This window comes from Schistocerca nitens, chromosome 10, assembly GCF_023898315.1.
Source record: "Schistocerca nitens isolate TAMUIC-IGC-003100 chromosome 10, iqSchNite1.1, whole genome shotgun sequence".
Taxonomy (NCBI): Eukaryota; Metazoa; Arthropoda; class Insecta; order Orthoptera; family Acrididae; genus Schistocerca; species Schistocerca nitens.
Window position 1 is genome coordinate 33572277 of NC_064623.1, and position 288358 is coordinate 33860634.

The window sequence follows — 288358 nt, forward strand, 5'->3', positions numbered from 1 at the left end:
AATGGGAGGCTTCAACTCTCTATTTGGGACAGAAAAAACCTGTAGAAAAATCATTGGTACAAATTCAACACACCGAAACGCTTAGACCAACAGCACGCGTCTGACTGACATTTGCCAACAATTCAACCACAAAAGAATGTCTTCCCACTTAGGAAGTAGCCTGTTCCCAAGAAACATGTTTGGCTACCAGGTGCAAGCTGCTTTCGTTCGCCTTTCGCGACTCGCTGAAAGCCAGATTTTTAATTATTTTGTAGCAGAGCTACAAGCAGGCAGATACAAACGCAATAAGGGAATCGTAAGACAACGCGCCTTGCTACTTTCAGTAACCCTTAGTGTCAGAGCGAAAACCTTACGGTACTGCCAAATTCATAATGACGACATATTTTTTGTTGTTGTGAATACATAATTATATCTATGAAATGCCACTTTTCATAATAATAGCGGATGATACAGGAAATGAAGTAAATACGGATCTTTTCGAAGTCAAAAGTCGGTAATGTCCTACTAATTCGTGTTAAAATACGCTCAATCGTCTCACAGATACTTAATGCTTTATTAAGATAGTCTGCCGTCGTGATGTTTCTGTAGTAAGCTGAATTTTTTTTGTATTAGTACAGTGAATATTTTAATTGGATTTTCCGATAGTTTACTAAACGCAACAGTAATCATCAATGAGAAATTAATCAGCAAAAGAATTTTCTTTCACGATATCTAAAACGATCTGACAATGCTAAAGTTGTTTACAAATTCTACACCAGTAGAACCCTACTGGTTTCAACGATATAATTATACCAGAGTAGTTTTAAGAGTATTTTCGTCTAGAAATGAATTGCGTCGACGGTTGATCGATCAAGAGCGGGAAAGGTAAAACTTAACGAATATATGACGAGAGGGACAAGTGCTTGAGAGAGGACTTCTCTATCAATACAAGTGCCTGAGAGACGACTTTAATTTCAATCTCCTGGATAGTTTTGTTTCTCAAATCAAGAAGTGCGTTATCATGCAGTAGAACATGTGATGTAGTTGTGTTGCTCGATTTTCTTACGCTGAGACCGAAAAGTGTCTCAGTTGTTGGCAACAAATTCCAGCTGTGTTTTGGTAGAATTCGTAGCCCAAAACTCACTTTTGGAGCTATCAGATGTAAAATATTATGTTCACACTACTCTTTGCTCGAGTTTATGTCTTTTGGAGGGGCTCAGCCTTTCATTTCTTCTTAGGAAGTTAATGATAAAGGCATCATCACACGTCACCACTTACAGTACTGCATACGAATGCTCAATGAGCGACCTGATGACGTTCAATAATAGTCACTCCGTTGATTTTTGTTGTTTCGAGTAGTACTCGTACACCAGACTTCTGAACTTTGCCTGTTGAATGCAAATGTCGCATGATGGTAAAATGGTAATCTATCACATATATCAGTAGTCGAGACTTGCTTAATGTGGAAAATCATTGATGCCAGAACGATCTTTGTTGAAACAAGAATATCTTTTTCTGGCGTATATTTCCCAAAAGCACTCGCTCCACACACAATTCAAATCTTTCTAGCTGCCTCCTCTGCATTCACCCCTCTGTTATACCAAAAGTAAACGTTGTGTTGCAGATGTTACACATATTTCCACTTGCGACTCAATTTTACAATGCTTAACTGTAGTTCATGATTCTCAAGTATGCAAAATCCAATGCGTAACTGCAAGATGATAACTAGAGCTTCAAATTCGAAAATGACTTGATACATACACTGACAGCGTCGCGCCGCGTTCACCTGAGCGGTGCCGGATTTCAGGCGGCGGGTGGCGCCTGGCCGGTGGCCGGTAGCCGCTGCAGCGCGACAAAACGCTCGAGCGTAAGCTGTTATAATCGCGACGCAGCCACGAGCTGTCCTGCGGAATTGTTTCTGGAATACTTGTTATTGCTGGTGGGTAGAATGTTAAGCGAATTATCTTTGATGTTCAGTCAGACTCATAACTTTAGACCGACTGTGGGGAAAAAAAAAAAGAAAACTGTTGGACGCGAACAGGCGACTATAAGCTTAGAACGCACGACGCTTGCCACTAGACCACGGGCTCACATAGTCCGACAACGTCTCGGAAGTAGACAATACTTCCTCCTAACACTTCCGCATCTTACAGTGTTGCCAGATTGTGCATATGGCCGGACTTAGAGTTGTCAGGGGCGGTCAGTTTTATTGGCCACCTTAAGTGAATGACTCGGACTTAGTCTCTGTGGCGGCCGGCCGGCGGTCAGTTTTATTGTCTAAGACTTTACGTAGGTCATACATTGTGTCATAAAAGAAACAAGAGATCAGAGGATACTCCAAGAGCATCGGAATTTCATGAACCATACTAAAATGTGCACATTTAAAGTTCATACTTAAAGTGCACATTCGTATGTACAGATTCCCAATGAAGTAGGCCTCGACCTGATATTAAGCTTTTCAGTGTGGTTTTCCGAATGTAAATTTTCTTGGAGCACCAGTATTGCATTATATCATGTTTGGTTCTTTATCATGGCAAAATACCGATGTGCTAGAAGATGAAAACGTGCACTTGAAATGCAGCGAACAGTTGAAACTAGCCAGTACTGTGGAATTAAACATTTCGTTTCAAATACATTGACTGCCTCTGCGGAAAAAGTTTATAAAAGTCAAATTTCTTTAGCAAACAGACAATAATAACTTCATTGTTATGCAAGGCGATTAATGCTTGACTGTCAGAAAAGTGGAAATAAAATAAAATCTGAAACTAATGACATGTTTTAGCCTTCCGTAATTATGTGAATGCATTTTAATTCACTTGATAGCTCCCGGCCACAGATACCCGTCTTGTTTTCATTTGACGTGAGAGTAAACGAGGGGGAAACAGCAAAATCACTAAATGTAGGTACAGATCACGTGGAGACTACCCACTGTAACTCAGACTGCTCTGCGCATCAGCCCCGTAGCTACGGTATTTGTGAACCAGGTTAATAAAAAAAAATAAATAAAAAATTGAATTTTCAAAAATATGTTCATGTTGTGGCGCATATCTTTCCGACTAGTCTGAAACATAAAACATATGTGTTCGAGGAAATGTTAAGACATATTATTTGGTCTTAAGTGTGCCAAAGTGTAGTGCCACACCTCTTCATAAAGCATTCTTCTACTTCACATCACTGTATTTCGCTCTGTGGAATTGAAACATGTATATTTTGTAATGGAGGCCATCAAACTATATTCAGGACAGTAGAAATATTGAAATATCCTGTGGTGCCTCTCCTGCTCCCAGTCGGCCCGTTTGACAGCCTGCCCCTCTTTAAAAAAATCTCGCAATTAATAGTGGATGGGATTATTTGTAATCGGGAGAACAAGAACTCTTCAGAAAATTTGCACTCTTTACTGTATATTAGCTAATAACTTGCTGTTTTGTGTGATATAAAATTAAATATAGGATACATAAAACCAATAAAGACAAGAGATAAGCATGAAATTAGACACTTCTTCAATCCTTAGCTCCTAGCATTTTTCTCTCTCTAATCTTGCTACAGCTTTACATGGCGTGCTTTCCTTTCTGCGAAAGAATCTATTACCTCATCAAAGTTCGTCAAATGTTTTGCTGCATGAAAAATCAAAATGTCATTATCTAATACTGAAAAAGCTGGTAACACAAATAATACCCAAGACTGGTGTGGTTTCTCGATCTGATTATGGCTATTTTGTCACTGTCTGCTAGATAAACAAAATAGGTCTTTCTAGTATTGCAGCAGTTTTGTAACACACACCAAATAAACGAGACTGTTTTGGCACAAATGGCAATTTTTGTAATAAGACAGAATATAATTCACGAAGTACCAATATCAAATGCCTGTTAGGTCTACTACAATCAAAAAGCTTTATGTTAAGAAATAATTTCACATTTCATTCATATGCACCAGTTTCTCAAGCATGAGATCGAAAAGTAGTATTACGAAAATTTTATATACATTTGGAATCGTCTTATTCTTCCATAATTTGTGTGATGTCCCCGTTTCTTCTCCTTCCTCGTTCCAACAAACAATCTTCTCATCACCAATTCTGTAGCTATTCCTGCCATTGTCAAAATTGGTTCGCCGATTAACTTCACTAACCCTGCCAGAATCACAGGTTTAGGTATTCCGCGATTATTTTCCGGTTAGGCGCTATTTCGTGTTCGTACAACACGTTTTCCATGTTACTTCCAAAACAGAACTTAAGCGGCTGCTAGCCGGGGACTGTACAACTGGTCCTTACTAGTATAGCGATCTGGCCAAAAATTTTGTCAAAATTTCATTTTCTTGGATACACTGAGAAGATAATACGTAATCTTTCTCACCTGTTATTTCTGTCAGTCATTTATTTCCATTCTGGTAGTCTGAATCTATAGATTTCGCTAGTAATTATAGCAACGCTGATCATTCGCAAACCCAGTCAACCACATAATCAGACAGCGATTGGCATTCATCCGTTCAGCTTTACTCTGTTCAGCTCGTATAGCCCCGTCCCCTTTTTTCTGCAAATGCGACGAGGCTTCTCCTGACAGACATCACGTACTCAAAAATCAACTTACATTTCATTCAGAAATCAACTTAAAATGTGTTCAAAAATGTTCAAAAGCCAACAGGGAAGCATCTGGCTGCTTGCTGCAACTGCTTGCACAGCCAACAGCCACATTCCTGCAGCCAGAAGCGGGAGAATCTACAACTCAATCGACTCAACTGCGCATGCGCACGAGCCCGCTCATAACTCTAAAACGAATCTAATATAAACAGTTGTGACTTCACACTCATCGAAGGCAACTTGTTGTTACGAAGCATTGCACAGTCTATCTAAAGCCTTTGACACATTTTGCTGTTGGCAGACGTTTGCATGAGCACTGTGTGTCGTTGTTGTATATGGCACATTTCCTTTGCAACTTTTCGTTTTTTTCTCTCGTTTTTGTTTTATTGTTTAAGTATTATTCTGCAGTAGCGGGATACAGTAATATCCTTTGTTAGAATATCGGTTCTTACCAGTCAAAATTACAAAAAAATTTAACTGAAAACTAAAACAATGAAAAATTCCTGGAATTCTATAAAATTCCGGAGTTTTTCCCAGTTTTCTCCAGGATGAAAAAATTCCCGGGTTTTTCTCGGATCTCCTGGTTGTCCCGGGTCGTATACACCCTGAAATACTTTCTACAGGGCGTATATGCGGGACAAGACAAAAAAGTTCCGGATTTTTCTCGGATTTCGCAGTTAAAAATACACTTTTTGCTGGGTGAAAATACACTTCTTCTGTGTAAAGTGACAGTATGCTAACCCGCTGAACTGTAAAACTTATCAATCCTTTGAATGGTTAATGTTTTATACACCAGCGTAGAGCTTCATGGCACTTTAGGAAACAAAACCCAACATAAAAATAAATAAAAAGTTTTGGAAAGACCTTGATGTGCAGCAACATGTATGCTGCATATTTCAGTGTTATGAAAGTATAAATTCGAATTCCATCAAACACAGCAAGTTAGTTTTCGAAGCATTGAAATCAAGATTGCAATGCCCTCTTGCAAGCCAGTCATAGAACATGTCACATTATCTCGCCAGCAGACGACAACACATATTCAGAACATAGTAGCCAGCCAATAGTAACATCACTGATAACTAGCGCGAACACAAAAATAGGAAAAGTTAATGCTTAAAATTAAGATACATAGTGTAGTTACAAGAAAAGCGGCTTGAAATTATTCTAAGAGGCTGGTCCTCAAAGTGTTCAGTTTCAAAAAGAGTGTCAAACGCTCTGTGATTTAATAAGAAATTTATCGTGCATTCTTACACGTAACATAATTCATTTTGTGCAAATGGAAATTTACTTTGAAAATAACACTTTTCAAACCATCATTTGCAATATTTTCTCGAGACCTGTTAGAGATAGGTTCGTTTCAGCAGTTGCCAGAGAGCAGCAGAATACAGGCAATAATGCACATGCAGAACTACGGTGACATAGCAAGCCTCTATGTTCATACACATAAAGCATTAAGAGCTCTTACATTAAGTAATAAAAAATAGTACATCAGAGCATACTCCAAGAGCATCAGAATTTCGTAAACCATACTGAAATGCATAATTCGGCTTTAACTGCATATTCATAAGTCCAGATTCACAATGAAGTAGGTCCCAACCAGATATTAAGCTTTTTTCAGTGTTGTTTTCAGGATGTCAACTTTCTTTGTTTGGTTCTTTATTACGGCATAATAACATACATGCCAGAAGATGGCTCTACAGTGTATACACATGAGCCCGCAGGCAACTGCACAAACAAACCCAATGTAAGTGGGAGGGAGGGAGTGGGAGAGAGGGAGTGGGAGGGAGGGAGAGGTCCAATGAAGAGCAGCACATTTAGTCGCAAGATCATATAGAAGAATGAGGTAAGGAAGATGAGTGTTTTAACATCCCATCAACAATGAGGTCATTAGAGACAGAGCACAAGCTGAGATTAAGAAAGGATGGGGAAGGATATCAGCTGTGCCCTTTCAAAGGAACCATCCTGGCATTTGCTCAATGTTATTTAAAGAAATCACGGAAAATGTGAATGTGGGTGGCCCTAGTATGTGGATTTGAATCGACATCACCCTGAATGAAAGTAAAATGTGTTAACCATTGCGCTACTTCACTTGATACATTATTTAGAGAGCATTAGCAAAATGCTCAACCAACTCCAGTGTCAAACACAACAACAAAGGTGTAGTACATCACAGACAGGCTTTCTGCAGACAATCTGAGAGCACACATTTCCCGTAGGACAATATATTACTTCCTCCCATGTACGTCCTGTGAAATGAGAAATTAAAGCTCATAAAGAGGCTTGCCGACAATCATTCTTCCCGCATAGTATCTGCAAATGGTACAAGGAAGAGAGCAAATGTAGGGCTACCAGAAGTATCCTCTAATACACTGGCATTCACACTCCTACCACTAATTAAATCACAAGTAAATTCAAAATTATATTATACAGTTCAGTGCATCAGTTAATATATTTTGTATTTTAGTATTCTACAAATTTAAAATCTTTAACAAGTATCATCATAATAAATGATTTTGCTATTTTGTCTTTCATTTTCAAGCGGAACAAGCTAGTGCCAAGGCGAAATGAAATTTGTACATTACAAGTAATGAACAGGTCACTATTACGCCAACCATACCAGCTTAAGTTCCTAAAAAGATGAATATCAAGACATTGTATAGTCTCTGTTGTTTGAGTTTTAACAATAACTTGCTACTTCTTTTGTTCAGTTGTTATTTAAATAACATTTACATTAAAAAAAGGCATACTTCAGAACAGGAGCTGGCTGAAACCTGGGTAGAAATCTCAGATATATAGCGAGTCATGGAACACGCATCGGACAGACAAACTAGACACCAAATACTGGGGAATGCTCACTGCAGTTGACTAATATATTGCCTCTATTGAGGTCTTAATTGAGTGCGACACTGAAGTTACGTGGTTAAATATAAGAGGCCGAGATGAAATTGTAGATGTTTTTACCAGCCACACAATTTTGCTGTGACAGCTCTAGAGTCATTAAAATAAAGCTACAGACAGTAGCGTGTAAATACCCAGATGATGCAATATTAGTTGGTGACAACTTTAATCTAGCGAGTACAGACTACGACATCTACGGATTCATTGCAGGAGCACAAACAGACAATCTTGCAGAGTATTTTTTGAGTACGTTTTTCGAAAACTGTCTTGAGATCTAGTTTGATAGCCCATACACAATGGAAATATTTTACACCTGGTAACTACAAACAGGCCTGATCTTAATGATGGTGTCAGTATAAAGAGAGGGATTAGTGATCTTGATATCCTAATGACTGTGGGTACTAAAGACAATAAATCAATCAAGGAGGCTAGGAGTGTGTTTCTGCTATAAAGAGCAGATAAGCAGCTGTTAGTATCTCACTCAGACAATAAACTGACATTTAATTCCAGTATGATGGACAAAGAGTAATTATGGGCAAAGTTTAAACAGATTGTAAGTCATGGTCTGGAGAAGTATGTGCCTAGTAAGTGGATTAAGGACAGAAGAGATCCATCATGGCTTATCAACAAAATTTAGATAATGCTGAGAAAGCAAAGTCTGTTGCACTCTCAGTTCAAAAGAGAAAGTGCAAATGACAACAGACAAAGGTTAGCAGAAATTCATGTCTCAAAACAGTCTATGAGCGAAGCATAGAACAACCACCACTGTCATACTTTAGCAAAAGATCTGGCTGAGAATCTGAGAAAATTCTGGTCCCGTGTAAAAACTAAGCGGGTCTACGGCTTCTATCCAGTCACTCGTTCACCAGTATGGTGTGGCAGTAGAAGATAGCGAAAGGAAAGCCGTAATTTGATTTTACAAAGAGTACTCTGTGCATTGGCCTCTTACTTAGCTCACATTTAGTGTGATCTCCCACCCAACATGAAGTCCCAAGCAAATGGAAAAAACTGCAGATGACTCCCGTGTGTAGGAGGGGTAAAAGGACAGACCCCACAACATTACAGACCTTAACATTGCTTTGCTGCAGAATTCTTGAGAATATTCTCAGTTCAGATACAATAAATTTTCTTGAGATTGAAAGCTTCTATCCACAAATAAGCATTTAGAAACCATCAGCCACGCAAAACTCAGCTTGTTCTTTTCTCTCAATATACTGTGAATTGCAGCTGAATGGCAACAGGCACATTCCTTATTTCCACATTTACAAAAAGGATTTGATATGGTGCCCCACTACAGACTGTTAATGATGGTACGGGCATAGGGAATAGGTTCCCAGATATGTGAGTGGCTCTAAGACTTCTTAAGCAATAGAACCCAGTACGTTGTCCTCGACAACAAGTGTTCGCCAGTGATAAGAATGTCATCAGGAGTGCCCCAGGCAAGTGTGATAGGACTGCTATTATTTTCTATAGAGATAGAACATATGGTAGACAGCGTGGGCAACAACCTGCAGCTGTTTGGTGCTGATTCTGTGATATACAGGAAAGTGTTGTCATTGAGTGGCTGTAGGAGGATACAAGAAGAATTTCTTGTTGGAGTAATGAATGGCAGCTAGCTTTAAATGTAGAAACACGTAAGTTAACGCAGATGAGAAGGCCGAGCAAACATGTAATTTTCGAATACAGCATTAGTACTGTGCTGCTTCACACAGTCACATCTTATAAATATCTGGTCTTAATGTCGCTAAATGATATGAAATGGAACAAGTGTGTGAGGACTGTGGTAGAAAAGGCAAATGGTCAATTTCAGTTCATTGGGAGTGTTTTGGGAAGGTGCAGTCGATCTGTAAAGGAGACCGCATATAGGACACTAGTGTGACCTACTCACGAATACTGTTCCGAGTGTTCGGAATCCACACCACATCGGATTAAAAGAAGAGAAAGAGGCAGGCTGCTGGTCTCGTTACCTGCAGGTTTGAATTATATCCAAGTATTACGGAAATGCTTCGGGAACTCAAATGGGAATCCCTGGACATAAGAAATGTTCTTTTTGAGGAATACTACGCAGAAAATTTAGAGAACCAGAATTTGAATCTGACTGCAGAATATTTCGACTCCCATCAACATACATTTCATGTAACGACCGTGAAGACAAGATACGAGAAATTAGGCCTCGTACGGAGGCAGAGAGGCAGATGTTTTTCTCTCACTGTATTTGGGAGAGGAACAGGAAATGAAACTGCTAGTAGATGTACAGAGTGCCCCCCGCCACGCATCGTACAGTGGCTTGCAGAGTATATACGTAGATGTTGATTATTAGAGGACACCATTGCCTTGCTTAAAAGATGATGATGATACGAAGAAGAAGAGGAAGAAGAAGAAGACTGGGGGAAATTGCAAAACCGTAATCATTAGAACAGCAAAAGACCTGATCCCTTTTCACAAGAAACCAAACACCCTCAGTGGAAGCAAGAGGATGCACTAGAAGACAGAATAAAGGCATTTCAAAGTTACAATTGGAACAAATCAAATCAGAAGAAGCACAGAAGCAATTCCTCAATGTTCGCAAACAAATTTCCGAGCTCTGAGATAAAATAAATAAAAATATGTCGATGACCGACTGGAGTCAATTGAAGACAACTTCAAAAATTACAACACGCACCTTTGTGAACCAATTCAAAGGGTACTCACTACAAAACTTCTGCTTTCGAAAACAAGATGGTAAACCAGCCTTGAAAAAATAAAGAAAATGGCCAAGAACTAGCAACATAAGAAATAGTTTATTCACATATCAAGACACTTAAAAACAACAAAGCATCATGGGAGGACAGAATTGTAGCTGAACTCTTGAGAATTTTAAGCCCAAACTCACTCAAAGATATTACACGAGTGATCCAAAACATTTGGCAAGCTGAAAAAATCTTTGATGACTGGAAGATTGCTCTAATCCGTTCATTACATAAGAAACGCAATAAATAATATGTAAACAACTACAGAGGTATCTCCCTTCTACCTACAAAATCCAATCAGCTTGTCTCTCGAATAGAGCACATAAGCAATTAGACTGGTGACATCGTAAGACACCACTCGTGCGCTGGCCGTCAAAAGCCCGCCAGCGCAAATGTTAGTATCTGTGGACCCCGAGGTATAGTGCCAGCAGGGCAGTTTACCCAAATAAAGCACCACACCTCTCCCTCTGGGAAGATTACACGACAACAGCGCCCTCTCCAGTGCTGGTATAAAGGACACAGACTACAGCACTCTGGGGCCAGTTTGTCATTGCAGATCATCTCCTCAGTTCAACAGCTCAGGTGCATGGGACAGTGGCTGCCAACATTGTCATAGTTAGGTCTGCAAGAACGAGCACAGCTACAATGGCAGTTTGTTGTTGAGTTGGCAGAAGACTTTACTCAGAGATTGGAAAGGCTTGTAATGTTCCACATGGCTGCTTTCCAAAAGAAAAGTAAATGCATGTGATTATCCAATCATAACCCTGTCTACTGATATTCTGTACTGTCCCAAGCTACCCTGGTCTGTCTCCTGTTTATTTGTCTATGAGTTACTGTTCTGAGCACCCAAGATACTTGAGCTTCACTCCAAGTTTAGACGCAGCCAAAACCTCTCAGACAAACAGAAGCTAAACGATGTCAAAGTTAGCATAAGGAGGGCTATGCGTGAAGCGTTCAGTGAATTCGAAAGTAAAATTCTATGTACCGACTTGACAGAAAATCCTAGGAAGATCTGGTCTTACGTTAAATCAGTAAGTGGCTCGAAACAGCATATCCAGACACTCCGGGATGATGATGGCATTGAAACAGAGGATGACACGCATAAAGCTGAAATACTAAACACCTTTTTCCAAAGCTGTTTCACAGAGGAAGACCGCACTGCATTTCCTTCTTTAAATCCTCGCACAAACGAAAAAATGGCTGAAATCGAAATAAGTGTCCGAGGAATAGAAAAGCAACTGGAATCACTCAACAGAGGAAAGTCCACTGGACCTGACGGGATACCAATTCGATTCTACACAGAGTACGCGAAAGAACTTGCCCCCCTTTTAACAGCCGTGTACCCCAAGTCTCTAGAGGAACGGAAGGTTCCAAATGATTGGAAAAGAGCACAGGTAGTCCCAGTCTTCAGTCATCAAGTGAATTAATACACATTCTCATAACCATGAAAGACCAAAATATGTTAGTAGTTTCAATTTTCTGATTTTATATTATTTCCACGTTATTAGCAATCAACCATTACTGTCTTAATAAAGCTATTTCTGTCTGTTTTATAGAGAAATTTGCTTCAGTTAATTCTTTTTTTCCGCTGAGGCAGTTAGTTTATTTGAAACGAAGTGTTTCATTCCACGCTATTTGCTACTTTCAACCTCGTTCAATTTAAAGTGCAAATTTTCATTTTCTGGGACGAATGACGTTATACCATAATAAAGAACCAAACATGAGTATACAGTACTGGATGTCCAAGAAAATTGGTATCATGAGAACCACATGAAAAGCTGAATATCAGGTACTTCAGAGTCCATCTGGACATAGAAATGTGCAATTAGAGCGGAATGAAGCATTTTAGTATGGTTTATGAAATTCCGATGCTGCTCGAGTAGTCTCTGATTTCGTTCCTTTTATGACACTGAAAGATCTCTTAATGCTATATATGTACGAACATACGTAAACATTGACTTGAAGCTCGTAGCAAATTTGGCAGTAGTCTTGAACTAAATATTTTGTTACAAATATAATGACAGCTGTAGCAGAATTTTATAGATCCGCCTTCTGTGAAAGTGTTTTTCGATCACAAGGCACTTGTCTAGTACTTCCTCTGCGCCTGAAGTTATTTGTTAATTTGTGTTTACATCTTAAATTTATAGACTGCCATTCTATGCTAAATTTCAGACTGGCTGCATACCATGTTTTATCGTTTTAACTCCCCACAAGGCTTCATATTTATTCCTAGAGTAGAATATAAACTGTCAGTTGTACAGTTTCTTTGCCTCAGAGACAACCATGTTAATTTTTTCACACTTTGAAATAGTCATGAAATTTATTGTCCTTTATTCCGGTGTAAGCTACACAAGAAACTGTCTTTTTTTGCTGCAAGTAATTTGCATTCCATCCTAGTAGCTTTTTGCAGTGCCGTGTAGATGTAAACCTGTTGGAAATGCTACATAGCAATATTGCAGAGTGTGAATTAAAAAAAAAAAAAAAAAATCTTGTCAATTTTATGGTACTTCGAGCTGTGGAGTCTAATTTTGAAATGATATTTTGCCAAGAACTGCTTCCTTATTTGCATCCTTTATCTGTGTGGGATATGATAAAACAATTGCTCTAAGTACAACTCAGTATGTCCTCTCAACAACATGCCGCACGGGCGGCACGGCTACACATGGTCACGTGAAATACGACGAAAAGCGTATGAGCAGAGCAAGCACCAAGCACGGGCTGCCTACGTCATCATAGCTGCGCATGCGCACTACAGCCTGTTGTCTGGCGCTTTCTGGTAACTGCTCAAATGAACCTAGTGTTGCCAGACTGCCACTTTTTCCTTTTTCTGCCAGATTTACTCGCCAGTCGAAATTTTGTGACCTTTTTTTTTATCGCTGGCATGTGAGGAGTCGCACTGTGAAGCCCGAGTGCACAAATTTCGCTTCACCCTGCCATTAATAGAAGATTTTGATTGATGTGCTCCAAATGTACAACAATTATCTGCTTATACTACAGGAAGCAGTAAACGCTTCTGTTCTCGATTTTTATTTGTCCAGTGAAGAACACTTAAGCCACATACTAGAAATAATGTAATAGCAAGCAGACCTCTCATTTGTTTATGAAATGCTCAGATGTGACAGATTGGAGACTCACAAACCCATTCACTGTCTGTGATGTACTCCTGAAGAATAATAAGAAGAAGAAGCATTTATCAGAAGGTTAATGTTTTGCTAAAAAAAACAGCAGTAGTTTTAATGAAGTACATTTATATTCACATTAAATAAGATTAAACCACATCTTTCAAATAAGCAATAAGCTAAATTGAATGCAAGTGTACTTGTGAGAGTTATGCCTGAGAATTATGGAATCTCCTCATCTTTCGTCTTTGACGTCTGCTGCAGAATATGCAAAATATAATTACATTTACAACTTTTATGTATCTTAAACGTGAAGGGGAAAAGCTAGAAAAAGGTTTTTTAGTAGCATATTTTATAGAACCTTCTCTTACTGATGTTCAGCTATTGCAAGCATATTATAAATATTAAATTAATCACTTCCAATAATAAATGAAACACATTTATTCAAACGGATGAATAGTTAGCTATGTAACGAACAACATCTTTGATAGACCAGCTGGTAGATGTCAGTGTCTTAAAAACAAAATACTGAATTTAGTTTGATACTGGAATAAACAAAATTATAAACACTGAGTCTTCCCACAGAGTCCTCATCCCAAAGATGCAATAATAAGACTAATTGGGAAAGATTGTGTGTGTGAGTTGTTAAGCATGACTTGTCCGAAAGGTTTGCAGTGTCCAATTTGTTTGTGAGCTTGTCCAACAGTTCAGTGCCTCAACTTCACTCACCTAAGTGCTTATCTTGACTATTTCCATTATTTTCCATTGGCTCTAGTGATAAATAGGAGTATTCAAGTAAGTGTGGTTACAGAACACATTGTTGTGGCAATTCCACCTTTTATAAACTGTCATATAAATCTAGTGAAATGGTGTAATTCCTTTGCAGCCTATGACATACTGCTACAATTAAAATGAAATGTGTTGCCAACAGCAGCATTCATACAGACATTATGTCCCTTCTTTTTCCTTCTTTATTGAAAGCCAAGAAACATTAGCACACATTATGATAATGGACTGGTATCACAAACCAAATGACCATCACTGTAATGTGACTTAACAAAGGTTTGATTCTCACTCCCAGACCACATACAGAAACAAGATATATATATATATTTAAAAAAAAATACAAAGACACCAAAAATTGTATACACTGATGTCACAGCCAATACAGCTGTGCATTCAACAAATTTATTACAATATAAAAATAAAAACTTATCACACTATGCTGGAACTTTTTCTCTGAATGGGCAGCCTCCAGTAAATGTTACATTTGAACGTCCATGATCACTTAAATGTACAACTATCAACACATACAAATTTACTAAAAACGAACAGTGTAGGTTTGTCTGATGCTAAAATCTACATTTAAAAGCTTCAAATGACAGCATCAATCTCAGTAAAAATATGTGCCACTATGATTTGGTAAAGACAGCACAATGCAGTCAAGTATTTACACAGAATTCTTACACACTAACTTGGCATATAACAAAACCAGTTGTTACACTGGAATGTAAGGTAAATGACACAGTAAATTTATGGAAGCAAGTTGTCAGTCTTTTTTCCTTTGAAAACACACACACACACACACACACACACACACACACACACACACACACACACACACACACAGATAATTCTAATATTAAAATTACACCACACTTTAAATATTTTGCAATTGCTGAATTATGGTAGTTACTCCATTTTTTAATTTTTTTATTGAGTATTTGTTTCTTCAAAGCAAATTATTCTATTGCTAAGCCAGGACACCTCATTTCTTTTGAAAATTGAGTCATACATTTTTGGAAACTAGAGATGTTACAAGAACTGTCACCTGAAAAGTACAAAGACAGTTAATTGCTGAATGAAATCGTTAACGTCTGCCTTCTTTTACAAGAACAAAATCATCCATTAAATTAAATGAAATTTTTAGCACTAAGCCACCACAATTCAACCTCAGCAACTGAATAAAAATTAAAATAAATAACATTTGCGAGCAAAAAAGTTTACACATCAAGTGCATTATACAAAATTGATAAGCTCATATTACTTTCAGGCATTATTTCCTCTGTCAACGAATGCTTTCGGTGTAGACATTGCAACAGGTAACATGTCTGATGGACTATTTTCTAGACTACATACAAAGTTAGTATGAATGGGGCTGTTCTCTTTTCCCACTGGTACATGCCGTGCACCACCATCTTTTCCCTTTGGAGGTTTCTTCCCGGGACTGTTATCCCTATTCTTAAGAATTTGCCTGGCTGCAGTAGTAGTACCCACTTCTTTACGGGCTGAGGCTGTCAATTCAGACTTCAATTTGTCCACTGTAGCCTTCTGAGCACGAGCCTGTGATCTCAGTTTTTCCACTTCCTGTAATTAAAATGATTTGCATATGATACAGTACACAAAAGGAAATGATCTGCTTATGACACTGTTGTATACCTTGAGACAATAAAATATAGCTTAAGCAGCAAGTGAACTTATCTATCTGCACGCAACTTCACATTTTCATCGACCTAAATTTGTCGACACCATTCACTGGAATTTATCACACACTGTGAGCCTGATATTCAGAGCTTCCTTATTCTTTAATTCCCCCATTGTTGGAACTTGCATTCCTCTCTCAACTCCATCTCACATGCATCCTCTCATCAGTCCTATTACACACTACGTATCACTTATTCCCTTTATCTTTAAGTGTTTCAAATTACAGACTAAAAGTTCATAATACAGAGGTTTCACTTTCTGACAGTGTCTGATTTCTAATTTTATCTGGTGATGCTGTAGATTGCTGATGATATCCTTCAATGTTTCTACGTGTGCATCTCTACTTAATATAGCTTTGGGATACAACTTCATCTACTAAATTACAGAGAAGTCCTCACAAGAACAGCCACAACTTGCAAAGACATATCAAGTGGCATGCGTTTGCTGTAGACAGAGTCCAGAATCTATGTTCAAACACTGCCCAACACATTCATAATCAGTGTGATTCTTAAAAGAGCTCAACAGCAATGAAGGGTAGGGGTCTGCATTGCTGGGAACCTAGTTTCCTGAAGGATCATACAAAAAGTGTGGGAAACACTTAAAGAGATATCATAGCCCAACCAGGTGGAAAAAACTGCTACATTTCCACTGGAGGATCACGCTATCAGTATACAGTGAGGGCATGGAGGGACCAAGAAGGCAGGTCGTGCCTCAGGGCCACCTGCTGCCACCACCTACAAGGATACAGTGTCAATGCACATTGGTTCTAAACCGAGGCTGTGTGCGTGTGGGAAGGAGGGGGAGTGGGCACCAGTGATGCCATGTCTGGGATGGCGGCAGAACAGGTGGCATAGATGCCACCGGGACCACCTCTTTCTTTGAGGACTACTACTTGTCCTTCTCATTAGATGATTTCACTGTTTGCGAGAGCTTGTCTGCCACAGAGGAGGAACATGAAGTTCTATGACCTCCAAACTGTGGCTCCTCTTGCCACTGGCTGGCATGCTGTTGCAGATCAGTAGATTACTGGGAAGGGGGCATCCTGAGGGACCCCTTCCTCATAAGAGATGTTGCAGGAGCCTGTTGTTTCTCTGGCTGGGGTTGGGAATGACATTCCCAGCAGGTGGGGAGTCAACATCCCCTCATTCTTTTCAGGAAACAAGTCACCTTCAAAGGCGAAGAAAGCTCCAGTATGAACTATTGTCCATTGGCCCCCACTGCACACAATGGACAAAATCCATGCATTACCACTTCAAACTGCCAAGTAACTCATCATTGGTCTGTAAAAGGAGATCATGGTTGAAGGTGATAACCTGTATCATACTGGGAATCTTATGGGGAGTTATAGTTACAGGAATGGCATCCAGCTTGTCACAGGCAAGCAGCGCCATTGACTCAGCACTCAGCAAGGGAGACTGTTTTAATCAGAATGGAGCCACTTCTCATTTTTGAAATTGCTGTTATGTCCCCAAACCTGTCCTCGCGGCGTTTCTTGAAGAAAAGTGGCTCTGTAGACAAAAAGGAATCCCCGTTGGTCCTAGAACAACCTAAATATTGGGGAGAGATTGTCTCACCTTGTTTCTCAGCCATACGTTCCTTCCGTGGCGTAGTCAGAGAAGGAAACATTTTGGGGTCATATACTCCGTGCTACAGTAAGTCTCACCTTCAGAAGAGACTGCTGGTGCCGCGTGGCCACCAAAAAGGAAAGAAGGTTTTATTTGCTTCGTGTACGAGTCTTCCTCTATGGCGACACCCATTCCAAATGAGGGCTCTCCCCACAGGCGCCACCCAGCTACAGCAACAATTACATTGCCCGGGTTCCCCGCACCCCACACACAATGGGCACGTACTCCTTGGCATGTGTGGAAAGTTTCCACCTCCGACACCAACAGTGCAATGCCTGTATGGTCAGGGGGCTACCACCATGCAGATACTTGATCACAGCCCCAAACCCCCTTCCCACAATGGAATGGCTACCATGCTGGACACAGTATCTTAACAAGAAAGAAAGGGTGCAAAGAGAGAACAGAACTGAAGGTGAATGAGCCCCTCTGTTAAATATATCTAGTTAAGATCCCTCAAACGAAAAAAATTGTGCCTAGTAGTTAGAAGAAAGCACACATCATAACATCTACAAAAAGGGTAGAAGAAGTGATCCACAAAATTACAATCCAGTATCACTGGCATCCATGTGCTGTAGAGCCTAAGAATATATTATGAGCTCAAACACAGTGAGGTCTCTCTAATATAATGACCTCCCCCATGCCAACCAGGATGGATTCAAACAACATTTATCATGTGAAACCCAACTTTGCACTTTTCTTGCCTTGCATACTGAAAGCCATGGATCAAGGCAGTCAAGTAGATGCAGTATTTCTCTGTTTCTGGAAAGCACTCGACTCAGTACCATACATTCACTTATTATCTAAAGTATGATCGTACGGCATATCAAGGGAAGTTTGGCTGTATTTATGTTTTTCGCTAGGGAGGAGGCAGCAAGTAATCCTGGGAGGGTCGTCAACATACGTAGAAGCAACTTCAGTTGTGCACCAGAAACGTGTGTTGGGACACTGGTTATTAATGTTTTATATTAATGACCTTGAGGCCAATGTTAATAGTAACCTCAGTCTTTTCTCAAGCAAGTACAGTCTGAGAGAAGGAGCACAAATTTTCTGTTGGATCTTGATAAAATTTCAGAGTGGTCCAAAGACTGGCAACTTGTTCTGAATGTTTAGGAATGTAAATATGCACTTTACGAACTGGAAAAAGTAGTGTCCCAAGACCACAATCTCAAGCAGTCACTACTGGAATTTGTCAACTCGTACAAATACCTGAGTGTAACACTAGATAGGAACATCAAATTGAACAATCACATAGGCTCAGTCATCGGTAAGGTAGGTGACAGACTTTGGTTTATTGATAGAATATCATGGAAATTCAATCAATCTATAAAGGAGACTGCTTACAAGTCACTCATGTGACCCATTCCACAATATTGCTTAAGTGTGTGGGTCCCATACCAAAAGTACCAACAGGGGATATTGAACAGGTACAGAGAAAGGCAACACAAGTGGCCACAGGTTTTGTATGACCCACAGGAGTGTCACAGAGATGATTAAAGAATTGAACTGGTGGACTCTGAGATAAATGTAAACTATCCTGAGAAAGCCATCTTACAAAATTTCAAGAACCAGCTTTAAATGACAACTAGGAATATACTGCAACCCCCTTACATATCGTTTGCAAAGGGATCATGAAGAGAGACAAAGTGATGGTGTTTCACTACTATTGTTCAACAAATTATTTAACAAAGTTGTCAGGAAACGAGAAAAAGAATTTAGTACAAGGACTTTATAAACCAATCAGGCTAGGAAGAAATAGCAAAGGACTAGATATTGACTGAATGGCATTCAATTAACACCTCGCCGAACAGATAACACAAAACCTGAAGTAAAGTAAATGCAGATACTGAAAGAGAAGGCTGAAAAGGTGAGACTACAAGCAAATAGAATATCTGTCAAGACCAAAAAGATTCATGAAAAAAGATTATGACAAAATATAGCAAGATCAAAAAAAGTTCACAAATTCAGGCACCTTGGGGAGATGATACAGGCAAATGGGACAGAGAAAGCAGCTCATGAACAAAGACATAAAGTGATGACTAAAGCATTCTGAAAGAGCAAAAGCATCTGCAACAAATCATACCAACCATGTAAAATAAAAGTGAGATTTTACAACACTCATAAAACCAGAAAACTTATGTTAATCAGAAACATCAGTCATGGATTGGAAATGTGCACTACAAAATATCAGAAAATTAATGGGAAGAATCATCAGAAAAATCCCAGGGCTACTGAGACAGGAGGAGAGACTGAACAGATACCTAACATAGTATATAATTTGAAGAAATGTCAGCTGAAATTTTATGGGCATGTCATGAGGCTGTCCGACACGCAAGACACTAACCAGATATTTGGCTACACAGAAAGCATTAAGAATGTGAGGTAGATCAACAAAGCCAGAAAATACTTTAAGGATGCTGGCGTGACAGATTCATATACATAAGATGCATATGTATATAAGTGGAAGGTGAGAGAAGAGGTTTAGAAATTCATGACAGGAATAACATGTGCCACTATTATTATTATTGTTATTATTATTATTATTATTATTATTATTATTATTATTATTATTATTATTATTTCTTTTCTTTCTCAGACGTTATGTCTGGTTAAAAATGGAAAGTGATGTGGATCTTTATCAAGCGTTACTTCCTTTTAACTCTACGGTATATGTTACATTGCATTTAGGAACTTTCGGGTAATTGAACAAGTATCCATAATTACAGATTTCTGTAGTTGTATATACACTCCTGGAAATGGAAAAAAGAACACATTGACACCGGTGTGTCAGACCCACCATACTTGCTCCGGACACTGCGAGAGGGCTGTACAAGCAATGATCACACGCACGGCACAGCGGACACACCAGGAACCGCGGTGTTGGCCGTCGAATGGCGCTAGCTGCGCAGCATTTGTGCACCGCCGCCGTCAGTGTCAGCCAGTTTGCCGTGGCATACGGAGCTCCATCGCAGTCTTTAACACTGGTAGCATGCCGCGACAGCGTGGACGTGAACCGTATGTGCAGTTGACGGACTTTAAGCGAGGGCGTATAGTGGGCATGCGGGAGGCCGGGTGGACGTACCGCCGAATTGCTCAACACGTGGGGCGTGAGGTCTCCACAGTACATCGATGTTGTCGCCAGTGGTCGGCGGAAGGTGCACGTGCCCAACGACCTGGGACCGGACCGCAGCGACGCACGGATGCACGCCAAGACCGTAGGATCCTACGCAGTGCCGTAGGGGACCGCACCGCCACTTCCCAGCAAATTAGGGACACTGTTGCTCCTGGGGTATCGGCGAGGACCATTCGCAACCGTCTCCATGAAGCTGGGCTACGGTCCCGCACACCGTTAGGCCGTCTTCCGCTCACGCCCCAACATCGTGCAGCCCGCCTCCAGTGGTGTCGCGACAGGCGTGAATGGAGGGACGAATGGAGACGTGTCGTCTTCAGCGATGAGAGTCGCTTCTGCCTTGGTGCCAATGATGGTCGTATGCGTGTTTGGTGCCGTGCAGGTGAGCGCCACAATCAGGACTGCATACGACCGAGGCACACAGGGCCAACACCCGGCATCATGGTGTGGGGAGCGATCTCCTACACTGGTCGTACACCACTGGTGACCGTCGAGGGGACACTGAATAGTGCACGGTACATCCAAACCGTCATCGAACCCATCGTTCTACCATTCCTAGACCGGCAAGGGAACTTGCTGTTCCAACAGGACAATGCACGTCCGCATGTATCCTGTGGCACCCAACGTGCTCTAGAAGGTGTAAGTCAACTACCCTGGCCAGCAAGATCTCCGGATCTGTCCCCCATTGAGCATGTTTGGGACTGGATGAAGCGTCGTCTCACGCGGTCTGCACGTCCAGCACGAACACTGGTCCAACCGAGGCGCCAGGTGGAAATGGCATGGCAAGCCGTTCCACAGGACTACATCCAGCATCTCTACGATCGTCTCCATGGGAGAACAGCAGCCTGCATTGCTGCGAAAGGTGGATATACACTGTACTAGTGCCGACATTGTGCATGCTCTGTTGCCTGTGTCTATGTGCCTGTGGTTCCATCAGTGTGATCATGTGATGTATCTGACCCCAGGAATGTGTCAATAAAGTTTCCCCTTCCTGGGACAATGAATTCACGGTGTTCTTATTTCAATTTCCAGGAGTGTATAAGTTTGGACGTAGCTGTATTGCGTTGTTGTACTGGTGGATATTGTGTGGTATGACTCCTGTAGTTGATAGTATAATTGGTATAATGTCAACTTTATCCTGATGCCAAATGTCCTTGACTTCCTCAGCCAGTTGGATGTATTTTTCAATTTTTTCTCCTGTTTTCTTTTGTGTATTTGTTGTATTGGGTATGGATATTTCGATTAGTTGTTTTAATTTCTTCTTTTTATTGGTGAGTATGATGTCAGGTTTGTTATGTGGTGGTGTTTTATCTGTATAATGGTTCTGTTACAGTATAATTTGTATTCATCATTCTCCAGTACATTTTGTGGTGCATACTTGTATGTGGGAAGGGGTTGTTTTATTAGTTTATGTTGTATGGCAAGTTGTTGATGTACTATTTTTGCTACATTGTCATGTCTTCTGGTGTATTCTGTATTTGCTAGTATTGTACATCCGCTTGTGATGTGGTCTACTGTTTCTATTTGTTGTTTGCAAAGTCTGCATTTATCTGTTGTGGTATTGGGATCTTTAATAATATGCTTGCTGTAATATCTGGTGTTTTTTTTGTTTATCCTGTATTGCAATCATGAATCCTTCCGTCTCACTGTATATATTACCTTTTCTTAGCCATGTGTTGGATGCGTCTTGATCGATGTGTGGCTGTGTTAGATGCTTGCCATGTAGTGTTTTCTTTTTCCAATTTAATTTCTTCGTATCTGTTGATGTTATGTGGTCTAAAGGGTTGTAGAGATGGTTATGAAATTGTAGTCGTATAGCCGATGTATTTATATGCGTGATTGCTTTGTGTATTTTGCTAGTTTCTGCTCATTCTATAAAGAATTTTCTTAAATTGTCTACCTGTCTATAATGTAGGTTTTTTTATGTCAATAAATCCCCTTCCTCCTTCCTTTCTGCTTAATGTGAATCTTTCAGTTGCTGAATGTATGTGATGTATTCTATATTTGTGGCATTGTGATCGTGCAAGCGTATTGAGTGCTTCTAGGTCTGTGTTACTCCATTTCACTACTCCAAATGAGTAGGTCAATATTGGTATAGCATAAGTATTTATAGCTTCTGGCTTGTTTCTTGCTATCAATTCTGTTTTCAGTATTTTTGTTAGTCTTTGTCTATATTTTTCTTTTAGCTCTTCTTTAATATTTGTATTATCTATTCCGATTTTTTGTTTGTATCCTAGATATTTATAGGCATCCGTTTTTTCCATAGCTTCTATGCAGTCGCTGTGGTTATCCAATATGTAATCTTCTTGTTTAGTGTGTTTTCCCTTGACTATGCTATTTTTCTTACATTTGTCTGTTCCAAAAGCCATATTTATATCATTGCTGAATACTTCTGTTATCTTTAGTAGTTGGTTGAGTTGTTGATTTGTTGCTGCCAGTAGTTTTAGATCATCCATGTATAGCAAATGTGTGATTTTGTGTTGGTATGTTCCAGTAATATTGTATCCATAATTTGTATTATTTAGCATGTTGGATAGTGGGTTCAGAGCAAGGCAGAACCAGAAAGGACTTAGTGAGTCTCCTTGGTATATTCCACGCTTAATCTGTATTGGCTGTTACGTGATATTATTTGAATTTGTTTGGATATTAAGTGTGGTTTTCCAATTTTTCATTATTATGTTTAGGAACTTTATCAATTTCGGATCTACTTTGTATATTTCCAATATTTGTAGTAACCATGAGTGGGGTACACTATCAAAAGCTTTTTGGTAATCAATGTATGCATAGTGTAGCGACCTTTGTTTAGTTTTAGCTTGATATGTCACCTCTGTATCTATTATCAGTTGCTTTTTACATCCTCGTGCTCCTTTGCAGCAGCCTTTTTGTTCTTCATTTATAATTTTGTTCTGTGTTGTATGTGTCATTAATTTCTGTGTAATGACTGAAGTTAATATTTTGTATATTGTTGGTAGGCATGTTATGGGACGATATTTTGCTGGGTTTTCTGTGTCTGCTTGATCTTTAGGTTTCAGATACGTTATTCCATGTGTAAGTGTATCAGGGAATGTGTATGGGTCTGCAATGTAACTTAAGTAATTTAGTTAGATGTGAATGTGTTGAGGTGAACTTATTATTATTATTATTATTATTATTAACTATGAGAATTTCTTTTAAGCTGCTGCGGGCACTCTGCAATACATTCTTTTATACAGTCATTTGGACATAATCTACCGATTATTCTTTCCTTTAAATCTTTCAGTGTAATAGACAGTAACTGATGTTGTCTACCTATTTGTATCTTTCAGTGTAATAGACAGTAACTGATGTTGTCTACCTATTTGTATCTTAATGTTCCATATAATCCAGAATTGAAAGCAAAAAGAAATATTTTGCTAGCTACCCATTTGCTTAAATGTATCTGCATACACTAGTATGGAGCTTTTATGGATGGTCATTCATTTGTTAAAATAATGGTATTTGAGATTACTATGAATCTTACTTCCTTTTTATTATGGGCACCAGATAACCGTGCTCACAGCTCTTGAACGAGTGCTCACAGCTCTTAACATATGCATTGCAGAGCCCATGTTTACTTCACTTTTTTGCTTTGAATGACACTTCATGACACAGCCCTGAAAGCCTATCATTCTTGTTGGGACACTTTGTATATTAAGAAGTTGTATATTCATGGATATTTAATATTGAACATTAAAATATTCATGAACATAATGTAGCAACTTTATTAACTTAAGATTAATGATCATCTTACCTCACGAAGTTCCATATTCTTCTCTTGTAACTGAACAAGATAGTTTACTTTCTGATCGTGATTCTGTTTGCGATTCTGAAGATCAAGTAGATGAGCGTATTTCAGAGTTAGATATCGCAGCTCGTCCTCTGTTTCGGCCTTTCCTCTTAGAATTTCTCCTCGTTCTGTCAGAAAGCTCTCCAACTGCTTTCTGAATGGTCCCACTAGAGCTTCTAGCTGACAACACTTTCTCTCTGCACATAGAGCTCTTTCTTCATATTCTGGCAACTGCCTGAAAAGTTAACACTTATTTTTGAAAGGGAATGAAAACATACAACCAAGAATTTACAATTCTCTGTTGGGAAGTGCATTATTTACAAATATTCTCATTATTCACGGTGACAATATGATACTGGAAAGTCTTTAATAGAATACAAATAATGCAATGAGTAAAGCTATCCACTCTCGAAAACTTTGAGGAACTAAGCAAATAGCCACGGATATATACAAAATGGAAAACATTGCAGATCCTCAAGACAAAGTGACCCTTCACAATTAACTGATACAACAAAGGCATGCAAACGTACACACGCTCACGGTATGTTTTCCTGCTGACCTGTTTTCTCAACAGTTAGCTCAGGAGGAAGATATTATCAAATCTCAGCAACAATTTTCAGCCTTGCTTGTGCACCGTCAACTGCTCAAAGACTCAATAGTATGGTGACTGGGTATTGTCTAATACTTGCATTATCTATGAATAACACATGTAGGTATCATAAAAAAATCATACAAACATCAAGTCTTTAATTGTAAGTGTCCAAAGCAAACAAAAAAGCATAAAAGTGTCAAAACAAACTTGTTCATCTGACATTTCAAAATTCTAATTAATTTATAATTACACAGAATAAAGTTCAGATACAGGTATGTTGAGTAACACTGACACATTATTGTGCAGTTCTTTATTTATATCCTCACTGACTCCCTTTCAGGTTTCTTCAGGGAGCAATTGCATCACCAACATTACAAGAAAATGTCAAATATTTCACCACAAAAAGAGCATGAGAAACCTTTGAAGACAACATAAAGAAAGGTAACCTATTGGAGACATTGAAAAAGAGAACAAGCATCAGTGGAGTAACCACATATGTTTACAATTGCTTCAAGTGCTTATTGCAACAAGGAAACCAACAGGTGAAAACTGTGAAAACAACGGATTATGTTTCTGGAATTCCATATGGCAATAATGTGTAAGGGCAGTTATTTGCAAGCTCCCTGGATTGTAATTGTGACCTCTCATTAAGATGCCTAAGAAGTCAGATCTACAGTTAGTACTATCAGAAGACACTTTCTAGCCGAGAAAAATATGGCAACATGCTGACTATTTACATGACTGCCTTCAGCTACTCTTTTCTTTTTCAGAGGGGGAAAAATAGGAAAGAAGTCATACAGTGAATAAACATGATAAAATCGACACCTTTCACTTGGATGGTATTCATTAATTTCTGTACTTTAAATACAAGGCAGAATGAAAATGCCAACCTACTAATTGCAAACTGCAACACTGAACTTGGGTAGACCCATAAAGAGACAGAAAAGGCAGAAGTTTAATTATTGTGTAAATTAAAGGAGGAAGGGGAAGAGAGGAATGGAAGGGGAAGGAAAGGAAGGGGAAGGAAAGGAAAGGAACTATTGATGTCAACCGGATTGGGACGTCATCCAGAATCAGCGACAACAAGTGAAAATGTGTGGTGGACCAGGATTTGAACCAGCAATCTCCTGCCTAATAGGCCATTGCATTAACCACTGCACCATCCGTACAAAATGTTTATCGCAATTGCGTAGACTAGCTCAGCACACCTCTCGGCTGACCCACATTCCCACCTAGCACCACCACCAATCTGTAGTCCCCATCCACGACCTCCATACTCGCTACTTTGAGTTTCCCGCAGAAGGTCGAATGAAATTGTGCATCTGCACTGAAGGTGGTGGATTCATTGCCCATTGAAGTAAATCAATTTTACGAATGCGTGTGGCGTCTGTTCTTTTGGACTGCAGATAGGTGGCGCTAGGTGGGAATGTGGGTCGACCAAGAGGTGTGCCGAGAGTCCACACAATTGCAATGAACACTGTCTCCAGATGGCGCAGTGATTAATACAACTGGACAGTAAGCAGGAGATCCTGGGTTTGAATCCCAGTCCAGCACACACTTTCACTTGTCATCACCGACTCCACATAAAGTCCTGATGCAGCTGACATCAATAGTTCCCTCCCTTCCTGCCACTCCTCCTATGTACATAATATGTATAACAGCTCCAGATTCCTTATGGTTTCCATTCTTTCAGACATGTCCAAAAGAACAAACACCACACATACATATAAGAAGTTTGAATTCCTGGTCTTAGAACCAGCACTTCTTTTTGAGAGTTGAAAAAGAAGACATGAGATGTAGAGCATATCTATGTTGTAAAAGTGCAGCTGAAAGCAACAAATCATGAGAAATCTTTGATCGAGAGACAAGGTACACTTGCGATACAGAAGTGACAGTTGGATTTAATGGGGCGGCAGGGGGGGGGAGATTTTTAGAATGAGCTCCAGGCAATCTACAGGGCAGCATATAGCTAACTCATAATTTAAAGAAGAGAAAAGGAGTATCTAGAAAAAGGTAACAATTAGGAGGCAATAGGCAGGGAATCAAGTATCAAACGCATGGAAAAGCTGAAACATGAACATTTAATTTCAAGAAGTTGGCTAAAGTGACATTAATTGCTGTGTGTCCATAAGAAAAGTGTATTTCATTTTATCTTTCTCGCTGTTTTAACACAATGACCACCTTCTTGATGTGCCACATATATTACAGAGGGCAACATGACCTAACAATCTTGCCCACCCTCATGTGTAAATCCTGATAGGGAAGCTGCAAAAAGCATATATAACTGACAAGTTACTCTGGCACTAAAATAGGTATTATACCCACTTTTATATTTATCACAGGTGTTTTCGGATTAGTTACGTAAAATTTTACTAAGCATGTCATTTGTTTTGACAGAGAGGAAGGCATTTGAAATTTGAATGAAACCACGATGAAGTTTCCTCAGGTTATCAGCAGAGTAAAGGCATCCTGCAGCAATGTTTCGACAAGTTTCCTACTCGTCACCTTCAGGCCTGAAGCTGACAAGTAGCAAACTTGTCGAAATGTTTCATCAGAATGATGCCTTGACTTGGCTGATAACCCAAAAAAATCTCGGATTCGTTGAGAAAGCCTGCATTCTCATTTAATGAAACCAGTAACCACTACACAGACAAATACAACAATAGACCACAATAAAAAATATTAAAACAAAGGTTTACTGGAAAATTGTAGTAGGGGTACCTGGAAGAATGACTCTGTACAGGAAAAAATTAAGTTACTGTTATGCACCAAGAATCTGTAACTGATATTCCTGTTTACAACAGGTTTCATGTTTTTATGCTACTGCCTGTGATTTGCACTGACACTCACCATCTTTCTTTACGAGCACCAGATTTCCAGTTTAGTTTCTGTTTTTCTTGTTTGCTATTGATGATGCATCTGACTGGTTGCCTACAATCACTTACTTCTGCTGACACTAAGCATTCCATGTATTTTAATCATTGAAAATTAAATGGTTTCTTAAAATGAGTTTTTTTTCATTTTTATAATCAGAATGGATCTCCTTTTACCAAAACATGTGCAACAAAGAAATACAACGAACAATCCAACTTGGTCAAACCCCAATGTTTAAACTCACTAAGATCTGGGAGAACCAGGTAATATCCAAACCAATGAAGCTGCACCTGCTGGAATCGGTGTTTCCTGTGTGCTTGTATAGTTGCAGGACCTGGATCGTGAAAGCTAGAGACAAGCCAAAATGACCATTAGCAAAGAAGAACAACAGGAGTAAAATTGGAAATGTGGCGCTCATAAAGAAAGGTGGGGAGTGCCTGTGAGAGTAATAGGCAGTACCATAAAAACATGAAAGGTATTGTTAATATTAATATAGGTTTGTGTTGGCAGAAAATTTTACATGTATCACGGACAGAAAGAACCAATGCTTCCATTACAGCAGAACTTAGCATCACAAGAAGTTTATATTTCTGTATCACACTGCCAGTTCCTGTGGCACATTTTGAGAAGAGATGGGAATAATTCAGAAGAAACTACCTTGCAACACAAACTCAAAGGCAGAAGACCACAGTGAAGAATGGTATGTAGATGATTGGATAAAGTGAAGATTGCCAGGCTATTACTTCACATCATATTAAAGAGCTGGAGATCACTGGATGGAGGTGTCTAGTTGAAGATTCACTTAAGAAATGATTAAGAAATGAGATCATGACACTCAGAGACGAGTTAATCTACAAATGACGACGACGACTAAAACAATCGACACAAGTAGGTTAGTTTTAGCATTAAAAATACTTCGTAAAAAAAGCACACTCACTAAAGAAACAGATCACAAATCCTGGAAGGGAATACACACATCTGATATCCCAAATAAATACACTGATTATGATGACAGAAAAACTAAGACAAAAACAAGGATCCACCACAAGGGAATTATCCAAACGGGATGGAATTCAATAGATGTGATGTAGACGTGCAGGCAAACAAATGATTATAATTTCAGAAAAAATGGATGATTATTCAGGAGAAAGAACTTCACAAATTGAGTAAGTCAATAAAGCACTGGTCCCCCTCTGGCCCTTATCCAAGCAATTACCCGACTTGGCGTTGATTGATAAGAGTTGTCGGATGCCCTACCAAGGGATACTGTACCAAATTATGTCCACCTGGCATGTTAGATCATCAAATTCCTGAGTTGGTTGCAGGGCTCTGCCCATAATACTCCAAATGTTCATAATTGGGGAGAGGACTGGCATACTTGATGGCCAAGATACCGTTTGGCAAGCACGAAAAACAAGCAGTAGAAACTCTTGCCCTGTGTGAGAGCATTACCTTCCTGAAACGTAATCCCAGGATGGCTTGCCACGAATGGCCACAAAATGAGGCATACAATATTGTCAACATACCACTGTGCTGTAAGGGTGCTACATACGACAATCAAAGGGTTCTGCTATAAAAAGAAATGGCATCCCAGACCGTCACTTCTGATTTTCGGGCCATAGGGCAGACGAAAGTCAGATTGGCATCCCACCACAATGCAGAGCGTCTCCAGAAACGTCTTTGACCTGGAATCTCTGACTGGAGTAGAACTGTCTTTAGTGATGAGTCCCACTTCGAACTGAGCCACAGTGACCACCAAAGACCTGTGTGGAGAAGTCTCAGACAGTGGTTGGATACCAATATGACTGTTGCTAGCCATACAGCCCAACAATCTGGGGTGATGGCCTGGGATGCCACTTCTTTTAACAGCAGGACCCTTTGGTAGTCATCCGCAGCACGTCAACAATATTCTACACCCCGTTTTGTTGCCCTCCCTGGCAGTCCAAGCACGGCTGACATTTCAGCATGATAAAGCCCAAAAAGAAACGCACACACACACACACACGCACACAGTGAGAGTTTCTGCTGCTTGTATTCATGACTTCATAATTTACAAACCTTACCTTGGCCAGAAAGGTTGCTGGATATCCCCACCTCCAAATGAGAGCATTTGGTGCATTATGGGAAGGGCCCTCCAACCATCTCGTGATTCTGATGCTCTAATGTGTCAAATTGGACAGAATTTTGCACAGTAGCCCTTGGGAGGACATCCAACAACTCTGTCAGTCAATGGCCTGGCCAGTAAGTGTTTGGATAAGGGCCAGAGGTGGACCAGTGCATTATTGACTTGATCAATCTGTAAAGTTCTTTCTCTTGAATAATCATCCAATTTTTCTAAAATTGAAATCATTCATTTTTTTGCACATGCACATCACATTCACTGATTTCCAAGGCATTTGGATAACTCTTTCTCGGTCAGTCTTTTCTTCACTTTTTTCTTTTTCTTCTCTTTAACAGTGTACTCTAACATTAAATATCAGACTATGCAGTAAACTTCAGTTTCATTGCAGAAATAAGTTCAAAACAAAAATACTTGTGCAGGTCACAACTGAGGTTAACCAGTACAATTTTATTTTGATAAAATGTTTAAAATACTGTTCCTGCACCAAGTCCAATTCAACAACTTATAAATAAAACTTTGTCAAATCAGTTCTCTCTTATTTTTATGGTGGTTGGCATTCTCATTTTGTTACCCATTTTTTTCCTGGGAAATCACTTCCGTTTCAGTTGTTTCTGAATGCAGGAGAGAATATCATTGTCCTACGAAGTTCTATCTGAACCTCACAGAGAGACTTCTTCACCTTCAGCTCACCACTTGCCACATAATCAGTGCAAACAATGAAACAAACTCTAACACAAGAAAGTGCCTATTGTTGCATAAGAATGAATGTTCGTAAGGACAAACTCCAACTAGAACTCTGTTTACGTGCCATTAAATTCCTGCTCAAAGAGATTACACAGGGACGTAAAATTGATTGTAAGATACAACACACAACTGGTAGGACCTGCAAGTGACAATTTGTGTGTGTGTGGCTTCATAGTTCGTGTGTGACGTCTGTGCTCAATTTGGCCAGAGTCCCCCTGGCCTGCTAGTAGACAGCAGTTATGTGCGCAGTTTGTCAGCTGCGCAACTTTTGTGTTGTCTGTTGTATATACTTTGCCTCTCACGTGTTTTATGATTTTTCGTGTAATAAAGTTAGTGTTTTTGGGTTAGGACACTTTGGCGATGAGGACAGGATTCAATTCTTCACGTTCCACTTCCACCATTGGTCCTTTGAGTTTAATTTGGAGGCAGTGCTTAAATCTCTTCTTGAGCAACAGCAAGCACTGACAGTTGCTATTTCCAATTTAACGTAGTGCCGCCAACAACATAGCTGTCACCATTCCCTGCATATGACTACCATAATAAAACTGACGATGAGCTAAATGTACTTACCGATCTTGGATCATATGCAGTGACAGATACCATATTGAAGACAGAAAAACCAAAAATCCACTACTATATAGCTATGCGAAGATGTTGAAATGTCAACTTTTATATACATTTAATGTAATTACAATGATGATTATGGACTTTTAAAAAAAGATAAACAATTTTTCCGTATTTTGTGTATGAAACTTATGTTCGAAAGATAATTTTGCAAAAATAGATCAATATATGATGATCATTTCTTTGCTACTTCTTGTTAGAGGTAAATCTTTGTTTTTTAATTCAGTTGGTTATATAAGTTTGAAGTGCAAGGATGGAGTGCAGGTTGTGTGTGTTTTGCTGATTCGTATTGTGAAGTGAAATGCCTGAAAATACGTGTAATCCTCCATAAAGTCCACCAGTGTACACACAACTTTCATAGAAGCAACTCAATCATTTTTTTTTTTTAAATAAAACTAAACCAAAGAAAGGAAATAGATATCGAGCCATCACTCCACGACAAAGAAGAGCAACAAAGAAGAGCAACAAAAAAGATGAGTATTATTAATAAAACTTGTTATTTAAATTCGACCGTCACTATCTCTCGATGTAGTGTCTCACTGTGGCATGTGCTATGAAAATGAGACCAGCTGCCCAAATTACTAACTTAATTCAAAAATTAATAAATCCATTTTGGGTAACAAGAGGGTGGTGATGATCAGACCGTGCAGCAGAAGACTGGGATGCTTACGAAAAGTGCACGTGACAATGTTTCCAGGCATTTAAGGTAACAAATGTAAACTTGTGCAAGGCTGTTTTTTGTCATGCATCTCACCTCGTGTGTATCAATTGTGTCAGCTCACCCCCTTATAAGAACCTTCAAGTCTCTCTTGATCAGATGTGCAAGTTACCTTTTATCTATCACAAAGTACTCATGTTACTGATTGTCATGTGGGGTTTTACCATTGCCAAAACAGTCATGCAGGGCACAGACAGTAGGACTACATGGACTTAGTCATCAACAACGTAATCGTAATTTTGTGACAAATGTTCATAAGGAATCCTACAGAGATCAAATGATTCGAGATGCAATCGTACATCTTTCTCTTGACAGGGAGGTTCTAGAACAAACTCTCGTGTGAAAATCCTATGCTCACGGAGTAGTAAATACCCCTCAGTCATGTGAAGTTTCACGGGCTGCAGGTAGTCAGACAGGAGCCTGGTCCACAGTTTCAGAAAACAGTTCATCTCTCCCCTTCCAGCAATGAGTGTTCACAAAGGAACAGAGACACCATTGCAGTGTCCCTGAGACATCTCGGCATCGTACAGGTAATCGTTGTCCGCAACAACAACAGTCCACATCATAACAGCCACAGCCTCATGCTCCGCTGCCTTCATACCCATACAACACGAATGGACCACATGAACCAAGCACCAGGAAACTTATAATAGGTGCCATAAAAAAGGGACACATTGCTTCCGTGTGTAACTCTTCCGAACCTGAGTGAGGATGAAACGAACATGGGTGTGAACTGCATTTCAGCAGTGATTGTGTCTTCAAGCAAATGCAAACTGAAGGGTTTGTGTTTAACAAACCACTAAGAATGCAGGCGGACATTGGTGCGGTAGCAATTTTCATGAATTCTCACACTTATTTGGTTTCTCCCCCTCTGGCTCCAGTGTCACACGGCTGGTGAGTTATAACAAACAACAGATTCCCATTCTTGGACAGTTTTCTGCACCTGTGACTCACAAGACTGCAGTTCATTTATTAACATTCCTAGTTGTGGACTATGCTTACACTGAATATCTATTTGGTTTGGACACATTTAAACTTTTTGGGTTCTCCATCAATGACGAAGTGCATCTGGTTTCTGATCAAGTTTTATACTGACTTTTAGATGCTCTCTGTGCACAATCTCCCTCCCTATTTTCTCCAGCACTGGGTTGTGCAACAGAATTTCAGGCTCGTATTACAATTAAATAGTTTGTCCGTTTTTCAGGCATGCCCAACACTAGTAGCTTTATAGGATCAAGTAAAAGCAGAAGTAGAAGTAGATCATCAATCCCTTGATGATGATGTCCCATACTCCGAGGAGCATAGGGGACGATGCGGTAGACCTGCACCGCTGTACTAGGCAAGGTACTAGTGGAGGTGGTTTGCCATTGCCTTCCTCCGACCGTAATGGGGATGAATGATGATGATGAAGATGACACAACAACACCCAGTCATAACGAGGCAGGAAAAATCGCTGACCACACCGGGAATCGAACCCGGGACCTCGTGCACGGGAAGCGAGAACGCTACCGTAAGACTACATCTCTCAAATACCCTTGATGTTATTAGACCTATTTCTTCCAGTGGATGGTACAAAAACCTACGGGTAAATTACACCTCTGTGGAGATTTTTAAAAATCAATTAATGCACAGTCACTCATTGATACCTATCCTTTACAGCGCCCTGACGAGCTGCTAGCAATATTATCGGGGTCATTATTTTTCAAAGATTGACTTGGCAGTTGTATATTTACAGTTGCTTCCAGATGAATAATCTAAATGCCTTCTACTTATCAATACATCATCTGGGCTTTATCAATACTAGTGTTTACCTTTTGGCGTGGCAAGCACACCAGCTTATTGCTTCGATTCCTGGGTGCATCAACTATTTAGATAACATTGTAGTGTCTGGTGCCCCTACAGCAGAACATTTGCAGCATCTTGTGTTAGCCAGACATATCTCAGTTCAGCCTTGGCGCCATCCTTGCTAATAAGTATGTGGAACGATCAGAACGCCCTATTGTATACACCTCCAAACCTTAAATTCAATGCAACAAGGTAGATAAAGAAGCTTTATCAATCTAAAGGAATTTCATGTTTGCTATTCAGTTTGAACTTTCACCTGATCCCAAACCACTGGTGTCTTTTTAACCCTTCTATATCCTTGCCAGACAAATCTGCACATAACCTACAGTGATGGTCTCTTAATGTCAGGATACAATATGATGTACATTTTCAACCTATTGTGCAACATGCAAATGATGATGCTTTGTCACATTTTCCAATTGGTCAGGATCGAGAATTTGATAAAGAGGAACTGGGAAGCTCAAAAATGATGGTGATGATTTTCCTTTTACTTGCACTAGAATTGTAGCTGTGGATCCAGTTTTAAACGAACTTGTTTCCTTTGTGCAACATGACTGGCTGGTCAAACCTCCAGCCATTGCTTTTGATCTTTTATGAAATGATTTTGTATTACAATATCGTTTTTCTGTTTGGGACGTAGTTCTGCTGCCACCTACAGTGGACACCACTCTCTGGGTTGTATTCCTGTCCGTCCTTTGGCATGAGGTTCTGTGTTTATTACTTTTGTACCTCTGGGGTCACACAGGCATGTTTTTTGGCAAGGAATTAATGATGAAATAGCATGGGAAATTACAGCCTGCCCACAGTGTACCACACGTCAGGTGGCCCCCATGCATCTTTGTCACCATGACCAGCTCCACAGCAGCCTTGGATGCAAATTTATGCAGATTTTACGGGATCTTTTTGGAATTTTTGCTAGCTTGTTATAACTGAAGCATATTCTAAATTTATGTATGTGGTGCATTGTCTGTCTATTTCTGCGGCGACAACAATTTCAGCTATGTTGAAAAATTTTTTACAATGGAATGTCTTCTGTATACATACGTTACAGACAACGGCCCCCATTTTGTATCTCAGGAATTTCAAAATTTATGCGAAGAGAGAGAGAGAGAGAGAGAGAGAGAGAGAGAGAGAGAGAGAGAGTTCATCTTGTCATGGCTCTTGCATTCCATCATGAATCAAAGAGAGAAGCACAACAACTAGTACACACATTTAAGACTCAGATGAAGAAATACATTTTGAATGTGTCACCAGAAGTGGCTCTTTACCACTTCCTCAGTTCTTATAGGTTTACTGCTGCTTGAAATAAAGAGTCCAGCAGAGTTTTGCACAGCTGTCAGCATCTAACTCTGCTACATCTGCTTAACAGGACACAGGGACATCTACCAACATCAGAGCCACAATGCTTCTGGCCTGGCATAACCATTTGGTTCACAGTTTTGGCCACCAACCGGACCGGGTACTGGCGATGATCAAGAGTCACTGTAGCCTAGAGCCCTGGGTCATCCACACTGCTGAGGAAAGGGCGTTGCGAAACTTCAACCAGCTATGACCTGGGCAGCTGCATGCCAGGAGCACCCTGCCACCCTCACATCCTCCATCTGCCTGGCCATCTCCTACATCGTGATTTGGTGCCTTTGCCTTCTCTGCTGCAGGTGCCTTTGCAACTCTCTCCTCTGCCGTGGGTGCTCCCTTCAGCTGTTAGGGGCCAAGGCAGGATCCAGCTCCTGTTCCATCGCAGTGGACGCCTCTTTCACTGCCACCTCCATTGCAGCCTTCTTTGACAGAGTTGGACTAGGACTTGGAAATGGAAGCTGCAACATTATTACCTGTCCTCCCATACGGTCTCTCACAGTGGGGCATGTGCCGCACCTGTCCACGCTTATGTCATTTCCAGTCCCACGTATCGATGGCAGCGCGTTAGAGGACTCGACAACCAACTTCGACAACAGAAGAATGGCCGTGAGCACAGTGCTCATTTCTTCACAAAAGAAGAGGACTGCTGTAACTACTAAATTTGGGAGTGTGACACTTCACTTCATAGTTTGTGCATGAAGGTTGTGCTCAATGCAGCCACTAGACACCCCCAGCATGCTAGTAGCACAGCAGCCGTCTGCACAGCCTGCCAGCTGCACTCCTCGTTAGAGCTGATGACCACATTTGCTGCAGCAAATCAAGTCTCTGCTGGACACTTGTGTGTTGCTGTCATATGTACTTTGTTCCTCATGTGTTTTCTGCCGTTTCATGTTATAAAGTTAGTGTTCCTGGGTTGGAACAACAATGTCATGTAACTTTCAGAATCTCACTTACAAAGTGTTTCTTCTGACACAGATTCATAGCAACCTATTCTTCCCATTATAGATTTGTGTCATATTTTTCCATCAAGTAGCAAAGGATACAGTAATCATTAACAACAGATTGCTGTACCCTTTACTACTTGAAATAAATACATTCCGTGGGCACAACTGTTTCATTATGGAATCAAACCTAATGTTTTTCTATTTCTCCCAAGTTTCCAGCTTCAGAAAAGAGGGTTTAAAAAAAGGGGGGGGGGGGGTGGTCTGGAAGTTCTGGATTAACATGAGGTTGCTGCCAGCCTCGTATTAAATATCTTTTATAAACCCATGTTTTGTGGCCCCTGTTTTGCATTTTGGTAATTTGTATGTGTTAATCTACCAACTTACACGAACATAGTATCTGACATTACTGTTTCAAACTGCAAAGTTGCTTCCCACAAGCTATGCTCTTACTGACCGAGCTGTCTAGAGCTGACTTATTTGCCTCTAACTCGCATAAAATCTCTCTCCTACATTACAAATTTTACTGATTTCTCCTGCAGGTCTTTAAGCCCAGGCTGTGTCTCCTCAAACAAGATTTTGTATTCACTCACAATGTTGATTTCACTAACACTGATTTATATAGATTTTTGTATTTTGTGAGTTGTGTGTTGCTAACATCTGAATAGACTGTTCCCACATAAATGCTATCACATTCACAAACAACAAAAATTAAAAAAAAAAAAAAAAAAAAAAAAAAAAAAAAAAAAAAAAAAAAAACAGTCAGCAGCTGTTACTGTCCTCATACACAACTATCTCATCTGCTTAGGAAGCAAAGATGTATAAATGTATAACAGACAATGTAGCAGCTGCATGGGACTTCTTACTTTAACTGCTTCATTGTTCTGCTAGTGGATCATCAAATACAGAAATCTAAATAATGCAGCAGTGGTCAAACATAGCATCGTAAGTAAGTACAAGATCTCATTTGGAGAGACATGTTACATCCAACACTTCAAATTACAGGTACAAGGTGTCACCAAAAGAGGCCACGAAAATTAGATCGAGCTACTGCAACTAACAGATGTGGGGCTACAGACACAGCAGCACATGGAGGCAGGTGCTCGATACTGGGAGGTTCAAATGGCTCTGAGCACTACGGGACTTAGCTGCGCGGGATTAGCCGAGCGGTCTAAGGCGCTGCAGTCACGGACTGTGCGGCTGGTCCCGGCGGAGGTTCGAGTCCTCCCTCGGGTACGGGTGTGTGTGTGCGCGCTTGTCCTTAGGATAATTTAGGTTAAGCAGTGTGTAAGCTTAGGGGCTGATGACTTGGCAGTTAAGTCCCATAAGATTTCACACACAGTTGAGCAAACAATACTATGGGACTTAACATCTGAGGTCATCAGTCGACTAGAACTTAGAATTACTTAAACCTAACTGACCTAAGGACATCACACACACCGTGCCCGAGGCAGGATTCGAATCTGCGACCACAGCAGTCGCGCAGTTCCAGACTGAAGTGCCTAGAACCGCTCGGTCACTCTGGCCAGTGATACTGAGAGGCTACACAGGAGTATATACTTTATTTTATACTTTGATGAGAGCAATGACACTGTTGACAACATATCATGGTTGGTTTGACATCATGAGCAGGTCAGTCTGGGGCCGTATTCAGCTGTCTGATCATATGCACTACCCTCTTGGAAATATTATGGAGAAACAGACCAATACTTCCACATTTCCTTTTCAGGTTCCTCACAACAGCACAATCTTATGCAAACAACATCAAACACTTCTTACAGCTGCAGCTACTGATTCACCGCGCACAAATCATGCGTGTTCCAACTAAGACAGTACTTCCAATTGGTCTGAATGACTTGGCAGGAGTCACACATTTACAGTACAAAGCTGAAATGGTGAAATTCAGTAGCTTTCATCTGTGCGAGCTGCTTGCTATGTGCAACTGAAACATCACTGATTCTTCGCTGCTAAAAAAGCAATCCTTATAAACAAACAATGGAAAATACAGGAAGGAATGTAACAATATTATGAAAAGTATAGTTGCTACTCACCATATAGTGTAGATGCTGGGTTGCAGATAGGCACAACAAAGAGACTGTCACAACATAAGCTCTCAGTCAACAAGGCCTTTGTCAAAACAAGACAAATGTGCACACAAGAGGGGGGGGGGCTTCACACACACAAGGGGGGGGGGGGCACATTGGCACAGAGTACTGTCCACAAAAATTTAAGTCTCACAAGTGATGTGCCCACTGTGCTAAATTCACTGACAGAGTAGCAGATGATCAAGTGATTGGACAAGTGGTAAAGACAGCTTGAAAAATTCAGTAAAGTGCACAAAGAGTCTGCACAACAGTTTTTGGCAATGAGGCACTATGAACCTAAAACAACATAAGAATATGTTGTCACAGTTTCCTAAGAAAGGCCTGCCCACCAATATTAAACATAATTGCAGCTGCGGGTTCAAAATGGTAAACACCTACTTCCAGAAAACTAGCGACATCTGACCATCATTCCTGAATGAAATTCTGCAAGAAGCTTGGACTGACTGGTTCCAAGAGCGATTCCAAAGAATGGAAAAGAGCCTCAGTGTTCCTGGGAGTCCTTTTCTCAAGACAGTGTCCAATTTATTTTAACTGGTTCACAAAACAAGCTCCTGTCATGGCCTTCATATCACAGCACATACTGCAAGAAAACATGGAACAAATGAAATGAAACTTAAGAAAACATGAATAAACCACCTCGAAACACAGACTAGCAACTGTACTCGTGCGATAAGCTCCCGTTGAAAGCCTAATACCCTCATGGTGAATCACATCCAACATTTTGAGGTAGGAAGGTCTTGCAGAGCCATAAGCTTGACATACGTATTCCAGTCGAGGTCGCACAGAGGCCTTATAAAGTTGGAGCAGACGTGCCCTGTCAGCGCCCCAGGATCTATGACTGACGCATTTAAGGACGTTTAAAGCCTTTAAACAGCGGACTTTTAGGTCCTTTAAATGTGGCAACCATGTGAGCTTCTGATCAAAAATAAGCCCGAGATATTTTACTTTTTCCATAAAGGGGAGAACAGTGTCTCCTAGTTTTAAAACAGGGAGATTAAAAAGAGAACGGGAACGGTTAAAATCTACACAAACAGTCTTCTCCAAAGAGAATTTAAAGCCCATGGTCTTAGACCATTCCTCCAATCGCACAAGTGTCAGCTGTAATTGGCGTGTAGCAGCTGTGAGGGAGGAAGACGCACAGAAAATGGAGAAATCGTCCACAAACAAGGAGCACTGCCCGGGCCGTCGTACTGCGGACGCAATACTATTGATGGCAATCGCGAAAGCTGTCACACTGAGGACACTTCCTTGAGGGACACCGTTCTCCTGCTTAAAACGGTCAGACAGGACATTCCCAACCTTGTACTTAAAATACCTGTCCGACAAAGGATCTGATGAGTGTGGGTAAACACCCACGGAAACCCCACTCATAAAGCTGCCGCAAAATGGTATGCCTCCAGGTAGTATCGTACGCCTTCTCCAGGTCGAAGAAAACCCCGATAAGGTGTTGCTTACGTAGGAAAGCATCTTGTATCGCTGTTTCGAGTAGGATCAGGTTATCTAGGGTGGAATGATACCTCCTGAACTCACACTGGCAGCGGGTAAGTAAGGATCTGGATTCGAGAACCCACACAAGGCGCCTATTGACCATACGCTCAAATGTCTTTCCGACGCAGCTCGTGAGACTAATGCTACGGTAGCTACTGGGTTCGGTCCGATCCTTCCCTGGTTTTAAAAGGGGAATTAAAATCTATTCTTTCCACGAACTAGGAAAGTCACCTGTCTTCCAAATTTCATTAAAAAGTTGAAGGAGGACTTTCTTTGACCGCAGATCCAACTGCTGCAGCATACTATACGATATCAGGTCTGGACCAGGTACGGACAGTGCAAAGTCCAACTCCCACAAAGAGAAAGGCTGGTTGTATTCCTCAGCGTTCTTTGAACGGAAATCAAAACCAGCCCTCTCCTGTGTACCCCGATAGCGCAGAAATTCTGGGTCCTGGCTAGAATCGGCTGTAATAGTTTGAAAAGATTCTGCCAACGCCCGGGCGATGTCTCTTGGAGATGTTAGGAGACACCCCCGCTCACGTATAGCTGCTAGTGGCGGTCGAGAGTATCACCTTGAGATCCTCCTAATGGCTTCCCATACTCTGCTTGAAGATGTGGACCTATTGATGGAGTTCAGGAACTCACGCCAAGACCTCCGTTTACTCTCGCTAACGATTTTTCTCGCCCGCGCCCGTGCTATTCGGAAAGTTGTCAGATGCGCAGCAGTGGGGCACCGACGGAATCTTCTCAAAGCCGCCCGCCTGTCTCTGATGGCGGTACGACAGTCGTCATTCCACCAAGGGACAGGCTGCCTCACAGGTGTTCCCTTTGACTTTGGTATGGATACATCAGCGGCATGGTGCATCACCGCCGTAATGTGATCCACCCAATCCTGGACGCCTTCACACCGTTCAAAAACAGCCAACTGCCGGTAGAGCGTCCAGTTTCCCTTCCGGAACAACCATTTCGGCGGCTGTGCGACACGACCCATTTCAACTGGCAGATGGATCCAGATGGGATAATGGTCGCTGCCATGAAGGTCGTCGTCTACGACCCACTGAGCAATGTCCGCAAGCACAGGCAAACAAATAGAGAGGTCTATGGCAGAAGACGAACCTGAAGCGGTGCTAAAATGCGTGGCCTGACCTGTGTTCAGCAGTATGATGTCGGAAGTCCGGATCAACTGCTCAATCATCTGGCCTCTGGGGCAGGTTTTGTTGGAACCCCATAATGCATTATGAGCATTAAAGTCTCCTAAAATGAGAAAGGGTTGGGGGAGCTGATCAATGAGCCGTGCGAGGGCTTCACTGTCAATGTGCTCAGCGGGTGGTAGATACAGGGAGCACACTGTGACATCAACCTGGGCCAGGATCCGAGCTGCAACCACTTGTAGCGTTGTGGTTAAGGTCACAGGTGAGGAGTGGAACGTGTCCTTAATGAACACGGCCACCCCACCCTGAGCCCTAGTACCAGTCAGGTCGTCTTTCCTGTACACGCGATATCCTGGAAGTACAGGCGTATCAGTCTCCTTAAAATGTGTCTCTTGCAAAGAGATGCAAAAGGGGTTTGCCTGTACTAACAGCCGCAATTCTGCAAAGCGAGGTCTGACTCCATTCAGATTCCACTGAAGTATGGGAGCCATTTCAGCGTTTCGGTTCAGATTTGCCCCTGTCCTTGCGCCGCGCTGGTGAGGCACTTGTAGAGCGAGTGGCAGCAGAGGGGCTGCCAGGTTCTGGGGAAGAGGTATCAAAATCCATGACAATTTCCTCCTCATCAGTCAGGGATGCCATGACGACATCCGATGGCGCCTTCGGCAGGTTTGACGTCAAACGCCGTGCCCCTTTCCCTGGTCCCGTTTTCTTTGTGGAAGTCGGGGATGGGGGAAGTGGAGAGGCACTCTGTTTCTGGAGGGCCTTCGAAGGCTTCACTGGAGCTTTCTCAGCAATAGCGGTTGGTGCAGGTGGAGCAGCCTGAGTAGCTATATCGTTAGTGGGAGTGCTCTGGCAGGTACAAACGCAGGTACAGGTATTGGTGGAAGAGACTGCGACGCTGGACATTGTCTGCGTAGAAGCGTCGACTTGCGACGCACGGTTGTGCACCAAGGAGGCATAGGATGTGGCAAAGACAGGGGATTTTGTAGCCCTATACTCTTTTTTTGGCTTCCACACAAGGTAGCCTCTGTCACCTTGATCTCCTGAATTTGTCGTTCTTCCGCAAAGACGGGGCAGTCTCTGCTCCAGACGGGATGGCTCCCAGAGCAGTTGATACACAGCGCTGGAGATGTGCAGTTGGTCCCAGCTTCATGAGCTGCCTTGCCACATATACCGCAGGTTGGTTCACCCCCACAACTCATTGTTGTATGGCCAAATCGCTGACATTTGAAACAGCGCATAGGGTTAGGTATATAAGGCCGAACCCTAAGTCGGAGGAAACCAGCCAGAACGTATTCAGGTAAGACAGGCGAATTTAAAGTCACAATGAAGGTGGCAGATTTCTCAAGAACTCCATTATTCCTACGTGTCCTTTGTTCCACGTCGACAATCCCCTGTGTGGCCCATTCTTGCTTCAGCTCGTCGACATCGATATCCATTAAATCACGGCAGGTGACAACGCCTTTACTGGAGTTGAGGGAATTGTGCAACTTGACAGTAATATCTTACTCGCCTAACTTAGTTGACTTTCGAAGCAGCTCCACTTGCTTTGCCCTAGTAGTCTCAATTAACAGGGTACCATTCCTCAGGCGTTTGATAGATTTCAGTGTACCTGCGAGTCCTTCTAAACCTTTATGTATGTAGAAAGGAGACACTTTTTCAAATGAGCCCTCCTTCCTCTTAATCACGATGAAAACATTCTCATTGATGACTCCATGAGCCCTGTTACTCTTTTCTATCTGCATATCTGGAGGACTAGCCTCCCTCATGCGCTTGACTGATTGCGAAGTTCGTGAAGGGAAATACGTGGTTGCCATGTGCGTCCCACGAGCAGCTAGGGAACTAAAGGTCCGCTCAGACAGAGCCCCGCGTGCCTGAGTAAGCCTTATACAACTGGGGTGTGGCAGGTGCCCCAGAGGTTGCCCGCTTGCGACTGTTCCACCCCAACAGCCATGCATCTCATAGGCGCGGAGCACACCGGAAGATTGAGGAGTTTTTATAGAGGTTGTCCTTTCTCGCAATCCAGGCGGTCAAGCCAAGATTACCACTCCCCGCAGCACACAACATTCCACCGCCGCGCCATGCGGTGGTCGCTGAAGCATGTCCGGGATTTACGGTGACAGGAGACTGGCGGCGCTGACCAGTCCCCAGCTCAGGACCCCGGGGTCGCCAAGCCCGTACTCAGCAAATGAATGCTGAGCCCCTGGGGGGATGTGACCTGAGGAGTACTAGTGATTGCACTGTGTCACGAGAATTGTCCATCCCATGGTCAATAGTACAGGCAGGTTTATGATCTATCTTACACTGGTACCTGTACAAGATCCAGACAGTGCAGAAACTGAAATCCCATGAGCTGCAGCACATTCTGAACTTCCTGTTTGCTTTCTGGTACAGGCTGACGTTAATTACATGCGGCCAAGCAACATTTTATGGACTGACGAAGCACATTTTACACAACAGGCTGCAATAAGTACACAGAAGTGCCAAATTTGTGGTACTGTTAAACTGCTTGTTGCGCACAAAGAGCCACTACACTTGCAGTATGTGACTGTAGTGTGGATTCATAAGCACCTTTATTCTTGGTCCATTCTTCCTTGAGATAATACACCCATAGCGCCTATCAGGTGTACCGTGACATCTGCACATTATCAAGACCTCACTGTACAGCATATGATTACTGCTTTGGAACAGTGCAACTGTGTGGAAACCACCAGTTTCATGAAAGATAGGGCAACACCTCATGTCACCTGAACAGTGAAAGATCTGCTTAATATAACCTTCCACAAATGTGAGGTTATCCGGTTGCATGGTTGCAAGGTAACCTGATCTGCATTTTCGTGACCTTTCACTCCAGGTAAGTAACAAAGAATGCATTTACCAGGGAACATTCAATCTCTACCTGATCTGAAGGAAAGTATACAGGAACACATTGCTCAGATTCTACCAGAACTGTTGCGAGCAACTGTTTATTACAAACAATGGAAACTCCATGTAGAAATATTAACAATGCAGAAAATGACAGATTGCTACTTACTGCAAAGAAGGCATGTTAAGTTGCAGACAGACATAATTAAAAGTAACTTATACAAAACTTCCAGCCACAGCCTTCATCAGCAAAAGAGAAACACACACCATGCATTCTGGCCCGACATGCTGGAGTTGTCAGTTGTGGCATGAGACGTGCTTGCTTATATGTATGAATGGTGTGTGTTTCTCTTTTGCTGATGAAGGCTGTGGCCAAAATTTTTATGTAATTGTCTTAATTGTGACTGTCTACAACTTAACAAGTCTTCTGTACAGTAAGTAGCGATCTGCCTTTTGCTACATTGTTGGACCATTGATTATGTTGTTTTAAGAATAGAGCATCTCATTGACCCTTCTGGTGCTCATACTGAACAAACTGGGTAAGTGGCAGTTAATAATAAAAAACACTGTCAGTGATGGCAACCAAATATGAAGAAACCACAAAGTGTTGCTGGCTTTTTTAAAAACATAACAGCAAACCTAAGATGTAAAAATTTAGACTGTCTAACATAGCAACAGTAACTGCCAACCTAGATCCTGTCAGCAACCTTATTTGGCAAGAGTATCAAATTTTGCTTACATACTCCCCTTTCTTTCCTCTGCAATTCAGTAGTCCAGGTATGAGGACCAAGAATTTTTTTGCACAGAGAACAACTACTTTAATGTCTGCAGTGAAGGAAAAACAAGAAAAAGTCTCAAAAATACCTGTTAAATTGGTCCTCTGCAGTCGTCAACTTCAATCTCAATTCCACCACAGTGTTTTCAAGCTCAGCAAGTTTACATTTATCAATCTTATTTTTTGTTTCTGCTTCAAGTTTCTTTTTCAGTGCATCCTCTAGCTCGGATATGCGTTCTTTGTAGGACTTTGCCTGCTGCTCCAAAGAACTTTGGGTTTGTAAGAGTTCTTTTTCACTTGCCTGCAATCGCATCTGGAGTTCTTGAATGTTTGCATCTTGCTCTTGTGATGCAGTTTCTAATCGCTCTAATAAGATCTTAAAATCTTTATCATGTTTCAGTTTCATGTCAGCATACTCTGCTTTCTGGATTTCACACTCTGCAATCAACTCTGCGACTTCCATTTCCTTGGCACTCAGCACAGCTTCAAAACTAGTTTTTGCCATCTTATATTCTGTGCAATCTGTCTCCAAGTTTCTAAGCTGTTCCTCAAGAGCAAGCTTTTCTACAGAATGCCTGCTTTCTATCTGTTCTAACTGTTTTTCAAGCTTTTCAATATTTTTGCTATATTCACACAGCAATGCAGCCTTTTCTATGTTATGCTCACTGACCATTTTATCACGTTCTGCTTTGCAGTCCTCAAACTCAACTTCCAATGATGAAAGTTCACCCTGTAACATAAGTATCATCTGCTGTTTTTGTGCAACCTTTGATGATAAGTCAGAATTTATAGCTTGCTCTTCCAACAATTGAGATTCCCAGTCACATTGCAATTTTTTTGAACGCTGTTTAAGATAATTGAATGTTTCATTAAGTCTCCTGTGGGATTCTTCCAGCATCCTGTACTCTTCATCATGTGAATTCTTGAGTTCCTGATATTTTATCTTTTTGGGTTGCAATGTTTCTTTCATCAGTTCAAGCTCATTATTCAAAACACGTTTATCTTGACTTATCTGTAGGGAACATTTATTTTTGGATAACTCTTCAGTCATTTCATTTTGAATACTGCTTAAATTCTTTTTGTTAATTTCCAATTGAGAACTTGCAACCTCTAATGACAGACTATATTCTTTCAATTCTCTTGACAATTCCTCAATTTTTTCACTGGTAAAGCATCTGTCCATGCTATCAAATCGCAATCTCCTTTTGGCATCACAGTTGAAGCAGCCATCATCTGACTGTGTGTCAATGTATTCTGTATCTGTCGCACTGTCCTTTTTACCAGCATGCTGCAAACCAGTGCTTTGGGACCTGGATCTCTGGGAATTCTCTCTTAGTTTCCTTGGCGGTTGTGGCTGAAAATAAAGAATTCAGTTTAGAATAAATACCTGCACTAAAATACCAGCTGTGATTTATTTCATGTCCAAACACAAATCATTCTGAATAATACGAATAAAATATAGTAACAGTGAAAGCTTGAAGCAGAAATAATATTGTGTGATATGTACATAGATGATCAGCTGAGTCTGTCTATAGAGTCTTAATGTATTAGTATTGCACGGTGTCATCCAAGTGAGTCAGATGATTTCCATCATATTTCTCACTATAATATTTCTGACATTGTCTTGTTGATAAATTACAAACAATATTCCCACAAGATGTTAATAAACTGTACCATCAGTAATTCTACTCACAGACCATTGCTTTAAACTAACTGCACTGCAAAGGTTGGGTGTTGAAATATGTGACACTTCTTGCATCATGGAAGACTTCAAATTTGGAAGATTAGGCAAGGATTCTGTGAACAGACATATTTCTTAATATTTAGTGAAGCGAACCCTCATCAAGGCATTACGATACTGTGAGTGCCCCGTTGCTTCTTGGGGAAGAGAGAAGACAGACAGTAGCTCAAACTTATAGCAGGGAACACTCTATTGTTTGTTCTGACGTGCAATCCAAAATCTGCTCAATGAATAAAATCCATTCTTATAAAGTATATTTCACAACACAGAGTATGAAGATATTGGCAAGAAATGAAGAAAGAAAAAGCATCCAACCCAGACATTGGCAAAAAATGAAGAAGAAAAAGCATCCAATCACAGTATTGATGCAGACCAGAGGAACACATATTACTCTGGAGCATGAATCTCCAGCACTAAAAAGTTTAAGGGTTTACTGACCTAACCAAACATAAATGATAAATTTATTAAAACTCTCAATTTAATACTCTTGTTTCATGTACAAATGTAAGGCTCCATGAAATCCTATAATGCTCAAATCATCCACAAATTAAGTAGCAAGCACAAAGACTGCAATATTCAACAGAAACTACATAGTTTAACAGAAGGGGTAGTTCCATGAACACAAGGGTAAAAAAAAATATTAATTTGCAATTAATAATTATGTTATAAATTGTATTTGAACACCACATACATTGTTTGTTTTGTATGGGACAACAAACCAAAGTCTGTACAAAAATTAGAGTTCACCGAGACAAGCTGTTGAGAAAATATCTAACTGAGACAAGTGTTCATTTTGATTAATAAGGTAGGTGTAATTTCGAAATCTTTAAAATTTCCCGATTGGTTGTGGGATTAGCTGATTTATTTATAAAGAAACTAGTCTCTAGAATCACCACAAGACCAGCACAGCCAAGATGTTTTAAAATGTCGTTGAGATTATCTAAATAACACTTCCATTATATAAAGGAAATAAAATTCAAATGGTGAAAGCATTATCATTTAGATTCCATTTTACTGTGACTCCATATAACATGAAAATCCTCTTCATGGATTTGCCACTGGATCACACTGTGCAAATACCACAATATTTCTTTGGAGCAACTGTCGAACATCTTCAGGTGGTTCAAGCTTGCCGGTGGCTAGGTACGACGACTGACGGTATTTGCACGTCGATGCCTCATTTCTAGAACATGCGCACGAAGAATTCACAGGTGCAGAAATCGTGCATGTGCAACAATGATTTGCAAATAGATGGTGCCATACTTAAATGCCCTCCACCGAAAATCGCAAAGCGGCTCTCCTATGCGTGCACTGTACGCTGGGTTTACTAACAGTGTGGCCAGACGTTACTAGTCTCGATTTAATAGCAGCCAATGGAGGGTTCCAGGCTGTAGTCAGTTGAGATCCTGCATCCCTGTTGACGAGATTACCGGCTGTATGCATATGTATTGCTTCCTTAATAACGCAATCCCAGAAAGATGATGCCGGGGATAAAACTTCTGCTTTTTCAGAAATCATGTGATGTCCTGTACTCAGACGGTGTTCTCAAATTGTTGACGCTGATGTCATTGCTGTGTTCTTGTACCGTGTGACACATCTGGCCTATATATGTTGCTCCACACTGACAAGGAATCTTGTACACACCTCATTTCCTCAGGCCAAGATCATCCTTGACCAAACCCAACAGGTTTCTCAGTTTTGCAGACGGTCGAAAAATCCACTTAATGCCATATCTTTCGAGGACTCTTCCGGTTCTTGACATGGCACCGAAATATGGCAAAAAGACCAGCGTGGTGGGTACAAGATTCCTTGTCAATGTGGGGAAGCATATACAGGCCAGACATTCTGCACAGTACAAGAACACTACAATGACATCAGCCCGGAACCCTGCATTGGCTGCTATTAAATCACGACGTGAAAAATCAAGATTTTTCAATGACAGACCCGTTATTGGTCTAGTACGATTTCTTACTGAGAAACGTCTAGCTGCACTGTGAATATACACAGTGTCAAGTGCACGCACAGGAGAGACGAGAGACGCTCTGCGATTTTCGGCAGAGGGCATTTGAGTACGGCACCATCTATCTGCAAATCATTGCACGTGCGTGATTTTTGCACCTGTGCATTCTTCACACACGTGTTCTAGGAACGGGGCATCAACGTGCAGATACTGTCATTCATACCTAGCCACCAGCAAGGTTGAACCACCTGAAGATGTCTGACAGTTTCAGGAAATATTTGCACAAAGTGATCCGGCAGCAAACCCGAGAAGATTATTTACAACGTATCCACCGGGAAAGCTAGAAAAGCCACAATATGAAAATTGTTGAGATTAGTTTTCAATTCGATTTAAACCAGATTGTGAAACATTTTGTCAATGATTTTGGGTGGTTTGACACCTCCAGGAAAGGGCTAAAATATAAGAAACACTTGTTTCAGATTGCTTCTCACTAACAACTGAAGCTCAACTGCAATTTCTGACCTAATTGTTACCAATATGTTAGTGCTAGTAGTGCACTGGTGTTTTGATCCTAGCCAATGTTTTAATAACCAACTGTTTGCTTTGAATTTCCTTTCATCAGAGCAAGTAACATAAAAGTGTGAAACTAGAGATTCAGCTGTTTCTATATTTGTAAACTTGCTCACCCTGCTACAATGGTTCTTGTGTCCATCTTATTTACCTTTGCTTAATGTGGTAAAAGATAGCTAACAGGATGAAAGATTAGGGTTTACCATCCCATCGACAATTTCATCATTAGGGATGTAGCAAAACCACATACTGGAAAATGACGTGAGAAGAAAATTGGTTGTGTCCTTTTCAAAGTAACCATTTAAAGAGTCTGAAGTAATTTCAGGAAACCATATAAATAAGTTGCTGAAATTTCGTGATATTATTTCATTTATAGTGACTTAAACATTATGTGATGAAAGTTTTGCAAAAGTAATATGTCACAAAAATGCAGTGTGTAGTTACAGAAAGAAATAAACTTTTTATATTTCAATACAATTTAACAACACAGTATAAGAAATTTATTAACAAATGATTCAGAGTCAATAACCAATGCAAGATTGTTCAATATTTTAAGTCTTGATGACAAATACCTTTCAACAAACAGTTACACACAGTTGTAAGTTTTAGTAAAAGAGAATATAACAACATTTGTTTTCTAAGCATTATACATTGTAGCATGTTCTACTACTCTCAGAAAACACTGAAAATCTGCAGATTCATAATGAGTATAAGTAGAGCACAACTATTTAGAAAATTATTACTCCATCTTTCTCAACATTAAAAACCTGTATCTAAACAATAAATAATCCAAATAAAAACAAAAATTTGTTTCAGAATTGTTATAAAATTCAAATTGTCTCTGGTTCCTGCTGTATTTTATTAACATTATATGTCACATAACAGCCTCCGTTTTCCTTGAGTATCATTATTTGACGAAGTAGTAAAAAGTGAAATATTCCACTTTGTAACTGTCTTTAAGTTTCATTTGATCACCAGTGAAGCAGATTACACCAATTACATCATACAGTTCACAGGCGCCAAATCTTCACCATGTCAATTTTTATGACAGTTTACTGCTGTTGTTCTGCAATATAAAACCTCTGCAATAACTATTACCAGCACTCTAGAAGGGCACCAAATTTCTTATCCTAACAGGGCATACTAACCTCTACAATTTCCCAGACTTCCATATACTACTACAATACAATACGGTCACATATATTGTCCCTGCCCTCACAACTGGCGCAATATTTACTGAACATCTAAAATATGTTCAATCTCAGGTCGTAACACTGTGTGTACGCAACCATTCGCAAAAGAAAACCAAGACAAAAAAATCTTGACTTTTCATATCTGTGTACAAGAAATCCATGCAAGACAAAATTCTATTCCGCAAGCAATGGTGAAACAAAAATTCAAAAAAATGGTTCAAATGGCTCTGAGCACTATGGGACTTAACTTCTCAGGTCATCAGTCCCCTAGAAGTTAGAACTACTCAAACCTAACTAACCTAAGGACATCACACACATACATGCCCGAGGCAGGATTCGAACCTGCGACCGCAGCAGTCACACGGGTCCAGACTGTAGCGCCTAGAACTGTTCAGCCACTCCGGCCAGCAAGCAAAATTCCTTTGGGCTTTTGGGTGCCAGGCCAACTCAACATTTGTAAGTTTTCACATCAATTGCATCCATAGGGTGCGGCCTCATGCCATTACTATCTATTTATCTATCACAGATACACTGATGAGCCAAAACATTATGATTACTGCCCACAATGAGACTGAATGCTGCCTGATGACACTGCAGGTACATGGCATGGTAAGGAAAGCATGTAAGAGGAGAACATACGGAGAATCATGTTAGTAATGACATGGTCTGCAAAGAGGGAAATCCACTGGCATAAGCAATTCACATATGGCAAAATCAAAAAACAAAGTCTGGGATGGAATGACAACAATATTGCGAAAAGATCATAAATAAGAATTTTTGCAGCCAAAATTGCATGTTGAAATATTTTTATTTCCTCAATGACCACTTCTGACAGAGCTTAGCCGATATCTTCATATCACCTGGAAATAATATTACTGTTGTTTCCAGAAGATCTGAAGACGACAGACTGTCAAAAACAGCCACTGAGGAAGCAAAGATGTTTCAACATGCAATCCTGGCTTCAAAAATGATATGACTTATTTCCAGAAGACCCAAAGATGACAGCTAGACTGTCAAAACCAGTCATTGAGGAAACAAAAATATTTTAACATGTCATCCTTACTGCAAAAATTCTTATTTATCATCAAATATCACATTGCACCCAACAACAAAAGCAACTTATTACAAAAAGGATATATTGCTAAAACAGGCACAATAGAAAGACTGCTATACATTTAAATTTAAACTTTTGGCCAAAAGAATTTGTTCCAAAGTAGAAATACACACACACACAACCACAACCAAAAAACACACACACACACACACACACACACACACACACACACACACACACACACAACCACTGTTCAAAGTGGCTGGACTACCAGCCCACACGCACACGCGCACAAAAGCACTGTCTCTGGCTGGACTGGAAGTCTGGCCACTTATGTGAATGTGTGTGTTTTCCACTTTGAAATAAGGCCTTTTGGTTGAGAGCTTAAATGTTTACCAATCTTTCCATTGTGCCTGTCTGCGACCCAACATCTCTTCTGTAAGGTGAGTAGCAATCTGTCCTTTCCATAATATTGTTATTTCAGAGGCCAGACTGTTATGGCCTGACTGCTGGGAACAAGCTTCTCTGAAAATGCAAAGATCATCAGCTGTTCATATCCTACTGTCTTGAGCATCTGTGGAAGGTGGTTTAAGAACAGTGAATTCGTGGTAGATGACAAGGTGTTGGATTACCGCATTTCATCACACAATATGTGCAGTTGGAGGCTTGTCAGCTCTGTAAAGCAAGCCAAGCAGCAAACTGTGGTAGATCTGGTGACAGAACTTGTGCAGACACACACATTTGGAGCTCACATTGATCAGAACACATTGTTGAACATGAGGCTCCACAGCCTCTACTTGTTCCCTTGTCAATTCAACAACATCTTCAATTATGACTGCAGTGCACTTGGGATCATCAAGGTTGGATGTTAGATCAATGGCAGCATGTCCCCTAGTCAGATAAATCCCATTTCTTATTACATTAGATCAATGGTAGTGTCCAGATATTCAGTCATCCAACACAACGGCTGCTCAAAACATGCACTGTACTATGGCTGCAGGCCAGTGGAGGAAGTATTACAGTGTGATCAGCATGATATGAAGGACATTTGTCTGAGTGTCGATGGGAGCTGTAGCAGAAATCTAAGGCAACCCAACGGCGGTTTACTATGTGAACATTACTATAGACCATCTGCATCCCTTCATGCTTTATGTCTTCCTCAGTGGTGATGGCACCTTCCAGCAGTAGAACTGTCCAGAAATTCTTGTGTACCTGATAGCTGTTTAGCTTTCCTTACAGCTGATGAGCCATGTGACAAAACATCTATTAATCTCCACAGAATCTGAAAATAACAAACAAACATTGTGACTTTCAACCAAGTACCCCATCTAGTGATGGTGGGGTAGGTGGGGAAAAAAATTCTGAAATCTGAATGTATTTTTGTATACTGACAATTTTCATAATTTTCTAAATGGAAGATACAAATTTCTTCACATAGGAATATTTCTCTTTTAATGTTTCAAAATTATGAGTAGGGTGCAAATTTCACGTCATGAAATTTCAGTTACAGAACATGCACTTTAAACTGGAAAAAAAAAACAAGAAACATGCAAGAAGCTGGATCTATATGCTCTGGCTGAACCGATCATATTTTGCTCCATCAGGTCACATAGCAAAACATGCACAACCTAAACATGGGCCCATTGCATGTTTTCAGAAGAAAGCAAGTTATCAAGTCCATAAACATTAGTTTTTCTCCATTCAGAGGTCTCACTAAAATATTCAGTAGATACCTGTTCTACCTGTCAGTGCTTTCGTCCAGAGGAAAATACTCTAGGTCATCAGCCACTATTCATCTGATGCAGCACGTTTTCTTTCCACAGTGGCTGAAGTTAGTAAGTTTCTCCAAGTATCCTCACTGCGAGCATACTTCTGAGTATATTTCTCAAGATACTATTTCCCAATGGGATTGCTGCATTTGGAAACAGGAATACCAACTGTTTGAAATGCCATCACAGTGTCAAAAATTTCATTTCCCCTTTTTAACAAAAACTCCAGAGCTGCACCAATAAACTGCTGTCTCACAATTGCAAGATGTCTGTGAGATGGACATGTTCTACATCTACATCTTGCAAACCACTGAGAAGTGCCTGTCAGAGTGTACATCACATCGTACTGGTTATTAGGATTTCATTCACAGATGTAACACAGGAAGAACTATTGATTGAATGCCTGTGTGTGTGTGTGTGTGTGTGTGTGTGTGTGTGTGTGTGTGTGTGTGTGTGTACAGTACTTATTCTAATCTTATCCTCACACTCATTATATGAGCGATACACAGGAGATTATGTATATTCATAGAGCCATAATTTAATGTCGGTTCTTGAAACTTTGTTAAGAGACTTCCCCAGGATAATTTATGTCTATCTGCAAGAATCTGCCAGTTCAGTTCCTTCAGTATCTCAGAGACTTTTCCCACCAATCAAACAAACCAGTGAAAATTCATGCTGCTCTTCTCTGTATACATTCAATATTCCCTGTTAGTCCTATCTCATATGGCCCCCAGACACTTGAGCAATATTCTAGAACTGGTCGCATGAGTGGTTTGTAAGCAATCTCCTTTGAAGACTATCACCTGCTTTACCCATTACTGAGCCTATTTGATCATTCCATTTCATATCCATACAAAGTGTTAACCCAGATATTTGCATGAGCTGGTCGATTTCTACAGTGACTCATTGATATTATAGGAGACTATGCATTTTTTCCTTTTGTGAAGTGCTCAATTTTACATTTCTGAACTTTTAAAGTAAGTTGGCAATCTTTGCACCACTTTGAAATCTTATCAAGATCGTACTAAACATTTATGCAGCTTCTTTCAGACAGCATTTCATTATAGATAACTGCATCACCTGTAAAACCCTGAAGTGGCTATTATTATTGGCTGCAAGGTCATTAATAAAAATTTACTGGCAGATTAAAATTGTGTTCTGGACCGAGACTCTAAGTCTGGAACTTTGCCTTTCGTGGGCAAGAGCTCTACCATATAAACAAGGTCTGCAGAAGAACTTCAGTGAAGTTTGGAATGTAGGGGATGAGGTACTGGCAGAAGTAAAGCTGTGAGGACGGGTCGTGAGTCATGCTTGTGTAGCTCAGGTGGTAGAGCACTTGCCTGCAAGAGCCACAGGTCCTGAGTTCAAGTCTCGGTCCGGTACACAGTTTTAATCTTCCAGGAAGTTTCATATCAGCGCACACTCTGTTGTACAGTGAAAGTTTCATTTGGGCCATTAATATACAGCATGAACAGCAAGTGTCCCAACACATTTCCCTGGGACACAACTGAAGTTACTTCTACATCTGACGATGACTCTGCATGCAAGATAATATGCTGTGTCCTTCTTACCAAAACGTTCTCAGTCCAGTCACAAATTACACTTGATACTTCATCTGATTGTACTTTTGACAATAAGCATAGGTGTGGTACTGAGTCAAATGCTTTTCAGAAACCAAGAAGTGCTACATCTACCCGACTGCCTTGATCCAATCAAAACTTTCAGGATGTCACAAGAGAAAAATGCAAGCTGGGTTTCACATGATCAATATTTTCTGAATCAATGCTGGTTGGTATGGAAGAAGTCGTTCTGTTTAAGATACCTCATTATGTTTGAACAGACAGTATGTTCTAAGTTCTACAACAAATTAATGTCAAAGATACTGGAATCCTAGTTCTGAGGAGCACTTCTACCACCCATCTTGTAGATGGGTGTTACCAAGCTTCTTTCCAATTACTGGGCATGGTTTTTTGTTCAAGAGACCTGCGATGGAATATAGTTACAAGAGGAGCTAACTCAGCCACAAATTCAATACAGAATCAGAGGAATTTCATCGGGTCCTGGAGCTTTATTCAGTTTTAATGATCCAGCTGTTTCTCAACACTACTGGCACTAATATATATTTCATTCACCTTTTCAGTGGCACAAGGACTAAATTGGGGCAATTCTCCTCTGTCGTCCTTTTTATAAGAACATTTGAATGGAGTTAAGCATTTCAGATTTAGCTTTTCTACTCCCAATTTCAGTTCCCATTTCATTAGCTAGGGACTGGACAATAACTTTAGTGCCACTAACAACCTTTATGTACAACCACAATTACTTTGGGTTTTGCGAAAGATCATATGACAACATTCTGCAACAGTAGTTATTGAAGGCATCAGGCATTACTATCTTGATAGCCAAACAAGTTTCATCCAGTATCCCTATCTATAGCACTACACTTTGTTTTATGGCTGTTATTTGGTAGTTTCTGCTTCTTTAGTATTTTTTTATAGTGTGAAAAAAAAACTAAGGTTATATGAGCCCATGTCAGAACTGTAAAACACGAAAACGAAAAAGGAGTTACAGCAACTACACAAGAAGCCCAATTGACAGAAGGAAAGACAGCTAAAACCAGGGGCTTTCTCTTGGGAAAACGTCCATAAAATAAGCTGCAGAAAAACTAAAGTCTGAACTAAAGATTAAATGTCCTTCGCCATATTGCTATCATGGATAAAAAGTAAAATGTGGTCGACAGCCCATGTGTTGTTCGCTAAAATGGCTCATAACTCAGACAGCAAACATAAATTAGAACATAAGTGGTTAGAAAAATTGCATTCTGTTACAAAATGGTGAACCATCAATGGTTGATGACAATGATCACAAGCAGTGGGGGATCAGCACTTAACAAATTGTGATGGCTACGAAGACAGCACCCAATATGCAATCTAGCTAAAATGACCTCGTGGTGAATGGCCCAAGATGAAGTCAGAGAAGATGCTGAGAGAGGTTTAATTCCTTGGAGCTGGTTCCCATGAAGGGAAGACCACTGGTGATGCCACGGTGACATCTGCTGACAGACAGCAACATAGAGAATATCGGAGGGAATGGAAGAAGTAGCAGGCCGAGGTACTAGGACAGCAGCAGCATCAGCAGCCTCGTTTCCAGTCAGATCACTGTGACCAGGGACCCACACTAACATCACAGTCGCTCCATCAAGAGTGAGCAAGTGAAAGCTTTCCTGGACCCATTGCACTAAGGGATGGCTGGTATACAGCTCACAGAGGCTACAAAGGGCAGTGAGAGAGACAGATGACAATGACACAATTGAAAAGCCTGACATCAGTGTACACAAAGGTACTATCGCGAAGTTCTGAGAAAGTTATGGCGATACAGTGAGTCTGGAGTAGTGTCCTTAGAAAGCAAATGAAGTCCAAGGTGAACAAGGGCCGCCGCACAAAGAGAATGTTGTCAAGGGTTCACGCCCATTGGGAAAGTGGCACATAGTGTACAGTTCTGCTGCCAAAATCAATAGCCAAAAGCAAATTCCAGGAGGTAACAGAGAAGAGGGGCACGCCCCCTCCTGGGAGTTAAAGGACTCATAGGATGGGTGGCCTCCCCATGAACCATGGACCTTGCCGTTGGTGGGGAGGCTTGCGTGCCTCAGTGATACAGATGGCCGTACCGTAGGTGCAACCACAACGGAGGGGTATCTGTTGAGAGGCCAGACAAACATGTGGTTCCTGAAGAGGGGCAGCAGGCTTTTCAGTAGTTGCAGGGGCAACAGTCTGGACGATTGACTGATCTGGCCTTGTAACATTAACCAAAACGGCCTTGCTGTGCTGGTACTGCGAACGGCTGAAAGCAAGGGGAAACTACAGCCGTAAATTTTCCCGAGGACATGCAGCTTTACTGTATGATTAAATGATGATGGCGTCCTCTTGGGTAAAACATTCCGGAGGTATAATAGTCCCTCATTCGGATCTCCGGGCGGGGACTACTCAAGAGGACGTTGTTATCAGGAGAAAGAAAACTGGCGTTCTACGGATCGGAGCATGGAATGTCAGATCCCTTAATCGGGCAGGTAGGTTAGAAAATTTAAAAAGGGAAATGGATAGGTTAAAGTTAGATATAGTGGGAATTAGTGAAGTTCGGTGGCAGGAGGAACAAGACTTTTGGTCAGGTAATTACAGGGTTATAAATACAAAATCAAATAGGGGTAATGCAGGAGTAGGTTTAATAATGAATAAAAAAATAGGAGTGCGGGTTAGCTACTACAAACAGCATAGTGAACGCATTATTGTGGCCAAGATAGACACAAAGCCCATGCCTACTACAGTAGTACAAGTTTATATGCCAACTAGCTCTGCGGATGATGAAGAAATTGATGAAATGTATGACGAGATAAAAGAAATTATTCAGGTAGTGAAGGGAGACGAAAATTTAATAGTCATGGGTGACTGGAATTCGTCAGTAGGAAAAGGAAGAGAAGGAAACATAGTAGGTGAATATGGATTGGGGGGGAAGAAATGAAAGAGGAAGCCGCCTTGTAGAATTTTGCACAGAGCATAACTTAATCATAGCTAATACTAGGTTCAAGAATCATAAAAGAAGGTTGTATACCTGGAAGAATCCTGGAGATAGTAAAAGGTATCAGATAGATTATATAATGGTAAGACAGAGATTTAGGAACCAGGTTTTAAATTGTAAGACATTTCCAGGGGCAGATGTGGATTCTGACCACAATCTATTGGTTATGAACTGCAGATTGAAACTGAAGAAACTGCAAAAAGGTGGGAATTTAAGGAGATGGGACCTGGATAAACTGAAAGAACCAGAGGTTGTAGAGAGTTTCAGGGAGAGCATAAGGGAACAATTGACAGGAATGGGGGAAAGAAATACAGTAGAAGAAGAATGGGTAGCTCTGAGGGATGAATTAGTGATAGCAGCAGAGGATCAAGTAGGTAAAAAGGGGCTAATAGAAATCCTTGGGTAACAGAAGAAATATTGAATTTAATTGATGAAAGGAGAAAATATAAAAATGCAGTAAATGAAGCAGGCAAAAAGGAATACAAACGTCTCAAAAATGAGATCGACAGGAAGTGCAAAATGGCTAAGCAGGGATGGCTAGAGGACAAATGTAAGGATGTAGAGGCTTGTCTCACTAGGGGTAAGATAGATACTGCCTACAGGAAAATTAAAGAGACCTTTGGAGAGAAGAGAACCACTTTTATGAATATCAAGAGCTCAGATGGCAACCCAGTTCTAAGCAAAGAAGGGAAGGCAGAAAGGTGGAAGGAGTATATAGAGGGTTTATACAAGGGCGATGTACTTGAGGACAGTATTATGGAAATGGAAGAGGATGTAGAAGAAGATGAAATGGGAGATAAGATACTGCGTGAAGAGTTTGACAGAGCACTGAAAGACCTGAGTCGAAACAAGGCCCCGGGAGTAGACAACATTCCATTAGAACTACTGATGGCCTTGGGAGAGCCAGTCATGACAAAACTCTATCATCTGGTGAGCAAGATGTATGAGACAGGTGAAATACCCACAGACTTCAAGGAGAATATAATAATTCCAATCCCAAAGAAAGCAGGTGTTGACAGATGTGAAAATTACTGAACTATCAGTTTAATAAGTCACAGCTGCAAAATACTAACGCGAATTCTTTACAGACGAATGGAAAAACTGGTAGAAGCGGACCTCGGGGAAGATCAGTTTGGATTCTGTAGAAATGTTGGAACACGTGAGGCAATACTAACCTTACGACTTATCTTAGAAGAAAGATTAAGGAAAGGCAAACCTACGTTTCTAGCATTTGTAGACTTAGAGAAAGCTTTTGACAACGTTAACTGGAACACTCTCTTTCAAATTCTGAAGGTTGCAGGGGTAAAATACCGGGAGCGAAAGGCTATTTACAATTTGTACAGAAACCAGATGGCAGTTATAAGAGTCAAGGGGCATGAAAGGGAAGCAGTGGTTGGGAAAGGAGTGAGACAGGGTTGTAGCCTCTCCCCGATGTTATTCAATCTGTATATTGAGCAAGCAGTAAAGGAAACAAAAGAAAAATTCGGAGTAGGTATTAAAATACATGGAGAAGAAGTAAAAACTTTGAGGTTCGCCGATGACATTGTAATTCTGTCAGAGACAGCAAAGGACTTGGAAGAGCAGTTGAACGGAATGGACAGTGTCTTGAAAGGAGGATATAAGATGAACATCAACAAAAGCAAAACGAAGATAATGGAATGTAGTCAAATTAAGTCGGGTGATGCTGAGGGAATTAGATTAGGAAATGAGACACTTAAAGTAGTAAAGGAGTTTTGCTATTTAGGGAGTAAAATAACTGATGATGGTCGAAGTAGAGAGGATATAAAATGTAGACTGGCAATGGCAAGGAAATCGTCTCTGAAGAAGAGAAATTTGTTAACATCGAGTATAGATTTAAGTGTCAGGAAGTCGTTTCTGAAAGTATTTGTATGGAGTGTAGCCATGTATGGAAGTGAAACATGGACAATAACCAGTTTGGACAAGAAGAGAATAGAATCTTTCGAAATGTGGTGCTACAGAAGAATGCTGAAGATAAGGTGGGTAGATGACTTAACTAATGAGGAGGTATTGAATAGGATTGGGGAGAAGAGAAGTCTGTGGCACAACTTGACTAGAAGAAGGGATCGGTTGGTAGTACATGTTTTGAGGCATCAAGGGATCACAAATTTAGCATTGTAGGGCAGCGTGGAGGGTAAAAATCGTAGAGGGAGACCAAGAGATGAATACACTAAGCAGATTCAGAAGGATGTAGGTTGCAGTAGGTACTGGGAGATGAAGAAGCTTGCACAGGATAGAGTAGCATGGAGAGCTGCATCAAACCAGTTTCAGGACTGAAGACCACAACAACAACAAGAGGATGGGTGGCCAGGCATGGCAGACAAATGGCATGCGTAATTGCTGACGAGAAAGTCCAGTCAGTATGACAGTTGTATTTGACAGCTTCTGCATACAGACTCTCAACTGTACTAGTGGACAAGGCGCCAGTGGCCAAACAGATGCCACAATGGTGGATTGTATTTAGATTGTGTAAGATGGAGAAACATGCAGATGCACAAACAAAACACCCATTGTCTTGTAAGGTAAAGGTGAAGTGCGATGAATGGAACTTTCTATGGTGCTATGGGACCTAGATCATGCTCTCGCTTCCTCATGATCTTCAGCCACAGGGACAAACAATGTTCATATTCAGATTTTATAGAACCTCTCTCTTGTGGGCAAGCATTTTCTCCTTCATACCAGTAAAAAATGGAGCACGGTGGTCCAATCCACTCTCCAGGAAGTACTGCTCAGGATACACAGGACATTGACGGACCATGTATAGAGGACCAAGAAAGTTTCCTATTAAGCATGAGCATAGAAACAATTTTGTCAGTGGAAAAGTGAAAGCCACTGTTGATGCTCCACGAATAAAGACTATCGAGACATTGCTGAAGATGCCACTCAAGGAGACAAGTGAGTGGAAAACAGCAATAAATCACAAAATTGTGAATAAAAAGGGAACCGGATACAGGTGACAGGTCTTGATAGGGTTAATGGCGATAGCAAAGTGGATGATGCTCAGGACGGAAACCTGAGGCACAACATTTTCCTGGATAAAGGTGTGCGATGAGGAGAACTTACATCTACCTTAAACTCTCTTAAAAATCCCTGAAGAAAACGGGGCAGGCCGCCTCTGAAGCAACGTGTGTAGAGTGTACAAAGGATACCAGTCCTCCAGCAGTTGTCACAGGCTTTCTCTAAATCAAAAAACATGGCCACAGTCTGGTATTTCTACAGAAAACCATTCGTGACATGGATTGAGAAAGTTATGAAAAGCTCAACTGCAGAACGGTACACTCTGAATCCATGTTGGGCAGTGGTTAGTAGATCATGTGACTCGAGCCACAACACCAGCTGGGCGTCTTATGTTCCATCACCTTGCAAACACAGCTGGTGAGAGAAATGGGGCAGTAGCTAGAAGGAAGGTGTTTGTCCTCACCAGGCTTAGGTATGGGTATGACAGTGGCTTCACACCAGGAGAAAGTGCTTGCTCACAAGAGAAAGGTTCTACAACATCTGAATGTGAACATTGTAGTGCTCTCGATTCTGAGAAGAAAGGGTATCGCCCGAGCCTCCTCTACTCATTTCCAAAGGAGGAAACCAGGGTGATAGTTTGTGGAGCTCGAAATCTCTGCATAACAGCAACCCAAGGTGTTGGACATAGCAATAGGGCCCACTATGACAACATCTGCTATGGTCAGGCCAGAAATTGGGGAACAGACCTTGGTCACAGAGAGCTGTCCGAGGTTTGCCACAATGGAAGACAGATTGGAAGTACTAAAAGAACTAGTAAATGAAATCCAATTAGCTTTTTTGCTATCCTAAAGAATGCAACAACACTGCACAGACAACTGTTTATGACGAATGCAGTTCACAATCGTAGGATGACTGATAAAAGCACAGAGAGCACTTCTCCGCACACGAACTGCTTTGCAGTATGCCTCAGTCCACTAAGGGACCAGAACAAGGCACAACAGAGATGAAGTACAAGAAAGGGAATACTCTGCAGCAGTAACCATAACATTGGTAAGGTATTCTACTTGGTCTTCAAAACTGGGGAGAAGCTGTTCCCCGAATGTCGCCAGCGAGGAGTAAAGCCTCCAGTCACCCTTAGAAAGCTGCCATTTGGGTTTGCACGCAGTTGGGGTAGGAGTCAGCAAACTGATAGCACAAGGGAAATGGTCACACAAGTACATGTCAGAGAGAATAGATCACTAGAGAAAATGGGGAAGCTGGACAGTGCAGAAAAAAAGAGGTCCAAATGGGACTAGGTGTGCGTGGAGTCAGATAAGAATGTGGGTGTTCCAGTGTTAAGGCAGATGAGATTGAACTGACTGAGGTCAGCCAAGAGGGCATCTGCCCGACAGGTTCTCTGAGAGCCCCAAAGGGGATGTTGTGCATTAAAGTCACCAAGCACCCAAAATGGGTGTGGGAGTTGCCCAATAAGCTGGAGAAAGCCTGCCCTGGTGACAACGAATGACAGAGTGATGTAGATGGTACAAAGGGAAAAGGTGAAGTGAGGAAAGAAAATGTGGACTGCAACAGCTTGCAGTCGGATGTTCAGCAAGATGGTACGACTATGAACATCATCCCAGAAGAGCAGCACGACTTCCCCAGGACAGGGAATGCTGTCCTCGGGAGGGAAGGTCAAAACGGACCAGAGAAAAATGCAAAAAGTCAAAGTGGTAGTGAGGATGCAATTCTGTTTCCCGGATGCAGAAAACAAATGGATACTGCGATTCCAAGACCAGCCGTAATTCCTCCCGGTTGGATGTAAGGGCACGCATGTACCACGGGAGGAGAGCCACGACCAGGAAAGAGGAGAAGGGAAAAAACGAAGGGGGTCACCTCGGTGGCTGCTAAGTGCCGGCCTTCAAAAACACTGCTGCAGGGTGCACAGGCCGGAGGATCCTGCTCCACGAGACCTACAGAGGGACCAGCTTTCTTCCTCGGTCAGTCTGCGGATTCCAGGTCGGAAAAACATTTGGCGGTGCACACCGTCGACAAGGATGTTGTCCAGGTGAGGCTATAATGCAGCGACACCGTTTAATAGGATCTCCAAATCAGCAAAATAGACGACCATTTGGCTGTGTTTGATTTCTTGGAGCCTTTGCGGATGGCAGATGAAGACTCAGATATTTGTTGGCTGGAGATACGTAAAAAGTCTTTGCGAAAGTATTCCTTTTTTCCTTTCCTTTCCTTTCCTTTCCTTTCCAGCCTGCTGGTTGTGTAGTAGGGGATTTTGCGGTCCGTGGCAAAAATTTAGTGGCACGTTGCGCAGCTGGAGGAGAAGCAGGCCGGAATGCTACTGTGACACTGGGAGATTTTACAACCGTGGTGCTGAATTTGAAGTCTCATGTCGGCATGGCCATGTCCTTCACGGAATGAGATGTAGGAAGAACAGTATTGTGTCAAATGGTAAAATGCAGTGTTTCTAACTAGCCAAAAATTTGTGAGCCACTAGGTAATGCATTTTTTTTCATCCAGATCTCCCGGATGGCGCACTCATTGAGATACGAGAGACAATCTCGGGAGGAAGTTGTACGGTTGCCATTGCAATTAATGCAGCGGGGAGAAGGACGTCTACAATCACCCTCGTGACCATCCCTACCACAAGTTACATATTTGGCCGGGTGTCAACAGGACATTCGAGTGTGGTTGTAACAATGACACTGGTAGCAGCGCATCAGGTTTGGAATGTATAGTCAGACCATGATAACTTCATAGCCTGCTTTTGTCTTTGATGGAAGCACTACTCTATCAAATGTGAGGAAAAGAGCATGTGTGAGCACTAAGGATGCATCTACCTTTTTCATCACCCGACGGACGGCAGCAACGCCACGATCTGAGTGGTAAGTTTGGATTTCTGCCTCGGTCAGACCGTCGAGCACCTAAGTGTAAACAACACCACTCAAAGAATTCACTGTTCAATGGACCTCGACACGAACAGGATAGCTGTGGTGGCGTGAAGCTGCCAGCAGTTGTGCTCGAGAATCACAAGTAGTCTCCAAAAGCAAACTAAACTTGCATAAAAGAGAGCAGGATTTTGCAGGGTCTGCAATTGCGTCAACACCTTTCTGAATAACAAACAGACAAACCGTAGCAAAAGACTGACCTCCAAAAGACTGAAACCACAAGGAACCGAGGTGCAGCTGGGAGATTCTTGGAATCTTTAGCCTCATTCCATTTACATTTAGTAGCTGTAGAGTGAGATGGTGATTCATTGTGAGAAAATCCCACACGATCGACAGCATCTCCAGTGGCACACTCCTTCCAACTGGGGGCTCCCCTCAGAGAGGGGAGCATTTGCCTTAGGTGATTGTTCACACATCAAGTCACACCTCCCGAATACCTGAAAGCGTGACCAATTGGCAATTTGGGAACGTAAAAGCTCAGGCAATCGTCCCTTCCTGGGCCAGGCCTATACCGGGGGTTACGTGCGAACCCTACCTGTCGACCCGAGGCTGGGAATTACACGTTATACAGTCACCCGTTACGCGGCAGATGCGTGGGGCGGCCTTCGAGAGCGCATAGAGAGGACGAAGAAAAAGACGTACCTCAAACGCCGGTGCGGAGGAAGGATAGAAGAAGGGCAAGAAGAAAGAATAAAAAGAACAAAAAACAGTGGAGTGACTTTCTAATGTCACGATACTGTAAATGCAAAAACACATTCCCAGAAACATCCCAGTCATTTTCCCCAAGGGTGGGGAAAAAGACTGGCAAGAGGAGACACATGCAGCACGGAAAGGAAAAGATGCTGCAAAGGCTGTGGTCCCACGGTAGCCGAGCACAAACTCGCCGAAGAGTGGTGAGCATCTGGTGAGAGGGCGGGGTCCTTTACGGTGCTGTATACCACAGAGGTGCCCTCCGATTATGAACTGTTCTACTGGATCCATCTACCCGGTCCACTGTCATCTATTCTTTTAAATTTGAGCCATAGTTCCACCGACATGTTCCTGCCCTGTGCTGAGATATTTTTTTATCTCTTTTACTGAACATATTTATCTTTTGGCTGGTTGTAGTTGTCCTTTGTGCTCATTATTGCCAGAACTGTGTAATGATCACTGATACCAGTTTCAATGTCGATCCTCAAAGACATGTTTGAGGGATATACTAATGTTATTTTGATTCAATGTATACAGAGTGTCAAAATGCACTTTAGAATGATATAGAAATTTATTGGGGTAATTTACAGAATCGTCGGATGTGTCCTTTTGTAGCAAAGAACCTTACGTCGCACATAAGTGTCTACGTCAGTTTTGTTCGATGTGAACACCATTTGTGACACGGCAAACATCCCACTGGTAATCAATTTCTTCCCATAATTGGTGCACCAAGTCTGAATAAGACAACAGTCTTAAATGAAACCCCGGAGAAGGAAATCCAGTTAGTTAAGTCTTTGAAGCAAGGCGGCCATGCGACTGGTCCTTCGTGGCCTATCCACTGACCTGGGATGCGATTATCAAGGCAACCTGGAACTTCCATGAGGAAATGAGCTGGTGCACCATCAATTTCTACCATATTTATCAATCTGTGGAAATAAAAAGTTTTTGAGCATATCCAGATAGAAAATACAAATGCCAGTTTTCTCGTGAAGAAGAAAGGGCCATACACACTTTCAATTTACGAAGGATAAAAAATACACTAACTCTGGGGCTCTCACAAACGTTTTCCAGGGTTGCATGTGGATTTTTGCTGCACCAAATTCTGCAGTTGTGGGTGTTCACCATGCCACTGATTTTTGTGGACTGCCGGCAAAGCTCTCCTTAGCCTGTTTGACTCGATAATCGACTCGTGGATGACCTGGTGATTCCTCATATTGCATTGAACAACCTGTCTCAACAAAGTGCTTATCAGTGCCAATAGTAAATTGTAAACCTACTTTCTTTAAGTTCTTTAGCAAATTCGGTGCAAAATTTACTCCAAACAGTTGCTGCAGCATTAATTACATGAAACGAAAACACATTACCAGCACACTCCGCACCGGTGAAAGTAGCCATTTTAACAATACACTACACTGGCGCTCCTGGTGGAGAAATGGGGTACTGATACACTGCATGACTCAAACTTGAGGTTGTCTGTTACAAAATGATGCATCTACTGATTCTGTAAGTTATCTTAGTAAATTTCAGTATGATTCAAAATTTGTAAAGTCCTTTCTGACTCAACCTATATACTGTGAATAGTTATTTTGAAAAGTTTGTTAAAATGTGCAAATTCAATACAAAAATATTTGGTTATATGTATTACTATGAATAAAATGCTGCAAACATGACACTGGATTTTTTCCTTAAAGCAGGAAATGTGCCTCAAGATATTCTGTGCCAATGAGAAACATTGACATATCCACAAAGAAGAAGAAGAAAAAGAAGAAGAAGAAGAAGAAGAAAAGCTACGTAGAAAAGAACTATTAAAAATATTGAGTGTTTTTACCAAGAAACATCTAATTTATCCGCTTTTGTGTTCTCAAAACACTGATAATTTCTTTAGTGAAGCACACATTGTTCCATTGAGGTTTGTGAATCATCACTGTTACCATCAAATTTTACTAGTTTTATGCTAATACAGAAGAGAACATTACAACCTCTAACTGTTCTGGTTATGAAGTGATCACGAGACAGGCACCCTACAAATAGTCAGCATGGCAACCATTGTTAGAAATAACATACTTTAGCAGTATGCCTTACCAAGTTTTTAGTAATTTTCAAACTTTATTCAAGTAGATAGTATGTGTGAGCGTATTGTGCTGTTTCATTTGGTTTTGTTGTGGTTGATTTACTTACAATTTTATTGGTGTTCCATTAATTTTCTCTTGCACATTCTATTTCAGTTTTTATTCACAGTAATGTGACAATACTATCTTACATTTCCAAATTAGATTTGTTTCTGCATTATGCATCAAGTGTCAGAACAGTTCTGCTTGGAAGCTTAAGGTTTATTTTCTGCTCCTGCTGGATCAATAGCTGAAGTGTACACAATAGGTTTTTCAGTGGAAGTAAATCACTAGAAAGATAAGAATATCCTTAATATCTCTCCTCTTTCTGGGAATGAAATGACTTAACAAGAGGGCAATGAAGAGACAGCAAGTGAGTTTTTATGCTTTGGAGTGACGAACAGCGAGCCCAATGAGGCTGAAAATCCTCAGCGGAGATGTGCAGACATTTCGAATGAAGAATCTCAAAAGCAGGGATAAAGAGTTAGTCAAAGTGCCTGGAGATATGGCGTCACTTACTTTGACAATATAATCAAAAAAGAATGTACTTAACCGCTTAACATAAAATCCTGAGTATACTCTTTTTTTTTTTTTAAGTTCTGAAGAAATAATAAAACACCGAGTATACTCAGACTTATTTCCGACTGGCACAAGTTTTAAAAGGCCGAATTTACTTGTATCTCGTGTTTTGGCAGTTCCTTGATATTTTCGGTAGATGTCACTGTGGTGTGTTACTCTGAAGTGTATATTTCTGGCAAGAGATGTGTCTGAATCAGGCAGTTGTACTAGCAGTCACTCTACAATCTGTTCTTGCAGTTTGCCTGTTATTTCCTCACGTTTTATGAAAATGGAGAGTGAAGATGAGTTTGATATTGAATTTAGTGGGTCTGAGAGTTCTGAAGATAGCTATGAAGACAGTTCGGAAGAAGGAAGTGACGAGTCAGTTTCTTCTGAGTGTGGTACGAGATAGATCCATCTAAGCCACCGCCACCTGCTCCACCACGTTTTCCTTTTACAGGTAAACCTCATATTAATTGTGAACCCTGTATTGAAGAGGTCTTGCATTATTTTAGACAGTTCATTGATGAGGGATACATGCAAATTTTGGTTACCGAGACCAACAAATATGCAACACAAACAAACGTCCCAGCATGGAAGCCAACAACAATTGATGAGCTGTACAAATTTGTTGCTGTAATATTGTTACAAAGCATTGTGAAAAAACCCACATATCAGACGTACTGGACAAAAAGAGCTACATTAGCCACATCAATTTTTAGAGAGGTTCTACCATTCAAGAGGTTTGTCAATTTGAAGAAGAATTTGCATTTTTCGGACAATGCAACCTATAACGCAGAAAGCCATCCACAACCCAAACTGAATGAAGTATGGCCTATGTGAGCTACCTGTCGGCTAAATTTAGAAACAGCTGTGTTCCAGAAAGAGATGTCACCATAGATGAAAGCCTGTTGTTATATAAAGGGTGACTGGGATGGATCCAGTATTTGCCGCTCAAGAGAGCTAGGTTTGGCATAAAAACATTCGTGTTGTGTGAGTCACAGACTGGATATGTTTTGTCCCTAATTATTTACATTGACAAGGGCACTACATTTGAAGAAGAATACAAGGATCTGCCAATGTCGTCACAAATTGTAATGACACTAATGCAACCCTTGCTAAATATGGGATACTGCTTGACTCTAGATAATTATTACAGTTCTCCCCAGCTTGCTGACCTCCTACTAACAAAAAACAACAGATATGTATGGCACTGTGCTTCCTACAAGAAAAGAAATACCACCTTCTTTCCGGACCAAGAAACTGAAGAAAGGGGAGGTTGCAGCATTCCAGCGAGGTAAACTGACTGCACTGAAATGGAAAGATAAGAGAGTATTTTTGCATTGTGGATAGTGGACAGCATGCAGACATCTAACACAGTAAGTAAGAAACAAATATATTGCCAAACCAGTGGCTGTATTTGCTTATAATGACACAGTGGGGGGTGTGGCTTTAGATGGAATAAAAGCACCACAGATGCAATAGAGATCCTATGAATCTTGGGAGAAAGGTTTATTGAAAAAGGAAGAGGCCTACATCTGTGCTTCATCGACCTAGAAAAGGCATTTGAAAATGTGGCTTGGGACAAGCTGGCAATTATAATGAAGGAAAAAGAAAGTGGACTGGAAAACCAAAACACTTGTAAACTCATTTTATCTTAATCAACAAGCCTCAGTTAAAGTGAGAGGAAAAAGTACGAAATAGATTGGACTAGGAAAAGGAGTAAGACAAGGATGCTGTCTATCACCTACTCTTTTCAACCTCTATTTGGAAAATATGATTGACCAATGCTCATTAGATGACAAAGGAGTAGAAATTGGAGGAGGAAGAAGAGTAGGGTGTTTGAGGTTTGCTGATGACATGGTCCTTCTAGCCACAAGAGAAAAAGAATTACAGGATTTGGTGGACACCATTGAAGCTAACGGAAAAATTATGGAATGAAAATTAACACAAAGAAAACAAAAGTATTGGCACAAGGAGGAAATAAAGAAATAAAAATTATGCTGAATGGAGAAATACTAGAACAGGTGCAAAATTTTAAGTATCTTGGAAGCAGGATAGACACCGACTTTTAGTGCACCACAGAAATTAAAACGAGGATAGCAATGGCAAAAGAGGCGTTTTATATGAAAAGGAGAATTTTCTGCAGCAGTCTGGACAGAGAACTCAAGAAGAGACTAATAAAACGTCTTGCATGGAGTGTTCTTCTATATGGTGCTGAAACATGGACTTTGAGGAAGAAAGACAGAGAAAGGCTGGAGGCTTTTGAGACGTGGACATGGCGGAGGGTGGAAAGAATATGTTGGATGGACAGAGTAAAAAATGAAGAGGTATTGAGCAGAGTGGGAGAGAAAAGACAGGTACTAGATGCAATAAAAAGAAGAAAAAGAAATTGGATTGGGCATATATTAAGAAAGAATGACAGACTGATAAAGTTTTAGAAGGTTATTTAGAAGGGAAAAGGAAGTGAGGCAGGAAGAGATTCCAGATACTGGATGAGGTGATGTACGGTACAACATACAGCAGCCTTAAGAAGGAAGCAATGGATCACAGAAAATGGAGAGGCAAAGGACCTGCTATTATAGCAGATAACTGATGATGATGAGGTACGTAGATCACACACTGCAGCTGATAGGGGTTAACAATGATGTCATCAACAGTACAGTAGCCCAATTTAATAACTTGCATCAAACAATTAAATTTTCATGCGAGACAAAAAACAAATAAATCTATCACTTTTCTAGAGCTATCAATTCAGAATGAAAATGGTAGGCACACATTTGATATCTTTCACAAAAAGACTTGCACTGATGGCATTGTGGATTTCACTTCAAACCATCCGGTTATGTTGGCCAAACAGGCAGGAGGCTGGAAATTAGGTTTGGGGAACACATCGCGTTGGGCAGAAAAGATACCACGGAGAAATAGAGTATGGCTGCTCATTTACTTACAATGAAACATAAGGTGCCGACTGACATCTAATGTGAGGTTGCTGCATAAATGTGAGAAGAGCAGGTTCCTTGACCTCCTAGAAGAGCTGGAGATCTTCTGCCATCACAAGATTGCTGACAACAACCTGATTAATCTGCCAGGAAGTTTCTTAACAACCTGATTAATGATCAGGTTGTTATGAAAAAGGCACTGTTCTGGGAACTGTTTGAAAACTTGTTGCTAGGAAACAGTGTAAGGTTTGACCCAGGGGGAACGAAGTAGCTCCTCCCATCATGCCAATAAGTAGCAGCCATTAGCATAAGACTGTACGAGTATGATGGTTATAACATTGAAACTACAGAACTTACTTTATGGTATGTTAGCTTAGATGCATGTACATCTTTAATAACAGCAACTCAGTATATTGGTTTTATTGTATTTATAGGTAAAATCTGAAGTGACACAGTCTAGTACTCTCTACATCTTTAACGGAATACCAAGTCACACCAACCATCCATCTGGCTGACATTTGGCACCATCCATGAGCTATTCAGTTGAAAAGAGGAGCAACACGCCTGGCAGGACGTTTAAATAAAGAGAAAAAAATAATACAATGATAAAAGCATTTCAATCAGATCAATTCTGATAGTTTCATATAGCAGGTGCCTCCTTGTGTCTTATAAATAATTTAGAAAAAGGTTTTACTCATCTGACATTACATGTGTGTTTAAAGAATAAAACAACTGACTCACAAGGAGTGAATCTGGAAATTCTTATATTTTCCATGTTTACTGGCAAATGTGAAATATGTCAGACAGCAATGTAAAGAATTTTATTTATGGTTTATTTTATGTAATTCCCATGCGTATTTGAATTTTTTTACTCTCCTTTAAATGCTATATATGTAGTTCATATAGAGGGCGCAATACAACCAAGCGATGTGTTCCCCACACAACCTACCTTCTTTATCAAGCAGTATTCAAAGAACTGTGACTGATGCCCAAACAATAGGGAACTAACACGCATAGAGATTAGAAAATGTTGGTATGTAATCTAATATATAAGCCATAGAGGTTATGTCATGAGCTGTAACATTTTATTGCATCATCTATCCATGTGCTTCTTGTATTTTTAGCATTGATAATGGCTAGGCACGAGCCGAAATCTGGATTTGCGTAATAAAACCTAGAATTAAAGGACAACTGATTGCTGTGCTCTATAATTTATAAATAAATATTTTTATCAGCTAGTGCAAATTTAATATCAAACCTCACCTAACAGCCTACTTTAGGTCAAATGAATATATTGTCAGTGATAAAATTTGTTACACTTGTAAACTTTTCTCCCCCCCCCCCCCCTTCTTCTTCTTCTTCTTCTTCTTCTTCTTCTTCTTCTTCTTAGTCCTCTGTGAGGGGCCTCTTGGCAGAACAAGCATTGAAGAAAATATTCTCTTGCATATCATGTACCAGTGATACACACTTAATACATTTTAACCTTAGTTATGTGTCCTTTATGGACTCACATTTTAATAGGCACCTGAGGATGGGACGTATGTCCTGAAACTGAAGACATATACAAATTCCTAAGTTTTGTAACTGTAGCAGACTTACCATTGACAGTGAATAACAGTTGTGGTTGTCTCATGAAGAGAAACATGTCAAATGAAGATACATCTTTCTCATTTTTAAAATCACCATCTTGTCTAGTCAGATACAAAACTAAAGAAACATTCATTTTTGGTCAAAGAATGCATTTCAATACAGCATCACTGAAGTTCTTTCAGACCGCAACAGGGATATTGTTGTATTTGATTTATGGGCATAAGGCCTACATCCAAGGCATAATTCTCTGCCTACATCTAGTTTCCATTGCTGCAGACTTCATCAGAAGCTTTAAACAGGCTCAGCAACCAGCTTTCCGAGTCTTTAGAGTCTGTAACAAACTGTTTATATGCATCTAAGAAACACCCAGTGACATCATAAGACCACTGCTGAAGATCACGCAGATATGCCAGTGTATGCTGTTGAGCTTGTGGAGGGCAAGAGATGTCACTTTGTTTTATTTAGCACTCAGGGTCCACAACTTTTCTAATTTCAATCCTCCTGCTCTTCTGTTTGAACTATTTTTCTGCTTCCAAAGTTCTAGGGACTCCTTTTTTATATGCTAAGACAGTAATTATAATGTAATTTCAAAAATTGATTCTTTTCATCGATATACTAGTGTAGTAACTATTAGATCTTGCTAAAACCACAGTATGAGAAAATCGAATTTGGTTGTTTCCTGGTCCTAGAACATGGTCTGTTACTGCAGATTTAACTGTCTGGCTCAGGCAACGACTGCTCACGTTCTATGAGGCAAAGGTTAATGCTTCTTCCTATATTTATTATGTACAGTTAGTGACAAGTGCATAGGATTTTACATACTGCTGCTGTGGCAAGTGGTGGGCATAAGTTCCGCTCAGTGTTTGAATATCTCGCACCTTTTTTGTTTGTATCATACACTCCTGGAAATTGAAATAAGAACACCGTGAATTCATTGTCCCAGGAAGGGGAAACTTTATTGACACATTCCTGGGGTCAGATACATCACATGATCACACTGACAGAACCACAGGCACATAAACACAGGCAACAGAGCATGCACAATGTCGGCACTAGTACAGTGTATATCCACCTTTCGCAGCAATGCAGGCTGCTATTCTCCCATGGAGACGATCGTAGAGATGCTGGATGTAGTCCTGTGGAACGGCTTGCCATGCCATTTCCACCTGGCGCCTCAGTTGGACCAGCGTTCGTGCTGGACGTGCAGACCGCGTGAGACGACGCTTCATCCAGTCCCAAACATGCTCAATGGGGGACAGAGCCGGAGATCTTGCTGGCCAGGGTAGTTGACTTACACCTTCTAGAGCACGTTGGGTGGCACGGGATACATGCGGACGTGCATTGTCCTGTTGGAACAGCAAGTTCCCTTGCCGGTCTAGCAATGGTAGAACGATGGGTTCGATGACGGTTTGGATGTACCGTGCACTATTCAGTGTCCCCTCGACGATCACCAGTGGTGTACGGCCAGTGTAGGAGATCACTCCCCACACCATGATGCCGGGTGTTGGCCCTGTGTGCCTCGGTCGTACGCAGTCCTGATTGTGGCGCTCACCTGCACGGCGCCAAACACGCATACGACCATCATTGGCACCAACGCAGAAGCGACTCATCGCTGAAGACGACACGTCTCCATTCGTCCCTCCATTCACGCCTGTCGCGACACCACTGGAGGCGGGCTGCACGATGTTGGGGCGGAGCGGAAGACGGCCTAACGGTGTGCGGGACCGTAGCCCAGCTTCATGGAGACGGTTGCGAATGGTCCTCGCTGATACCCCAGGAGCAACAGTGTCCCTAATTTGCTGGGAAGTGGCGGTGCGGTCCCCTATGGCACTGCGTAGGATCCTACGGTCTTGGCGTGCATCCGTGCATCGCTGTGGTCCGGTCCCAGGTCGACGGGCACGTGCACCTTCCGCCGACCACTGGCGACAACATCGATGTACTGTGGAGACCTCACGCCCCACGTGTTGAGCAATTCAGCGGTACGTCCACCCGGCCTCCCGCATGCCCACTATACGCCCTCGCTCAAAGTCCGTCAACTGCACATACGGTTCACGTCCACGCTGTCGCGGCATGCTACCAGTGTTAAAGACTGCGATGGAGCTCCGTATGCCACGGCAAACTGGCTGACACTGACTGCGACGGTGCACAAATGCTGCGCAGCTAGCGCCATTCGACGGCCAACACCACGGTTCCTGGTGTGTCCGCTGTGCCGTGTGTGTGATCATTGCTTGTACAGCCCTCTCGCAGTGTCCGGAGCAAGTATGGTGGGTCTGACACACCGGTGTCAATGTGTTCTTTTTTCCATTTCCAGGAGTGTATTTTTTGAGTAATTTCCTGATGTTATCTGGGCAAAATGGATAAATCAGCAGCAGCACGTCACAAACTAGGACCAGGAAAAAACCAAATTTGTTTGTCTGACACAGTAGTTTTCATAAGATCTAATAATTACCACATTACGATATGCAGTGACATCATAAGAAATTCAGAAGCAGAAAAGAGGTACAATTGAAATTAGACAAGTTGTGGGCCCTAGTGTTAAATAAAACAGACAGCACCAACTCTCCCCCTCTATAACTTACTTTGGTGCGACTCTGCGATCTTAGGTAAAGTTCTGATGACATCACGAACAGATAGTTCCATGGATACAAACGAGCCTCTGATGTCTATAATCAAATATCAGCAATACTGTAAATAATGGCCGTGAAAGCCTACATTCTAAAAAAGGGATAGCTCAGAATAACCAACAGCAATTACAACAACATTCTTAACAGCAACCCCTATTAATTATACCCAAACTGAGCAAGAAGCTTTAGCCATCATCTATAGCATACAGAAATTTACATTTTTGTAACATGGCACTAAATTTCATTTGGTGACATCACAAACCTCTCATTATTGCCCCCACTTGTGCCATACATCTGTACGGGGGGGAGGGGGAGAGACTGAACGATTGCCAAAATGAATTCTCCATTTCTCAATGTTCATTTTATCACCACCTACTTCAATACCAATGCTTTATCACAGTTTTCAATGGGTCGAAATACTGATTGCTTCTTTAACAAAGACTGTGCTTTTAGTCAGCCCAAAACTTAAATCTGTCCATGAATGATTTTCCTCAGGTCTCAAAACAAGTGACTGCTGCCACTGTCAAGAAAACATTTCTCTCACAGGTTCTCACCTATATCCAGTGAGGGGTGGCAAGACCATCTTCCTATAAATATAAGGGAGTCCCCACAACCCAGGGTCAGACAGTTAACCAGGCTTTCTGCTTGGAAGTTTTGGAGACTGCACAAGAGTATGTGGCAGAAGCAACCCGATTTGTGTCAGTCGAGTAACTGTTTTTTCCATCATGACAATGCCCCTGCTCACACATCCCTATCTGTACGACAATTCTTGAACAATAATGGTATGACCCCTGCTCCTCACCTCTCATATTCACCTGAGCTTGACCCCTGTCACATTTTTTCCTAGAATAAATAGAGACTTGTAAGGTAAGTGTTCTGTTGATGTTGTTGGGGTGAAGAAAAAAATGAAGTCAATGTCAAGCATCACACAAGAGGACTTTAAACGCTGTTTTAAAAAAAGGAATAGAAGATTAGACAATTGTATTAGAGCAAGTGGAGAGCACAGAAGGTTTGTGCTTAAAATGTGAATAAGTTTAAAAAAAGTTTGGTTTCTTTCTGGTACCCTCCTGTAAATTGTCATATGGGGTTTATCATAGGATTAGTAGTATCAAAAATAAATTATTTAAGTAGTCCTGGTCTTCATATATAGGCCATGTATTCAGTCTCTCATACAATACATCATTAGAACAGATTACAGGGTGTGTCAGGAAAGTAATGTGTTACTTTTTTTTTGTGACGTGACTGTACGCCGCAGAATAGTTAAATGGGGTGGGGTGGGAATTACTTTCCAGTGATAGGTTGCTCAATTGCCTCTGTGCTCTTGGAGGGTTAGAACAGCTTCTTCCACAAACCTCCTCACAGTGTGTGTCAAACTTACAATCGAGAAAACTTTAGAGCATCATTATGCGATAAAGTTTTGCTTGACGCTCAACAAGATGCCACTGGAAACTTCTGGGATGTTTATAGAAGATTTCGAGGGCGATTGCCTTTCCAGATCACAGTCAAACAAGTGGCACACTATGTTTAGAGAAAGTCAAGAGGAGGTCACCGATGAGGTCCACGCAGGACACCTGTCAACATAGTTAGCCACAAGTTTGTACCCCCTTGACAAGACTGCTCAATTTTACGAGGAAGTGCTCCAGAGACGTAATCACAGGGTTGCCTACATTCAAAAAAGAGTTCTGTAACTCATGGAAACTGCACAAGGACAATGTGTCCATTCACATTTCCTTTGTTGCTATGGCCTACCTGACGCAGATCGATATAATAATGGTGTTGCAGCCACCCTATAGTCCCGTCCTGACCCCGGTGGACCTTTCTTGCTTCCTTGGCTGAATAGGGACCTCAAAGGAAAGCATCTTCAGTTGGTGGACAACATGCAAGCTACTAAGATGGCTTCCATGAACAGGACTGACGTTCCATAAAACTTATGAGGCATGGAAATCAAACTGGAAAAAATTTACTGATGAGAAGGTTCATACTTCTAAGAATTTCCAGTTAACCTATTCGATCGGGGAGAAGGGAGGAATGGGGAGAGAGGGAGGGAGGGAGAGAGAGAGAGAGAGAGAGAGAGAGAGAGAGAGAGAGAGGGAGAGAGAGAGAGAGAGAGAGAGAGAGAGAGAGAGAGAGAGATAAATTGTGACACATTACTTTCCAGACAAACCTGACATATTTTGAGACTGGCTGAAATGTGTTATTGTCAGACTGCTCTACAAGAAAGTTAGTCATACAGATTACTAATTTCCGACCAGTCTCACTGATGAGCAGCTCCTTTAAAGTATTAGGAACAATTATGTAAACAATAATGCTAAAATATTCATCCCAATATAAATTAATTAGTTTCAATTTGGGATTTTGTAAGGAGCTCTCCACATAACATACTATTTTTTTAGTTCAAAAACCAGATTATACAAAATTTAAATGAGAATCTGTTGCAAATCGGTATTTTCTGTTACTTGTCAAAAACATTTCATTATGTTGTTCATAGTATTCCCCTACAGAAGCTAAAATATTTTGCTTTCAGGGATACCGCTGTTAGAATGCAGAGTGGTGCATTAAATAATCTAGGGAATGGATACAAAACAACAGTCTTCAGAATAAGAGTAAAACACAAAGTGTATCACAGTGGTCAATAAGGCCTCACTCTTTTGATTGTTTTTATCTAATTATCTGTGTTGTGCTTACAAGAAGAAGCAGTTTTCCTTTATGACAGTGCAAGTACTGTAATAAGCCTAATGGATGAACTGTAATACTTAAACTTTTCTTGAAATTAATAATGGGTTATATGCAAATTGACTGCCATTAAAAGAAATGAAACGCAATACATGACATTAACTACACATGGTCCAGCCACACCTTTAGAAATAATGCACAAAGAAGAATCATAAATTAAACAGAATGCTCTAAATTCTCATATGTTTATACTGATATGAACTGCAAGTCACATGGTGCAAATGCTCTTAAACGTTTAAGCTCTGTAACTTACGCATCACCAGTAGCAGCAGACTTCAGATCATTCACTAATGTTTTACCAGAACAGAAGAGAATCTCAGAATTTGAAATGTGGAGCTACAGAATAATGTTGAAACTTAGGTGGACTGATAAGGTAGGGAATGAGGAGCTTCTCTGAAGAATCAGGGAAGAAAGTAACAGGCAGGAAACACAGGGAGAAGGGAAAGAATGATAGGACATGTCTTCAAACTTCACGGAATTAATCTCCATGGCACTAGGAGGAGCTATGGAGGGTGAAAACTGTAGAGGACGTAGGGTGCAAGTGTTACTCCAAGATGAAGAGGTTAGCACTCTAGAGGAAATTGTGGCAGCTGCATCAAACCAGTCAGAAGAGTGATGACATAAAAAAAAGTTTTACAGCATAACCATCTGTGATAATACTTAACTGCTGTAGCAATCTGCACAGAAGAATGCGGCAAGGAAAATCTGTGATGCACAGAACTGTCCTTTAAATAGTTTGGCAATGTGACAACAGCCTCACAGTAAATTTACTCCTGTATGAAGTTTGTCACTTCAAAAGCACTAACGGTAACAGATATAATACTGGAGAAACAAATTATTTACACCTTCCACCACTCAGTTGTAATGTGGCAGAGAAAGAAGTGAGGTATTCTGCCATAAAAATCTTTGACCACTTACGTTGTGACCTGAAGAATTGAACAGAGAATAAATGACTTACTCGCAAGTAAATGGTCAGTATGTTGCTCTATTTTGTACAGAGGAACAGTACTGCAAGTGTAAACAGACTCAAAAATTCAAATGGTTCTGAGCACTATGGGACTCAACTGCTGAGGTCATTAGTCCCCTAGAACTTAGAACTAGTTAAACCTAACTAACCTAAGGACATCACAAACATCCATGCCCGAGGCAGGATTCGAACCTGCGACCGTAGCGGTCTTGCGGTTCCACACTGCAGCGCCTTTAACCGCACGGCCACTTCGGCCGGCTAAACAGACTCATTCAACATCAGAGCAAGATATTACTTACACTTATGATCCATGGAATACACAAATAACTAATTCTGTCATCACTTCAATGCACTGCACTACATTTGTCACACTGCAGGATGGTACAACTGAAGAACTTTAACATTATGCATATCAGTCTGGCATCCATGTAAAAACTGAGAAGACAATTAGACTGTGCAGGCTTAATCTGTGGATGTAACCAGTCTTTGGCACAACACCACTACTCACTACAGCTGTTCCCACAGCATCCATGGGAGGGTGTCCACACATATCACTCTTTATGGTGGACACCTTTACCAATTTTCTACATGTGACTCCTCAATGGTGTTCGCCACAATTGCAGCAATCATCATCAAAGTTCTGAGAATCATTACTCCCACCAAACTGGCCCCTAAAACCCTTGATTTAGAAAATACACAATTTATATTAACTCAGTTTGTATCTTTCTATTACAGAAGCTGTAATAAACATCTCATCACTTCACCATTGCACCCAGAGAAATGTTGGGATCAAGTTGTTAATAGGAACCTTTAATTAGCAATTGAGTAAAGTACTGCATATGACTGAAGGACAAAACCTTCAAACCCTTTTTGGCCACACACATATCAACAAGGAGCCTCGGCAGTGACTGACGACCACTGGTATCCACTTAGGTCACCAGCCAAACCCACATGTCCAGACAGCAGAGCCTGAATGAAATCGCTGAGAGTTGGGTGTTGGTGGACAATGGTGTCAGCCAGAGCAGATCAAGCAGCGTACAGGGCTGGCAGCCACGAAGTGGCTTCGTCGGGCTACAGTCACCGACTGGAGTGAACCTACATGAACTCGAGAACGTATCAAGGGCTTCCTTGGCAGAAGACCAAGTGATATATTGTTTCACCTGGGTTCTGAATGTGCAGACCAGCCATTGCACCTCTCCATTAGACTGGTGATGGAAGGGAGGGGCAGTAACATGCCAGACACCACTCTTTGTACGAAACTCTTCACAGTCTTGAGAAACCAACTGTGGACCATTGTCTGTCTCTTTGAGAGGGCCATGACTGTAGCCATCTTGAATGTGAATGGGGAAAGAACCTCACAAGGAAATTGAGAAAGTGTCAACCACTACAATCCAAAGGAGTTAAGAAATAGACCTGTAAAATCAACACTGATATGCTCCGTGGGTCACTAGGGGTTGGGGCCACAGAGGACGGGAGGCCTGTGTGCCACTTGATGGGTGGTGCACTGCAGGCAGCTGTCACTGAAGTGTGATCTCATTGTCGTTAGTGGGCCTAAACATGCGGTGACTGGCCAGGAATTTTGTAAGAGAAACACCCCAATAGTCTGGGTGGAGAATGCACATGGGATCATAACCGTGGATGCCAACTCTTCATGAGCCAACAGTAACACATAAGTAAGAACTGAGAGGTGGTGATGGAGAGCAAAATAATATAGCAAATGGTCTGAGGTTCGGCCCAAGCCAGCCATTGTGGACAAACCGAACAAGATGACGTAAGATGGGGTCGGACATGACAGCCACCGAAATCTGACAACTGGTTATGGGAGCATTGCTTTTCACAATATATATAAATGACCTAGTAGACAGTGTCTGAAGTTCCATGCGGCTTTTTGCAGATGATGCTGTAGTATACAGAGAAGTTGAAGCATTAGAAAATTGCAGCGAAATGCAAGAAGATCTGCAGCACATAGGCACTTGGTGCACGGAGTGGCAACTGACCCTTAACATAGACCAATGTAATGTATTGCGAATACATAGAAAGAAGGATATCCGCATATTTGTGTGCAAGAATGGCCTCAAGGCCATACTGGGAGAAGTGTGAGGCCAAACGAAGATGTTGGCCTGGTTGGAAGATAATCAAGCAAAGTGCCGAGTGTAATTTTGATCTTGATGATGTTTGGTTTGTGGGGCACTCAACTGCGCAGTTATCAGCACCCGTGATCTTAATAGGGCAAGGGTACACTCACAGGTGGGCTACCAGTGAAAAGGAACATCTTTATGTAAGAGGAAATTTATGGTAGTATGCAATCTTTCCAAGGAAGGCTTGCAACTCTTGACACTGGTAGGACATGACAAAGCCTCAACATGCTGGCTTAAATGCTTGATGTCAACATGTGAGACTCTCAAACCAAGCTACACAGACAGCTAAAAAAAATAAAAATGTGATTTGTCCAAGTTACATTTCAAACCAGCAGCCTACAGCACCATGAACAAGGCACTACAGTTCTACAAATGTTCATCTACTGAGGAACCTGATATCACAGTATCCACCCAGGTAGTTAATGCATCCCCGCACATGTGAGTTGCTCCAAAAGTCTTTTAATACATTGCATAGGTGCTAACCACACTAAAAAGCAGGTGCTGCTATTAATATAACCCAATGGGAGTGCTCACTATGAGGTCACATTTGGAATTATCACCTAGACGCAGTCTTAAGTAGACTTCTGACAAGTTATTTTGGAAAAATGTTGACCCCCCAGAAAGCCATGCTAAGAGTTCATCTGGACGGGGTAAGAGATATCGACAACAGACTGAATTTACAAACTCTTTAAAATCACCAGAGAGCCAAAGGTTGCCGTCAGATTTTTTGACAATTATCAGTGGAGTAGACCATTCACTCAACAAGACAGGCATGATAGGACCCTAAGATGCAAGTCGATCTAGTCCCAACATGACTTACTCCCATAAAGCCACTGGGCCTGGGCAGGCATGAAAAAAATGGGGCTGTGCCGTCGGTTGCACGGTGATGTGAGCCTCGAAATCAGTAGCACCCCCAAAAGCTTCCAAAATTAGGGAGGAATGTTCTGAGCTGACCATGTCCAGTTGTTGGTATAAAATTAATCAAATACCAGATGCATTTTGTCATTAGTAGAGAAACCAAAAATTATGAAGGTTAGGCACCTTCATAATTTTTGTTCCCAAATAAATTTTCAGTGTCGGAATCATGCACTGCGAGAAAAGTAAAAAGTTGAACCACTGTTTTGTACATTATGGAAGTAGGAAACTGTCACAATATTAGTATTTAATGTTTGTTGTAACTCATCAACTAACGAGCAACAGGTACAAAACCAGTAAGCCCAGATTCACATAGGTTTGAGACTTTAACACAGTACCAGCTGCCCTCTTGTCCACTAGCATTTTTGACATCTTGTCCATAACATGTACTTCAATGTAGGGTTAGTTTGGGGTTACCATCACTTGGGAAACATTGATCACATCCACATTTGGTGAAGGATGACCGAGCTTTGCACACAGACGCAGCATTGTCCTTTTTTTAAAAAAATAATGGTTATTCACTGCCCAACACTTCGGGCATGCGGTCCACTCATATTGAACAAAACAAAAGGCCGCATTAACATAGCCGCAACATCGTGTTACCCACCATGAGCTTACTGATAATGGTCAAGGAGGAGGAGAAGCAACAGTGACTACTTTACACCACACTACTTCTTGATTTCCTGTTGTCCTAGATACTTCAAAAGGCTTATCAATGTTCAGAACATCTGTGAGAGAGGGATTTTCACATTGTGAATAGTGGGCTCCATGTGGTTCCCAAGTCGTGCAGCGACCATAAACCATAAAATTACCAAATATGCAGCAACCAGTCACAAAATCATGTTTTAATTTATTCACTTTTGCAATCGATTTCAACTGATTAACAGCCATCATTGGTGCTTTCAACCAATATGTGCCCTGATTTGCAAAAATGAATAAATAAAACATGATTTTGCGACTGGTTGCTGAATATTTGGTGATTTTCATACTGAAAAGCATGTTCACAAATTTCCCTATCTGGGGCTAGGTGTATTATATCATCATGAACCCTAGAATCAGCATGTGTCCCAGTGGGTCTCATAACAAACTAGGAACAACAGCTAAGTTCATGAAGTTTCACTGCCAAAGCTCTGTACGACTGTTGCAGCCATTTTTAACAACGGTACAACTCACCACAAGCAGCAATAACTTTTTTACATTTGCAATGAAAATTGGAGAACAACCGACACATTTCATCAAAAGAGAGACTGGCAGGTTCCTGAAGAGGAGCTAGCTGACACACAAGGTGATAAACACGAAGAGAAACCGTTGACAAAAATAAAAATCTTACCCAAGTTGGTGTCAGTGATTGAAAAAGCTTGAAAATGTTGCCGATGGTGTTTTTCATGTGAATCCCAACCTTCCGCAGAATAATCATATAGAGGAAATGGTGAGGGTTGTGTTAATGATGGTGGAACCTGGCACATTGATGAGGCTGACAAAGTGTATAGTGCCACAGAGACAGCCTACTGCTGGTCGGAGAGAGCTCATTGTTGTTAAACAAGAGATTGAAGAATATTTTCCACTGACCTGCTGACTGTATATTGAACCAAGAAATGAAACATTAGGAGAATAACAAACTTGTCACCAAGTATTTTGTATCATTTTACAGATACAATATCAGAAGTACACATACAAGTTTTATTCTGCTTCCACATGAAGAGATTCACAATAACACTGCACGAAGTATGAAACAGTACAAAGTCTCAAATGTAGAACACGTCAATATACAGTCTTGTAGGTGAACATACAATAAGTAAGTAAACGTAACACCAGGCTCATACTGGGCTTTTGTGCACACGACATCGCTTATTATGCTGTCTGTCCAGGTTGTAAGGAAATCTCTCTAGGCCAGCCATTGAGGCACTTTTATCACACTTTGATTAAGTGTACTCACACTATAGGGTTAGAACAATTTACCTGTTAAATTGTCATTTATGACTGTCAATGAATACAGGCCAAACATGCTGGTGAATATTATAAACACCTGAGGTTTTAAAAATACTATGGAAAGGAAAGTTGCTACTCACCATAAGGCACAACAAGAAGACTCTCACAATTGTCATAGTCTTTTTGTTGTGCCTATCTGCGTCTCAGCATCTCCACTATATGGCGAGTAATGACTTTCCTTTTCATAATATTGTTACATTCCATTCTGGATTTGCCATTGTTTGCGCTTTTAAAAAGTAATAGGTACACACAACACTTTTGCGAATCATATCATAAAAATCACCATACAAATATTAAGACTTATTGAAGATCCTCAGAGAACAATAGTTCTCATCAAAATCTCACAACAGAACAGAACTTCCCCTTTACAAAAGGAGTAATAACAAAAATTGTAGGATGACTAAACAAAAGTGTGTAACCAAACATTACTTGCCACACTTTATAAATTATAGACATCTGCAATTAGAATTATCTTCAACATTCTTCACTCTTTTGCCCTCTCCCTCCGCTTATTATTTCATTTCATGTTCTGTGGTTCATTTGCATGATTAATCATAATGATGTGGAATGAGACAATTTACATTCATGTTACACGTTCATTTGTAAATATAGGCACATGGTTACCACTGAAATTATTTCCCTCTCTCTTCAACAGAACAAAGACATTAAAAATGACTTAGTATGTCAGATCAAATGTTGTCAAACTGACTACGTAGTCCAATTAAGATTAGGCCAACACTATCATTGTAAATGTTGAATATATCACATTCATGAACAGTTTTCCTACCTGACACCACTGTAGAACCTTACGTACCAAATCGCAACCTATTTATTTATGAAATACACCAACTAGACATTAGTGCCTGTAGACATTTTAACTTTTAGATCACAGAATGTCAAAAACATTATGAGAGAGAGAGAGAGCTGTTATTCTTAAGAAGTACATATGATGTACTTATTCCATCACCTCCACACTATGATAAGGAAATCGATTTTTGGTTTAAATGAGTATTATGATATGAGCAACAATAATGTCAAAAAATTCTGCACACAAAAAGCTCATAACCAATATTCTCACTTCCATGACACTACTTACAGTGCGAAACACGGGCAGTGAGGATGAACTGCAATTTTTTATTGAAGTCTTGGGATTTTCAGCTCCTGGAACTTGTGGTTTGAGATCAGTAAATCTTTCACTTTTCTCCATGACCAACCCCTTGACTTTAGAATAAAATTTTTGATCGTAACTTCCTGGTGGTGGTGGTGGTGCACAACCTGCAAATATATTACAAAGTTATACATAATTCTCCCATAGCTATGCTAATGTGATAATAAATAAGCATTTAAGGAAAAACAATACCGCTCAGAAATAAGACATTAAACAAAATAAAATTAATGGAAGTGAAGAAAGAGAGGAAAAAAAAAAACCTGTCAGGAGATTTTTATGGAGATAAAGCAATACGATACATGACAAATAGAAAAATAGCAGGAAATGCCAGATAATAGATACAGTTAAAAAGAAAAAGATCTAGTGAACATGAAATAAACAATTATCACATAACATCTATTAAAGCAAGTAATGCTCAACATTTAGAGCAATATAATTGTTTTAATTCACAAGAATTGGTAAGGTGTAAATAAGCAATAAAATCAATATCTCACATGAGTAGTCTTCAATAGTTTTCACAAGCTGGCCAATTGAAAAGAGAATAAGAAAAATGTGCAATGCATTAATTTCAACAACAAAAATTAAGTTGGTTTTAAAAGTTAGGTATAGTAAGAGAGTATCTAGTTTGTACTAACCAAAGGGGACTAAGAGCAGCAGCAAGTGAGTAGTCTACCAAACAATCCCTTATTACAGGTTTTGTTTTGTTTTGTTTTAGGGTGCAAAAACAATTAAGCTCATACGTGCCCCTGTCAGAAACTTGGAACACAAAGATGAAAAAGTTAAAATAAATGCATAAATAAATAAAAAGGAGCTAAAAACAACTACATGTTAATCCCAATCAACTGGAGGAAAGACAGCTAAAACCAGGGGCTTTCTCTCGGAAAAAGTCCATAAAATACGCTGCAGAAAAACAAAAGTCCTGAACTAAAGATTAAATGTTCTTCGCCATATTGCTACGATGGATAAAAAGTAAAATGTGGTCTACAGCCCACGTGTTGTTCGCTAAAATGGCTCTTAACTCAGACAGCAAATATAAATTAGAACATAAGTGGTCAGAATAATTGCATTCTGTTACCATCAATGGTTGATGACAATGATCACAAAGTGGTGGGGGATCACCACTTAACAAATGGCGATGACTACAAAGACAGCACCCAATATGCAATCTAACTAAAATGACCTCCTCATGGTGAATGGCTTAAGATGAAGTCAGCCAAGCTGCTGAGAGAGGTTTAATTCCTCGGAGATTGTTCCCATGAAGGGAAGACCAGTGGTGATGCCACGGTGACATCTGCTGACAGACAGCAACATAGAGAATATCGGAGGGAATGGAAGAAGTAGCAGGCCGAGGTACTAGGACAGCAGCAGCATCAGCAGCCTCGTTTCCAGTCAGATCACTGTGACCAGGGACCCACACTAACATCACAGTCGCTCCATCAAGAGTGAGCAAGTGAAAGCTTTCCTGCACCCATTGCACTAAGGGATGGCTGGTATACAGCTCACAGAGGCTACAAAGGGCAGTGAGAGAGACAGATGACAATGACACAATTGAAAAGCCTGACATCAGTGTACACAAAGGTACTATCACGAAGTTCTGAGAAAGTTATGGCGATACAGTGAGTCTGGAGTAGTGTCCTTAGGAAGCAAATGAAGTCCAAGGTGAACAAGGGCCGCCGCACAAAGAGAATGTGGTCAAGGGTTCACGCCCATTGGGAAAGTGGCACATAGTGTACAGTTCTGCTGCCAAAATCAATAGCCAAAAGCAAATTCCAGGACGTAACAGAGAAGAGGGGCACGCCCCCTCCTGGGAGTTAAAGGACTCATAAGATGGGTGGCCAGGCATGGCAGACAAATGGCATACGTAATTGCTGACGAGAAAGTCAAGTCAGTATGACAGTGGTATTTGACAGCTTCTGCATACAGACTCTCAACTGTACTAGTGGACAAGGCGCCAGTGGCCAAACAGATGCCACAATGGTGGATTGTATTTAGATTGAATAAGATGGAGAGACATGCAGATGCACAAACAAAACACCCATTGTCTTGTAAGGTAAAGGTGAAGTGCGATGAATGGAACTTTCTACGGTGCTATGGGACCTAGATCATGCTCTCGCTTCCTCGTGATCTTCAGCCACAGGGACAAAATGTTCATATTCAGATTTTATAAAACCTTTCTCTTGTGGGCAAGCACTTTCTCCTTCATACCAGTAAAAAATGGAGCACGGTGGTCTAATCCACTCCCCAGGAAGTACTGCTCAGGATACACAGGACATTGACAGACCATGTATAGAGGACCAAGAAAGTTTCCTATCAAGCAATATCATAGTAACAGTTTTGTTAGTGGAAAAGGGAAAGCCACTGTTGATGCTCCACGAATAAAGACGATCGAGACATTGTTGAAGATGCCACTCGAGGAGACAAGTCAGCGAGAACTGCAATATATCGCAAAATCGTGAATGAAAAGGAAGCCGGAGGCGGGTGACAGGTCGTGATAGGGTACACGGGGATAGCAAAGTGGACGACGCTCAGGATGGAAACCTGAGGCACATCATTTTCTCGCATAAAGGTGTGCGACGAGGAGAACCCAAAAGTACCTAGAAAACCGTCTTAAAAATTCCTGAAGGAAATAGGCCAGGCCGCCTCGGGAGACCTGTGTGTAGAAAGTATGGAGGATACCAGTCCTCCAGCAGGTTATCTTGGCTTTCTACAAATCAAAATACATGGCCAGTCTGGTATTTCCTCAGAAAACCATTCATGACACCGGTTGAGAAAGTGATGAGATGGTCTGCTGCAGAATGGTGCACTCTAAATCCACATTATGCAGTGGCTAGAGTGCACAGCTGGTGAGACAAATGGGCCAGTAGCTAGAAGGAAGGCGTTTGTTCTTACCAGGCTTAGGAATGGGTACGACAGTGGCTCCACACCACTGTCTGGGAAATGAGCCATCTGCCCAGATGTGATTGTACATATGGAGGAGGAAGTGCTTGTGCACAAGAGAAAGATTCTACAACATCTGAATATGAACATCGTTCGTCCCTGTGGCTGGAGATCGGGAGTATGTGAGAGCTGATCTAGCTCCTGCACTGTAAAGGTGGCATCGTAGCATTCATCGTTCGCAGACGAGAAGGGTATCATCCGAGATACTTCCACTCATTTCCAGTGGAGGAAAGCAGGGCGATAGTGAGTGGAGCTCGAAATCTTTGCAAAATAGCAGCCAAAGGTGTTGGAGATAGGAATAAGATCCGTAATGACATAATCTGCTACGGTCAGGCCAGAAACTGGGGAGTGGACTTTGGTCCCAGTGAGCCGTTGGAGGTTGGCCCACGGTACACGAGAGTGAATGGAACTGTTAAAAGAACTAGTCAATGAAATAAAGCTAACTTTTTTGCTATCCTGAAGAATGCGACAACACTGATCATGCAACTGTTTAGAACTGATACAATTTGCCGTCTTAGGATGATGTTTAAAAATGAGGAGAGCATGTCTCCACACGCAAACTGTGTCGTGGCATGACACAGTCCACCAAGAGGTCGGGACACAGTGCGGTGAAGTTGAAGTGCGAGGAATGGAACATTCTGTGGTGCTAACGGTAACATTTTCAACATATTCTACCTGGGATCACAACTAGCGAAATGATGTTTGTTAAAGATTGCCAGGGAGGAGTAAAGCCTCCCGCCAGTCTTACGAAACTTTCAGTTGAGTTTACGAGTAGGTGGTATAGGAGTCAGCAAATGGATAGTACAAGGGGCAAGGTCACTCGAGAACACTTCAGAGAGAATGGATCCCTTGAGACAACGTGCAATCCTGCACATGATGTCCAATGGGACTACGTGTGCATGGAGTCTGGAAAGAACGTGGGTGCTCCAGTGTTAAGGCAAATGAGGTCGAGTTGATTGAGATCGTCAGTCAAGAGGGCACCTCTCTGACAGGTTCTGGGAGAGCCCCAAAGGGGATGGCGTGCATAAAAGTCACCGAGCACCAAAAAGGGGTGTGGGAGTTGCTCAATTAGCTCGAGAAATTTTTTTTTTTTTTTTTTTGGATGGGGTTTAAGGGCGCTCAACTACTGAGGTCATTAGCGCCCAGTCACCGTTGTTAGAGCACAAGGGAGCTAGTAAAACTCAAGGGGGACACCAGAAAGACCTAACAAAGATGTAGATAAAAGAAGTAAAAAGGTTAGATGTCTTTGGACAAGCCAGTCAAAGATATAAAACGCAGAACACGAGCAGCTGCTCGAGCGTCATCAGCTAAAATATCTGGTAAGGTAGACGGCAGGGACAGGACAACACGAAATTGACTAAAACGGGGACACGACAATAAAACATGGCGCACTGTTAAGGCCTGTCCACAAGGGCACTGCGGGGCTGCGTCACCGGAGAGCAGGTAGCGGTGGCTAAACCGGCAATGCCCAATTCTCAACCTGGTCAGAAGGACCTCCTCGCGCCGAGATGGTCGGGAGGATGTTGTCCAAGGAGTTGGGACCGGTTTTACTGCCCGGAGCTTGTTTCCTTGGAGGGATGACCAAGCATCCCACCACAACGACACAAGCCTCTTACACACATCCCCCCGAACGTCCGATGACGGGACACAATGGGAGGCTGGCCGTGGCAGGAGGACTGCAGCCTTGGCTGCAGCATCCGCAGCCTCATTCCCAGGCACTCCTACATGTCCGGGAACCCACAGAAAGCTGACGGAACCACCATTATCAGCCAAAGAATGGAGGGACTGCTGTATCCGTCGAATCAAGGGATGGACCGGATAGGGAGCTTCAAGGCTCTGAAGAGCACTGAGTGAGTCAGAGCAGAGTACATACGATGAATGGCGGTGGCGGCGCGCATACTGAACGGCCTGATGGAGAGCGAAAAGCTCGGCCGTAAAGCTGGAACATTGGTCGAGGAGCCGGTATTTAAAGGTGGCGGCCCCGACGACAAAGGCACAGCCGACACCATCGTCAGTTTTGGAGCCATCGGTGTAAATAAATGTGTGTCCGGCAAGTCGAGCACGAAGTTCGACAAACCGTGAGCAATACACTGCAGCCGGAGTACCCTCCTTCGGGAGTGAGCTGAGGTCGAGATAAACCTGAACCGGAGCCAGGAGCCAAGGTGGTGTCGGGCTCTCACCCTCTCTGAAGGTGGTAGGGAGGGCAAAATCCAATTGTCGAAGCAAGCGACGGAAGCGGACTCCGGGGGGCAGCAGGGCAGACACATACAACCCGTACTGACGATCGAGAGAATCGGCGAAGAAGGACTGGTAAGAGGGGTGGTCGGGCATAGACAACAGCCGGCAGGCATACCGACACAGCAGTACGTCGCGCCGGTAGGTCAATGGTAACTCGGCAGCTTCAGCATAAAGACTCTGGACAGGACTAGTGTAGAAGGCTCCGGTCGCAAGACATATCCCCCGATGGTGGATGGAGTTGAGCCGGCGTAAGAGGGATGGCCGAGCGGACGAGTAGACGAAGCTCCCATAATCCAGCTTCGATCGGACTATGGACCGATACAAGCGAAGCAGGACAGTGCGATCCGCTCCCCAAGATGAACCACTAAGAACTCTGAGGACATTAAGGGAACGTGTACAACGGGCCGCCAAATAAGTGACATGTGGAGACCAACACAGTTTCCTGTCCAACGTGAGCCCTAGAAACTTAGTTGTGTCCACGAATGGGAGAACTACGGGACCGAGATGTAAGGATGGCGGAAGGAACGCTTTATATCGCCAAAAGTTAATACAAACCGTCTTCTCTTCAGAGAACCGGAAGCCATTTGCCACGCTCCATGAGTAGAGGCTGTCGAGACAACGCTGAAGGCAGCGCTCCAGGAGGCATGTTCTCTGGGCACTGCAGTAGATCGCGAAGTCATCGACAAAGAGAGAGCCTGAGACATTAGGTGGAATGCAATCCATAATTGGATTGATCGCGATGGCAAAAAGGGCTACGCTCAAGACGGAGCCCTGAGGCACTCCGTTCTCCTGGAGGAAGACGTCGGACAATACGGAACCCACACGTACCCTAAACGTTCGATCCGTTAAAAAGGAATCAATAAAAAGGGGCAGGCGACCGCGTAGGCCCCACCTGTGCATAGTGCGGAGGATACCTCCCCTCCAACAGGTATCATAGGCCTTTTCCAAGTCGAAGAACACGGCGACCGTTTGGCGCCTTCGCAAAAAGTTGTTCATGATGAATGTCGACAAGGTCACAAGGTGGTCAACAGCGGAGCGGCGGCGACGAAAGCCGCATTGGACATTAGTAAGTAGTCGTTGAGATTCCAGAATCAAGACTAACCGAGCATTAACCATGCGCTCCATCACCTTACAGACACAGCTTGTAAGAGAAATGGGGCGGTAACTAGAAGGAAGGTGTCTATCCTTCCCGGGTTTGGGTATAGGAACAACGACGGCGTCACACCAACGCATGGGGACTTTACCTTCGGTCCAGACGCGATTGTAGGTACGAAGAAGGAAGCTTTTGCCCGCCGGAGAAAGGTGTGCCAGCATCTGAACGTGAATGGCATCTGGCCCCGGAGCAGAGGACCGGGACAGTGCAAGCGCACGTTCGAGTTCCCGCATAGTAAAGGGGGCATTATAAGTTTCCAGATTCAGCGAGTGGAAGGAAGGTCGCCGAGCCTCTTCTGCCTCTTTCCTGGGAAGGAAGGCAGGATGGTAATGGGCGGAGCTTGAAACCTCCGCGAAAAAGCGGCCAAAGGCGTTGGAGACAGCCACAGGATCAACAAGGACCTCATTACCTGAGGTCAGGCCAGGTACCGAGGAGTGGGCCTTAATGCCCGACAGCCGGTGCAGGCTACCCCAAACGACGGAAGAGGGAGTAAAACTGTTAAAGGAGCTGGTGAAAGAGGCCCAACAAGCTTTTTTGCTGTCTTTAATGACCCGACGGCATTGCGCTCGGAGTCGTTTGTATTCTATATAATTCGCCAACGTAGGATGGCGGCGAAAGATGCGTAAAGCACGTCGTCGAGCGCGGACAGCGTCCCTACAAGCCTCGTTCCACCAGGGGACAGAAACGCGACGTGAAGAAGAAGTTGTACGAGGAATGGAACGTTCGGCAGCATTGATGATAACGGCCGTGAGGTATTCGACCTGACTGTCACAACTAGGAAAATCGTGGTCCGGAAAGGTCGCCAGGGAGGAGTAAAGGCCCCAGTCAGCTTTCAGTATGTTCCAGCTCGAAGGACGTGGGGATGGGGTGTGGTGCAGGAGACGAACGACACAGGGGAAGTGGTCGCTCGAATAGGTGTCAGAAAGGACATACCACTCGAACCGACGGGCAAGAGTGGTAGAACAGATGGAGAGGTCCAAATGGGAGTAGGTATGAGTAGAGTCAGAGAGGAAAGTCGGGGCGCCGGTATTGAGGCAGACAAGATTGAGATGGTTGAAGACATCCGCCAAGAGTGAGCCTCGTTGACAGGATGCAGGAGAGCCCCAAAGGGGATGATGGGCATTGAAGTCGCCAAACAATAAGAACGGCGGGGGGAGCTGAACGATCAGGTGCATCATGTCAGCCCGACTAACAACAGATGACGGCGGAGTGTAGATGGTACAAACTGAAAAAGTAAAGGCAGAAAGAGTAATGCGGACAGCTATTGCTTGGAGTGGGGTGGTCAATGGGAGAGGACGGTAATAGACATCGTCCCGAACGAGCAACATGACCCCACCATGAGCTGGGACACCGTCCACAGGGGTGAGGTCATACCGCTCCGAGGTATAGTGGGTAAAGGCAATACCGTCAGTCGGGCGCAACTTTGTTTCCTGGAGACCAAGGACGAGCGGACAGTGCAGGCGGAGGAGCAGTTGTAATTCCTCCCGATGAGATCGAATACCTCTTATGTTCCAGTGTAACAAGGCCATCGCTAGTCAAAAAGGAGGGGGAACGAGACGGGGGAAGAGCTGGTCACCTCGACGGCCGCGGAGGGCCAGGTTTCGAGGGAACAACGCTACAACCGGCGGGAGGCGGATCCTGTTCCATCGAGTCGTCGCCAGCTGCGGCCGCTGTCCCGGGTTGTGTAGTTTGGGCAGCAGCATTTGCCGGCGAGGGGCCAGCCGAGCGCCTGGCAGCTGAGCGTCCCGGCGAAACTGAGGACGGCCGGGAGCGGCGACTTACAGATGGAGCGTCAGACGAAACGCGCCGGGGTGGAGAGGGGGATCGAGATTTCTTCTTGGAGGCCTTCGTGGAAGGCCGAGGAGGCACAGGGATGGTGGGCTGGACCCGAAGGAGGTCCTCACGCGCGGGGTCCGTTTTGGAACGTCGGACCTCAGAAGCTGGGGTCCGGGACATTTCCCCGATGGACGCCTGAGAAGAGGAACGCTTCTCAGGTGGCGTGGGGGGAGGAGGAGGAGGAGGAAGGGTGGCCCTTGGGGCAGAGGGGGTGGCAGCCACGGGGGAGGAGGATTTGGAAGGGAGGGATTTGGGAGGCGGAGGCGGAGCCCCCTGATAGGTGGAGGAGGCGTAGGGGGGACAGGATAGGGGTGAGGATACCGCGGAAGGAGTGGACACAACTGAGGCAAAAGAAGTAGTCAATGGCACGGGATGGAGACGGTCATACTTCTTCTTGGCCTCAGTATAGGAGAGCCGATCCAAAGTTTTGATTTCCTGTATCTTCTTCTCCTTCTGATAGGCAGGGCAGTCTGAGGATCGAGGCGAGTGGACGCCAGGACAATTAATGCACCGAGGTGGTGGGGTGCATGTATGTTCCTCACGAAGAGGACGTCCACAATCGCCACAAACGGGCTCAGCCTCACACCGCGATGACATGTGCCCAAAGCGCAAACACCTAAAACAGCGCATAGGAGGCGGGACGTAAGGTCGCACGTCGCACCGGTAGCACATCACTTTTACCTTCTCCGGGAGAACGTCCCCCTCGAAGGCGAGGATGAAGGCCCCGGTGTCGATGCGACGGTCTTTGGGGCCGCGCTGGACTCGCCGGACGAAATGCACGCCTCGGCGCTCCAGGTTGGCCCTGAGCTCCTCATCGGATTGGAGCAGGACGTCACGATGAAAAATAACCCCCTGCGTTCTATTTAGTGCGAGATGTGGGACAATGGATACTGGGATGTCCCCTAGGCGGTCGCACGCCTGAAGCGCCGCCGACTGTGTGGCAGAGGTGGTCTTGATAAGAACGGACCCCGAACGCATCTTGCTGAGAGCCTCGATTTCCCCGAAGATGTCCTCAATGTACTGAACAAAGAACATTGGCTTGGAGGTGGCGAATGTCCCCCCATCGGTTCGAGAACAGACCAAATAGCGGGGGAAGTACTTCGCCCCAAGCCGGCGGGCCTGTCCCTCCTCCCATGGAGTGGCCAAGGGGGAAAGGGCAGGAGAACCAGGACTTGAAACGGTACCTTTTCTTTTGAAAGACGCGGCCGCAGAGCGACCTGATACATGTTGACGTTTCATCTGCGAAACGTCCGCCCCGATACCACCCACTCCGACCAGGGGCTCTCCCCACGGGCGCCACCCAGCCGCAGCAAGGGCCACCTGGCAGGATGACCATTGCCGGGAGTCCTGATGCCCCAAGGAGACGGGCATCTACTCCTTGGCCGACGTGGGGAGGGTGCAGCTCAGGTATCGGCAGTACGATCCCTGTGTTGTCAGGGGGCTACAACCTAGAGGGTACATGACGACCCCACCACAACGGGCTGGCTACCGTGCTGGATTTCTGGTGCCATGGAAAGTCCATCATGATCGCTGGTGCAGATGGAGATGCACTATGGGCGTAACTTTGACAACCCATCAGGCGTTTAGGCCCAATTCGAGGAATAGTGGGTATGGTTACAACGCCGGTGCAATACTGAGTGCCAAGGTCTAAGAGCACTTAGGACCAATGGTACACCACGTAAGGTGTCCTTCCCCAAAAGGCTCGTACTTCAGAAGAATTTTGAAAAATGTAGGTCAAACCCCAAGGGGGACCATCACATGAAAGGCCGAAACGGTTGAAACTCCTTTTAGTCGCCTCTTACGACAGGCAGGAATACCTCGGGCCGATTCTTACCCCGGACCCGCAGGGGGGGCTCGAGAAAGACTGCCCTGGTGACAATGAATGACAGAGGGATGTAGACGGTACAAAGATAAAAGGAAGTGAAGATGGAAAAGGGCGACTGTAACAGCTTGCAGCCGAGTATTCAGCAAGATGGTTTGACTCAATGTCATCCCAGACGAGCAGCCTGACTCCCCCGTGAGATGGAATGCTGCCCTCAGAGGGAAGGTCAAAAAAGACCAGAAAGAAATGCGAGAGGTCAAAGCGGTTGTGAGGACAATTGCATTTCCTAGAGGCAGATGGTTGGTTGTTTGAGGTTTAAGGGACCAAACAGCGAGGTCATCAGTCCCTTGTTTCAAATATACTCCATTCTGCTAACGGGACATCTCAGAAAAGTCAGAACAATAAAACGGAAAAAGGGAAAAAACGTAAAGAGCAGTCACGTTGTCATTGGTAAAAACGAATGAGGGAAGTCGGCAAGAGAACGAACCCAACACTATGCTGAAACAGCATAGGCAAGACCACCTGTGACTTAAAAGGTACAACTGCTATAATGCAGAAAATACGTATAGGAATAAAAAGACTAACCAAGCCTTAAAAAGGGTAAAAAGAGTAAAAGGGGAAGAAAAGAGGATTCCAGTCAGGGAGGTGAATCGGGAATCTCTAAACACTGCCTACAGTGGGAGACACCCAAACACTCACCGCCCTGCCCCAACACCAGAGAGATTAAAAACCTTAAAACTGAGAATAAAAACCACTCTCCCGGAGGAAACCGAGAACCAGAGAGACCATCCGGGAATCGTCAGCCAACATCAAAGGTAAAGTGTGGGGGAGTCTGTACTTAGTACGCAGAGCCAAAAGAAGGGGGCATTCAACCAAAATGTGGGCCACTGACTGGAAGGCTCCACAACCACATAGCGGGGGTGGCTCATCACGCAAAAGAAAACCATGGGTCAGCCTGGTATGACCAATGCGGAGACGACACAGTGTGGTCGAGTCCTTTCGGGAGAGGCGAAAGGAAGAACGCCATGGGCCTGGTGTCACCTTAATTGCACGAAGTTTATTAGACAGTGGAGTAGCCTCCCAAGAATTGGCCCATGACTGCGCGAAGTGGGATTTGATGTGAAGCCGTAAATCCGCTGCAGGAGGGGTTACAGGAAACGGGGGGTAAGTAACTGCTCCCCCAGCCAAACGATCAGCGAGCTCATTTCCCGGGATACCCACATGGCCAGGGACCCATAGGAAGTCAATGGAACAAGCAGCACGGTGAATATCAGCGAGATGGTCATGGATGGCAGAGACCAAGGGATGGCGCGAAAAACACCGGTCAATAGCAAGAAGGCCACTCATCGAGTCCGTACATAACAAAACGCGGTTGTGTTGGGATTGTTTAATAAAGGTAAGGGCCCGGGAAATTGCCATCAATTCCGCAGTAAACACCCCACATGTAGGTGGCAGCAGATGATTTTCCGTTCCAACAGAGGACGTGAAGGCATACCCAACATGATCAGCAGATTTAGAGCCATCAGTGTAAAAAACAACAGCATCCCGGAACTCCCATAAAATTTTGCGGAAAAAGGAACGAAACACAACCGGGGGGATGGAATCTTTCGGACCGCGGCGGAGATCCATCCGAATTCGAGGCCGAGGAACTAACCAAGGAGGGGTGGAGGGGAGGGAGCGAGGAAGACAGGACAAAGAAGGAAGTTGAAAATCACGGTAAAGAGACGCAAGGCGCAGCCCAACCGGTAAACCCGCCCGAGGGCGGGAGTCGGGTGGGCGACGTCCATGGTCTGGGAACAGGATAGAATAGGAAGGATGAGAGGGAGAAGAACGGATAGTGAGGGCATAAGACACCAGAAGCTGGGACCGCCGAACAGAAAGGGGTGGGATCCCAGCTTCAACCAGGAGACTATCAACAGGGCTAGTAGGGAAGGCACCGGTGGCCAAACGGATACCACGATGGTGGACTGGATCCAGCACGTGCAGAGTGGAAGGAGCAGCTGAACCATAAACTTGACAACCATAGTCCAAACGAGACAGAACTAGAGCACGATAAAGACGGAGGAGGAGAGAACGGTCCGCACCCCAAGAGGAGTGGGCAAGGAAGCGAAGGACATTGAGTTTACGTAAACATCCTACCTTCAGGAGTCTGATATGGGGCAACCAAGTGAGCTTGTTGTCGAAAAGAAGACCCAGGAAACGAAACTGTGAAACCACAGGCAATCGTTGTGCAGCGAGATAGAGCTCTGGATCAGGGTGGACCGTAGTACGGCGACAGAAGTGGACCACCCGCGATTTTAAAGGAGAGAATTGAAACCCGTGTGAGAGGGTCCATGCAGAGGCACGCCGTATAGCCACCTGGAGCTGCCGTTCTGCAGATGCCATCGAGGAGGAACTAACCCAAATGCAGAAATCATCCACATACAGGGCAGGGGCGACCAAGGGACCGACAGAGGCCACAAGTCCATTGATAGCAATGAGGAAAAGAAGGACACTCAAGACAGAACCCTGTGGGATGCCCGTCTCCTGGGTCTGTGGAGAACTAAAAGCAGTACCAACTCGAACTCTGAATGACCGATGGATCAGGAACTGGCGGATAAAAGTCGGGAGTGCGCCCCGAAGACCCCACTGATGAAGGGTTAGTAAGATGTGATAGCGCCAGGCCGTGTCATAGGCCTTGCGAAGGTCAAAAAACACTGCAACCAAATGGCGGCGCTGGGAAAAAGCCTGCCGAACTGCGGATTCCAAGCGAAGTAAATGATCGATTGGAGATCGTCCCTCTCGAAAGCCACACTGGTAAGGGGACAATAGATCCCGAGATTCGAGGACCCAAGTGAGCCGACGGGCTACCATCCGTTCAAGTAACTTACAAACAACATTGGTCAAACTAATTGGCCGATAGCTGTCAACAGATAGGGGGTTCTTACCAGGCTTAAGGACAGGAACCACAATGCTATCCCTCCACTGAGAAGGGAAGTCACCCTGGAGCCAGATACGGTTAAACACCCGAAGAAGATGTTGCCGTTGTGGAGCACTGAGATGTTGAAGCAGTTGGTTATGAATGGAATCTGGGCCAGGGGCCGTATCATGAGAAGAAGATAGAGCAGAAAGAAATTCCCATTCAGTAAAAGGTTCGTTATAAGATTCTGACTCACAAGTGGTGAAACATAAGGTGAGAGCTTCAGCCTGCTGTTTGTGATGAAGGAAAGCAGCGGGATAGGAGGCTGACGCCGATGCCACTGCAAAATGGGTCGCAAGATGTTCGGCGATAACTAATGGGTCCGTACAAATGCCATCTGGGAGGTGAAGGCCTGGTAGGGTGGACTGCCGATGGCAACCTTGGAGAGAACGAAGTGTAGCCCATACCCGTGACAGAGGGACAGTGGAACCAAGGGAAGAAACGAATCGTTCCCAACATATCCGCTTGCTCTGTTTGATTAAATAACGGGCTTTAGCGCGAAGTCGTTTAAAAGTAGTAAGGCTGGCTACGGATGGGTGCCTCTTGAAGTGTTGCAAAGCTCGACGGCGATCACGGATGGCAATGGCAATGGCCGGACTCCACCACGGGACTTGCCGGTGACGAAATAGTCCAGATGAGCGCGGGACAGCAACGTTAGCAGCGCGAACAATCGCGTCAGACACGTCACGTAGGACGTCATCAATACAACCCGACAAAGAGGGAGAAAACTCGACCTGTTCAGTGTATAGAGGCCAATCGGCGCGGTGGAAAGACCAACGAGGTAACCTGTCCATCGGGGAGCGCGAAGGGAGCGTGAGAATCAACGGGAAATGGTCACTATCACAAAGGTCGTCGTGTGGCGACCAGTGTAATGAAGGGAGGAGAGAGGGAGAAGAAAGAGAAGGATCAATGGCAGAAAAGGTACCATGACCAGCACTGAAATGAGTAGGGGAGCCATCATTAAGAAGACACAGGTCGTGGTCTGCAATAAATTGGTCTATAAGAAGACCTCGTCTAGATGGAAAGGCACTGCCCCACAAAGGATGATGAGCATTAAAATCCCCAAGGAGGAGGAAGGGAGGAGGAAGTTGCTGAAGAAGGGTGGTTAAGGCAGCAGGTGTAAGAGCCCTGTCAGGAGGGAGATAAAGATTGCAAACGGTGACTGCAGAGTCTAAGTGGACCCTAACAGCAACCGCTTCCAATGTAGTTTGGAGAGGAATCCACGTGCAAGCAATGTCGGTACGGACCAACGTACAAACGCCACCAGAAGCCCGCAAGGGTCCGACCCGATTGCGACAGAAAACACGGAACCCACGGAGGGTCGGTGAGTGAGCATCAGTAAAATGTGATTCCTGGAGAACCACACAAGCTGCAGAGTAGGACGAAAGAAGGGATTTCAATTCCGGAAGGTGTCGATAGTAGCCATTACAATTCCATTGGAGAACCACAGAACGATGGTTTAAATGAGGGCTGAACACGCTAAATCCAGTCATACTGCCGGGTCCCCACCCGTCACAGACAAGGAGGGGGCGACATCCATAAACGACAGGTCAGAATCCAGTTGTGAAGTCGGGGAAGGGACCTCCGGTGACACCAGAGGCTCTTTGTCCCGGGACTTATGTTTCTTCTTCTTTTCAGGCTGAGATCGAGGAGGGCTGTGTGGCACAAAGGAGCCAGCTGCAGCAAGATCAGGAACAGAAAGAGACTGGGCGACCTGGGGGCCGACAGACCGCGGCTCTCGCGGTCGCCGCGCGGCAGCAGACCTTTGACCTGGAAGGTGCCGGGAAGGGGCATCCCGGGAGAGGCGCCCCTGACCGGCAGACGCCGAAGGAGTGGGACACTTCTCCGGCTGGGGAGGGGGAGCAGCACCCAGAGGAGAAGGTGTGGGAGCCGCAGGGGAGGGGGGGAGGAGTGGGGTCCGGGATGGGGGTAAGGAAGGGGGGGGAAGGGGGGAAGATGTAACCAAGGCGTAACTTGATGTCATAGACACAGGGTGCAGTCGTGCATATTTCTTACGGGCCTCTGTGTAGCTTAAACGATCGAGGGACTTATACTCTTGGATCTTTTTTTCTTTCTTATAAACTGGGCAATCTGGTGAACGTGGAGAATGACTACCACGACAATTTACACATACAGGAGGGGGAACACAGGGACTCCCCTCATGGAGTGGACGTCCACAGTCACCACAGAGAGGGTCCTGGGAACAGCGAGAAGACATGTGGCCAAAACGCAAGCACTTAAAACACCGCATAGGAGGTGGGATGTACGGCTTCACATCACAGCGATAGACCATAATCTTAACTTTCTCAGGAAGGGTATCCCCTTCGAAGGCCAGGATAAAGGCACCAGTATCAATACGGTTATCTTTAGGACCCTTCTGAACACGCCGAACAAAGTGAACACCCCGCCGTGCGAGATTGTCCCGAAGTTCCTCATCAGTTTGAAGGATGAGGTCCCTGTGGAAAATCACACCTTGTACCATATTTAGAGACTGGTGAGGGGTAATAGACACAGGAATTGTGCCAAGATGGGTACAGGCACGAAGGGCCGCAGATTGGGCAGCTGAAGTAGTTTTAATCAGCAACGAACCCGACCGCATCTTGCTCAGGGAGTCCACTTCGCCAAACTTGTCTTCAATGTGTTCCACAAAGAATAAAGGCTTGACACTGGTGAAAGTATCTCCATCAGTCCTGGTGCAAACTAGATAACGGGGGAAAGGTTTTGCCCCTAGACGACGGGCCTGACCCTCTTCCCAGGGGGTAGCCATGGAAGGGAAGGCCGAAGGGGCAAGAGAAGCAGCACTTGAGGAATCAGTACCACGCAGAGAGACGGCCGCAGAACGGCCAGAGTTTTGGACCCTTATGCGTTTCATCTGCATAGCGTCCGCCCTGATACCACCCACTCCGATCAGGGGCTCTCCTCACGGGCGCCACCCAGCCACAGCAAGGGCCGTCTGGCACGGCGGCCATTGCCGGGAGTTCCGATGCTCCAGGATGACGAGCAACCACTCCAAGGCATGCATGAGGAGGTCACAGCTCAGGTATCAGAAGTGTGATCCCTGTGTGTTCAGGGGGCTCAACCAAAAGGGTACATAGCGACCCCACCACACGGGCTGGCTACCGTGCTGGCTATGCACCCTAGCATCAGACCACGACGTGAAAGAAAAGGTGGAATGTACTAGGAGGGCGCACGTCGGAGACACTAGGTAAGGTGCTCTTCCCCAAATGGCTCACACTACGGAAGAGAAATTTTGGAATGGAGGTCAAACCCCAGAGGGGGACCAAGGAATGCCAAAAAGAGGAGATAAGTACGCAACAAAGCCAGAGAGTAAAACCAACAGAACCAGGAGGATAGCGGGGCCAACATAAGCAAGGACACCAATAGTGGGAGAGGAGAGGGCGAGGGGAAAGGAGCATGGAGGGGGAAAGGAGGGGAAAGGAGGGGAAGGAAAAGGAAATGCAGCCCGGGAGAGAAAGAAGGCTGCAATGGCTCGGGGCCCCGTGCTCGCCACGCACGTATCCACAAAAGAGTTGTGGACCCCCTGGGGGGCCTAGAGGCAGAGAACAAGTGGACCCCGCGATTCCAGAAGCAGCCATAATTCTTCCTTGTTGGATCTAACACACTGACCATTCCACTGGAAGAGAGTTATGAAGGGGAAAGGGGAGGAGGGATATAATGAAGGGGCATCATGTTGGCAGCTGCCGAGTGCTAGCCTTCAGAGGCACACTGCTACAGGATGCAGAGGGTAGAGGATCCTGCTGTATGAGACTTACTGAGGCATCGGCTGTCTTCCTTGGTCAGTCTGCGGATTCCAGGGCAGAAAAATGGCCGGTGCTGCTCACTGGGAAAATGGAGGTCAACCGGGTGAGGCTATCACCCAGTGACACCGTTGCACAGGATCTCCAAGTCATTGAGGGAGAAGACCGTTTGCCTTTGTATGATTTCTTGGAGCCTTTGCAGTTTGCAGATGAAATTCAGATGTTTATTGGCTGGAAAGTGTAAAAAGTATTTACGCCAGTATTGTGCCTGTCCTCTCCAGCCTGCTGGTTGTGTAGCAAGGGATTTCACAACACAAGGCAAAAATTTAGTGGCATGTTGCACAGCTGGAGGAGGAGGAGGAGGAGGAGGAGGAGGACGAGGACGAGGACGAGGACGAGACTGGAATGCTATCGTGACACTAGGAGATTTTCAACCACGGTCAGTTGCAGAAGCCAATCTCCATAAGCGGTTTCCGCATAGCCTGTTTGGCCAGCTTGTCAGCAGGTTCGACGCCTGGGATTCCAATATGACCTGGGCTCCAGACAAACAACAATGAACGACTGGACCATTCCAAGGCATAGATGGACTCCTGGATGGTCACTACCAAAGGATGATGAGGGTACACTTGTCAATAGCTTGTAGGCTGCTCAACGAGTCAACAAAGAAGAAAAGACTAACCAGGGCATGAACGGATGTGCTCAAGAGCACGAAATATAGCCACTGGCTCGGCAGTGAAAACACTGCAGCCATCGGGCAACAAATGCTGTTCAATATGTCCTCTATGGACATAAGCGAAGCAGACGTAATCATCACCCATCGAGCCATCGGTGTAGACCCCTTCAAGGCCTCAGTGCTTGTCAACAATCTAGAGGAAGTGGCAGCGGAGAGCCACGGGGTTAACCGAGTCCTCGAGCCGTGTGAAAGGTCCAGGTGAAACCGCGGCCTAGGTGTATACCGTGGAGCCTCAAGTATAGGTGGTAAAGGCAAAGACTCCAGTTCGGAAAGAAGGGATCATACACGAACTGCAATTGGAACCCCTGACCTGGGCCGCCAATGCAGGATATGAACCGGCTGTGGGTGGGAAAAGGAGACCATAATTCGGATGGGCAGGAGAACTATTAACGTGTGCAATGTAACTGGCCAGCAGTTGTGCATGCCTAACCTGCAATGGAGGAACTCGTCCTAAAAGCTCTTGACATTAGGCGAACACCACAGTGGTGCTCTGGGTAGAGTAAACGCAATGCTGAGGGCGCCACTGAACCATAAACCAGACTCCCATAGTCAAGGCAGGATTGAACAAGGGCTCTGTAGAACTGCAGCAGCAATGAGCGATCTGCACCCCAGTTGGTGCTGCTCAGGCAGCGGAGGATATTGAGGTGCTACCACCACTTCCGCTTAAGCTGACGAAGGTGAGGAAACCGAGTCAATCGGGCATCGAAAACCAGTTTTGTAAATCAATAAGTCTCCACTACATACAGTGGATCATCATTAAGGTATAGTTCTGGTTCCGGATGAACGGTACGATTCTGACAGAAGTGCACAACACACGACTGTGGCCGAAAACTGGAAAACATGGACTACAGCCCATAACTGCGCCTTGTGGATGGCTTCCTGTAGGCGCCGCTCAGCAACAGCAGTACTGGTGGAGCAGTATGAAATGCCGAAGTTGTCTGTATACAGAAAAGGTGAGACGGACAGCCCTACAGCTGCCGCTAGATCATTAAAGGCCACTAAAAACAGAGATACCCTCAATACAGATCCCTGCAGGATCCCATACTCCTGGATATGGGGGGGGGGGAACTATGGGAGGCACCAACTTGGGGATAGAAAGTACGAAGCAACAGGAAATTTTGGATAAAAATCGGGAGCGGGCCTCGGAGACCCCACTCGTATAATGTGGCAAGGATAGGATAGCGTCTGGAAAAGGCTGTTCGGATGGCAGACTCGAGGGACACGAGATTATCAGTGACAGAGCGACCCTGGCAGAAGCCACTCTGACATGGAGCCAGTAGGCCATGTGACTCCAGGACCCAACCCAACTGCTGACAACATACATTCCAGCAGCTTACAAAGAACATTGGTGAGGCTGACGGGCAGATAGCTATCCACATCAAGCGGGTTTTTATCAGGTTTGAGCACCGGAATGATGGTGCTCTCCCGCCACTGCGATGGAAAGACGCCATCACACCAGATCTGATTGAAGACGACGAGGAGCTGTCACTTTTAGTCAGATGAGAGATGTTTAATCGTGTGACTGTGGATCCGATCTGACCCAGGAGCAGTGTCGGGGCAATGTGCAAGGGCACTGAGCAGCTCCCACTCTGTAAATGGGGCGTTATAGGATTCACTGTGGCATGTAGTGAACGAGAGAACTTTCCCTTTCAGCCGCTGTTTGAGAGTGCAAAAGGCTGGGGGGGGGGGGGGGGGGGTTAATTCCCTGATGGAGAGGCTTGAGCATAATGCTCAGCAAAGTTCTTGGCAATCACATTTGCATCGGTAGATAACACGCCATTTATGTTAACACCGGGAACCTGGTACCTGAGAACACGTCTGATCTTTGCCCAGACTTAGGAGGGTGACGTATGGTACCCAATTGTCAAGACATATCTCTCCCAACGTTCCTGCTTCCGTCGTTTGACAAGTTGGCGAATGCGGGCACGGAGCCGTTTTAAGGCTACGAGGTGCTCCAGGGAAAGGTGCAGCTTATGCCACTGTAGAGCTTGCCGACACTCCTTAATTGCTTCAGTGACTTCTGGTGACCACCAAGGGACTGCCTTTCACCTGGGGCACCCTGAAGAGGAGGGATCGCGTTTTCTGCCACAGAAAGGATTTTTGTAAACTGCTCAACCATCACATCAATGTTACCGTGTGGGGGAGATACAACGGTGACAGCAGATGTGTAAGTTTCCAAGTCTGCCTTGTTTGAAGCCCATCTGGGCAGCCGCCATGTGCCTGACGATGGGGCAGTGACAGGAAGATGGTGAAGTGGTCACTACCACACAGGTCGTCATGTGCTCTCCAGTGGATAGAAGTCCTGGGCTGCAAATTGATAAATCAATGGCCAAGTAACTATCATGAGCCACCTGAAATGTGTGGCAGCTCCAGTTTTTAAGAGGCAGAGGTCGAACTGAGGCAGTAATGTTCTGACATCTCTGCCTCGGCCAGTAGGCATGGTGCCACCCCACAAGGGGTTATGGGCATTAAAATCTTCCAAAAGTAGGAAAGGTTTATGGAGTTGATCAATCAGTGCAGCTAATACATTCAGGGGTACTGCACCATCCAGAGGGAAATATACATTGCAGACAGTTACTTCCTGTGTCATCCTTATTCTGATAGCCACAGCTTCAAGAGGGGTTTGAAGGAGCACAGTTTCACTACAGACTGAGTTTAGGACATAAACGCAAGCTCCACTTGACACTTTATTATAGTCGCTACTGTTCCTGAAATATCCCTTATAGCTGTGGAGGGCAGGGGTCCGCATTGCCAAGAACCAGGTTTCGTGGAGGGCAATGGAGAAAACAGGTAAAGCTTAATAGTTGCCGTAGCTCAGCTCAATGGTGGTAAAAACCACCGCAATTCCACTGGAGGATGACATTGTCATGAGACTGGGAAGGCATGGAACATTCAATGAGGCAGTTTACACCTCAGGGTCACCTGCTGCCACCAACTTATTGCCTGTGCAGTCTATATCCATTGTGTCTTAGGGTCTGGCGAGATCCCGGTCCTCAGCGGACGCCAGAATCTCCACCTCATCTGCAGATGCAGAGCTTGTAGGCAGCGGTAGTGTGGACGCCACTACACATTCCTTGGTCTTGGGAATCCTCGTTTTGGATTTCTCTCACTACTCCTTGGGTTTCCCTGACTGGGAGGACTTCACTGATTCAATCTCCAGGACTGAGGATGAGCATGAAGCCCTATGACCAGCTGCTTTTGAGCTCTTCAGCCACTGGCGGGTGTCATCTTTCCCACTAGCAGAAACCTGGGAAGGGAGTGACCCAAAGGACCCCTTCCTACTGAGAGGAGCCGGAAGACGACTTGTGCTTCTCCAGCACAGAAATGGCGGCGACTGTTGTTTCCAAAGTAGGTGGTGCAGGAGGTGACTGGGGTGGGCGGAGCCAATGGGGCTAGAATTATTGTAGCAGCGGAGTTAAGACGATGTCTTACGTACAGGATGTGGGCTTTCAACTTTCCTCTTAGCCTCAGTGTAGGTCAGTCGGTCCAGGGTCTTGTACTCCACGATTTTCCTTTCTGGAGAATCCTGCAAACACGCGAGCAAGGCGAATGGTGCTCTCCGCAGTTGACACAGATGGGAGGCGGGGCACATGGAGTATTGGTATGTGACGGGCATTTGCAATGTCGACATGTGACGCTGGAAGTACAGCGGCAAGACGTATGGCCGAACTTCCAGCATTTAAAGGACCGCAGTGGGGGAGGGACATAGGGCTTGACGTCATAGCGGTAGATCACCACCTTGACCTTCTCGGGCAATGTGTCACCCTCGAAGGCCAAGATGAAGGCACCAGTGGCAACATGATTACCCCTCGTTCCCCGGTGGACATGGTCAACGAAATGTACACCTCGCCGCTCTAATTTTGCATGCAACTCATCGTCAGACTGCAAAAGAAGGTCTCTGTGAAATATCGTACCCTGGACCATATTTAAGCTCTTATGGGGTGCGATGGTGACAAACATCCGCCAGCTTGTCACAAGCGAGTAATGCCCGTGACTGGGCACAAGATGCTGTTTTGATCAAGATAGCTCCGTAGATTGGCGAAGGGTATCTATCGAATAGCTGGCCGAAGAAGAGAGACTGCAGCCTTGGCCGCTATATCGGCCGCCTCATTTCCACAGATACCAACGTGTCCTGGGAGCCAGAGGAACGCCACCGAGACGCCCCCATGTGGAGCGAGCGCAGACAGTCCTGAATCCGGTGGACCAGAGGGTGGACATGGTAGAGAGCTTTGAGACTGAGTAGAGAGCTGAGAGAATCTGAACAGATAACATACTTTATCCGCTGATGGCGGCGGATGTATTGGACAGCCTGGAGAACAGCGTAAAGCTCCGCAGTATAAACCGAACACTGGTCGGGAAGCCGAAATCGAATTGGGGTGTCGCCAAAAATATAGGCACTCCCTACACCTAACGATGTTTTCGAGCCATCGGTGTAAATAAATGTGGCTTCCTTCATTTGTGCACATAGAGCAGCAAATGCCCGCCGATAAACAAGTGAAGGGGTACCATCCTTGGGAAATTGACAAAGGTCACGGAGCAGGCAGATCCGGGGACGGAGCCAAGGCGGTGCTGTACCCCAAGTTGTCAAGAAGGTTTTAGGAAAGCGGAAGGAAAGAGAATGGAGCAGTTGACGGAAGCGGACTCCCGGTGGTAGTAGGGAGGAAGGGCGGCCTGCATACCCTACATCCGAGGAGGCGTCGAAAAAAATGTCATGGGCCGGATTAGCAGGCATGGAAGACAGATGGCTAGCATAACGACTCAGAAGGACTGCTCGCCGATTGGGCAGCGGAGGTTCAGCAGTCTCAGCATAAAGGCTTTCCACAGGGCTGTTGTAAAAAGCTCCAGACACTAAACGTAATCCACGTTGGTGGATAGAGTCGAGACGCCGAAGAATAGACGGCCGAGCAGAGGAGTAAACTATGCTTCCATAGTCCAATATCGAGCGCACTAAGGCGCGATAGAGGCAGAGAAGGACCACTCGGTCCGCTCCCCACGAGGTACCATTCAGGACACGGAGGGCGTTGAGGGATCACAGACAGCGAGCCGAAAGATAGGAAACGTGGGAGGACCAGCACAGTTTTCTGTAAAACATGAGACCCAAGAATTTAGCGATGTCCGAAAACGGAAGGTTGACAGGTCCTAGATGTAAGGAGGGTGGAAAAAACTCCGTACGACGCCAAAAATTAACACAAACGGTCTTACTGGGAGAAAGGCGGAAGCCTGTTTCGATGCTCCAAGAGTGGAGGCGATTGAGACAGCCTTGAAGACGTCGTTCAAGAAGGCTGGTCCGTTGAGAGCTGTAGTAGATCGCAAAATCTTCCACAAAGAAGGAGCCTGAGACATCGGGAAGGACAGTCCATAATTGGATTTATGGCAATGGCAAACAGTACAACACTTAGCACAGAGCCCTGGGGTATCCCGTTTTCTTGGGAGAAAGTACAGGAGAGAGTAGTGTTCACCCGCACTCTGAATGTGCGCTCTGCCATAAATTCACGAAGAAATAGTGGCAGCCGACCTCGAAAGCCCCAAGAGAACAGTGTGCAGAGGATGCCTGTCCTCCAACAGGTATCGTATGCTCTCTCCAGATCAAAAAATATTGCTACCGTTTGGCGTTTCCGGAGAAAATTGTTCATGACATAAGTGGAGAGAGCAACAAGATGGTCAACTGCAGGACGATGCTTTCGGAAACTGCATTGGGCAGGTGTTAAAAGACTGCGGGACTCCAGCCACCAAGTTAAATGGCAATTAACCATACGCTCCAAAACCTTACATACACTACTGGTGAGAGAAATGGGGCGGTAGCTAGAGGGGAGATGTTTGTCCTTTCCAGGTTTCAGAACAGGAACGACGACAGCTTCCCACCATCGTCTGGGAAAAGTACTGTCGGTCCAAATTCGATTATAAAGGCGAAGGAGGTAACGCAGACTATGGGTTGATAAATGCAGCAACATTTGGATGTGGATACCATCCGGTCCTGGGGCGGAGGAGCGAGAAGAAGAGAGTGCATGTTGGAGTTCCCGCATGGAGAAAACAGTATTATAGCTTTCACGATTTTGAGAGGAGAAAGCAAGAGGTTGCACTTCCGCTGCACGTTTCTTCGGGAGAAACTCTGGCGGGTAATGTGAAGACTTCAAAATCTCAGCAAAGTGTTGACCCAATGAGTTAGAAATTGCGACGGGGTCCACTAACTTATCATGCGCGACAGTGAGCCCAGAGACCGGGGAGAAACTAGGCGTGCCAGATAACCGTCGAATCCGACTCCAAACTTCCGAGGAGGGAGTGAAGGTGTTAAATGAGCTAGTAACGAATTTCCAGGTTGCCTTCTTGCTATTGCGGATGACGCGACAGCATCGCGCACAGGACTGCTTATAGAGGATACAGTTGCCCAAAGTAGGATGGTGGTGGAAAAACGCGAAGAGCACGTTGCCGCTCACGTATTGCGTCACGGCATGCCTCGTTCCACCAAGGAACTGGGGGGCGCCGGGGCAATTCGGAGGTGCGTGGTATTGAACGTTCCGCAGCTGTAAGAATAACATCTGTAATATGAGTGACCTCATCGTCGACACTAGGAAAGTGACGGTCATCGAATGTCGCTAGAGACGAAAAAAGTGTCCAATCGGCTTGCGCAAACTTCCAGCGTCTCGGGCACATATATGGCAGTTGTGGCTGCAATCGAAGGACACATGGAAAGTGGTCACTTGAGTGTGTATCAGCAAGAGCGAACCATTCGAAGCGCAGAGCTAGCGGAACAGTACCGACCGAAAGCTCCAAAAGAGAGAAATTTGTCGTGGAGGCAGACAAAAATCTAGGGTCCCCAGTGTTGAGGCAAACAAGATCCGCTTTGTGGAAGACGTCTAGCAATAGTGAGCCACGCGGACATGGATCTGGAGATCCACGAAGCGGGTGGTGGGCATTGAAGTCCCCAATCGGCAAATAGGGGGGTGGAAGCTGACCAAGAAGATGAAGGAGATCAGCTCGTGCCATTGGTGTGGACAATGGAATGTATACAGTACAAAGAGAGAACGTGTATCCGGAAAGGGAAAGACGGACGGCGACAGCTTGGAAGGAAGTGTTTAAATGGATTGGGTGATAATGGAGAGTTTCATGGAGAAGAATCATGAGTCCTCCATGTGCTGGAGTGCCTTCAACAGAGGGGAGATCAAATCGGACTGACTGAAAATAGGGGAAGACAAAGCGGTCATGGGGACGCAGCTTTGTTTACTGAAGACAGAAGATGACCGGCAAGTAGGATCGTAGGAGGATCGTCAATTTATCCCGATTGGCTCGAATGCCGCGGATATTCCAATGGATAATGGACATAGGGTGGACAGAAACTGGAAGAATGTGACCAAGGTTGCCGTCAACTCAACGACTGCTCAGAGCTTGCGACCGACAGCATGGAACGGCACTCAGCTGAAGGCAAAAGATCCTGATCCATAGGTTGTTCAGGAGTAGCTCCTGCCACCGGCGATCAGCCGGTTGATCGGCCGCCAGCAGTGCGCCTCGGCGACACAGAAGACGTCCGAGGGCGGTTACCGCCAGGTGGTGCTGTAGATGAGACACGCCGTGGCGGAGAAGGAGAGGAACTGGGTTTCTTATTAGCTTTCTTGGAAACATGATGTTTAGATGAAGGAGGAACCAATGGTTGTGAAGTCGGGGTACGTAAAAAATCTTCACGAGTATGCTCTTTTTTGGAAGTCCGGGTGTCTGACTTTTGGGATCGAGATTTAGCAGAACCTGATGAAGGGTGAGCCATAGATTGAGCAGGCGCAAGTGGGGAGGTTGAATGGGCGATCTTTGCGCTGGCCGATCTGACGACCGTGTCACTAAAGGTGAGATCACAAGTGTGCGTGGCCACCTCCTTTGTTGGCCGAGGAGAGGCAAGGACAGTGCTGTATTTTCCTGTCTGAGGCACAGTGGGCTTTCGACTTGCGAATAATTTTCGAGCAGCAAAGGTCGACACCTTTTCCTTCACTCTGATTCCCTGAATGAGCTTTTCGTCTTTAAAATGGGGCAAACTCGAGAGGAAGCAGCGTGGTCACCCATACAGTTGGTGCAACGAGGGGATGGAGGTGGACAAGCACCCTCATGGGCATCCTTGCCACATGTAACACATTTGGCCGGGTTGGAACAGGACTCGCTGGTGTGATTGAACTGCTGGCACCGATAGCAACGCGTAGGGTTTGGGACGTAGGGGCAAACGGAAATTATCTCATAACCCGCTTTTATTTTCGATGGGAGTTGAACTCTGTCAAATTTCAAAAAGACAGTACGGGTTGGAACGATGTTCATGTCAACCCTTTTCATAACTCTATGAACAGCCGTTACACCCTGGTCAGACAGGTAGTGCTGAATTTCCTCGTCAGACAATCCGTCGAGGGAGCGTGTATAAATGACTCCACGTGAGGAATTTAAAGTGCGGTGCACTTCAACCCGGACAGGGAAGGTGTGGAGCAGTGAAGTACGCAGCAATTTTTGTGCCTGGAGGGCACTGTGTGTTTCTAACAACAGGGTGCCATTCCGTAATCTGGAACAAGACTTTACAGGACCTGCAATTGCGTCGACACCTTTCTGAATAATGAAAGGGTTGACCTTGGAGAAGTCTTGAGCTTCGTCAGACCGAGAAACAACAAGGAACTGTGTCAACGATGGAAGAACTGTCTGTGGGTGAGACTCAGTGAACTTACGCTTGTGAGCAGACATAGTGGAAGATGAGGAAACCATTGCGGAAGAATCCCCCATGATTACCGGCGTCTCCGATGGCGTGCTCCTCCCTTGTGGGGGCCCTCTCTGAGGGCACTCCCGCCTTAGGTGATTGTTTGCACCTCAGATCACACCTCCCGACAAACGGACGGAGGGACCTATCGGCACTTTCGGAAGGTATCAGCTCGGGTAATCACCCCTCCCTGGGCCTGACCGTTACCAGGGGGTACGTACGTGTCCTACCTGTCTACCCAGGGCGGGGAATTACGCGTTACCCCGTCACCGGCTACGCATGGAAGTGCGTGGGTCGGCCTTCAGACACGCACAGGGAGGAAGAAAGAGAAAGGGAAAGGAAAGAAGAGGTCTCAAACGCCGCAGCGGAGAAAAGGGTAGAGAGAAGAGGTAAGGAAAAGAGAAGGACAAAGGAAGGATGAAGACTTACAAGTAAGGAAGGCGAAGAATGTGGTGCATTTACAAGCGTCCGTCTCCGGACGTAGGCACAAACCATTCCCCCAGAGGGGGAGAAAAGGAAGGAAAGAGCCAGAGGTGAGGGGGGGGGCGAAGATGGGGGATGGGGAAGGATGCGGAAAGGGAAGGTATGCAGCCCGGAAAGGAAGGAGGGCCACATTAGCTCGGGGTCCCGTGCTCGCTACGCACGTGTCCACAAAAGAGTTGTGGACCCCCTGGGGGGCCAAGGGAAGTGTGCTGGGACCCTCGCTGTTCATGTTGTATATTAATGACCTCACATACAATATCAGTGGTGCTAATAGTACTATGCCTAAAACCTAAGATATCATGCAAGAGAAAATGGAAAACCGCATCTACAGGTAATTAAAATGAAGTAAAAGAGGGATGACCAAGGCAGCTGGCAGAGGAGGTAGAGTCAATAGTCTGCCCAGACCCAGCACACGGCAGGAGGTACCCCAACCTTAATCGCCCCGTCCCCAACCTGAAAATATTAAAAAACCTTGTATCTGAGAATAAAAACCACTTTCTTAAAAAAATAAAAAACCATCAGTATGTTTCCTGCCATAGAAGTGAAGGCCACACTTAACATGCAGAATTATACAGAGGTCCTGGTAGAGAGGCTCAAGGCACATCCCAACTGGTAATTCCACCAATGGGCAGGTATCAGGCTTGATACCCCTTGTATGCAAAAAGAAAAAAAGAAAAGCTCAATGAATAGGAAATTATTGTACAGTGATTGAGTGAGCGGAGTTGATACTAACTCAACAGAAGAGGTACAATCCCCACTTCAGCAAGGAGACTACAGGACCAATCTGGAAATTACCAGTGGCCAGTCTTACTCCACAATATGGACTACATGCAGTAACTTCAAAGGCAAAGGTACCACTGAGCCATAAATGTGGCGACCATAGTCCTGTCATGAGGAGATCAGAATTCAGTAAATATGAAGTACAGTAGCACAATCCAAACACAAGAGGTGTGAACAAGGAAGCAGATTGGGTTCAGGCTTCACACTCAGTTAATTTTTACGAGTGTTATTTCAAAGTTTTGCACATTGTAAGATAGGATTGAAGAAAACTCTTACAAAATGCATTTACAGGCATTCTGTATAATATCCATTCTTGTTTATGACAGCTTCCCAGTATTTTTGCAACTTCTGTATTCCAAATAGGGCACCTTCATTGCTGGGTTGTCTACTCAGCTCACTTCACTTCACTGGAAGCTTCATTAATTTTATCAAAATGTGTTCCATGGAGTAGTTCTTTCAAGGGCTCACACCAGAACTGTATATTGAGGGAGGTAAAGGGGGGAGGGGGATGTTTCCCATTCATATTTGTTGAGTCTAGTGCAATATGCAGTCTTGCAGTATGATGCAAAATGAGGACACTAGCTGCAAGTATGTCAAGTCTTCTATGATAAATTTTCAGCTCCAAAACATTCGGCAGAAAGAGTTTGTAGCATATGCCTGTTACATATGTCCCCTGGGGGCACTATTTGTAGCTATAGCTATGACTCCATTGTCATACACAATGATGATTATTTTCACCTTTCATTGTTGGCAGAATTTCTTCTGGCACGAAGAGTCAGAACTTTTCCACTGTGACGACAGATTCCAGTTCTCGCTCAAAATCTTGTGTCCAGGTTTCATCAAGTGCAACAATCTTTTTCAGAAACTGTCCTCCTCCTGTTCGATAACACTGAAGCAATTCTCCTGTGTTTCTTTTGTGACCTGCTTTCTTGTCTTCCGTCAGCTCATATGGAACCCATCTGGCAATAGCTTTTCTCATCTTTAATTTTTCAGTTATGATTCTGTCAACTGAAGTGATAGACATTGTGGCCTCATATACAATTTCCTCATACGTTTTTCATAGATCCTCTCTCAAACCATCAGTAACAATGGCCTGAGAGGCATAGCCCGTTGCAGTTGATGGCCTTCCAATTCGTAGAAACAAGGAGCAAACCACCAGCATTGAAAATTTCTGTTGGGTTCTTTTCATGTAGGGATTCTATTTTGGTGTAGAAAAGCTGGTCACTACATATACTCAAACTTGACGGCTTCAGCTTCCATTTTAAAACTGAATTATTCATGACACAGACATGCAGACCAGCATCCACATATGAGATTGTCACATGTAAGGTCTCACTCACAACTGACACGAATTTCAACTTGATCATGCCACCGTAACGGTTGTGCAAGTGCACTGTGCAGAACTTTTGATATGACCCTCGTAGTTGACTAATGTGGGGTAGCCGTGTCAGCTTTTCATCAGAGAGTAGTTCCAAAAGTGGAAATTGCACAACAATGTCCAAGAACTGGGTACCCAAGTAGATTTTTTTTTACCAAAATATGATGACAGAAATGAAAGCCATGGGAGAGAGTTAAGGCAGAGGTCCTTTGGATGGCATTTTGGAACTGGGGCTGCAGATTGGGAGTTGTACAAAATGCAGTGAAATGATCGACATAAAAAACAGCACAGGCATGATCACTGGTCCGACCAAAGAAACTAGCCCACTGATGGCGATGAGGAAAAGTAACATCAGAATGGAGCAATGAAGCATGCTGTTCTCTTGGACCCATGGGGTGGGGACTGAGTGATGTACCAACCCTAACCTCTAACAGCCAGTGTGATGAAAGCTAACAAAAATTAGTAAGCAGCCTCTAAAGCACCAGTTGTAGAAGATAAGCAGTGCCATATACCTCATGTGGGGAAAAAATGACTGCAATAAGATGTTGGCATTTAGAAAAAGCCTGTCAGATTGCTGTTTCCAGCGTATCAAGATGATTAGTTTTAGACTATCCCTAACACAAAGCGAATTGATAAGGGGACAGAAGGCCCCACAATTTGAGAACCCAGCATAATCGATAGGCCACCCCCCTTTCAAACAGTTTTCAGTGTTTGTTGTTGAGGCTAATTGGTTCCGGACACTTAGTTTTCATCTGGTTTCAAGACTGAGATGAGGGTACTATCTTGCCACTGTAAAGGAAAACAGGTACCCAAATACAGTTGAAGATCCTGAGCACATGCAGTTTTTGAGTAACATTCAGATGTTGGATCATCTGATTATGTGTCCAATTAGGGCCTGGGACCATATCGTGTGACGAATTGCAGCGGCACATTTCTTTCCGTCCCTTTACTACAAACCTGCACCTATCTGTGAACATTGTCTCAGCATATCATCAGTAGGGAAGCCGAGCAAAACCTACTGTACTTCGACATGAACCAGGCTGTAATTAAAGTCACTAATCGACATTTCGGGAGAGTTTTCACACGAAATGAAAGGTTGGAAATTTTGTCCTCAATTAATATATTCTGAAACTTAGGTGAACAAGTATCACTGCCAGGCCCGTGCTAGTCTTAACACAGTCACTCACAATCCCTTTCACTCATGTTAGCAAGTTTATGGTGCTTCATTTCCCGAAAACATAATAGGCACAAAAATACTGATTGTTTTTGATTGATAATGCTCACCAAATATTAAGTCTGTCGGTACCAAATGCAGTCACAGTTTTTAGCCACCGACCTGCTAAATACGCCACGTGGAATTTATGTCTTTTCTCGTCACAAAATTCACTTAGAAATTCCGAAATTTCTACATGCCCATCGGAATAATTATGCCATCACTTTACCACACTTTTGATTTATGAAACACTGCTAGATTGGGCAACTTATTGCTTCCAACAGAACTACTACTACACACGTCCGAACTGTTTCATGGCTAGGCTCCCACTCTTCTCTACAATATTCTAAATTTTCTCTACCAGCAGAGAAAGACGCACCAAGAATATTGCTTTACCATTGGTCAGTTTACTCAACAGCCAATAGCAAAACATCATTCTCCCGCGTCAGTCCGCGCTTTTCATCAATAAGCGATCGCAAAATAGTAAACCTAACGACTGCACTTTTTACCGACATAATGATCTAATATGCTGAAGTTTTGTTTATGCATAAAGTTATTTACTATTGTTATTTATACCTGAATTAACTTTCCCTTTACCATAAACTTACTTTACAAATCTATTCTACAAAAATTCCCTTTGTCCACATCCATACTTCTTCGAAATGTTCCCACATAAAATCCCACTACATAACTCATTAAACAATTATCTTCATATTAACCTTAAACTACACACACATCATTCATACTGCTAAAACACATTTATAGCATTTTACATACACAAAAAGACATAACACTTTATGAAAATACTAGAACAGTTTATGAAAAACATTCTATTACTTTAGTGCACTCTAGTAGGCACAATCAAAACTAAAATCACAGTCCCCCTATCCAATATTGTCCTCTATCGGCTGATACATTAACTACGTGCGCGTCCAGTCTCGCGTCACCATCTGTCACTATCCAGCTCTGAGACACATCTCCCACTTAACCGCCTCCAAGGCAGGATCGGTATACGGCGCTATGCCTCAGAATCAAGGGCCTGAAAGAGTTTCCAATCAGTGAAAGGTTCATTATATGATTTGGTGTGATGGGGGTGAAGGATAGGGAGACATCAAACTTGTTGTATATGTTAAAAAAATAGCCAGGTAAGAAGCGCACACAGACACTGTCACAAAATTGGTCACAATGTATTCGCCAGAACCGACCCAAGGAGGATACCCAGAAGAGTTTTTTGTGCTGTCGTAAGCTGGATCAAGTGTGCCTATCAGGCCAAAGACAGACTCGCAAGTAATACACCGCAAATGCCCTCTCAACCACAAGTATTTAGATCAACACCACGGACCAGTGGGCTCAGTCACTGGCGCACTAACTAATTCTAGTTTGGCGTTCTTATTTATCGCATAGCAAGGACTTTTACTTCACCAGCAGTGAGGCTAACATGGACTTTGAGCGAAAAGCTTGTACCATAACACATGGACTCAAAGTTACGTATCTTCCTGTTTCCATAAATAAAGAACCCTGTGTGCAGTTGTGTAGCAGGAAGAGGATACCGGCCACCAAACAACATTCTCTCCCTCGGTTCCTATGGTACAAGACTACAGTGTCAACAAGGACACAACAGTGGCAACGAGGATAATTCAGTGCAGATTGAAGATTATCAACTTGGTCTAAGATTTTGCTTGCTTCTGTTGTGTTTTAACTTGCAGGGGTGATCATTTTGCTAATTTTTTTGTTGTATTCTTGCACGTATTCCACAAGGGGAGCTGCAGAATTAATCAAATTTCTCTTTTAGAGGCTTTGCTTACCTTTTTGCTGTAACATATTTGTGTAATCCATGATTACCCCGCCCCCTCCACCCCCTGCCTCTGCACCTCAGCTGCAGCTGGCCACTGTGATGGATCTAACATAAGCTTTTCAGTTTCAGAACCAACAAATTTGCTGCTTTGCTGATGACAGTACAACAACTACTGGCTGCACAAGCTGTGTCGACCGCACAACCAACCAACCAGCAGAACTAGTGCCGGCGACCAGCATATAACCATTCCGGCAATTAACAACACAGAAGAAGAATGGCTCAAATATCTGACTCAGTCCCATGCACGTTGTCAAGTTCATCATGTTCATCATGTTCAAGGTACTGTAGAGTTACAACACTTCCTTTCAGTTGCTGGGTCCACAGTGTTCAGGTTAATCCAAAAACCATTTCCAACAGCATCTCCCAACGAACTCAGCTATGACGAAGTAATCGTTGCATTAACTCAGTACTATGACCAGCAAGTTCAAGTAGCTGCAGCAAGGTATCAGTTCTTTCGTTTGCAGAAAAAACCAGAACAGTCATACCGACAATGGTACACAGAATTAACGGCCATGACTAGGAAGTGTAAATTTAAATGTAGTTGTGGCAATTTTTACAGTGATTTAATGATAAGGGATGCAATAATATTCAATGTCCCACACCGTTGAATATGGGAATAAATCTTAAAGTACTCCGATTCATCACTTCCTCAAGTACTGCAAATCTTAGAGAGAAATATGAATCGGGTGCCATAGCAGCCGAGAAGTTGGACAAGGCCCCGATTTGTCAGGCCGAGTTGCTCCTTGCTCGTGACCGCCCCGAGCAGCCACAACAACGAGCGCATACACAGCCGCACGGATCGCCACATAGACAGGTAAACAGACCTGCGAACTTAGTGAAGTCTTGCCCATCACGTAATGCAACATGTTACACGTATGGGGAAAAAGGTCACGTCCAAGCAGTTACTTTGCAGCAGCACAAAAACATCAAGTTTCCCCGCTCCCAGAATAGACAGGGTCGTGCACATGCAATGAACACTGTTTTCAAAACCTATGACAGGTTCTGACAAGAGGTAGATTAAGGTTGTGCCACCTCCTTGACCTAGTGCTGTGCAATACCATTCTAACAAACTATTTGTCTCACTAAGAATTTCTGGCTGTCATGTGAACTTTCAGTTACACACAGGTGCCTCAGTAACTTTGCTTAATCATGCCACATACAAACATTTAGTCTCACCATGCCTTTCTAAATCTAGTAAGCAGCTCACTGCTTACAATGGACAGGAAATTCCAGTGCTTGGACAGTGTAGTTGGCTGCCACTTACAAATCTCACACTAGGAAAGTGAATTTTACTGTGATGAAATCAAGAGACAGTGAGAACATATTCGGTTTAGATGCCTTTGATTTGTTTGGTCTTAACATCCAAGACAATGTACTTTCAGTATCGGTCTGTGCACCAAAAGACACTGTCGCTAGTTGGCTTACAAAATTTCCTGGGCTATTTTCAGAAGGCATGGGAAAAGCTAAGAACACTGTAGCGCATCTTACATTAAAAGACAACGCACAACGTAAGTTTTTCCAGGTCTGCCCCGTTCCGACTGCTTTAAGAGACAAAGTAGCCTGTGAACAGAAAGAATAGCAAAATAATGGTGTAGTTGCTCCGATTCACACTAGTCAATGGGTAAATCCTCTCATTTTGTTGCCTAAGCCTCCTGGTCGCATTAGCATTTGTGTTGACTTCAAGTCAACAGTCAGTCCACAGACTGTAGTTGACACTTATCCGTTAACTCGCCATGAAGAACTCGTGAACAGGTTTAGTGCAGGACGTTACTTTTCTAAGATATATTTACATGATGCCCACTTGCAAAATCCATTGGATGAAAATCACGGAAAGTGTTGGTGTAAATACATACTTAGGACTGTTCAAGTATTTGCGTTTGACCTTCGACAGTGCTTCCGCAACAGCCATTTTTCAATGTTACTTGGAACAGCTGACTGCAAAAGTGCCATTTTGTTCAATCTACCTTGACAATATTGTCGTCTCAGGCCATACACCAGAGGAACACATTGTGAATTTGCCTATTCTTTTTCAAGTGTTCTCAGAAGCAGGATTCAAGTGTCGTCTTGAAAAGTGTGGCTTTTTTCAAACTGAACTACAGTACTTAGGTCATGTGACAGACAGGGTGTGCACCCCCTCCAATCTCATTTGTTTGCAATCTGTGAGCTGCCTGTTCCTCGCAATGTGTCTCAACTGCAGTCAGTACAAGGCAAGATGACACACTACATTGGGCTCATACCGAATGTCGCTCAGATCGTGGCTCCATTGCATCACTTTCATCACAAAAATGCACCTTTTGTGATGACTAAAGACTGGCAAAATGAATTTTAGAAACTCAGGAATGCTTTGCTCAGTGACTGATGTTTAGTGCATTTTGCCCCTGCCAAGCAGGTAGTTTTGTAAGTTGACACTTCTTCCTACAGAATCAGCACTGTGCTTTCGCACAGAATTTATGCACAAGACAGACCCATTGCTTTTGCCTCAAAGTTGCTCACTCAAACTCTGTGCAATTATTCTCAAATAGAAAATGTGGCTCTCGCTATTGTGTATGGTGTGACAAAATTCTATCACTACATGCATGGTCACAAGTTCTTTTTAGTGACAGATCACAAACCTTGAGTCCTTGTTTCACCTGTCAAAGCCAGTTCCTACACGAACTGCTCAAAAATTGCAATGGTGTGCTTTGTTGCTTTCGCAGTATCAGTATGAAATGCTGTGCAGACCTATGGCAAAGCATGTCAATGCAGATGCCCTATCTCACCTTCCAATTGGGCCAGACTCTGATTTTTATGCATCTGCCGCATCTTGTTGCCAAATTGATGGGCAGAACTCTGAATTTCTGGAATCTTTTCCCTTGTACTACAGAAAAATTGTACAGGCCGCAGAAAGAGACCCATATCTCATGATTTTGCTGCATTACATTGTACATGTAATGGCCTCATTCATTGAACAGTATCCAGAACTCAGCTGTGCACCGATATTTTGAACGTCAACATAACATTTCCGTTCAACAGGGTATGAATCTAGTTTAAAATGAAAGTGGACAATCATGTGTGCTTATTACCAAACTACTGCAAAAGGATGCATTGTGATTGCTCCACCAAGGACACTGGAGAATCGTTCGCACTAAATAGTTAGCGTGACGGCACTTTACTTGGCAGGGCATGGATGCCCATAATGAACACATGATGTCACTGTGTCGCGCATGTGCGGAAAACCAATCTGCTCCGCCGCAGACATTTGCAGCTTGGCCTACAATTCAATTGCCATAGCGACAAGTGCATATTGACTTTGCAGGACCATTTTGGAACACTCGTTGGCTCATAGTGGTAGACTCTTTTTGTGTATTCCTATTTGCAGTGCCTATGACTTCTACCAGATCACGTAGCACCATTCAAGCACTGTTCATGTTTTGCATAGAAGGTTTGCCAGAAATACTTGTGTCGGACAATGGACCACAGTTCACTTCATGTAATTTTGAACAGTTTTGTGAACAAAATGGCATTTGTAATCTAACAAGTGCTCTGTTTTACCCCCAGTCCAACAGAGAAGCAGAACGCTTTGTACGCACTTTCAAACAACAGATGGCCAAGCTTCACACCACCCACACACAGGAACAGGCGCTGCAACTTTGTCACCTCCTATCGCCCCCACCCACGAGACAGACCATCACCAATGGAAATTCTGCACGACCGCCACTATCGGACGCTGCTACACCCACTACAGCATCCAGCACTGCCAATGGTCCTGAAGTATCACATTGCGCCGTGCTATCTTGTTCGTTTCAAGTTTTATGGCAACTGCGGTTGCTGGGGAAGAGGTGTGATCCAGGAACGCATTGGCACTTACATACTTTTGCACGTCCTGATGATGTGCAGTGCTGCCTCTTGAACCAAATTCATGCACATCATTTGCCCCACGATTCTGCTGCTTTTCTTCCCCCAGATTCACCACCTAACAGGATTGCGTGGCCCTCACAGCTGTTTGGTGGTGCCACCAGGGCACCCCATGTAGAGGGAATTAACGCTGCAGCCTCGCCCCCGCCATCCTCACTCACCGACCCAATGAACTTTGACCCGCCATCACCGTCATTGCCCCTTGACACGTCCTCAGGTCTGGACGTGTGCCCTGGCAGCAGTTTTCTGGATCAAGTTCCTGTTGTCTCGCAAGCCAGATAGCGGGGTACGGTAGGGAGCAGGCCGTCCTCCAGTCACGGCTCCCAACTCATCTCTACAACCAGCGTCCTCCCTCCATGTTGTCGTTCGAATCCTCCCTACAACACATCGGCACAGCTTTCGGGGAGGGGGGGAATGTGCTGGGGTAAGCTGTCGTCAGTACACTGGTCCACAAAGATGTAGCACGAAGATCGATAATAGGCACTGGATCAAGCACGCCTATCAGGAGGGAGGTCAAAGACAGACTCTCAAGTAATACACCGCAAATGCCCTCTCGCCAAGATTGATGCCATGTACTAATGGGCTCAGTCTCGGTTCAAAAATGGCTCTAAGCACTATGGGACTTAACATCTGAGGTCATCAGTCCCGTAGACTTAGAACTACTTAAACCTAAGTAACCTATGGACACCACACACATCCAAGCCTGAGGCAGGATTCGAACCTGCAACCGTAGCAGCAGTGCGGTTCCGGACTGAAGCGCCTAGAACCGCTCTGCCACAGCAGCCGACCTCAGTCTCAGTCACTGGCGCATTAACTCGCATTCTAGTTTGGAGTATGTCATTCATCGCATAGCAGGACTTGTACCTCACCAGCTGTGAGGCTAATGTGGATTATTAGTGAACAGCTTGTAGCACAACACACGGACTTGAAGTTAAGTAGCTTCCTGTTCATGTAAAAGAACAGTGTGCAGTTTTGTAGGAGGAGGATACCGGCCACCAAAAAACATCGTATCCCTTGGTTCCTATGGTACAAGACTACCGTGTCAACAAGGACACAACATTTTTTATCTCTAGCAGAATAGTAGACTAAGGAGCTTGGCCTACACCTGTTATGAAGAGGCATTCATTCCCAAGGAGGAGACTTCGCACTCCCAGCATTCACTATGCTTAAAAGTGACAAAGGAAGTCTGCGAAGGATGTCACTTCAGATGTTGCATGGCCCTTCGAAGATCCTTAATAGCTGTCGCAATTTCTTGAGTCCACCATGGCACCAGCCGAGAATGGAGAGGGCCTGTTAGAGTGATAGAAGTTCTAGCAGCAGAGGTGATCAGGTGGTTGCACTGGAGACGTCTCTCGCAAACTTGTCAATTCAGTTGACAGTCATACAGTTGACAGCAGACGTATACAACTCCCAGTTGGCTCTTTGAAGAGCCCAATGTTGTTTTGTCAGTCAGGTGGTGAGAAGGAAGTGACAGGATCGCCAGAAAGTGATCACTGTCACAAATGTACACTCCTGGAAATGGAAAAAAGAACACATTGACACCGGTGTGTCAGACCCACCATACTTGCTCCGGACACTGCGAGAGGGCTGTACAAGCAATGATCACATGCACGACACAGCGGACACACCAGGAACCGCAGTGTTGGCCATCGAATGGCGCTAGCTGCGCAGCATTTGTGCACCGCTGCCGTCAGTGTCAGCCAGTTTGCCGTGGCATACGGAGCTCCATCGCAGTCTTTAACACTGGTAGCATGCCGCGACAGCGTGGACGTGAACCGTATGTGCAGTTGATGGACTTTGAGCGATGGCGTATAGTGGGCATGCGGGAGGCCGGGTGGACGTACCGCCGAATTGCTCAACACGTGGGGCGTGAGGTCTCCACAGTACATCGATGTTGTCGCCAGTGGTCGGCGGAAGGTGCACGTGCCCGTCGACCTGGGACCGGACCGCAGCGACGCACGGATGCACGTCAAGACCGTAGGATCCTACGCAGTGCCGTAGGGGACCGCACCGCCACTTCCCAGCAAATTAGGGACACTGTTGCTCCTGGGGTATCGGCGAGGACCATTCGCAACCGTCTCCATGAAGCTGGGCTACGGTCCCGCACACCGTTAGGCCGTCTTCCGCTCACGCCCCAACATCGTGCAGCCCGCCTCCAGTGGTGTCGCGACAGGCGTGAATGGAGGGACGAATGGATACGTGTCGTCTTCAGCGATGAGAGTCGCTTCTGCCTTGGTGCCAATGATGGTCGTATGCGTGTTTGGCGCCGTGCAGGTGAGCGCCACAATCAGGACTGCATACGACCGAGGCACACAGGGCCAACACCCGGCATCATGGTGTGGGGAGCGATCTCCTACACTGGCCGTACACCACTGGTGATCGTCGAGGGGACACTGAATAGTGCACGGTACATCCAAACCGTCATTGAACCCATCGTTCTACCATTCCTAGACCGGCAAGGGAACTTGCTGTTCCAACAGGACAATGCACGTCCTCATGTATCCCGTGGCACCCAACGTGCTCCAGAAGGTGCAAGTCAACTACCCGGGCCAGCAAGATCTCCGGATCTGTCCCCCATTGAGCACGTTTGGGACTGGATGAAGTGTCGTCTCACGCGGTCTGCACGTCCAGCACGAACGCTGGTCCAACTGAGGCGCCAGGTGGAAATGGCATGGCAAGCCGTTCCACAGGACTACATCCAGCATCTCTACGATCGTCTCCATGGGAGAATAGCAGCCTGCATTGCTGCGAAAGGTGGATATACACTGTACTAGTGCCGACATTGTGCATGCTCTGTTGCCTGTGAGTATTTTAATGAAGCCATGAAATTGGGGGGGGGGGGGGGGGGTGAGACCATATGGTCACTAATCAGAAAGGTGTCATGGGCAGCACTGAAGTGGGTAGGAGTATTGTCACTGGGGAGACAAATCAAAATCAGAAGGAAACTTGTCAATCAAAAGACCCTTACCATATGATGCGTACACTGAAATCCTGAAGGATGAAGAGGAACGGGGAACGGGCGGGGAGGGGGGGGGGAGATTAGTTGGATTAAGGGTGGTAATCTCATGGTACTTAATTGCCCTGTCTGAAGTTAAATAAATATGTCAAATGGTGATCACTGTGACTGTTCACAGTTGCATTGCTATTGCTTCCAGTGTGGTGTGGAGGTGACCTCACTCACTATATGAACCAATGTACAGACCCCATCACACACTATTAGGACCAGTAACATCCTGACGAAGTGCTTGGTAACCTCAAAGAGATGGAGAATTGTTGTTAGTGAAATGTGTGTGCTGCAGAGCAAAACAGATCTAGCAGAACAGGAGGATAGATCATGCGTCGGGATCACTGTCACCAGTAACATCAGGCCAACATCAATGAACATTGGTTTGGAGTCCAATAGCATACGGGTATCTGGCACCTCCAGGGTCGCCAGAGTAGACTTCTCCCAACATTTCTTCTTTTACTCTTTCACTGCTTTTGGTGGTTGAGAATCTTTTAAGGGCTTATCCACTGTGGGTGCAGGAACGGAAGCAAAGTGGGCAGCCTTGAGACCTACAGTCAGTGGCTCCTCCAGCCACTGGTTGGTGTTGGCATCACGTCATTTGTCTATAGGTTTCCGCATAGAGGTTTCAAAATTAAGCTGCCACTGGTAGACACTGGAGGAGCAAACTGCTTCTCCAGCCAGATTGAAGATGCCAGGTACTGCAGACAACCTGACCACAGTAGAGGCAAAAGGTGCTATCATGGAGACAGGATATTAACAATAGTATTTTTTCTGAGCTTCAAATTTTAAGAGACGATCAGAGACTTCTGATCCTGACCTTGTGTTTCTTATTCAGGGTAGCACACTTCAGGTACCAGAGAGGGCAGTCATTCCTGTAATTGACAGATGTTACCACACATGATGAATTTTCATGTAGTGACTAGCCAGTCTTCACAAACTGGTTCATAAGTACACTGGGAAGAGACATGACCAAAGCATTGGCATATGGAGCACCACATCAGGGGTGGGAACACAATTTCAGAACTCAGCAGTTAAACAAGATTTTTACCACTTCTGGATGCCAATCATCCTCAAAAGTCAGGTGAATGCTCTGGTGTTAACATTGTTGCCTGGTGAGTGTCTCTCAATAATTTACCAATACAAAATCTAATTTTAATTTTATAATCCTGTGACCAAACGATTGATATACAACACAATAACATTGATTTTTGTTTTGACAGTTCTGGCATGGTTCATCAACAGATTAAAACCACAATTTGCATTCAAACAGCAGAACTGGTAAGTTGTGAAGGACTCCTAATATCATTTAGATGTCTGAATTGTCTATCTAATATACCATCACCATGACTTAAAATTTTCTAAAACTTAATTTGACTCTTAAAACACACCTTATTTTGGACTTAGGGCTTGTTGGATGCCATGAGAATGATGTCACAAGGCATCACAATAAAGGAAGCAGTCTCAACTCAAGGTGGGCAGCAGCAGCTGTTAAGAGTCCACGCATGCTGTTGACAGGTAGAACAACTACACATGTGTGTATTCTTCAAAACTGCACTGTATTGTGTGTTCCTAGCATGAAGGTGGCAACACTGATGCATTGAGATACTTCAGTGCATGACACTTTCTTTCTTTCGTACTGAACAGTAACAAACATTACTCAAAGTTTTTTTTTGTTTGTTATTGATGAAGTGAAGATCATATAAAAAAAAGGACATGGGGATCTGCAACCCTGGACAATCAACAACCATATGGCCAGTATTTGTGGATTAGGGATTCTAGATTACTAGTGGGGACTTATATTAGTGTCATTTCAAATATACGTAAATAAATCTTAGCATGCATTCCCACGAAGAAGACAGATATTCAAATATCCTTTCTTTTGACTGACTGACTGACTCCATGACACTACGGTCCTTTGAGGACCTTGACCTCCTCAATCACAGATTCCCAATCATCTCTGTCTTCAGCATGCCTGCGCCACCTCCTCACTCCACTGCTCCCAGGTCGGCTTCCACATCTACCAGCCATTTCAACTGCGGTCGTCCTCTCTTTCTTCTATCATCATCTTCTTCTTCTGGAGCTCAAGACATGTCCCCAGAGCCAAGATAAATAAAGCTATCTACTGTTTCAAAGATGTACCCTTCTAACTGTACATCATCTGTCTCTTCTATCTCTCTCAGTTACCATATACTTAGATTTTGTCTAATTTCAAAACCAAGGTTCTTGGCAGCAGCTTCAAACTCTTTGAAGGGTGATGTGAGCACCTCTGTACTTCTAGCAGTTATTACTACATCATCTGCATAGAAGTCTATTGTAAATATTGCCTCCTGGGTTTGTGGTTATTGATCTTCTTGCATTCTCTAATACCAGGTTGAATAGTACTGGGGATAATGGGTCTCCTTGTCTTAATCCTTCTTCCATTGGGAACCATCTCAACAGACATCCCTGAACTTTAACCTGGCTTTTGCTGTTTTCCAGAGTCACCTTAGTTAATTTTATTAGCTTCTTATGAAATTTGAATGTCTGCATTGTTTCCCACAGTGCTGATCTTTTAACTCTGTCATAGGCTTGTTTAAAGTCTATAAACAGATGTTCTAATCTTACAATATATTCGTAAGTCTTCTCCAGCATCATATGTGCTGTAAAGATGTGGTCAGCTGTAGACCTCCCAGCTCTAAAACCTGCCTTGTACTTGCCTAGAATGTTTTCTGCTCTTCTACTTACTCTCCTTGTTATAGCCGTAAAAAGGATTTTGTAGACAATACTAACCAGAGATATTTCTTGGTAGTTCTTACACTGCATGTGTGATCCTTTCTTATGTATAGGGCAGATGGTTGCTAACTTCCAGACCTCTGGCATTTTCTGTTTCCCAGGCCTTTGCAATTATTTTATGTATCCTCCATACTTATATTTCACTTCCGTGTTTTATCATCTCCGCCGTTACCAGGTCGTGTCCAGGAGCTTTGTTATTCCCAAGTTGCTTTATAATTACTCTTAGCTCCTCTATCGATGGTGGTTCTGTGTCCATTGCATCATCATCTCTCTCCACCTCTTGTTCTTCAGTTTCTTCTCCAGCCCCTCCATTTCTCTCTTCACTTACAATGTGTCTGTTTGACAGTAACATTTCAAAATGTTGTGCCCATGCTTCTATTATTGTTTCCTTTCCAACTATCAAACTGCCTGCCTCATCTTTCAGCATATCCATCCTTGGCTGATATCCTCTCTCTATTTGTCCCACCCCATAAAAGAATTTCCTCCCCTCCTTATTTTCGAAGTTCTTCTGTATTTCATCTATTCTTTCCCTTTCCTGTACTCTCTTTTTAATCTGCGCTAAATTCTTAGCTACCCTTCTCTTCTCTTTAAACTTAGCCACATTATTTCGTATAGGTCTCTGTAACATTCTTTGTCGAGCTTGATTTCTATCAGCTAATGCCTTTGACATCTCCTCACCAAACCATCCATTTCTTTTCTGTTTTTCTCTTTCTCCAAGGACATCTTGAGCTGTTGTATTTAAAGCAGTCTTAGTTTCATCCCATAGTACATTGATATCCTTTCCCTCCATCCCACTTACATTTTGCAACTTCTCTTGCACTTTTTTCCTATACACTTCCTTTTTCGTCTGATCTTTGATCATCTCCACATTGTAGACCTTTTCTCCAACCCAGCCCTTCTGGCTTTAAATGCAATCCTTTCTAAGGTTTTGATTCTTACCAAAATATGATCTGAGTCAATATCCACTCCTCAGCGGCTAATCACGCTAATTCCGCTTTGTCTCCAGCCTTATTTTCATATATTTGTGTAGGCAATATTCCACATTCTTTTACTCCCCATAGCAGTTTAAACAAAAAACAGCGCATTATCTTTTGCTGGGATTTGATATTGCATTCACATGAACTATGAGGCAATCTGTACCAATGACAGGGGCAATTCAGATGCCAAATCCAGAAGGAGCCAAAACATTATAGTTGATACTGCATTATTTATTTTAACTTAAATAGGGACTACACTCCCAGGACATGCAAAGCCAGCTGGAGACAAAGCAGAATTTTCCTTCCTGATCTGGATGGAGATGCTCGATGTCTTCTGCAATGTTGCCACCACTCAACTTACCTCCCTTGTGTTTCACGAAGAATTGAGATTTGGATGTTATTGAGGTCTCGCCAACCATTCTAGTGTAGACTAAATACTGTAGTGACTAGAGCTCCCTGTATCAACATTGTTGTCCTCTTGCATGGCGTTGTGAAGAGGCTATACTGGCAAGTATCATAGTGAGAGCTCCAACCTGAAGAGACTGCTAGGCCTAGAACTGTGCAAGTACATGGCAATTCACCCAACTCTATATGGACTGTCTACCATGATATGTTTTAGCCTTGGCATGTAATGTGCCAAGAACTGAGTGTCAGAGTGGTCACGTCTAGGCAGATAAAAGACTTGTACTGCATTGGCTGCACCTTTTACAAAATTTGCACTTCGGAGAAATTTGAAAAAGAATCACGGTCAAACCTGGGTGGTGACCAAAAGAAAGCTAATGAAGATAGTAAGTAATGCAAGGAATCCAAGAACACGCCAAGAAAAGATCCACGTGACCGCTAGGTTGTCACCAGGAGAGTGTCCACCTCGATAGCTCAGTGGTCAGCGCAGCGGAATGCTGTGCGAAGGGGCCTGGGTTCGATTCCCGGCTGGGTCGGAGAGTTTCTCCGCTCAGGAACTGGATGTTGTGTTGTCTTCATTATCATATCATCCCCACCGACATGCAAGTCGCTGTAGTGGCGTCAACTAAAGACTTGCACCAGGCCACCGGTCATCAGGAGTGTGGAAGAAGACAGAGTGAGCCATGGAGTAGACTAAAAGGGTGCGGAAATTACAGTACAGAAAGGAGCACTGTAATGGCTTGGGGCACCAGGCTTTCCACACACACATATCCATCAAAGTCATGGGCAACCTGTGGGACCTAGAATCAAGCAGAAGACTGAATCAATTAAGTTCTGGGAAAATGGATTCTGTATTGGAAAGTTAATTCTCAGTTCACAGCAAGAACTGACTTAAGGTATAAATCATAGAAAGGTTTAAATACAATATAGGGAAACATTCCACGCGGGAAAAATATATCTAAAAACAAAGATGATGAGACTTACCAAACAAAAGCGCAGGTAGGTCGACAAACACAAACATACACTCAAAATTCTAGCTTTCGCAACCAACGGTTGCTTCGTCGGGAAAGAGGGAAGGAGAGGGAAAGACGAAAGGATGTGGGTTTTAAGGGAGAGGGTAAGGAGTCATTCCAATCCCGGGAGTGGAAAGTCTTACCTTAGGGGGAAAAAAGGACAGGTACACACTCGCACACACACGCATATACACAGACACAAGCAGATATTTGTAGAGGCCTCTACAAATGTCTGCTTGTGTCTGTGTATATGCGGATGGATATGCGTATGTGTGCGCGAGTGTGTACCTGTCCTTTTTTCCCCCTAAGGTAAGTCTTTCCGCTGCCGGGATTGGAATGACTCCTTACCCTCCCCCTTAAAACCCACATCCTTTCGTCTTTCCCTCTCCTTCCCTCTTTCCCGACGAAGCAACTGTTGGTTGCGAAAGCTAGAATTTTGTGTGTGTTTGTGTTTGTGTGTCTGTCGACCTGCCAGCGCTTTTGTTTGGTAAGTCTCATCATCTTTGTTCATAGAAAGGTTTGATGCACAGTGGATGATAGGAACAATTTTTGTCAGAGTAAAGAGAAAAACAGAAAATCAAGTAAAAATGACGATAGAATTTGAGTATTGCAAAGCGAATTATGGCATAAGGTATGGACAAAGAGATGATGTACTGATAATGGACCAAGGAAATTCTCTGTTAGATTCCTCATCTTATGTGAAGTTCTACCTAATGACCTAACATAAAATCTTGCTGAAGTTTAAAGTTTACTGAACCACTGGATGTAGGATCATTGGAGACTATGGGCATGTTCAGTTGTAAAAAGACTGGGAATGAAATAAGATCTAGTCTATTCAAAGAAACCATCTCAGCATTTGCTGGGAAGTGGTTTAGAGAAATATTAATATGGACACCCAAATAGGGAACAGAATTCTGTCCAATAATGAGTTTACTGTCAACCACTGCACCTTCCCACTTCGTAGATTTAGTTTTGCAGACTTGGCACGCATGTGTATTATTGTACCTACATGAATTTCCAGGTTTTGTAGCTATTCATCCCAATCTATAATACAACATAATCTATATATTACATCCAGAAGCTCAACAGCAAAACTGTCTTTTCTTGCAGAATTACTTGATATCAACATATGCTACCATTTTTTACCACACATATCAGTACTGCAACAGGAACCACAGTAGAGTTGGGCTCAAAAAATGTGATCATCCACTAATCAAACAACGGAAACTCCAGGTAGCAATATCAGCACTGTAGGAAAAGATAGATTACTACTTACTTTAACGCATCAAGCTGCAGACAGGCGCAATTAAGACACTTACATAAAGCTTTTGGCCACAGCCTTCATCAGTAAAACACACACACACACACACACACACACACACACACACACACACACACACACACACACAAGTAGGCACATGAATGCCAACTCCAGCAGCTTGGGTCTGAATGGGACGCAAGCAGCAATCTAGAGGGGGCAGGGAAGGGATAGTAGTGTTTGGGTGGGCGGCCAACACAAATTCTGTGTGGCAGAATGTGCAGGGATTGGAATGCTAACAGGTGCATTTTCAGTATGTTATGGGGCATGGAGACTGTGAAAAAAAAAAAGGAGTGAAAAAGAAGAGGAGAGGGGAGTGGGCGGGCACATTGCCAGAGGGTGACACACAAAGAGCATGGGAGATGAGAATGAGGTGGAGATGAGGACAGAGGGGGTGGAAACTGTTGGATGGAGGGTGTGGGTAGAGTATGTTACCACAGGCTGAGGCTGGGATAATTACTGGAGAGGAGATGTGCTGTATGGAAAACTCCCATCCACATAATTCAGAAAATCTGGTGGTGCAGGGAAGGATCCAGATGGCTCAGATATTGACAAAGCCACTGAAAGCAAGTGTTTTATGCTCAGCTGCAAGTTGTGCCACTGACTGGTGTACTTTGTTCTCAGCCGCAGTTTGACAGTCGCTGTTCATCCTGGTGGATGGCTGGTTGGTAGTCATACCAATATAAAAAGCTGTGCAATGACTGAAGCAGATCCGGTAAATGTCATGGTTGCTTTCACAGGTAGCCCGGCCCCTAAGTTAGGATTAACCTGTGACAGGTCTGGAATAGGAGGTGCTGGGTAGGTGAACTGGGCAAGCTTTGCACCTGGGTCTTCCACAGCAATATGATCCTTGTAGCATTGCTGACTAGGTCTTGGGGATAGTGCCTGTCTCAAGGCCTTTGTTAGACACTCAGTATACTGAGTAAGGGAGTTTCTGTCACTGCAGATACACCATCCCTGAGTGGTCAGGCTGTATGGGGGGGAGGGGGTGGGGGGAGAAATTTTTAGTGTGAAAAGAATTACAGCTGTCAAAACGCAACTACTGTTGGTGACTGGTGGGCTTAATGTGGACAGAGGTGCAGATGGAGCCATCAGAGAGGAGGTCAACATCCAGAAAGGTGGCATGTTTTGTCAAGGAGGACCACGTCAAGTGGCTGGGAGAGAAGGTGTTGATGTTGTGAAGCACTGAAGATAGGGTGTCTTGGCTCTGAGTCCAGATCACCAAGATATCATGAGTGAACCTGGACCAGACAAGGGGCTTTGTATTTTGGGAGACTATGAAGGTCTCCTCTAGAGGGCCCATAAAAATGTTGGCATAGGAGGGTGCCATGCAGGTGCCCACTGCCGTGCCACAGATTTGTTTATACACCTTCCCTTCAAATGAGAAGTAGCTGTGGGTTAGGATAAAGTTCGTAAGGTGAATGAGGTAGGGGGTTTTTGGTCTGAAGACACTGGAAAAGGCAGTGTGCAATGGCGGTAAGACCATGGGCATGAGGGATGTTGGTGTATAGGGAGGTGGCATCAACCATGGTGAGTAGGGATCTAGGAGGTAAAGCAGTGGGGATGGTGGAGAGTTGGTGAAGGAAGTGGTTGGTGTCTTTGACATGGGAGGTTTTTTTTTTTTTTTTTTTTGTGGGGTTTAAGGGCGCTCAACTACTGAGGTCATTAGCGCCCAGTCACGGTTGTTAGAGCACATGGAATCTAGTAAAAGTCAAGGGGCGGGGGGACACCAGAAAGTCCTGACAAAGATGCAGATAAAATAAGTGAAAAAGTTAGATGTCTTTGGACAAGCCAGCCAAAGTTATAAAACGCAGAACACGAACAGCTGCTCGAGCGTCATCAGCTAAAATATCCAGTAAAGTAGATGGCAGGGACAGGACAACACGAGATTGACTAAAGCGGGGACACGACAATAAAACATGGCGCACTGTTAATGCTTGACCACAAGGGCACTGCGTGGCTGGGTCACCGGAGAGCAGGTAGCGGTGGCTAAACCGGCAATGCCCAATCCGCAACTTGGTCAGAAGGACCTCTTCTCACCGAGATGGTCGGGAGGAGGTTGTCCAAGCAGTTGGGAGCGGTTTTACTGCCCGGAGCTTGTTTCCTTGAAGGGATGACCAAGCATCCCACCACAACGACACTAGCCTCTTACAAACAACCCCACGAACGTCAGATGACGGGACACAACGGGAGGCTGGCCGAGGCAAGAGGACTGCAGCCTTGGCTGCAGCATCTGCAGCCTCATTCCCAGGCACTCCTAAACGTCTGGGAACCCACAGAAAGCTGACAGGAGAACCATTATCAGCGAAAGAATGGAGGGACTGCTGGATCCGTTGCACCAAGGGATGGACCGGATAGGGAGCTCCAAGGCTCTGAAGAGCACTGAGGGAATCAGAGCAGAGGACATACGATGAATGGCGGTGGCGGCGGGCATACTGAACGGCCTGATGGAGAGCAAAAAGCTCGGCTGTAAAGCTGGAACATTGGTCGAGGAGCCGGTATTTAAAGGTGGCAGCCCCGACGACAAAGGCACAGCCGACACCATCGTCAGTTTTGGAGCCATCGGTGTAAATAAATGTGTGACCGGCAAGTCGAGCACGAAGTTCGACAAACCGTGAGCAATACACTGCAGCCGGAGTACCCTCCTTCGGGAGTGAACTGAGGTCGAGATAAATATGAACTGGAGCCTGGAGCCAAGGTGGTGTCGGGCTCTCACCCTCTCTGAAGGTGGTAGGGAGGGCAAAATCCAATTGTCGAAGCAGGCGACGGAAGCGGACTCCGGGGGATAGCAGGGCAGACACATACAACCCGTACTGACGGTTGAGAGAATCGGCGAAGAAGGACTGATAAGAGGGGTGGTCGAGCATTGACAACAGCCGGCAGGCATACCGACACAGCAGTACGTCGAGCCGGTAGGTCAATGGTAATTTGGCAGCTTCAGCATAAAGACTCTCGACGGGACTAGTGTAGAAGGCTCCGGTCGCAAGACGTAACCCCCGATGGTGGATGGAGTTGAGATGGCGTAAGAGGGATGGCCGAGCAGACGAGTAGACGAAGCTCCCATAATCCAGCTTCGATCGGACTATGGACCGATACAAGCGAAGCAGGACAGTGCGATCCACTCCCCAAGATGAACCACTAAGAACTCTGAGGACATTAAGGGAACGTGTACAACGGGCCGCCAAATAAGAGACATGCGGAGACCAACAAAGTTTCCTGTCCAATGTGAGCCCTAGAAACTTAGTTGTTTCCACGAATGGGAGAACAACGGGACCGAGATGTAAGGAAGGCGGAAGGAACACTTTATATTGCCAAAAGTTGATACAAACCGTGTTCTCTTCAGAGAACCGGAAGCCATTTGCCACCCACCACGAGTATAGGCTGTCTAGACAACGCTGAAGGCAGTGTTCCAGGAGGCATGTGGCAATTGTAGGTACGAAGAAGGAAGCTTTTGCCCGCCGGAGAAAGGTGTGCCAGCATCTGAACGTGAATGGCATCTGGCCCCGGAGCAGAGGACCGGGACAGTGCAAGTGCACGTTCGAGTTCCCGCATAGTAAAGGGGGCATTATAAGTTTCCAGATTCAGCGAGTGGAAGGAAGGTCGCCGAGCATCTTCTGCCTCTTTCCTGGGAAGGAATGCAGGGTGGTAATGGGCGGAGCTTGAAACCTCCGCGAAAAACCGGCCAAAGACGTTGGAGACAGCCACAGGATCAACAAGGACCTCATTACCTGATGTCAGGCCAGGTACTGAGGAGTGGGCCTTAATGCCCGACAGCCGGTGCAGGCCACCCCAAACGACAGAAGAGGGAGTAAAACTGTTAAAGGAGCTGGTGAAAGAGGCCCAACAAGCTTTTTTGCTGTCTGATGACTCTACGGCATTGCGCTCAGAGTCGTTTGTATCCAATACAATTCGCCAACGTAGGATGGCGGCAAAAGGTGCGTAAAGCACGTCGTCGAGCACGGATAGCGTCTCTACAAGCCTCATTCCACCAGGGGATGGAAACGCGATGTGAAGAGGTAGTATGAGGAATGGAACGTTCAGCAGCATTGACGATAACAGCCATGAGGTATTCGACCTGACTGTCACAACTGAGAAAATCGTGGTCCGGAAAGGTCGCCAGGTACGTGTAAAGTCCCCAGTCAGCTTTCGGTATGTTCCAGCTCGAAGGACGTGGGGATGGGGTGTGGTGCAGGAGACGAACGACACAGGGGAAGTGGTTGCTCGAATAGGTGTCAGAAACGACATACCACTCGAACCGACGGGCAAGAGTGGTAGAACAGATCGAGAGGTCCAAGTGGGAGTAGGTATGAGTAGAGTCCGAGAGGAAAGTCGGGGTGCCAGTATTGAGGCAGACAAGATTGAGATGGTTGAAGACATCTGCCAAGAGTGAGCCTCTTTGACAGGATGCAGGAGAGCCCCAAAGGGGATGATGGGCATTGAAGTCGCCAAACAATAAAAACGGCGGAGGAAGCTGAACAATCAGGTGCATCATGTCAGCCCGACTAACTGCGGATGACGGAGTGTAGATGGTACAAACTGAAAAAGTAAAAGCACAAAGAGTAATACGGACAGCTATTGCTTGGAGTGGGGTGGTCAATGCGATGGGATGGTAATAGACATCGTCCCGAACGAGCAACATGACCCCACCACGAGCTGGGATACCGCCCACAGGGGTGAGGTCATACCGCTCCGAGGTATAGTGGGTAAAGGCAATACGGTCAGTCGGGCGTAACTTGGTTTCCCGGAGACCAAGGACGAGTGGACAGTGCAGGCGGAGGAGCAGTTGTAATTCCTCCCGATTAGATCGAATACCTCTTCTGTTCCAATGTAACAAGGCCATCGCTAGTCAAAAAAGAGGGGGACGAGACGGGGGAAGAGCTGGTCACCTCGACGGCCGCAGAGGGCCAGGTTTCGAGGGAACAACGCTACAACCGGCGGGAGGCGGATCCTGTTCCATCGAGCCGCCGCCAGCTGCGGCCGCTGTCCCTGCTTGTGTAGGAGGGGCCGCATCATTTGCCGGCGAGGGGCCAGCTGAGCGCCTGGCAGCTGAGCATCCCGGCGAAACTGAGGACGGCCGGGAGCAGCGACTCACGGATGGAGTGTCAGACGAAACGCGCTGGGGTGGAGAGGGGGATGGAGACTTCTTCTTGGAGGCCTTCTGGGAAGTCCGAGGAGGCACAGGGATGGTGGGCTGGACCCGAAGAAGGTCCTCACGCGCGGGGTCCGTTTTGGAACGCCGGACCTCGGAAGCTGGGGTCCGGAATATTTCCGCGATGGACGCCTGAGAAGAGGATCGCTTCTCAGGCGGCAGAGGGGGGGGGGGGGGGAGGAGGAGGAAGGGTGGCCCCTGGGGCAGAGGGGGTGGGGGCCGCGGGGGAGGAGGATTTGGAAGGGAGGGATTTGGGAGGCGGAGGGATAGACCCCGGATGGGGGGAGGAGGTGGAGGGGGGACAGGATAGGGGGTGAGGATACTGTGGAAGGAGTGGACACGACTGAGGCAAACGAAGTGGTCAACGTCACGGGATGGAGGCGGTCATACTTCTTCCTGGCCTCAGAATAAGAGAGACGATCCAAAGTTTTGAGTTCTTCAATCTTCTTCTCCTTCTGATACGCGGGGCAGTCTAAGGATCTAGGCGAGTGGATGCCAGGACAATTAACGCACCGAGGTGGTGGGGTGCATGTATGTTCCCCACGAAGAGGACATCCACAATCGCCACAAAGGGGCTCAGCCTCACACCGTGACGACATGTGCCCAAAGCGCAAACACCGAAAACAGCGCATAGGAGGCGGGACGTAAGGTCGCATGTCGCACCGGTAGCACATCACCTTTACCTTCTCCGGGAGAACGCCCCCCTCGAAGGCGAGGATAAAGGCCCCGGTGTCGATGCGACGGTCTTTGGGGCCGCGCTGGACTCGCCGGACGAAATGCACGCCCCGGCGCTCCAGGTTGGCCCTGAGCTCATCAGATTGCAGCAGGAGGTCCCGATGAAAAATAACCCCATGCGTCCTATTCAGTGCCAGATGCGGGACAATGGACACTGGGATGCCCCTAGTCGGTCGCACGCCTGGAGCGCCGCCGACTGTGTGGCGGAGCTGGTCTTTATAAGAACTGACCCCGAACGCATCTTACTGAGAGCCTCGATTTCCCCGAAGATGTCCTCGATATGCTGAACAAAGAACATGGGCTTGGAGGTGGCGAACTTCCCCCCATCGGTTCGGGAACAGACCAAATAGCGGGGGAAGTACTTCGCCCCAAGCCGGCGGGCCTGTCCTTCCTCCCAGGGAGTGGCCAAGGGGGAAAGGGCAGGAGAACCAGAACCAGAGACAGTACCTTTCCTTTTAAAAGACTCGGCCGCAGAGCGATCTGATACATGTTGACGTTTCATCTGCGAAACGTCCGCCCCGATACCACCCACTCCGACCAGGGGCTCTCCCCACGGGCGCCACCCAGCCTCAGCAAGGGCCACCTGGCAGGATGACCGTTGCCGGGAGTCCTGATGCCCCAAGGAGACGGGCATCTACTCCTTTCCAACGTGGGGAGGGTGCAGCTCAGGTATCGGCAGTACGATCCCTGTGTTGTCAGGGGGCTACAACCTAGAGGGTACATGACGACCCCACCACAACGGGCTGGCTGCCGTGCTGGATTTCAGGTGCCATGGAAAGTCCATCATGATCGTAGGTGCAGATGGGGACGCACTATGGGCGTAACTTGTACAACCCATCAGGCGTTTAGGTCCAATTTGAGGAATAGTGGGTATGGTTACAACGCTGTTACAATGCTGTGTGCCAAGGTCTTAGTGCACTGAGGACCAGTGGTACACCACGAAAGGCGTCCTTCCCCAAAAGGCTCGTACTTCTGTAGAATTTTGAAAAATGGAAGTCAAACCCCAAGGGGGACCATCACATGGAAGGCCGAAATGGTTGAAACTCCTTTTAGTCGCCTCTTACGACAGGCAGGAATACCTCGGGCCTATTCTTACCCCGGACCCGCAGGGGGGGCATGGGAGGTTTGATTAGGGGCAATTAGTTGGAGGTGTTTGCCAGTAAGAGCCAAAATTCTTTCAGTGGCGGCACAATAACTAGCCACAATGAAATGGGACATCCAGAATTGTTGAGTTTGTGGATTTTGGGAAGCGTGTAGAAGGTGGGTGTGTGGACTGTCATAGGGATGAGGATAGAAATGGATTCGCAGGAGAGGTTCTGGGAAGGGCCTAAGCCTTGAAGCAGGGACTGGAGTTTAATGTAAACTTCTGGGATAGGATCAGCATGGCAGGGTTTGTAGGTGGAGGAGTCAGATAAATGGCAGAGGCCTTCTGCCAGGTAGTCACTGCAGTTCATAACAAGTAGGATGATTAAGTCAGGACTTGAGGTTATGTATGGCTGTTCCTTCTTCTACAGAAAGGTTGGTGTTCTGAGGAAGGGACCTGGGGAAGGATGGTGAGGCTAAGCTGGAGGTAAGGAATTCCTGGAAGATGACCAGTGTGTGGTTATGGGGGAAGTGGGGGGAGGGGGGGGGGGGGGGGGAAGGATCATGGTTGGATAGTGATACAAACTGGAAGATAGGGTTCAGTCTTGAAATTAGTCTGGTTTTGGTTGGAGGGATTGGCAGCAAATAAGTGCTTCCATTGCAGGGATCGGGAGAAGGAGAGTAGGGCTTTGACAAGTCCAGTGAGGTTAAATTTGGGTGCAGAACTAAAGGGTGAGGCCTTTGGATAGGAGCCTCTGTGGAGCTGAGGGTTTTGGTGAAGAGGTTAACAACACTGTTTCAGGAATGTTTTGGCTATGGATTTGGTGGAGAGTTGGTAGAGAGTTTTGGAGGATTTGGCAACCTGAAAAGGTCAGGTAGGGTTTTGCTGCCATGAGGGGTGGACAAAGAGGAACAGTGTGGGTACGATAGGTGATGGACATAGATGCTCTGAGGTGGCAGTAGGATGTCAGCAGGTTGGATAACTTATGGAGTTGGTGTATAGAATGCTCCTCCAAGTGCTGGAGAGCAAGGGATTCAGAGATGTGATGTATGGAATACACATTGCAGAGTAGTAGTATCTTGGGGAGGGAGCAGAGATGGTTCTGGTATGCCTGTGCCATGGAGATGTGTTTTTGCAGTACCAGGTTTCTGAGGACCAGCCAACCTCCACTACATCCTAATCCATCCTTATGCCACTTCCAACTCCTTGCCACAAGAATCAAACTCTGTGGAAGTCTAAGGTGCAAGACCTGCCCAGTCCAACCACCCAGCACTTCTGTTCCCATCCTCTCACAGGTTTATCCTACCCCATCATGGGCTATGCCACCTGTGAAAGCAGCCATGTCCTTTATCATCTCTGCTGCAATCATTGCACATTTTTTTATACTGGTACGACGACCTAACAGCTGTCCACCCGGATGAACAGCCACTGCCAAACTGTAGCCAAGAGCAAAGTAGACCACCCTGTGGCACAACAGGCAGCTGAACATAACATTTTTTATTTCAAAGGGTGCGTCACTATGCAAGCCATCTGAATCCTCTGCCCCAACCACCAGATTTTCTGAATTGCATAGATGGGAGTTTTCCTTACAACACATTCTCCACTCCTCTAATTATCCCAGCCCCAACCTATGGTAACATACTGTCCCCACACCCTCCACCCAACAGTTTCCATCCACTCGATCCTATCATCTCCTTCCCATTCTCACCTCCCATGCTCTGTTTGCAACCCTCTCCAATGGAACTGCCCATCTTTCCTGCTCCTCTCCCTTTTCGCTCCCTCCTCCACCCACCCCAACTCCCGGCCCACAACTAGCCTAATGCTGCACCTGCGTGCATTCCAGTCTCTGCACATTCTGCAACACAGAGTTCACCTCGTCCCCCACCCATATACTACTATCCTTTCCACTTCCTCTTCCCCGCTATCTCCTGATTGCTGCCTGCTTCCCACATGATAGTTGCATTCCGGCTCGAGCTGCTGGAGTTGGCAGTCATATGTGCTCAAGATGTGCTTGCCTGTGTGTGTGAAAAGTGTGTTTTCACTTTTACTGACTAAGGCTGTGGCCGAAAGCTTTATGCAAGTGTCCTAATTGTGCCTGTCTGCTGCTTGACACATCTTTACGGTAAGTAACAATCTCTGTTTTTCTACATTGTTGATCATACACTAAATTCAGTTCATCACAGTCCTCCGGAATTCTGAGCCTCCATAAACACAAATTGACATTTTTCGACTAAGATTTCTGCCATGAGATAAAACATGGACCAACACACAAGTTCAGTATATTCTCCAATCAACAATCCCACTTTATAGCACCATAATGGAGAAAGGATGTCACTTATCTCTGCAGTGATAGACAAAAAAATCTAGAAATGGACATATCAAGATCACCTGTTCCTTCCGCAAGGACATTCAAATCTAAACTCATTTCTTAAAAAATTGCACTGGTCCATAAAAAGATTTGAAAAGTTTAACAGTGGAACTTCCTGAGTGATTAAAAATATGGACTGGACCATAAGTCAAAACCAGGACCTTTGCCTTTCACGGGCAAGTGCTCTACCGACTGAGCAACCCAAGCACAACTCTTCACAGACCCTAGAGCTCGGGTTGGTCGAGTGTCAAGCTTGGATATATCAGTCGTTGGAACATTTTCCCGTGAAAGGCGAAGGACCCAGGTTCTACTCCCATTCCGGCACACAGTTTCAGTTTGCCAGGAAGATTCAAATCAGTGAACACTCCACTGCAGAGTGAAAATTTGTTCAGGGAGTTTAATACTCTCTCACAACATAAATAAAAACAGTCACAAAATTGCGATAATCCTGTAATCATTAATAGACAAATCTTGTGTGTTGCTTCGAAGCCATAAGTTTCTCAGGTCAATTACATTCCATTTTAGGATTTATTATCTAGTCTCCACAGCACCTCAATTTGAACTGGAAGTAATGAAACCAGTATTCAAAACAATCCACCAATGGAGAAAGTGCTGAAAGCAACAATGATTTGTCAGTACAAGCACTCTTACTTTTCTCACTGGTATGATAAGTTAACCCTTCTGGAGATTGGAGGTCCATAAACCGTATTCACAAACCACTGCACCTGTCAGCAGAATGCTGCTGAGCTATCTGAACATGCAATCAGTCTTATGTACAGGATGTATAGAAATGTAAAATAGTTTGGATTCAGACAAATTCCTAGTTATACATGGGTTTAGCAGCAGTGTCACTGAAGGCCATTTTTCTGCTAAGCAACCTTTTACGTACATGAAGTTTCTCTGCATTCAGTATCACACAGGTTACAGCACACTGTGTCAAACATTTGAGCAGGTTATCCAAGATATGACAGGTTCATGATAGCACCAAGCTGTCACACAAATGGCCTCTTACCACCTAACCTGCCTCCAATTATTTCAAGGGAAATGCTGGGTTGGTACTGATCAATATCTCTTGAGAACCCATTTCTAGTTTGTTGCAACACAACTTACCTGGGCACTTTAGTTTAGTTAACCCCTCAACACTTCATACTAGGTACATCATTAATAACTTAACTAACCACTCTCAATAATAATCTACATCACATACACACTCTGCAACACAGAATAAATCTCTGCTTAAGCAGCACACTTGTTAGGTATTTTAATTCCTTACATAGTAGCAGATGTGCACAGTTCTAAGCACATTAGTTTCATTGATAATAGAGATGTTTAATTAAATAAGGTGTCCTACCAGATGAGGATTCACGCAGGCAGCTTGCGATGTTACATTGTTGTGGACAGCTTACAGTCAAATATCATATCTCTCTCTCTCTCTCTCTCTCTCTCTCTCTCTCTCTCTCTCTCTCTCTGTCTGTCTGTCTGTCTGTCTGTCTGTCTGTCTGTCTGTCTGTCTGTCTGTCTGTCTGTCTGTCTGTCTGTCTGTGTGTGTGTGTGTGTGTAATATAAAGACAGGAAGGGAAAAAGGACTTCAAGTGATGTGGGCGAAAATTAATTGCTGAAGAAAACCGCATAACCTAGTGTATTCTCATGTACGTTACTTTGGAACATGATGCAGTTTGTGACATGGTAAGTGGTATTTTAAGCCAACCAGAAGCAAATGTTGAAAATCACATTGCAAAATTAGCTACATGAATGCAAGCAAATGCCGAAGTGAAAAACTGTCTCTTTTGCCATTAGATACAAAACCATCACTTCGATTTGCCACACACGAAACTGTGAAATATGTATAGGATGATTTGCACCAGATCAATGATAGTCAATCTGTGTTTTCCATAATACTGAATGGTGTGCAAAGTGATTCAGCAAAATTTGATAAAAGTCTAAACAAAGATGTCTATGCTAAATAAACCAACAGATGAAGCTGATTTGTGTACACATTTACTTCAGACATTGTCAAAAGGATTTGATCACATTTACGTGATTTAGCTTTGTCTTTCACTAGATCTGCTAAATACATAAGCTTTTGACCAAAAGCCCTTCTGAACTAGAAAACATACATACAACGTTTACACAACTGCAACTCTAACAGGCAATGTGTGTGTGAGTTGTGTTTGCATGAATGACTGTATATGTATGTTAGCTGATTCAGAAGAAGGCCTTTTGGCAGAAAGCTTACTTGTTGACTGGTCTTTTTGTTGGGCCTATGCCTGCGACTCAACATCTCCACTACACGGTGATTAGCACACTATCCTTTATGAATGTTGTCATTATTCCATCAAAAATATGTCTGAATTACAAGTTGCGAATACAAGGGAGAGAATTAAACAAATGTAGCATCTGCAGTGATTCTAAAATCCAAGGGAAGTATACCATCAAAGCATCGGGGCAAAAATAAAATAGTGTTTAGTGTCTTAAACACAAAGGTAATGGTCGATTTATCCACAAACAGTCCTAGTCATGATGGTTCTGCAATGTTATTGAGGATGAAAATATTAGAATTCAGTCCAAGAAAGATGTTGTCCATAATGTCTGATTTACTTACAAGTGTAGGTATATCAGTGTATGACGAACAGTCTATTAACAGACATGCTACACATCATGCAACTAACTGTTGCAATTGGTATGTTTTGTAGAATCCGTTTGATGCACTAAATAAAATGGTCAGCACTAAGAATAATGTGCACATCAAAGAATTTGGAAGTGGTCATATTGATATTGAAACTTTTGTTGGGGAAAGTGGACTAGGCAATATTTCAAAGATCTGTGTGGTGCTGTCCAGATGATGCTTGTAATTTACTCTCTGTTAGAAAGGCTGCAAAAAAAAAGTATTGATGAAAGTATCAAAACAATAGTAAGATATGTGGTTATACAGGGTCAACATACCAATTGCTGTAGCTCTATCTGAAAGCAAGAATGAACTTTAATGTTTAGCGGTGACAGTTATTTGGTCAAAATGCACATTGGCAGTTTTTGCACAATGTGTAGATGAATCCCGAGAAATAAAGATGGCCAATCATGAGTGAACTGTTGACACCCAATGAGAATGTCTATTAATGCATAGCTTGTGGGGCATCCTTCAATGATTTTTTTTCAAGGATAAGGTCTTTCAGGAACATAATAGCACAGCTTCAATCATATTTATGTTGAAGTGCACTTACAGTGTCTGGTATTACAATCTTGCTGAAAGAATAGCTGGAATGTGCATTTATTTACACAGCAAAACAGATGAAGCAGAATCTTATTTGGCTATCTGCATCTGACTCCTGATTGGCTGTCTTCACTTCCTGATTAATTATCACACCATTAATGTGTACATGTTATGCAAAAACAAACCACCAACAACGTAAAAACATTTACCAGCGATTCAGCAAGAAAAGTCTTGTTGTAAAAGGAGCTACTGATATTCTTCAAATGTAGCATGAGAGATTTGGGCATCAGAATAAATGTCATGTACAATCACTAGTGTCAGCATATAGTAGTTATGAAAAAGTGAATGGTGAATTTTGTGAGGATTGTGTGCTACGTAAACAATGTCTCCTAGTTTTCAGTAACAGACCATAAATCAACTAGCCCAGGAGATTTAGTCTTTGCTGAAGTCTGTGGTCCAATGGAAGAAAAGGATTTCACTAGCTATGATATTTTCTTGTTTTTACGGATGAAGTTGGCAAAAAGATGACATTAGACATAAGTTACCAATATTCATTCAGACAATAAAAACAGATGCTCGAGTGAATACTAAAGAACTGCAAACTGATGGTGGCAATGAGGCTGATAACTATGATGTAAAAAGATGTACCGAGTCAATCAAGTTGAAACATTCTCTGCCTGTGCTGTATACACCACAGCAAAATTTAGTAGCTGAAAACAAGAACAGGATTCTGTGTGAGATGGTACATTCCTGACTTCAGTTAGAAAGGTAAACTCCAAAAGCCTTGTGGGGTGAAGCTGTACTTGTTGCATCTCACACTCTTAACCTAACGGGTCATCGAGTGTTTAAGGAAAAAGTTTAGTTTTGAGAAAGAAGAGAGAGCCTGATCATCTGAAAGTATTTGGGACAGAATGTTTTGTCTGGATTGCAGCACAGGATTGGAAGAAATTAGATGCCAAATCTTTGGCTATAACGACTGTGGCTGTCTTATATACCTTCCTGACAGACATTCAGACATTGTCAGTCAAGACGTAAGATTTACAACCACCACTGAAGAATGATATTGCTAAGTTAATTGACATCTCAACTGTGGATGATTTTACAAGTGTGACACCATCTTATATCATCATGATCATAATGAAATGACTGAAGATGTAAATGACCAAGTGGAGCTGAAAATACAGATGGATGTCAAGTTTTGCAAAACAGTCACATGATTAGAAGGCCAATACATTACCAAGATGAATCTGAGCAACCAAAGGTGCTGATATTGAGGAAAGATACAAATGATTATGACAAAGTAGTGAACCCTTCAGATGCAGAAAATACGAAAGCTGCAATGGATGAAGAAATGCACTCACGTTAAAAGTTTTGCATCTGGAAACTAGTCAGCTGGGTTGATGAGTGTTTGCAACAAAATTGGATAACAACAATAGCTTCATCTGCCACAAGGCAAGATCAGTTGCAAAAGGGTTTAGTCAGGAGTCTATTTTTTTCTGAAACATTTTGCCTTGAGGTTAGGTATGAAACAATGACAGCCCTTTGATGTGTTGCTGTTCACTGTGTCAAAATGGCATTCCAGAATAGTTCTTTGGAGAAAGAAATTTACATGTAACAGATACAGGGTTATGATGATGGTACAGGTCATCTGTCAAGATTGCTTTAACACTTGTACAGATTGAAAATCAGTAAAATATTGGTATAAGTGTGTGATAGAATATCTTATGAAATCAAGTTTACAGGACAGCAGTGCTGATCCATGTATGTGTTTCAATAAAAATCTTATCTTTTTATTTCATGTGGATGATGGAATCTGACGAAATGATTCATAATTGCACCAAACAATTACAAGAGTAGTTTGATAATGTGGTAAACAAAATGGACTGCTATCTAGTTTTTCAAAGCCAAAGATTTGGAAATTGTGCAGCGATTAATCAAACTGCATATCCAAAAGACAATGATGCAGGGATTATTGGTAGTCTTGTATTTTACACTGGAAACATTCAGATCTAACTTACGCTATCAATGTTGCTTAACAAGCACAAGATTCACATACTGAACACCACTCTTTTTTCCCCTTTCTTCTTTTTTTCTTTCGAGCCAATAGTCTTCCAACTGGTTTGATGTGGCCTGCCACAAATTCCTCTCCTGTACCAACCTCTTCATCTCAGAGTAGGACTTGCAAACTGTGACCTCAATTATTTACTGGATGTATTCCAGTCTCTGTCTTTCTCTACAGTTTTTACCCTCTACAGCTCCCTGTAGTACTACAGAAGTTGTTCCCTGATGTCTTAACAAATGGTCTACTATCCTGTTCCTTGATATTTTCAGTGTTTTCCATATACTCTTTCTCGTAAATTCCTCCTCACCCCTTATTGGTCCACATAATTTTCAACATTCTCCTGTGGCACCACATCTCAAATGATTTGATTCTCTTCTTTTCCAGTTTTCCCACAGGCAATGTTTCACTATCATGCAATGCTGTGCTCCAAAAGTACATTCTCAGAAATTTCTTCCTCAAATTAAGGCCTATGTTTAAACTAGTAGACTTCTCTTGGCCAGGGATGCCCTATTTGGGAGTGTTAGTCTGCTTTTGACATCTTCATCTTCATTGCTCCGTCCATCATTGGTTTTTTTGCTGCCTAGGTAGCAGAATTCCTTAACTACTTCTACTTCATGACCATCAGTCCTGATGTTAAGACCCTCTCCGTTTCATTTTTGCTGCTTGTCATTACTTTTGTCTTTCTTTGACTTACTCTCAATCTGTATTCTGTACTCATTAGACTCTTCATTCAATTCAGAAAATCCTGTAATTCTTCTCCACTTTCACTGAGGATAGCAATGTCATCACCGAATCTTATCATTGATATCCTCTCATCTTTTATTTCTGTTGCTGCTTCTTCAGTGTATAGATCACACAGTACAGGTTAAAGACTACATCCTTGTCTTGTACCCATTTTAATCCAAATAGTTCATTTCTGGTCTTGTGCTCTTTTTCTTCCCTCTTAGCTCTTGTACATATTGTAGAATTTTGGAACACGTATTATGTTCGAGTATAATGACTTTTCTGGAGACTAGAAATCTACTCTGTAGGAATGAGCATGGGTTTCGAAAAAGACAATCGTGTGAAACCCAGCTTGCGCTCTGCGTCCACGAGACTCAGAGGACCAAAGACACGGGTTCCCAGGTACATGCTGTGTTTCTTGACTTCCATAAGGCGTTCGATACTGTTCCCCCACAGTCATTTAATGAACAAAGTAAGAGCATATGGACTATCAGACCAATTGTGTGATTGGATTAAAGAGTTCCAAGATAACAGAATGCAGTATGTCATTTTCAATGGAGAGAAGTCTTCTGAAGCAAGAGTGATTTCAGGTGTGCCGTAGGGGAGTGTTGTAGGACTGATGCTATTCACAATATACATAAACATACTTGTGGATAACATAGGGAGTTCACTGAAGCTTTTTGCGGATGATGCTGCGGTATATCAAGAGGTTGTAACAATGGAAAATTGTATTGAAATGCAGCAGGATCTGCAACGAATTGACACATGGTGCAGCGAATGGCAACTGAATCTCAATGTAGACAAGTGTAATGTGCTGTGAATACATAGAAAGAAAGATCCTTTATCATTTGGCTACAATATAGCAACTGAAAACAGTTAATTCCATAAATTATCTGGGAGTAGGCATTAAGAGTAATTTAAAATGGAATGATCATATAAAGTTGATCGTCGGTAAAGCAGATGCCAGAGTGAGATTCATTGGAAGAATCCTAAGGAAATGCAATCTGAAAACAAAGGAAGTAGGTTACAGTACACTTGTTCGCCCACTGCTTGAATATTGCAACCAGTGTGGGATCCGTACCAGAGAGGGTCGATAGAAGAGATAGAGAAGATCCAACGGAGAGCAGCGCGCTTCGTTACCGGATCATTTAGTAATCGCGAAAGCGTTACGGAGATGATAGATAAACTCCAGTGGAAGATTCTGCAGGAGAGACGCTCAGTAGCTCAGTACAGGCTTTTGTTGAAGTTTCAAGAACATACTTTCACCGAGGAGTCAAGCAGTATATTGCGCCCTCCTACATATATCCCGTGATGAGACCGTGAGGATAAAATCAGAGAGATTAGAGCCCACACAGAGGCATACCGACAATCTTTCTCTCCACGAACAATACGAGACTGGAATAGAAGGGAGAACCGCTAGAGGTACTCAAAGTACCCTCCGCGGAGTATGGATGTAGATCACCCGTCTTTCCTTACAGCTTATCCCTATTTTTCTCAGAATTTCAACCATCTTGTACCATCCAGCACTGCTAAATGCTTTTCTGGTTACTTGTGTGTGTGCGCGAGTATGTTGTGAAGAACAACACATTGTTGATTTTTATAACACCCAACAAATCTTTGCTCAAGTAATATGTGTTTGGTGTTTTAAATCCTGATGGTTTTATTACACAGAAGTTGCATAATATTAGAATTTACGTTCCAAGGTTCTGCAGGACATCTCTGGAATCTACTGTAGGTTCATGAGACACTTAAGATAAGTCACAAGTGATCACCTGGAATGATTTACTTCAGTAGCTAAGAATACCAGTAGCTACTTCTAGTAATAATTCTAGAATGAGATGACATTAAATTACTAGTCCTTAAAGCATTTAAGTATTATCTTATGTGCACACTGACAAAAAATATGGTCAGCCTCAAAGTCAGGCTACATGTCAGGGAGGTGAGAAGTTCTTTTACAGTCATTATCCATCATTTGCTGAGCAGCGAAGACCAATTTACTCTGCACAGTGTGTCTACTACTAAGTACCAGTATTCTAGAACAAGTAAATCACAGTTCAGATCTTCCCTCTTAACTGTATCTTAGTAGTTTTTCATGATGAGTGGGTGAAGTGCAACAAACGACAGTTAATCGCTATGCACTTGGGAGGTGTCAGAAGTAAATGAAAGTTTGCCCATTATTCAAGTTGTAGCTCTTAAGAAAACCATTCCTGAGTGCACAAGAATAATATTTCATTTTGTTTGCCTGTTCACCACATGTTCAAAATAGGCGATTCTTTATTTTTTAATATGTCTCTCCTAAACGTTTTAGGTAGGACTACAGAAGTAAGTGGACTTCCTGAAAACCAAATGTGACGCTTCAGTCATCTGGTCACAACCAAGTCCCCAGTCTTATTTCTTTGTGAAGTGTTTTAAGTAGACATTTTTCCAAGTCGTGCATATTTAGCAAATAAAACCTATTCGACTTGCAAAGAGTTGTACTAGTGGTTAATATAAAATTCTGGTAACAGTTTCGATCAAGAGTTCCTTAGGTGCGTGTAATATGTTCTACTAATATGATTCATTTAAACAAATCATCATCTGTACAATCATTTGTATACCCAATTTTCTGTGGATAAATACTACTAGGTTACCCTACTCTATTTTCGTTCGGTATCCGTAGGTCTGTCAACTTATGAGTATCACAAGTTGTTTATTTCTTGCGCTTATTCATATGTCAGGCGAAAATCCATACGTTGAAATAGGTTTTCATAATACAAGCATTCATTTGGGACAAGAAACGCGGTTGCGATGTACCGCAGTACAGTAACATGAATTGTAAATAACACGCTGTGGAGTGATAAACACATACGTAGCAAACATAGAAATAGGCAATTCACAACATATTATTTGTCTGGGGAAATAACCGCGGCTGATACTCAAAAAATAAAAATGGATGGCTTAGTAGACGACTGAGAAGGTGAATACCGAGTGCCTCGTCAAAGTGTCCTTTAAAGAAATCGACAACATTGCTGACAGCTGTCAAGAACAGGCTTTTCCAATAAAACACACTTTGAACTGTCTTACAAAAAACAATTTGTCTGATACACACTTTCGGTAAAGTTCATGAGATGTAATAAAACAGACGATATATTATTATTTGTGAATTCAATTGCTACATGTTTTGAGACAGGTGGCAATACACAATTGAATTAAAAACTTACTTGGTTTTTCCGTAAATCGTTTCGCTCTCAACTCACTCACTAGCTCACTCTCTGTCTTCGGGTCTAGTGACAGCCTGACAGGCGTCTAAAGCTAGCGAACCCGTCGGCTTTGAACAAAGACGTCATTCCTTAGCCATAGATCTTAATGTCTTCACTTCGAGGCATAGATAATAAAGCAGTTCTGTGTTCTAATAAGCACTATCATTAAAATAATTGAATGTTAATCTAAAAGCGATATCTTGATATTCGGTACATCATTAAACGTGTGATTTAATTAACTTAATTGTTTGTTTTTTATTCGGCCGGTACTTAATATTTTTCGTAATGATATTGAGGTAATGTGGATTGTGTTTTTTGGCTTTTTAAAAAAAAATCTCACGAGATAGAATAAACTGATCCTACTTTATTAAGCAATCAATAAAAAAACTAAACTAAAACATAGCAGCTTTTGCTGTTATGTTTCAATTTCGTTTTTTACTGATTGCTTAATAAAGTAGGATCACTTTATTCTATCTCGTGAGATTTTTTTTTTAAGCCAAAAAACACTTATCAGCTACTGAAGGCAGCTACAACACTACGAAGAATCGCTTCTCGGCTTTTGACAAGATATAAGCGAAACCAGCAAAATGAACTGCTTTTCAGGTTTTTACTACGAGTTGTTTAAAAACGTACAGCCCGGAGCGCTGGCAGTCACGCCCCGCCTCCTGTCCGTGTGGAGGTGGAATCACGTGACCAGCCTGTGGCCGTTGTGGAGGGGAGACTGCAAATTCCGTGTGAAACTTGAGTCTTGCCGCTGGGGCAACTGCTCATACGAACCTTTTCACTTAGTTCGAAGTTGTCTAGGTCGTTATGATCGTTATGTTAGTTTGGGGATAAGGAGATGTGAGTTCCATAATTACCACGTTGTGCGATTGTCAAGTAAGTATAATTTGTAACTGTTTCTTTTGACGTGTGTGAAAATGATCTGTATATTTAAATATATACATTGCGGAGGTCTGTGGGACTCTAATGATAATATGCGCGACGCACAGTTTAATACAGAAGTATCTGCAGTGGCTTACAGTATATCTGAAAATAAATACTCATATTCAGCTAGGTTAGATTTAGTTCATAACGATTATTTTCGTAATACAGTCGACTTTTTTGTGAAGAGATTCGGAATTTGTGATGTGCTGGAGTTAAGGCACTGAATTTTGAAGTAACAAACATGAACTTAAAAGTTGAAGTTAAAACTAGAGTTCGAATGCAAAACTCCAGCTTAAAAGTTGGAGTAAAGATGTTATTTATTGTCCACTGCTAATTTATAAATAAAGGGAAGGAGAGAAAGTACTTCATTTGCCTGTTTAAGCTACATTGACTTATTTCATTAAAAGGAAAACAGTATTATGCACCAGAAACTTTTGTGTAAGAAATCCGTATTCGTTGTTCACCCAGTAACACATAATCCAGCACGTTAGAAGATTAATATCGATTTTAGCCCTCACCAACTTCCACTTTTGTTATACAGTGATTAATAAATATTGTATCCTATTTCCGTGTGCAGCTTTCTCAATAATGCGCATTAAATGTTGGGTCAGTTCTTTGTTTTATTTGAAGTTTGCAGCAGATATTGATATCTAACAAAAGTTTTTGACATGGAGCTTCAGTCAAATAAGGAAAATGATGACCGCATAATTATTTGATGGAAAATTTGTGGTATAAGAAGTAATATACTGAAATGAAATTAGGCCTGCATGGAAAAGTTTGAGTTATTGGTGATGAAAAATATTATTTAAAGGCAAGAAAACATTTTATTAGCTTTGTAATTACACCCTGGATACGAAAAACACATTTTACTGTAAGAAAAACAAAGAAGTTACACAAAAGCCAAGAATAAAGATATTGACAGCAGAGTCATGGAGCAGCACATAAATATAGACGTCAAGGAATTTTTTCTTTTCTTTTAACACTTCCTCCAAAAGAAAAAATCATGAAATTATTGCTTTGTCTCTTGCATGCCAATTTCTGAACATAGAAAATTAAATCGAACTCGTTCAAGAGGTTTCGTCAAAATATCTGCCAACTGGTTGTGTTCATCAATGTGTTCCAAGAAAATCTCACCGTTCAGATATCTTTCACGAACATAGAAATGTCGGACCTCTATATGTTTAGAACGTCGATGATATTCTGGATTTTTTGCCAACTTCAATGCACTAGCATTGTCAATGTAAAGAACTGGAGGCTGCCCCGACATTTCCACTAATTCTGATAGCAGACGACGTAACCAAACTAACTCTTTTGCTCCTTCACTAGCTGCAATTATTTCCGCCTCGGTTGTGGATGTGGCCACTACTTTCTGCAACTGACTTGTCCATGACACTGCACCACCTGAGTACTTTGCAAGAATTCCAGTTGTTGAGCGCCTTGTCCGGTTATCACCTGCGAAATCTGCATCAGCGTAAATCTTTAACTCTTCTTTTTTATTATATACAATTCCAAAATTTAAGGTCCCTTTCAAATACCGGAAAATGCGCTTTACTCTATTCCAGTCTTCAGTGGTTGGTTTCTCCATAGCTCGAGCAGCTTTATTGACTGCAAAAGTGATGTCTGGACGAGTTACTGTTGAAAGGTACACGAGACAACCAATTGCTTCACGGTAGGGTACAGATGACGAAACTTCTTCGTTTTGATTATTGTCCTCACGTCCAATAGGAGTTGAGATTGTATTGCATTCTGCCATTCGAAATCTTTGCAGAATTTCTTCTGTGTATTTCTCTTGACTTATCATTATTGCTCCATCTTCATATTGCTTTATTTTTATGCCAAGAAAATTGTCAAGACTGCCAGTTGTTATTTCGAATTCATGTTGTAAAACATCCATAAAAACAGCAATTTCTTTCTTGTTACTGCCGACAATCAGGCCATACAAAATTCACCACTTTCCATCCAGGTTGGTTTTCTTCGTTGTCTTTTATTCTTCTGTTTCTCTTCATTAGAAGATTCAGCAGCTTCTGCTTTTAGAAATTCTGTTAATTCTTTATTTTCTTCAGATTCACTCGACTCTTGACTTTCTCTAGAATCGAGAGTGTCAATTTTTTTCTTGAGTTTGGCTTCCTCCAGAAGTGTACAGCCTAGGAGATTTACATTGGTCATCTTTAGATGAATTCGGATCATTAAATTCTTCCCGAGGGACTTCAAATTCAACATAATCACTATGTAAATCACAAACAATTTCTGGCTTAAATTTTACATCGTGACTCAACACCACTTTTCTTTTAGATGGAATCCAAACTCTGAACCCATCTTTGTCATTAACATATCCAACAAGTCGTCCAAAAACTGCCTTATCATCAAACTTGGAACGGAATTGTTTGTTATGTGAACATAGCAGCCTGTGCCAAAAATTCTGAGATGATCAAGTCGTCCTACTGGTCGATTAAACCATAGTTCATAAGGGGTTTTATTTTCAACTGAAGATTTTCCAGTACGATTTATTAGGTAGACTGCTGTGTTACATGCCTCTGCCCACAACCCTTTAGGTAATTTACTCGGATTTAGCATTGACCGGGCAGCTTCAACAATGGTCCTATTTTCCCATTCAGCTACACCATTTTGTTCAGGAGTGTAAGGAGGAGGAATCAGTAGCTCTATTCCCCTGTCTGCAAGCAGTTCACTGACATTCTTATTGTTAAATTCTTTGCCACCATCGCATCTAAATTGTTTGACAACATGTCCATTAGTTCGTGCTTCATTTAAAAACTGCTTAAGCACAGTACACACTTCACTTTTGTGTCTTAAAAAGAAAATTCGACGAAATTTACTAAAATCGTCTTTGAAACATACATAATAATGCTTGCCTCCAAAAGATTTCGTGCTCATTGGTCCATTTACATCCGCGTGGATTAATTCACCAGTACTGGTAGCGCGTATTGTTCGTGTTTTGAATGGCAGCCTATGCATCTTTCCAACCGCACAGCCGTCACAAAATTCACTCTTGGCATCTTCCACATTAATGTTCATTCCTTTTAAAATATTCTTCACATGTTGTTTATTCTGATGACCAAACCTTTCATGGTACACTTGCAATGTTTCGGATGAAGTCATCAAGCTCATACGATTCATTTTTGCATTTCTAACAACACGCATGTTCAACACATAAAGTCCATTTTTCACATAACCTGTCATAACAGTATTGCCACTGACTTGTTTTCGAACACAGACATTATTATAACTAAAATTAGTACTGTAGCCTCTGCAGGCAATGGCTCTCACAGAGAACAGATTAGCACTTGCATCAGGGACGTACAAAACATTGTCCATTCTAGCATTGTACCATTTATTGTTTCGTCGGATTTGGATGTAAACTGTTCCTTGACCGTACGCACACATTTTGACATCTTGTTTTCCCAATGTAATTACTTGAGGAACATCAAATTCACTATATGAAACAAAATACTGTTTGTTGGGAGTGATATGATTTGTAGCGCCACTGTCGCAATACCATTTATTTGGGTCACTGTAATTACTGGTACACACACCCATAGCGTATGAAGTAAATGCAGCGTGTTCACTGTCTCGCTTCTTCTCTTTTCTTTTATTGCTGTCACGAGTGTTCTGTGGACACTCTGCTGCCCAGTGACCTAATTGTTTACATTTATTACACGGAAACTTCTGTTTTAATTGTGACTTCGTCATCTTTACTTGCTGATTACTTGTTTGCCGTTTTCTTGTTTTAGAAACGACAAAAGCTGCACTTCCATTAACGTCTTGTTCACGCAGTTCAATAGTACAGAGTTTTTCAATCAATAAATTCAAGCTTTGCTTTTCTGTCGGTATCGTATCCCAGAGATCCTTAAAATTATCGTAGTCTTTTCCCAGTGTAGACAAAATTCGACCATTTAAGATTCTTTCAGATAGCGTATTTTCTTCATGTTTTGCTAATTCATCGTTCAGGTCCACAAATAACTTTTGCAGTTTGGCCACATGTGCACTAATATCTTCAGATTCATCACGTTTAACACGGAAAAATGTTTCAATCAACATATTCAAACGCTGAGTACTGCTATGTTCAAATCGGACGCGTAATTTGTCCCAGATTTCTTTAGCATTCTTGCACGTTAAGACGAGTTCTGCAACAGTTTTACTTAGCGCACTTGCTATAAGACTTGCTGCCTTTGCGTCTTCCTTGAGCCATTCCACATACGCTTCTTTTTGTTCACTTGTCGCATCTTGGGGCAACTCTACACGTTCACGTGTACCGTTAATAATATCTTCTAGTCCATATGAACGTAGCACCATTGAAATATGCCATTTCCATTTGGCCCAGTCGTCAGGTCCTTCAAGCTTATCAATGCTGACCTTATAATCGCCGCTAGCAGTCATGTTTCTTTAGACATACGCTCATTTCAAATATTGTTTTAATTAAACTGTGTTGTTTGCCTTTACACGTGTACTGGGCCCATAACCTGATAAAAAATATTATTTAAAGGCAAGAAAACATTTTATTAGCTTTGTAATTACACCCTGGATACAAAAAACACATTTTACTGTAAGAAAAACACAGAAGTTACACAAAAGCCAAGAATAAAGATATTGACAGCAGAGTCATGGAGCAGCACATATAGACGTCAAGGAATTTTTTCTTTTCTTTTAACAATTGGGTTGTGTGATGTCATAGAGGCATCACATCTGCTGTTTACAACAGTGTGAAATTAATGAGGGGTAGTATCTGGGATAGTTGCTAAATGAAGGCCAGATTTGGACACACGTTCTATAGTCATAAGCATACATGCATTTTGAGCTATTGCTTTCTTTGTATTACAATTCCAATATCATTGTGTGATGAGCCTTGGATGAGTGAAAGTAGGTAAATAAATATTATGCCATGGAACTGTTTGGCCTGCTGATAAGTGGGTTCAGTGTGGTACTATATGACCTGTTGCTTACTCCAGTTTATCAAGAACTCAGCCAATTTTACTTTGTACTAATCTTGTTGATAAAGAAACCCAATTTCTGTTGGAAAATGTGGATTAAAGTGATGCAGCTTGGTTAGCACACAGGACCCTCATTTGGAAGGATGATAGTTCAAATCTGCATCCAGCCATCCAGATGTAGGTTTACTGTGTTTATCATAAGTCAGATCAGGCAAATGCTGGCAAGATTCCTTTGAAAGGGCACTGCGGAAAACATTCAGAGCTTGTGCTATGTCTCTAATGATCTCAATGCCGGTGGGATGTAAAACCCTGTAGTTGGGATGGCGTACGAAGATCTGACAGCTCACAGTGCTGTTGGCAGCTTTAATGTGTGAAGTGCTAACAGCTGTAGGCGAAAATGGTAGTTGTGTACAGAGCTGTGACAACACTGAGGTGTTGTCATCTAGAGGTGTTCACAAAACCGCGTTACGTTATTGGTCGGGGTAGAACTGTGAAGCTGCTGTGCCCAGCCCTTTGCAGCTGACAGGATCAACTTGTGCCGGTTCAACTATAGTTTCCTGTCCTTTCGGAAAAAAGTGATAAAACATGGTCACATGATGAAGATTTTCCATACTTATGGAGTGTCTACATGCCTTCCATGGCCCATGCGAATGTGGTTCCAGGTGATCTAGATTGCCCGATGCTGGTCAAATCCACAAGGTTTCTTCTGGATGCATGGCAGTTTCACATGGTGGATGACAGTAGTGTGAATTGAAATTTTTTTTTGTCTGAGTTGACATTATTTTCGTCCCTTATGTGGTATTATGTGACCTTAGAAATGCTTAACGAAGAGCAGAGGTGGGGGAAGAAGCCCTGCCTCTCACTTGCAGGACTGAAAGTGTACACCAGAGATCCGTGATTTTATGCAGGTCTGATACATGGTCATAGGGATCACCAATCTTCCTGCTGTCATGGTCCCTCACTCTGTAAACCCGGGTTACTCTCTTTACCCTTTTCAAAATGAGATAATGTGTAATGCAAAGCAGAGTATATGAAGCAGTAGGTAATGGCTGTTGTTCAATTACTTTTTGAGGCTGGCTGTGTTATATAAACACAATATATATAAATGACCTAGTAGATAGTGTCGGAAGTTCCATGCGGCTTTTCGCGGATGATGCTGTAGTATACAGAGAAGTTGCAGCATTAGAAAATTGTAGTGAAATGCAGGAAGATCTGCAGCGGATAGGCACTTGGTGCAGGGAGTGGCAACTGTCCCTTAACATAGACAAATGTAATGTATTGTGAATACATAGAAAGAAGGATCCTTTATTGTATGATTATATGATAGCGGAACAAAAACTGGTAGCAGTTACTTCTATAAAATATCTGGGAGTATGCGTGCGGAACGATTTGAAGTGGAATGATCATATAAAATTAATTGTTGGTAAGGCGGGTACCAAGTTGAGATTCATTGGGAGAGTGCTTAGAAAATGTAGTCCATCAACGAAGGTGGCGGCTTACAAAACACTTGTTCGACCTATACTTCAGTATTGCTCATCAGTGTGGGATCCGTACCAGATCGGGTTGACTGAGGATATAGTGAAGATCCAAAGAAGAGCGGCGCGTTTCGTCACAGGGTTATTTGGTAACCGTCATAGCGTTACGGAGATGTTTAATAAACTCAAGTGGCAGACTCTGCAAGAGAGGCGCTCTGCATCGCGGTGTAGCTTGCTCGCCAGGTTTCGAGAGGGTGGGTTTCTGGATGGGGTATCGAATATATTGCTTCCCCCTACTTATACCTCCCGAGGAGATCACGAATGTAAAATTAGAGAGATTAGAGCGCGCACGGAGGCTTTCAGACAGTCGTTCTTCCCGCGAACCATACGCGACTGGAACAGGAAAGGGAGGTAATGACAGTGGCACGTAAAGTGCCCTCCGCCACACACCGTTGGGTGGCTTGCGGAGTATAAATGTAGATGTAGATGTAATACAGGCCAAACTTGGCACAACCATGATTCAAACCACCAGTCACCTGAAACAGCCACGTGAAATTCTCTGCAGTGTGTGTGCTTCTTATAATGGGCAATTTATTGAATTATGTGCAAATTTCATGTTTGTTGTTTGTTGATTTTAATGCATTTCGTTTTGAAATGAAAAGAGTTACAAATTTGGAAATTGCTGTTAACAATAGGCTGGTGGACTGGTGGACAGAAGTGTCAGGTAGAGCTTTTACGTGTGCTTATTGGAACAATGACAGTGATTTTTGTTAAAACAGCTATATAATTGTGCCTTTTGAAGTTACAGCATTTTGACATTTTATAAATTTTGTGTCCTTCCACAAAATTTTCTTTGTGAATGTTTGCTTGTTGTTTGGCCACTTAATAAGAATCACATGAAAAACGTATGTGCAGAAGAAATAAGGCCCTGGTTTTCTGTAGATTCACAGTAATGAAGACATGAAATGTTTTTTTTTTTTTTAATTTTGGTCATTGTGTTTAGGTAATGGGCGTGTTTGTGTAAAATGTCTTCATAATGTGGTTGTACCACCACCTCCCTAGTCCTTAGTTGGAAGAGTTTGGGCCATTAAGTTATTGCTTCTTGTTTACATTCTTTTGATTACTTGAAATTAGTAAGAATTTGTCACCCTCCCTTCCTCACCGCCTCTGATGGAGAGCCTTCGCCGCCCCACCCCTTTATTTATTTATTTTTTTATTCCCCTGTCCCTGACTTAAGTGAAGTATGTAGGATGCTGCTCTAAGTTCAGTATATGGCTGTTAAGAATTACTTTCAGTTGTTCCAGTTTCTATTGTTAGATGTCATTTCTTTAACATACCACTTACACAATCCAAAAGAGTTTGTATTCTTTCATGTATTGTACAGCTTAAGCTGATTACCTTGTAAGGGAAGTGGTTATGATTTAATACTCTGTGAAGCTGTGTTTTGAAAGACAAAATTAAATATTAATTCCTATTATTTGTTATCTGTTTTGGAGCCATCATTGAAAAACAGTGAGGAGACAAGTCTTAAGATTTTTCATAAAACCAAATCTCTGTAGGGCTTTTCCCCATCCAACTTAATTTGAAGAGCTTAGCTATGAATCATGGAAATGGGTGACTGTAACAGGTCTCTCTCTCTCTCTCTCTCTCTCTCTCTCTCTCTCTCTCTCTCTCTCTCTCTTTTTTATGTAGCTCATAGCTCATTGGGGTGTGACGCAGCATCCCCTACAGAGCAATTTCGTGCAATTTTTGTATTTATACTTTAATACATTTTGCTGTGGTTTTCAGCAGTCTTCTGTTGTCTAGGCATGTAATGCTGTTTCATTAATTTTTCACACACAAATTCCTGCCATGTAGCAGTTATGTATATTGTGACACACACTGTGACTTTGCCTCAAAGTGGAAATAATTCTCCTGAAGGTTGGTGTTCCACAAAGGCTAACAGAAAAGACTGCAAACAACAAGTGGGGGCAGCAGGAATGATGTGTAAAGCAAATCTTCTTCCAAATAAAGAAAGACTGTGGGTGGTTCTGTGCCATGTAGTCTAGAGGCTCATGCATGACCTTGGATTCTGACCAAATTTTTTATGATAGTTAATTCATTACTTCCAGAGATATAGTAATTTGTTTGAGCCCATAGTACACCTGTCAACTTGTATCTGCGTTTTCAGAATCTTTCACAAAAAGTCTTCTGCAAACTTTATTAAACTGTTTTCATAAGAAAGATCATGTCCTAAACTACATAATACTAAGTTTGGTTTTGCAGTGTGAACATATAACGTTGTCAAAAAGAATGGGAAAATGGAGGTGCATTGAAAATCGGCACAAATTCTGCTGGTACTCAAATCTGACATCTTTTGTTATGTCTTGATGGCTAGCAAATGAAGACAGTCAGGATAACTAACAAATTCAAAAAAGATGTATTTTGTCACAACTAAATGTGATATTCCATTCTGTTTCTCTGCTATAACAGAATCAAACTGGTTGTAAACTTCACAGTTTAACTTTCATTACCAAAGCGGTGGAGATCATGGTAGTAAAACTGTTGCATATCAGCTGCAGCACACATCATATAAATAGCGTACAGGTTTTACAGCACTACCACATTGTTTAAATTTTGGAGAAGTTCACAGGAATCTTCCTGACATTATTTTTTAAATGGATTCATGTTATAGAAAGTTATTTATTTTTTATTTTACAATGCTAGTGTTATCTATATTGTTTAATTCTGCTTTAAGGTATATTGTACTTTATGCTGGCATAGTTTGCGGTTAATGTAGAACATTTTTGTACATATGAATAATTGTATAAATGTGTTGGTATGGTCTGTGGTGGTTTAACCACTGACAGGTCCTTTCAAAAATAAGAAACAGCATCCCCACGCCATAGGGGCCATGCCCAATAGCTTTGCAACAGTAGCATTGGTGAATTTCTTTACTACATGTTACCAACCATAATGGTTTCGTTAACCAGGATCGCAAGCTGATGACACATTTGTGTAAGTCATAGGTCAAAGTTAGAAGAGGTCTCTTTTAGGATCCTAAACTTAAGTGTGCATCAAACTACTTGGATTTTTTACATGTGTCTTTAATTTGCTGTAGAATGCTGAAATTTTGATAAGACAGAACCCAAGAAAATTACATTTTAAAATGTGATTACCTCAAATTATTAGAGCCAAAAAAGAGAAAACTATTCTTTTTATTTTATTCCGTGTCCCCTTTCATTAAAAGAAATTGTAAAGCTGGATATTGTAGAGAGTCTTGGCAGTTTTTATGACTATAGTTAATTTCCCTTGTCATTAGGACTTTTTATATTATCTTTCACAGTGTCTGCTAAACAGTTGTCAAACAGAATGAAAGGTGACAGATTTCAGTACTAGCAGTGTATGAGCCCATTTTCAATGCACCTCCATGTTATAGTTCTTTCTTTTTTTAAGGGCAATAAATGTTTGCATTGCAAAAAGGAAATACAATTTTTATAGGTGGTTTAGAACATTGTCTTTCTAATGAAAATGGTTTAGAGGAGCTAGCAGAAGACTGTAACTGGGCCGAAAATGGAAACACCCGGTTTGGGGGCAGTGGACCCCGACCAGCTGGGGACATCCATCCCCACCTCTCAGCCGGAGAGGCAACAGCCTCTTCCAGCTGCTCAGCCGGAGACGAAACAGCCTCCTCCGGCCTCACTTGTTCGGAAGGGATCCCTTGGGGGAGTCCCTACGAAGGACTTCCCCAGTGTCTCACAAAACACCAGCCAGTGGCTGAAGAAGCCACCAGCTGCTGGTCGAAGGGCTTCCCGCTCTTCCTCTGTAGCCCCCTGACAACACTAGTACTGCCGATGCCTGAGCTGACACCTCCCCACTTAAGCCAAGGAGTAGATGCTCGTCTCTCTGGGGCATCAGGACTCCCGGCAACGGCCATCCTGCCAGGTGGCCTTTGCTGTGGCTGGGTGGCGCCTGTGGGGAGAGCCCCTGGTCTGAGTGGGTGGCATCGGGGCGGATGCCCCACAATGAAGCGGGTGAAGTCTCAATCTGGTGGCCGCACGACCACCAACATCTCTAAGCGCGGTAAGACAGACTTTAATGCTGTGACATATAACCCCAAATCGTTCCCTTCCCTAGCCACACCATGGGAGGAACGTAGGGCTGCGGACAGACAGGAGCCGTATTCACCGCGATACCTTGTGTGCAGCAGAACCGATGGGAATTAGATTTTGGGGACTAAGCCTCTCTTCTTTGTTCACCATCTTGAAGATAGGTTTGGGAAAGTGGCATCTCTTTCCAAAATGAGGAGCTGGGCTATTTTGATACAAGCAGTTGCATCTGCACAGTCGCGGGCGTTACTCGCCTGTGAGAAGCTCGGTGACATCCCCGTTAACGTCACTCCCCATAAGTCCTTAAATTTGGTCCAGGGGATTATCTTTCATAAAGATCTTCTGCTACAGTCTGAAGACGAGCTATGGGAGAACCTGGCACGACGAGGTGTGCACTTTGTCCGTCGTGTCTTTAGGGGACCCAAGGATAATAGGGTCGCTACCGGTGCCTTCATCCTGGCCTTTGAGGGTGACTGCTTGCCTGAGAAGGTCAAGGTCATGATCTACCGGTGCGATGTCAAGCCCTATGTCCCGCCACCTATGCGATGCTTCCAATGCTGGAAGTTCGGACATATGTCCTCTAGATGCACTGCCAGCCCCACGTGTCGAGATTGTGGCCGACTTTCACATCCTAATGCTTCATGTGCTCCGCCTCCCACCTGCATTAACTGTGGGAGCATCATTCTCCCTGCTCGCCAGACTGTGCAGTCTACCAAAGAGAGCGGAAGAACTGATGGGGCTACAAATGTTCTTGTCGCAGTGGCATAAGAGGTCATAGCCACAGGATCTAAGCGCTCAAATTTCCTCTTGGCCTCAGTGTAGGTCAGTCGGTCCAGGGTCTTTTATTCCACGACTTTCCTTTCTTGCTATAAAATCCTACAGTCTGGTGAGCAAGGGGAATGATGCTTTCCACAGTTGACACAAATGGAAGGCAGGGCACATTGAGTATTGTGATGGGATCAACGTCCACAATCTCAATATGTGATGCTGAAAGTACAGTGGAAAGACATACTGGAACTTCCAGCACTTAAGGCAGAGGATGCTGTTTTTATCAAGACTGACCCTGATTGCATTTTGGACAAGGACCAAGAGGCAAGGAAGAATTTAGAACGGCTCCACCCCACATCTGTTGCAGAGTTATGCTGCTGCAACTCTGCCGCCACCAGTTCCTGCAAAGACTCTCTTCTCAGTTGGCCCACACAACGGTCCAGTTACGCCTGCCCCACTGCTGGTAGGGGCCACACTCTCTTCCACTGCTCCCAAAACACCCGGTTTGGGAGCAGTGGACCCCGACCAGCTGGGGACATCCATCCCCACCTCTCAGCCGGAGAGGCAACAGCCTCTTCCAGCTGCTCAGCCGGAGACGCAACAGCCTCCTCCGGCCTCACTTGTTCGGAAGGGATCCCTTCTTGGGGGAGTCCCTTCGAAGGACTTCCCCAGTGTCTCACAAGACACCAGCCAGTGGCTGAAGAAGCCACCAGCTGCTGGTCAAAGGGCTTCACGCTCTTCCTCTGTTCCTGATAATGTCAGGAAAGCCCTCCCAGCATGCAAACCCTCCTCCCAAAGACAAGAGAGAGAAGAGGAAGCTCTCCAAGAAGCATAAGGACCCAGTGGTTCCCGCGCCACCGCTTCCTGTCAGCTCAGCCTCTGAGGATGAGGTCGAGCTCTTTGCATCCCCTGATGACCTCGATCTCACCGTCTCGGAATCGATGGCAGTTGCGGCGTCAGTCACTGTCGGTGGCAGCATGTGATTCTGTGAAGTAATTCGCTTTTTCCGTGCCTTAATGCCCCTACAGGACACGCTTTGTACAATCTTCCAGTGGAATTGTGGCGGTTATTTTAGCCATCTCCCTGAGCTACGACAGCTTCTAAGTATGACACCTGCTTTCTGCATTGCCCTCCAGGAAACCTGGTTCCCGGCAATGCGGACCCCTGTCCTTCGTGGATACAGGGGTTATTACTGCAACCATAGCACTTACACTAGTGTGGAGCCTGCGTGTGTGTCCTTACCTCTGTATATAGTGCCCCTGTGCCCCTTTAAACATCATTGGAAGCTGTGGCTGTCCGCGTAGGGACTACCCAGGACATAATCGTCTGCAGTGTCTATCTCCCTCCAGGTGGTACAGTCTCCCTGACCGAACTGGCTGCACTTGTCGCCCAACTCCCCACGCCTTTTCTTCTCCTGGGGGATTTTAACTCCCACAATCCCCTGTGGGGTGGAACGAAGGTTACTGGCAGAGGTAGAGAGGTCGAGAATCTCATCTCCCAACTCGACCTCTGCCTCTTAAACAATGGCACCGCCAACCATTTCAGTGTGGCGCATGGCACATTCTCGGCCATAGATCTGTCGTTGTGCAGCCCAGGGCTTGTACCATCGGTCCACTGGAGAGTCCATGATGACTTGTGTGGTAGTGACCATTTTCCCATCTATTTGTCACTGCCCCATTGTGATTCTTCTGGGCACCTGCCCCGCTGGGCTCTCAACAGGGCTGACTGGCCGGCTTTTACTTCTGCTGCCACCATTGCGTCTCCCCCACAGGTTGACATTGACGAGGTGGTCCGTGTCTTGACCACGTCAATCATTTCTGCGGCCGCGGCTGCCATCCCTCGCTCTTCTGGACTCCCTCGGAGGAAGGCTGTACCGTGGTGGTCGCCGGAGATTGCTGAGGCTATTCGCGACCGTAGGCGGGCTCTCCAGCGTCATAGGCGGCACCCGTCTTTGGAGACCCTCATCGCCTTTAAGAGGCTCCGTGCCTTGGCCCGTCGTCTTATTGCACGGCGTAAGCAGGAGTGCTGGGAGAGGTATGTCTCATCCTTGGGCTCCCTTGTCTCCCCCTCGCTCGTGTGGTCCCGGATCCGGCGGATTTATGGATACCAGACCCCTATGGGTGTCCCTGGGATCTCGCTGGCCAGCGCTGTCTGCACGGACGCGGCCGCCATTGCTGACCGCCTTGCCGCGCACTTTGCTATGAGCTCTGCGACTGCAACTTATCCCCCCGCCTTTCGCTCTCTCAAGGAGCGGGCCGAGCAGACGCCATTATCATTCCACACACGTCGTTCTGAAAAATGCAATGCTCCTTTCAGCGAGAGGGAATTCCTCGCTGCCCTCGCCGATTGCCCTGATACAGCAACAGGACCAGACTGGATCCACGTGCAAATGCTGAAGCATCTGTCCAGGGACTGCCAGAGACACATCCTCACCATCTTTAACTGCATTTGGAGCGAGGGCGTGTTCCCGTCGCACTGGCGAGAGGGTGTTATTGTCCCCATCTTGAAACCCAGTGCGGACCCACTGGCAGTGGACAGCTATCGTCCCATTACCCTCACCAACGTTTTGTGCAAATTGCTCGAACGTATGGTGGGTCGGCGTTTGTGTTGGGTCCTTGAGTCGCGCGGTCTCCTCGCTCCATCCCAGGGTGGCTTCCGTCGGGGCCGGTCTGCTGCGGACAATTTGGTGCGGCTGGAATCTGCTATCCGTACGACCTTTGCCCGACGTCAGTATCTCGTTGCTGTATTTTTTGATCTGCGGAAGGCATATGACACCACATGGAGGCATCACATCCTTGCTACGTTGCATGTGTGGGGTCTTCGTGGTCAGCTCCTGGCTTTTCTTCAAACCTTTTTATTGCGCCGCTCGTTCCGGGTGCAAGTCGGTGCCGCCTCTAGTTCCTCTTATATACAGGAAAAAGGGGTCCCGCAGGGCTCGGTGTTGAGCGTCTCCTTATTTCTGGTGGCCATTAATGGTCTGGCTGCAGCCGTGGGCTCGTCAGTGTCTCCTTCTTTGTATGCCGACGACTTCTGCATCTCATTTAGCTCCACGACTGCGGGAGTAGCCGAACGCAGGCTGCAAGTAGCCGTTCGCAAGGCAGCATCATGGGCTCTGACTCATGGTTTTCAGTTCTCTGCAGCCAAGACTTGAGTTATGCACTTCTGCAGGCGTCGGATGGTCCACCCTCATCCTGAACTTTACCTCGACGGCCACCTACTTGAAGTGGTGGACACTAGCCGCTTCTTAGGACTCGTCTTTGATGCCCAGCTCACATGGGTTCCTCATATTACTCAGCTGAAGCAAAAGTGCTGGTGGCACCTCAACGCCCTCCGCTGCCTGAGCCACACGTCTTGGGGTGCAGATCGCTGCACGCTGTTGCGATTGTACAGAGCCCTTGTGCAGTCCAGGCTTGATTATGGGAGCCTGGCCTATGGGTCTGCATCGCCCTCAGTGTTGACGTTGCTGGACCACATACACCACTGTGGGGTTCGGCTTGCAACTGGCGCTTTCCGTACGAGCCCCATGGATAGTCTACTGGTGAAGGCTGGGGTTCCCCGCTGTGGATTCGCCGCCTTCGACTGCTCGCCGACTATGCTGTCCACGTGCATTGTAGGCTGGGCCATCCCAATCGTCGCCTGCTTTTCCCTGCCATGGTCCTTCCTCTGCCCGAACGGCGACCTAGGTCTGGGCTTTCCATTGCTGTCCACGTCCAGTCCCTGCTGTCGCAACTGGGGTCATTCCCTCTTCTGCCTCCCTTCCGGGTCCGTGCACCTACGCCTCCCTGGTGTTTGCCCCGGCCGTCTGTCTGTCTGGACTTGGCACGGGGACCCAAGGACTCGGTTCCGCCTGTGGCCCTCCGTCGCCGTTTTCTTGCGCATCTCGCCTCATTTCCGGGCTGTGAGACTGTCTACACTGATGGTTCCCTGGTTGATGGTCGCACTGCCTACGCTTTTGCTCACGCTGCCCATGTTGAGCAGCGCTCCTTGCCGGCTGGCTGCAGTATTTTTACTGCAGAGCTGGTGGCCATATTGCGCGCTCTTGAGCATATGCGTTCCTGCTCAGGTACGTCCATCGTCATCTGCAGTGACTCCCTGAGCAGCCTCCAGGCTATTGACCGCTGCTATACCTCTTCTCCTCTGGTTTCATTTATTCAGGAGTCTGTTTCTGCCATTACCCGCTCTGGTCGTTCGGTGGTCTTTGTTTGGATGCCAGGTCATGTTGGCATCCCGGGGAACGTGTCGACAGGCTGGCCAAAGGGGCGATCGACGCCCCAGGTTTGAAGATCGGCCTCCCGGCTCGTGATCTGCAGTTGGTGTTGCGCTGTAAGGTGCTTGGACTGTGGAACGATGAGTGGCGTGGCCTGACATCCCCGAATAAACTGCGGGCTGTTAAGGAGACGACCGATGTGTGGTGGTCCTCCCTGCGGGCTTCTCGCAGGGACTCCGTCGTCCTGTGTCGGCTCCGCATCGGCCATACCTACCTGACGCACGGCCATCTTTTGCGTCAGGAGGATCCCCCCGTGTCGGTGTGGGTCCCGGCTGACGGTCGCCCACATTTTGTTGGAGTGTCCCCGACTGCGCACCTTCCGGCAGTCTTTTAATCTCCCGGGCACTTTACCTTTGGTTTTATGCGCCGATGCCTCCATGGCTGACGAAGTTTTATATTTTATCCATGGTAGTCCTCTTTACGGTTCCATTTAGGGAGGTTCTGCACCTTTCCCTTTCTGTGTCTTTTGTCCTAGAGTCTCTCAAATTTGGTTGCTGTTTTGGTGTGTAGTCGGATGGTTGACTCTTTCCCTATTTTTTGTTCTCGTGGTCAGTCAACCAGTCTCCGGCCATCTTCTTTTCTTCTGTTTCTTTCTGTCTGGTGTTCATCTGTACTCTTCTTGTCTGTAGTGTTTGTTGCCGCATTTGTGTTCTTTCAGTGCCTGGGGGGGGGGGGAGAGTCTCCTTCCCCCCTGGGGTTTTACCTGCTCCGCAAATTTTCGTCTTGCCTGTTTTTGGAATGGGGGACTGATGACCTTCGCTGTTTAGTCCCCCTTAAACATCCCAACAACCACCACCACCACCACCTATGCCACTCACAATCCCAACCCCTTGCCACAAGGATCATGTCTTGTGGAAGACCCAGATGAAAAACCTGCCCCATTCACCGAGCCAGCACTTCTATTCCAGTCTTGTCATAGGTTTATCATATCCCATCAGAGCCCGGGACACTTGTGAAAGCAGCTATATGATTTACCAGCTCTGCTGCAATCATTGCACAGCTTTTTATATTCATGTGGCCACCAACCAGTTATCCGCCGGGATGAAAGGCCACCGCGAAGCTGTGCACCACCCTATGGCACAACATGCAGCAAAACATAACACACTTCATTTGGATGGCTGCTTCACTACCTGAGCCATCTTGATGCTTCCCTCCACCACCAGCTTTTCTGAACTGCACCGATGGGAATTATCCTTAAAATAGATTCTCCGCTCCTGTAATTCTCTCTTTCTCAACTTGTGGTGCCCCCTGCAGGTGCGGGGGTTAGAATAGGCCCGAGGTATGCCTGCTTGTCGTAAGAGGTGACTAAAACGAGTCCCACACCTTTCGGCCTTTGTGATGGTCCCCTGTAGGGTTTGACCTCCATTTTTCAAAATTTTCCCAAAGAGTGAGCCGATTGGGGAAGGGTCCCTTACATGGTGCATCGTGTCCATCGTGCATTGAGATCTTTAGCCCACTTTCTCGTCATAGCATTGCAGTCCCTCTCATCCTCCATCTCTTGAGTGAGGACACCTTCCTGGGTGTGTTTTCCTCCACCCACTATGCAGTGTCGTTTCCTGCACTGACGAGCACAGTAGCCAGTCTGTTGTGGGGGAGCCGCCATGTACCCTCTTGGTTGTAGCCCCCTGGCACACAGGGATTTCTCTGCTATGCCTGCGCCATTAACTCCCGCATATGCCAAGGAGTAGGTGGCTGTCGCCCAGAGGCATTGGGTCTCCCAGCAATGGCCATCCTGCCAGGTGGCCTTCGCTGCGGCTGGGTGGTGCCCATGGGAAGGGCCCCTGGTCGGAGTGGGTGTCATCAGGGCGGATGATGCGCGATGAAGTGTATAACGTAGTCACTTGCTGATGATCAAACGCCAGCAATTTCTGAGCATTCAAAGTCTCAGTAAAATGCAAGGAAATATGATCCTAAATCGTCCCCCTCCCTGGCCACACCATGGGAAGAGCCCCAGGTTAAGGATGGCAGCGAAAATTCTTCACTCCGGTACCTTGTATGTACGGTAGCTGATGGGGACTCCTTTATCTCAATATTTGGACAAGTTTGGGGAGGTGGAGGGCTTGTCCAAAATGCAATCAGGGTCAGTCTTGATAAAAACAGCATCCTCTGCCTTAAGTGCTGGAAGTTCCAGTATGTCTTTCCACTGTACTTTCAGCATCACATATTGAGATTGTGGACGTTGATCCCATCACAATACTCAATGTGCCCTGCCTTCCATTTGTGTCAACTGTGGAAAGCATCATTCCCCTAGCTCACCAGACTGTAGGATTTTATAGCAAGAAAGGAAAGTCGTGGAATAAAAGACCCTGGACCGACTGACCTACACTGAGGCCAAGAGGAAATTTGAGCGCTTAGATCCTGTGGCTATGACCTCTTATGCCACTGTGACAAGAACATTTGTAGCCCCATCAGTTCTGAGAGTTCCAGTTGGCTCTCAGAGCCGGAAGACTACACCTGCCCCTAGATGGTGGGGGAGCACATCCCTCACTGTTGCTCCCGCACCACCTACCCTGGGAGCACTGTCCCCCCAACCATCGGGGACACAAGTCCCCACTTCTCAGCCAGTGATGCATAAGTCTTCTTCGGCTCCTCTCGATAAGAAGGGTCCCCTTGGGTCACTCCCTTCCCAGGTTTCTGCTAGTGGGAAAGATGACACCTGCCAGTGGCTGAAGTGTCCAAAAGAAGCTGGTCGTAGGGCTTCACAATCATCCTCAGCCCCAGAGACTGAATCAGTGAAACCCTCCCAGCCAGAGAAACCCAAGAACCGGCGAGAGAAATCCAGAAAGAAGACCCCCCCAAAACCTCGGGAATCGCGGTGGCACCCACACCACAGCTGCCTAAAAGTTCTGAGGATGAGATTTGTGTTAGCTGAGGACCTAGATCTCACTGGACCCTCAGACACAATGGTTATAGCTTGTTGAGAAAATGTCGGTGGCAGCAGATGACCCTGAGGCATAGACTACCTCGTTGAGTGTTTCATGCCTTCCCGGTCTCACGATCACATCATCCCCCAGTGGAATTGCGGCATTTTTTCCACCACCTGGCTGAGCTACGGCAATTACAAGAACCGTGGTGAATATAATAGTCAGGCTGAGTTATTTATGTCCTGAACTCGGTATGTTGTGAACCTGTGCCCCTTCAAACTCCTCTCAAAGCTGTGGCTGTCAGGATACAGACGATGCAGGAAATAACTGTCTGCAAATTTTTCTCGTTAACTACACGTCACAGTGAACCCTATAATGCCCCATTTATAAAATGGGATCTCCTGAGCGCCCTTGCACGTTGCCCCGACTCAGCTCCTGGGCCGGATCGGCTTCACAGTCAGATGATTACACATCTCTCGTCTTACTCCAAACGATACCTCCTCATCATCTTCAACTGGATCTTTTGCAATGGCGTCTTTGTATTGCAATGGCGGGAGACTACCATCACTCTGGTGTTAAAACCTGATAAAAATCCAGTTGATTTGGTTACCCTCACCAACGTTCTCTATAAGCTGGTGGAACGTATGGTGTGTTGGCGGTTGGTTTGGGTTCTGTAGTCACGTGGCCTACTGGTTCCATGTCAAGGCAGCTTCTGCCAGGGTCGCTCTACCACTGATAGTCTTGTGTCCCTCAAGTCTGCCATCTGAAAAGTCTTTTCCAGGCGCCAACAACTGGTTGCCGTCTTTTTTAACTTACGTAAAGAATACATGACCTGGTGACATATCCTTGCCACATTGTATGAGTGGGGTCTCTGGGGTGTGCTCTCGATTTATATCCAAAACATCCTCTCGCTTCATTCTTTCTGTGTCCAAGTTGGTGCCTCCCATAGTGCCCCTCCCCCATATTCATGAGAATGGGATTCCACAGGGTTCAGTATTGAGAGTGTATCTATATTTTTAGTGGCCATTAACGGTCTAGCAGCAGCTGTAGGGCTGTTGATGTCCCCATCTCTGTATGCGGATGACTTCTGCCTTTCGTACCACTCTTCCAGTACTGTTGTTGCTGAGCAGTGCCTACAGGGAGCCATCCACAAGGCACAGTCATGGGTTCTAGTCCATGGTTTCCACCTTTCAGCTGTGAAGTTGTCATGGTCTTCTGTCTGCATCGTACTGTTCATTTGGAACCAGAACTTTACCTTGATGATGATCCAGTCATGGTAGTGCAGACATATTGATTCTTAGGACTGGTTTTCGAAGCCCGATTGACCTACCTTCCTCTCCGTCAGCATAAACGAAGTGCTGCAGCACCTCGATGCTCTCCGCTGCTACAGCTCTACAGAGCCCTTGTTCAATTCAGTCTTGAATGTGGGAGTGCAGTTATTTTTCGGTGGCACCCTCAACATTGCGTTTGCTCTACCCAGCACACCACTGTGACGTTTGACTAGCGACGGGAACTTTTAGAACGAGTCTGGTGACCAGCGTCCTGTTGGAGGCTGGGGTTCCTTCGTTTAAGGTTAGACGTGCACAACTGCTCGCCAGTTACATTGCACACGTTCGCAGTTCTCCTGCACATCCGTATTACCATCTCCCCCCCCTGCGGGTTCGGGGGTAAGAATAGGCCCGCGGTATTCCTGCCTGTCGTAAAAGGCGACTAAAAGGAGTCTCAAACGTTTCGGCCTTATGTGATGGTCCCCTGTCGGGTTTGACCTCCATATCTCAAAATTTTTCCGAAGAGCGAGCCGATTGGGGAAGGGCGCCTTACTTGGTGCATTGTGTCCATCTTGCGTTGAGAACTTTCACCAGCATATTCGTCATTGCGTTAGTCATGCCCGCTCTACATCTCTTCAACATGGATACGCTCCTGTGTGCACTTTCTGCCAAGCAATGTGCAGGGCCACTTTCTGCACTGACGGCGACCATGGACCACATGTCACCTAACATCCAGCACGGTAGCCAGTCCGTTGTGGTGGGGCCGCCATGTACCCTGTTGGTTGTAGCCCCCTGACAACACAGGGATCGCTCTACTGATGCCTGCGCCATTAACTCCCCACGTATGCCAAGGAGTAGATGCCCATCTCCCTGGGGCATCGGGACTCCCGGCAATGGCCATCCTGCCAGGTGGCCTTTGCTGTGGCTGGGTGGCGCCTGTGGGGAGGGCCCTTGGTCAGAGTAGGTGGCATCAGGGTGGATGACACGCAATGAAGCGAGGCACATCTTCTCTTGCTGGTGGCCAGCCACCAGCAGTCTCTAAGCATTCGAGGGCCCATTTTAAAGGTAACGTTTATGACTCCAAATCGTTCCCCTCCCTCGCCACACCATGGGAGGAACGAAAGGCTATGAATGAGAGCGACAGATATTCCCCCCGGTATCTCGCCTGTACCAGAGCTGACGGGGAATCGTTTGTGTCTGTGAAGCCTCAGTTCTTTGTCGAACATTTAGAGGACAAGTTTGGGGAGGTGGAGGGCTTGTCCAAGATGCGGTCAGGGTCAGTCTTAATAAAAACGGCATCCTCTGCCCAGTCACGAGCCTTGCTCGCTTGTACGAAGCTGGGGGATGTTTCTGTTACTATCACCCCCCATAAAAGCTTAAATATGGTCCAGGGAATTATTTTTCACCGCGATCTCCTTTTACAGTCAGATGACGAGCTGCGCGCCAACTTAGAGTGACAAGGTGTACATTTCGTCTGGCGTGTTCATCGGGGTCCGAGGGACAATCAGGTAGCTACCGGTGCCTTCATCTTGGCCTTCGAAGGTGATACCTTACCAGAGAAGGTCAAGGTGATGGTCTACCAGTGTGACGTCAAACCCTATATCCCTCCCCCGATGTGGTGCTTTAAGTGCTGGAAGTTCGCTCACATGTCTTCTCGCTGTACTTCTAGCCTCACATGTCGAGATTGTGGACGCCCATCTCATCCCGATACTCCATGTGCTCCGCCTCCCGTCTGTGTCAACTGTGGAGAGCCTCATTCCCCTTGCTCGCCGGACTGCAGGATCTTACAGAAAGAACGCAAAATCATGGAATGTAAGACCCTGGACCGACTGACTTACACTGAGGCTAAGCGGAAATTTGAACGGCTACATCCCGAGCGCATGTCATCTTATGCCTCCACTGTCACTCCTGCTCCAGCTCCTTCAGCTGCAAGACATACAGTCAGCTCTCAGAGTCAGAGGACTTCACCTGCCCCCTTGACAATGGGGGCCCCTTCTCTCGCTGTTGCTCCCACACCATCTACTTTGGGAGCAGCACCCCCTAAACCATCGGGGACACCAGTCCCCACTTCTAAGCTGAAGAAGCGTAAGTCTTCTTCGGCTTCTCTCGCTCGGAAGGGATCCCTTGGGTCACTCCCTTCCCAGGTTCCTACCAGCGGCACAGCAGACACCAACCAGTGGCCCCCCTGCGGGTCCGGGGTAAGAATAGGCCCGAGGTATTCCTGCCTGTCGTAAGAGGCGACTAAAAGGAGTTTCAACCGTTTCGGCCTTCCATGTGATGGTCCCCCTTGGGGTTTGACCTACATTTTTCAGAATTCTACAGAAGTACGAGCCTTTTGGGGAAGGACACCTTACGTGGTGTACCATTGTTCCTAAGTGCTCTCAGACCTTGGCACTCAGTATTGAACCGGCGTTGTACCCATACCCGCTATTCCTCCAATTGGGCCTAAACGCCTGATGGGTTGTCCAAGTTACGCCCATAGTGCATCTCCATCTGCACCAGCGATCATGATGGACTTTCCATGGCACCAGAAATCCAGCACGGTAGCCAGCCCGTTGTGGTGGGGTCGTCATGTACCCTCTAGGTTGTAGCCCCCTGACAACACAGGGATCGTACTGCCGATACCTGAGCTGCACCCTCCCCACGTCGGCCAAGGAGTAGATGCCCGTCTCCTTGGGGCATCAGGACTCCCGGCAATGGTCATCCTGTCAGGTGGCCCTTGCTGCGGCTGGGTGGCGCCCGTGGGGAGAGCCCCTGGTCGGAGTGGGTGGTATCGGGGCGGACGTTTCGCAGATGAAACGTCAACATGTATCAGGTCGCTCTGCGGCCGAGTCTTTCAAACGAAAAGGTACCGTTTCAAGTCCAGGTTCTCCTGCCCTTTCCCCCTTGGCCACTCCATGGGAGGAGGGACAGGCCCGCCGGCTTGGGGCGAAGTACTTCCCCCGCTATTTGGTCTGTTCTCGAACCGATGGGGGGACATTCGCCACCTCCAAGCCGATGTTCTTTGTTCAGCACATTGAGGACGTCTTTGGGGAAGTCGAGGCTCTCAGCAAGATGCGTTCAGGGTCCGTTCTTATCAAGACCACCTCCGCCACACAGTCGGCGGCGCTCCAGGCGTGCGACCGCCTAGGGGACATCCCAGTATCCATTGTCCCACATCTGGCACTAAATAGGACGCAGGGGGTTATTTTTCATCGTGACCTCCTGCTACAATCTGATGAAGAGCTCAGGGCCAACCTGGAGCGCCGTGGCGTGCATTTTGTCCGGCGAGTCCAGCGCGGCCCCAAAGACCGTCGCATCGACACTGGGGCCTTTATCCTCGCCTTCGAGGGGGACGTTCTCCCAGAGAAGGTAAAGGTGATGTGCTACCGGTGTGACGTGCGACCCTACGTCCCGCCTCCTATGCGATGTTTTAGGTGTTTGCGTTTTGGGCACATGTCGTCACGGTGTGAGGCTGAGCCCCTTTGTGGCGATTGTGGACGTCCTCTTCGTGAGGAACATACATGCACCCCACCACCTCGGTGCATTAATTGTCCTGGTGTCCACTCGCCTAGATCCTCAGACTGCCCCGCATATCAGAAGGAGAAGAAGATACAAGAAATCAAAACTTTGGATCGGCTCTCCTATACTGAGGCCAAAAAGAAGTATGACCGCCTCCATCCCGTGCCATTGACTACTTCGTTCGCCTCAGTTGTGTCCCCTCCTTCTGCGGTCTCCTCACCCCTATCCTGTCCCCCCTACGCCTCCTCCGCCCATCAGGGGGCTCCGCCTCCGCCTCCCAAATCCCTCCCTTCCAAATCCTCCTCCCCCGTGGCCCCCACCCCCTCTGCCCCAGGGGCCACCCTTCCTCCTCCTCCCCCCACGCCACCTGAGAAGCGTTCCTCTTCTCAGGCGTCCATCGGGGAAACGTCCCGGACCCCAGCTTCTGAGGTCCAGCGTTCCAAAACGGACCCCACACGTGAGCACCTTCTTTGGGTCCAGCTCACCATCCCTGTGCCTCCTCGGCCTTCCAAGAAGGCCTCCAAGAAGAAATCGCTATCCCCCTCTCCACCCCGGCACGTTTCGTCTGACGCTCCATCCGTAAGTCGCCGCTCCCGGCCGTCCTCAGTTTCGCCGGGACGCTCTGCTGCCAGACTCACCGCCGGCCTTTCGTCGGCAAATGATGCGGCCCCTCCTACACAAGCAGGGACAGTGGCCGCATCTGGTGACGACTCGATGGAACAGGATCCGCCTCCCGCCGGTTGTAGCGTTGTTCCCTCGAAACCTGGCCTTCCGCGGCCGTCGAGGTGACCTGGTCTTCCCCCGTCTCGTTCCCTTTTTTTGACTAGCGATGGCGTTGTTTCATTGGAACATAAGAGGTATTCGATCTAATCGGGAGGAATTACAACTGCTCCTCCGCCTGCACTGTCCGCTCGTCCTTGGTCTCCAGGAAACCAAGTTGCGCCCGACTGACCGTCTTGCCTTCACCCACTATACCTCGGAGCGGTATGACCTCACCCCTGTGGACGGTATCCCAGCTCATGGTGGGGTCATGTTGCTCGTTCGGGACGATGTCTATTACCGTCCTATCCCATTGACCACCTCACTCCAAGCAATAGCTGTCCGCATTACTCTTTCTGCCTTTACTTTTTCAGTTTGTACCATCTACACTCCACCGCCATCTGTTGTTAGTCGGGCTGATATGATGCACCTGATCGTTCAGCTCCCCCCGCCGTTCTTATTGTTTGGCGACTTCAATGCCCATCATCCCCTTTGGGGCTCTCCTGCATCCTGTCAAGGAGGCTCACTCTTGGCGGATGTCTTCAACCATCTCAATCTTGTCTGCCTCTATACCGGTGCCCCGACTTTCCTCTCTGACTCTACTCATACCTACTCCCATTTGGACCTCTCCATCTGTTCTACCACTCTTGCCCGTCGGTTCGAGTGGTATGTCCTTTCTGACACCTATTCGAGCGACCAATTCCCCTGTGTCGTTCGTCTCCTGCACCACACCCCATCCCCACGTCCTTCGAGCTGGAACATACTGAAAGCTGACTGGGGCCTTTACTCCTCCCTGGCGACCTTTCCGGACCACGATTTTCCTAGTTGTGACAGTCAGGTCGAATACCTCACGGCCGTTATCATCAATGCTGCCGAACGTTCCATTCCTCGTACAACTTCTTCACGTCGCGTTTCTGTCCCCTGGTGGAACGAGGCTTGTAGGGACGCTGTCCGCGCTCGACGACGTGCTTTACGCATCTTTCGCCGCCATCCTACGTTGGCGAATTGTATAGAATACAAACGACTCTGAGCGCAATGCCGTCGGGTCATTAAAGACAGCAAAAAAGCTTGTTGGGCCTCTTTCACCAGCTCCTTTAACAGTTTTACTCCCTCTTCCGTCGTTTGGGGTAGCCTGCGCCGGCTGTCGGGCGTTAAGGCCCACTCCTCGGTACCTGGCCTGACATCAGGTAATGAGGTCCTTGTTGATCCTGTGGCTGTCTCCAACGCCTTTGGCCGCTTTTTCGCGGAGGTTTCAAGCTCCGCCCATTACCATCCTGCCTTCCTTCCCAGGAAAGAGGCAGAAGAGGCTCGGCGACCTTCCTTCCACTCGCTGAATCTGGAAACTTATAATGCCCCCTTTACTATGCGGGAACTCGAACGTGCGCTTGCACTGTCCCGGTCCTCTGCTCCGGGGCCAGATGCCATTCACGTTCACATGCTGGCACACCTTTCTCCGGCGGGCAAAAGCTTCCTTCTTCGTACCTACAATCGCGTCTGGACCGAAGGTAAAGTCCCCATGCGTTGGCGTGACGCCGTTGTTGTTCCTATACCCAAACCCGGGAAGGATAGACACCTTCCTTCTAGTTACCGCCCCATTTCTCTTACAAGCTGTGTCTGTAAGGTGATGGAGCGCATGGTTAATGCTCGGTTAGTCTTGATTCTGGAATCTCGACGACTACTTACTAATGTCCAATGCGGCTTTCGTCGCCGCCGCTCCGCTGTTGACCACCTTGTGACCTTGTCGACATTCATCATGAACAACTTTTTGCGAAGGCGCCAAACGGTAGCCGTGTTCTTCGACTTGGAAAAGGCTTATGATACCTGTTGGATGGGAGGTATCCTCCGCACTATGCACAGGTGGGGCCTACGCGGTCGCCTGCCCCTTTTTATTGATTCCTTTTTAACGGATCGAAAGTTTAGGGTACGTGTGGGTTCCGTATTGTCCGACGTCTTCCTCCAGGAGAACGGAGTGCCTCAGGGCTCCGTCTTGAGCGTAGCCCTTTTTGCCATCGTGATCAATCCAATTATGGATTGCATTCCACCTAATGTCTCAGGCTCTCTCTTTGTCGATGACTTCGCGATGTACTGCAGTGCCCAGAGAACATGCCTCCTGGAGCGCTGCCTTCAGCGTTGTCTCGACAGCCTCTACTCATGGAGCGTGGCAAATGGCTTCCGGTTCTCTGAAGAGAAGACGGTTTGTATCAACTTTTGGCGATATAAAGCGTTCCTTCCGCCATCCTTACATCTCGGTCCCGTTGTTCTCCCATTCGTGGACACAACTAAGTTTCTAGGGCTCACGTTGGACAGGAAACTGTGTTTGTCTCCACATGTCACTTATTTGGCGGCCCGTTGTACACGTTCCCTTAATGTCCTCAGAGTTCTTAGCGGTTCATCTTGGGGAGCGGATCGCACTGTCCTGCTTCGCTTGTATCGGTTCATAGTCCGATCGAAGCTGGATTATGGGAGCTTCGTCTACTCGTCCGCTCGGCCATCCCTCTTACGCCGGCTCAACTCCATCCACCATCGGGGGATACGTCTTGCGACAGGAGCCTTCTACACTAGTCCTGTCCAGAGTCTTTATGCTGAAGCTGCCGAGTTACCATTGACCTACCGGCGCGACGTACTGCTCTGTCGGTATGCCTGCCGGCTGTTGTCTATGCCCGACCACCCCTCTTACAAGTCCTTCTTCGCTGATTCTCTCGATCGTCAGTACGGGTTGTATGTGTCTGCCCTGCTGCCCCCCGGAGTCCGCTTGCATCGCTTGCTTCGACAATTGGATTTTGCCCTCCCTACCACCTTCAGAGAGGGTGAGAGCCCGACACCACCTTGGCTCCAGGCTCCGGTTCATATTTATCTCGACCTCAGCTCACTCCCGAAGGAGGGTACTCCGGCTGCAGTGTATTGCTCACGGTTTATCGAACTTCGTGCTCGACTTGCCGGACACACCTTTATTTACACCGATGGCTCCAAAACTGACGATGGTGTCGGCTGTGCCTTTGTCGTCGGGGCCGCCACCTTTAAATACCGGCTCCTCGACCAATGTTCCAGCTTTGCGGCCGAGCTTTTTGCTCTCCATCAGGCCGTTCAGTATGCCCGCCGCCACCGCCATTCATCGTATGTACTCTGCTCTGACTCACTCAGTGCTCTTCAGAGCCTTGGAGCTCCCTATCCGGTCCATCCCTTGATTCAACGGATACAGCAGTCCCTCCATTCTTTTGCTGATAATGGTGGTTCTGTCAGCTTTCTGTGGGTCCCCGGACATGTAGGAGTGCCTGGGAATGAGGCTGCGGATGCTGCAGCCAGGGCTGCAGTCCTCCTGCCTCGACCAGCCTCCCATTGTGTCCCGTCATCGGACGTTCGGGGGGATGTATGTAGGAGGCTTGTGTCGTTGTGATGGGATGCTTGGTCATCCCTCCAAGGAAACAAGCTCCGGGCAGTGAAACCACTCCCAACTCCTTGGACAACATCCTCCCGACGATCTCGGCGCGAGGAGGTCCTTCTGACCAGGTTGCGGATTGGGCATTGCCGATTTAGCCACCGCTATCTGCTCTCCGGTGACCCAGCCCCGCAGTGCCCTTGTGGACAGGCCTTAACAGTGCGCCATGTTTTATTGTCGTGTCCCCGTTTTAGTCAATTTCGTGTTGTCCTGTCCCTGCCGTCTACCTTACTGGATATTTTAGCTGATGACGCTCGAGCAGCTGCTAGTGTTCTGCGTTTTATAACTTTGACTGGCTTGTCCAAAGACATCTAACCTTTTTACTTATTTTATCTGCATCTTTGTCAGGTCTTTCTGGTGTCCCCCTTGAGTTTTACTAGATCCCTTGTGCTCTAACAACTGTGACTGGGCGCTAATGACGTCAGTAGTTGAGCGCCCTTAAACCCAATCAAACCCCAACTAGTGGCTGAAGAAGCCACAGGTCGCTGGTCGACGGGCTTCGCGATCCTCTTTGGTCCCAGAGACTGACTCCAATAAGCCCTCTCACCAACGGCAACCAAAGGAACAGTGAGAGAAAACGACTTTGAAGACCCGTAAGTCCAAGACACCTGCGGTGGCACCTACTCCACCGCTATGTAAAAGCTCTGCGTCTGAGGATGAGGTGGAGATCCTTGGGTCCGCTGAGGACCTCGATCTCGCTGATCCCTCAGACGCAATGTATAGCACTTGCACGGGTGGTCCATCGGAGGCGGCAGGTGACCTAGCGGCGTAATCTGCATTCCCAGTCCAATCACGCCTTTCTCCGCAATGGACAATACCATCCTTCAGTGGAACTGCAGCGGTTTCTTCCACCATCTAGCTGAGCTCCGCCAACTTATCAGCCTCCACCCTTTCTTCTGCATTGCTCTTCAGGAAACTTGGTTTCCAGCAATGCGAACCCCCGCCCTCCGTGGCTATCGGGGTTATTATAAGAACCGGGCAGCATATGAAAGGGTGTCTGGTGGTGTCTGCCTCTATGTCCTTCACACTCTGCACAGCGAGTCTGTCCCTCTCCAAACACCTTTAGAGGCTGTCGCTGTTCGGGTGTGGACGCCACAGGCTGTTACCGTTTGCAGTCTTTACCTTCCACCGGATGGTGATGTCTCGCAGCATGTCCTGGCTGCACTGATAGCCCAATTGCCATCACCTTTCTTGCTATTGGGCGACTTCAACGCCCATAACCCTCTGTGGGGTGGGTCAGTGGCAACAGGTCGAGGCGCCACCGTTGTGCATTTATTGTCGCAGCTCGATCTCTCGATTTTAAATGATGGTGCCTTCACACACTTCAGTGAGGCGCATGGCACATACTCCGCCATTGACCTTTCAATCTGTAGCCCTAGCCTCTTACCGTCTGTCCAATGGAGTGTGCATGACGACCTGTGCGGTAGTGACCACTTTCCTATCTTTCTGTCACTACCACAGCGTCACTCTTCTGGGCTCTCTAGCAGATGGGCTATGAATAAGGCTGACTGGGACTTGTTCTCCTCCACTGCCGCTATTGAGCCTCTCTCTAATGATGACATTGATGCGGTGGTTCAATCGGTCACCACCGGCATCGTTACTGCCGCCGAGTCTGCCATTCCCCGTTCCTCTGGGTCCCCTCGGCGGCGGACTGTGCCTTGGTGGTCGCCTGAGATCGCTGCAGCGATCAAAGATCGCCGGCGGGTGCTACAGCGTCACAAGTGACACCCCTGCATTGAACACCTCATCACCTTCAAACGGCTGCTTGCGCGGGCTCGCCGCCTTATCCGCCAAAGCAAGCAGGAGTGCTGGGAGCGGTATGTGTCCACCATTAGCCTCCATGTCTCTCCATCGCAGGTCTGGGCCAAGATCCGACGCCTCTATGGCTATCGGACCCCTGTCAGCGGCCCTGCGCTCTCACTGAATGGAGCAGTTTGTACAGACTCCGGCGAAATTGCCAACAGCTTGGCAGAGCATTTTGCTCTTAGTTCCGCTTCTTCCAATTACCCACTGGCCTTCCGCTCCATTAAAGAGCGGATGGAACGTCGGAGCCTTTAGTTTCGCACCCACCACCCAGAATATTACAATGCTCCATTCAGTGAGTGGGAATTTCGCAGTGCCCTAGCCGCTTGCCCTGATACCGCTCCTAGGCCAGATGGCATCCACTGTCAGATGCTGAAACACCTTTCAGTGGACTGCTAGCGGTGCCTCCTCAATCTTTACAACCGTCTTTGGGACGAGGGGGAGTTTCCGTCGCAATGGCGGGAAGGCATTGTCATCCCCGTTTTGAAACCTGGAAAGAACCCTCTGGGGGTGGACAGCTACCGTCCCATTAGCCTCACCAATGTTCTTAGCAAGTTGCTTGAACGGATGGTGAGTCTGGAGTCTCGGGGCCTTCTGGCTTCGTCTCAGGGTGGGTTCTGTAAAGGCCGCTCCGCCACCGACAATCTGGTGAGCCTGGAGTCGGCCATCAGTACTGCCTTTGCCCGCCGTCAGCACCTGGTCGCTGTCTTTTTCGACATGCGGAAGGCGTACGATACGACATGGCGTCATCACATCCTTTCTACGCTTCATGGATGGCATCTTCGGGGTCCTCTGCCGATTTTTATCCGCAATTTTCTGTCGTATCGTACCTTCCGCGTGCAAGTCGCGGCCTCGTATAGTTCCTCCCACATCCAGGAGAACGGTGTGCCACAGGGTTCTGTTTTAAGTGTCTGCCTGTTTTTAATAGCCATTAATGGGCTCGCTGCGGGTGTGGGGAAATTCTGTATCCGCTTCCCTGTATGCTGACGACTTCTGCTCTTACTGGCATTGCAGCTGTTGAACGTCAGCTACGGGGCGCTATCCGCAAGGCACAGACTTGGGCTGTAGAGCATGATTTTCAGTTTTCGGCTGCCAAGACCCGCGTTATGCATTTCTGCCGGCGCCGAACAGTCCATCCTGATCCGCGGCTTTATCTTGCCGATGAACTCCTTGCTGTGGTGGAGACCCACAGGTTTTTGGGTGTAGTTTTTGATGCCCGGCTGACTTGGCTGCCTCAGATTCGGCAGCTTAAACAGGCGTGTTGGCGGCATCTAAATGCCCTGAGATGCTTGAGCCACACCCGCTGGGGCGCCGACCGATCTACCCCGATACGGCTCTACCAGGCGTTAATTCAGTCTCGTCTGGATTATGGGAGCCTGGCTTATGGCTCAGCATCCCTATCTGCACTGCGGGTACTGGACCCAATCCTACACAGTGGCATGCGGCTTGCCACTGGTGCTTTCCGCACCAGCCCTGTGGACAGCATACTAGTGGAGGCAGGTGTCCCTCCCCTGCGGTTACGGCGCCAACGTTTGCTGGCCGCTTATGCTGCCCATGTTTTAAGCTTGCCTGGGCATCCAAACTATCATCTCCTGTTCCCGCGATCGGTCGTCCATCTGCCAGAACGTCGGCCCCGGTCTGGTTGTACAATCGCCGTCTGCGTCAAAGAGCTTCTCTCCGGGCTTCGGGTTTTCACTGTTCCACCTCCTTTCCGGGCCACTTTGCACACACCCCCATGGTGTGTTCCTCGCCCTTGCCTCCGGCTCGACTTGGTACAGGGCCCGAAGGACTCAGTCCCTCCAGAGGCCTTCCGCCGTCGCTTTTATTACATCCTGGCCATGTATCAGGGCTCTGGCATTGTTTACACTGACGGTTCGATGGTTGCTGGTCGTGTCGGGTATGCGCTTACTCTAGGGGAACATTCCGAACAACGTTCCTTGCAGGATGGCTGCAGCGTTTACACTGCTGAGCTGGTCGCCATCTTTCGTGCCCTAGAGTATATCCGCTCCTGCTCAGGGGAGTCCTTAGTTATCTGTAGCGATTCCCTGAGCAGTTTACGAGCTCTCGACCAGTGTTTCCCTCGTTCTCGTCTGGTGCTGGCTATCCATGAGTCCCTGCATACTCTTGCCCGTTGCGGCCGCTCTGTGGTCTTTGTGTGGACCCCCGTTCATGTTGGTATCCCGGGCAATGAACATGTTGACCGCCTGGCGAAAGAGGCCACGAGTAAACCATCTCTGGATGTTGGCCTCCCAGAGACTGATTTGCGGGCAGTCCTCCGCCGAAAAGTTTTTGCGCTTTGGGATGCTGAATGGCGCGATCGGATCACGCCTAATAAACTCCGTGCCATTAAGGAGTCGATGACTGTGTGGCGGTCATCCATGCGAGCCAACCGCAGGGACTCACTCGTCCTTTGTCGGCTCCGCATTGGCCACTCCCGGCTGACACACGGTTATTTACTGCGCCGGGAGGACCCTCCTCTATGTCGCTGCGGGGCGGCTTTGACAGTGGCCCACATTTTGTTGGCCTGTCCCCTTTTAGCTGTGGTCTGGCAGACATTTGCGCTGCCTGATACGCTCCCTGCCCTTTTATCTGATGACCCTGTTATGGCTGGCTTAGTTTTACGTTTTATTCGGGCAGGGGGTTTTTATCGTTTACTCTGAGTGTTTGTTCTGTTCTTTTGTGTTGATTCTGGCCATTGGCCTAAGATTTTACGCTGAGTTTTTGTGTTCTCGGTGGTTGGCTTTTCCTTTTTATCTCTATGGTCGGCCAACCACCGTCACACTCTGTGTGATTTTAATTTGTTTTGTCTGATCTCTGTAGGAGTATTTCTTGTCCTGTGTTGTCTGACGTCTTTCCTGCTGTTCGTTTTTATTCTCTTTGGGTGGTTTTAATTTTTTTGGAAAAAGGGACCGATGACCATCGCAGTCTGGTCCCTTTAATCCCCCAAACCAACCAATTACCATCTCCTTTTCTCACCTATGGTGGTTCATCTCCCGCGTTAGCAGCCCAGGTCAGGGCTTACAATTGCAATGTGTGTCTGATACCTTTTATCCGAACTAGAGTCCTTGCATTTACCACCTATACTTTAGGTCCATTCACGTACACCTCCATGGTGTACACCCAGGCTGCGTCTTCACCTGGACCTATCACATGGCCCTAAGCACTCAATTAACCCCATGTTTCTCTGCTGCCACTTCCTGTCAATTTTTTACATGTACCAAGGCCATGAAGTGGTTTACACTGACTGCTCGATGGCTGATGGTGACATTGGCTTCTCGTATGTCCATGAAGGACATACTGAACTGCATTCCTTGTTCGGTGGCTGCAGTGTTTTCACTGCAGAGCTGGTGCTTATATATCGTGCTTTTGAGCACATCCGTTCATGCCCTGGGAAGTCGTTTCTTCTGTGTACTGACGCCTTGAGTAGCCTAGAAGCTGTCGACCTAGCTATTCGTCATCCTTTGGTAACGACCATACAAGTCTATCTATGCCCTGGAACGGCCCCGTCGTTCAGTGGTGTTTGTCTGGACCCCAGATCAAGTCAGAATCCCAGGCAACGAACTTTGCAGATAGGCTGGCCAAAAAGGGTACATGGAAACCGCTTACAGAGATTGGTTTCTCTGAACCTGATCTGCATTATGTCGTAAGCCGTAGGGTTTTTCGGTTTTGGGAGACAGAATGGCATAACAGTACGCACGACTAACTGCGTGTCATTAAGAAGACTACGAATGTGTGGATGTATTCCATGTGGGAATCTCGCTGGGAATCAGTTGTCCTCTGCCGGATCCATATTGGCCATATGTGGCTAACACATGGTTACCTTCTCCGTCGCGAGGACCCACCTCGGTGTCCTACCTTCGGTGTTGGGCGACAGTGCCCCAAGAGCAGCTTTAGTTTTTATGTTTTATTTGTGAAGGTGGGTTCTATCATTTGATCTGCGTTTTCACGCATGTCCTTTGTCCCTCAGTGTCCTCCACCCTAGCGCTTTTAGGGTGGAGGGTTTAATGTGTTGCAGTGTGGCTGGCTTCTTTTTTTTGTTGCAGTGTGGCTGGCTTCTTTTTTTTGTTGCAGTGTGGCTGGCTTCTTTTTTTTTTTGTTGCAGTGTGGCTGGCCTTTTTGTTGCAGTGTGGCTGGCTTCTTTTTTTTTTTTGGTTGCAGTGTGGCTGGCTTCTTTTTTTTTTTGGTTGCAGTGTGGCTGGCTTCCTTTTTTTTTTGGTTGCAGTGTGGCTGGCTTCTTATTTTTTTGGTTGCAGTGTGGCTGGCTTCTTTTTTTTTTGGTTGCAGTGTGGCTGGCTTCTTTTTTTTTGGTTGCAGTGTGACTGGCTTGTTTTTTTTTTTTTGGTTGCAGTGTGGCTGGCTTCTTTTTTTTTTGGTTGCAGTGTGGCTGGCTTCTTTTTTTTTGGTTGCAGTGTGGCTGGCTTCTTTTTTTTTGGTTGCAGTGTGGCTGGCTTCTTTTTTTTTGGTTGCAGTGTGGCTGGCTTCTTTTTTTTTGGTTGCAGTGTGGCTGGCTTCTTTTTTTTTTGGTTGCAGTGTTGCTGGCTTCTTTTTTTTTTTGGTTGCAGTGTGGCTGGCTTCTTTTTTTTTGGTTGCAGTGTGGCTGGCTTCTTTTTTTTTTTGTTGCAGTGTGGCTGGCTTCTTTTTTTTGGTTGCAGTGTGGCTGGCTTCTTTTTTTTTGGTTGCAGTGTGGCTGGCTTCTTTTTTTTTTTTTGGTTGCAGTGTGGCTGGCTTCTTTTTTTTTTGGTTGCAGTGTGGCTGGCTTCTTTTTTTTTGGTTGCAGTGTGGCTGGCTTCTTTTTTTTTTTGGTTGCAGTGTGGCTGGCTTCTTTTTTTTTTGGTTGCAGTGTGGCTGGCTTCTTTTTTTTTGGTTGCAGTGTGGCTGGCTTCTTTTTTTTTGGTTGCAGTGTGGCTGGCTTCTTTTTTTTTTTTTTTTGTTGCAGTGTGGCTGGCTTCTTTTTTTTTTGTTGCAGTGTGGCTGGCTTTTTTTTTTGTTAGCAATGTGGCTGGCCTTTTTGTTGCAGTGTGGCTGGCTTCTTATTTTTTTGGTTGCAGTGTGGCTGGCTTCTTATTTTTTTGGTTGCAGTGTGGCTGGCTTCTTTTTTTTTTTTGGTTGCAGTGTGGCTGGCTTCTTTTTTTTTGGTTGCAGTGTGGCTGGCTTCTTTTTTTTTTTGGTTGCAGTGTGGCTGGCTTCTTTTTTTTTTTTTTTTTTTTTTTTGTTGCAGTGTGGCTGGCTTCTTTTTTTTTTGTTGCAGTGTGGCTGGCTTTTTTTTTTGTTAGCAGTGTGGCTGGCCTTTTTGTTGCAGTGTGGCTGGCTTCTTATTTTTTTGGTTGCAGTGTGGCTGGCTTCTTATTTTTTTGGTTGCAGTGTGGCTGGCTTCTTTTTTTTTTTGGTTGCAGTGTGGCTGGCTTCTTTTTTTTTGGTTGCAGTGTGGCTGGCTTCTTTTTTTTTTTGGTTGCAGTGTGGCTGGCTTCTTTTTTTTTTGGTTGCAGTGTGGCTGGCTTCTTTTTTTTTTGGTTGCAATGTGGCTGGCTTCTCCTTTTTATTCTCGTGGTAGGCCAGCCACTGTAATCTGCTTTCATGTTTTACTCTCTTCTGTTTCTTGCGTCTCTCTAATGTTTTCTTGAACCCTTTTGTTCCTTTTAGTGTTTCTTACCTTTCCTTCATTCTTGTGGTTTTTTGTTTCTTTCTGGTTTTTGTTGTATGTCTAGTTTGCTTTATTCTCCCCCTTGTGGAATTGTTTTTTTTGGAACAAGGGACTGAGGACCAAGCAGTTTGGTCCCTTGCCCCCTCTTTTAAACCAACCAACCACCCTGTGGTAACATACTGTCCCCACCCCCTCTGAGGTGTCATCTCCTCTCCATTATCATCTCCCACCCTGTTTATTTGCAGCCCGCTGCTAATGCATCTGCCTTTCTTTCTGCACTTCTCTCCTGTTCTGTTCCTTACTTCCCCCACCTCTGTGCCACACAACTTCCTGACACTGGGCCTGTTAGCTATCTAGTCCCTAAACACACCACCAGACATTGTTAGTCTCTCTCCCCACCCATACACTACTATCCCTGCCCCTTCCCCATCCCCTCCAAATTGCTGTTTGCGTCCCATGAGTTGTAGCATTCCAGCCTGAGATGTTGGAGTTGGCAGTAGAGTGTGTGCGTGCATGTGTGTGAAATCTATATGCGAGTGTGTGTTAATCATGCCTGTCTGCAAGTTGACGTGTCCCATTGACCGTATGTAGTAATCTGTCTTCCTTCATTGTTGATATTCAATATGATATTTAGTATTGTATAGTTATGTATGCCGCAAATAGTGATTTGTCTTCATTTTTAACAGGTGTTATGTAAACAATGGCTGCAACTACTGGATATGTGAATGTAATCAAAGGATCAGGGAAGGAAGGATCACGTTTCCCCGGTTACTGAAGTTTGCCTAATTGGTAGTGGACTTCATTGTGAAATTAGAATTCATTTAGCTTATGTTGCTGTAGAGCATTGTTTAATTCAGTGCCAGGAAGGGGGAAAGGTAAGTAGTATCACATACTTGTTAAAATTATTTCATAAATCTTATGTTTCAGAAATGCACACATTCATTTGGTCCTGCAGCTTGTAATGAAACAAAATAATTTTAAAAAATCATTTTTAATTTGGGACATTGAACTATTAACATTTGTATTAATGACACTACAGTGTGTTGTTACAAGAACGGAAGGAAAATGCATAGTTAGTGACCAGTAAAGTACTGTGACATCCCCGTTCCCCTTTTTGATGTCACTGTTGATGTTGAGCTGCTACTGCTACAGCTCGGTCGGTGGAATGGAGACACGACGCACAGTGATGGTTGTCCCCGACGGATAACATGGAACAGCATCTGAAAATCTCTAAAGAAAATTTTTTCTCACATAATGTACGAAAGTCCATTTGCGAGACCGCACAGGCTTCTCAATGGTGTGAATTCCTGATTTCAATTGTCTGTTATGGTTTTATGAATTCTTACGCCCGGTTAGTTTGTTATTGCAGTATTGAGTGAATCATTCATCAGCATTGTTTCATACCACTGAAGCGAGGAAAAATTCATTTGCGGTTCAGTATCAGTAGTTGTTGTTACGTTGCTAGGTAGAATCGTTCACTACGGCACGACTGAAATAGAGAGATAATCTATAACGCTATCTTGCTTTCGTGCGTCGTAATATTATTTTGGCAAAACACTTCTTTCAATGTTCATAAAGTCACTCTTTTAAATTAAAATGTTCACAGTTAATTAATTTTGATCAACTATCACACAGTTCAATTAATGATGGAGACAACATGTGAGATTTCCATTACTGACAAACAATTTTTATTGTTCCTTCTTAGCATTTAGTTTAATCATCACACCACTCGCACACCGCTGGATCAGATCAATTAAGATTCATTTAAGTTCGGTGATCATGACAATTACGACAACTTTTACAATCGGCGTATTTGTATTATCTTCGTGTGGTCGTATTAATGTTCCATACTTCAGGCTAATCAGGTATTGCAGTCTTAGATACTATGTCCATTCTTCGTTGTCACTGTTGACTTTGATGAAGGTTGAGTCCAACAGTATTATCTCCAATAATTAAGGTTCATTTACTCGTTGTACACTTATCAGAATATCACTTCAGTTCAAGTTATCAAGTCAGAATAACTGAGAACAAAGTCCGCGCATCTGTCACGCAATAGTACTTCTTTTTAATAGAAACCATCTCGTAGCATTCTGTTTGTAGTACTATAACGAACGGTGCTCTCTCACGACTTGATAGCTAGCAAGTGACTAACTTTTCCATGATCAAGCATTGTAGACACATTGAATTTCCTTTTCAATGCGTTTACAAATCCCTTTCACAATAAATGTTATCTCTGATAGACATATTACGTTGGACTTAACTTTTGTCGGACTGATTTTCAGTTATTACTGAGATGTTTGATAGCTAATTAAAAATAACCTTTCTTTCTTTCTACTTTTATATCATGACATTCTCAGTAATTATTGAAATTGGTGTTCACCAAACTTTAAGGTGTTATATTATTGTCAAAGTTGTCGTACCTGTCAGGATAACACTGTTCCCTACTTTAAATTATGACATTCTTATTTGGGTTTCTTGGGGTGTTACAGTACGCATTGTGCTACTGAAGGGAATGTCAATATGCTGTGAAGTATCTAAAGTGGCTGTTTGTAGCAAAAGCTTATAGCACATGTTCTATTTGGGAGATTCCCAAGATCCTCTTGTTAATGTTTATGGATGTGATGAGATAATTTGATTTTGTCTGTTCGTTGATTGTTGACAAGTTACAAATCCTTAAACAGTCACATAAGTTACCAGCAGTTTACAGTAAATTTTTGAGGTGTCCACCTTAGCTGCAGCTAACTTTTTTGCCCAATAGAACTGTTACATTCCTAGTAACATTGTTTATTTAATGTTCCGTTGTGAGGGCAACAGTATTGGTGGTGTGGCACTGAAGTTCTGTACTTTCTTCTGTGCACTTCAGGGTATAAAGAGTAGCAGAGGAAAATTGCAGCCAATCACTTTGATAAAGCACTGATAAAAATGAAATAGAATGTGCTCTTCTTCCAGATTACATTAAGAAGATGGAGGAGAAACTATATCTTGCAATATTACACATAATTGGGTCTTTCCATATTCTAGACCCATTCTAAGAAGAAAGAAAAGCTGTTTCACAAATAAAATGTGCTGTTATTAACTGTAACAGATTAACAGATACCGGATCAGATCATTACATGATAAAAATTAAAATTAAATTAACCCCATTAGCAAAGAAAAAATCCCACCAGAAGAAGAAGAGAACCTATGACCCTCATAAACTGATACAAAATGAGGATTATGAAGCACAAACCAGGGATATAAAAATAACAGATGATCTGGAAGAAATAATTCCCAAATTGAAACAAATAGCTGAACAAGTAGCCCCTATAAATCCAAGGAAAAAACACCAGTGGTGGAACGATGAATGTGATGAAGCAGTGTTGGATCGACACCAAGCCTGGTTAAGGCATCAAAATGAAAAAACAGAAAAATCATATTTGGAACTCACAAAACAAAGGAAGACAACACAAAAAATAATAAGGAGAGTTAAACGTCAGTACCAAAAAGATATACTTCTAATGATAGAAACAAATAGTGAAAAAACAAACTCAAGAGACTATTACAAAATATTTGGCAGACAATTACAAAGATATGATCCTCCAACATTAATGTTAAAAGATAAAGATAATAACCTAGCCCATAGCAATAGTAAAAATACAGAAATTCTAGCAGAAACATTTAACAAGTTACTAAATTGTGAAGATCCCCCAGAACTTCTTCAGATAAACACAGAAACCCCAATTAAAACACCAGCAGAAAATATAAATCCACCTACAATTAATGAGGTCTACAGAGCTTTGAAAGAACTCAAAAACTACAAAGCAAGTGGAGAAGATGAAACGTTTGCTGGACTTTGGAAATATGCAGCAGAACCAGTAAAGATAGCATTACACCAATGCATAGTAAAAATCTGGAATGAAGAGAAATTACCAGAAAATTGGACTACTGCTGTAATACATCCATTACATAAGAAAGGAGAAAAATCAAATCCAGACAACTATAGAGGAATTTCCCTTTTGGACTGCACGTATAAGATCATGTCAAGAATACTATACAACCGCTGTAAAGATCAACTAGAACTGGAACTGGGAGAATATCAAGGAGGATTTAGATCCTGGAGAAGCTGCCCAGAACAGATAATCACCTTGAAGTTAGTTATGGATGTCTACAAAAGAAGGCAAAAACAACTAGTCATAACCTTTGTAGATTTCAAAAAGGCGTATGATTGCATCCATAGATCTTCAATGATGAAAATATTAAGGAATTTTGGACTTCATCCTAAATTAATCAAAATGATACAGTTAACCTTAACAAACACCAAATCCAAAGTAAAATTTAGAGGAGAAATATCTGAACCATTTACGGTTAAAACAGGGTTGAGACAGGGAGATTGTTTATCACCATTGCTATTCAATTGTGCTCTTGAATATGTAATGAGAGAATGGTACAAGGAAAATCCTATGAATATTAAAATTGGAACTAAGGAAGATAAAATAAACCTAAATTGCTTGGGATTTGCTGATGACCTAGCATTACTAGCTAATAATATTCAGGAAGCCACGAAACAAATAACAAGCTTACAAAATATAGCACAAAAATTAGGACTCCAGATATCATTTGAAAAAACTGAAATAATGGTAACGGATCCACTTGTAATAGATCACATCACAGTGAATAATAGGGAAATTAAAATAGTGAAACAATTTAAATACATGGGTGAAATTATAACACATAAATTGGACGAGAAACCTGCATGGCGAGCAAGAACTAATAAAATGATAAAAGCTCAAAAACTAACATGGTCTACGTACAATAAAAAATGTCTATCAATTAAAACAAAATTAAAACATTACAAGACGGTCGTTCAACCAGAGGTTACATACGGAAGTGAAACTCTTTTTAAAGTCACCCAGGAAAACAGAATTGACAAAATTTTAAAAGTAGAGAGAAGAATTGCTAGAACATGCATAAATAAGAAATATCAAAAAGCTGGGCAATGGTGGATAGTTCCAAATGAAGTGGTATACAGAGAACTGGAGCCCATCACTGATACTATACGAAAGAAAAGGATCTCTTTTTGCGGTCACATTCTGAGGACACCAGAAACCAGATTATCAAGGAAAATTATTGAGAAACTCTGGAAGTTGAAACAACAAGGAGGATGGCTTAAGGAAATAAGAGAGGATATGGAAGAACTGGAAATAACCCTGGATGATTTGCAGAACAAAACGCCAAATTTAAAGAAGTTGAGGGACACAGAAATAAGATTTAAACCAAAAATTGACAAACGACATACAATGAAAAGGGTATTTACAGATAAGGAACGACGAAAAGCATCGGAACGAATGAAGAGATACTGGGCCACTCGGAAGGGGAAAATACCAAAGAAGAGGACCAGAAATGATTGACTGAAGTGGTCCAATGAGGCCATAAAAGCAAAAGAAGAAGAAACATGAGTCGGCGCATGTGTAAACAAGCAGTGCTATGATCTTGAGCTCTCAAATTCTGATAATTTTTCTTTGCACTAGTAGTAGGTGGTGGTGGTGGTGGTGGTGGTGGTGGTGGTGGTGGTGGTGGTGAGTTGCATGTAAAATCCCAGGTTATAATTTTTTGGGCCTTTCATTTTTGAGTCATAAATTTTAAAACGTCCAAAATTGTGATGTTTGTTACACTTTTAAACCTTATAATCAACAAATCTCAAACTGTTCTACTTACAGGCCTAAAATTTGTACCATTTTGTTCAGTTTCTTATAAGCTTTAAAAATATGTGGTAATTGACGGTATTAGTAGCAAAGCTGAGTTTTCCCAAATTAAATTAGTTAGGAAATTTCAAAATTGGATTTTTTGTTTGGAAAAAAGTATGTTAATCATGCATTGTTCGTTAATGTGTGTGCCAAATTTCAGTGTGGTGTTCTTGTGGGAACATACTAAAATTAAATTTTATATTACTGGCATGTGCAGTACAAAGTACATACTGTAGTATGTAGCGTTTTGGACTTCTGACTAAGGAGTAATACATCGAAAACCAAATAATGCTGTCAAATTATTGTTATTCATTTGGTGACAATTTTACATTATTGTAATTGTACAATTAAATTTACATTTGGCTTTCCCATGTCAACTGTGAATACATTCTCACATAATGCCATAACAATGTCTTAAAAAGAATATTAATAATTTAATTGCAACTTCATTTTACAGATATATTACTGTTAATCAGTATTATTAATTAAATGATGTTGTAGCTGTTACTATTTAATAATGTTAAATTTGTGTGCATTACAAAGATATATTTCTTACTCATCTTCAACAACAAAAATATCATGGTGATCCACTAACAATTTCATTATGGTCTATGATTATGTATTGTAGTTGTCTTTTACCAGATTCTGAGGCTTTTTTTATTGCAGTCAATTTATAATAGTCATCTTGGTTATGAAAAAGAAAGAGCTAGTCTATAGAGGTGTATAAGTAAAGGTTTACTTCTGCTTTGTCATGTTTTCGTAGCACGAAGGCTAGCTACCATTTGTTGTCAACAGCATAAGCAACAAATGCTCTAATCTGTTCAGGTGCTGGAGGATCTGGACCCACTTGAATTTTTATGTACAATAGAGCCCTAAAAATGAGAGAATTTTTGCTGGACCTCTGACTCCCCATGAGTGTAATGTTATTATAAACTCTTTTGGCCAAGCTACTATTTATCCTGCATGGTCATTTGTCACACATAAAAGGTGACTCATGGCCTATATGCTTTAGCCCATTCAAACAAGTGGAGGGGAGGTAATTTTGCAATATTAAACCATGCTGTGCTTCCACAAATAATATGAAAGTTGAGGAAACCACTTTCATTTTATTTTGCATTTATTAAAGCTATTGGTTTCATTCTGTGTGAACTTCCTCAAATGACAAAGTGGCACAAATGTGCCAGTGCCATGATTTAAAACACTTAATTTCCTAATGAACTGTTGAGATGCACTTGTTGGAATATGACAAGTACAATATCCCCCTTCTTTGGCTGTGTTTGGTATTTGTATTCCAACATGTGCCTTTCAACATTTTACTGGGCGACCAAACGGGGGAGGTGGGGTGCACAGTGGATGGAAAGGAAATTCCTCTCGTTCACTACACGTCACAGTGAACCCTATAACGCCCCATTTACAGAAAGGGATCTCCTCAGCGCCCTTGAAAATTGCCCTGACTCAGCTCCTCGGCCAAATCGGCTCCACAGTCAGATGATTAAACATCTCTCGTCTGACTCCAAACTATATCTCCTTGTCGTCTTCAACTGAATCTTACGCGATGGCGTCTTTGCATCGCAATGGTGGGAGACTACCATCACTGGTGTTAAAACCCGGTAAAAATGCAGTTGATTCGGTTAGGTATCTGCCCTTCAGCCTCACCAACGTTTTCTATAAGCTGGTGGAACATATGGTGTGTCGGCGGTTGGTTTGGGTCCTGTAGTCATGTGGCCTACTGGCTCCATGTCGGCAGCTTCCGCCAGGGTCGCTCTACCACTGATGGTCTTGTGTCCCTCGAGTCTGCCATCTGAAAAGTCTTTTCCCAGACGCCAACATCTGGTTGCTGTCTTTTTTGACTTACGTAAAGCATACAACATGATCTGGTGACATCATATCCTTGCCACATTGTATGAGTGGGGTCTCTGGGGTGTGCTCTCGATTTATATCCAGAACTTCCTCTCGCTTCATACTTTGTGTCCAAGTTGGTGCCTCCCATAGTTCTGACGTGCACAGCTGCTCGCCAGTTATGTTGCACACATTCATAGTTCTCCTGAGAATACAAATTACTGTCTCCTTTTCCCACCCACGGCATTTCATCTCCTGCATTGGTGGTGCAGGTTGGGGCTCATGATCGCGGTTTGCGTGCGATCCCTTCTCTCAGAACTGTCGTCCTTACCTTTGCCCCTCTACTTGAGGTCCATTTATGTACACCACTTCCAAAGCTTCGCCTGGATCTTTTGTATCACCCTAAGGACTCTGTTAATGCCGCCGCTCTCTGCTGTCACTTCCTCTCGATTCTTGGCCTGTTCCGGGGCTCTGAAGTTGTTTACACCGACGGCTTGATGGCTGACGGTAATGTTGACTTTGCCTATGTCTGCAGAGGCCATATTGAACAGCATTCCTTGCCTGCTGGCTGCAGAGTATTCACTGCAGACCTTGTAGCCATATCTCGTGCACTTTAATATATCTGTTCCTGTTCTGGGGAGTCGTTTCTTCTCTGTTCTGACTCCCTGAGCAGCTTAAAAGTATCGACCAGTGCTACCCTCACCATCCTTTGGTTGCTAACATCCAAGAGTGCATCTCTGCCCTGGAACGGTCCAGTTGTTCAGTGTTGTTTGTCTGGACCCCAGGACACGTCGGAGTCCCAGACAACGAACTTGCTGACAGGCTGGCCAAACAGGCTATGTGGAAACCACTCCTGGAGATTTCCATCTCTGAAACATACCTGCGTTCTGTCTTATGCCGCAGGGTTTTACGGCCATGGGAGTCGGAGTGGCATTACAGTATGCACAACAAACTGCATGTCGTTAGAAGACTTCAAATGTCTGGAAGTCTTCCCTGCGGTCTTCTCGTAGGGAATCAGTTGTCCTTTGTCAACTCTGCATTGTCCGTACGGGGTTCACACATGGTTACCTCCACCGTCTCAAGGACCCACCTCAGTGTCTCTGTGGCTCCCAAATGACAGTCGTCCACCTCTTGCTGGACTTACCACTTTTACCTGCTCTGCGTTGGACTTTTAACTTTCCCAGCACGCTACCTTTGGTGTTGGGCAACAATGCCTCAACAGCAGCTTTAGTTTTACGTTTTATTGGTGAGGGTGGGTTTTACCATTTTAGTGCAAGTTCTTTGTCCCTCAGCGTCCTCCACCCTAGGGCTTTTAGGGTGGAGGTTTTAATGTGTTGCAGAGTGGCTGTCTTCTCTTTTTTTATTCTCATGGTCAGTCAGCCATGGTAATCTTCTTTCTTGTTTTTAATGTCCTCTCCCTGTTTCTTGTGCCTCTGTGTGGTTTTCTTGTCCTGTTTCGTTTACTGTAGTGTTTGTTGTCCTTCTGTCGTTCTTCTGGTTCTTCATTTCTCCTGTTTATTGTGCCAATGTCTTCTTTGTTGTCTTCTTTCCCTTGCGTAATTGTTCTACTGGGAACAAGGGACAGATGACCTCGCAGTTTGGTCCCTTTGCCCCCCCTTTTAAACCAACCAACCAGCTGTACGTCAAATACTTCTTGAGATATGGCCATTTAAAATTTTAGAATGTGGAAAAAAAATCAAAGAACTTCGCAAACATTAAAAATTAATAACTAAAAACAAAATGTCAAAAAAGTCTTCAATTTTGGATTTTCTCTTGTTTTGATAGGTAGCATAAGATGACTACAAACTACAGAATTTTAAATCTTAAAGGTTCACATTTATTATTTTATTACTTAATTTCACATGGAATGATTGATACATATCTTAGACAATTAACAGGGAAGCTTCTTCTGGTCATGACTTGAACTGAAAGGTCAGTCTGTAGACTTTACCATGTAAAGGGGCAAAAGTCCCCCCCCCCCCCCCCCCCATAATTATCCACAATATATGTAGCATTTCTTAAACTGCAAGTCAGTGAAGTTCACTTGTAGGGGCAAGCAGACAGTATAAATGCTGGAAAATATTTTCTGTTAGTCAATCTGTGCGATATGGCTCAGGTTATTACAAGAAGTGGATGATACTCAGCCAGTAGCAGCAGCAGCACAAAAGCAGGTTTCTTTTATATACTTATATTAATGAATACTGGCAAAGAGAGTCAACTCCTGATGGCCCAACAATTTCAACACACTTTAACACACTGATTGAGACTGCTCAGAAGTAAGCCTTGTGAGAGGGTTTGGGTCAGTAGGCCTCATTTATGAAATCATAAATTGTACCATGGATTGTTTTACATTATTCTTCTGGCAGTGTCTCCCTAAACTTGGTCCTAACAATGCATAATATATTCTAATTTTTCACTACTTGTTCATCAAAATATACACTGAAGAGCCAAAGAAACTGGTACATTTACCTAATACTGTGTAGGACCCCTGTGAGTGCGCAGAACTCAACACAATGTGGCATGGACTAGACTAATGTCTGAAGTAGTGCTAGAGGGAATTGACAACTTCAATCCTGCAGGGCTGTCCATAATTCCATAAGAGTAAGAGGGTATGGAGATCTCTTCCCAACAGCATGTTGCAAGGCATTGAAGATATGCTCAATAATGTTTGTCTGGGGAGTTTGGTGGCCAGCGGAAGTGTTCAAACTCAGAAGAGTGTTCCTGGAGCCACTCTGTAGCAATTCAGGACACACAGGGTGTCGCATTGTCCTGCTGAAATTGCCCAAGTCATCTGAATACACAATGGACACGAATTGATGCAGGTGATCAGACAGGCTGCTTACGTATGTGTTACCTGTCAGTCGTATCTAGACATACTAGGGGTCCCGTATCACTCCAGCTGCACATGCCCCACACCATTACAGAGCCTCCACCAGCTTGAACAGTCCTCAGTTGACATGCAGGGTCCATGGATTCATGAGGTTGTCTCCATACCTCTACACTTCCATCTGCTCTATACATTTTGAAATTAGACTTGTGTGGCGAGGCAGTGTGTTTCCAGTCATCAGCAGACCAATGCGGTGTTGACAGGTACAGATGAGGCATACTGTCATGTTGAACGATTCTCTTCAGTCGTCGATGGTCCCATTCCTGCAGGGTCTTTTTCCAGCCACAGTGATGTCTGAGATTTGATGTTATACTGGATTCCTGATATTCACAGTACACTTGTGAAATGGTCGTACGGGAAAATCTCGACTTCATTGCTCATGCACCTGATATAAAATTACATTCAAATTAACTTAAATCTTGATTGCTATTGTAGCAGCAGTAATCGATCTAACTACACCAGACACTTGTCTTATGTAGGTGTTGCCAGCAGCAGTGCTGTATTTTGCCTTCTTACATATCTCTGTATTAGAATATGTATGCTTATACCAGTTTCTTTGGTACTTCAGTGTGTAATTGTCTTCATTCTTTCTGCTTGTGTGTGTGTGTAATAGGTAACCAGTTTGTGTAACTTCTTTCAATAACCATATTTTCAGTTTCTCTATTAATTTACTGTTAACCTTAAATCTCTCTCTCTCTCTCTCTCTCTCTCTCTCTCTCTCTCTCTCTCTCTCTCTCTCTCTCACTCACACACACACACACACACACACACACACACACACACACACACACACACACACACTCACAGCAAAGGACAAAAGTTTTCACAAGAGGAAAGGTGATCATCATTCTTAAAAATCACTAGTGTAGTGGTTTCCGTTTGCCTTTTGCATCCTCATGCTGTTGCACTCAGTTTGAAATTACTTTGTGATTCTATTTTCAGCAAATAGAATCGTAGGGACCAGCTGCCATCCAATTGTCATTCTTTCTAGAGTGCTCCATGGCTTGCTTTGTTGCCTGTTTTGTAGGTATGTGAAGTTTGTTGGCTGCATGCTGGCAACACTACTGCTTGCCACTGCACTGTCGCAAATCACGAAGTAATTTTAATCAGAGTATAATGTCAAGTATTTAGCCTTCAATTTCAGTTTCCCATTCAAAGGACAGTAGTGTAATTAAACCTTTCATAAATTGGTGTACTTATTTCACTGTAAGCCATCACTCAGCCTATTGCATAATTTTCATTTTGAAAGTCATAGTAGAGGCTGAAGTAAATCAGAAGATATTTAGATAATTTGTAAAGTATTGACCACTAGCATGCAGTTACTATGAGTTTTTGAACACAGTTTTGTTAACCTGTAAAAGTTCGTAGCCTTCCACAGTCAGTGTTATCTTGGGTGAACCCACTGCATTGGTTAACTTGAAAACACCCATATAACTTGCTAGCTGTGCTGTTGAGGTATCTGTCCCGCCTTCTTGCAAGACATATCTGCCATAATAAGCAGGTAGTATCCCGTAGAGAACAATTTAGGTGGATGTAAATTCCATTATTCTTATTTTTTGTCATTTTTTTCTGGTTCATGTGACTGAAATTACAGAGTATAGAAAGAGGATTTTCATTGTCTTAATGTGTTTTGTATTTTTTCGTGTTCATTTCTCAGTATTGTTCCTTTGTGTCATTGCTTTAATTTTGCTGAAGTTTGACGTAGTATTACGCTGTTCATTTTCACAATAGTAAGATTGCTTCACATACCTACATCAGACACTTACTACCATCTGTTTTTATTCTGTTGCAGATTTTTTTATTCATGGTTGTAAAGAATGTTTTTGATTATAGAAATTTCTTGTGGAATAACATGTTTTTCATCCTCGGGTAATCCGTATCATGGAGTTTTGCGAGGCTTCTATTTTGCACGTTTGTAGAACCAGTTATGTGTTCATATCATGTTTTGATCTTTTTTAGATCTCTTGCACTTTAAATCTGCTAGTGAATAATTGTACAATTTTTATATGTTGTATGTATTTTTTTCCCAATAACACGTTATTGTAGAATGAAATCCTGTAATTTTTAAGTAGAAAAATTGTTAGTTGTGATTATTGCTTAATATTCTTCCTTACAGTGCTCACTAAAGAACTTATGTAAACACATGCCAACTAAACTAAATGGTACTGATGTTACTGAAGTTGCAATACTGCACCACGGAGACACTATCAGCGTATCTGACAGTTTGTTCCGTTGGGAATACGAAGAACTACCACAAATTTCTTCTGTTATGAAGCCAACTGTGGCACTGCTTCCACGTAATGTGACAGGTAATCCTTTCTGTTAAGTCTTTGCGTTGAATTTGTCATAGTGCCCTACAAAAATTTTTGTGAATATAAATGGTAGGTATTTTGTCTGTGACATATTGTTTGTGGAACTGGTGCTTTTGAAGTATAATCCAACACCTGGCTGCGTGAAGTTACAGCTTTCTGCCAAATTAGAGTCCAGTTTCATGTTCAAATTGCGAAATACCAAATGTTGCTAAGTCATAACCCCATTCAAAATAAACACAGAGATGTGATATCATGACCTTGTCTTTCCTGAGTACGCAGTTTTGAAAAAGTTTAAGAATAATAGAAGCCACAAGTAGTAATTTCAAAGACTTAGTTAGAGATAAGGTGTTGTCTTCTTTGAATTGAGGAAGGAACACCATAATTGGTACATGGCATTCCAGCTCAAATGATTGACAGTGTAGTGGAACATTTGAATATCCCAACTTAGAGCCTGAGTAAGGCATAATTCATCCCATTTAGTTCCCTTCCCGTGTCACTGTCCTATATTTGCTGCTTTTATCTACGTATTATCTGTTTCTGTCACAGTCTGTCTAGTAATTTTTTACTTTGGCTTTGCCTGTTAAAAATTTCCACCTTTTTGAACACCGGCATTTCCTCTTGTTGCTTTATTTTCAACGGGTGTTGAGAGCTGTAAAGCTAAGGTGTATGTGTTAAATGATGCTAATCGAATTTCAAATAAAATTTTACTTTACCTTAAATTGTTAGTGGTAGAATTGGCATGTGCTGTCATGCCTGGCACGAGTTCAGTACTACTGACACCTTTTCACCTAAAAATAAGAGTGCGGTATACTTAACCTTGTACTTCATATTGTAGAAATCAAGACTGTGTAGTTAGTATCTCCAGGTTCGTCATCACAGCCATGCAGAAATTTCTGTAGTTAATTTTCTGACGTTAATTGCAACAGATAAGGAATAGGACATTTGTTTCAGTAATCTCTATGGTTTAGTTATTGCTTTTTGCTTCACTTTTGTATCAAACACATGAAAGTTTCAGCATGGGCACAAACATTGAACCACACTTTAACATACCTGAGTAAAATTGTCATCAATCTGAAGATTGTTTTGAACACCACAGTGCTTTGTCAGGCACAGTCCTGTTGGAGGTGGTATGCGTTGGCCTTCCTCCAACTTGTGAACTGACTTACCGAGCCAGGTATAATGGACCTTAAGTTTAGCCAGAATCCGAACTACATTGTAACTAGGCATTTTTCATATCACCAAAAATTGCCAGAGGTGAAAGGCAGTGATGATTGACAGATCAAAATATTGAGGGGGGCCACACTGTGGTTCAGGTAAAAAAAAATCAATTTTTGGTTTTCATCCTATTTCGATAGATAAAGGTTTTAAGTGCTCTGAAAAGGATTTTGCTGAAAAAATGTTTATTCGAGCATTTAAAGATCATTTTCCTGCCACGTGTTTGTGCTACGCCCACTTTTCTGCATACTCCAGAGTGTGTTGGCTATTGTTGGAATGCCACGGTCAGTATTCTTTTGTTTCTGCTGTTTGTAAACAACACGCGGTTAGGTTTGTTAAAGTGTGATTGCGAGTAGTTGTTAGTTATGTTTGCAATACTTGTTTACATGTGTTTATTGAAGATGACGAAACATAAAGGCATTTTCAAGAAACGACAATTTAGAGGAAACAAGTTTAGAAAGCTTTCTATACAACAGGTTATGTCGTCTTGCAATGATGTTTCTAATTGTAATTCTTAAAGTGCATCATCAAAGAAGATATCACCATTTCAAGGGAGTTTCAACAAACTTACTGTAAGTGACAAGGGGTGCAGCAACATTATTATAAATTTGAGAATATTATCAGATGTAATTTCTAAATTTGTACAATGTAGACAGTGTGGTGAGCCACAGAGTGTGAAAATTTGTGAGAGTGCCAGTGGGAGAAAAGGCCTAGAAATTGCTTTGGATTTAATTTGCGGTAAATCCTCAGCTGTGATTACATTTGAGTTCTTCAAAACCATATGCGAGTGGCCCTTATGAAATCAATTCTAGAATAGTTTGTCTTACAGTCCATTGGCAAGAGCATGGCTGCAGGGAGAACATTTTGTTCAGTGATGAACTTACATCAGCCACCAAATAAATTTGAAAAACTGACTGCAATATTAGATAAAGCTGTATGTGAGGTAGGTGAGGAAAGCATGAAACTGGCTGCTGGGGAAGCAGTGGAAGAAAATGATGGATGTTTGGATAGTGCAGTTGCACTTGATGGAAGTTGGCAGAAAAGAGGACATACTTCTCTGAATGGAATAGTGGATGCCACGAGTGTAGACAGCGGTAAAGTGTTAGATGTGGAGATAATGTCTAAATATTGCAAATGTTGTAAAGTCAGTGAACATAAAGAATGCAACTGTGGCTAATTTTAGAGGAACAAGTAGTGGTATAGAAGTTCAGGGAGTACAACAAATATTTCATTGCTCCATAGAAACAAGAGGCATACGGTACACCAAATATTTGGGTGATGGTGACTGTAAGGCATACAACAATGTGGTGAACTCTAAGCCATATGGAGATGCCATTATTAGCAAAACAGAATGTGTAGGCCATGTTCAGAAACGTTTGGAACAATGCTGAGAAAACTGTTGATATGAGAGGAAAAAAATTAGAAGATAGAAAATTGTTGACCAGACAGGGTCAGTTAACTAAAACTGAAATAGAAAACTTGCAGGTATACTATGGACAGGCAATTAGGAGAAATAAAGAAAATCTGGAGGCGATGAAGAGAGATGTTTGGGCCATATTCTTCCGTAAGTCCTGATAAGCCATGTCATGGATTGTGTCCATTAGGAGAAAATTCATGGTGCAAATACCATAGGGCTCAGGCAACTTGAGAATCTCCAGCGTTCTCTTCCTGCTGCTGTTATTACAGCAATTAAACCTAGTTTTAGAGACTTGGCTCATCCTGACCTAAGGAAATGTCTGTATGGGCAGACACAGAACCCAAATGAATGTTTCAACAGCACAATTTGGAACTGCCTTCCTAAAACTGTATTTGTAGGCATGCATACAATTAAACTAAGAGTTCATGATGCTGTTATTACATTCAATTGTGGTAATATTAGAAAGTGTTTGGTACTGAAAAAGCTGAGAATTAATCCTGGTGAAAGTATGATCACTGGGCTACAACATGGTGATAAAATGAGGATAGCCGATGCAGACAGGTCTGCATCTAATATGGCCACGAAAGCAAGACAAACATCCAGGAAGGTGAAAAAGGAGCTGGAAAACCTGCTAGAGGCCAAAGACGGGCCATCATAAGTAGCAGGACTGTTTTAATTAACTGTACAAATTTCAAAAGTTTTTTGTTTAAAGTCAATTTCCTGCAAACTAAAATTTTCAGTACATATGCCCCATTATATCAGAAACCATCATAGATAAATGAATGAAATTTTCAGAGACTCTGCATAACATAAAAAGCCACCTCTGGTACTACGTTCACAAATATTCCCCATTAGGAAGCTCACAAAAAATATTTTCTGCGGAAAAACTTAATTTTTTGTTAATAAATTTAAAACAAGTATTTCTTAAAAACTATAAAATGGATAAAGTAGATTTTAGTACAGTTTATTCTATTAACATCATGTAACATACAGTAAAAATATTAAGGTCTTGCATCAAATATCCCTCCCCCCCCCCCCAGAAATGGGTCAAATACTTGCTTAAATTAACATGGGTTAGACAGGCAGGGTGTGTGGTCCCCTTACGATTGACCAAGAATTGAATCTCATACCTATGGATTTGTAGTCTGGCATATTATTACTGAGTCACTTCAAAGAAATTATATAACACTCCTCATAACATACCTTTCACTGTATTTCTGTGTCGAACGTAACACACCTCTCCAAAGTTGACGTCGTTTCTTTTATATTTACTTCTTCCTGTTGGTCACAGATGATTATTCAGATTTAGCTTCAATGATAAATTAAATGTAGTATGTCCACTTTTTCGTGGAATGCAGTTTAGTGTTCATGTTTTAACAGTTGAAGGAACTTGATTGTGTTGGTTGTTGTAGATACTTGTAAAGATAAAATTAGAATTTAATGTTTTCTCTCTTCTCAGCATGACTTTTAAAGTTTTAAATCATGTTTCATTGTTAATAAAAATACAATTCATGCTAGTACCAACATTTGTGTCAGCTAAGTGTGTTTAGGAATTTAGGTTTCAGACTTGATCTCTGGCTCTGTCAGAAAAATGCCTGTCAGTCATTCTGTAAACAAATTGTCATTCATCCAAGCACTTCTCTGAGCTTTGTAATCAACAAGAAGTGCTGACGTATTTATGTTTTTGAAGGGTCTTGGTTTCTTAGATTTGCCAATTGCAAACAAGGGTAATTTTTGGTTACCACGTGTGTTGCTGTATGTTGCAATGGTCAACCTTTCCTCTGCTAGTTCTGTGCCTTTGTTTGATTCTTTGAGGCAAGAGACTTTTGAGGGAGAATTTTATAGTTCAGTTAGTGTTGTGTAATTGATCAGATACCAGTTTATCTTCTGAAGTTATTTTTTCAAAATGTTCAACACACGCTCTACCTGCATCGTCGTCAGCAGAAAGTTTTTCACCTGAAATAGCAACTTGCCTAATGCCGTGACAGTTTTACCACCAGTGAAGCCGATCTTCACTTGTTTGGAACTTCCTTCTTCACCTCCCAGTTTTCAATGCAATTGAAAATTTTATTTATTTTTTTTGAGGACCTGAAAGTGGGGTTCCTTTACATACTCCCCAACAAAACAAAGCCCACTCAGTGTCATCCAAGAGCTCAAGATTTGCCCACCACCCCAATGCTTTTCTGGTTCTTCAAGCATTTTCACATCTACAGTTAATAAAAGAACTTAAAGATCTCTTTGTTCTTTTTCCAGTCTTTCATGGTTATCACTCCAGCATCCATTTCAGAAGCTAATTTAGTGGGAAGAGCATGGTTGTGCAGTGGTTAACACACTGGACTTTTCTGGAGGATGACAGTTCAAACCCACGTCCGGTCATTCAGACTTAGGTTATACGTGATTTCCCTAAATTACCACAGGCAAATGTTGAAATGGTTCCTTTGAAAGAGCAGGGCCAATCTTCTTCCCAACCTTTGACACATTCCAGTCTTGCGGTGTCTCTAATGACCTTGATGTCGATGGGACGTTAACGCTAACAACCACCACCACCTCCTCCTAATTTAGTATGTACCTCACCTTTGAACACAACGTTTCATTTTCAGATTTGTAGCCATTTTTATTCTTCCAGTATTCCTCATACTTCTTAATCACAAGTCAGTAAACTGTATAAAACTGCACTCCAACTTTAAAATGAACAGGAATACAATAATAAACACAAAAAGTATACAGATAAAACTGCAGATTAGAGTACAGTAAAGAGAACAGTCTAACAGTACAGCAGTCTGTCAGCTGAGCATGTGGGAGGAGCATGACTCAGACGGACACCAGCTTTGATGAGTAAAATAAATTGATACTGCTGGCACTGTTCGGCATGGAGCACAGACAGATGGTTGGACACATGGGCAGATTATCTGAAGAGTCGGTTAGTTGAAGGCTGGATAATAAACATTCTACTGTACTTACAATGTGTGAAGTGTCACCGCGTAATTCCGGTAATGGCCACAGGAAACTTAAGTGCAGTAATATTGTGATCGGGTGATACCAACTATGTAATAGGGCTGTTTATGATGTGGTGTTTGAAGTCAGATGGATTTTTGTAACAGAATGGATTGTCAAAAAGGAAGATGTTGAATGTTACTAAGCAGTATATATGTAGTTTTGTCCTAAGTAAAATTCAACATGATGATGAAAACAGTTGGTTACAAAAGATGTTTATTTTATGTCCAATTTTTGCTCACATCAGGAAATGCTGTGTGCTTTGCACATTTTCAAGCTGGCAGTGTTGATTCTGGCCTAGTCCTACACTGTTTTGTAGAACTGTACCTTTTTATGTGAAACACAACACAGTGCAGTACCACAAAGCAGTGTGGTTGTAGGCTGGAATCAACAGTGCAAAAACAAAGGAGTGTCTCAAAAATTGTAAGCAGATGGCATTTTCTGGTGTGAGTGAAAATCTGACATAAAATTCCATAAGTGAAATCAGCAGCTTTTGTAACAAACAGTTTTTAATGTATAAAGCAATCCAGATTGTAAAAATCTTTCATTGTAGACCACAGATCATTTATTTCATTAAAATGAAACATGCATATTCTTGGCCACAGAAATTAGGTTAATGTCTCAGATTTATATGCGTGCAGTCTTCTAAAAAGCAAAGCTATGCTGTCACGAATTGTGGTTAGGCAGAAACGTAATAGCACTGCTCGTGAGCAGTGACTACATACTCCTGCTTGTCAAAAATATGTAGTAGTTTATTTCCGATATGTTGCAGTTTCCATTACTCACATTTGGGGCCCTTAAAGCTACCACGACCCTACAGTACTGTTGTAAGATTTCTGCCAATTATGCTGTAGGGGGCTAAGAGGACACCATATTGTTGTCATTCAGTGTGCTTATATTGTCTGTGCTGTAAGATCTGTAAGTTGTAGCTATAAATAATAGATGCAAATTGCTCATGACAGTTGAGAAACATAGTCTGAGTTTACAGTTCCCATCTAGTTCACACGGCCAATACTGCCCTAATTTTAAGTGAATGGTGATACGTGAAACAAAGGCCACATGCAACAGTGCAGCAGGAAAGAGAGAAAAAAAATATTGCTGTATCAAAAGTGAATGTTTGTAGGTAACGTCAGGAGGAGGATAAATTAAAGAACAGCAGTTCTACATGCCAAACTTCCGGGGATCAGAGTAGAAAAGGCAGCAGATTGTTCAGTACATGCAAGGGAAACACAGTGGAGACTTCCCAATTACTGGAGAAATTATCAAAATGAAGGCAATTGAGATAAAGAAATCTGCCTATAAAGTTAACATTATATCTGTTCTGAACTTGGGGTCTTTGACTGCTTAAATTTCAACAATACAAGGAGAAATAAAATAAACAGATGGAATTGGTTTACATTAATTTCTATCTACACTTTCTCTTATGGTACCGCGGTTTTAAGTTATCACCTGGGATGATAGTTTTACCTAACCAATAAGAGGGGACAAGAGGCATTGAATTTGAACATATATGAGCAGCAGTGAGATTTATAATCTTGGTTACCACAAATATTTGTGTTCCAAACATGTTGCAGTTTCCAAAGTTCTGGTTATGGTGCAACCTGAGAACATTAGTATGATGACCTCAGCAGCAATAATTTAGTGTAAAAGTATAAAACAACCTTGTATTTTTTGAATAATGAATTTGGGGGAAATTTACTCTTCATGTGGAAAATATGGTACTTAGGTAAAAGTGTTCTCCTATACTATTGAATGGACTTTCGGTTCCCGATAATTTGTTAGTTGACTGTGTTGAGTTGGCTTATTGTGTTATTTAATGAGGACACGTTGAACCCCTTGGTACTGTAAGCATAGCGGTTTTGGAAATCATTCACAATGTGATATGTTTCAGTTACCATTGTACATGCTTACAGCAATGTCACCGCGTAATTCCGGTAATGGCCACAGGAAACTTTAGTGCAATAATATTGTGATCGGGTAATACCAACTATGTAATAGGAGTGATGGATGCATGGCTGTTTATGATGTGTTGTTTAAAGTCAGATGGATTTTTGTAACAAAATGGATTGTCAGAAAGGAAGATGTTGAATGTGACTAAGCAGTATACATGTTATTTTGTCCTAAGTAAAGTTCAACATGATGATGAAAGCTCAGCAAAAATTCTCAGTGATTGAAAAAAATGAAGTCCCCCCCACCCTGGCTAAGACTCGTATACTTATTACTTTTGAGTTTGACACTACATGTTTTTTTTATAATCCAAAATTATTATTGGTTATTATTTGACATAAAAACTTACTCCTTCAATTATGAACTTAGTTTCATAATGTAATGCGTGTTCTCGTTTTATTCACAGAAGATATGGGATCTTCAAAGCGACTGGTGGCTGTTGTATCACCACAGATCAGAGAAAGACAGGTAAGTTGACATTGAAGATGAGCTTAGGTTGTTTTAGTCTGTAAGACAATGCTTTGTTTTTTGTATTTTATGAAAAAAATGTTGCATATGTATGCTAGTGGAAAGTGCCAAAATTTAATTCCAATGCTTCAGTCCTTTGTCATTCTCAGTTAATACAAACTGTCTTTGTAATAGTACAATGTTATAATAAATTAATCAGTGTTTGAAGCAACATCTTAAGAGTTGCTGTAGCTATATTATTTGACATATTGTCATAAGGCTTTGCACATAAATGGAAAAACTTTTTTAAAAAAATATATTAAATGTGCCGCCGCCCCCCCCCCTACTGATTCTATAGATATAAATTAATTTATAAAGTTCTTCCCACATTTGGCTTGGTATGTTCCTGTCAATCTGTTCAAAATCACTGTTGATTTGCAGTTCTGGTAGGTTTGTTGCTAGAGGACACACACACGACATAATGCCACAGAGAAAACTTGAATAGGGCTAGGTCAGGAGAGGATCGAGGCCATAACATGATGCTGATCGTCAACCCCATCACAACCAATCCATCAGTTTCTCAGTGTTCTGTTTAAGAATTCACGAACATCATGATGGAAGAGGGCTGGAGCACCATCCTGTTGGTTGATGAAATCCAAACTGTTGCTCTGCAGTTGCAGCATGATCAAATTTTCCAGCATGTGTAGAGGTGTATCCTGTAATGATCTTTTTGCAGAAGAAAGGGACAGTAAACTTTTAATTGTGAGATTGCCAAGAACACCTTAACTTTAGGTGAATCTTGAGTGTATCATTGTACGCGCAAACAAAAATGACATTTGGCGCAGTGGCTGTTGGGAGCGACTGCAAAGGCATTTCCCATTTACTGTCACTTCCATCGGCCAGCACGCTGAGTGTCAACTTTGTTTGCGCGTTTAATACACCATAGCATGGGGATTCTCTGCCCCCACCGCCTCCGGGATTCACATATTGTGCGTGTTCACTGTGCCACTAACAATTAATGTTGCTTTATCACTAAAGCTGAGTTTGTCATAAAACCAATTCTCTTCCAAAAGCTGTTGCAACATGGCGAGGGTCTGACTTTGTCTTCAGGGGTCAGGGTTTGTAGCAGTTGCTAAGGGTAAGGCTTCAGCTTCTGTTTCCTTAAGCTCTTCCAGGTGGTCGGTTGCAGTATATTCACATGTCTGCATGCTCTTTGTTGACTTCTATGGGCTACATTAGCAACTTATCTCCATGCGGTCAACCGTTTCTTCACCCAGTGCAGGCTGACCCATTGATTTCCGCTTGCAGAGCCATCCTGAAGTTTTAAAACTGTGCATACAGTCACCAAATTGAGATGAAAGTGCGGCTGCTATGATACAAAACTTTTTCTAATTTTCCTGTATAAGTGTTGAATTTTGTGGCAATATGTTAGTTTATGTAGGTACAGTGAATAAATGAAATTGCTTGTCATTGAAAATAACCATGTATTACACTGGTTCTTAGTTCTAAAGTGACTAATTTTATGGTAAGGACAAACTTTTCAATGGAGATAGTTTATTTTCCTTTGTTGCAGTTTTGATTACTCTGAGGAAGTGACCCTGCTATTTGTGTAATTGTGGGGAGGGGGATGAGTGTGTTGACACCATTATAAGAACAGTTAAATTACTGTAAGAGTGTGGATCATAAGCTATATGTTTCAAACAGTATGCAGTGTAAATATGAAATTGAAGCCTCAAGTAAGTCATTAATCACCTCCACAAAGTTAAGAAAAATGACAGCCAGTGGACAGATTCAGGGAAGAACTGAAGGACATTGGAAGTATGACACTAAGAGGAGAATGGATTTTTGTAGAAAGGCTCGAAGAGTTGAATTGCTTGTCTGAAATTAGTTTGTGATTTCCAGTCATAAATTGGTATTGGGTGATTTTTGTCATATGTCTATGGTGAGTTTTAATGTAATAATACCTCACCATTACGAAGGTTAGTAGAAACAGCAACATTAATCTCCTAGATTTTGCTATTCTGTAATTGATGTCACAGAAAGGATAGCAAATTGAGACTTTTTTTCTATTTGCATTAATCCCTTAACAAAAAGCCCTGGGTTATCTTCATGTTATTGTCACTGAATCTTAAAGTCCCGAATGTAATCGGGTAATCTAAGAGCTGCTAGAGAGCACCCATTCCTCTATTTGTAACATGGCTGCCACGTTTTGATTGAGGTGGATGTCCTTACTGTATGAAGCTTAGGATAGTTGAAATCAAATTATATGCTTTCAGTCTCTATTTTGAATTATTGTTTGGGCCATTCTTTGGGAAATGGATGGCCATATTAATCATGAGGGTGACACATTGAATTTAGCAGCTCAGAAAATGGAGGAGGGTGTGATTTTACATAATTAGCGACTGAAAGTGATGATAGTTCATCAGGTGACTGACAGGTGCTTGCCAGTAGTAATAGGTATATATGTCCACTGTGAACCACCCAGCTCTTCTAAGATTTCCATTAACAGAAAATTGTTGTGAAATACATGTTTCCATTTGATATGTATACAGAAGCTTAAAAAACAAAGAAAAAAATGTCTCAGGATATGATCAAAGTTCAGTGCCCAAGTACACTCTGGATTTTATTAATGGTGATGTTCAAAAAGTGTAACTCAATAGTTTGAGCTTCAAAGGCTATCTTTATACGTCTGTATGGAATTTCATTAATTACAGGAGGTTTTTCACTAATTAAAAAAAATACTGATCCTTTAACATAATAACAACATTCATAAAAACAAAAACAGTGTGGGGTAGGGGATACTACCCACTTTTGCCAATATTGGTTTTTATAGTAATTGTGTCATAAGAGAAAGTCCTGGTACACTATGTACGAGGCCTGTTCAAAAAATTTGTAATTTCACACCATTGGTGTGTTGGAGCCAAATACAGTTGGCATCCATGCGCACACAGCTTTTAATGTGTAACTGCCGGAGATTTCATTGTTGTATGTCAGTTATTGTTCAGCGAATTTAGAGATAACAGAATTAGAGGAGCAACGTGTCTGCATTAAATTTTGGGTGAAACTCAAGAAAATCTTTACAGAGACACATAAGTAGTGCAAGAAGCGTATCATAATGGATGCTTAAACCCTACTCCACATTACCAATGGTTCATATGGTTTGAAAATGGCTGAACGGAAGATAACTATGATCGTTGTTCAGGATGCCCTTAGATGTCTAGTGATGTTTGCCGGGAATGTCAATGAAATTGTGTGTGCCAATTGGAGACTGAGTGACAGATTGCAGAAGAATGTAACATTTCAGTTGGATTATGTCATGAAATCTTGGAATATATAAATGAAACAGATTGCTACTCACCATATAATGGAGACGTTGAGTCACACTGGCGCAACAAAAAGAATGCTAAACAAGTAGTCTTTCAGCGGAAAGACTTAACTTGGGGGGGGACAGGTATACACACATCCGCACGCGTGCGCGCACACACACACACACACACAGGCAGACATGTGTAAATGCAAAGAGGTCGGGCAGAGATGTCAGTCGAGGCGGAAGTACAGAGGCAAAGAGGTTGTTGAATGACAGGTGAGGTACGAGTGGCGGCAACTTGAAATTAGCGGAGGTTGAGGAAGCTTTTGCAAGCCAAGGTTGCTTCATCAGGAAGGAGGGAAGCTTTCGCAACCCAAGGTTGCTTCATCAGGAAGTGTGTTTGTGTGTGTTTTATTGTCTCTATCAACATATCAACGCTTTCTCGTTTGGTAAGTTGAGGGAAACATTCCACGCAGGAAAAATATATCTAAAAACAAAGATGATGATGTGACTTACCATACGAAAGTGCTGGCAGGTCGATAGACACACAAACAGTCATAAACACAAAATTCTAGCTTTCGCAACCAACTGTTGCTTCATCAGGAAAGACGAAAGGATGTGGGTTTTAAGGGAGAGGGTAAGGAGTCATTCCAATCCCGGTAGCGGAAAGACTTACCTTAGGGGGAAAAAGGACAGGTATACACTCGCGCACACACACCCATATCCAACCACACACACACACACACACACACACACACACACACACACACACACACACAGCTCAGAAAATGAAGGAGGGTGTGATTTTACTCTGCCTGCCCTCTCCTTCCCTCTTTCTTGATGAAGCAACCATTGGTTGTGAAAGCTTGAATTTTGTGTGTATGTTGCTGCTTGTGGGAGCATACGGGGATGAGATGGGGAGGGGGTAGGGCATCTAGGTGCAGTCGAGAGGCTAGACAGAGGGAGGGGGGCAGTAAAGGAGAGAAGTAAGACTGTGGGTGTGTTGGTGGGGTAGAAGGCTATGTAGTGCTGGATCGAGTGAGAACAGGGAAGGGGATAGGTGGGTGAACAACAGTGACTAACAAAAGTTGAAGTCAGGAGGGTGTTGGGAATGTAGCAGAGAGAGTTCCTACCTGTGGAATTCAGTAAAGCTGGTATTGGAAGATGGTAGGAAAGATCCAGATGCCACAGGCTATGAAGCAGTCATTGAAATGAAGAACATTGTGTTGGGCAGGATATGCAGCAACTGGGTGGTCCAGTTGTAGCTGTTCCTTGCCCACAGTTTGTTGGTGACCATTCATACGACCAGGCGGCTTATTGGTTGGCACTCCCACGTAGGACATAGCACAGTGGTTGCACCCTATGTTGTAGATCGCATCCACTTTCACAGGTAGCCCTGTTTTGATGGGATAGGTGATGCTTGTGGAGTAGATGGGGGTTGGGAGGATGTATAGGACCAGGGATATGGGAGTAGGAGTTGAGTAGGGATGGACGAGGATATTGTGTAGGTTTGGTGGGCAGCAGAAAACCACTTTGGGAGGTGTGGGAAGGATAGTGGGCAGGACATTCCTCATTTCAGGGGATGATGAGAGGTAGTTGAAACGCTGGTGGAGAATGTGATTAATTTGCTCCTATCATGGGTGGTGCTGAGTCAAGAGGAATGCAGCCGGACACAGTAGTCATGTATGTTAATTGAGTATACGCACACACGTGTGTGTGTGTGTGTGTGTGTGTGTGTGTGTGTGTGTGTGTGTGTGTGTGTGTGTGTGTGTGTCCCAAATTTAGAAGACAACCTGGCCAAAAGTGTAAATGTTTAGCAGTCTTTGTTGTGCCTGTCTGTATTCAGTATCATAACTATGAGCTGGACAGCAATCTATCCTTTTCATAATATTGTTATTATTTCAGCCTGGATATACCATCATTTGATTTTGTGTAATGCTAATTGATAAATAATGTATTTCTGTTTTCTACTCTAACTTTAAATTCGTTTATTGTTGTGTATACATGCAATTACTCCCAAGGTTTTTACTTTACATTTCACTTTTTTCACCACATACCATGGAGGGCAACTTGTTTGAATTTCCTGTTCAAATATATTTTCCCCCCCTTTGGCAATTTTTAGCACTAAACAAGAGTTCCAATAGCTTGGGATAATTTGTCTGCTGCAAATTGCATAATATTTATGCGTGCAATAGCTCCTTCAGGCATATTTATTTTTCTGCAGATATCATTCTGTAGAATGGGTTAACAAGAGATCATGACTTTCATTGTAGTCTTTTGCACTATATGAAATGTTCAGCATTTCAATTAATTCAGAAGTTGCTGCGGTATTTTCTTGAGCTTAGATGACCACAGAAGTATCTTGTTCTTGATTTCCAAACCCCACTTTGTTGAAAAACTTGATAAGTTTTGGGGCTTTACTTCCCTTACTGCAAAGTTAATCCAATTTATTGCATCCTGGACAGAAACTGACCGTGCAAGAGCAAAAGCACTTTTGTGCTCTTCAACACTAAGAGACTGAATCAGTAATTGCCTTTAATATGACTTGAATGAGTAAATAATCCCCCATGGGTTGTTGTACTTGATGAGAACCAAGCCAATTTCACGTTAAATAACTTGAGTTTCAGGTGGCAGGTTCCATTGTCTGGGAAAAGGGGAATTACCACTCGCCATCCAAGTTTTTTTATTGCTTTTTTATGTGACTGGAAGCTTACTGGCGCCTATGCTTAAGAAAAAAGAAGTTTTTGGCTCCTTTCTAATCACCGGTATCTTTTCCATTTCCTCTGTGTTGCCACACACTAGTACAGTGTTTCTTTCTATGGCTAGTTTTTCACCAGTACACTGTTCACTTAGAATTGCTAGAGATTTTGAAGGCAGTACGCATATTAAAAAACAGTTCCATTTCATTTGCATTGAACATGTCTTTTGGATCGTAATATGCAATTAGGTTCTACAGTATTGTCTTCCATTCTGTTGCTACAGTTTTATGCACATCCTTAACTTTCCCACACACTTCATTCCACACAATGTTGTGCCTAGATTTGAAACTGTCTGGCCGTCCTGTGGATCCCTTAAACTCAATTCTTCAGAGACTTTTAGAGCCTAAATCTGCAACATGGGCTCATACAGAGGTAAGCTTTCTACCTGGGCTCTTCACAAACCATTCCCAATCTCTCATTAGTTTCTTCATTTCCCATGTTCTTCACCTTACTTTGCATTTGGTCGTTCCCTTTCATCCATTCATCCTGTATCCCATCCTTGTTTCTGAAAGTATCCTAAATTTGTGTTTTAGCGCATTTAAAATGCAACTTTATTTTGTGCTCAGAGTTTGTCTTTGTCACTCACCTTCATTACCTTTGGCTTTTCGATAAGTGTTAGCAACACACAGTCGTTTGTAATCATGCTTTTTAACTTAAAGCACCTACTAGTCAACCAAAAGTAGAAGAAAGTATTTCTTTGAAATACTTGACCTTGCCAGGCAAAACTATTGTTTAACTGAACACCACCCACCTTTCCACTGCACAGATTGCAGCAGAGTATTTGTAGGTGCGCAGCAATGTTCTAGTGTTCGCCCATAGCGTCAATAATAATGGAAGACTAAAAATGCCGACATAAACCTTTTTCTTTGATTTATTGACACTGCACCCAAGCTTTTTGTTGTTGCACAGAGCACTGCAGTTTGATGTCCACACCCACAGCACAGTGCTGCACCAAACTTTTGTTTTGCACCACTTAATGGCATTGTTAGGGCTGTACAGTTTGTGTTAAAAGTAGCATCCTGATAGTCGTTAATAGCTAATGTATATTAGTATAAGCTCTTTTCCGCATTATACAATAAATTATTAATTAAGTCTCAATATTTGCATTCCATGGCCGCATTAGACACATTTTGCTTTATACAAAAACAATTGGCATGTAAAGGTGTATACTTTGACAGTTTGGGCAGATTTCCAAATTATACGCATTCTGCCTTGATGAAGTATTACTGTATAAAAATTGTGGTTCCATTTATTGTGCCCATGCTTCTTTACACGTGCAGCATTTCTTTATGCTTTGTTGTTGTTTTTGTAATAAATGGATTCTATGTTAATTACTTTTCACTGTTAAGGTTAATGAGATAGTATATTTTTTTGTTTTTTAGTAGTAACTATGTGCTTCGTAATTTATAGGAAACATCACAGTCTACCGAGCGAGGTGGCGCAGTGGTTAGCACACTGGACTCGCATTCGGGAGGACGACGGTTCAATCCCGTCTCCGGCCATCCTGATTTAGGTTTTCCGTGATTTCCCTAAATCGTTTCAGGCAAATGCCGGGATGGTTCCTTTGAAAGGGCACGGCCGATTTCCTTCCCAATCCTTCCCTAACCCGAGCTTGCGCTCCGTCTCTAATGACCTCATTGTCGACGGGACGTTAAACACTAACCACCACCACCACCACCACCACCACCACCACCACCACCACCACCATCACAGTCTCTTAGGACGTGGGTACTACGTAGATCAGTAGGGAACAGCTTGTCAAGTCGCACCCGGCATTCTGCTAAGACGGTGGAAAGAAGGCGGAGTACTTCTGTGATATTTTTTGAACTATTTATGTGTATTAATTGTTGTAACTGTTAAGTTGTATTTTAACAATCTTATGAAAAGTATAGTTACTATTCACCATGTTGCAGAGATGCTGAGTCGCAGATAGGCACAAGAAAAAGACAGAGGGTGAGTTTTCAGCCAACAAGGCCTTCATAACTAGCCCACTCACAGCCTGGCCTCAGCGGTCAGAGACTGGTTTTGTGCGTGTGTTTTGTCTATTTCCAATGAAGGCCATATTGGCCAAAACCTCGCTTTCTGACAGTCTTTTTGTTGTGGCTATCTGCAACTCAGCATCTCCATTATATGGTGAGTAGTGACCATCCTTCACAGAATATGGTGACATTCCATTGTTTAAGTTGTATATTGTTTAATGGGGAAAGTAGTTTTGTGGACTGCATTGTGCCTGATATGAGTATTAATGGTTTCAGTCTGATGTTGGGTCAGGGAAGTGTTGTCATGTCTTTACAATTTTTCTCTTATTTGTGCAGCACGATGTGATTCAGCAATGGAGGAATAGGTTTTTTTTTTATATCAAATGCAGTTATTGCTAGGTTTCGAATTAGTTCAGTTAATGTATTGTGCACTCTGGTATTTTATTGAAGTCTGTCATAGCTATTACTAAATTGAGTGCTCAATTATAGTATGGTGAACGATCTTTACTCGTGCACCTCTGCCACAGTAGTAAAATCCCCTATCACATTGCCATCAACACAGTACTAAAGAGATTTGAGAACGTACATAGTGCTCGTGTTTCTGCTGCAGCTTCCAGTATTTTGTGGAAAGAGGGTCTCCTAAAATTACTACAGTCAGATTCACAAATGGCAATGGTCTGCATGCAGGTCGAAGCATGGACAGGGTTTGCAGTGTTTATGCCATTCTGGCCGAGCTGTTGTAGGCGCTTCAGTCGCAGGTTCGAATCCTGCCTTGGGCATGGATGTGTGTGATGTCCTTAGGTTAGATATGTTTAAGTAGTTTCTAAGTCTAGGGGACTGATGACCTCAGATGTTAAGTCCCATAGTGCTTAAAGCCATCAGCTAAGGCCCACTACTGTTGGGAATAAGGAACATCACTCATATGTTTCGAAACCGTCAGGATGTCATCCAGTTTGTAAATTTGTTACAATTGTTCTTATATCTGTTGTTATTTTCAGGTTAAATTTGGTCCCCAGGATTCTGATCAGTCTGCAGTATCAGATGACAAGACTCCGCGCTTAGTAAATGCCTCCCACCGTACCAGTGTTACAAGTTCAGTGAAAAAATCACTGCTAAAAGTAACACCACATGTAAGAAAATCTGGTGGTGCCTCTACTGTACAAACAATTTCTTTTGAAACACCTCACACTGTTACATCTGTTATGAGTGACAGTGTTTCTGATTTGGTGGAAACACCTGTGTCAAAAACATCACGTGTAAAGAGATCAAGTATATCTTACAGTGTCACCCCTCGCTCGCGAAAATCAGTGCAAATGGGAAGACTCTCTCACAGTGTGCCATCTCTAAAAAAGACTCCTAATGCAGAGGAAACAGTTGCAGTTACTTCGCCAAGGTCCTACAGGAAGGACCCCTTAGGAGTTTCGTCAAGTGTTAAATCTGCAAATGCTACACCAGGTGGGAAGTTTATTGGAGGGGAGACTCCAGGTGTCTCACAGGTACAACCATTGCATTGTAAAAGTCATGAACAGCAAAAAGTTCCTGCTGCAGATACTTCTAATATATGTTGTTGTTTTCAGGTTAAAATTGGTGCCCAGGATTCTTATCAGTCTTCAGTACTGGATAACAAGACTCCGCACTCAGTAAATGTCTCCCGCCGTACTAGTATTAAAGGTTCAGTTAAAAAATCGCTGCTGAAAGTAACACCAAATCCGCGAAAATCTGGTGGTGCAGAACCAATAGCTTGTGAAACACCTCACACGTTTAACTCGGATATGCGTGATAGTGTTTCCGATTCAGTTGAAACACCAGTGTCAAAAACATCACGTGTAAAGAAGTCAAGCATATCTTACAGTGTCACCCCTTGCTCGCGAAAATCAGTGCAAATTGGAAGACACTCTCACAGTGCGCCATCTCTAAAAAAGGCTCCTACTGCAGAGGAAACAGTTGCAGTTTCTTCACCAAGAAAGTTCTATAGGAAGGACACCTTAGGTGTTTCCTCAAGTGTTAAATATGCAAATGCTACACCAGATGCGAAGTTTATTGGAGGGGAGACTCCAGATTTCTCACAGGTACAATCATTGGGCAAAAGATCACAAAGGTATAGCCAAAAAGTTCCTGCTGCAGATACTTCAGCAACCATAGTACAGTCTCCAGATTTATTCTCGTTAGATCAGATACCCTCCAATGGAGATGTGGCACAGCTAAAAGAATTGCAGAAATCGTCTACATCTGCTGTGGCTGAGACACCCAAAAGAAAATCAGCTGGACTGCTGCTCGCGCACATTCGTGAAAGTCAGGAATAATTTTCTCGTAGCCGTAGAAACTCTACTCCTTCAGCAAATACTGACAAAATAAACACTAGGTCAGCAAGAGCTTCAGTGATTGTGACTAAGAAAAGTAAACTTTCTTTCACGCCCATATCAGTCAAAAACACCTCGCAAGCTTAAATCTCTTCGGGCAATGTCAGCAAAAGCAACCAAGCGAAGATTGACTGATGTAGACCTCTCGGAGATCGCTGCTAATAAGCTAAAAGCTAAATCACCTAAAACTCCAGGTGTGTATAGTATGTTGTTTTTATTAATTTTCTGAAAAATTCTTTTTACAGTAGTAAGGACTGAATATGCCGATTTGAGTGTGTGCAGTTGCACCTTATGAATTTTGTATGATGGCAACCTATTGCTGTAAATTACCTCCTCAGTTCAGTATTTAGGTAGAAACACTGATTGTGAATAGTTGTAATAGAATTCATTTTAGTTTGAAAGCTTGCCTATCAATTTGAAATATGATTTAAAAAATAAATAAATAAAGAAAGAAGAAAAATTAGATTTTAGGTTTCCTTGTCACTGGTAATGGCAGTTCATAATACCAGATATCCAAACTAGTATGTGAAGTTTCTAGTAGTGTTATTAGGTGTAGTTTTCATGGCTTACATGTTCTAGTAATAGTTATATGGTTATATATTCATCAAATTTTTCTTGACTCTCAGATCAAAATTGCAATTCCAGGGCACTAGCAAGTTTCACAGATTTGACATCCAACAATTATGTCAAGGAAAGTTGCTACTGACACTATAGCGGAGATGCTGAGTCTTCAACTCAGCATCTCCGCTATATGGTGAGATTTGACATCCAATATTTTAGCTGCACAAGTGGCATTACCAAAGAATAAAATGAGTTATACTACTTTGCATTAGTGAAAGAAAGTCGGAGAGCTGGAATGATTGTCATTAACATTAGACCCAATGATAAATAAGCTATAGACATTGTCATTGAGACTGTGTCTAAATGTACATTCCATCAGATGCTTGATAATTTTGAGTGAGTGTTACGTTAAATAATCAGCAGTCCATTATGACGTTGTATATGTACTCTAGGAACTACATTGAACTTGTACATTGATGATGCATTTTTGTTGCAGATAAGAAGAAAATGGCAGCTTTGCTTCAGTGTCATAAGCCTCGAATGCTCTTTTCAGAAGTTGTGAAGAAAACTCCAGTGAAGAAGAACATTGTTGCCAAGCTGACATCAGTGCCAATAAGTCGACGTAGAAAGGTGCCCAAGAAACCCAAGGTTCATACTCCAAGAAAGGTGAGTGGAGCAAAAAATATGGACTGCATATATAGTTTGTCATGAATTAGTTTTGATTGTTAAATCATAGATTTCAAAACAATATTGGTGTTGCATATGCTGAACAAACCTGTCATCCAACCCCTTGTTAGTAACATGAATGACATTGCTTGCCCGTTGTAGGGCAGCTGCTGCAAAAGCTAGGTCGTACCTACTCTACTCACTCTCTGGGGAAGTGCACTTTTCGATAAACAGGGTGATGGCATATATAACGCACCCCATTCATGCAGTTCTGCATTAGTCCCAATTCACAAAGCACTGTTATCATGTACAGCTCCGTATATCTTCCACACTACTTTGTGTTTCCATGTGTCCAAGGCATTTCTAATTTGTATTATTGTCCGCACTTCTGAGCCACATATAACACCCCCTTCAGTGTCAGGGGCTAGTGTAGACCTGAGGTTATTCCTAGGTGTCTTCTTACCTAGTGAAGCTTTTATGTTTGACAGGACCATTGTTAGAACACCCATCAGTTTTTACTCATTTCACAGTCTTTCTTTCAATCTTTTGGCATAATTACTTGTCTCCTTTCAGGGTTTATCTTTAACTTTCATAGATTTTACAGAAGTATGGGCCATTTGAGGAACGATATCTTGCGTGATGCTTAATCTACCCATTGCACACCTTGATCCTTTCCATCAGTTAGCTGATGGCAGAGCTGTAACATCCCCATGTATGCTAGGGAATAGGTGCCTGTCTAATCTGGGACTCTGGGCAACAACTACAATGCCTTGTAGCCTTAGCCTTGCTTTTGCCTTTGCAGTGGCGGTGTGGCGCACACGGAGGGGGAGTATCTAATTGGAGTAAGGGGCATTGGGGCAGGTGATAGGCAGTGAAATTCATCAAACTCACTCATATCAGTGGCCATGCCAACACAGCTGTGTCAGTTGATAGAAAGCAAGACTTTAATGCAAAGGCTTACAACCATGTGGTGCTGCAATTGTTGGTCACACCATGAGACGAGTCAGGCAAGGAGATACAGAGGTGGATAGTTCACCCCAGTTCTTTGTATGCTGAAGAACTGTTGGAGAACCTTTTGCAACAGTGCAGCAACTGTTTTCGTTGGAAATATGGAGGATTGGTTCAGAGAAGTTAATACAATAGAGAAGTCGAGGAATGGATCTTTGTTTATCAAAACATTGAATGCTAACTGATCACAGGCACTTCAGGTCTGTGACAAAATCAGGAATGTACTAATTACCATCTCTCCTCGTAACAAGCTCAATAGGATTAAAGATGTCATCTTGCATCAGGATGTGATACTAAAAACAAATAATCTTGATTACCTAGACTGGAGTAGAATCCATTTCTTTGGTCACATTCAGAGAGGAACTAAGGATAATGGGGGAGATACGAGCTTTTGTCCTAGTCTTCAGTGGAAATATTTTACCTGCAAAAGTTAATGATGTATTTCATAGCAGTGTTGTTGGGCCATATTTTCCTCCTCTAATAAGATACTTTAGATCCCAGAGGTAGACACTCTTCCTCCCACTCCATTAATAAGGATACTTGTGGGACGTGTGGAAGGACAACACATGAGGGCAGCCCTTGAGACCAACCTCCTGTATTTTAAATCTACCCAGACCTTAAACTGCCTTGTTTGCCAACAAGTTTATTGCTAACACATAAAATACCTGACTGTAACACTTTGTAGGTATATGAAATGGAATGATCACATAGGTTCAGTCATAGGGAGAGCAGGTGGTAGACTTCGGTTTAATGGTAGAATACCGAGGAGGAGCAATTAATTTACAAAGGAGATAACTTACAAATCGCCTGTGTGACTGGTTCTCAAATATTGCTCAAGTGTGGGACCTGTTCCAGATAGGCCTGACAGGGGATATTGAACATAACCAGAGAAAGGCAGCATAAATGGTCACAGGTTTGTTTAATCTGTGGGATAGTGTCAAGAGAAGACTGAAGGAACTGAACTGGAAGACTCTTGACGATGTAATCTGTCCTGAGACAGTCTATTAACAAAGTTAAAGAACTGGGTTTAAACGATTACTCTAGGAATTGTTGCAACCCCTGTGTATCGCTAGCATGGAGATCATAAAGATAAGATTAGAATAATTACCGTATGCACAGAGGCATTCATACAGTGAACACTCAGTTCACTATTAAACTTAACACATTGTACAATGGAGGAAGAACAATGTTATTCCTATACTGAAACCAGGAAGAGACCCTTAAATTTAGTCTATTTGACAATGAAACCTATGACAAATGGGCTGTGTAAATTATTTGGAGGAATAATCAGCCAACAACTGAGTTTCGTGCTGGGAAGCCAGAGGGCATTTGTCACAATTTCAAAATTGGTTTAGGGCATCCCGGAATCAGCAGTGTGCAAACTTTCGAGCATCACCAACACCAAATTGCTGTGGTTATTTATTTATTTATTTAGAAGGCATACGATACCACTTGACACTCACACATTCATCTGCTCTGTACAAGTGTGGCTTCCAACTCCGCTTATCCATTTTTACCCAGAATTTCCTATCCGTCCAACTGTTTTGGGTGCAGATAGATTCAGCCCTCTGCAGTCAATATGTACAGGAAACTGCGGTCCCTCAGGGATCAGGGGGGTAAGAATAGGCCTGCAGTGTTCCTGCCTGTCGTAAAAGGCGACTAAAAGGAGTCTCAAATGTTTCGGCCTCTCAGGTTTGACCTCCATCTTTCCAAATTCTTCGGCAGAGTGAGCCAGTTGGGGAAGGGCGCCTTACATGGTGCATTTTGTCCACCGTGCATTGAGACCTATAGCCAGTTTTATCGTCTCTATCTCTTGGGCGAAGATGCGCTCCTGGGTGCAATTTCCACTATGCACTGTGCAGTGTTGCTATTTGCGGAGGTGACGACCGTGGACTTTATTGCACCTAATATCCAGCACAGTAGCCAGTCCGTTGTGGAGGGGCCGCCATGTACCTTGTTGGTTGTAGCCCCCTGACAACACAGGGATCACTCTACTGGTGCCTGCGCCGTTAACTCCCCACGTATGCCAGGGAGTAGATGCCCATCTCCCTGGGGCATCGGGACTCCCGGCAATGGCCATCCTGCCAGGTGGCCCTTGCTATGACTGGGTGGCGCCCGTGGGGAGGGCCCTTGGTCGGAGTAGGTGGCATCAGGGTGGATGACATGCAATGAAGTGGGGCAAATCATCTCTTGCTGGTGACCAGCCACCAGCAGTCTCTAACCATTAGAGGGCTCACTTTAAAGATAACGTGTATGACTCCAAATCGTTCCCCTCCCTGGCCACACCATGGGAGGAACGAAAGGCTATGAACGACACATAAAGGTATTCACCCCGGTACCTCATCTGTACCAAAGCTGATGGGGAATCCTTTGTGTCCGTGAAGCATCAGTTCTCTGTCGGCCATTTAGAGGACAAGCTTGGAGAGGTGGAGGGCTTATCCAAAATGCGGTCAGGGTCAGTCTTCATAAAAACATCATCCTCTGCCCAGTCACGAGCCTTGCTCGCTTGTACGAAGCTGGGGGATGTTTCTGTTACTATCACCCCCCCCCCCCCCCATAAAAGCTTAAATATGGTCCAGGGCATTATTTTCCACAGAGATCTTCTTTTACAGTCCGAGGACGAGCTGCGTGCCAAGTTAGAGCGATGAGGTGTCCATTTCGTACGGCGCGTCCACTCGGGTCCGAGGGCTCATAAAGTTACTACCAGTGCCTTCATCTTGGCCTTTGAGGGTGACACATTACCTGAGAAGGTCAAGGTGATGGTCTACCGTTGTGATGTCAAGCCATATATCCCTCCCCTGATGCGGTGCTTCAAGTGTTGGAAGTTTGGCAATATGTCTTCCCACTGCTTCCAGCCTCATATTTCGCGATTGTGGTTGTCCATCCCATCCTAATACTCCATGTGCCCCACCTCCCATCTGTGTCAACTGCGGAGAGCACTATCCCCCCCTTGCTCGTTGGACTGTAAGATTCTACAGAAGGAATGGAAAATAATGGAATAAAAGACCCTGGATCGACTGACCTACACTGAGGCTAAGCGGAAATTTGAAAGACTTCATCCAGTACGCATGACGTCATCTTATGCCGTCATTGACACTCCTGCTACAGTTCCCATAGCTGCACCACATAGTCAGCTCTCAGAGCCAGAGAACCACACCTGCCTCTGTGATGATGGGGGCCATTTCTCTCTCTCACTCCTGCACCACCTACCTCAGGAGCAGCACCCCCTCACCCAACGGGGACACCGGTCCCCACTTCTAAGCAGGAGAAGCGTCAGTCTTCTTTGGCTTCTCTCGCTCGGAAGGGATACCTTGGGTCCCTCCCTTCCCAGGTTCCTACCAGCAGCACAGCACACACCCACTAGTGGCTGAAGAAGCCACAGGTCGCTGGTCGTCGAGCTTCACGATCCTCTTTGGTCCGGGAGACTGACTCAAAAAAGCCCTACCAGCAAGGGCAACCAAAGGAACAGCGCGAGAAAGCGAAATTGAAGACCCATAAGACCATGACACCTGCGGTGGCACCTACTCCACCGCTACCTACAAGCTCTGCGTCTGAGGATGAGGTGGAGATTCTTGAGTCCGCTTAGGACCTCGAACTTGCTGGGTCCTCAGACGCAATGGATGCCATTCGCGCGGGTACTCAGTCGGTGGCAGCAAGTGACCCAGCCGTGTAATCTGCCTCCCAGTCCCTTCATGCCTTTTTCAGCCATGGACAATGTCATCCTCCAGTGGAACTGCAGCGGTTTCTTCCACCATCTTGCTGAGCTCCGACAACTTCTCAGCCTTCACCCTTTGCATTGCTCTTCAAAAAACTTTGTTTCCGGCAATGCGAACCCCCGCCCTCCATGGCTATCAGGGTTATGATAGGAACCGGGCAGCTTAATAAAGGGTATATGGTGGCATCTGCATCTACATCATTCACTCCCTTCACAGCGAGTCTGTCCCTCTACAAACACCTTTAGAGGCTGTCACTGTCAGCCTGTGGACACCACAGGCTGTTACTGTGTGCAGTTTGTATCTTCCACTGGATGGTGATGTCCTGCAGCATGTCCTGGCTGCGCTGATAGCCCAATTGCCGCAACCTTTTCTGTTACTGGGCGACTTCAATGCCCATAACCCTCTGTGGGGTGGAACAATGGCAACAGGCCGAGGCAGCACCGTTGAGCATGTATTGGCACAGCTTGACCTTTCCCTTTTAAGTGATGGTGCCTTCACACATTTCAGTGTGGCGCATGGCACGTACTCGACCATCGACCTTTCGATCTGCAGCCCTAGCCTCTTACCGTCTGTCCAATGGAGTGTGCATGACGACTTGGGTGGTAGTGACCACTTTCTAATCTTTCTGTCACTGCCACAGCATCACTCTTCTGGGCGTCCTTGCAAATAGCCTATGAACAGGGCTAACTGGGACTTGTTCTCCTCCATTGCCACTATTCAGCCTCTTTTTAATGACGCCCTTTGTGTGGTGGTTCACTCGGTCACCACCAGTATCGTTACTGCCGCAGAATCTGCCATTCCCTGTTTTTCTGGGTCCCCTCGTCAGAGGACTGTGCCTTGGTGGTCGCCTGGGATCGTTGGCGGGCGCTCCAGCGTCACAAGCGACATCCTTAATTAGCACACCTCATTGCCTTTAAACGGCTCCGTGCGCGGGCCCGCCGCATCATTCGCCAACACAGGCAGTAGTGTTGGGAATGCTAAATCTCCACCATTGGCCTCCATACCTCTCCATCGCAGGTTTGGTCCAAGATTAGGCAACTCTATGGCTATCGAACCCCCGTCAGTGTCCCTGCGCTTTCAATGAATGGAGCAGTTTGTACTGACCCCGACACAATTGCCAACCGCTTAGAACATTTTGCTCAGAGTTCCGCCTCTTGAATTACCCCATGGGTAATCCATTAAGGAGCGGTTGGAACGTTTCATTTTACACGCGCCACCCTGAGTCCTAAGATGTTCCGTTCAGTGAGTGGGAATTCCAAAGTGCCCTAGCCGCTTGCCCTGTGGCTCCATAAGGGCCACTCTGCCGCCGATAATCTGGTGAGCCTGGAGTCTGCCATCCGTATGGCCTTTGCCTGCCGTCGGCAGCTCGTCATCTTTTTTGACATGTGGAAGGTGTACGATACAACAAGGCGACATCACATCCTCTCTATGCTTCATGGTTGGGGTCTTCGGGGCCCCCCTGCCGATTTTCATACAGAAATTTTCTGTCTCATCGTACCTTCTGCGTGCAAGTCCCCCCCCCCTCGGACTTCAGGAGAACACGGTATTGCAGGCATCTGTCTTAAGTGTCTGCCTGTTTTTAATTGCAATTAATGGACCTGCTGCGGCAGTGGGAACATGTCTCAGCTTCCTTGTATGCCGACTACTTCTGCCTGTACTATAGCTCCATTGGCATTGTAGCTGCTGAACGTTAGCTGCAGGGCGCTATCCACAACAGGGACCTGTACATTGTTCCACAGTCACACACTGAGTGTTCACTGCCGACTGACTACGATCAGACGACTTCAGCATCAAAGAAAAGACATTTGACACAACACACAAGCTTCCACTTGTAATCAGTCTCTTCGATATTATTCGTCACATCTACTAATATTAATCAATATGCTGTCACTCTAGAACATATAAGCAAATTAGCATAAAATAATGCAAATTACAATTCACAAAAACTATTCTGACAAAAATATAAGAAAACATTTACAACCTCCCTCATTAGATTCGGTATCGACAAATCTGGTAGAAAATAACACATCTCCCAGACCCATTACAGGCCTCTACCAGTTTTTCCATTCATCTGTAAAGAATTGGTGTCAGTATTTTGCAGCCGTGACTTATCAAACTGATACTTTGGTAATTTTCACATCTGTCAACACTTGCTTTCTTTGGCATTGGAATTATTATATTCTTCTTGAAGTCTGAGGGTATTTCGCCTGTCTGATAAATCTTGCTCACTAGATGGTAGAGTTTTGTTAGGCTTGGCTCTCCCAAGGCTGTCAGTAGTTCTAATGGAATGTGGTTGTAGTGTTTTCGTTGAGGTGGTTGCCACTAGATATTGTTTATACTTTGAGCAGCTTTGGATACTAATGACAAAACATGAGCTTTGACTCTCACCTATATTGTTTAGCAATGCTTTCAAAAAAGGGTTACTATAGTGATTCTGAGTTAGACGTTGAATTTAGCAGTTCAGGGAATGAAGAATATATTTCATTGTGAACTGAAAATGACAACAGTTTGTCGGTGGAGCAACAAGCGTCTCGCCAGTAGTAAGAAATAAATATATCCACTGTGCTGCGCTGGGCCACCTTCTCCAAGATTTATGTTCACAGGGAACTGTTCTGAAACGCATGGTTAGATTTCACAGCTACACACAAACTGAAAAGTGACTTCAAGCTTAGTCCAGTGCACGAGAGAGACTTGGGTTTTTACCATCGTTGATTCTAAGAAAATTTAACTCATTATTTTGAGCTTTAAAAAACTGTCTTCATATGCCGATATGTAATGCAAATGATTAAAAGATGGTTTCTCATTAATTAAAAAATATTATTCTTTGGAAATAATTTTGAAAAAATTGTCAAATTAAGAGGTTAAGAAGTTACTACAAGGATTCTCTTTCAGAAACAAATGAAGCTTTGGGAAGTAAGTGAACGTGCAGATTTATTTTGAAGAATTCGGAAAGATTGCGGGTGAAACAGTGACATCAGCTTCGCTGAGAACTGGGACAAAGGTGGGAGTGGGAGGAGTGAGCAGCAGAGAGTTAGGTGTACTGCCAACAGTGGGAATTTGTACTGCCTACCTTGACTTCTTATGAAGATATACCACTTGTAAACTTGAATTGACATAAAAATTGGTCAAATACTAAACTGTATTATGTGTTTGTGAGAGAATGTATTGTCTGGATACGGGCCAGTCGTGTACTTCAACATTTTTGTGTAACAGTGTTGCAACACTCGTTGTGAATATGATAGAAACGAAAGGTGGTGAGTCACCTGCTGGTTATATGCAGCCAGTGACAGCAGCGAATGGATGACACGTTTGGAAGCAAGAGAAGGAATATCGTCACATTAAAATCTTCTTTTCTCACCTCTCTAATCAGGTGAAACTGTTATGCTAGATAATTATAAAAACAGCGATATCACATGGGAAATGAAGATAAAAATTAATTTAAACAATTCTATTGTTTATTTCTTCTTGTATTCTCAGAATGTAAGCAGGTAATATAGGTCATAAATGTAGATTAGATATACTTTAGATCAGAAAAACTATTGGTAACTTTGCTTGGTCAGAATAAGAATGTTATAAGTAATATTAACACAAGGAGCCTCTTAGAAAAAGAGGGTAATCTTATCTCCTAAACACCAAATTCATTAGCGGCATTTTTCAACAATTTTGCTTTATGCATGCTTGCAGTGCTTCTGACTTTTTGCACATAGACATACCACCTTCTTTCTATTTTGTCACTTCACATTTGAGGCAAACACTGGCAATACAGCACTGTACTGGTCCATGTAAACATGTTAATCGAAACCTTGTCAGGGTCAGTGTCTGGCAGTTGGCGGAGTTCAAATTTAACAATTCTCGTAAAATATATTTTGATGCTCTTACATCTGGAGTATAAAGTACTGTACCTAAATGAAAGAAAAATAAATATAAATATGATCCAAATGAACTGGAGATTTGGATTGAGGGCTTGCTAGAGATAACAGCCTTTATTGACTTCAGATAATGCTGGACAGCCAACTAAACATAGATATTGTATTTCTGGGAAATGCAGTGTGATCTTGACTGTAATTCGAGGCCTCAGTTCAAATCTGTTTTTAGGTCTGCCCATCGGCTATAGTTTACTAGGAATAATCATTTAGCTTGTACTTTTGATTCTGAAATAGCTCAAGGCACATTAACTGGCATTCAGGCAATAGCTCAACTATTTATTGTATTATTATATCATTTGAAGTGAGTTGAGAAGATTTTAATATTATCTTTGTAACATTTGTTCCAAATTTACCAAAACAGCATTAACAGTGAAATTCCGTATTTAAATTTCTGGTGGAAAATTTGTAGAGAACATCCATTTCAATACCAGAAATAAGACAGTTGTAAGATAGAGAATTTGAGTTGCGACAACTCTCGTGAAAATTATTGCTACATTCCAAATTTCAAAAAAATTGCTTGAAAATATTGCCTATAAAAAGTAATACCAAGTAAGATATACAAGTTATAACAGTCTGAACTGAGTAACCTGTAATTGTTGCTTGTTTCCTTTGTTGATCCTGTCTAACAATGACTCATTCTGTCCCTGAAAACTACCATTGTTTAACTTTGTTACCTAATGGTTCCCAACAATTGCTGCAGCTTTATCTGAAACAAGCAGTCTGCATCATCACTATTACTTGCTAAATCCTGTTAAAAGAAACGTAACCAAATACATCTGTCAACTTTTATTGTACACAAAGGCTTTGCAATAACATTCTGAAATTTATATATCATTATGGTCTACTTATGCAGTGTTTGAAATTTGGCTTGGATATCACTTGTCCCTTTTGTGGTACCACACTTAGAAAATCCACGTTTTTCAAATTTTTGTATTTTCGTGTGCATGTAACTCAGTTTTTGTGATTGATATGGGCATGATGAGATCTGTGTGTATTCAGACCACATTAAGCTTACCACAAAAAAATGTTTACCCTTTTTGAGTGAATTATATTTGGCATAGAGGGCACCTACAATATGTACCTTTTAACATATTACATTTTTAATCACATTTTGGAATTTTTTATTTTCCCTCAGAAATATTTTGTTGGCGTTCTGATTCAGTTTGTGTGTTCTCTAAATGGATGTTACTGGGTTGTAAAAATTTCACTGGACTGTGCAGAATAGTTCCAAAGTTATTAAGACCTGAAGTTAGGTCTGAAGATAGATTGCCGGATTTGGGTTGCAATTTCTGGCTCACGCCACCTTCTTTCACAAGCCATAATTCTGGATTGGCAGGGGAATTTAAAATTTTGTACATGAGTGTTCCACACTTGGTAGCATTGGTGTGCTAAATTTCAGCCAAATCTGAGACTATCAGCTGGAACATTTTCTCAAATTGGTTGAATTGACACAGAATGACCAGTATATGAAAAACCAGCTTCTGCTTAAAATGATGTGCAAATTACCCAGACTACATTCATCCAGTGTTTAATGAGGGTGTAATTTTTATCCTTGATTGTAGTTTCCATAGTTACGGGAACTCACAGTACAATGAGAACTTGTAAGAAAACAATTTTTCACCAAATGTACGTGCCATACCATCAACACAAACATCATCTGCCATCTGGTCAAAGTCTCCATCAATCAGAATTTCTCATAAACACATCAAACATGATCTATGCTTGACAAACACATCAAACAGCACTGTGTGCAGTCAAACATTTCGGAAACATACTTAAGTTTGACAGAATGTTTGATCATGTACGAAGCCTTTAAAAAAGCGGAAATTTTTTATATTTGTGGCAATACATTTATTTTGAATAATCCTAGTTCCTTTTGTGCCTCAAAATTGAGCCCTATTCAAATCTTCTGAGATCCTCGTCTCATGTTTTCAACCACGGAATAATATCATCTTGTTGCTAAAGTTGGTTTTGTAATGAGAACAGTGGAATGATATTGGGCATTGTCCATGACAATCACTGATGTTATCAGATTTGTCACAAGCTAAGTTTTGAACCACATAGTCTGTAAAACTACACTGTTCATATCTTCACGATAGTCACCTGTCCTTTTTGAATGAAATGTTAACAAGCAGTTTTGCACAAAAATTGGATGTATCTGCATGTAAAACAGTATCTTTCCCGCCCTTTTTTGAATAGACACTGCTGTCGCCTCTCAGGCCTTTCATCACTACAGGGTCTGTATGTAATGAATGGCTGGCATTAATCTAGTTAGTCACACTATACTTTCAAATGTCACACACCTGATTCTGTACAGGAACCTGCACTGACATGCAAAACCATGTGGCTATGCATTAATATTTTACTTCTATTAAAAACTGAATAGCTGAAGCCTATGTCTTTGAGCACTAAATGCAATGAAAATAGCAATGTAGACAATGTATGGCCGTCCCTTCTCTTATAATAACATTATAACATCCTGGACTTTCCATTGTCTGATCTTGGCGATAGATCTATATAAGGTGACAAATTGTGTGTATTTGGAAATTGTCTAAAGCCATCACTTGCACAACAAGACTGTAAACACCAGGCAAAAGTGACAGAGGAATAAGGCACTCATATAAAAATCTATATTGTGCTGTTCTTTCTCTATCATTACAACAGTGTTTTTGATTTCTTTCAAAGCTGTTGCAGTCATTTTGATGTAAGTAACAGGAAAAAAGGTCTCTTCTTTTTCAAAGTAGTCTCTTACGGAGTACATGAATTTATAAGCCTGGCTGTGTAGAATGCGTTCTGTTCTATATTTCTGTGTGTGTTGGGCTTGCACCACATGTTACACTGGACATGGTTTAAGATGAAACTGAAGTGAATAAACAATAAATTAGAAATTAACTGCAGTTCATCATTAGACAGGTGATTACAGCTCCTTGCTGATACATTGCAGACATACATTCCTATTTTACATTGCGGCAAAGTGACTAGTGCTATGTGCTCAAACGAAGTCCCTCATTGGCTGGTTTCCTGCAGTCGCTAGGCAATGAAACAACATTATTAATCTGTCAGTACCAAATATTTTTCTCCCAGATCATAGAGCATTGAATTTGTTTGGTAGGAGTGGAAACCAAATCCCTGTTAGGCATTCTAATTTTTTTTATAGGTGGTTTCCGTAAATCTAAGACAAGTGCAAAGTTATATACTTCATGAAGGACACTGCCAATTTCCATCCACTTGTCTCCATTTGGAGCTAGAGCTGTCTAATGATTTTGATAGCTCTCATTTCCGGTTTGTAACGGAATTGTTTATTATTCTGTCCAGTCTAGGCTCTGTGCTCACTTTGGTTGATATTTGTTGCCTGAAAATGTATATAGCATTCATTATAGTTTTTGTGTGTTAATTGTTTTCATTTGTCATGTTTCTTGCAGCTGAATTTTATTTTCTTCCCTCCGATACTTACAGTTGGAATAAATTCTATGGTGCTTTGAAAAAGGTCCTGTTTTGCTTAATATTTCCCATTTTTTTTGTTTTTTGTTTTTCAGGCTTCTGTGAAAGGAATAAATTCCACTGGGCATGTTGATTCACCGGAGACAATAATAATCCATGGCAAACAAAGTATGGCTTTGAAAAGATCAATTCAAAAAATGAAGGAAGAAAGTGAATCTCAGAAAATTACAGCCACAGCTCCCAAGTTCGAAGACACAAAAGATGTTGAAACTTCAGTTTCAGCCAAAGAGTCATCTCGTGAAATGAACACTAGGAAAAGTGTCAGCCTCTCACCAGCACCACAAGTGGTGGCATTTGCAGCTTCAAGACGAATAAGTACACGTAAATCTATGAAAATTCCTAATATCACAGAAGAGAATTGTGGCATGCTTTCGCCAAACAAGTCGAATTTGTTGGAGACACTGCCTAACCGAAAGACTAGTATATTTAAAAAATCATCTTCAGTAGAAACACGCACAGAACTAATGGAAATTGATAATAATTCTTCTGCAATAAATAATTTGGAATGTGTTCGTAATAGTTCTGTTGTATCAAGTACTCCTGTCAGAGTTTCAGAAAGGCAGAAAGGTAGAACACCTTCACAGTCACCAAGCACTCTCAAGATGGTTACGATGGGAAAATCTTCAAAGTGTGTGTCAGTAACCAACCAGAGTCCAGAAGCATTAAATACAAGCATTGTGTCACAGGCAAGCAGTATGTTTGATTTTGACACTGTTTCACCCTTAAATACCACCAGTTCAAAAAAACAAATAAACAGTGATTCAGCTAAACGTAATGTAAACATTTCTGCACAAAAAAATATTCAAAGATCTTGTAGCAGATAGTTATCGACAGCAGTAAATGGCATTACCATGGATTCTGTTTCTGTCTGTGTACTGTTTACCTCAATCAACTCTGAACGAGAAGATGGCTTCCCTTCTTCCATGTCACCACGAATTCTGACCCTCCGCGACCTCTTAGGTGGAGGACTGTCAATAATAACTGTATCTTTGCTAGAACCTATTTGTATACTTACAGCTGAAGAACCATTCTCTAGATTAACTGCACGTTTTCTACCTGCTCTTGTACTTTTTACACTGTTCCTCTCTTCAGTTTCACTTGTATCTGATGAAGGTACAGTGGTTACAGCAACCTGAGTAACATTTTCTTTTTTTCCACGTAATGTTCTCTTTGAGGAAGCCACGACAGGTACCTCACATGTGCTGTTGTCAGCAAGACCTGTGTCTAACGTGTGAGCAACAGATGTTGCAATGTTTTTATCAAGATTCCTATTTATTTCTGTTCTCTCTCTCTCATATCCGCAGTGGAAGAAACTGTTACGGTTCCAGCTTTCCTACCTCTCCTTGGTTTCAGTGGGTTGACAGCATTAGGATCGATGAATACAGTCACTTTACTTTGTTCCGATTCTGCTATAGCTGATGTGCCATCTGTTTTATAATTACGGGGGCTTGGAGTTTTGAAAGGTAATTTCAACTCCTCACTCACAGTAGCAGTATGAAATTTTCTTCCCTTTCGGGTTCTGGACTGGACAGAAATAGTTGAGGGGCTGCATTCCACACTATCTGCATTCACTAATTTTCTCTGGTGACACTTACCCACTGGTTTGTCACACTCATCTGACAATAACTGGTCACCAGCTTTTAAACCACCTTTTTTATCAGATTCCTCATTAACTACCTGCTTTCTAGCTCTGCGTGTCCTTGGTGAAGGACTGTTACTTGGTGAAGATGCATGTAATACATCTGCAAAAATTACTCTTTTCTGTTGAGGCTTGGGTGACAGTGTCACTCTCTTGATTCTGCACTGTTATTACCACTCAGTGAAGTTACAGCTTTGTTCCTCTGCTGCTTGGAAACATCTCCTCTGTTACCACCACGTATTTTTAGTGAAGCAGTTTCACCGTCATTAACAGACTGCATTTCTTGTCGATTTTGTGTCAATTTGTGGGTTTCTACTTCAGGTTCAAGTTTGCTGCTATGAGAAACTGACTTCAGATCATCATCCTGCTCTTTACTTTTTTCAATATATTTTTTACCCCTTCGAGTTTTAAGTGGAGAAACAGCGACAGTTGAAACAAGCTGACTAGTTTTAATTAAAACATCCTCTTCATGTTTCTGCAACACATAACGAAATTGCTCTAATTCCACCTCAACTTTTTTATTATTAACGATTTGTTTTCTGCCCCTGCGAGTTCTAGGTGAAGAGGCAGCGTCTAATGAAGCAAGCTTGGTGGGATGAACAAACAAGTCTTTTTGTTCACATACTTCTACGGAAATGTCAGTTTCCACAACAGATTGAGATTTCACCTCTTCACTTGACTTTGAAACTGTAACAGTAACCTTCTTTCCCCTGAGGGTCCTAGGTGATGATGTACTCTCAGTTGAAGCCTGAAGATTATTAGTAATCATTTCCTTAGCGACAGATTGTTTTCTAGTCCTGCGTGTCTGAGGTAAATTCGTAACATTAGGTGATGTGTGCCCAGCACTAGACATAATAATTAAGTCTCTCTGCTCCAAGTTATTTGTTGTTTCAGATTTCTGCTGCTTTTCATCTGAGAGCATAGTATCTCCACCAGTAACTTGCACTTTACCCCTGTGAGTTCGAGGTGGGTTAGTATTTTTATGGGACTCAGGTTCAACTAACCTTTTCACATCTCCTGCATAAGTGAGATCATTCTGCAGAGATTTCTGTTGCCTTGGCGATTGACGTAATCTTTTCACACCTTCCACACCAGTTAGATCATTTTGCGGAGATTTCTGTTGCCTAGGAGACTGAAGTAGCCTTTTCACACCTCTCACACGAGTGAGATCATTCTGTGGAGATTTCTGTCGCCTTGGAGACTGAAGCAATTTTTTCACACCTCTCACATCAGTGAGATCATTCTGTGGAGATTTCTGTTGCCTAGGAGACTGAAGCAATTTTTTCACACCTCTCACATCAGTGAGATCATTCTGTGGAGATTTCTGTCGCCTTGGAGACTGAAGCAATTTTTTCACACCTCTGACATCAGTGAGATCATTCTGTGGAGATTTCTGTCGCCTCTGAGACTGAAGCAATTTTTTCACACCTCTGACATCAGTGAGATCATTCTGTGGAGATTTCTGTCGCCTTGGAGACTGAAGCAATTTTTTCACACCTCGCACATCAGTGAGATCATTCTGTGGAGATTTCTGTCGCCTTGGAGACTGAAGCAATTTTTTCACACCTCTGACATCAGTGAGATCATTCTGTGGAGATTTCTGTCGCCTTGGAGACTGAAGCAATTTTTTCACACCTCTTACATCATGGTTCATGGTGTGGGTTCCTGTAGTCATGTCCTAGTTCATGAACCACGGGCAACGTATGAGTGGCCAAGTAAGTGGTCCCGACAGTCGGGATACCAGTTACTTTGGAATAAGGCTGGGCATCTCGGACATATTCTGAGTCGTGGTCACCTTTGTGCTCATACGGCAAAGACTACCAAATCCACCGGTTAGTCCCTCAGCCGTTAGGGGTAAAACCCAATGGGACTCAGGGCAAGTAAGGCTAGCAACCTGCTTCCCTGGTACTTTAAACATGATGCTGGCAATAATCAGAGCAAAATGCCTCGGACCTTTGGAGGTGACGGAGTCCCACCTCTAACTGACAAACCAGGACTCCTAAGATACGACTTGGCAAACAAATGGTAATGAGATGGGGAGCTATTAATATCAATGGGGGCTACTCTGGGAAGAAGGTAGAGCTGGCAGAGGCTGCAAGTAAGATGGGGCTGGACGTTTTAGCTGTTAGTGACATTCGGGTAAGGGGTGAGAAAGAAGAGGAAGTGGGAGAATACAAGGTCTACCTGTCAGGAGTCAAAGCAGGAATAGCACAATGGGGTGTAGGGCTTTACATCAGGAAAGAAATGGAATCCAGCGTAGTTGCAATAAGGTATGTAAACGAACGACTGATGTGGATAGATTTGACAGTGTCTAGCAAGAAAATTAGGATTGTGTCAGTATATTCGCATTGTGAAGGGACAGAGCAAGATAAGATGGATAGTTTTTATGAGGCACTCAGTGATGTAGTTGTTAGAGTAAAGGACAAGGACAGTGTTCTGCTCATGGGTGATTTTAACGCCAGGATTGGAAATCGAACAGAAGGGTATGAAAAGGTTATGGGTAAATTTGGAGAGGATATGGAGGCCAACAGGAACGGGAAACAACTCTTGGATTTCTGTGCCAGTATGGGCTTAGTAATCACAAACTCCTTTTTTAAACATATACTAGTCTTTCGGTTAGGCAGTGTCTCCAACAAATTCGACTTGTTTGGCGAAAGCATGCCACAATTCTCTTCTGTGATATTAGGAATTTTCATAGATTTACGTGTACTTATTCGTCTTGAAGCTGCAAATGCCACCACTTGTGGTGCTGGTGAGAGGCTGACACTTTTCCTAGTGTTCATTTCACGAGATGACTCTTTGGCTGAAACTGAAGTTTCAACATCTTTTGTGTCTTCGAACTTGGGAGCTGTGGCTGTAATTTTCTGAGATTCACTTTCTTCCTTCATTTTTTGAATTGATCTTTTCAAAGCCATACTTTGTTTGCCATGGATTATTATTGTCTCCGGTGAATCAACATGCCCAGTGGAATTTATTCATTTCACAGAAGCCTGAAAAACAAAAAAAAATGGGAAATATTAAGCAAAACAGGACCTTTTTCAAAGCACCATAGAATTTATTCCAACTGTAAGTATCGGAGGGAAGAAAATTTTCTTCCCTTTCGGGTTCTGGACTGGACAGAAATAGTTGAGGGGCTGCATTCCACACTATCTGCATTCACTAATTTTCTCTGGTGACGCTTACCCACTGGTTTGTCGCACTCATCTGACAATAACTGGTCACCAGCTTTTAAACCACCTTTTTTATCAGATTCCTCATTAACTACCTGCTTTCTAGCTCTGCGTGTCCTTGGTGAATTTGTCATGTGGCACCACCTCGTTAAATTGAAAACAGTCATATGTTAGAGAAACTAGGGTAAACCACACATTTATTGGCACTTTAAGATGATGTTTGCAGGATAAATTACCATATTTACTCGAATCTAAGCCGCACTTTTTCCGGTTTTTGTAATCCAAAAAACCGCCTGCAGCTTAGAATCGAGTGGAAAGCAAGCGGAAGTTCTGAAAAATGTTGGTAGGTGCCGCCACAACTAACTTCTGCCGTCGAATATATGTAGCGCTACACAGGCATGCTTCATAGGCACATAGATAAATACTGGCGCCAAAACCTCTGCGTCAGTAAATAAATTTAAAAAAAAAAAGGTAGAAGACGAGCTCTTTTTTTTTTTTTCTCCACCCCGAGTTTCAACCAATACATTTTCATACATTATCGAACAAAGTAAATACAAATTCCGCATTGTTCATCTTCGAATATAGCAGAATTTCAATGTACTACGAAAATCCGACTGGCAAGACTGTTTGGGATGTTTGTCAATATGGCCAACTCTACATTCTGAATTTTTTCCTACCTGTGAGAAGAGATAGTTGCTAATAGGAACCTGATGAAATGTGAATCACATACAGTATTCTCTTCACCATAAGAATAATACTAATATAAACATTTTGCCATGTATTCTTTCGCGTTTGCTGCTATCTCATTTAAATCCTGTCTGCCTAATAAACTACGAAACTAGAGTGAGACAACAGCAAACGAGGAAGAATATACGTATCGTGTCATGTTTATATTCTTATTATTCTTATGCCTAATAGTGATACAGTCAGAAATGAAGCACGGCAACCGACTAGATTTTTAAATCTAAGATAACTAATTTATGTGCAGAATTTGTACTAAAGAAGCGGCCGCAAAGATTTTCAAACGGAGAAAAATTTTCGCCTAACTCTCGTTCAGAACATGTTCTATCATACGCAGTCTACTATTTGGTTCTTGTTGATCATTATCAAAGAAAGCAGCAGTGTAAGTAACAACAAATAGCAGTCTCTTGCCATTGTTTCGCTGATGAAATGATTCTTTTTTTTTGATTGTGAGTGACGGTAGCGCGCACAAAAGTAAGCCATGCCGCGAGCGGCGACAGGCTGTAAACACACACTATCAGAATGCGACAAACAATGCATGACACAGTACAGTAATGCATTTTCAGCTTAGAGTAACGTAAACACCTATAACAAAGAAAACGGCACTTATGCGATCAAAGCAAAATAAGCAATCGATTCAAACCAGACGAAGCATGTGAAAAAGGAAGGGTACCCGTATAAATACGGACGGAGCGCCTGACGCATAGCAAGGGCTACTTGGTAAAGCTTAACTGCTAAGCTTAAGACTCGAACGAAATTACTGTAGGTGTATAGTCATTCATTCGACCTAAATTGTGTCTCATATTACAATGGACCAACTTTGTTTCGATTTGGAGGTGCGGCCTAAACCTTTTCTCTCCCCTTGAATTTAGAGTCTCAAATTTCAGGTGCGGCTTAGATTCGGGAATTCCCCCCCCCCCCCCCCCCCCCTTTATTTCGAGTCTCATTTTTGAGGTGCGGCTTAGATTCGAGTAAATACGGTATATATCCTCAACACTTACCTTGCTTGAAGTATAATTCTAACACACATCATTCTAGAATCTAAAGTAGCATTATACGACAACTACAAAAGTTTTATGGTTTTTTCCATATGAAATAAATTAATTAAAAATATGTAAAATTTTACCAGTTATTGTCACAATTTTCCAGTAGTTGGCATCCACATTATACCAGTCATTGTCTCCCCCAATTTATATCGATCTTTATTGTTATTATTATTATTATTATTTCTTTACTTTCTCAGACTTTTTAGAAGTCTGGTTAAGAATGGAGTGACGCGGACCTTTATCAAGCGTCACTTCCTTTTTGCTGTACGGTACATGTTATATTGCATTTAGGAACTTTCGGGTAATTGAACATGTATCAATAATTACGGATTTCTGTAATTGTATATATATGTTTGGATGTAGCTGTATTGCATTGATGTATTGGTGGATATTGTGTGGTATGACTCCTGTAGTTGATAGTATAATTGGTATGATGTCAACTTTATCCTGATGCCAGATGTCTTTGACTTCCTCAGCCAGTTGGATGTATTTTTCAATTTTTTCTCCTGTTTTCTTTTGTATATTTGTTGTATTGGGTATGGATATTTCGATTAATTGTGTTAATTTCTTCTTTTTATTGGTGAGTATGATGTCAGGTTTGTTATGTGGCGTTGTTTTATCTGTTATAATGGTTCTGTTCCAGTATAATTTGTATTCATCATTCTCCAGTACATTTTGTGGTGCATACTTGTATGTAGGAACGTGTTGTTTTATAAGTTTATGTTGTAAGGCAAGCTGTTGATGTATTATTTTTGCGACATTGTCATGTCTTCTGGGGTATTCTGTATTTGCTAGTATTGTACATCCGCTTGTGATGTGATCTACTGTTTCTATTTGTTGTTTACAAAGTCTGCATTTATCTGTTGTGGTATTAGGATCTTTAATAATATGCTTGCTGTAATACCTGGTGTTTATTGTTTGATCCTGTATTGCAATCATGAATCCTTCTGTCTCACTGTATATATTGCCTTTTCTTAGCCATGTGTTGGATGCGTCTTGATCGATGTGTGGCTGTGTTAGATGATACGGGTGCTTGCCATGAAGTGTTTTCTTTTTCCAATTTACTTTCTTCGTATCTGTTGATGTTATGTGGTCTAAAGGGTTGTAGAGGTGGTTATGAAATTGTAGTGGTGTAGCCGATGTATTTATATGAGTGATTGCTTTGTGTATTTTGCTAGTTTCTGCTCGTTCTATAAAGAATTTTCTTAAATTGTCTACCTGTCCATAATGTAGGTTTTTTATATCGATAAATCCCCTTCCTCCTTCCTTTCTGCTTAATGTGAATCTTTCTGTTGCTGAATGTATGTGATGTATTCTATATTTGTGGCATTGTGAGCGTGTAAGTGTATTGAGTGCTTCTAGGTCTGTGTTACTCCATTTCACTACTCCAAATGAGTAGGTCAATATTGGTATGGCATAAGTATTTATAGCTTTTGTCTTGTTTCTTGCTGTCAATTCTGTTTTCAGTATTTTTGTTAGTCTTTGTCTATATTTTTCTTTTAGTTCTTCTTTAATATTTGTATTATCTATTCCTATTTTTTGTCTGTATCCTAGATATTTATAGGCATCTGTTTTTTCCATCGCTTCTATGCAGTCGCTGTGGTTATCCAACATGTAATCTTCTTGTTTAGTGTGTTTTCCCTTGACTATGCTATTTTTCTTACATTTGTCTGTTCCAAAAGCCATACTTATATCATTGCTGAATACTTCTGTTATCTTTAGTAATTGGTTGAGTTGTTGATTTGTTGCTGCCAGTAGTTTTAGATCATCCATGTATAGCAAATGTGTGATTTTGTGTGGGTATGTTCCAGTAATATTGTATCCATAATTTGTATTATTTAGCATGTTGGATAGTGGGTTCAGAGCAAGGCAGAACCAGAAAGGACTTAATGAGTCTCCTTGGTATATTCCACGCTTAATCTGTATTGGCTGTGATGTGATATTATTTGAATTTATTTGGATATTAAGTGTGGTTTTCCAATTTTTCATTACTATGTTTAGGAACTGTATCAATTTAGGATCTATTTTGTATATTTCCAATATTTGTAGTAACCATGAGTGGGGTACACTATCAAAAGCTTTTTGGTAATCAATGTATGCGTAGTGTAGCGACCTTTGTTTAGTTTTAGCTTGATATGTCACCTCTGCATCTATTATCAGTTGCTCTTTACATCCTCGTGCTCCTTTGCAACAGCCTTTTTGTTCTTCATTTATAATTTTGTTCTGTGTTGTATGTGTCATTAATTTCTGTTTAATGATTGAAGTTAATATTTTGTATATTGTTGGTAGGCATGTTATGGGGCGATATTTAGCTGGGTTCGCTGTGTCTGCTTGATCTTTAGGTTTCAGATAAGTTATTCCATGTGTAAGTGTATCAGGGAATGTGTATGGGTCTGCAATGTAACCTCTCCTTCCCCTCTTTCCTGATGAGGCAACAGTTTGTTGCGAAAGCTTGAATTTTGTGTGTATATTTGTGTTTGTTTGTGTGTCTATCGACCTGCCAGCGCTTTTGTTTGGTAAGTCTCATCATCTTTCTTTTTAGATATGTTAAATAATTTAGTTAGATGTGAATGTGTTGAGGTGAACTTCTTTAACCAGAAATTTGCTATTTTATCATTTCCAGGGGCTTTCCAATTGTGAGTAGAATTAATTGCTTGGGTGACTTCATGTTGCAAAATTTTCACTTCAGGCATTTGTGGTATCATCTTGTATGTGTCTGTTTCTGTTTGTATCCACCGTGCATGCCTGTTATGTTGTACCGGGTTTGACCATATGTTGCTCCAGAAGTGTTCCATGTCTGTTATGTTTGGTGGATTGTTTATTTTAATGTGTGTGTTATCTATTGTCTGGTAAAATTTCTTTTGGTTTGTGTTGAATGTTTGGTTTTGTTTCCTTCTATTTTCACTTTTTTTGTATCTTCTGAGTCGTTTGGCTAATGCTTGTAATTTCTGCTTCTTTTCGTCTAATTGCTCTGTCGCTTCTTGTTGTGAGATTTTACCTAACCTTTTTCGTTTTTTTTCCGAGATTTCATTTCTTATAAATTGTGTTAGCTGTCCGATGTCTTTTCTCAGTTTTTCTATTCTGATCTGTAGCCTGTGTTGCCATGCTGGTTTTGTGGGTTTCTTCTGTGTGTTGGTTGGTTCTGATCTCTGTCTAGTGTGTATATTTAATGTAGTGAGTGCTCCTATATAAACCAGTAGTTGTAACTCTTCCATAGTTGTGTTTTCATTTATTTTGTTGTGTATGATTGTGTTGATAGTTTTTATTGTTGTTTCGACTTGTGGGTTATTTGGTGGTCTATGCAAGAATGGTCTAATGTCTGTATTTGTGTCTTTGTATTCTATATATGTTAGCTGAAATTTTTCTTCTATATCTAGCATCTGTGTCACTTCGTGTTCTATTTGTGCTTGTTCTGGTGGCTGTCTTAAGATTTCGTTTTCCTCTGATTGTTTAATTGGTGCGTGTTGTTCTTTGTTTGTGTGCTCTGGGATGTTTGAGTCCATTACTGTATTTTCTTCTTCTTCTGATTGCACATTATTTTGTTCCAGTATTTGTTGTACTTGTTGTTTGATATTTTCTAATTCTGACTGGGGTATCCTGTTATTTTTGATTATTACACGGATCTGATCAGCTAGTCGTTGTTCTGTTAAAAATTTTAATTCTGGGTATCTGGTAATAAATGTTGTGTATACTTGTGATCTGTATCCAGTTGTGTTGGTTCCTTGGTTTGTTGCTTGGTAATAACAGAACATGAGGTGTCGATTAACTTCATCTGACCATCTCATCCTCTGTCTTTGTTTTCCTTCTAGGGTGGTTGCAGGAAGCATATCCTGCAAAACACCTCTATTTGGATTTAAATCATTTTCCATTTGGCTAGCAGTGTCGTTACCATTGTGGGCGGGCATAGGGTTCAAGCGTCGTCCCCGACCATGACGGCGCTTGTCCGAGGCTTCTTTAGTTCTGTCCTGAACCAACTAATCACACTAAAAGGGGGGTTAGCCCTATTAGTGGTTTGTTCTTTTCGTCGCCTTTTACGACTGGCAGAACATACCGGAGGCCTATTCTTTTCCCGGGCCTCCACGGGGATTATTATTATTATTATTATTATTATTATTATTATTATTATTATTGTTACTACTACTACTACTACTACTACTACTACTAACCGCAACTAGCTATCATAAGCTGTTCCTAATAGTTGATACTGCATTTGAAGGTAAAAAATTAAGAATCAGTTTAATAATTCAGTATAATCACATAACACTCTCTACAAATAAAACTATGAATTACAGAAACACCAAATTGAGTTTGTTCTCAGTCGTTTTCTTTGTGTGAGTGCTATTCCTGAAGAACTGCTCTGCATAGGCCTTTGTGTGATGCAAGCAGTAAGAATTTATTCTACTGATTCAGAGAAATCACTTTCATCATCAAAATCATCAGTATTGACACTATCATGTAACAATTATGGCATTAAAGAGTCATCATTTGGGATGTGCATTTGATGCCCACTGGGGATATATGTGGAGTGGAAAAGTTTTTTTACAGCTATTACATTCATATCCCTTCTTGGAAGAAACACTTCTTGTACGTTTGAAGCAAATTCCACGAAACGCTTTTATTCTTCATGCAAACACTTGTAGAAGTTGGAGTGTTCTCAATCTCTGAATGCTTAGCTTGGGATGTCAGCTCTGTCGGAATGTTGGTATGTCTCTTTATGTACTTTATTTCTTAATTTGTTCAGTAGCTTGCTTTTACATTCTTCTCTTCCCTGCTTTCGTTTTCCTCTCTGTTTCATGGTGTCCTTTATTTTTACCATTTCCTTGTGCAGTTCATTCCACTTTCTTGAGGTTAAAACCAACGGAACTCGTTCCACTTGATGCTATCCATTCCTTTTTGGTGTTTCTGCCCACAGAAGTACTTTGTTTATACATTTGGTTGGTGTTTTTTTTAGTGTAGGTGTAGACCTGTCTCTTGTCATCTCTTCATGATGAACTCTGCCTAGCTTCTTCAAGCGCAGCATGTTGTGGATTTGAAAAGTTCAGATTATCATCAGAAAGGGACATGATGGCATCTGGTGTGATTTCAGTAACTTCCTATTCCTGTTGGTTTTCATTTTGATATCATTCCCATAGCCGATATAGAAGAAAGAAATCTTCTCCATGAGCATTTTTTATCACCTTCTGCATAGTCTCAAATCATTTATTTTCTCTTTTCCAACAACTCGAACAATAGTGTTGTATGGAAGAGGCAGGATTTCTGATTTTCTGCTATTGCTGCTAATATTATTGCGGTTAGAAACATTCCTACCCAAGCACTTTGAGAAATAAATATTATTGGGGTTTCAGTGGTACAAACTGGTAGCTCTAAAACCATTTTTAATTGTGTTTTCAAGGTTCATTTTCTCAAGCATGTCTTTAAAGATTGATGCAAAGTTCTCTTTAGTTATAGCTTTTTCACCATTGTTTGTTTGCCATGTGAATGCAGCATTCTTCGATTCACTTTTGAGAAGTCTGAAGGCAGCAATTTCAGCAGGCTGTAATATTTGTGTAGAATTGGGATACAAAGATGTCAGAATGATTTTAAGCTCTTGACACAGCTTGCTCAAGTGGTAGGTTAAATGGGTTTTATACCCACCAGCAAACAAAATTACTGGTAGTTGGATGTTATTTTCTTGGAGGTATGGATGAAAAATGTTAGCTAAGAATTCAAAGAAAACTTCAGATTTCATCCATCCATTGTTGCTTCTCCTGATGCTCCATTTTTCAGGAACCTTGCTGATAACATTGGTAGGAATTCTCTGATAAGGGTAAATTATCATTGGAGGGCACATCTTTTCATCTGGTGAGAATGTGCACATGATAGTGCGAGTAGCTTTGGCTGGACCTTTCTCTACTTCGTAGACATTTTCACAGCCGGTACATGCAAGTACAATAAAATTAGTTTCATTGCCATTGGAAACACGGCTCAGACATGACAATACATCATATATATTTTCCTCCTTAAGGACGTCTTCTGTGGACGTAAGCTATCCTCTCATGTCGTGTTCACCAACACAAGCACTTGCGGCAGTTACACCCTCAGGTGTTCTTTCAGAAACTTCTGGATGCTGTTTTAAAATGACAGAATACCGTTTGTTACCAGGGTCCTTAAAAGGATTAGGAAATTTATTGTTATGAAGAAATACTCGCACACTTGCCTGACTATCTTGGTTTCGCCATGGAAATCCTTTCCGAGCACATAGGAAGATCCACCAGAAAAGATGTAACAATGTAAACCATTACTCAATGATACATCCCTTACCTATTTTTACTTATATTTCAATTATTTTAATTTATAATGTTATCAATCACTTATTTATATGTTAATGAACAAAAAAAAATGTATACCACGTATTCAAAAATATAAGTTATGTACAATAAATAAAATAGATGTAAACCTCTGGCTGATGACGGGCACTGAGATAAGCCTTAAAACAGCCCACCTTCTCCTCTCAGGAGAAGGAATGAAACTTGCTAAAAAAAATGAAAAAAATAAATTTAAAAAAATTCCTCCTCTGTGCTCAGGTTAGGTACTAGCCCATGGGATGTTTTGGTATATTTATTACTCTTGATCTGGGAATCCCATACATTCTGGACACTGCTTGGACTGAGATGTCTTACTTTTCATCTTGGAGTGCTTTCTGAATGCTTTCTTCACTGTACGAATCTTCTCACCTAGGACCCTTATTTCATTCAGTTTACTTATGTAATGAAGAAAAAGATGCAGAAAAATGTTAAAATCATTGCCTATTATTGGTTAATAAGTTTCCAGTTATTGGCACACAATTTTCTAGTTGTTGGCACTGTGCCATTTACTGGTTACAGTTATCATTTGAAGTTGCTGTTTATACAGATACATTTATTTCCCATTCTTATCAAGATAAAAATGAATTTCACTCTGAAAGCTAATCAGTGCAAAATGCCAGTTGCTGGCACCTGGTGCCAATTATTAAGAGTTACAGGCTTTGCAAAATCCAGTTATTGGCACAGCTTAAACTTCTACACTTCTGAAGTTAGAATGTTTGAATTTATTCCAGTAACTCCACATTGATGGAAATTAATGACCATGGGATCACAATTTGGAAATATGAGATGTTCACACAGTTACAGCCCTTAATGTATGGCAATATTTCTAAACTTCCTCTTAGAAAATCCTTTCTAGTACAGGGAAAATTCTAATAACCTTCATACAAATGTCCTTGGAGAGAGAGCCACAAGATGATGAGCATAAGAGAATGAAAATTACCTTGGAAGTGAAACATAAAATCACTGAAAAATGCAAATGCGATGTGAGTGTTGCTGATTAAGCACACATGTGCAACCAGTCTACATAAACTGTTAACACTATACCCAAGAACAAGGACAAGATAAGGAGGTAGATGCTTCAAAGGGAGTGACAAGAGTATCTAAGCAGTGGTTTTATATTCTGGACGATGTCGAAAGGTTGCTCCTTGTATGGATAAATAAAAGCAATTTCAAGGTGACACTATTAACAAGAACATCATTTGGGAGAAGGTGAGAATAAGTTTTGCCGATCTTGTTACAAAGACACCAGAATCAACAGCAGCCGAAGAAGTGTTTAAGGGAAGCTGTGGGAGGTTTAAGAAGTTCAGAAAAACTGGTATCCACAGCATTGTGAGGTGCAGCAAAGCAACAAAAATTTTAAGATTCAAAGTATTGGCAATCGCTGGGCAGTGCTTTCTCCCAGCTTAAGGGTGACATACTAATCCCGCAGTGTATAAACTAGGGATCTTTTGAGGGGGTCATGAATCGATCCAATTCTGCACTTGTTCATATGTTCATCATAAAAGAAGGTTGTGTACCTGGAAGAATCCTGGAGATACTAAAAGATATCAGATAGATTATATAATGGTAAGACATAGATTTAGGAACCAGGTTTTAAATTGTAAGAGATTTCCAGGGGCAGATGTGGATTCTGACCACAATCTATTGGTTATGAACTGCAGATTGAAACTGAAGAAACTGCAAAAAGGTGGGCATTTAAGGAGATGAGACCTGGATAAACTGAAAGAACCATAAGTTGTAGAGAGTTTCAGGGAGAGGATAAGGGAACAATTGACAGGAATGGGGGAAAGAAATACAGTAGAAGAAGAATGGGTAGCTCTGAGGGATGAAGTAGTGAAGGCAGCAGACGATCAAGTAGGTAAAAAGACGAGGGCTAATAGAAATCCTTGGGTGACAGAAGAAATACTGAATTTAATTGATGAAAGGAGAAAATATAAAAACGCAGTAAACAAAGCAGGCAAAAGGGAATACAAACGTCTCAAAAATGAGATCGACAGGAAGTGCAAAATGGCTAAGCAGGGATGGCTAGAGGACAAATGTAAGGATGTAGAGGCTTGTCTCACTAGGGGTCAGATAGATACTGCCTCCAGAAAAATTAAAGAGAACTTTGGAGAAAAGAGAACCACTTGCATGAATATCAGGAGCTCAGATGGAAACCCAGTTCTAAGCAAAGAAGGGAAAGCAGAAAGGTGGAAGGAGTATTTAGAGGGGCTATACAAGGGCGATGTACTTGAGGACAATATTATGGAAATGGAAGAGGATGTAGATGAAATGGGAGATACGATACTGCGTGAAGAGTTTGACAGAGCACTGAAAGACCTGAGTCGAAACAAGGCCCCGCGAGTAGACAACATTCCATTAGAACTACTGATGACCTTCGGAGAGCCAGTCATGACAAAACTCTACCATCTGGTGAGCAAGATGTAAGAGAGAGGCGAAATACCCTCAGACTTCAAGAAGAATATAATAATTCCAATCCCAAAGAAAGCAGGTGTTGACAGTTGTGAAAATTACCGAACTATGTTTAATAAGTCACAGCTGCAAAATACTAATGCGAATTCTTTACAGACGAATTGAAAAACTGGTAGAAACAGACCTCGGGGAAGATCAGTTTGGATTCCGTAGAAATGTTGGAACACGTGAGGCAATACTGACCCTACGACTTATCTTAGAAGAAAGATTAAGGAAAGGCAAACCTATGTTTCTAGCATTTGTAGACTTAGAGAAAGCTTTTGACAACATTAACTTGAATACTCTTTCAAATTCTGAAGGTGGCAGGGGTAAAATACAAGGAGCGAAAGGCTATTTACAATTTGTACAGAAACCAGATGGCAGTTATAAGAGTCGAGGGGCATGAAAGGGAAGCAGTGGTTGGGAAAGGGGTGAGACAGGGTTGTAGCCTCTCCCCGATGTTATTCAATCTGTATATTGAGCAAGCAGTAAAGGAAAGAAAAGAAAAATTCGGAGTAGGTATTAAAATTCATGGAGAAGTAGTAAAAACTTTGAGGTTCGCCGATGACATTGTAATTCTGTCAGACAGCAAAGGACTTGGAAGAGCAGTTGAACGGAATGGACAGTGTCTTGAAAGGAGGATATAAGATGAACATCAACAAAAGCAAAACGAGGATAATGGAATGTAGTCAAATTAAGTCGGGTGATGCTGAGGGAATTAGATTAGGAAATGAGACACTTAAAGTAGTAAAGGAGTTTTGCTATTTGGGGAGTAAAATAACTGATAGTCGAAGTAGAGAGGATATATAATGTAGACTGGCAATGGCAAGGAAATCGTTTCTGAAGAAGAGAAAATTGTTAACATCGAGTATAGATTTAAGTGTCAGGAAGTCGTTTCTGAAATTATTTGTATGGAGTGTAGCCATGTATGGAAGTGAAACATGGACGATAACTAGTTTGGACAAGAAGAGAATAGAAGCTTTCGAAATGTGGTGCTACAGAAGAATGCTGAAGATACGGTGGGTAGATCACGTAACTAATGAGGAGGTATTGAATAGGATTGGGGAGAAGAGAAGTTCGTGGCACAACTTGACTAGAAGAAGGGATCGGTTGGTAGGACATGTTTTGAGGCATCAAGGAATCACAAATTTAGCATTGGAGGGCAGTGTGGATGGTAAAAATCGTAGAGGGAGACCAAGACATGAATACACTAAGCAGATTCAGAAGGATGTAGGTTGCAGTAAGTACTGGGAGATGAAGAAGCTTGCACAGGATAGAGTAGCATGGAGAGCTGCATCAAACCAGTCTCCGGACTGAAGACAACAACAACAATGACATATGACTGCAAATGCTAGTCAGCTAGGTCGTGTCATAGATTGAGAAAGGTGGCAGTCAGAGGGAGGAATATCTGGAGAATACAGCAGGTTGGGTAGAAATTCCCATTTCCAACGTTTCCAAGTATGTTTTGATGGGATTTTCGATATGGGGCTATGCACTATCATGCTGCAAAATCATCTTTTCATGTCTATCATTGTATTGTGGTCGTTTGTCTTTAAGTGCTCGGCTCAAACACATAAATTGCTTTCGATAACGATCTCCTGTGATTGTTCCCGTCAGTTGCAGTAGCATTGAAAGCTCCCTCTCTTTCACAACCATGCCGATCTTAAATGTCAACATCGCCGTTCTTGAAGAATGGAAACCATTTTCTGCGAAGTTCTGTCACTAACAGGTGTCTCATCATAGGTCTTACCCAGCTTCTTGGGAGCCTCAGCCACAGATTTCTTCATACCAAAGCAGAAAATTAAAGCCTCCGGCAGATGACTAGAATTTGGCTTGTAAGTTGACATATTCAGTCGAGAATAACTTGAAGATGCAATCAAAAATCAACTAATATTTTGTTTGCATTATGTTCTCAAATGCCTAAACTTACTGTATGACCTATAACTTGTACCACTACTTTCCACAAATGCCATCTACTGCAAAACGGCGGAAGCAGTCGCAAATAAATTTGTAGACAAAATAAATTTATCAAGATCCAATTTCTGCGTCCAAACACCACTCATTTATTCTCGAGCATTGCTTTGAGTTGACTGAAGCTACCAATCTCTCTTGGAGAGTTTTGTAAATATCACTTAAATGTCTTTGTCTGCATTAAAATGTTTGCAAAGGCAAGGGAAATGGTTAGCAAGAGAACTCACTTCTGCATGGAAGATTCTTTGGCTGGAGTGAGTTGTCGAATGTGACTGAGGCATTTGAGTCAGCACTTGTGGAGCCTGTAGGAGATTGTGTGTCTTTGGCCAAGAGCACGGGTCTGAGAGATAACAATATCGATGAGCTTGTAGAAGATCTCAGCCAAGAAATGACCACAGAAGAACTTACGGAGTTGCAGTATGTCTCACAGCAGGATGTTGTGGAGAGGAGTTCTGAGGAGGAGACAGTAACAGCAAAGCAGGAATCTTCTGGCTCAATAATAAAAATGCTGAAAGCATGGGTCTCTGTTGCTTCGTTCATTGAAAATCATCATCCCAATAAAGTAGTGGTGACACATGGAACAAATTCATGACTATACTGCTGTGTTGCATTTTTGTCAAGTGTTGAAGCATCGGTAGAAACAAGTAACTATAGGTAGCTCCCTAGTAAGAAAGAGTTACTTCCGTATCGTGAATAATAAAGTACATAATACTGTATGTATAATTTTCTTTGAATAAATGGCATCAATAAGAGAAAACGTTTAGGACTTTTTTGCATGGAATGCATTATTGTATTTTACATTAATTTATATGGGATAAATTGTTTCACTTAACGAGTATTTTGCACTAAGAGTGAGAGTCCGGAATGACGTGCGCTTGCTATGCGAGGTTCCACTGTAAATGGTATTTAAGGATCTTAAAGTTATTAGTTTTGATAGTTGGTGTGAAATAAATGCATAAAGTAATTGGTATCAAATTAATGACCAAATTATTAATTTTGAAATTCATCATTATTTTATTGCAAGTTTTAGTTGAAGGATATTAATGAACTACATTGATCTATCTCAGCAGTTGACAGTAGGTATGTGCCTAAATTCAGTGATACAGGTTTTGTGCTGTCAGACATATTACGACTTAGGTAATTAATTGATTGATTAATAATTTAAGAACATCTGATAAATCATTTGGCAGAAATTGTTGAGTGCGTGGTGTTTTCGGTCTTACGATATTTGATTTATTACAGTGACAACATTGGCTATTTTTTGTATGTGTGGATGTTAAAATTCATATTTTTAAAAGAAATTTCACATTACTGACATGTACGCATGTTGTGTTGCAGATTATTGGATATCTCTTCAGAACCCAGAGTTGTCTCACCTAGAGCAACAAGACAACGTAGAAATCGTCGTACGTGACCTTTTGGCCTTCTGTTCCAGTACAAATATACATGAGTGACCTAACCTCTATGGTGGTTTTTTAAATTGTCAATTCAGATTATATTTTAAATACAACAATAGGTTTATTTCTGTGTAACAGATGTAGTTATATTACAAACTGTACATATATTAGTAGGTTGTAGCTAGTATTGTGGAATTTTTGTTTTAATAATAAGACCTTGACCATTTAGTATTATTTTTACTTCCCATGGATTATTGTACTCTTGTCATGACTGTCGTGTGTAATAAACCCTCCATAGTCATCCATTTTAAGTATTAGTCGAGGCTAAATACACTCCTGGAAATTGAAATAAGAACACCCTGAATTCATTGTCCCAGGAAGGGGAAACTTTGACACATTCCTGGGGTCAGATACATCACATGATCACACTGACAGAACCACAGGCACATAGACACAGGCAACAGAGCATGCACAATGTCGGCACAAGTACAGTGTATATCCACCTTTCGCAGCAATGCAGGCTGCTATTCTCCCATGGAGACGATCGTAGAGATGCTGGATGTAGTCCTGTGGAACGGCTTGCCATGCCATTTCCACCTGGCGCCTCAGTTGGACCAGCGTTCGTGCTGGACGTGCAGACCGCGTGAGACGACGCTTCATCCAGTCCCAAACATGCTCAATGGGGGACAGATCCGGAGATCTTGCTGGCCAGGGTAGTTGACTTACACCTGCTAGAGCACGTTGGGTGGCACGGGATACATGCGGACGTCCATTGTCCTGTTGGAACAGCAAGTTCCCTTGCCGGTCTAGGAATGGTAGAACGATGGGTTCGATGATGGTTTGGATGTACCGTGCACTATTCAGTGTCCCCTCGACGATTACCAGTGGTGTACGGCCAGTGTAGGAGATCGCTCCCCACACCATGATGCCGGGTGTTGGCCCTGTGTGCCTCGGTCGTATGCAGTCCTGATTGTGGCGCTCACCTGCACGGCGCCAAACACGCATACGACCATCATTGGCACCAAGGCAGAAGCGACTCTCATCGCTGAAGACGACACGTCTCCATTCGTCCCTCCATTCACGCCTGTCGCGACACCACTGGAGGCGGGCTGCACGATGTTGGGGCGTGAGCGGAAGACGGCCTAACGGTGTGCGGGACCGTAGCCCAGCTTCATGGAGACGGTTGCGAATGGTCCTCGCCGATACCCCAGGAGCAACAGTGTCCCTAATTTGCTGGTATGTGGCGGTGCGGTCCCCTACGGCACTGCGTAGGATCCTACGGTCTTGACGTGCATCCGTGCATCGCGGCGGTCCGGTCCCAGGTCGACGGGCACGTGCACCTTCCGTCGACCACTGGCGACAACATCGATGTACTGTGGAGACCTCACGCCCCACGTGTTGAGCAATTCAGCGGTACGTCCACCCAGCCTCCCGCATGCCCACTGTACGCCCTCGCTCAGTCCGTCAACTGCACATACGGTTCACGTCCACACTGTCGCGGCATGCTACCAGTGTTAAAGACTGCGATGGAGCTCCGTATGCCACGGCAAACTGGCTGACACTGACGGCGGCGGTGCACAAATGCTGCGCAGCTAGCGCCATTCGACGGCCAACACCGCGGTTCCTGGTGTGTCCGCTGTGCCGTGCGTGTGATCATTGCTTGTACAGCCCTCTCGCAGTGTCCGGAGCAAGTATGGTGGGTCTGACACACCGGTGTCAATGTGTTCTTTTTTCCATTTCCAGGAGTGTACCTTGAGCGTACTTCAGCTGACTTCAAATTTTATTTGAAAAGTTATTGAATTTGAATATAATTTTAAGTGTTAAAGACCTCACTGGAAACATAAATTTCATTAGTGCGTTGAAGTTTGATCTGAACGGAGACTACATGTTCTGAATGTAGGCAAGCTAGAGAGAAGATACCCACCAATCCAGCTAATATTTTGTCATGGAATATAGCCTTTTCCAAACTAAATATTGTATAGTAGTTCTTCAATTGTAATAAGTTTAATATTACTTTAATGTATAAGAACCAGAGATGATTTAGAGAATTGTAATATTTTAAAGTGAAATAAGAACTTCCATTTTCACTTATTTTTAAAAACACTGTAGCTGTTTCTTCTTCATAATCATATTCTCTCAATTTTAATAGGCACTGTCTTGGAGATCTAATTTAAACTGACTGTTCTGTTACTGTCACCTGTCCTACAAGCACATCATTGTAGAATTCAAAAGTAGTATTTCAGTTTGATTCACAATTTCTTCTATAATGTAGAGCATTGTGTAAAAGGCATAATTCTTTCGACTTTGGTTTATTCACATTTTGTAATGACTAATCATGTGTAAACTAATTGTTATTAATTTTTACTTCCTCCCTGTTTCCAAATTTTTCTGTTTAGAATTGTGTGTTAACTTTGCTACTTTCAGTGGCAAATATTTTAACTATTACAGTTGGCTTATGCTATGCTATGTGTCCAGCTCCTATTCCCATGTTTCTGTTTCATCTACCTTCACTAGTTCATTATTATACATAACAAATATTTCAGCCAAATTTGGCTTCTTGGTAGAGGTTTTGCCATTCTTGGGAAATTTAAACTCTTCAGTCAACCAGAGATATTAGATTTCTTTTATCAGCAGATCATCACTTATAAAGGGAACATATTAACTGAAGATTGAGCAGAGTATTGCATACCATTTTCATATTACCAGCAGTGTTTTTAGAAATGTAGATGGGTGAGAAGATCCTACCACACCACACAATTTAAAACTGTACTTCATTGAAGTATGTACTTAAGTTTGATGTTGGGTATATCACACAGTCTTGTATGGTGCAATGTCTTTTTATATAACATTGTAATGTATTGGTTTTGTATCTCTGGTGTAAATCAGTGTTAATGAATTAATGATGCACTACTTCCAAGAATTTAAAAGTATTTGTATGTTTTCATATAGCATTGTTAAATTTAAAAATCCAAAAGGGTGTAAATATTGTAGGTATTTATTGCCACAGTGAGACATTAGTTTCACTATCGTTTTAAAGTAAAGTGCAGACATTTTGTGTTTATGTGGAAATAGGTGCAAGGAATTTTATGAGAAAATTTGAAACACAATAACTTGGTTGCTTGCACAGTTATATACATGAAGGGATTGGAGAGATAGTCTTAAGCCACATGTAACTAGTTTTGATATACAGCAACAGTCCATGTTCCCTGGACATCTATAAATGTTCAGTACAAAATAGAAATCTTCTTGGTTTTGTACATAATAGTTTATTACCTCGCCAGGTGTGTAGTAAAATGCTGGACTCTTTATGCATTGTAATTATATTGAATCATTTTATGTAAGATGTAGTCAGTAGTAGCTTATTACTTCATCTCCCAGAAAAGAATGTAGAATGCAAAATATGAATTTCTAAGGAATTATTTTGAACTACACTAAAACCAGTGACCAATGTATATAATTTTTACATATTTATATATGTGCAAAGGTCATTCAGATTAATAAATTATTTTAGTGACTTAGCTACATCAAGTGTGTTCCTCTAACTCATAATTGTTCGCATTATTTCCAATAGATGACTGAAAGAAGTGGTAGTTTGCTGCAGATATGTACGCCATGAGAGATAGGACACCATAATTTTTTTTTCCTGCATAATCAGAAGTGGCTTTCTATATTTTACTGGCAGCTGAAATGGCTATGGTTCAGCAAGCCTTCATTTCTTTTCCTCATAATATGGATATCCACTGATGCAAGGGCTCCTTTGTCAGAATAGCAGTGCTCCACACTTTGGGCGAATAGCTTCACTGAAATGAAAGAGATCTACGAATGTGAGTAAGGTGTGTTTTGTTGAGTGGTACTGTAGTAAATAAATTAGTGAAATCAAAGTGAACTAGAAATTAGAATATAGATGAAAAACTTGGTGTAGTTTAGAGAGTTACATACTCGCAAACAGCGGGCCGAACAGCAGAACAGAAGAGACAATGACCATGAAGTCAGCAACTTCCACATAAGCGGGCGCTGTCGATTCAGCCGTCAGGGCATCGCCCGACCGGCTCACGTGTTTCTCAGTTGTCGTATGTGAGCAAAGGCCCTCGCCTACATCCCAAGAGCCAATGACCGACGTTAAGAAGATTCTTCGAGAAGCTATTCAACGTGACAGAAGAGGCAATGACCGGCTCACGTGTTTCTCAGCCGTCACGTGTGATCAAAGGCCCTCGCCTACATTCCAAGAGCCAATGACCGACGTTAAGAAGATTCTTCGAGAAGCTTTTCAACGTGACAGACGAGGCAATGACCGTGAAGTCGTTCACCTCCAGTAAATTGAAGTGAATAAATACGTGAGACGCAGTGGGCCAGGGAGATGCAGATGAAGACAGACGGAGTCGAAGACGGAGACGGAGACGAGAGACGAAGAAGACGAAGAAGCGTAGCAGTAGTTTTCAGTCAGTTTCGGTGCTGAAGACCGTCATGTAAGAAGAGTCTGCATCATGCACAGACGAACCAAGTCCGCCGCTGTAATGGAATAGCAAGCAGTAGCCGCAGCGCCAGAAGACAGAAGTTAAAAGGTATTTGAAGTCTGATTTTTACGTACCCAGGTGACTCGTGAGGACGGGAAGGAGACGGCCTCACCTCAGCAGTCACCTGTGAGCTGGGATGAAGACCTGACAGGCGAAGACTGGCAAGCGGGAGTCCGTGGTTCGAGTCGGGGACACTGGCCTTGCCCCGCCGCGCCGCTCCGCTGGTCGACGCACAACACACGCGGCCGCTTAGAGAAGAGAAACACTGGGACGACACACCCAAGGTATCATCCGATGCACGACTTCGCTCGCAATAATTAAACCGGCCTCCTCGCGCTGCGCGTCTCCCGTCAGCTGGGCGAGACGGCGACACGAGATACACACCGCTACGCGTAATCAGACGCCACCGCCGCCGCCGCCGCCGCCGCTGCCGCAGCGGAAGACTTCACAAACGACACAGCTGCCGCTCTCCGAACCAGAACATTCCGTAAGATACAGTTGTACAAGTCTTCAATAAAAGTTATCTTATGTAAAAATGATGTTTCATTCGACCTCATACCCGAGCCAAGGAAGAACCCACCCTGCCCACATGTTGTTAAGAGAGAAAAGTTAATTTATTTAATATTTTCACCCTGACAGAATGCTTAGAATGCTCATCCTGACAATTGACAGCATCAAAAGAGAAAACCCAGTTACATTTAGTGACAGAAGTGTCACATTTAGTATCACAATTGTTACATTTGATGTCAGAAGCCGTTTTAGTTGTTACAGTTTAGAGATTGACTTGAGATTATCCAGACGTCTTAGATTTGGCACTTCAGTCAGAATGAAATTTTTTATTGTATTTTACTACCACAACTTCATTGCAGACACAATCACAATTGCAAAGGAGTCTAGTGTGACCTGCCACAGGACAGTAATGCTGGGCAGATTTAAATCTTTTGGTAACAACGAGAGAGACTTCCAAAGCACAAAAGGCCAAATTCTCCTCTATTCCTTGCTGTTACCTGATTATGTGGAAATGTTTTGTTAGAGGATTAGTTAACTTCAAGTATTTCATCAAGCAGCTCCGAACTTCATCTGAACCCCTTTATCTTTCTCACTCCATAGAAATACATATCCCTTTCTGATCCACAGTTGTGGATACTGCAATCTCTCCATACTTTAATCTTGTCAAATGCTAGATCAACTGCGTGGATGTAGGGAACATTTATTGTTAACTGTAAAACCCATCATAATTTACACATTACATTCTTCAATCTTCTTGCCTGTTATGTAACCCAAGAACCCTTGAGAAAGCTTCCTTGCAAATCATGCCTTTCATTCCATATATCTTCATGTTATTTAAAAATGTAAGAACTGTAGATTACACTTTGTGGGTAATCCTTTTTGGAATAGCTATGGAAGAAAGATAAAATAGAATGAAATAAAATTTCTCATAAGATACTAGTCAATTTATCTTTATAAAACAAACTTCCACATTTGATACCATATTTATGCAACTTGTCAGGTAAGTATTCTGGGCGTTAAAATTTTCTGTATCCAAAAAAGAATAAAAAATATTTTCTTCTTTCCCATGTAGTTTTATGTAGCACTTGGTCCAGCAGGTACACGAACTTCCGAAAGTCTTATTTTGAAAACCCACACCACTGACCAATTTGAGATTTGACTCCCTCCCTCCCTCCCCCTTAAAAACAAATACTTCAGTGTTTAGCTTTTCCTGATTATTTAGGTTTGTGACATGATTCTTTGTTCACAGTACTTTTTCCGTGCTGTAAAAAGAACAAAATAGTCTCAGAACTTGGTTGAGATAGTTGTAAGGCACACAAAATACTGCTAAAATGGCATTCATGAAAAAGTATGTGTTATTAAAACTATATTACAGCATTAAGTAGTCTTTGAAGTATGCCAATAAAATTTTCCCACTACCACAAAACGCATTCAAATGTGTGAACAACATTAGAACGTCACTAAACAATGATTACCAGTAAATACTAGTACATACATAAATGTTATCTGAGCTGGAACTGTAGCTCAATGGAGGCCAGGATTCATCACTCAGTATCAAAATGACCACATTAGTTTCCACTACTCTCATTGGCAACTATTCGTTAAATATGTGAAAAAGGTTCAGATGCTCCTGAGCTAGCTGCCATTTTGCTGTGATACGTCTGTCTTCTAAAAATACTACCAGATGGCAAAGTTCAAAACTTCACTGCCATTTCCTGCCATCTGTTGCAAAAAGACTGAGCTTTTTTGACAAGATATGAGGGTATTTTTAAAAATGTCATAGCATGAAAACTCAAATTTCGCAAAAATTGTTGCTTAAGACAGTCTCTTTGATCCCTTCATATTTTTGATTGGTGTCTACTAGTAACTTATAGTGCAATCTCAAAATGCTCACATTGTATAAATAAAAAATTTTAATAGTTATTTTATTCATTAAAATTTGTCTTGTTAAGATGTGTGCTTACAATATCATGGCACCCTGTTTTATTTATATAAAAATAAATTTTATTAAATAATCTAAAGTCATTAATTGCAACATGTTCTATTTGTTCAATGACTGGCAGAGCAGATAAGCATGTTACCAAATCAAGAATTCATTGGTCAACACATTTGATCATTCTGCAGTTGGTCTATAGACAGTGATATTGCAGTAGCTGTAGAAATGTACATTTTGCGGGGTTACATTGATAGCATGTTACTAGTATTCTAACAAATGCGTCCTTAGAAAATACTATGTAGTCTTAAAAATTTTTAAGAGCTAAAGTCACATTCTAACAAAATCTTAGTGTGTGTTCTGTACTTACATAATACTGACATCCCTAGCCAGAACCCAGTCCCGCATACTGTTCCTGCGTTGTTGCTTGGCTCATGTAATCCCCCACAATGGCCTTAGCATCGAATTACCTATTACTGCTGTCTGCCCCCTCTGCAACCACCTCCAAACCTCCCCCACATCCCTTCATAGCCAATAAACCATTTCTTGTAGACCAACTACATTTATCCCACCCTCCAAAACTCCTCTTGCCACCACACAATCTAGAATCTAAACAGACCTGAAACAGTCATGAACCTTACTCCCAGAAGCCTTAGCCCCACATAAATATCAGTCCTTTCCAAAGGCCTCACTTTTTGCCCCACTTCCAGATTCAATCATGTAGGACTTGTTAAAGATCTCCCAGACTCTACAGTGGATACACTTTTTTTGCCACTAACCCTAAAAATCAGACTCAACCAAAGACAAATGTGGAGCCCTGCCAAACTGAACATTCCTCCATCCAAATGTGATCAACCCCCATTGCCCCGAAATCACTCTATGTTAATCTTCCAGAATTCCTTGATCTCGAACCTCGCCTCACCATCATTCCCCAAACATGCAACCTAACCTTACATCCGCAGAAAAAACTGCAGTCCGTCATCTTAAAACTGATCCTGATCTTATAATACTACCTGCAGGTAAAGGCTCCACCACTGTTGTTTTGAACCACAAGGATTATCTGGCAGAAGGACTCTTGTCAGTTCTCAGATACATCCACCTACTAACCTTGACCCCAATCCAGCAGGATCTCAAGTTACTCTTCAAATCCATAGGCACTTCCCAGAACCTCTCCCTGGTGTCCATCTCTCTGCTCACCCCTACCACTCCTCACCTTCTACATGCTTCCTAAAATCCACAAACCCAATCACCCAGGATGTCCCATTGTAGCTGGTTACAGTGCCCCCACTGAGAGAATCTCTGCTGTTGTAGACCAACATTAACATCCCTAATGTCCATGGCCTTACTACTGTTAAACACTACCTTTCCAAACCCCTGACAGATTTCAAACCAACTACCTCATTCCTAGTCACGATGACCAACTATATCCTCACCCTCAATTACTTCTCCTTTGAAGGCATTACCTACAAACAAATCCACAGCACAGCTGCGGGCACCTGCATGGCACCGTCTTATGCCAACCTTTTCATAGGACATCTGAAAGAGTCCTTCATAAATACCCAGAATCCTAAACCCCTCACCTGGTTCAGGTTCATTGATGACATAATTGCAATCTGGATTGAGGGTGAGGACACCCTATCCACATTCCACCAGAACTTCAACAACTTCTCCATTTGCTTCACGCGGTTCTGTTCAACCCAACAAGTCACCTTCCTAGATGTTGACCTTCACCTCAAGGATTGCTACACCATTACCTCCGTCCATATTGAAACTACTAACCACCAACAATACCTCCACTTTCATAGCTGCCCCCCATTCCATACCAAGAAGCCCCTTCCACACAGCCTAGCCCGCTATGGTCATCTGCATTGATGAGCAGTCCCCTGCAAAATAGACTGAGGGTCTTGCTGAAGCCTTCACAAACTAATTATCGTCCCAACCTTGTACAAAAACAAATCTGTGAGTTATCTTTCCAGTCTCCCACCACCTCACGAAGTTGTACTGTCTGGCCACAAAGGAGCATTCCCCTCATAACTCGGTACCACCCAGGACTGGAGCAACTGAATTACCATTCTCCGGCAGGGTTTCAACTACCTCTCATATTGCCCTGAAATGAAAAATGTCCTGCCCACTATCCCCCCCCCCCCACACACACACACACAGTGGTACTCCGCAGTCAACCAAACCTACAATATATACTTGTCCATCCCTACACAACACCTGCTCCCAACCCTGTACCTCAAGGCTCTTACCTCTGTAATAGAGCTAGATCCAAGATCTGTACATCCTCCCACTGCCACCTACTCCATTCCAGTCTTAAACATCATGTATCCCATCAATGACAGGGCTACCTGTAAAACCAGTCATTATCTACAAGCTAAGCTGCAACCGCTGTGCTGCATTCTATGTGGGCATGACAACCAACAAGCTATCTGTAGACATGAATGACCACCAAAACACGCCAAGAAATAAGTGGACCACCTTGTTGCTGAGCGCACAGCCAAACGTGACATCCTTCATTTCCCTCCTAGCCCCACCTTTTGTTAGTCATTGTCGTCACACATACAATTCCTTCCTTTTCCCATTCCAGCACTAAACAGCCCTCATTCCTCCATCACACACAGTGTTTTTATTTCTCTCCTTTTCTGCTAACACCCTCTCCCCACCTCTGCTCCCTCTGTCTGCACATAACTGCCCTACCCTCTTTTCACCTCATCTTTGTGCTTCCCAACAGCATGTCACTGTCTGCCACACCTACCCTCCTATCCCTCCCCACCCCAGCCTCCTCCTCACACGCACCCAGTTGCCGCTCCCATCGTGCACCGGTGCTGCTGCATTCAGTGTGGCCTCAGTTGCCTGAGACTGCACTCGCGTGCATGCATGCGTGTGTAAATTAATCTATAAACCACAACCACCTAGGCTGAAGTCAAATCGCAACATAGCCACAGAAATAGATAGCAGTCCTCCAAGCCGGGAGGCTTGCTTGCCTGCCATCTGATTCCTTGAGTCATTTTATAGCCATTATCATTCTTTGAATTTCTGCAATTTCTTAGAATTTTCCCATGACTGCAATTACCTCTACGCATCATTGGCATTGAACACCAAACATGAAAGTAGGTCAGGTGCTTACGGCATTGCTAAGAGCTCTATTGCTGGAAATAGTCTCACAACATTGACATTATATTCCTCCCGGCTTGGAGGACTGCTATCTATTTCTGTGGCTATGTTGTGATTTGACTTCAGCCTAGGTGGTTGTGGTTTATAGATTAATTTACAAAGTTCCAAGACTAGATGAATATTTTACTAAGCTGCTCTTTGTAGCTTCATGGTGCTGTTAGGTATTTTTTCACTCTTTCAGAACCAAACCTATGCCAGATGCTTTTGTGTGGTGTAGACGGTGTAACACTGTTCTCTGTTCAGTCTGTGGGGTTACAAGACCACACTGTGCAACTAGAAGCTGGGGAGCAGTTTGCCACTGCTGTGGACCTGTTATAACACTTTTTCCTGTACAAACACATTTACAATTCATCGAAATGAGAGGTGTGATGTGCAGTTTCTGGTGTATGTTAAGTATAGTGTTGAAGACTTTGATTCTGCCTAGCTCTAGTATATTCTTGACGTGTGGTAAGCCTGCATACAACACATTGTGAAGAATATCTAATATTGCTGCTAATCAGTGTCTTGCAATTCCACTTGCATAGGGAACAGTGGGAGGATGAATATATACTTCTGTCATGAAATGATAATTAAATGGACACCCTAGCTGCAAAGAGGCGTTGATATACTTCGTTGAGGACATGTTTAAAATGTGTGCCCCGACTGGGACTCGAACCCGGGATCTGCTTACATGGCAGACGCTCTATCCATCTGAGCCCCCGAGGGCACAGAGGATAGTGTGCATATTAGGTGCACTACGAATATAGTGGTGTGGACGTGTTGGGAATGTGGGTCTCGCGAGGAGCATGCAAGGGATAAGTCCCTGCAGGCGCACTATCGTCTGTGCCCTTGGTGGCTCAGATGGATAGAGCGTCTGCCATGTAAACAGGAGAACCCGGCTCCGACTCCCGGTCAGGCACACATTTTCAACATGTTCCCAACGAAGTATATCAACGCCTCTTTGCAGCTAGGGTGTCCATTTAATTATCATTTCATTGTTACAAAAGCTGCATGGTCATCAACAGTAACTGTTCATTAGGGAACAGATACTACTTTCATATATACTTCTGTCAAGTAACTTTAAAGGTTCAAGTGTGGTGAATCTGTGTGACTCGTACTCTGCTATGTGGTGAGAGTCAGTGTTGTGGACATACCTTGAACTACTCATTTATTATGTTGTCAAGTATTTGTTGGGTTAGCATTCCTGACTTCTGGTTGGTGTTAAATAGAGGGTGTGATGTGTGGCGATCTCTGCACAGTTTTTGTTTTGTTAAATAAACATTTCTGCCCCATTCTATCCTATGACATACTGAACAGTGGTCCTCGGGATCATGCCTCCTCTTAGTGTAGTCAGTGTCTAACATCTTCATGTCATTACACTTCGTGTAAAGATATACAAAACTGTCAGCATCCAACACGTGCAGTGAGGTGTGGCATATGTGATGTGGGATGGCGCTGTGATGCCACTGATGTTCAGAATGGTATGGATATACTGGTGTTTATATAAAGATGCAAGTGAAAAGTCTCCTTTTCATAGTCTCCAACTACATATGACACTGATGGGTGTTTGACAACCAAACAGACAGCATCAATGAGCTATTCAGTTTTAAAATTAGGATGAGTGCTCTATAGTCTGACAGCCAGCTAACTAGAACTTACGGTAGTTGCTTTGTGTTATGTCTTCCTTTGCACACTGTGTGGTTCTTTAGTGGTTAGAGGAGTGAAGAACAGGTGAATTTCACGAACAGAGAATTCAGATATTAATTTATTCTACATATATCAAATGGTAAAAATAATACGCGACTTAGTTGCTGAAATGGCAGTGTCTGTTGCGAACAGTAGAATTGAATGTAGAAACATATACAGATACGAGAGATGTATAAACCTGTCACTTTTCAATACAATTTCTATTCAGAAGGAATCAGGCCCTGGCCCCTACGAAATTCTGTATCTGCTATACAACTGGTAAACACAAAATGGGGCTTAGTGCATGAATGAAATTAATTATACCTACCACTTGAGGTCTGGAAAAGGAATGATAGCCTCTCGTTGGCAGCAATATAATCATTCTTGGCAGTATACTCATGCCACGGTCACAGCCATAGGAAACGTGGTGGTGTAATTGGCAGTGCATGTATGTGAAAATGTGGCTGACTGGACAGTGGCCAATACCTCACTGCTGCCTGCTCAGCTTGGAAGGTATGGGGGCAGGCTTGTGCCATGGATACTGATGAGGCTGGTTGCTTGGCTAGGGGCAGAGCAGCCTAACTTACATTCCAACACTGTGTCTTTGTGAGCACCAGGGAAACAGCTCCAGAGAACCAGGTGCAGGTCGCATGCAATGCCACAGGCAGGGGCATGGAAGGGGTTGCAGAAGGTGCTGGTGACTAGTCGATGGTGGTGGCGTTTGTGGGGTCTTGTCAAATTCTGCACACCATTGGCTGACGTTTCCTCACTGCCCTTTCTGGTCTTCTGTTCGTCCTCATAGTTCCGGCACTTGCAGTTACACCAGAACCTTCCTGCCCTGCAAAACGACATGGGCCGGAAGCTGTGGCTGCGGGGGACATCAAGCTTCAGGCCATACCCCCCCATCCCCCAACCGGCCTGCACTCTGGCGGAAACGCCCCCGGAAAACGACCAGAAGGGTATGCGTCCACCTTCTGCTGTTACGAACCAGATGAAGAAGGCGGCAAGTTGCTGTGGTGCAGGCAGGTGCCACTCCATCGGTAGGACGAGTGGAGGCGACTCCGTCTCCATGGGGTCATTCCATGGTGTCGTGATAAAGCCTTCTCATGGCAGCTGTGGCCGTGTTGTCCTCTGGACGCGTGGATCTGGGGGAAGAGAGACTGAAAGATTATCGTATACATGACAGAGGCGAAGTTGATTTTGATGGCAGTGCTGTAAACCATCGAGACCTGAAAGAAGATACATGCAAGCGCCGAGTTGACGGACGATCACGCCTCGCGTCTACTATCTGCTGCCGCTAAAAAACCAGTAAAAGTCAATGTCGTGCGATGCGAAGCGATACTTGCGCCCTTCCTACGGCGCCGGATGCTGAGGAGGGTGGAGCAGAGTGCGATGGCGGCAGCCGTGAAGCAGTTCCGCCTGCGATGGTCTATCTCGTGGGTGCGAACGATACGAGGTGAGAAACAGTTGCAATGCTTGATCCCTGGTGGGTGCAGAGCGAAGTTTGGCCATCTGCTGCTTGGATGTTCTGAAAAAACTTTCCACTTCGCGGTTTGCCTGTCGATGGAACGGTGCACTAGTTAGATGCTGTATGTCATTGCATTCATAGAATGTTTCAAATTCATTTGACGTGAACTGAGGTCCATTGTCTGACACTATTACTTAAGGTAAACCTTCTAGGCAAAAAATCGTTGACAACACCTGAATTGTGCTATGGGACATTGTCGAATTCATTGCCACAGCAAAAGGAAACTTGCTATAAGAGTCAACCACAATCAGCCAGTAGGTGTTCCAAAGAGGTCACGCAGAGTCTATGTGCATATGTTGCCATGGCGATTGCGGCTTTGGCCGAGCATAGAATTTCTGTGGCGAAGTGGACAGATTTTCCATACATGTGTGACACTGTAAAGTCATCTGTTCTATTTTATTTGGGCGTCCATACCCTGCTAAGTTCAGTGTCTACGCGCTAATTGTTTCGTACGAACAATTCCCCGGTGTCCTTGGTGAAGTAACTGCAACACTTCTTTTTGCAGAGGTTTAGGGATCAACACACGTAACTGCTCAAATGGCTCTAAGCACTATGGGACTTGACATCTGAGACGGTTCAATCCTGTCTCCGGCCATCCTGATTTAGGTTTTCCGTGATTTCCCTAAATCGTTTCAGCAAATGCCAGGATGGTTCCTTTGAAAGGGCACGGCCGATTTCCTTCCCAATCCTTCCTTAACCCGAGCTTGCGCTCCGTCTCTAATGACCTCGTTGTCGACGGGACACTAAACACTAACCACCACCACCACCACCACCACCACCACCACCACCAGCACTTGACATCTGAGGTCATCAGTCCCCTTGAGAGTCCACTGTCATGTTGTAGAAGAATTGCACCTTTCTGTACAGCGAGGCTATGCCAACATGCAAAATATCGGTGCACTACATAGTTCTTTACGCCATGCAATGAATGAGGCAAAGATGTGCGAATGTATTTGAGCCAAACGTTCAAATCTGGATCAGCGTCCGTGGCCTGTGCAATTTTCTTATAATTCAGCGGAAAAGACTGAAGCAATTCAGAATCTAGAGCATCGATGTGACAGCCAGATGCAGCAGAAGCATCCAAGTCTGTGTCAGAGCCAATCGGAAGACATGAAAGTGCGTGCGTCCGCATTACCTTGTTGAGGTGTCAGACGATACACAATCTCGTACTGGTATTGAGATAACAACAAAGCCCATCTTTTCAATTTTTGGGCAGCTCGTACAGGAACTGGTTTCGTCTGATGAAACGAGGAATGCAAAGGCCTGTGATCCCTTACTGAGTAGAATTTTCTGCCATACAAATAGTGGTGGAATTTGGTGACACTGTACACAATAGCCAAAGTGTCTTTTTCAATTTGTGACTAGTTACACTGAGCTTTGGTCAACTCTTTTGATGCGAAAGCAATAGGTCTGTCTTTATCACCAATTCTGTACAAAAGTATTGCACCGATTCCGTAAGAGGAAGTGTCAACTTGCTATACAACTGGTTTGACAGGATCCAAGAGAACTAAGCATCGAACACTGTGCAGTGCATCTTTAAGTTTTTGAGAAGCTACTTGGCACTCGTCTGTCCAAACAAAGGGGACATTTTTGCGATGCAATGGAGCTGCGATTTGTGCAGCATTCGGTATGAACCGAATGTAATAGTTAATTTTCCCGAAAACTGACTGCAATTCTGTGATATTGCGAGGAACTTCCAAGTCCCGTATGGCTAACAAATGCGTCTGAAGAGGATGTAAACCTTGCTGTTTATGATATGGCCGAAATACTGCAACTCAGGTTTAAAAAAATCACACTTTGTCCAGTCTACACTTTAGTCCTGCAATATATTCGTCAGGTGTACGACCTGCTACTACAATATCGTCCAAATAGTTTGAACAGTTTGGCTTTTGCAGTCAGCTGTTCTAAATGCCGCTGGAATATGGCGTGTGCGGAAGCACTGCCAAAAGGCAAACGCAAACATTTGAATAAACCCAAATGAGTATTTACTTCATACAGTTTTTGAGATTCTTCATCAAGCAGTATTTGAAGATATGCGTCAATTTTTGAAAAGTAGCATCCAGCGCATAATTTGGCCATGAGATCTACCCGAGCGTGGCAATTGATAAGTATCAAGGCAGTTTGGGAGTTGACTGTAGACTTAGTCAACACAGAGTCAAATGCGACATGAAGGTTTGATTAGCCTATTGAGTAGCTGATAGGTGCAATAACTCTGTGATCTTGCAATTCTTTTCAGCAGCGACTTTGTCCTGTAACGAAATGGGAACAGTTCTGGCCCGGCAAAACTTCGGCTGAGCTTCGTCCTTCAGCGTAATATGTGTAACAAAATTGTTAGGTTTGTCTAAACTGTCAGAAAAGAGTTCCGGGAATTCTTTTAGCAAGCTAGCACACTGTCTTTTGCATTGAATGCAGACATGGACAACACATTGTCGTGAATAATAAAGCCAAACAAGTCAAAAGAATCAAGGTCAAATATGTTCTCATACTCGCACGATGTAGCACTGTAAAGGTCACTGTTCGCGTAAGCGAACTATAAATGGCAGGCAAAGTAGGCCTACATGTTCTGAAAATGGGAATGTCGTGTCCATTATAAGCTGTTAGTTGTGTGCTAGGTTTAGACAGACGCAGAAAGCCTAACAGTTCATATGTGTGACGATTTAGCAGTATGGCAGAGACACCCTTGTTCTTCTTTTCCCACAAATAAGTAAATGAACAAAAAGCTTGTTTGACTGACGAAACTGCATTCTGGTTGCAGACTTGGAATATACTGCATTAATGACATGGGCCTTGTGACTAGATTTTTGTGAGTGGGCCTTATTCTTATTTCCGCTGCAAACACACGGATTCCAGATGTCCTTTCCTACCACAAGCATAACATTGAGCTTGTCGGGAGGAGCGGTGTTAGTGTTTGTGCCGTGTATAACAGCGAGGGCAAGACTTCATTCTGTTCGCCTGTGTAGCGAACTGCATAGGCGGCGTGGAAGGCTGTTTACTCAGCTTGGCTAGCGCAAGCCGCCGTTGCTGAATGGGGCGATCTCAACTAAGGGACTCAACATGGTAAACAGGTGGCTGATCAAATGTATGAGCCGACAAGGCATCGTACTGATCTATTATTTGCACTACCTTCTGAAATGATGGATCGGACTGTTTCAAAATTTTTTCTCTGATTTCGGTATCGGGCACATTGTACACTACACATCACGCAACATAATATCTTAAGATAAAGAACAAGCACATTTGAATGTGCATTTCCTTGTCTCCTGCAAATCTGTTACCCACTCGCTATACGTTTGTTGTGACCGTTTTTTGCAATTAAAAAATTGCTACCTAGCTGCTATCACATTCACTTGTTGGTCATAATAGTTTGTTAGTGACTGTACTTGCTTGTTTATTTATTTATTTATTCTTTGCCCATGGACTCCAGCTGAGAGTATTGGGTGTGTCATACAATAGGCTATTAACATCAGACTTGATTTCATTATATATGAATGAAACAAATAATTAAACAGAAATAGTCTATAAGCATACAAAGGTACTACATGTTTCACATTATATATACACACACAAATTCAAACAACATATAGAAATGACAATTTTTAAAGGTACATTTCAGTAATGCTATAACATGTTTAAACACCATCTTAGTATTCACTCAAACTGTATATACATTTCTCTGTGAGATACAGTTTCAAATGATTTTTAAAACATTTTAGGTCTGTTTCTTTTTTAATGATTTTGGGGAGTTTATTAATAAATCTTTTGCCTGCTTCTTCAGGGGCAGTCATAGACAGTTTTAGATTTCTGTTTATCATGCAGTAATTTTCATTTCCTCTTGTACCGTGTTTGTGTACATCTTTATTTAGGAGGTGTTTATCGCTTGACCTTACCGCCATTTTGCTTTGGTATATGTACAGTGCATATACTGTCATAATATTATGGTGTACAAAAGCTTGCCTACAGGTCTGTCTTGGTGGTATTTTTGCAATGCATCTCACTGCCCTTTGTGAATTGTGAATATTCTTTTTAAGTAGCCTGCTTGTGCACTTCCCACATTTGTCTTATTCAGTTGATATATGGGGAAGACAAGTACTTAATATATTGATCTGAGGACTTTATCATCCGCACACAGTCTTAGCTGTTTTATGCATGATGATCTGTTTGTTTATCTTTTTACACAGTGCATCTATGTGCTCCCCCCATGCCAAATGTTTGTCTATTATAGTTCCTAGAAAGTTTGTGCTGGTTACTTCTTCAATAGTCTTTGTGTTACAATTTGCACTATGCTTGGTCTTAAATACTACAGTCATTGTTTTAGACTGATTCATAAACAGGTTGTTTTGTGTTAAATATTTATTTGCTTCCTTGTCAAGCTCCTCCTTTGTGTCAGCTGTGGAAATGATTGTTATATCATCAGCATACATTATAAGTTTCTGATTTATATAGCTAGGGAAGTCATTTACATAGAGTATAAATAGTATTGGCCCAAGCAATGACCCTTGCGGCACACCGTGTTTAACTGTTTGCAATTCTGATCTGTAGTTTGTTATATTTCCCCCACTAGTATGGCTGATTTCCGTGCATTGTTCCCTATTTGTAATGTATGATTTAAGTATGTCATAGCATTTTCCTCTAATTCCATACTGATATAATTTCATCATTAAATTTGAGTGGTTCACACAATCAAATGCCTTAGATAGGTCCATAAAAATCCCACAAGTCTTTTGTTGCCTGTCAAGTAAATTAAGAATGAGCTCAATTATATCTGTTGGTACTGTGTTTGTTGACTCCATGTTCACTTTGAGTGGCATTAGGAAATAGTTTTTGAATTAATCTGAACACTGCACTTCCTACCATGGATAATAGATAGGGAAGTTTGACAGTACCTGCAACATTGTGGGCGAGTATATGTGCCTCAAACTGTTGTAACCACTCGAACCATTCTTCTTATTGTTAACAAAATTGTCAAAAAGGCGGTATAGCAGACGTAGTAGGCGGTGCTTGTTCTGTAGGGCGCGCAGTGTTAGTGAGTAGCTGCTGCACTGTGTTGAGAGCAGGGTAGAAGTTTGTTGCGTCTGAAACTGAAACAGCTGCATTAGCTGTGTGGCATCCAATGCTTGCAGCTGCAACGCCTGAGCAGGGGCGGGACAGGATTGGTGGGCATGTTGGAAGAGACAAGTGCAACAAATAGACAAAAATAATGACGAAAGCAAAGAAATTGTCTGTAACGTCCACCTGTAAACACTGATTAGCAAAAACGACAAGATACTGTTAAGGAGAGACAGTGGCAGAAATAATGAAAAATTTACAAATTATTTTTATTTGCTTATTTGATAGTACATATAATTGAGATTATTATCCCAAATGTTTTCCTTGAAATTCGAACTACAAATGGTATAAAAAAATTAAAACCCTAAGCAGTGTAATGCGCCAAGCCCGCTTTTCAATGTAGCAAATGGAGAAAAAATTTTATTGCGGAATTTGACCTGTGAACCTATAAAATATAGCTTTAGAAGGCTGTGATTTTTTTTGTATACATAACAGCAGTGTTGCAAAGAAGGCTGTGGAGCGTTGTTGCACATTTTGTGTCGAAACTGTGATGCTGACAGATCATTCAAGAAATCAAAGGTCAGTAATAGAATCTATGAAGCCAATATGAGATTTGCTTATGGACTAAGATGTATAGGGATTGGAAGAGATTGTGGAAACCTTTTATGTGGTATTATGAACATGCCTGGTCCTCCCCTAAAATTTTCTGCAATGATAACTGCTCTCCTCAATGCAGTTGCGGAAGTGAAGAGAGCATGAACATGACAGTCTGGGGGCAATTCAAGAAAATTGTGAAGCAACTAATAGCAGTGATATAGCAGTTTCCTTTGACAGTTCCTGGACGAAGAGGGGGCATATTTCACTGCATGGAGTTTCAACAATCATTAGTGTTAACAATGGAAAAGTATTAGAGGTGATGTCTAAATATTGTTCTGCAGGTATGAAATTCATTTTTCATTCAAGAATGTAGTTGAAAGTCAGCCCTATGGAAAGGATTGCACTATTAAGAAACTGGAGTGCTTAGGCCATATTCAGAAGAGGATGGGTGGACGACCCCAAAGACTTGTTGCAGGCAATAAAGGCAAGCTACTAGAGGATGGGAAGCCACTGGGAGGTTAAAACAAATTAACAAAGAAGAGAATTGACAGCCTGGAAGTCTGTTATGGTGCTGCAATTAGAAGTAACCTCACAAGCTTGGACAGTAGGAGGAAAGCAGTATGGGCTATTTGATTTCATTACTTGTCGACAGACACTACACCTCAACATGGCCTCTGTTCTAATGAATGGTGCAAACTTTTGAAAAGTATAGAAAATGGGGAAGCTTATACCCATAAAAATAACCTTCCTTATGAGGTTTCAATGGCCATTAAACCAACTTTTAGAGCACTGGCTTCACCAGAACTGCTAGAAAAATGTGTGCATGGGAAAACACAGAACCCAAATGAAAGTTTCAATGCCCTTATTTGGAAAAGATGTCCAAAGACTGTGTTTTTTTCTAATTTGGTGGTGAAGATTTCTTCTTTGGAAGCTGCAGCAGTGTTTAATGATGGGAATGTGGCAAGACTTCACATCCTCAGTAAGTTGGGCTTTACACCTGGAGTCTTCACTGAGCAGATACTGCAGATCCTCGATAAGCAAAGAATCGTGAAGGCAGAGTCTTCAGCCCAGAACATACAAAAAATTGCTAGGCAAAGGAGCAGAGAAGCTAAAAGAGATGTAGAGGATGATGAAGAAATGGAATATGGATATGGGCAGTTTTAGCTAAGGTATGTTTTTTACATTTCATCCAAACTTTAAAATGATTTTTCTGCAACTTAAGGTTTCTGCTTTCAGAAACACATATATTAGAAACTACTGGAAGGATTGCAACGAAATTTGGCATACCTATTCTTTCACTTTGAAGCAATATTTACGTGGAACAAAATTTTAATCGAGATATTATACACAGTTTTGTGGTTGATAATATATTGAAAAATTTGCTTGTAAAAAATGTTCAAATCCAAAATATCACAGAAAATAATACATTAATTTACCTAAAAGTTACTGCACTTAATTGTACACCTATTAGTGTAGATTATTTTACCATTAAAAACTTTGCCTCGAAATTATGAAAAAGTGTACCTTAAAATAATAATGCAATAAAAAATTCAAAATTATCTCACTGCGTTAGATTGTTATTAAAAATTCTGTATTTTAAAAAAAATCATATTAGATCTCTATACATAAGTGTGCAAAATTTCGATGAGATTGAACAAAAAATGGCAAAAATATGGATTTACAAAAATATCAGTGCAAGACTACCACCGTCTCCCCTTAAAGCAAAGCGAGCCCACGCTCCCCCTCACCCCGAAAATTAAAGACAAGAGAGAATTAAGGCGCTGGCACAATATCACAAAAATGTCGGTGGCCGTCAGGCACAGGGATTGTTTCTAACACCTCGTCAGCAATTGTGGGGTCTTGCCCACTTGTGACTAAAAGGGTGACTAAGGGATCAAGCGTCCTCGGAATGCTATACAACAATTCAAACAAAAGAACATTAGTAGTTTTATTTGTGTAAAGCAATTAACAATACTTAACTTTGGAGATACATCGATGTCACAAGTAACATGTAAAAAGTAATAGTCCTCACTATAGGCAAAGTCGGGACAAGTAACTGATCGCAATTAGTTGTTCTGTAGCACGCTCTGCAAATGTTCCACTAATGTCTGTACACTGAGGCGATCTGAGCCCCAAGGCTGGCAAGAGCGGCGCTTATACTTACTTCCTTCAGGTGTCGCTCCTGACGCGGAACGGTCCAATTCCGCGCACCACTGGCCGCCTTCTGTGGTCTCCCATCAGTCTTCGGCGTTCCATCGCTTGTGGTTACGCCAGAACAGCATTGATGCCCATGGAAGAGATGGCTTGCAGCATTGGCAGCAGCTGTGTCGCAGATGGGCAGGTGGAGAATTCTATTGGTGAGACAGCTTGTAACAACACTAACGTTATCCTACTGTATATGTAATAAAATTTTTCCCCTGAATTTCAATAAATTAGCCTAATCGATGTTCTGATTTCATTTCTTTTTTTGTTTCATGCCATTATGTAAAAGCAACTGTAAACAATTTTCGATGTAAATTTTAATGTTTATGTCAAATTTGAAGCAATGTTGTAATCGAAGGGAAGTGTACCTAATGTTGAAACTATTGTAAGATGTGAAAGTTGTATTTGTACGCCTGGTCCATACGTAGGCAATGTATTAGAATATGTGGAATGTAAAACCTTTGGTGAATACCCTGTCTGTAGGGGAACGGTAAAAGGTAGGGGCGCGGCACGGCATAACGGGCTCAGCAGTAGTAGTCGGAGTTGGGCATCGATCTGAGAAACACGCGCTCGATCGAGGAGGCTCTCCTGGAAAAAGTAGTTTCGTTGAGCCTCGGATGCGCTGTTTCCGACGTCTATACAGCATGACAATATTCCATAGGCACTAAATGGAAAAGCATTGCGACGCCATGAAGTAAAGTGCCGATATTTCATGAGCCATTGCTGTAATTGTACGTGTGCTTTGTGCCTCGCCATCTCGCCGCCTGCCAACCGCCGCATCGACACGAACAGGTTGAACTTTTTAGTACTGTATTCGTGTGGACCAGTGTTAATTTTGTTCCTTAATGTTCAATAACAACTTAACTTTTAACAGAACTGTCCTATCATTTAATTATCCTCATCACTAACCTAGACAGGGTTCTTTCCACATGTTGTGCAATCCGAGTGTCCCTAAATGAGATTTAAAGTTTATGTTAATAATAATAATTACCTGCAGACCTATCTATGTTAAAATGATGTTTAAAGAACTTTGTTGTTAATGAATATATAGGTCTGGCAAAGTTGGAAGATGATTTTGAAAGTGGTTTCTTTCTGGCATTTGCTAGGTGATTCAGAATTTCCTCTATTCATGGGAGTGGATAGGAATCAATGACTGTAATTGAATGTACAAAGCATTTGAAATCCGCACAAAGACAAATCTTCCCGTTTGGCTCACGCATAATGACTAAAGGAAATTTCAGTTGCCAGGTCGTTGCATAATGCATGTGGCATAGGGCATGTGTGGCAAAGTTTGGGTTGCAAATTAGCTTTCAGCGTAATGTGAACGTGAAAATCTTTTGCACATCCTAGAGTACCATTAAACAATTGCTGATACTTGTCAGAGTTGTTGAATTGCAGCATGGGACTCTTTTGTGTCAATGGCATGCACGTTGTCCTGTATGTCTAATCCAAACGAATCAAATACATCCATGCCAAAAATATTTGGGTTCGTGCGTGTGCGGATGAAAGTGACTTCTTTAGCTGTATTTTTGTGTTTTCCACGTAAGCGGCATGTTCGAAGCATTGAAATAGTGCTGCAGTTATGATATCTGCAGGTATGATATCTGCAAATATGGTTGTCGAGTGTTTTCATATGTATCTGGGTTAAGCAATATTACAGAAGCTCCGGTATCCAATTAAAAGGCGCTTACTGATTACAAATTTGCAGCGTAATCCACAGATTGAGGTGTATTCTCTGAATAGAACTGTCCATTCCGTGTTGTGAAAAATTGTTCTCTGTTTCCACCTGCGCACTAAAGTGCTTTCGTGAATTTCGAGATTGGGAGAGTCTTTTTGAAGTGTGTAGTATTCGCATTAAACGTGAGCACGTCTTCTGCATCTTTGCTTGGCATGTTTATGAGCGGTAGGTGGCTCAGACTCTGAACATGAAATAACATTGATTTCCATCCGTTCCTGCTTTGCATTATTCCCGCATGAAACAGAAAAGCGCTATCTAGTTCTTTGTAGGCAGACTGGTTTTGTATGTCTCAAGTCATGAGAAGGTTTGTATTCAGCTTGAATGAAGAAACAGTTCTTCCGACCATGGGCGACATAGCATTACACTCATGACTTCACTTTGTGCGGAGTTGGGGCAGTGTAATTAGCCGCGCGACGGCGCGGCAAACACTGTATAATATAATGTACCTCGCCTTGTTTACACGGTGCTGACTTGCGAGAGCTGGGGTCAGGGGTGTGGATGGGTCTGGGGCACAGATTGTTTGCCTCAAGTGAAGTGATAACTGGTAGACAGAAATCTTGCTCATCTAAATCTCGAATTTCGCGTTCATTGATAACTTTAAGCAGTTTACGGAGGCTAGGGTTGCGATGCTTTAGGATTTTGCCCCTCAATCCCTGATCTGATAGTTTCTGAACGATAGCATTGCGAATCTCAAAAATGCTCAAATGTGTGTGAAGTCTTATGGGACTTAACTGGTAAGGTCATCAGTCCCCAAGCTTACACACTACTGAACCTAAATTATCCTAAGGACAAACACACACACACACATGCCCAAGGGAGGACTCGAACCTCCGCCGGGACCATTGCGAAGCATTTCATCCTGATAAGTTGCGCCAAATACAGAAATGAATTTACAGTCTCAAGTCTCAACTTGCAATGCTGCAGCGCCTTCTTTGTAGGACTGATCTCTACAACAACAAAAAAATTAGTTCGTGCAGCAGCAACATGTATTTGACTCTCAAAAAATTCGTGCGGTCTTGCATTTATGACCACGTAGGGCTGGGTTTGGAGCTCATTGAGAGGAAAGGATTTCACTAGGAGGTGGTAGGTGCATACTCACTCCTACACATAAAAAGAAAAATGCATGACGTGCGTCTCCTGTGATTTTGTAGGCGTCAAAATGTTGAAGCAGCTGTAGTACGTATTTTTCCATATTTCCTACGTCTCAACAAATTGGGGGGGGGGGGGGGGGGCGGAGGCGGAGGCCGCAGTTGAATTCCTTCTTCATCTCTTGGTGCCTTTTGCTGCGGGGCTGCTTGTGCCTGTATGAGGCAAGAGACTGCTCTGTTATTTGTTGACTCGAAAACCGTACAAGAGATGGTATACGCTGCTCAGCACTTAAATGTTGCTTTCCCTGGCTTTCCATGACTCCTTAAATATAGCAACTTGAAATATTTCAGCTTATGTGTTTTAATATATGCACACACAAAAAAGAATTCAATAGAAAGAAAAAAAATTCTCCAGCTCTGGTGTCCACAGCTCCTTTCCCACTATCTAACCCTTGTCACCAGTCTGTTACGTCTTTCTGTGCATGCTGTGTGGTTCTCTAGTAGGTACAGGTGCGAGGCGAGGAACAGATGAAGTTCATGAACAGAGAATTCAGATATTTATTTCTTCTATTTATAATATCAAATAGAAAAAATAATACATAACTTTGTTGCTGAAGTGGCAATGTCTGTTGCTAACAGTAGATCTGACTGTAGAAACATATACAGATACGAGAGATTTATAATCCTTTCACTTTTCAATAGAATTTCTATTCAGAAGACATCAACCCATGACCCCTATGAAATCCTGTATATGTTATACAATGGGAGAACACACAAAATAGGGCTTAGTGCATGAATGTTTGAATTTGAGTACACCTGCTACTAGAGCTCTGGAGAAGAGATGACAGCCTCTCAGTGGTAACAGTGTAGTCATTCTCGGCAGTGTTATCATTCCATGGTGACGACTGTAGGAAACACGGTGGTGTAACTGGCAGTGCATGTATCTGAAAATGCAGCCTACCGGATAGTGGCCGATACCATAGTGTGGAAGGGTAAACTGTTTAAACTTAATGTTGGAGGGGGTATGGAGGGTTTATGGAGCATAGCACAAGCGAAATTGGGTTGGGTGAAGCGAACTGGCAAGGGGTAGAGGGCCTTTTCCCCAGTGTTTAAGATGTAAAATGGAGATATGCAAAGTGAAGAGTTAGGAGAAGCAATATGCAGCCACAATACACCTCTGAGGGGCTAGTACGCTGGAATTCTACAGTGTTATAAAGAGCCCGACGAGCTGGATTGTGATGCCATAGAGCCAGTGCCAGTATTAGAAGCCTTGGATCTGACGTCATAAGACAGCGTCAGTATGGCTCCGGTCGCCATGTTCGATCGCCATCTTGTATTCTGACGTCCCAGAGCCTGTCCCAGTACTCCAAGTCTTGGATTGTAGCATCATAGGGCTAGTATTCCAGGTCAGTGTTCCTTCATTGCCCTCTTCGATTCTGACGTCGTAGATCCAGTGGAAACGTTTGATGTCATTATACTTTGTGTAAAACCTAGCAAACCATGGACTAACGATACTTTATATTGAGGTCCTTAAGTGAGATGTGAATCACTCACTGCATGGTATTCTCGTTTTCGATGTATATTTTCACCGCCCTTGGATGGTTCTTACACACTGTAATCCAGTAACACTATCAGCTTTTGAGAGCTGCATATTACCGTTATTTGTGCTGGATTCTGATCCTGACCTAGTCTGTCCTACAGCAAACACATGCACACCAACATCGCTAATAACATGTTCTGTAAAGGAAGACACTAGTACGATCAATTTTAAAGTGCACGACAAACAGATAACGAATTAAATCATAGACATCCTTTTAGGGTCATAATATTTATGTATAGTTCAGACGAAAGTGTAGTGGTATGATGTGGAATTCAATTCTTTCGGGAACATTTTCATTGATTTAAAGACAAAGTCGGATGATTTGGTTTGGTTGTTTGCTGGACGAGCTGTGTTCTTGCTTCCTGCGTTGATGTTATTGGTCAGTTTATAATCGTGGTAAATGTGAGATATCATTGCTTGTGGGTAGCTGTCGATTATGACAATTTAATATCTTATCGTTTTCAATAACGTCTCGCAAAAAAAAAACGCCTGCACACACGCTCAAAAAATTGTTTCGACCCCTTCCCAGCTGATATGAGGTGGAGCACTGTTGTGTATTAAAGTGAATAGTATAGAAAACGCTAGTGTGATCAGTTTTAGACTCTGGTGTTTCAAATTTCGCTGGTGAGGGCTCAACATTATATTTAACTTCCCACCTTTCCCTCAATATATGAGGGTCGTTCAATAAGTATGCCCCACATTTTTTTCTCAGAACATATTTATTGTTAAGAGTTAGAATTTGGTGACAGTATACATCAACATATCTTGTACATGTCCTATTTTTCTATTTAGTCTCCATCACGTTCTATGGCCATACCCATTGTTGTGGAAGAGAGAGTATTCCCTGCTGGTAAAAGCTCTTGTACTCTAGGCATAGCTATGTTTTCACTGCATGACTGACACTCCCGTCATCTTCAAAGTGTGTTCCCCGTAGAGAATCTTTAAGCAGCCGAAAGAGATGGAAGTCCGAGGGTGCCAGGTCTGGGCTGTAGGGTGGATGGGGCAAAATGGCGTGTGACGAGGGCCTCCCGTCGGGTAGACCGCTCGCTTGGTGCAAATCTTTCGATTTGACGCCACTTCGGTGACTTGCGCGTCGATGAGGATGAAATTACGATGATTAGGACGACTCAACACCCAGTCCCTGTGCGGAGAAAATCTCCGACCCAGCCGGGAATCGAACCCGGGCCCTTAGGATTGAGAGTCTGTTGCGCTGACCACTCAGCTACCGGTGGCGGACAACATGGTAAAAATACCATTACTGCTGTCACTGAAGTTGTTAACCAGGTGTTAACTTCATTCGAAAATAAGAATCTAGTATCAGTTGTACTTTGTGATCTTAGCAAAGCCTTCGACTGCGTACCATTTAACATCCTAGTTGCAAAACTGGAATTTTATGGCATACACAAACCATCTCTAGATGTAATCGAATCATACTTAAGTAACAGGAGACAGTTTGTATCAATTAAAAATAGATGCTCCTAGATGAAGGAAGTTCGGACTGGAGTGCCTCAGGGCTCGGTCCTAGGTCCTTTTCTGTTCATCATTGCAATTAATGACTTACCTTACCATGTAGGATCAAATTCAATTGTGTGTTATGCAGATGACACAACACTGTTCAATACACACCATGACACAACAGAACTGCATCAGGCAACACAGGAAAAACTAGAACTAGTAATGAATTGGTTTTCTTCTAATGAACTCCTATGTAATCCTGATAAAACCCAAGAACTAATTCTGGGTTTAACTACAGCTGTTGAAAGCAAATCAGGAAAATTTTTAGGATTCCACATTGATTCAAAATTAAACTGGGAGGTACATATTAGCCATATCTGCAAGAGAATAGCAAGAGTGTGTTATCTCATCTGGAGACTGACAGATGTAGTCACTGATGAGTATTTAAAGGTGGTATATTTTGACCTGTTTCAATAACATATTTCCTACAGCATATTGTTATGGGGACATTCTTGCTTTGTCAGTGAAATTATGAAGATTAAAAAAAAAGTAATCAGAATAATGAACAAAGTTAAGCCCAAGGAACACTGCCGCCCCCACTTCATCAAGCACACAATATTAATTGTCGTGAATCTATACATCTACACAGCACTGGTTTATGTCAAAAACAACTTAGATGAGTTCGAGACCAGAGAGAACATACATCCCCACAACATCAGAGGCAAACTGGACTTCGACATACCAACACACAGACTCTCAAAGACTGCAAACTGACACAAAATAATGAGTTTAAAACTCTTCAATAAACTTCCAGCATCTTCTCGGTCACTGACCTGTAATATTTTCAAGTGTAAGATTTATGACTTGTTACTCAAACACCCATTTTATAAGATAACATAATATTTTGAAATAATCATTGTCATTAGTACAGGGTGATTCAAAAAGAATACCACAACTTTAGGAATTTAAAACTCTGCAACGACAAAAGGCAGAGCTAAGCACTATCTGTCGGCGAATTAAGGGAGCTATAAAGTTTCATTTAGTTGTACATTTGTTCGCTTGAGGCGCTGTTGACTAGGCGTCAGCGTCAGTTGATGCTAACATGGCGACCGCTCAACAGAAAGCTTTTTGTGTTATTGAGTACGGCAGAAGTGAATCGACGACAGTTGTTCAGCGTGCATTTCGAACGAAGTATGGTGTTAAACCTCCTGATAGGTGGTGTATTAAACGTTGGTACAAACAGTTTACAGAGAATGGGTGTTTGTGCAAAGGGAAAAGTTCTGGACGGCCGAGAACGAGTGATGAAAATGTAGCACGCATCCAGCAAGCATTTGTTCGCAGCCCAGGAAAATCGACTCGCAGAGCTAGCAGAGAGCTGCAAATTCCACAATCAACTGTATGGAGAGTCCTACGAAAAAGGTTAGTTATGAAACCTTATCGTCTGAAATTGGTTCAAGCACTGTCTGCAGCTGATAAGATTAAAAGAATCGATTTCTGTGATTTTATCCTTGCTCAAATGGAAACAGATGAATCTTTCGTTTCAAAGATTGTGTTTAGTGATGAAGCAACTTTCCACACTAACGGGGAAGTCAACCGTCACAATGTCTGTATATGGGGCACTGAGAATCCGCGGGAAACAACTCAGTATGAACGTGACTCGCCTAAGGTGAACGTTTTCTGTGCCATTTCAGCCAATAAAGTTTTTGGTCCCTTTTTCTTCGAAGGTGCTACTGTAACTGGACTACAGTATCTGGAGATGTTAGAGAATTGGCTGTTCCCTCAGCTCGAACAAGAAGCACAACAATTCATATTTCAGCACGATGGAGCGCCACCACATTGGCACTTATCTGTCGGTAACTACCTGAACGTCAACTACCCGAGGCGATGGATCGGCCGCCAGGCAGCCCGTGACAGAGCACTTCATCACTGGCCTCCAAGAAGCCCTGATCTTACCCCCTGCGATTTTTTCTTATGGGGGTATGTTAAGGATATGGTGTTTCGGCCACCTCTCCCAGCCACCATTGATGATTTGAAACGAGAAATAACAGCAGCTATCCAAACTGTTACGCCTGATAAGCTACAGAGAGTGTGGAACGAGTTGGAGTATCGGGTTGATATTGCTCGAGTGTCTGGAGTGGGCCATATTGAACATCTCTGAACTTGTTTTTGAGTGAAAAAAAACCTTTTTAAATACTCTTTGTAATGATGTATAACAGAAGGTTATATTATGTTTCTTTCATTAAATACACATTTTTAAAGTTGTGGTATTCTTTTTGAGTCACCCTGTATATAAGAATATTCCTAAAATAAGTGGAACTGAATTGTAAAAACTTTACTGTAAAGCTATTGTTAATTGTATATTTATTGTTCAGACCTATTCCGCTGTAAGTGGTCAATGGTAAATAAACTGAATACTGAAGTACTGAATGATGTCCAGTCCAATCTGGCGATGTATTCCTGGGTTCTCAGACTTGTGTGTCGCCGTGCATTATCATGCTGGAGGAAGATTTCTGCCGGATTCTTGTCTGATCAAACACGTCAGAAACAGTTTGAGTTTATTTAGAATCTTCAAGTATGCCTCTGAATTGATCGTTGACTCTCTTGGCATCACACCCATGAGAATGACGCCATCACAATCCCAGAACTATCATCATGACTTTTCTGGCAGAGGGAGTTGTCTTGAATTTCTTCTTTTGTAGTGAATGAGGATGATGCCACTCAATGGACTGCCTTTTTGTTTCGGGCTCGAAGTGGTGCAACCAACTTTCGTCCCCATGACGATCTGTGACAGAAATGCCTCTCTGTCGGCCTCAAAACACTCCAAACATTCAGATGAAATGGCCTTTCTATGAATCTTGTGGTCCGCTGTGAGCGTTCATGGAACCCATCGTGAGCACCTCTTTGAATATTCGAGAGTCTCGATCTTTGCAGACGCACTTCCATTGCTGACTGCCAACTGTAGAGCCAGTTGTTGAGTTGTGATGCGCTAGTCGACACGAACAATGGCATTCGCACGATTCAGCATGTGACAGGACGTCTTGAGCCTGTAACTTTCTTTACCCATTGCCCAACTGTACTCTATCGACTGCAGCATCGCCATTCACTGCACACAAACGTTTATGGATGTACACCAGTTTCTTTTTCTGCATACAGGAATTCAATAATAGCACGCTGCTTTTAACGAGTCGTATGTTGACGCCATTTTGACGCTGTACTTTGGCTCTGCCATCTGGCAGAATGGTTCGAACCTTCACCGGCGCACAGAACAAACATCAAGTGTGAAGCATCAACACGGACTTTCGTCTGTGTATATTAATGACTTTTTTAAAAAGAAGAGGGGCATTACTTACGGAACGAGATTCATAGTTTGAAGCAAATGTGCGACACTCGCGCTCTCACATTTCCCTGGCATTTTAATTTAGATATGTAACTGGGCTGTAACTGTAACGCCATCACAGACATTTACTAGTGGTATTGGAATGATGTACCCATTCAGAAACCTGTTAATGATTTGTGTCAGACAAAACCAATGTTGTAATTGATGTACAAAGTACTACTTTCATCCTCAAAGTCTGCTAGCACAATGTTTAGAGCTCTGTACAGGAGAAACTTGCTAGTTAAAGTACACTGACGCTCCAAAGGAACTGGTATAGTAAACGTATTCAAATACAGAGATATGTATACAGACAGAATATGGCGCTGCGGTCGGCAACACCTATGTAAGACAAGTGTCTAGTGCGGTTGTTAGATCAGTTACTGCTGCAGCAATGGCAGGTTATCAAGATTTAAGTGTGTTTGAACGTGGTGTTACAGTCGGCGCACAACAGATGGGACACAACATCTCCAAGGTAGCGATGAAGCAGGGAGTTTCCCGTACGACCAATTCACGAGTGTACCGTGAATATCAGGAATCCGGTAAAACATCAAATCTCCGACATCGCTGCGGCTGGAAGAAGATCGTGCAAGAACGGGACTAACGACGACTGAAGAGAATCGTTCAAGGTGACAGAAGTGCAACCTTTCCCCAAATTACTGCAGATTTCAATGCTGGGCCATCAACAAGCGTCAACCTGCGAACCATTCAATGAAACATCATTGATATGGGCTTTTGGAGCTAATGGCCCACTCGTGTACAACACAAAACTTTACGCCTCATCTGGATCCGTCAGTGGTAACACTGGACTGCTTGTGACTGGAAACATGTTGCCTGGTCCGACGAGTCTCATTTCAAATTGTATTGAGCGGATGTACATGTACGAATTTGGAGGCAACCTCATGAATCCATGAACCCTGCATGTCAGCAGGGGACTGTTCAAGCTGGAGGAGGCTCTGTAATGGTGTGGAGCGTGTGCACTTGGAGTGATATGAGGTCCCTGATACGTCTAGACATGACTGTGACAGGTGACACATACATAAGCATGCATTCCGACAGACAATGCGACAACCCACAGACCCACAATTGGCTTCAGAGTGGCTCCAGGAACACACTTATGAGTTTAAACACTTCTGCTGGTCACCAAACTCCCCAGACATGAACATTATTAAGCATATCTGGGATGCCTTGCAACGTGCTCTTCAGAAGAGATCTTTACCCCCTCGTACTCTTACAGATTTATGGACAGCCCTGCAGCATTCAAGGTGTCAATTCCCTCCAGCACTACTTCAAACATTAGTTGAGTCTGTGCCACGTCATGATGCGGCACTTCTGCATGCTTGCAGAACACACAATATTTGGCAGGTGTACCAGTTTCTTTGGCTCTTCAGTATGTGTCAGGTGCTGGACATGGACTTCCTCCTATAATACAGCACACCAGTTGTGGCGGCACACACAGCTGTATTGGGTGAAAGGCGTGAGTTGTGATCCTCAATGTATAAAGTGGGTCATGCTGCTCCAGAATCATACTAGTGGCTGGATACATACAAGACCATGCGATCTGCTGGAGTTTTTAATGGTCAGCTGCAAATACGAAATACACAGTGTAACTGTGCGAGGTCTGCGGCAGTGGACTCCATCTCTTGGTGGGTAGGGATGTGATGCAGAGCTGGCGAGGTGGCAATGGCAGAAGAGTGCAGAGACCATGTAATCTATTCGAGCTATGAAATGTCAGAACCATTCCATCGCATTCCTCTAGCACAACAGGATGTAGTCCTGTTCTAAAATTAGACTTTTCTGAAGTGTAAAATCTTGTAGTATGAATATGTCAGAAAGCACGCAGACTGCGGTGTGGACACAGTGCCTTAGTGGACAATAGGCCTGGTGCTGGCTGGTTTACGTTTGTACCTTTTGCTCATGAAAGCAGGCCCTGGTCAATTTGGGGGCCATGTGACATCATGCTGTGTGCTCCGAGCAATGCTGGTGCTGAGTTACACATGATCTGTCAATCTGAGAGGATGTCTCCAGTGCAGCATGTGACCCGACATGACCTGGCCTGGCATGGCAAGATACTGCACAATTAGATGCAGCAGAGTTGATGCGAGTCTGAATCCACGACTTGTCTGACGTTTGGTATGATGTGTTAGGAGGGCAGTGGTGTTGATGCAAGTGAATACCTCTCCTATTCCTTTCCCACCAGTTACATACAATCATGATGACTGTTTGAAGATCACACAGGCTGAAAGGGTAGGCTATTCAATTTTAAAGTTAGGATAAGTGCTTTATAGTTTGACAGCCAGCAGCCCTCACATCACTTTAAATTTGGGGTAAGTGAACTTTTAATTTTGACTCCCTGCCATTTAAAGTACAAGTATGGTACCCGCATTCTTCTTGTTTCTCATCATTTTAATTCTAGTCACATAGGCTGTAGCCGCAGTGTTGTCACAACAGCATACTAGTGTTGGGAATCGAAACTACTTTACTTCGTTGCTTCATAGGTTACCGAATTGGTAGCATGCATGTGGTGTCTCTATGAATGGAGCTGTGACTGGCGCACTGTGGCACAACTCGAGGGCAACTTAGCTCTTAGCTGCAGGTAATGTGGAGGGATCGGTGGCTGACTTCTCTACTGGTCTGGTGACAATGAACTTTGCAGTCAGGAATAGGGAGTTCTCCCTTGCAAGTGTGCATACTACACAGCGTACAGTTTGGAGTGTAACTTAGGGGAACAAGTCAGGGTTGCTACCTGGCTATGGCCGTGGCCCAAACAGGGCGGCTGCTGTGTTACCTGCATGTTGCAGACCAGCGTGGACGATGGGGTGGCTTGGACACCTGGGGGCAGCGGCACGAGAGTAGCACAGATGGGGGCAGCATCAGTGCATGGGGGTGGAGAGCCCTGTCCCTTCCCCCACCAGTGTTTGTTTCAATAAAGATACAAGTGGAGAGACCCAAACTTGAGTTAGGAGAAGCAGTGATCATGCCCATCTGAGTGAATAGTACCTTATAGCAGAACTGAGCCAGTATCTGAAGTCTGGACCAGTATGCTGGAATTCTACACTGTTATCAAAAGCCTGACAGGTCGGAGCTGGATTGCAACGTCATAGAACTGCTTCAGTATGCCCCAGTCGCCATGATTTATCGCCATCTTGTATTCCAGGTCAGCCATCTTGGATTCTGACGTCTTAGTTAGACTGGCGCCCTGTATTCAGTCTTGGATTCTGACGTCATAGAGCCTGTCCCAGTATTCCAAGTTAGCCAGCATCACAATGCACCATCTTGCCTTTTCTGCCAGTTTATAATTAAAACAACAGCCCTGCTTCTATAGGAAACATACTAGCATAACTGGGCTATTTTTTTTTAATTTTCCGCCAAAATTAGAATTTCCTATCATTTTACACGTAGGGCAATTGACATTTGTCAGATGTAGGAGGGGATGGGGATGGAGAAATTCCATACTCATCAATGACGTCCTTGATGATCTCATTGACGACATTATCAGTGACATACACTGCACTCGTCCTCTCCTTACTATACTACTAACAGTGTGTACTTACTAACAGTGTGTACTTCTGAACAGAAATAAAATGTGTTTTTTATTTTTTATTTTGTCCTCCTCAATGTCCTGATAATTCATTCCTACTGACATAGTTGATTGTTCATTCACAGGTGGTGCGACGGTACTGCCGCGTATACGGCAGAGTCTGTCTGTTAATTCAGGCAATTCCTCCTCTTCCTTTCACATATCTTCTTCACTCATTAATGTATATCTGATCCGGGCACTGTTTGCTGACCCGGTACTATGTTGTTTGTCTTTAAACAATTTCACTAGTGCTTCCTAATTGCAATGGTTCAAGTCTGCACTTATGCCTTTAAATTGAAACAACGCTTTCATTTCCTCTTGATCTTTTAAGTTTACGGGAGCAATCCTATCCGAACTTGCATCATTATGTAATGTCAGTTCCTGTACCTGTTTCTTAACTTGAGATATGTCGTCCATGACTTCGTCTTTCCATTCTTTAATGACATAAATTTAATTTCGTAATTCATCGGTTGCACCCTTCACTGCTTGAGTTGCTGTCCCTAATTTACCTTCGCAGTTGTTGATTTAGCTCTCGTCTTCTCTTCAGATTTCTTAACTTCTTCCTTGATATTTCTGACTAATTTGCCCATCTGTTCATCACACCCATGTAAATGAACTGTTGACTGCTGTTGTAACCTCTTAAACTGATTACTAATTTCTTTGAATTGTTTTCAGTCTTATTGAACCACACATCAATTTTCTCGTTTAATTTTTTGAAATTTTCGTCTTCTTTTAACGCTTATCAGACATTCTGTTATGATCTTCTGCCTTTTTGTGTCACTCATCCACCTTTCTGTTTTCTCTTCTTTGGTACTTTATGGACTGGTTATGACACAGTTCATTCTTATTTATTTATTTATTTACTCGTCAAGATCCGTAGGACCAAACTTAGGAGCAAATCTCCAAGGTCATGGAACGTGTCAGTACATGAAATTACAAACTAAACGTAATAAAAGATAAAAATAAACGTTCATGAACCTTAAAAAAGTCAGTTCATAAGTTTAAGTAAACGCTGTCAGCAATACAATAAAAATCAGCTTAATTTTTCAAGGAACTCCTCGACAGAATAGAAGGAGTGACCCATCAGGAAACTCTTCGGTTTCGATTTGAAAGCGCGTGGGTTACTGCTAAGAGTTTTGAATTCGAGTGGCAGCTTATTGAAAATGGATGCAGCAGTATATTGCACACCTTTTTGCACAAGAGTTAAGGAAGTCCGATCCAAATACAGGATTGATTTCTGCAGAGTATTAACCGAGTGAAAGCTGCTTATTCTTGGGAATAAACTAATATTGGTAACAAGAAACGACAATAAGGAATATACGTATTGAGAGGCCAATGTCAAAATACCCAGACTCGTGAACAGAGGTCGACAAGAGGTTCGTGAACTAACACCACTCACTGCCCGAACCGCCCGTTTCTGAGCCAAAAATATCCTTTTAGAATGAGAAGAGTTACCCCAAAATATATATAACATACGACAATAGCGAATGAAAATAAGCAAAGTAGATTAATTTTCGTGTCAAACGATCACTCGGTTCTGATACCGTTCGAATAGAAAAATGGCAGTATTAAGTCTTTGAACAAGATCCTGAACGTGGGCTTTCCACGACAGCGTACCATCTATCTGAACACCTAGAAATTTGAACTGTTCAGTTTCACTAATCATATGCCCATGCTGTGACGTTAAAACGTAAGGTTTTTTTGAATTGTGTGTTAGAAACTGTAAAAACTGAGTCTTACTGTGATTTAGCGTTAGTTTATTTTCTACAAGCCATGAACTGAGGTCATGTACTGCACTATTTGAAACGGAGCTAATGTTGCACACAACATCCTTTACTACCAAGCTAGTGTCATCAGCAAACAGAAATATTTTAGAATTACCCATAATACTAGAGGGTATATCATTATATAAACAAGAAACAGGAGTGGCCCCAACACTGATTCCTGGGGCACCCCCCACTTGACAGTACCCCACTCAGACCCCACATCACAGCCGTTATCAACATTGTGAACAATGACCTTTTGCTGCCTGTTGCTAAAGTAAGAGGTGAACCAATTGTGAGCTACTCCCCGTATCCCGTAATGGTCCAACTTCTTGAGCAATATTTTGTGATCAACACAATCAGATGCCTTAGTTAAATCAAAACATATGCCAAGCGTTCGAAACCTTTTGTTTAACCCATCCAGTACCTCACAGAGAAAAGAAAATATAGCATTTTCAGTTGTTAAAGGACTTCTAAAGCCGAACTGTACATTTGATAGCAAATCGTGTGATATAAAATGATCAATTATCCTTACATACATAACCTTTTCAATAACTTTAGCAAACACTGATGGCATAGAAATAGGTCTAAAATTATCTACATTATCCCCTTCTCCCTTTTTATAAAGCGGCTTTACTACTGAGTACTTTAATCGTTCAGGAAACTGACCATTCCTAAAGGAAAAATTACAAATATGGCTAAATACAGGGCTAACATTTGCAGCACAGTACTTTAATATTCTGCTAGACACTCCGTCATAACCAGGAGAGTCCTTAGTCTTCAGTGATTTAATTTTTTACTCAATCTCCCTCTTGTCTGTATCACAGAGGAATATTTCAGACATCAATCTCGGAAAGGCATTTGACAAGAAAGTTATATGATTTCCTGTAGAAACTAAATTTTTATTTAATTCACCTTGCAATGCTCAGAAAATGATTGTTAAATGCTGTACATATATCTGATTTATCAGTAACAGAAATATTTTTGCTGCGAATTGACTTTATATCGTCGACCTTGTGCTATTGACCAGACACTTACATATGGTTTTAATTTTATCCTGTGAATTAGCTATTCTATTTGCATACCACATACTCTTTGCTTTCCTGATAACATTTTTAAGCACCTTACAATACTGTTTTTTTTAAGCACCTTACAGTACTGTTTGTAATGGGCTACTGTAGCTTGATTGTGACTCCTTCTAACATTTTGATATAATTCCCGCTTTGTTCTACATGGTATCATTATCCCAATAGTCATCCACCCGGGCTGCCCATTACTGCTAGTACCCTGTTTAGAATGTTCTAATGGAAAGCAACTCTCAAAGAGCATGAGAAATGTGTTTTAATATAGAGTCATATTTTCTAATGCCATCTCAAGTACGGAAGGCCAAAGATAAAATGGTGTCTCATTCTCATCACCAGCGGCTACGGAATCTTCCACTGCCTGTAAGAATGTCACATTCTCTTTACATAGCAACTCAGTTTCGGATTGTTCCATGTTATTCTGCATGTTGTTTGATTCGCTGTCTGTAGCTAAGGACTCGTCCAAGTTATTTCCATGACTTTCCTTCATCTCAGAACTGTGCAAACTGCCTTATTCGATGTCCATGTTGAGTTCGCCGTGAACAGATGCAGATTGACTCGCTTCTTCCCTGTCAATGGTAGTTATTTTCTCTATACATTGTACACGAGGATGGGTTAACCTTGGTACAGGCAAATACTGACAGAAAAATTCCAACGCTTCCCCCTAATAAGCAAATTCCTAACCAACAAGCCACGATACATAATAAAATCCCAACAAAACACAAGCACATAAAATATTTTCCCCCAAAATTGCAACGATGAAAATCAGGACGACGATGGCCTTTTACCCACCAACCATACCCGTAAAGAAACACAAATAAATTAAGTGCAAGCATCTTACCATTAATTTAAATTAATGTCGTTCTTTTATTATTAAGGTGTCCATCTCTACCTTTCCGGTTAAAATTCGATCAATGAAAAATTTGACTACATAAACCTGGAAACTGCGGGATTTCGAAAATTGATTCTGGGCAGTGGAGGCCAAATTCCTGTGCGGGGTGCCAGTTGGGCTGCTTAGCATACTGCTAAGATGCTGTAAGATCGGTCCCTGGTGACCTACTGAGAAGGCAATCTCTTCATAATATCATGCAAATTAAAAAAAAAATACTATGTCATGCAACTGAAACAGCTTATTAAAGGAATAGTAATAGGGATGGCCAAGTGAAGCATGAAAATACAGGTACGACATCACTCACGTTTTTTGTCAACGAAGGGGCACGTCCATCTACAACAGTCAGAAGTGTTCACTGTAACAATTTGGTTTATTTGTTAGTACCATAAAGCATTAAAGTATGAATTACCCGCTAAGATAAGCATGTGAACATTTAGTAAATGTACAAGGGAGTGTGGTTGTGAAATGTAACAATGAGACAGGTGGATGAAAACAATAAAAACATAATCATGAAACTAAGACTCGGATTTGGCCAATGACTGTTTATGGAAAGAACATGGAAAAACAAGTAAGGACACCGGTATAATCGCAAAAGTACACAATGGAAGCAACTAACTGGCTGCAACGTTAAAACTGTGCAGTTAACTCCTGATGAAAGTTATCTACCGTCGCGTATTCCTCGATTCGGTGATTGCATCGGCGGTTCATTTTTACCAGTCTTGTACGGTAAAATGCTTATACGGTGTAAAATGCTGGCAGTAACGGAAGTCCAGTTCGCCTTCTGTACTCAGTACCAATATAGAGACGTTCTTCTATATGACAGCAAATTTCGTCTCATCCGTTGTCTGGCGAGAAGTCTTTACTTTTCCACCTCCCAGCATCAGAGTTCTCCCTGTGATCGTCTTTCTTAACTTTCTGGAACTCGGCTGTTTTTGCCAGTATAAGAACCTTGTCAGCCAAGCAGCAGAGCTTGCGCGTTCCGACCAACAATAATTTTGTAAATAAGATAAGCTCCTATTCTCGCAGATTTTTTTTATGATAAACCAATGATGTACTGGTGTGCGGAGAAAGGTAGAAAATCTCTCTCACTACTTCCAGGTTTCTAACCTTGGCTTATTGAACGGCGTGCACACAGGCTCACACAGGAAAGTGAGCGTCCTACAGAAATAGTAACTACAAGCCAGTCAATGAGCTTGTCGCATGGATTTTGAACTAACATTCGTTCGTGTCGAGACTGCAGAATAATGGCGGATCCTACGCTCCTCCCATGCTGGCGTCTGCACCTGGTTACACGGATTATCTTTCCAGAAGGATTTCTCTAGGCGTCGTACAATGGAGTTTTGTGATGCAAAAACCGGCCCTTCGGCCTCCCGGTGTGCGGAGATGAGCCGAAGTGAATTCTACATTGACTACCTGCTCTAAAGTATAGTTCTGTGCTCTGAACACGTTTATAGCCCCTCCTGGTCCTTTTAAGTAAACTTTTATAACGCTTTCAAGGCAGTAGAAAATGACAGATCTCTCACCATAATAAGAGAAAGGGATGAGAAGAAGTAATTAGCTGGGCAGTCACTGGTAGTACTGAATACTGTTTGCATTTATGATGCAGTGTGAACGGATCGAGTACATTGACCATGGGGATGTGGATATAACATTATTATGAAGTGTGTTGCATGACAGTTTGGGGATAAGTTGCCTTGTAGCACAGGTATGGCAGTGACCTGGTCAGAGGCACAGTGGTGTTATTCCTGGTATCATGGTGAGGGGAGACATCAAGTATGATTTCTTGTCACGACTCGATGCGATTAGGGGAACTCTGATGGTACAGTAGCACATCATAGACATCCTGCATCCTCTCAAGCGACAGCATTGTGGTGCCACTTTTCAACAGGACAATGCTTGTACACACGTGGCACATGTCTGCGTAATGTTGAGGTACTCCTGTGGCCAGCAATATCCCAACATCTGTCTCCGAAAGCACACGTGTGTGACCAGCTTGCATGTTCCAGTACTCAGGATATCAAGGAGCAGTTATAACAGGTGTGGGACAGCTTGCCACGTGAGAAGATACAATGAATTTATGACATACTTCCGAACCGAAGCAGTGCGTATATCCAGGTCAGAGGGGTGCAACGCCGTACTATTAAGTGGGCTCGTACGACCAAGTTCTTTGTAAATTTGGCTCCATTACCCAAACCCAGTGTCTCTTTTGGAATTTTTCAATCTCAAAGCTCTATGTAACTGCATACACGTATGTAGCATCGAAAAACTATTCCATCTTCTAACGGAGAGCTTACTCAGATTTAATCCTAAAACATTTTCGATGAACGTTTGTCAGCATTCCATAAACGTTTCAGCAAACTTCAGATTAACGTCTGGTGATGTTAGTTGTTATGGATCAGAATTCTTGCTTCGCTCGTTGAGTTTGCAGAAGTTCAAACATGAACGAATTGCCTAATTATATTGAGCGTTCCTGCATGGGTGGACATATTTAATAACGTAATATGTTGAACGGATTACAGTGAAGAACTTTGTGTATGACATATGATTATTATTTTTAATTGGTGTTACGATGAAAATGAGATAAACGCTGTTTATGTGAGAATAACTGGAAAAGAGTTTTAGTTATCTAGGCAAAGAATAAACAATGTGCTGCAATGTCTGTGAATAGAACCTCGCGTAATAAACTCTGAGAGTGGACAGAGTACTTGTTCTCTGGATGTAGCGGGAAGTTGACGATTATTACTTACAGTATTGTATGCAGAACTGTACTGTGAAAAATGAGAAAATTTTATTTATCAATCATTACATTTGTGGTTGTCTATGTAGTAATAATAATAATAATAATAATAATAATAATAACAGCCTCAGTGTCAAATATTTCAGCATTTTCAGACTTTACTTAAGATTGCAGCTTTCAGAAATAAAGAGTGGGAGTTCGGACTGAGACAGTGTGAGGCGTGGGCGTCGGCGCCGCTGCGTGCTACGCCTGCTGGGTCGAACAGGAGGCAACTTTGTGTTGACAAGAGCTTTTACCACTTGGCGAATATGTTTGTGCATTTATTCTGACGTACGCTGAATGCGATCTGGCTGCTGTCTTAAGACATGGCGTGTGATGTTTCTCGTTTTTATATCAATTTTATACGAAGGTAAATCAATTATTATCCGCAATTTGGTTATATTTTTGTTTATTTTGGAAGTACTGTCGCTTTACCTTGATGACGCATGTTTTGTTTATTTGTTGTTATATTTTTGCAATTTTCAAGGTGCTAGGTTAGTTTCGTTATCGCTACCGTGCTATTAATTACGGCTGCTCCGCTGTCTATTTGCACCAAAGAAGAGCAACGTGCAGTGACACGTTTTTTGCAGTCAGAAGGCGAATCAGGGGGCCGAAATACATCGAAGACTTTCGGTGCAGTACGGGAATAGTATTTTGTCACAACGGAGTGCCTACGAGTGGATTGAAAAATTCCGAAATGGTCGCACAAGTGTTACGCACGATGAAGGAACCGGACGAGCGTTTACAGCCACAAATGAAGAATCCATTGAGCGTTCACGTGAAATGATTCTCTTAGGCAGATGATTAACAATTGACGAAGTGGCACATCGTCTGCAAATTAATCACCGTTCTGCCTACGAAATCATCCACAACAGACTTGGGTTTCATTAAGTTTGTGCAATATGGGTCCCAAAACAGCTCACACAGTTGCATGAACAAACGCTCTTGAACATCTGTAAAAAAACATTTGGGTCGCTATGGTAACGAAGGAGACAACTTAGACAGGATCATTACTGGTGATGAAATAGGGATCCATCATTATGAACCGGAGAGTAAACGGCAGAGTATGGAATGAAAACATCCAAATTCTCCGTATAAGAATAAGTTCAAGACCCATTATTCGCAGGAAAACTGATGCTTTCGGTTTTTTGGGACGCACAGGGTCCAGTACTGGAACATTATGGGGAAAGGGGCACAACAATAAACAGTGTACGTTACAGTGAGATGCT

At 43.1% G+C, this 288358-nt stretch overlaps 3 protein-coding genes across 3 annotated transcripts; 2 read left to right on the plus strand and 1 right to left on the minus strand.

Annotated features, from left to right (window-relative positions):
* Positions 1–13731: 13731 nt before the first annotated feature.
* Positions 13732–147697, minus strand: LOC126210503 (centrosomal protein of 128 kDa-like). Its single transcript, XM_049939748.1, has 5 exons — positions 147506–147697; positions 83661–83839; positions 44629–45893; positions 24304–24574; positions 13732–15665 (listed from the first exon to the last, which is right to left on the minus strand). Exons 2-5 carry the CDS (start codon positions 83769–83771, stop codon positions 15348–15350), a joined length of 1965 nt encoding a protein of 654 aa, XP_049795705.1. The 5' UTR covers positions 83772–83839; positions 147506–147697; the 3' UTR covers positions 13732–15347.
* Positions 147698–148296: 599 nt separating this feature from the next.
* LOC126209831 (uncharacterized) lies at positions 148297–214416 on the plus strand. Its single transcript, XM_049938962.1, has 5 exons — positions 148297–148423; positions 183974–184162; positions 195853–196045; positions 204028–204089; positions 213112–214416. Exons 3-5 carry the CDS (start codon positions 195880–195882, stop codon positions 214414–214416), a joined length of 1533 nt encoding a protein of 510 aa, XP_049794919.1. The 5' UTR covers positions 148297–148423; positions 183974–184162; positions 195853–195879.
* On the plus strand, positions 213773–229619 carry LOC126209832 (uncharacterized). Its single transcript, XM_049938963.1, has 4 exons — positions 213773–214667; positions 215531–215700; positions 227887–228172; positions 229540–229619. Exons 1-4 carry the CDS (start codon positions 214574–214576, stop codon positions 229617–229619), a joined length of 630 nt encoding a protein of 209 aa, XP_049794920.1. The 5' UTR covers positions 213773–214573.
* Positions 229620–288358: the final 58739 nt, after the last annotated feature.

What these genes read in the sequence shown, in the direction of transcription:
- LOC126210503 (XM_049939748.1), bottom strand. Translation starts at nt 83,771, where the DNA reads ATGGAGAAAAGTGAAAGATTTACTGATCTCAAACCACAAGTTCCAGGA. An exon ending in CACTGCCCGTGTTTCGCACT is followed by an intron (nt 45,894 to 83,660) that starts GTAAGTAGTGTC and finishes CTTTATTTTCAG; the next exon opens with CCACAACCGCCAAGGAAACT. An exon ending in AGAATATGGAACTTCGTGAG is followed by an intron (nt 15,666 to 24,303) that starts GTAAGATGATCA and finishes TTTTAATTACAG; the next exon opens with GAAGTGGAAAAACTGAGATC.
- LOC126209831 (XM_049938962.1), top strand. Translation starts at nt 195,880, where the DNA reads ATGCCAACTAAACTAAATGGTACTGATGTTACTGAAGTTGCAATACTG. An exon ending in GCTTCCACGTAATGTGACAG is followed by an intron (nt 196,046 to 204,027) that starts GTAATCCTTTCT and finishes TTTTATTCACAG; the next exon opens with AAGATATGGGATCTTCAAAG. An exon ending in CACAGATCAGAGAAAGACAG is followed by an intron (nt 204,090 to 213,111) that starts GTAAGTTGACAT and finishes TGTTATTTTCAG; the next exon opens with GTTAAATTTGGTCCCCAGGA.
- LOC126209832 (XM_049938963.1), top strand. Translation starts at nt 214,574, where the DNA reads ATGTCAGCAAAAGCAACCAAGCGAAGATTGACTGATGTAGACCTCTCG. An exon ending in AGGTTCATACTCCAAGAAAG is followed by an intron (nt 215,701 to 227,886) that starts GTGAGTGGAGCA and finishes TTTGTTTTTCAG; the next exon opens with GCTTCTGTGAAAGGAATAAA. An exon ending in TTCAAGACGAATAAGTACAC is followed by an intron (nt 228,173 to 229,539) that starts GTAAATCTATGA and finishes CCTGCTTTCTAG; the next exon opens with CTCTGCGTGTCCTTGGTGAA.